The following is a 264,718-nucleotide window of genomic DNA, read 5'->3' as shown; positions in this document are numbered from 1 at the left end:
ACTCGATTCTGCCAATTCAGTAGCCAGCCGTGACACATTCATAGCTGATTGCGAGCGGCTGCTCCTGGGCGCTTCATCCATCAACGTGCAACTTGATGAAGTACTTGAAGTAGAGAAACTTGTGTCTCTGGAGCAACTCATTAGAGAGCTGGAGGAGAAGGCAGAGGATCCTTTAGCTACACTGGAAGACATTCGTGGGCTTTTGACCCGTGCTCGCGCCTGCAGCGTTCCTCTCGAAAACCAGTTCATACGAACCCTAGAGTCTCGTCAACGAGCTGGGGGTGACTGGGAAGAGCGGGCGAGGCACGTATTGGACCAACCACACAAGACCATCGAGGAACTCGACGAGTTCTTTGAGATAGACTCCACCATTCCCATCGATGTCACAATCTACGATCGGCTGATGTCCGCGCGTAGCAAAGCGAAGGATTTCGAGAAGCAGGCGAAGGCTTGGATATCCCCCGATGGTCAAGGACCCAAGCCTAGAATTTCGGAAGTCATGCGTTTCGTCGGCCGTGCTGAAAAAGATTTCAGCATTCCTGCTATCAGAGACCTGAAGCAGACTGCCGAGTTTGCTTTGGATCTCGAGAATAGATGTGAATCGATCCTTCAACATCGTTACCAGCACGGAGAAGACACAGATGTCTTTGCGATGATGCGGAAGTGGAGATCCTACGCCCGAGAGCATCTCACCATGTTCTCACTGCCCCTCTTTGAGAAGCTGGATGACCAGCTCACTCGCCATCAAGAATGGTTAGAAGATCTGCCATGGTATTGTCCGCAGCATGAATGTGCTCATGGCCGGGATATCCTGAATGATGTCGAGGAGTCGACGAGACCTGAGGATGACCATCCGCCCAATGACGAGTACTTCACCTGCATCTGCACCACTCCCGTTCGGCCCCCTCCGCCTGGTGCTCACTCCGATGCAGTTCAGTGCGATCATTGCTTCGCGAGGTTCCATGGCGTTTGCGCAGCTAACGGTGGTTCATGCCCTTTCTGTGATCATCATCACTGGAATGGTGCCATCCACAAGGAACGCAGCTGGCACTTCTGTTTCTTGCCGACCATCCTCCTTAAAGCACCTGCGATAACCAAAAATTATTCGGATGCCTGGAAGCAGTTGGAGATCATTGTCCATCGGATAGATCGTTTGTGCACAGTCATCGGCTCGTTTTTGACGTATGCTTCCCAAACCGGCAACCAGCGGGTTGAATACATCGCTCAGGTGCGCCACTACATGCGCAAATTGTATAAGATCCAGTTCGCTGTGTCTCCAAGTCGCGAAGTCTCATACGGCCTCGACCTCGCTGGTCTGCATCGCATCCTCGCTGGTCAACCTCCAGCTGTTCGGGTCAAGAAGAGGCGAAGACCGAAGTTCACGTTCGGCCAGGATGTAGACAAGGATTGGATGGATGGTACGCGCTGCATATGCCGCGGCCGCACTTCATACCTCCTCGATTATCCAACCGTTGAATGCGAGGCTTGCAGAAGACTTTACCACTCCGGCTGTGTCTTCTTTCCTATAGAGGCCAACGCCAGCGGCAACAGCCGATTTATGTGCCCGCTGTGCTGTTTACGCAGGAGCCGCCCATACATCTATTCGGAAGTCCGCGTGAAGCACGTTGGTTAGTAAATTTCGTTTTAAGCTTTAACGTATCGCTATATTAACAGACGAGCAGATAACCAAGATCCAGACACATATGTAAACACGAGCGCAATGCTTGACACCTTCAGCAAGGATGTTGTCTACACGAAGATGTTGCCCCCATACACGCAGACACTGTTCGTGGAACTCATACGATTTTCGCCGGGTCAGCCTGATCTCATCAACGGCAATGTACCTTCCCGGAGCGCTCCAGCACTTGCAATGCCTCATAGTACTGAACCCGGTCCTTCCACGCACCATCGACATTCGCATATTCACAGCGCTCCCATACCACTCCCCACGCCACCGACCCCTGTTTATGAGCTTGCAAGGCAGCCGTCAACGAATGGACATCATGTCCCACCTCCCCCGCCCTGGCAATCCCGCTCGCAGTCACCACACTCGAACAAGAAGCGAAAGTATGCAGATGACAGTCCACAGGACAACCCAGAGCCGAGATCACCCAAGCAACGGCGTCTTCCTCAAACCCCCGTTCTTCCCTCCACCAGCGTTGGAGCTCGTACGATGCAACAGGCGCTTTCGCCCTCGCTGGCGATGATTGTATCACCGGTTGACACTGAGCCTTCCCCTCGGCGAGCGCCTTCGATCCCTCCCCCTTATGCTAGACCCCCATCCTCCTTGTCTCTTAACTCGATCAATGGAGAATGCTCTTCTGTCAAATCAGTAAAGCTGTTGGTTGGAACTCACAAGTAGACCTTTGTAGTGTTACATTCGTTCTTGCGTCATTTGCGAATTTTTGTTTTGGTTCTATGTACCAGTAGTCATTATTATTGACCCTAGCTGCAATTGTTCTCACCTCTACCTAGCATGCTTTCTATGGAGTTGATGTACGTACGTGAATTTAGCTATATGAATGGGAAAAGAAGCTATGTTGTGAATGGGAAGTTGAGGCCGATCCTTGAGTTCTCCCGCGAACTCGATGGAAGTCTAGCCGCAAATCGTGATGACGAGATCGGGAGTATAAATTACAAATTAAGCGAACCAGAAAGCCGAAAACCCAGACAGACATAATTAAAAAAAATAACGAATCGACCGTTTCAAACGCGTTCATCGTTTGACCATGAGTTTATATGTGGTGTACCCGCCAATAATGCCGAAGGCTGCAAGTGCGGAAAGGATCCCAGCAAACCAATGATAGCTGATCTGAAAGACGGAATAAATAGTGGCGGTGTGCAAATAGTCACCCACATACCTGATCATCCTGGCCTGGAACGTGTACATTCATACCCCATATACCTAAACGAGTCATGAGGACACATATCATCGTGAAGACAAGCAACGGACCTGTTACCAAGTTCATCGGGATAAGCACTGTACCCAACGCAGTCATCTTTGAGAGGACATCGTTGATCTGGTTGTTGGCATCCGTCATCTCGATGGAAATCTGTGCCAGGTAGTTGGAGTGCGATCGGGACAGAATTTTTTCGTAATGATTCAGATTTTGCGTCATCGTTATCAAGTGGTCCTAGAAGTCCGATGGAATTAATAAATTGTGATTTGAGCGGCAGCAGCAACTGACCTGGATATCAGAAAGATATAGACCCTTTTATAGAGAATGAGTCGTGACGTAGATGATCAAGAGCGAAGAACTCACGATGTCTGACGTTGGTGCCACCCTCCAGTTTTCATTGCATCTCTTCGCGAGCCCCTTTACTACATCCGCCTTATTGCCCATCAAGCGCAACAGCCCCATGACCTTCTTGCGACACGTTCCAATTCTCCTCAACATGTCACTTTGCTCCGCCTCCTTCAAGATAAGGACGAGCTCGTCAATAGAGTCAACTTCGTATTCAATGGACTGGATTAGAGGACCGAAGGCATCGGTGATGTCATCAATCAACGCGTACGAGATCCAGTCCGATGTGACGTTAATGTAATCTTTCAGCTGCTTTATTCTCCGGCGGACGTTTTGCGGATGTGGGGTAGGGCGGAAGTGGAACTATAAGAATTGTGAATGAAAGTTACAGAAAGACAGTGGAGCGCTTACAGATAAAATTCCCTCTCTAAATACAATAATGTACATGTTCAGGGGCTCCAGGTGCGTAGGACTGTAAGGATCCTGGTCGAAACTCCGGAAACAGACAAGGTAGTAGTTCCGGAACAATTCAATCTTTTCGCGAGCTTCCTCCATCTGGATGTCTTCAGCCGTTAAAGGGTGAATAGAGAAGACCTGAAAAATGCCTAAGTTCAGACAACCAACTGGCTACGTGGGCAGTACCTTGCTCAGAACCTTCATCTCTTCATCTGTCGGGCTTAGGACATCTAGCCACCACGTATTCCCCTCAAGCTCGCCACCGCCCCCGAGGCCGTTTGGTGGGCCTGGATTACCAGCCCCGCCCTTCTCCGGGCGACCATGATAGCTACCGTTTTGATAGCTACCGTTGTGGCTGGGTACAAAATCCGGAGGACCTGGGCGCTTGTTTGTATCCTGAACAGAAGCCAGACCCTGGTGTGGTAGTGGCACGGGAACAGGGGCAGAACCACCCTTTGTGTCTTGCGGGTGGTCAGGAGGAGGTATGCCAGTAAACAAATCTTCAAAAGACTGTCCGTCCGCAGGAAGTTCGCTGAGACTTCGTGCATGAATGGTGGCAGACAACGCATTGGAGTAAAACGAGAATCGGTATGGTCTGTCATGACCGGGTGACATGATCCCACCCATCCCTGCAGCGTTGTACTGGTTTCCTGCCACATTCTCCGAGGATGGGATGGCACTCAAGTTGTTAAGTCCCGTCAGCCGACTCGGAAAAGTGAAGTTTGGATCTCCGCCGTGGTTCTCAAATAAGGCCATCTTGCCCCGGATGCCTTTCCGGTGTTGCCTAGGGACGGGACTACTCTGGCTGAGCTTGCGCTGTCGGATATTACCGCGATAAGGGGAGTCAAGTCCGGCTTCAAAAGGAGGAGCTCCACCAGGTGGAGATGCGGTCAACTCTGGACCGCCGCTCTGTGGAAAGTGTGGATGGTACAGCCGGAATCCTGAACCATGGGTATTCGTGGGTGATGATATACCTAGTTCTGCCTTTTCTTGAGCCGCAAAGGCCTCCAGATGGGCAAAGGTGAAGACAGGTTGGTTTGCATTTGGTTGATACACCGGAAGCCCCGGCATAGAAGATTCGCCACGAATCGGTCGGTACTCACCTCCCATAGTCGTAAGAAGCGCTGGGTCATGGGTTTGGTCAAGGTGCTGCATCCGCAAGTCGATAGGAGTTAGAGATCGTGGGGAGTGCAGCCCATCAGAAACCCCGTTCACACAATCATGATCTATGCGGAAAATTCGGTCTCCACGAGCGACATCAATGTCGTGTTCCTCGATGGCGGAGAAGTGGGAGAATGGGAGTTTTGCCTCAGGGTGGGGTACCGATTCATATGGTAATGATGTTGCAGGCGTCGTTATAGTCTCTCTCCGGGCCCTGGACAGATGCAGAGCCATGTCCACATCCAGCGTTCTCTGCCTCTCCCTCACTTCTAGGTCATTCGGGTCATAAGAGCGGATAAGCGTCGGCGAGATATGCGGACGGGAGCCAGGCTCCACCACGTCGGTCTGACATAGGCTTTCTCTATTGTCCCTTCGTCGAACGGGAGAAGCGGCTCTGACGGAGGCAGGGGAACTCGACAGGACGGACGAATCATGGAAATTCGGAGAAGTCATGGTGTCAACCTAAGAGTCTGGTCAGCAAACCACGTAAATTTAGAAAGCTGCTACTACACCAGCTTCGATTATTGATATATTTTAGTCCGATAACTTACCTATCTGATAGCTTATCTTAAGTTGCTTGACGCATTAGCCAGGAAAGAAAAACTAGTTTCCACTCCGGTGACCACCAGAGGCACGAAGGTGAGCTCATTCACGTGATGCTATTTGGTGGGAAGAGCCTCCGATCCTAACATGGCCAAATTGACATCAATTGCCAGGAGGAAATCGCATGCCAAGTACAGTACACGCGTTTCTCCTGAGTGATAGGACGCTAAGCTAAGAGTTGTGGTAGGAATGTGGATGTGGGAGATGCGTGGGAAAACAGGAAAAACATATATATAAAAAACATAAAAACACATCATAGCGCACTACGCACAGCCTCCCATGATATGAGATGTATGTCTAATGATTGGGGGGACCTCGGGAATACTAAATTCAACACCCTCGAGGTGTTACAGGTAACATACCTGCCTATACACTAAATTTGTTGTGGATAGTGGCACTGTGGCAGGGGCTCTATTGCGAGAAAGCTCAGATCAACATATCTTTCCAAATTCAAGCTGTAGTACTTCAAGTATGGCAAATATATAGTATTTCTGAGGTCCCCCCATCATTCTACATACATCCCATATCATGGGAAGCTGTGTGTAGTGCGCTATGATATGTTTTTTTTTCATATGTTTTTCCTGCTTTCCCACGCATCTCCCACATCCACATTCCTTCCATAATTCTTAGCTTAGCGTCCTATCACTCAGGAATGTATACCTGAGAGTCTATAGGTGTATTATATATGTTTATTTATCCTCCAGAACACTCATCTTCTCAGATATCCCCTATTCCTGTATGTAAGCCCGGTGGCTTACCTGAGTTCCCAATTGGGTAGTCTTGGTAAAACCCGGACAAGTCAGTCATAGCAAACTGACGGGGAAAGCGAAGCCCACGTCAGAAGCGTCCAGCTGAGCGCCATCAAGTCTGACCATCGTCTTAGCTCCCGCTGCAGTCACCCGTCTTCTAGGATAAGGGGCCAGAGGGTGACTAGTAAAGCGGGGGGGCAGTACAGCGGTTTCGAACCTGCGAAAGTTCTCGTCAGGGGGCTACCCCTACCCCTATCGCTTGTACTTCTCATTATCGTTTAGGGATACTACTACTAAGCCTATATATACGGCGGGAGTGGATGGTTTGTGCCACTACTGCAACCAGTCCCCTTCAGGGGCCGGCCAGCTGGCAAACAGTACCCGGTAACCCACTGCAAGGGTAGTTTCGGGTGGAGAGGAGAGGGTTGGGGCCAGGACGGAAGCTTCGTAGCTAAGATTCAGCGATCGGGGGCCTTTATTCCTCGGGACGAGATCACGAGGCCCCACACCATTGGAATTCGGCTGGTCCCGTTTCGAGAACAGTGAATATTCGGTCGTTCCCATGGGAGTATGCGACGAGGCGGGACTGGGAAGACACGGTTCTTTCAGTCCTTGTGATTTCATTAGCGGATATCCCTGCACCTGCGAGAAGAGGTCGTGAGGTCGCAGTTTCTGAACTGTATTCATGCAATATCGGAAATTAAGGAGGTACTTTAGTAAGAATGTATGATACCAAAAGATGATCATGACTCGAGAGTCAAAATATCATGATGCCCGATAGTGCCCGATGGGATAGCTAAAGCCCGCTACACTAGTGCCAGCAAAAAGGAACCATTCTTCCTTACTACTTCTTACTACCTCTGGCTACGTGGTTACCTCCAAAGGGGTTGAAATTCGGCAGGGGAAAATTGAAGTAATCACTTGGGATCAAGTCGGAGTCAATCAAGGAGTCGTGTTGGGCCGACGGTCTCAGAGAATAAATACTAGCTAACAGATGAGGAGAAAACGATGATTGTAGTTAGTGCGCTGAGTCATCTTCCCGTTGATGCCTGTTGATGCCCATCTCTGAGACCTGGGTACTTATGGGGAATTGAAATACGGAACTCGGGTCATCATGGTACGTTGTCACATTCGTGGCGCTACTACCTTTGTCTCAGTAGTCATTGTGTACGCTCCAATAAGTAAACAGACGAAAAGGATCCTCGGAGTGGAGTGGTATGACTGTTTACTGAACGGTAGTATCCGAAACCTGCTTCTTGCCCGCATTGTCAACATGTGCGTTACCCTAGTGGTACGATCTTGTGAAAAATATTGATAAAAAGCTCGTAATCATGCAGAAGCTGTGTAAAAACTTAGACACGAATATACAATCGGCACATATACATGCTAGGGCGGATTGGGGAACCTCCGCGGGAATAAGCACGCCACAATCTAGAGTTTCCCGCGTAAGTTGGAAAAACGTGGACACCGAATGGCCCTCTACCTAAAGGTAGTGCTAAGCAGGGAATAAGAGAAGAACCAATAAGTGCGTTGAAATTGTAATTGCACACGAGAAGAGGAAGTTAGAGTGAGATAGCGTAAGATAAGATAAGTGCGGGGAGAACAAGGTTGGCGGTGGAGGCGAATGGAAATACAGATTGGCATGAACGTGGTGAAGTTCAGAAAAAAGTAACCCCTGGCGGGACTCGAACCCGCAACCTCCAGATTCGCTCCTGTAGTAGAAGTCTGACGTCATAACCATTAGACAACAAGGGCTTATGATCGCAAGCGCCATAGGAGAACCATGAGTCTTGAGGATAGGTAATTGTCAGATAGCTTACCGCTTCGTCATTTGCATTACTGACAAAGACCTTCTGCACTAGCTCTGAGCGACAATCAGATGGTAATGGAATCGCTTGAAGAGTGTTGCAAGCCCCTCTTTACTTGTTCTGAAGACCTCCGCGGGGAAGCCCTGGCTGTTTCAAGAAACAGAGAAAGAAGGCCAAAAAGGCAAATGTGGACGTTTTAAATAGTAGAGTTAACAATCACCGTTGGAAATTGGAATTACTCAGCGAATTCAATTCATTGGGCCATCAGTGTGTCAAAATGCCAAATAATTGCCGGATAGAATGAACAACTCACGTCATAAAGAAAACATTTTCCAAGTCATCTTTACAGTTTCTGCGAGTCTTGAGCCACGTATAAGCGTTCCTTGTGACAGCAACAACTGTATTAAACCCCCACATAAACATAGAACAGTTACGTAGCGCCACGTAGCATAGGTCCATTTACCTCGTCATCATTGGGATATTCCCCAGATTCATGCATGCCGCTATTCCGATCACGACACCCCCTGTGAGGCTAAACCCGTCACCCCACTTGCCTCGTGCTTGTAATGATGACATGCTACTGCAGGTTGCTGCGTATAAATTGGATCAGCAAGTTTATTTCTAAACCACATCCCTCCGACCCAGGTCACACTCACCGTGGTCCCTACCTTTGTCCCCTACCCACATACGTTGACCCCACAAAAAGTCATGGAAAGTCGGACTGTTTACAACAACGTATGATCACTTTCGATGTGTATTTCGATTGACCAAACAGAGATCACCAGTTATCCCGCCGTAAATCGCACGCTGCATCATATGCATATGATGGCGCCTCGCTGCTGTCGTCCGTCTCATCTGACACGTTCGGGTCCTCAGACGAACACGCAGGTTGTTGGTCGTGGTGGGGTTGTTTTTGGCGCTGTTTCAAGTGCTGGTGACCGACTGGTTAGTGGCCTGTCATAATATGCTTTCGCACTGAGTTGGTCATACCATGCTCTTACAGGCCTGTGGAGATATACCCTGTTATACTTAATTTAGCACAGCGTGCTCCCAGCTGGGATTTGGAGAGCATAGACAGCGAACAGACTATGAAGAATTTGCAATTCGGCATTAGTCTCCGGTGGTCAGATCCAGAAGGAAGGAAGACATGTGTTCCTTCTGTTTCAAGATCCATCCTGTAATACCATAATGGTCGTAAATACAGAGTCAGCTAGTAATGAAACATGTACCACCATTTTGTACGCTCATACCGACTGTGGACCCTTGTGCTCGACCAACTTATTCGCAAAAGCTCATCATGTGCTGGACTGCTTTCGTTGCGTCAACTAGACGAAAGCACCGGTAGCGTGAACAGTCGTGAGTACTATCGTTGTTCGGTAGTCAAGTTTCTAGAATGATGTAAACAAGTCATTGATTAAGAACGCATGCTGCAATATGAGCGTGTGTTTTGAGGAAACAATATTCATGTGAATGGTGTCTCCAAAGCCTTACCGTGCCCCGATTTCTGCCGAAAAGGTGCGGATATGAAAGCAGCATTCATGAGTTACACATAAACAATGCAGATGGTTCTATCACTTATCACTGACGCATTAGAATCCATCTCTTGCCAATACTGCTACCTCTAATTTTGTCTTTAAACCCCTCCAACTTGTCTTCGCCCCTGTCTGCTGAGACTCCGCAACGGGCAATTCCGTCAGCACCTTCGCAATAAAGTTTGCATCCGTCAGAGGGGTCAAATCATTGCAATTTGGAAGTCGCTGCGGTTCACGTCATCAAGGGGCAGAATAGGATAGGAAACGCTGGACACACCCTCTTAACCCGATCATACGGTGCCTCCCAACCGCTTACTTGACGTACGACCAACAAAGGGCTTGAGGTAAAAGAATGATACATTCTAGTGTCATGCGTGCGGAACAGCACATTATCCACACGAAGCGTGAATCGCGATAAAATGAAGATACACGTTGGCATGACGCGCTTGGAGCAGGGCTAGTCAGACGACAAAAAATCAATAGAGGCACAGCACGAACTATTCGCACGAGAAGATTGGATGAACCATTATCATGCAGTTCATCCTCGAATAGAGGAATTTCTGCGTAGAATAAAATTGGATCTGGTCGTGTGAGCTCAGAGAGCGGAATAGAATGAGATGGATTTTCTGGATCGGCATCTATCCATGGCATTGAAAGACTCGGAGATTCGACGTCCGAGGCAATGTCATCGTGATGACCAGGATATGTCATCGTGTAAGTCCAATCATAATGTTTGGCTGCTACTGTAACGGGCAATGGAAGGTTCGTTCCAGGGTCTGTGCTGGTGCGTACGCTCAGAATCACATCGATAGATATGCAGCATGAATTCCTCACCGGCTCTTGAGCCAGGCGTCTGCATATCCAACCTTGACACCACCATCGCCCTCCCCGAGCTCACCCTTTTTCACACACTTGAGGGCATTATGCGTGTCGAACAACATCTTCCACCCAGATGACCGATGTTCGAGAGATAGATAGTTACTTCCAAAGGTCATTTCAGGCAGTGGGAATCCGAGCGAAGCTTGTAACGCATCACATTCTGACGCGCTAGATATCGGATTTGTGGACGCGACTATCACCCAATCATTGATTTCGATAGTGCGTGAATTGGGTGTCTCTGAGAGCTTGTGCTGCGGTACTGCGATAGCTGCAGACATGACTTCAGCAAGGAAGTAAGTCTCTGATATGATATCCTTTGAAGTCGTCGTCGTCGTCAAAGATGAGCAGCTTCAAAAGTAGCTATCGGAGTTTCAAATGTGTAATTGATAGTTTGAACTCGCTCTATTAGAAGTAAGTATACAAACAGAGATCATGGAGGGATCTCGTCCAGCAACACCAGAAGCACCTCCAGAAAACCTATGGTCCTCGATATTGGACTCAATTTCTTCTTCACGGTCAATTCCTTCAAAGCAAGTACTGCTACTTGGTGATCCATCGTCTGGCAAGTCAGTACTTGCCTCGGCCTTGCTACAGGAAACCGGTTTCTGAAGAGAGCAAGGACGAGACACGATCGGATTTTGCCCTTGGTTATGATTGGGCCGATATCAGGGATGACGGCGATGAGGGTGTGCTTCCCATCTTCCTGAACTTGAAGTGTGCTAATACCACCACCAGACACTTTGGCACGTCTATCGGTGTACACAGTACCTTCGGACGCGATAGCTTACACAGCTTTGATGCCACACTTTCTGCCACCGCGGGTATCGTTACCTCATACCCTGGTGATGATTGTTCTGGATTGGACGCGCCCTTGGACATTTGTAGACAGTCTTCAGACGTGGCTCAAATGGGTGGAGCTATGGGCGAAGGGTGATGGATCTCGGGATCTCGAGATCGTTCGGGAAGAGAATCACGAAAGACGTGTGTTCATTTGATTGAGACATCACCGACATTCCAACAGCTGACGCTATTTGGCAGTGCAACATCATTTACAGCATTATACTGAGCCCTCCGTCGATGCTGTCCCTGCCACCTCCAATCTTTCCTCAAACACAGTCCTACCACTCGGTCCTGGCACTCTAACTCACAACTCTGCTGGTGTACCGATTATTGTTGTCTGTACCAAATCAGATCTCATAGACGAGGGCAACGACCTCGTAGGTGCCAGCAATTCGGGCATGGGAGGTATGGTAAAAGGTAAAGGTGGAGAGTGGGAGGAGCGCACGGATGGCGTGATGCAGGTTCTCCGAACGATCTGTCTAAAATGTAAGCCTTCCTTCTGCAAACCGTAGTAAGCACCTCATCACGCTGCTCCATCAAAACAGATGGAGCATCACTATTCTATACTACGCAGCAACCTAATACATTACAGGTGCTGAGGCAATATGCCCTGCACTTCCTATTTATCCCACCGGCACCGTCCCCCATTGCGGCGGGATCCGAGGCCCCGGCTCCCCTACGCAATCCATTTGTATTCCATTTTAAACCAAATACCCTAGACCGCGATCGCATCGTCGTTCCCGCTGGTTGGGATAGTTGGGGGAAGATTGGAGTCCTTCGAGAAGGGTTTGAAGCGAAGGCTTGGGGCGAGGCTTGGGAAGCAGATCTTGATACCGACGTGTCGGAGTCCGAGGATCATTCAGGTGCGAAAAAACTGTATAGGATGTTAGTACCGGACCAAGGCGCCAAGGCGAGTTTGTTATTTGACCGTCAGCTTCTACACGGCCTCATTTTTTCGTGTAGCCACCTCCTTTACCTCCATTTAATGCCCCCATGGCGGAGCAGGCGTTCCTAGCGAAACATTATGATGACAATGCCAAGAAACCAGACCGAGATCCCCGTGGGGCTTTTAGAAATCCCACGGATACGGCGGCAGCTGGTATTGTTGGGCCAATGGGGAGCAGTAGTTTCACTCTTCCACACGTCGAGCGTGCGCTCAACGAGATGGAGACCGGAATGGGAACCAGTTCACTCAACGCCAGCACGACGGCCGATGGGGCGCGCAGACTGTCACAAAGAGCTGCAACGGGTGCGGGCATAACAAACCACGTTGGACGGCCACCAACCTCACCAACTATCGGAACTTCGCCTAGTCCCACTGGAGGACAAACTCAACATGAAGTTCTGCAAAACTTCTTCCAAAGTTTGCTCAGCTCACGGGATCGCGGTGGTGCCGGCGCAACAGCTAGGAGCGTGACCCCAAAAACAAACGATAATACTAGTGGCACGGACGACACGAGCTAATTACATTCTTTGCATACTTGTGGATTTTTGTATAATACAGTGACAGTTTTTGCGCAAAGTCGACACATTATTGTTGTGTGTTGTTCGGAGAATAAACAATGACCAAACAAAAGCGACCGTCACCTTAAGACCCGACCACCATCAACGGGCAGCCGAAATTTGCCACAGCAAAGTTCGGTTCAGGTTTCGTTTCGCTAACTTGCAAGCCTCGTTGCAACCGCGTTCCCCCTAACACCACAACATGGGTAGATGGTGTGTTCATCTAATCAATTCAAGTCCATCTAATCACGCATGTCTCGGCGTTTAGGACGGCCGAATACTATGACGAAGTGTTCAGTGCGAAAATGAGGAGCTTGGTGTATGGGTGTCCTCTTACTACGAACATATGAATTCTCGCTAAGGAGACCTCTGCTCTGCTGTAGCTCCGGAGCTATCAAGCGACATAGGCTTGAGAAAATTGAACCCGCGATAAGCTATGAGCATTTCGTGGAGGACTTAGACGGTGGCGACTCATTTACCACTTCGTTGATTGAGATTCTAGTCAAGGTGCGCACCTTTATACATACTCTTTATCTACTTCTTACTTTACCTGCAGGAAGTGGCAGATCGACACCATCGCCAAAATGCCACTGAACGTGGTCTTATTGGAGATCGCACCGCTAGAGCACTGAGGAGGTTATCTAACCCAACCACTACGTACAGGGAACGCTATTCTTGGCGCGGGACAGGTGGTCGAAGAGGGGTGGACCTTGCAGACTACTTGTCACGGCCTCCGGATGAACTCGACATGGATGAAGAAGCTGATGAGCTTGAGGAACTGGAGCAGTATGGCCTCGTACCACTTGAGGGCACACGTGTGAATACCGAGATGTATGATGCATACCGGTCTCATACTTCACGGCCAAATCCTTCAACAGCCTACCGTGCGTTCTCCCCTGCCTTTTACACCGTCCCTGCACCGCCTCCAGCTCCTACGCCGGATTCCCCAAGCGATAGGGTGCTTCCCCCTCTACTTGATTCACCCCCTGCTCCACGGCTCGGTGGCTTGACGCTTCCATCAGCAAGTGGCCTACTCCACACCTCACTAACTCGACAGCCTTCCGTTCGCCGCCCCGTAAGAAGCAGAACGGCAGATTTCAGTGACTTCAGTGCACGGCGTCGGAATTCTTCGCGACAGCCGGCTGATGAGGAGGGACCGTCGAGAATGGATACATCCAGTACATTCACTGGTTCACACTTCAGTGCACCTAGGGAGGATTCTGACCCACCTCCCCCGGGACCGCCAGGCCAGGCCAGACGATTTTTCCCTTTCCGCCCACGACGCTTCGAAGTCATTCCCACACCTCCTCGACCTGCACCTAGTACGGGTGAAGACTGGCTCTTCCCACCAGTCCCGTGGTCATCAGCCTCATCAGACCGTACTGCACCCTCGGCACCCGATAGCCAAGTTGGTGAAGAACGCTCCCAGGCGCCTCGGCTCCGGCGAGGCGGCCTTAGAGCCCCGGAATCTATGCTCTCACGGCACGCCTCGCGTCCCACCACTGCAGAGATAGTACTGAGGGTATCAGAGCAGATGGATGCTATTGAAGCTGCGGAGGCTGAGCGTGCAGAACAAACGCGATCTGTATCAGAAGAGATATTACAATCTATTGGGGGACCATAGACTCGTAGAGATGATTTATTCCTATCGGCTGGATACTGTATTATTTTTACTTTTACTTTCACGCCTACGTCTTGCATATGTTCGTATCACATGCTAGCAAATCAAAACCTCTAGACTGGTATATTCATTGAATTGCACGTCTTACATCATGTGCATTGTGTATGCATCGCCCTACGTCCGCGTCAGGACTGACTAATGTGAATCAGGATTGTAGCTAAACAAGATTCACTTACAAACACCCATGATCAAGAGACGCAACCGACCGCAGCCGCGTGTACGAGAATCCTCACCAGACACAGAGCAACCTCCAGAACTAGATGAAGACGAGGAGGAAGACAGATCGTTACCGTACGTATTAAACGACCCAACAGCCCAACGCAGAGAATTAACACACAGACAGCATCTCGGAGCTCATCGAGCTTCGGAAACTCAAGAAGTCCAGACAAGGAATCGATGTTCAAAAGCTATCGAAAGGCGATGCCAAGAAGAGGAAGCGCAAAACCGCGGAGGATGGACAAGAGGTCCAGGGCGGTCTGAGAGCTGGTGCTAGAGTGGATGAGTAAGTGATATGACACTCCGCTATCCGCACTTCTGCTCACTCTGAACAAACAGCGAGGAGGACAGTACAGATGCCAAAGCGAGACGAGCCGTCCGAACAAGCAACTTTACGCAGCAAACGAATGTTTTGGATGTTGACAAACATATGTGAGTGTGGCGTCTCTGACACATTCTGTTTTGGTGTTTTGACGTGGGCGTAGGATGGCATACATCGAAGAGAATCTGAAGATTCGCAGCCGCCCTCCAGATCCATCCGAGGATGAGCCTGGAACAAGCGCTCAAGACGAATTTTCTCTTTCCGAGCGGTGGAAGGCAGAGAAGAAAGCAGCGGATGAAGGCAACGTCACTAACAGCATGGCCATGCTTACTGCCATTCCTGAAGTCGATCTTGGCATGGAGTAGGGTTTCCTAGATCCTGCTTTATCAGTTTTCACTGATTTTTGTGATAGTGCACGATTGAAGAATATTGAAGAAACGGAGAAAGCAAAACGACAAGTTGCTGAAGTGCGCAAGGAACGCAAACGACCTAATGATGAGGAGCATCTTGTCGCAACCCGATGTTCGTTCTTTTTAGCTTGTCGTTGTAAATTCACTATTGACAGACTGCTGCTTCGTAGTCTATCGACCGCACCTCAAGCAGAAGTCCGATGCAGAAATCATGCGAGATGCCAAGCTCGAAGCAATGGGTCTACCACCTCAAGAGGATAGAAGACCTCGCGGTGAACGCCCACATATGGCGACCGACGAAGTGGTATGTATAGTGACTTGTTCCATGCGTTATTATGACCCGCTCATATGTTGCTCAGGTCATGGAGCGCTTCAAGAAAAGAATGCGCAGGTGAAATGCTATCTCTTTCCTGCGAATGATCTTCTGTTTTGTTTCCAGCGTCGATCTGGTCCTCACGAATCGCTCGGTCTCTGGAGTACCCCTTGCTCACCGTCAGGAATCGTCCGCAAAGTATGTACACTCGAATGCATATTAAACCCTGTCTACTCTAGCATATTGATTTAAGGCATGGCCAAGACCAAGTTTTTCAATTTCTCGAAGTTGGGTGTACCAAATCCAGTGACTGCAATTATTATCAACGTGTACACACGAAGTTCGTTCGCCATGTTCATGAACTCACCAGGATCCCATCCAATCGTCGCCTGCGTAAGATCGTCACATCAATCATACAGCTGAGGAGACGTGAATATGACATACATTGAAGCCTTCAGTTTGACATCCTGGGTTGCGACCCTCGGTAATGTCATTTAATGCCGCATAACCAGCGGAATATAAGAACGGGTTCAAGAAACCAAGAGCAGACTTTTTGGCATTGATACGTGCATCGTTCAGCATGGAAACGAACGCAGTGAATGCGGGCGCGGCGCATGATGTACCAGCCCCTGATGCTGTCTGGCCTTGGTAAATGAACGCGAAGTTCACCGCTTGTGATGATACATCGGGGTATGCCTAGAGAAATATTTGTAACAAAGCCTTTGCATATTGAAAGCCAACTTACACGTCCAGTGCTATAGATGTCAAGTCAGTGTCAATTGTACATAGCACGTTCATCGGTGTGATGACTTACGAGTTATAGAGACCTTTATAGGTGCCGGGAGCGAGCGATGCCAAATACGCCGAGACAGCAGCATCCTGGTACGAGGGACGAGGAAACTAGCATGAATGTATTCTATCAGTCAGGAGGTGTTACGGAGGGCAAAGATCACGCACATAGTTACTGAAACCACCACCAGAGAAGTTGGCCGCAGTCTCGGGGATGTTGACAGTTCCACCGACAGCGGTAACGCTTGGCAATTGGTCATTTTTGGCCTACTGCTCATCCACATATGTAGGTCACTTACTATGGGCAAGAAGCCGGGAATACAGGGAGAAACATTGGGGTTTTACGACCGTCGTTGGAATAACACTGGTGTCCGAAAGCCTGAGCGGGATAGGCATCGCCATCACCCACACCGCCGTCACCAGAAGAGAACATCACTGAGACACCACGAGCTCCGAGTGCTGCCATACCATCGCAAACACGAGTGGCGTAGGAGTGTGGGACGCTTTGCTCGTCATCACCATAACTTGTGGAGATTGACTGAGGAAGTGTGTCCTGCGAAAGAACATATTCAAGCCACTGAATATCATGGTTGTCAGGACAGTACATTGCAACCGCAATGGCTCGAACACACGTATGAGTAGGGCTCGTTCGTATCACTCGTCGTCAACAAATCGGGGTCAAAAGGGGGCTCCCCACCAGTTGAGTAAAACGTTCCTGGGGTGGGCCAAGTGAGTCCAAACCCGAACTGAGTGTCGATGTTGGCCTCCATGCCTGCGTCGCTCTGGTTGTTTTTGCCACCTAAGAAACTCGATAATAAGCAGTCACCGACAGTAACTCAATCTCGACATACCCTTGATGGACACAAAAGTGTAGTTTGAACCCTGAGCAGATGGGTTCTGAAGCTGATAGAATTGCTGCAGGTCCATATTGTTAGCATACTCCTCGAGGTAACCAGTGATGCCCAATTTGTTGCCATTGGTGGCAGACGTGCTGTAATCCACCGCATTATATAACTGTCTCAAGCACGAAATGGTGACCGTGTTGTTGCAACTCGCATCGACTTGATTGCCTGCTGGCCCTGTGATCGTTCTAACAGACGGGCTCGAGACTGCGGGCTGCACCTGGTTAGTCCAGCGGAGTGTGCTTTTGAACGCCTTGAAGCGAGCGAACATGGTCGTAGGCTGAATGAGATCAACATGCTCGTGCAAGATCTCAGGAAGACTGTAGCTTGTGGTCCGGACGATGCTCTCTCCAGTCTGAGTGTGCTTGTAAACATGGTATGTCTAGACATCTCCCGGTCAATGATCTGCGATCTCCAGAAATGAGTTTGCGTTGCTCACGGTATCCAGCATCTCTTCTGCAAGGCCGACCGGGACACGAATAGTGACCCAATCGTTTGCAGATGAACGGATGACATCTTCTTCCACCAGACCGTGTGAGGCAAGCCATTCGCTGACCACATCCAGAGTCTCGGGATGGGGAGCCATGAGTGCTTCGGTCTCCTGCTTCGACAGGTGCGCCCCATAACGTGCATGGCTCGGGTCGCTTATTTCCCAGAGGTGCTGCTCGAGTTCCGGGAACTTGGGCTGAGGCAGAGCGATCTTGAGCTCGAGCATGTGGTGCTTGGACGCGGGAACATCCTTGTACCATCCGCGGGGTGGACCATGGATACTCTCTTTCACCTTGTGCTGGCAGCCCTTGAAGGGTACTAGGGCACCAGCAACAGCAGCCGCGAAGGGCAGAGTGAGCAGAGTGATGGGCCTCATCGTCAGTACACCGAACGGTAGGAAAACGCTTCGAGACTCGCTGGAAACTATTGCATCTTATACAAGAACGTAAAGCGAATAATATGCTAACTTACTTGGGCTTTAGTACTACACCGTATGTTGTACTTCGGGCCCTTTCGGCAGCCGTCCATTGTCATTTACTTGCCGGCATCAGCAAATGCGACTTTATTCGAAAGCACTCACAAAACGCTCGTGTGTATATTCTTTTTGGTTTAGTTCAAGTTTGCGTTCGTAAGCACACATTTTTGGTTATATGTTCAGCATCTCCACCAATCGCATGAGCGCGCTACTGAAGTCGTAAGCGTTCATTTCAGTGGTTTTGCGGATGGGCCTGTCCGTTTCATCAATTGAAACGAACGAACGTTACATAAAATGAATGCTCCTTGAAGGGTCGTGCCTGCCGCGCCAGCGAGAGCAGTTGCAAAGGACAGACTGAGCAGCTCTGTCAGAGTGATCCTCAAACCGTCAGTACGCAACGATATGGGAATGCTTCAACACCCACTCGCTAGTAGATGCTGCGCAGGCATCGTTATCACGATGTACGAGAACCATAAACTTAAAGCGAATATGTGGCGGCACACCCCGTACCACCGTCCGGCAAGTGCAACCGTCCGTTTTCGTTCGTTTGAAGCGAGAGAATGTTACTGTAAAGTGATACTCGGACGAGACATAGATGCAGCAAACAAACACATAAGGTTAGGTATTCCAGTGGAATGGACTACTCCCGGGCTCTTGCCCTGGACTCTACGAGCAGGAAGCAATGTAGCGCTGGACTACTGCTCCACACGCGACTACTATGACCCTCCTCGGCTAGCTCTGCTACAAACACCGCCAAACCCTGCAGTCACCTACACCCCTAGGGGCCCCCACTCCACCAGTCTTTCTTTTTGATCGACTTGCAACAAAATCTATCGACAGGAAATAAATAAAATTGATTGTAATTCTAAGATGAGTCCGATGAGGGGGAGATAGTGGAAGAGCCATAGTGCCAGTGGGGGCTCGAGTCACCGCAGGCTCCAGCGAGAGGTCGCACAAGAACGTAGGGGAGTCACTAGGCTGGCGGGAGGGTGTGAGAGATGTACTCGAGCGACAAGCGTGTGGTAGCCCAGACTCCAGAGCTGTGGGACGCTTAATGTCGTGGTGGCCAGTGCCAGGCAGGTTATACCCTGAGTCTGCGGGAGAGCAGTTGGCTAATCAAGGGGCGTGGGAGTTTCCAGCTGGGCAGTACCGGGGTGCGGGGGGTCCATGGTAGCGACAGGAGGCGTAGTCGGGGGTTGAGAGTTGCTCCAGGGTAGTAGTATTGGAAGGAATAACTATCTTCCATCGTCTATATAGGGCTGGCTAGGGGAGACTAGGGCAGCAGTGGGCAGCGATGATTGCTCGCTGCTGGTAGTAGTCGAGATCCTGCGGGGTGGGCATCGGCAGCAGGAGCCTGCCTGAAGTTGGGTTAGAGAAGGGAGAGCACGAACGACCGATATTAAATGGAAGAGGTAAGATGCATACGGTGACCAGCGCGATGTAGGTGAATAAAAAGGACGTACCGTTATCTACCGTAGTGGAACAATCAAACCAACAAATTCAAATTCCGGCTATTCCGAATGTATTCGTTCGTTCCTACATGAATCTCTGATACCTACACTTAGATACATCTTAAATATGCCTCTAGTATATTCATTCAAGGCATGGCCAAGACCAGGGCCTTCAACTTCTGGAAGTTGGGTGTGCCATGCCCAGTGACTGTCATGATGATCAGCATGTGGACATGTAATAAGTTTGTTTGTCACATCCATGAACTCACCAGGATCCCATCCACCCGTGGCCTAAATAACGGGATCAAATTAGTCATGCAACTGGAAGGTACATGGACATGTCATACATCAAATCCCTCGGTTCCACACCCTGGGTTTTTGCCATGGATGATATCATTTAATGCCTTGTAGCCAATGGAATATAGGAACGGGTTCAGAAAACCAAGAGGGGCCTTTCCAGCATTGATGCGTGCGTCGTTCAGCATGGACACGAACGCAGCGAATGTGGGCGCAGAACAGGATGTACCAGCTACTGGAGTGTTCTTGCCTTGGTAGACGACGGAGAAGTTGTTCGCTTGCGCCTGCCACGTCGGGGTATGCCTACAGAAATGTTAGGCGTAAGATCCTTACATGCGGAAGAGGTCGCTTACACGCCCGGAGCTACAATTTGGCGAGTCAATGAGGGCATATTATGCGGCAGATCATTGCGACCTACGAATTGTAAAGGCCCTCATAGGTTCCGGGAGCGAGTTTTTCCAAGTACTTTGAGACGGCAGCATCTTGGTATGCAGGACGAGCGAACTGGTGGAAGCGACTTGCTGTTAGTTGATCAATGGACAGTGATAATACTTGGTGGGATGAAGTTGCTCACATAGTTGCTGAAGCCACCACCCGAGAATAATACGGCAGTCTCTGGGATATTGGAAGTACCACCAACAGCAGTCACGCTACACTCGATTTTTAGCCGATGTACTTCTTGATGGTACAACTCACTCACTATGGGCAGGAAGCAGGGAAAGAAGGTATGAATTTCGTGATATTACGCCCGTCATTGGAGTAGCACCTTTGTGTGGCAGGGTTGGCATTACCATCACCAACACCATGATCACCAGAGGCGAACATCAGAGAGACTCCACGAGCACCGAGAGCTGCCATGCCGGCGCAAATGCGGGTCGCGTAGGTGTACGGGACGCTCTGTTCGTCGTCAGCGTAACTGGTAGAGATAGACTGAGGAATTGTATCGTGTGAAAGAACGTGTTCAAGCCACTGAAGGATCATGGTCGTTAATACATTGAACTGCGATCGCGGTCGCTCGAACGTACGTATGAGTAAGGCTCGTTTGTATTAGTCGCCGTGGCGGTATCAGGGTCGAAAGGGGGCTTGCCACCGGTCGAGTAGAACGTGCCAGGAGTAGGCCAGGTGAGGCCAAATCCGAACTGAGTGTCAAGGTTAGCCTCGAGACCTGCCGCCAGATAGCTCTGGTTGTTCGTTCCACCTGTGAAGTATGAGTCACCTAACTATGGAAAAAGCCAGATTGCAGCATACCGTTAATGGAAACAAAAGTGTAGTTTGAACCATAAGCAGATGGATTTTGGAGCTGGTAGAATTTCTGGAGGTCCACGTCGTTGGCATATTGCTCAAGATAACCAGTGAGACCCAGCTTGTTGCAGTTTGTGGCAGATGTCTTGTAATCCACCGCATTATACAACTGCCTCAAGCATGAGACCGTGACCGTGCTGTTGCAATTTGCATCAACCTGATTACCTGCTGGCCCTGTGATCGTTCCGCCGGATGCGCTCAAGACCGTAGGCTGCACCTGGTTAGCCCAGTGCAGCGTGCTCGTCAACGCCTTGAAACGGGCGAACATGGTCGTAGGCTGGATGAGATCGATGTGGTCGTGCAATACCTCGGGGAGACTATAACTCGTCGTCCGGACGATGCTGTCTCCAGTCCGAGTATGCTTGTAGATATGGTATGTCTAGACATCTCCCGGTCAATGAACTGCGATCTCCAGAAATGAGTTTGCGTCGCTCACGGTATCCAGCATCTCTTCTGCAAGGCCGACTGGGACACGGATAGTGACCCAATCGTTTGCAGATGAACGGATGACGTCTTCTTTCACCAGGCCGTGTAAGGCAAGCCATTCGCTGACCACATCCAGAGTCTCAGGATGGGGAGCCATGAGTGCTTCGGTCTCCTGCTTCGACAGGTGCGCCCCATAACGTGGGTGGCTCGGGTCGCTTATTTCCCAGAGGTGCTGCTCGAGTTCCGGGAATTTGGGCTGAGGCAGAGCGATCTTGAGCTCGAGCATGTGATGCTTGGGCGCGGGAGCATGCTTGTACCATCCGCGTGGCGGACCATGGATGCTCTCTTTCACCTTGTGCTGACAGCCCTTGAAGGATACTGCACCAGCGAGAGCAGCCGCAATGGGAAGACCAAGCAGAGTGATGATTCTCATCGGTAGTATGCAACAATCAGGAAAGGCTTGTTGCACTCACAGGCTGAAGTTGATTCATTGTTATATACGAGAACGTAAAGCTAATACGCGAGGTGTTAGTTCACCCAAGGTTTACCCGAATAAACCATGCTGGAGTCCATCCTCCGTCTGGACTCCGCATGCGCTGCTGCTCGGGGCCTTTGTTCACATGCGGGCCCCAGAAGATGAATTAAATGGGCGGAGGCAAGGTTCTGGCACGACAAGCATCCGATTGTCGGTCAGAACAGGCCTGCAGGGGTGTCGTCCCTGCGATTTTCCCAGTGTTTTGGCAGAACTCCATGGTTCTCCCAGGCAGATGGATGCTATAGGCAAAGTATAACAGATCAACGGATAAATCACGTCTGCAACCACCTTACCGTCTGCGTTCGCACCAGGTAAAGTGAAGCCATTATCTTTGAAAGACATACCATGGTTGTACTCAGTATGTGAAGCACTGCCAGTAATCTCCCAGTAGACACATTCGAAACGTTTGCTAACATTCGAGCAAATCTTCGCTACCACTGTACAGTGTAATAGTCATCCAACGGTTTTCAATGTAGGCTAGTGGCAAGCCAATTCGTCGATGCCATGCGCACATGTATATCAGTGCTGAGACGGGTTCCAACATTGAAGTTGCCAGCAGGAGTTTGATGCTGGTCAACCACACGACCCTGAAACGCAAAGGGTCATCGGCGATGACGGCCGATCTCACTAGTCCGGAATCTAATCTCTCCCTCGAGGACACCGGCGCAGCCTTGTCCGGAACCGGAGTAGTGGCGGTCGGTGAAAATGAGGTTTTGCGAGGCAAAGTTTTGATGATTTTGTGGAATTGATGGAGCTGACTAACGTGGCTTGTGTCACCAAATCTTGACCAAATCTAATTGAAGAGGAAATCACGTAGTGATGGATCGCGGCGACGGACAACTTCAGACAATATGAATATTTGAAACCCGCTGCGCGGCTCGTCTTGTCAAGGAGCTCGATCGATTGATTATATTCAGTAGTTAGCTTTCGCTATCACTAACAATTCGTTAATATACAAAGATGTAGTGAGATCATCCATCAAAACCACTTCAATAACCCAACGTGATAGGCAGCCGCGCATCTGGTATTTTCGTTCGCACTTGAGAGGGCGTCAAGCAGTCGCTACTTCGCGAGGTAGCGAGATATGCCTAACAAACCTGTCACGTCAAGAGACCTTGCAAATTATGAATGTGAAAAGACAGACTTACCTCCTAAGCAAGTTCAGCAAAGAATCCGACGGTGAAGAGACGTTTTCGAGCATCTTTGGAGTAAGTTAAGTGAACTGAACAATTTGACCGATGTCCTGGGTTGCCGTGTGCAACGAGTTCAATCTATTGGGTCTGGTTAGGGGAGACTAAGTTCAACTGGCACTGGAAGACAATCCATGACTTACCTCAGCCATTTAAAAGACCTCACTGCGGGATGGCAGCGTCAGTCACCCACTACATCATACTGTGCATCAGGCCTACCATTGAATGCAACTCGACGTACAACTAGCGTCGCGCAAAAATGAAAGAGGTACGGTGCTAAAGGTCTCCCTCAAATTCGACCAGACACAACTTGCCTAATACCTATCTAGTGGTATTTGGACTCGGAGGGAGGTCTGATGGCACACAGCTCGGCCGCGCGGACAGTGTTCGCAACCAAGTGCCACTATAGTATTACCATCCATTGAGTATACAGTGACTGCAGAAATGTGAGCCTGGGCTTGCCTCCAGATGCTCCCGTACGTGCTCGATATGTCCAAGTTCTGGTATGGCTCAATGAAGTCCACAAGACTGAACCGATCACATAAAAAGGTCGAGCAATGTTGTGCAAAAAAGGACCCGAAGTAGAGATTGCACGATGGTCGAGGGCGAAAAGCGCGTGCAAGAGAACAAATGGAGCGAACCAACTTGAAGAGCGTTCCTGTTTTCGGGACAGACCTTGAATTTATACTTTGCGCATGTTCTAATGACGTGTGATGCTAGAGAAAGTGATGTAGAGTAAGTACATTACTATATCACTAGTACTGTGGGACGTTGAAGACGGGGACTTTGCAGCATGGTATAAGAGTGGAGCAACTTGGAGCTTCCCAAAGTTGAATTTACACTCGGTATTCGTGGACGTACTTAACAGGCGCAGGCGGCTTGAGAAGTTTGCGCCCTGGCACGCGAGACGCACGCGGGTGGACGATGCTCCGAAGTGGAGCTGATCACGGGGAAATTGACGGTCCTGCACTGGATTACCTAAGCGTTGCTAAAAGCGGAGGAGGCGCGTCTGGCGGAGCTGGTGGTTCGAAGGAGTCGCGTCTGGGACGAGCTGTGGACGGAAAATTCTGGGGACGGTCGGCGTAGGTAGAGCGGTCGAAAATGTAGTTTCGCTGAGCTTCCGAAGCGCTTCCTGCGGTGCGATCGCGCTGCAGAGAGCTTGCACGATGTTTCGCCACCGTGCGGAGTCCTGGTAAGTGGGTGACTTCCCGTAAGGTTTTACAGACAAATTTCTGTTAATCCTCAGTGCCTTAGCCGAATAGCCGCGCTGGATTTGGAAGGTAGCTGTCAACGCCTGTCAAACGGTTGCTCTCGCACTCGTCTGTAAATCTGCCAATCTGTGGAGGGGTAGCTACCCCTCTGTAGATTTCTGTAAATTGTCGGAGTGCACTAAATGTCTGATTCGGGCAATTTTCTTACTCTGTTTAGATGGCTCGCTCCCGGAATTGTCGTCCGGATCATTGGTGTTGTTCCCAGTCCATCGTCTTGCTGAGTTCTTACGGTTTACAGATTCTGTCCGTAAATTAGCCGATGTCGAGCGGTCAAACTTTTACAGACAAGCTTGTTTCTGTAAATTCTTACGGGAAGTCACCCAGTGTTGCCGAGCGGGATTCAAAAGGACTGCAAATTTCTCACCTGAGGACCGTCAATTTTCCAGTCCAAACGTGCTGATCCCACTGGGCCACGCGCACAAAGTGTGCGGTTCTCCGCGAAATTCTGACGGCTGCAGCTTCGAGTCGAGAAATTGACGGTCCCAACTCCGCTCGGGTTTCCAGTCCCAATGCCAGCAGCCACAAATTCGCGGCAACCGTCCTGGCAGCGTGCTCGCCTCGCCAGCACTTACCATACAGTGCTCATTCTGACCTCCGAGACGCATTTTATTGAGTGTAGATACTTCATGAATACATCTTTTCGCCCATCTCAGGACTGTACATCCCAGGACTGCAAACCCCACCAAAAGGACCGTTAATTTTTCTTACGAATAAGTCAAGATATGATTACATGTTGTGGATGTGGGCTCTCGTATAAATATTGTCCAATATAATTTAGTTTCTAGATTCTATGTAATCTGATGCCGTTCCGCTGTACACCATACTCTCGACGTCAGAAGTGGTCATTCTGTGATTTCTGCCAATTCACGGAGCTCTTCAAGGCAAAGATGCGCAGGTGGAAATACCATCGCCTTCCTACTGCAAATTTTGCCCAATTTTGTTTTGTGGTTCAATTGCTTGGTCTTCGGGTACCTCTTGCCCACTGGTCCTGTGAAGCATTGAAGGAGTCACGATGCACTTAGATGCATCTTAATATTATGATTCTAGTATACATCTTAAGACATGTCAGCGCGCCAAGCGCAGTGCAGGTAAAGCGCTCCGTCCTTACATTTTATAGATATCTAGGGCATGGCCAAGACCAAGTCCTTCAACTTCTCGAAGTTAGGTGTGCCGTATCCAGTGACTACAGTGATAATCAGCATGTAGAAATGTCATTTGCCTTCACAAACTCACCAGGATCCCATCCAACAGTGGCCTGCATACGGGTATCACGTTAGTAATGAGACTTAAGGGGTGCGGACATGACACACATTGAAGCCCTGAGTTCCACATCCTGGGTTCTCACCATAGGTAATATCATTTAGTGCTTTGTAGCCACTGGAATATAAGAACGGGTTCAGAAAACCAAGAGGAGCCTTTCCAGCATTGATGCGTGCATCGTTCAGCATGGACACGAACGCAGCGAATGTGGGCGCGGCACAGGATGTGCCAGACACTGACGATGTCCGGCCTTGGTAGATGACGGAGAAGGTGAGCGCTTGCGCTGCCACGTCGGGGTATGCCTACAGAAATGTTAGGCGTAATATTCTTACATGCGGAAGAGGTCACATACACGCCCGGAGCTGCGATGTGGAGAGTCAATGAGGGCATATTATGCGGCAGATCATTGCGACCTACGAATTGTAAAGACCCTTATAGGTCCCGGGAGCGAGTTTTTCCAAGTACTCTGAGACGGCAGCATCTTGGTACGCAGGACGAGCGAACTGATGGAAGCGAATCACTGTTAGTTATCAACGGGCAGTGATAATACTTGGTGGGATGAAGTTGCTCACATAGTTGCTGAAGCCACCACCCGAGAATGTTACGGCAGTCTCCGGGATACTGGTAGTACCACCAACAGTGGTCACGCTACACTCGATTTGTAATCAATGTACTCCTCAATGGTACAACTCACTCACTATGGGCAGGAAGCAGGGAAAGAAGGTATGAATTTCGTGACATTGCGCCCGTCATTGGAGTAGCACATTTGTGTGGTAGGGTCGGGATCACCATCACCAACACCATGATCACCAGAGGAGAACATCAGAGAGACTCCACGAGCACCGATAGCTGCCATGCCGGCGCAAACGCGCGTCGCGTAGGTATGCGGGACAGTCTGTTCATCGTCACCGTAACTGGTAGAGATCGTCTGAGGAATTGTATCGTGCGAAAGAATGTATTCAAGCCACTGAAGGATCATGGTCGTTAATACATTGAACTGCAATCGCGGTCGCTCGAACGTACGTATGAGTAAGGCTCGTTTGTATTAGTCGCCGTGGTGGCATCAGGGTCGAAAGGGGGGCTGCCACCGGTCGAGTAGAACGTGCCGGGAGTCGGCCAGGTGAGGCCAAATCCGAATTGAGTGTCAAGGTTAGCCTCGAGACCTGCCGCCGCATAGCTCTGGTTGTTCGTTCCACCTGTGAAGCATATAAATCACCCAACTATGGAAAAAGCCAGATTGCAGCATACCGTGAACGGAAACAAAAGTGTAGTTTGAACCATAAGCAGATGGATTTTGGAGCCGGTAGGATTGCTGGAGGTCCCTGTCGTTGGCATATTGCTCAAGATAACCAGTGAGACCCAGCTTGTTGCAGTTTGTGGCAGATGTCTTGTAATCCACCGCATTATACAACTGCCTCAAGCATGGGACCGTGATCGTTCTGTTGCAACTTGCATCAACCTGATTGCCTGCCGGCCCTGTGATCGTTTCGCCGGATGCGCTCAAGACCGTAGGCTGCACCTGGTCAGTCCAGTGCAGCGTGCTCGCCAACGCCTTGAAACGGGCGAACATGGTCGTAGGCTGGATGAGATCGATGTGGTCGTGCAATACCTCGGGGAGACTATAACTCGTCGTCCGGACGATGCTGTCTCCAGTCCGAGTATGCTTGTAGATATGGTATGTCTAGACATCTCCCGGTCAATGAACTGCGATCTCCAGAAATGAGTTTGCATTGCTCACGGTATCCAGCATCTCTTCGGCGAGGCCGACTGGGACACGGATAGTGACCCAATCGTTTGCAGATGAACGGATGACATCTTCTTCCATCATGCCGTGTGAAGCAAGCCACTCGCTGACCACATCCAGAGTCTCGGGATGGGGAGCCATGAGTGCTTCGGTCTCTTGCTTCGACAGGTGCGCCCCATAACGTGGGTGGCTCGGGTCGCTTATTTCCCAGAGGTGCTGCTCGAGTTCTGGGAATTTGGGTTGAGGCAGAGCGATCTTGAGCTCGAGCATGTAGTGCTTGGGGGCGGGAGCATGCTTGTACCATCCGCGGGGCGGACCGTGAACGCTCTCTTTCACCTTGTGCTGGCAGCCCTTGAAGGGTACTGCAGCGCTAGCGAGAAGAGCTGCGAAAGGGAGCCCAAGGAGAGTGATGACCCTCATCGTCAGTGCGCAATGCACAGGAAATACCAGTGCTCACCAGGACTTGATGCATCGCTGTACATATACGAGAATGTAATTCACCATGCCAATGAAGTACGTAAGTATTGAATATTCAATCATTAGATTGACGTGGCCGACGCTCTCTCCGACACTGCATGGTGTCACAGGCGCTTCGTCACGTCTTGATGCAAGCTTGATGAGCCTGGGACAATGTTTGGCCGATATTAAATTGGTGACGCGAGCGTCTGTCCGAACCAGCGTCAACTTTCAAATTCAACATACACCGCCGATCTGCAACTTTGCCTAGTAGTATGGTGTGTTGCAGAGTTGTAGTACTATAGTACTAGTGGTGGATCGGTTAATGAGGTTAACCGTTAATTATAATCTAGCCACTAGGAAAATGCTGCGTCACTGCTAACTTCTACTTTGACCTTCCAGCGTCTTCCAAACGAGCTACCATTGGAGTCGAACGTGCGTCGGTCTCTTCATGCATTCACACTCTTGCCGCTTCGTCATATCCGAGTCTGGGGTTCCAGGTCACTTCCTCGACCCCAGCAATCCGTTATTTCGGGCTTTGACGTGGCAAGGGGATGAGGGAAGAAGGTATGGACGAGGAGAGAATCATCAGAGAGGCCTTCCCAGGTTTTGGGCAGGGACAAGGACAAAACCGTCGATCGATGGATCGGCCTGTGACCAGGTGCAATCATTTGGCGCTTGTAGTCTGGAACTACCGCACCCATTTGCAATGTAATGAGTTTTATCTTATCATTCCTTCAGCTTTCTACATTCTCATGCTAACAGACTGCGTGATTGTATTGTATATCCTCGCCTGAGCAGCATGCATGTTGGCGCTAATTACTCATATCCAGACGAGTCACTCGTGGTGAACCATGTCTGCCAATCCATATGTTTTAGTTACTTACAAGCTACTCATGCACTACATGTGCAATGCAAATTATGATGCAAAACCCACTCACTGCGGAAACGAGATTTTATCCCTATAGGGTTGAAGTAGAAGTAGTAATGATAAACACACCATAACCAGATAGTTGTGAATGTGGGAATCCCCAGGGCCTAACGTCGAGAAAGGTGACCGTTCCGGCCTCAATCCCGAGGTGGGTTAGGCAACATGTGCTAGGATGGGATGGCTGCCCTGGCACCTAACCCGATATCGGAATCACATCTGGATACTAGTTATGGGGATCCGCTTTTGATCTGAATATTAGAGTGAGCTAGGTCTAATTTGCTTCTGAATATCAGGTAAATCGAAGTCTGATTAAGGTAGAGATATACAACACGTCTTCTATGATGCTTCTTGGGATTCGCGCTCCCCATGGCGCGCCATCCTGGGTAGTAATTGATCCCTTCCCTCCCTCTCCTCCTTCCAGTGCCAATGTTTGCAACTACTCAAGGTTCTCAACGCCGCCCCAGTGGTGCAGTAGCAAATGCAGTTGAAAATGCTGGAGGAATGCGTCAGGATAGTCAACAGCAGATGACCGAACCTTACCGTGCCCTGCCAAAATCTGTGCCTCGCCAGTCGCCGCTATTCATTGGAAACCACGGGCTGCCGCAGCTGTGATGAGTTTTTTTCAGATGGTCTACAACAGGATGCATCAAAGGGAGTGAGCACTTGGTTTTGATTATGACGAATGAACATATCCCTTACCTTGTGCAGCCTGTAGACCGGTATATGGGAGCCTTCCCAGAACATCATAATGATGGACTTGGACGACTTCCGAGCCCACACCAGTCACCAGACCTACATCCCCAGGGGCAGAATGCATATGGAGGTGGGCAACAAACACCAGCGCCGTTGATGAGACCAGTAGCTATGCCCAACTACTCGTCAACCTCAAGTTCTCAGCGAGGGGAAACACCTTACAATGGCCACAATTCACACACTCCATTCACAGGCAGTGAGCCATTGTCCCGATCGCAGTCGCAGGTGCCCAGTGGAGGTAGCCGTGAGGGGTATCAGCAACTCTACTCAGCATATTGTCAGCTGCAAGCAGCACCACGAATGGATCCTTACTACCAGTGCCCTCAAAATCCACTTGAAGATCAAATTCATGATTTGAACTCAACCGTCGCACGTCTCATCTCTGATATTGCCAGACTTAACGACTTGAACAAACACCTGTTGGATTCCGTTCAACGTGTTTGTCTCGTTAATGCGCAGCTCTCGGTTGCAAATGAAGAGCTTACAAGAGAAGTCAACTGCACTCAAGGAAGTTGTGAAGGCTCTACAAGTCGAATCAGAGAAGCCACAGAAGAAGGGCCACCCTGAGGTAAAAGTAAGCATACAGAGAAAATCCTGCGTAAATGAAACTCACGTGTCAAACAGCGCTTGGTCCAGCCTTTGTTCTCCGATCGATGTGGAATCGAATCGTCCATGGGGAGGAACAAACGTACCGAAGTGTTAATAATGCAGGTGAAACCGTTAGCAAATGGTAGCGCTTACGAGAAGCGTCAGGGTGAAGGAGGTACAGCGGATGAAGGAGCAGATGATAAGATCTGGCACCCCAATTGGTTAGGTCAAGTCGATGATGACGTGAATGTCAAGTTCATTGAGGAAATAGTCAACCGCGTCTACAACAATGAGAAGGTATGAGTCCCAGAAGTCTACAGAGTCGATACTCACCTATTGTCCCAGCATTGTCGTGAAAACGATCATCTAAAGGTGGAGATCCCTGATGATGACTTCGACAAGAAAGTCATTACCCAGTGTACGAAGGATTATTTTAGAAACCTACACAAGCAGGCTATGAGCAACAGCGACACCTTGAAAACCCAAAAGGCTAATCAGAAGAAGGAATACGGGCGCCAAAGGGCACGACGTCAAACAGTAAGTACTGCACCCCCCACATAAATGATCTGACGTACCCAAACAACCAGGTTACCAAGAGCCGTCGTGCAGCTGCGCTTATCTATGAGAAAGAGACGGGGAAGGAGGGTGCAGTCGCAATGATTGACACCGATTTCGCATCAGACATTTTGTCTTACTTGGAAGACGACTTGAGCGAAAATACATTAACCAGGCGGATGAAGTCAGGAGCAGGGAACTCAGCAAATATGGTTGTGGGATTGGAGTGGCGATCTGTGGATGTAAGTCCCTCGCGTCTAGGCGTGGTTATAGCTCACTGAAGATAAATCAGTATGTTTCATTTTTGCGCTTCCTCACTTTGCGACAAATGAAGGGGAACAACAAAGCCACCACTGCGAGTGCATCTACTAATGAAACAAGTACCTCCCAGCCTCCAAAAAAGCGTCGCAAAACTGCAGAAGGGAGCACTAGGTCGAAGAGAATCGTGAAAAAGACATTTGACATCAGCCCAGAGCAAATGAATGAGGACACACCATTGTCTGCCAGAAAGAATTTGCCATTTGACAACATGGTTGCCGACAGCTGGAAGAACAGCCACCCAGATATGGAGATGCTTGAGGGAGTTCCATGGCTTAGGGGATTCTGGGCTTCGTTGACAAGAGATGACGTGATAAAGGAGGACTACAAGTACTTGGAAGAGCTGGAGGAATGGCACAAACAAACGGGGATGAGGGAGATGAGAGCAGTGACCGAAGAATTATCTTGAAAGCCTGTCATGTATCAGTGTCGATAACTATGCCAATCAATTGATAGTGGTCAACAGTCCAGAAATAGTAAGTTATGATGAGCGGAAAACATACCTTTAAGATCAATTGTCGCCCAAACTTTCGTTCTGTCCTTTCCAATTGATACCGTGGTCATTCCCAGGTGACCAACGATCCAGTCAGGGTCGATAAGGGGTGGGAGTTGCGTCTCTCGGTCCTTATACTCTCCCAGTTGCCATAGGCGCACATCAGCTGAATAGCTGGGTAAAAAAATATCAATCTCTAACCTGAGAGATATGATGTTTGACTCACAAATCGTCCCAAACTTTTTCACACTCTCCCCTCCAAGGTACAAACCAGCGCATGCGGGCAAACCAGAGTGAGTCATCCATGTTACGAAACCTCTGATCGAACTGAAATATTTCGAGAACCTCGCCGTAAGCATGAATCACGGTTGTACCAGGGATGACGACATGAACGAGAGAAGAGCAGTTTGTCCCAACAGTTCTAGAAGCATAATAACGCTTACTATTAATCACGACATAGTCAAAAAAGACTGCGTCACGATCAAGTGGGATGCTATGAGGTACAACAGCATGGTCGAACCGACAGTGAACCTGAGTCAAAGGAAAATGATAGCAAAGGGTGGATGCGAGTAGTCAATAAGTCTCAGTAGACATTGCTTGCTTTCGGTGTCGAGGACTAAGTGAATAAGCCTGACCGGCTAAATATGTTTCCTGAGATGGTTGTCATGACGTGACACGAGGGAATTCAACATACCATCTGCACCAGCATCATCGAGGTCTTTCGACAACGCTGCAAGTCCAGCAACAGTTCCCCTTTCATCGTTGGATGCCTTCAGCATAATCGATGCTGTCTGGCTCGGAAGGGAATCCTTGGGATAATGTTGTAATGTGTACGTCTATAGACATCATTACTTAGTTGCTGAATACATCAGAGATCGACCAACTTACCAGTTGTCCGAGCTCACAAGTCCGGTGAAACTCCATGAAAAAGGTTGTTTCGAGTGCACCGTTCGAATGGTTGTTGCTCTTGTACGATTTTAACAGCTTGTTGAGGCGCTCGAACAGGAAAGTCCAGAAATCGTGCAGAGGGCCAAAATTGCGCACACAGGCACCGATGTGGGTCGCAAAGTGATGGTTAGGTTTGAGCGAGCCTGAACCATACAGCTTGTAGTCAAAACATGTCAGTAAATGTCGATTAAGTGAGGAAGACTTACATGTATTAGCTCGGTGGTGTATTCAGAGATAAGTTGCTCTGCTTGACGTACATCCTGGTCACATAGTGTGCGCTTACTCAGAATGCGCAATGCCGCACATAGCTTTAAGAAATTAGCTGGATCGTCAGGGTGAAGTAAGAATTTTGGTTCTTCTTCATCAGCTGCATCTGTGGTGGGCTCCGTTAGCAGTTCGGATGTGGGAAAGAGGCCTGGTGGTGGTGGTGGTGGTGGTGGTGGTGGCCGTACTTGTCCCTCGGGCAGGTCTTCGACAGTTTGTACAGTTGCTTTGCGCTTTTTTGAGGTCTAATGATGGCTGTAAGCAGGTAAATAACAATGTACACTGCTGTTACCTTCTTGGCTGCGGCCTTTGCTTTCTTTTCGGCTGCAATTCTAACCTTTTCCGCCTGTTTGGCAGCCATCCAGCCGGAGCTTTCCTTGTTTCTTTGCCTCTGACAGTGCAAGCTTCTCGTGGGCAATCCGGGCCTTTTCAGCTTCGAGTGCTTCCTTGCCTTGCTTTTTGGCCGCGGCAAGGGTGGCCTTCTGCTTGGCCTTGGACTTCGCATCAGCCTCCTTATCAGCCTCGGCCTTCTTGATCATGGTGACACATTGACAGCAGAATCTCGTCATCCGTGTCTGTCGGCAGACAAGAGCTCCATAACTGTGGAATCTAATCTGAAAATGAGTCAAGACACAGTTAAGCTTTCAGAAGTACAGTACTATGATTGGACCATAGACAGTAGCGAGGAGAAGCCATTGATCTGCCGTTAGTGAACCACCTGATGGCATACCGATATCAGTCGGTAATTTGCCGCATGATCCTGGGACAACGAACTTGAAATTCAATAGTTGTTAGCCTCAGTAAGGACAAAAGACATGAAATCTTAGCCTTTACATCAGCGAGCATCTCATGGAACACGTCAAGCTCGTGGTTTGGACAGGAGAATCTTCCCCTGGACCCATATGTTGTAGAAGTGTGTCTTAACGAGGCCTGTATCAAGTGAAATCAGCGCTAGATTATAGTAAAGGTGGGACTTACCAAGGTATAGATTATGCATCGGATCGATGATAATCTGTTCGACTAGATTGAAGTACTGGTAGACGTGACAACTGTGTGTACCGGGTAGCATGTTCCTTCACAAAGTTCTTGCGTGCAGTTGCAGTGGTAAGCTGGCGGTAGCTGCTCGCCAAGTTCCCGCTGTTCTTCATTTGTTCGAGGCCTGAAAAGCTGAATAATATTAGCCGATAATAGTCATCCACAACGCCGATAAGATACCTCCTTGTTGGAAAGCCTGTGGTTTGTGTTTATCCGCTATCGTTATCCAACATACCATACAAAAATTAGTATGTGAGTGGGATGCAAATCCACCCAGCTTGTGTGCAGCCGGTTTGTCACAAACAACCGCAACCAAAACCACACGAACAAGGCGACCTGGTACAAGTCATTTCACCCTGTGCTACGAGATTGACACTCGAACGAGTCGAACTTACCTTGCGGACAGGACTCAGTTGGAATTTTGATTCCGGATTTCCAGAGACGCAGTAAGTCTGATATGATGGGTCGTAAGAAACGATGGATTTGGTCCGGATTTTGTTCCTTTGGTCCAGGGAGAATGCTCGTACACATCAGATTAGAAGTGCGATAGCTGCCGTTAGAATTTAGTAAAGTATTCGTAATACCTGGTTGCAAACAACTTACCGATATTCAGGGGGGAGATTACATATCGAGAAGGATGTTGGGGCTGACGAATGTGATGGCGCAATATTACTCCTGATATACGAGAACCTGTCGTACAAATCCCCATGACCTATAAGCAAGACGAGGAGATGGAAAACACGTACCAATCCACACCAAGGTTTACTCCAATGCGTAATTCACCATCTGGGCCATGTTGCTCATGAGGGAGATTTGAAAAGAAGAGTTTGCCGTCTGGATCCTTGAGTTTTGTGCGACATGTGTCGCCATCGAAAATATCAGTATATTTACCAATCGCGCGAGGTTTGCTGCGCCAACCATCAAGCACAGCCTCGATACCGGGAATTTTGAGGAGCGATTTGATCTGTTCGGACAAAGGAAGGTAAGGATACTTGATGATGGGTGTTTTGACAGCACGTAAGTTCCCCCGTTGCGTTGTATCAGGAAGAAAGATGTCAACTCCACAATTTGTGCAGGTATCGTGTGATTTTGTCGACATCGCAGGAGGGAAAACATCGCGGCATGTTGGGCAAACAGGGAGCGTGAAAACGGTGGTGTCGACACCAAGGACACGATTACTGGACTGTAGTGTTACGAAAGGAACATCGATAGTTGGTGTAAGAGCAACGAGGATGCAAGCGAATATCGTTAACAATGCATTGCAAGCAACACGAGGGAGGTGAAACTGGAGGTGCAGCCAAGAGACAACCGCATATATAGTGAGCAAGTGTGGGGGAACATCAGCGAGGTTCCGATCTTCTGTCGCACTAAAACCTTCGTCAGGCGTAAACGGATCAGGGTTATCTTCATCAACATCATTAGTGGCTGCTATCTCGTTATCTTCTTCCTCATCTAAATCATCAAAACATGCATCGACATCGATGTCAAGATGATCTAGATTGTCCTCTGCTTCTTCCAGAGGCTGATTCCCCCCGTGCTGGAGCTCCTCAACAGCTTTTTCGATCTGCCGATCGAACGCGCGTCGTTCTGGGTCAGGTGGGAGGTGATGGGCTTTGTGTGAGGTGAGGGGACGCGAGCCTGAGCCTGTAGCTGCATTATATGCACTGAAGTGGTCGACAGCATCAAGTAGCGCTTCGGGGCTATGGAAGTTTGGACCGAGATTAGGTAGATCAGTACCGTGGGTCATGAGATCGAGGTCTTCTCCAGTAAGAAAACCATAGTCTAGCATCTCCTGCTCGACAGGAGATTCAGAAACACGGCGAGGATCGTGGAATGCAACATCCAGCGATAACGGGGGCAGCAGCTCATGCAAGGGAATAGCAAATCCACGAGGAATAGGACCTGCATCTTGAGTACCAGTAGGCACGATGCGTTCTCCGATGCGCTTGTAGTGGGCTTGTGACGTGTTGGTTTGCGAACGGAGTTCGCTTCGTTCGTGAGCACGAGCTATATGCTCTTGAATAAGTGCTCCGTTGCACATGTGCATTTGGCAATGGCATCTTCGATAACGCACTTTCTTGAGACCTGCAGATGACATGGTAAAGTCAAAGCTGGTTGACGCGTGCTTTCGACGCGTCGGCCCAAAGTCAAAGCACGTGTCACGTGCCCTTGCATTTTGCAGTCGTCGTTCATGATAAACACAAGTTGGGACACTTTACAAGTACTACAATTTGAAGAAAAAAGCTGCAGAGTATTAATATTATCCCTTGATTTCCTTTAATCAATCCTGAAATTTGTGTTTGCGCTGAGGCAAAAGTCAGCAAACGGTGGCATGGACAGAAAAGAATCAAGTACGTACCATGTTGTACCAGCGAGTAAACTCTGCTGGTGTTGCCGGCTCCAGAGACTCAGGCAATTGCTCTATGTCGGACTCCGGTTCGGTCTCGCTATCATCGACCGGCTGTCCAGCGCTACTGGTAAAAGGAACATCAGTGTGTCCAACTGATAGACATATCAAACAAAACATCTCACCGCTTGGATGGGTTGTTTTGCTCACGTACGAGGTCTTTAGTCTCCGGTTCTGACTCCGGTTCTGTTTCGCTATCGTCAACTAGTGCCCGAGTACTAGCCGGTGCTTGAGCAGCATGTCTCTAAAGTGAGCTATTCAGCAACGCGAATTAAGACAACCGAGAAAAACTCACCAGATCTTCAGCAGCTGGTTTCAGCTCCGTTTCTGTTTCACTACTGTGTGTTATCCGAGGTCCCACCTTGATGGACCTTCGCATAGAAATTTCAACAGTCTACATAGTATACAATTAGTTAGCCTTGGTTTAGTTTTACGAACAAACTTACCAAGGGTCCTGGTCTTCTGCACTCGAAAGTGAATTTGAAAGTTTTCAGTCGTGCAGGAAGCTCAAGCTTGATCGTGTCGCTGGTCTGCCATGATAGTAAGTACTTGAGTGATGGACTTGGCCAAAATTTGGAAAAAATTACCTTGAATTAAGCCTATCCTAAGCAGACGTTGACAAGTTGGATTTGCGGGACTGAATAGTCATGGTATAGCATGTATAAACGGAGGTCCAGCAAAGACGTGATGATGAAGTCTGAAAAGCCTCTGTTTACATCTGTTGCTTCAGGCTGAGCGAGCAAAATTTCCGACACCTCAGGATTTACATCTGATTACAAGCTAGGTACGTTTAGAGTCAGTGTTAGACACAGTTGTCTCCCTCGAATTATGGTGGAGCTAAAATCTCGTTTCCGCAGTGAGGTGTGGTGTTGAAGAAGATGGAGAGGCACGGTAGTCCTGTACAGGCATTGGCTGTATCACGGGATGGGTGGTTGATAGCAAGCGGTGATACCAATGGAGAACTCATTGCATGGGATGGGGAAACCGGCGAACCTCTCATCCAAGCTATCCGTGCCCACACCGGTTGGATACTCACCTGTGACTCCCACCTAAGCATGGTAATTATAGGAGATAATGCACGTGTGTCGCACCTGTAAGATCAGGTGGATATAGTGAATCAGAACCTCCTCCAATATCTCCTGGATAGCGAAGGACTTTATACAGTTGTAGGTACGCAGTTGTGTTATTATTATTACCGTACTATTATTAGACTCACGTGATGCGGTTACCGTGCCGTCACTGTGCATAACGCCACATAGTGATGGAAACCTTCGAGCTCGCTGTGCGACACGATGAGCTCGGGTATCTCACTCAAACGTGGTCGGATTGACTGCGCGTTTTGATGAACAGTGCACCAGTAATAATTGCGATAGTGTATGGAATACATGCATGTTCAAGGACGTGTAAATGACCAGTACTACTCTTCTTCAGCATAACCATGAATTCCGAGGCGTGAAAAGTCATCAGCAACAAGGAGAACATCGTGCAAACTTCTAGAAGCTTGTTCCGCTACCTCGTCCTCTTCCTCCTCATCATCCAGGTCATCCTGGGTGTCTACGTCTAAGGGGGATGCGGTGTGATCAACAGGCAGGGGTTCAACAAGCATCTGGGTGGGGATCTGTGCGTTAGCTACACTCGCGCTCTCCCCAGGACTTGTGTCAGCGCTAACACCAGGGGTTAGTGTCCCACTGAAACCTGGAAGCTTTGATATGTCGTAAAGCCGTTTAAGATGACGTGCATTGAAGCGACCTCAAGTGTTTCGGTGGATGGCGATTTGATGTGCAAGGGCTGGGCTGGTGTCTTTTAACTGATCCTCGCATTCCCGTAGATACCTCTCTTCATCATGTATATAGGTCATGAGGCGTCGTACCTCAATATCGAGATGCTTGATCTCTTCACGTGCCCGACACATTTTGAAGTGGAGGTCCATTGCGCTACGAGCAGCAGTCGATGACCAAGGGTGTCGAGACACGTCCGCATGTGTATCACGTAGCAAGTCGAAGTCTGCGAGGAACGCGTACTCTACGACCTCGTCCCACTTAAGCGTCCGGTGGAGAGGGTGCATTGACCCAGCGATAGCATTGTATGTGTTGAGGGCAGTCCTGATGGCGACGGAACGTGTTTGCAAGGCCTTAGCGATATGCTTCCGCAGTTTGTAGCCTTGTTCGGTGTTAGAATCAGCAAGCAAGATACTACCTTTTACTCACCTGTGCCCGCACGGTTCATCCTCGTCAGCTCAAATATGCGTGCAACGATCAATCCTTCAAGACGATCCAGCGCACGCTGGTATTTCCGGTTGGCCACGAGTCTCCCAACCTTCTGCCACTCTGCATCGTGGGGAGTCCAGCGTTTCTCAATCTCGAGCTTGCACTCGAGTGCTTGAACAAGCTTCAAATTCCTTTCATGGTCCTCAAGAGCATGCCGTCAGGCACTCTCGGCATTGCGAGTATTCTTCGCCTGCACATCATATGGCACAGCCTCGAGGTGCGATGAGCCCTGGAAAGCTGTTATCGCAGCGTCCAGAGTTTCCCTAAGCAAATTCAGTCAGCAAGTACAAGGCCCATACCTCAACATCTGAACTCACTCGCTCGCAGTAAGACTAACCAACCTCTGCCAATACTCCATCTGTAGAGTTTCGACCTCGGGTTCTCGTGTCAGACCTTGAAGATATACCTTTTCTTCCTCCAGCCAGTGCTCGAAAACGGTCTCGTCCATAATGTTGAGTTCTCGCATAAGGTTTGGTAGGGTCGCATCCCCGTCATTCACGATGTCAAGCATCTGCTTGTAGTTATTGTACAAAAAGTCGGCTAGCAAACAGAAGGATTATGTCAGCACGCAATCAAGAGTTTGACGACGAAACAGCTTACAAAGATTTGCGTACACTTCAAAATTGTCATTGTGCTCGAAATACGTGTCGATGGCCTGTTGTCTATGGAATACACTTGCATACCATAGTGAAGACGCTAGCGAATTGGATTTTGAGAATGTCCGTTCGCACGTTTCCAGATCCTCGAGGCCCAAACCTTTGATGTAAGTAGTAAGCGAGAAAAGTTGGCACAATCGCCTGTGCGCATGTCCATGGAATGCACCGACAAGGCACATGTGATGCATAGACCGTGCAAGGGGTCCAAGGGAGCTGTTGTCAAGCGTGGTCTTGAATTGACAACCTATGTCATATCCGCCACCCAGATTGCTTCCAAATACATCCAGCAACTTTGAAACAACGGCCAAAGGATACTTTGACAGCTCCCTGCTCTGTACCATATCCACAACAAGCAGAGAGAATCCGTGGCGGCACACGGCCACAAAAATGCCCGTTTCATCATAAACGCCCCATGCTTGCCTCGTCTTTGCGTCGTCCATGTTCTTCCAGCGTCCTTCACACGAGTTCTCGAGATGTACATCCTAATATGTTAGGTATTAGCCGTCGCCGACCCGAATGGAAGGGACCTCTCACCTCATCACCTGCAGTAGTGGAGTCCTGTGCAAACTGATCGACAAAGGTGCGAGATAGGTAGCAGTCACTCACCAGTTGCTGCCCCATTGGAAGTTCCGAAGATGTACTGAGAGAATCGTCAGTATCTAGAGATCTTCGGAGGACTCTTTTTAAAGAGTCGTTACCATCCATGGCATAGAGGATGCTAAATGTTAACTCGCGTTTGTCTGTTAGTGTATACGTACATGCGGGACAGGCGTGTTTCAAGCGCCAATCAGGCGTGTCATGTCGTAATGATTCGGATACCATGGCTGCCACGGAGCGTCAAACTTGAAGATATAAATCAAACGCAATCGAGAATTGACGAGATAAGTGTCTGTGGAAACCAACCTGTGTGTGAATCAGCACGATAAGAACAAAAGAAATCAGAAGACATACGCCATGCAAGTCGCACATGGTTTTGATGAAAGCCTGGATAGACAATTGAGGACTTCTAAGATGCGCTACACGGTATAGATCCAGAGCTTCGGTAGTGATTCCGACAGTTGGTGATATAGGTGAACAAGGCATCACGCCTTGATGAACGAGCGCACTGCTGATAGTGGCGTCTGTTGGTAAGATTCGAAGAATGACTTTCTCAGCGTCTAAAGAACAGCCAGACGTGCCGTCATCAAATAGTAAGCAAATGACAACAGACCGAATCACTCACAGAACACATCTATCACGCTGATCGGCCATTGACCATAGTCAGAGCCACTCTCCAAGCCTAGGCCTTCTCTCTCCAATCTCTCAAAAAACCCTTCCTTACATTTTGCCAGGCTCCACGCAAGGTATGCACTGGTTATCACTGGCAGCTGCTCAGCAAATGCCTTGTTCCTGCGGAGGACACAATCATGACGGGTGCGGTTATCCACGCGTCGAACGCGATTGTTGCTGCTCGCAAAGGTAACGGTGAAATGTCAAGGTAACGATGAAACTCACTCACATTTTCCAAAAGTCTCCTAGAACCTCTCTAGCGAGGTCAGTGAACTCGCCACCAGCATGGCTGATGGAGAGTGGCTCCGTTCCATTGCAGACATCACCAAAGCTGAAGTCATCGCAGTCTTCCTGCCAGCCGTCGATGGTGGTATTATTGTCCTCTTTCAGCGCTTCGAGTGCCCGACGCTCATCCAAACTCATAGCTTTACAACAGGTTTTTTTTTCTTCTTCTAAGTATTAAATTAACATAGCATACCTTGTAGACGTGCTTGCCACCGTTCATTGGAACTTGCCGCTTGCTGAACCAACTGCCTGTGCTTGAGTACTTTGGACACGGAATTGACTGGCAATCCATTGTTGTCCCTCGGTGCCCTGATGTGCTGAATGGATCGCAGAGAGATATTGGTGCGGAATTGCTGGCGTGCTCCACTAGTCCGTGTCATTCAGACGCATCTTATGTTTGTACTACTGTAAAGTCTGATCTATTTTGCACATGACTGATTATCTGTAGCACTCCAACCAAGTCCTTCGTGAGATCACTCCTATGTCAACACCATCTAGTAGCCGCCCTACCGGGGGTGACCATATTCAAGACTTGCGCAATTTGCTGCAAGGGATGACACTATCAGGTGGGTGTTTCACCCATCCAAAAACTAATACACTGACGCTCGATAATAGATTCATCATTCGATACTGTCACTTGGAGCCGCAAGACAACCAAAGAGTCCATAACCCTGTCAAGATCATCGCTCACGCCATCCACGCCCGCCAGCTCTCGTTTCGTTCCAAAGAAAAAGGCCCCCATTTCCCCTTCCACCATAGCTCTCTCTACTGCTACACCATCCCACCCTCAGCCTCAGGCTTCGCCAATGGTTGCACAGACACTCTGCCAAGTTACGGCCGCTGTTCCCATGCCTTGCGACATCCATCCTCCACGAGCCAATCAGACACCCGAGGGATTCTGGGTGATAACGGTTGGGCAAGAAGTCGGCGTGTTTTACCGCTGGTAGGTGTGCTGTGTCTGGGTACCTGTTGGCTTGTGTGGGCTAATTCTTGACGATGTTGTTAGGGCTGACGTTGCTGAACGAACAAATTTTGTTAGCGGTAACGTTCAGAAACGTTACACATCGTTTCAACAGGCATTAGCAGCATATACGGCCGGGTGTGATGAAGGCAGGGTCCGGGCAGTTCCACTGGCAGGTGGCCCTTTCTGGCCATCCACCTCAGAGTCCTTGCCCAACCCTCCTTCACCTACATTGTCTGTGGGCTCATCTGCGAGCTCAGACTCATATGACCTATGGTCGCAGGTCGAAGACTTGACGGAGACAATAAGCCAGCTTTAATATAGTTTACATTGTGCACTGTCATGTATTTAGAATAACAAAATGAAATTGTGCAACGCGCCTTACTCATTATACCAGCGCTATACATTTGTTGGAATATTCACCGTGCAAGGGTGGTTAATGAGAGGGACGGGATTCATTTTTGACGACCGGCATTGAGCAAACAATTGCATCATGCATCAACTGCTACATACAGCCCTGTCATAGTCATAAATGTTCCGCACGGAATCACCACAACATTTTTCAGCTTCGGGTGAAGTATGCATGTCTGCCTCTCCCTAACAAACTCCTCACCTTGTTCAATATTTTTTAACAGTGTTGCATTCACGAGCCCGAGCATCCGTACACTCGAGTTCGCTATCTGTTCACTACTCATTCGCTATTAGTTCACTATCGCAATGTTCACATACACTCGAGTTCGCTATCTGTTCGCTACCCGTTCGCTATTAGTTCGCTATCGCGATGTTCACTATGTGTTCGCAACAATGCTCAGACTGTCGCCTAGACGGCCATCGCTATGTTCACTGTGTGTTCGCTACAATGCTCATGAGGCAGCCTAGAGTCGGGCACACGTGCTGATAGTACCAGTCGTTATAGATTGAATATGATACCTATTTACAATGTTCATTATCTAGTTTCACCTCCATGAATTTTACCTGCGAAACCACGGAAACCAGTAAATCGTATAGTAAAACGCTGTCGTACTTGAGACGCTCCCTGCAATAAGGGCAACTGGTGTGTACAATCCCCCGTATGGCTTCCAAGATCGCCCTCCCCTCCAAAGCATGCATCACACATTGATCAAGGAAAATATCAGTCTCATGTGTCCCCTCCGTGCGAGTGTGTGTGAGCGCTTCCTTGTATGCTTCGCCCCATGTGTCTTCTGACACCAACCACTCCTTTCGCCACCTCTGGAAGATTCTCTTGGTGGAATCTAGAGTTTGAGAGTCACAGGGGCAGGGCAGATCGTTGTCCATTGTGAGCACTGAATCATCATTGGCATCCCAACTAACATCACGGGACAGGTCTTCGCAGTCATCAATTGATGATGCGATGGGTGCTGTTTGATCTTCGGTTTTTTTTTTTTTCTTCCTCCTGTAGATCCGTTGAGTAAATACCCATGGTGATATACGAGTCCTTACCTTGCCCTATTTCTAAAAAAAACATTCGCGTGAGCACGAACAGTAGAGTTGCATGGGGGATGGACTCACAAAGCTGCTCGAGCACGAGCCTTGGCGTTTTGAGCTTCTCGAACTCTGTCCGGGGCCCGGGGGTGGTAAGCAAAATTTCAGCGACTCAAACGATTTGACCTACCCTGGTTTGGAGAGCCAACATTGTGTAGCTGTGCGCTGCCTGGATGATGAGCTGCATGATCTCCCCTGAGTCGGACGTCCCTTTGAATGTATAAGTCAGACAAGCAGATTCAAATGCGAAGGATCATGCTTACCATGGTTTGGGGGAAAAGGAATGCGAGACAGCCTGCCGTGAGACATAGATAACTGACGGTGATCAAAATAATATGATCAGACATCAACAGCTGGCAATGATCGAGATGATCGATGATATGTTTTGTTAAACATTAAGCGCTTGTCAGCAGTTGACCTACCCTGGTTTGGAGAGCCAACGTTGCGTAGCTGTGCGCTGCCTGGATGATGAGCTGCGTGATCTCCCCTGAGTCGGATGTCCCTTTGAATGCATAAGTCAGACAAGCAGATTCAAATGCGAAGAATCATGCTTACCATGGTTTGGGGGAAAAGGAATGCGATGCGAGACAGTGATAACTGACAGTGATCAAAATAATATGATCAGATATCAACAGCTGGCAATGATTTGTTAAATATTAAGTGCTTGTCAGCAGAATGTGCTGACCTAATGAGTTGTTGGTCCAAGTTTAAGCAGGTCTGCTTCATTGTCTTGCTTTGGCATGCTGGAAATGCGACCACGGCCAGTAGAATACCAGCACCCTAACTCAACAGCCAATGGCTCATACCGTTTATGCAGGTGCAAGTCCGCATGGGGACCCGAGTCGTGCAACATGTACATTGAAGGTATGCCTCGATCAGCACTGCTTTGCACTGCCGTTAATATGTTGCCTGAGCGGTTTCATGTCAACCTCAAGATCTTACACCGATTTATGCCTTTTTTTCAAAAAAAAAATGGTGTTGAATGATAGGACGTGCACAGCGCGTCGCGTGTCGTTTATTGGCGAGATCTATATGATCCGTCACACGCCAAACTCTGTGTTGAATGATAGGACGTGCACGGCGCGTCGGCGGCGTCGTGTGTCGTTTATTGGCATGATCTATATGATCCGTCACACGCCAAACTCTGAAGTCGTGTCCCCATCTACGCTTTGTCTACCCACTGCTCCAAGTATGAGTTATCTCTACATGGCTGATGATTTTGATGCCAATGGCAACTTTATCTCGACCAGAGGTTTTTCAGGCGATGGTTTTGATCCGGTCAGCAGCACTGGCAGTGAACGGGTTCCCAACATCGATCAGATTGACTGGGATGACCCGTCCCTGTACATTATGCCGCTTACCAACGATGAAATTGCAGCTCTAACTAAGGACATAGCAGCTACGAATATCCCAACTATTCCAGAGCTCCCCACCCCCCCTGCTCGCACACCATCGCCTCAGCCAAGTCCCACCGAAGCAGAGGTGCCGGACACCATTGTGCAGATCCCAGAATCACTCCGTGAGGCAAACACGTCCTCCTGGGCAGCGCGGAACCCAACACGAGCAATTATCTGCCCTCGGACACTGCCACCTCGACTAACAGATGCCCAGAAGGCATCTCGAAAGATCAAGAGGGACCAGAAGATTGAGAGAACGAAGCACTTACATGACATGGTCGCTGAATACTTAAATGCACAGAAAACAAAGATCAAAGCACTCTCGCGGGCTCACCACGTTACTCCCAAGCACATCAATGATATCATTGGCAGTCAGACGCATTATCGAACCTCATGCAAAAGTCAATTATTCAACGCACTTGTTCATGCCAAGGCGAAAGAGATGAACGCAGGTAAGTCAGATCAATTTTTACTCAATTGTATCACAAAGCTTATCATGCATCAACTAGATCGACCCGCAGGCTCTCAGTACTCGTTGGCCGAACTTCGTGAGATGGTTGCGGCTGACCCTGAAACAAAAGGCCTTACCAGGCAAGAAAAGGAAGATTACATTGCAGCTCTCGAGGAGCATCGTCAAAAAAAGGTCGTTAGTGTTCGGGCGAACAATCTGGCAGCCGCGCAAGACGTTGTAGCCACAATGGATAGGATCGTGAAGGAGGTACATTTGAATTTTGACAGCAACTAACTAAACTCATTTTTTTGAAGCTGGATGATCTGCAAGTTCGGACTGGTGTCTATGGCACACTATTTGTCGTCTGCGGTCACATCAACGACACCATTCAAAGCGCGATGCACGGCACGGATAATTCTGAAGATTTTTGGGAGGATGTGTACGAGCATCCCATGGCTGACTTTCTTAGGCAATACGAACAGTGGGCGTGCACCCAGAATCAAAGTAAGTCCTTTGTCTCTTTACATAGCTCGTGTACTTATGCAGCTCCTGTAGACCTCAATGAACGTGACTCTTTGGAAGCTGTGAGAAAGCAGGTACGCAAACTGATCCTCCGGGGCCTAGGTGAGTATCAATGTGTTCTACACACGCCACCCCCTTCTAACATTATTCACAGTTGCTGTGACCGGCAAAAAAGATATTGTAATGAATTACAACAACTATGAAACATCTGTCATCGAAACGTATGGAGTGCGCCTTGTGGGCTGGCCCCATAGTGTCAAGTTCACCAGCCCTTCGAACATCGGGACCGTCGGCGACATTCGCAAGCTCCATGATGCCCTCAAGGCATGTACGTGCTACTGGACCATTTTATCATCGGCGGAGGTCAAAGCTCATGCGTCTGAACTCGATACACGACATTCAGCTGGGGAAGTTGTTCGGAAACCACGAAAAAAGTGTTTGGATGCTGGAGTACCTCGGAAGCGTAAAGACGGGTCTAGCGCAGGACGGGCAAATAAGGAGAATCATAGACCATTGAAGAGAGCAAAGAAGAACCCTGCCCAGCTGCAGGAAGGTCCTAAAAGCGCTGAATTTGTGGAATCTTCTGACGAAGAGGAGGGGGATGAATAGTAGTCTTACATTGCCTTAGTCTACTTTGATGGATCCATAAGACTCGTATACGTAACGCAATTATTACTGGTGCGCTGTTCGTCGAAACACACCATCAATCCGACCACTTTTGAGTGAGATACTCGAGCTCAACGTGTCACACAGCGAGCTCGAAGGTTTCCATCACTATGCAGTGTTAGGCACAGCGACGGCACGGTAACCGCATCACGTGAGTCTAATAATAGTACGGTAATAATAATAACACAACTGCGTACCTACAGCTGTATATAAAGTCCTTCGTTATCCAGGAGATATTGGAGGAGGCTCTGATTCACTATATCCGCCTGATCTTACAGGTGCGACACATGTGCATTATCTCCTATAGTTACCGTGCTTAGGTGGGAGTCACAGGTGTTACTATTAGTCATGGTTCAAGGGTCCGCTGCGTTCGGTATTCGCTGTCGTCATCCCCACCAATTCTCGCAATTGCAACAGAGTACGATATCCAAATTTACCATGCTGGCTACTACACTTGGAAGAGCCATTCATACCTCAATACCTATTCATACGACACCTATTATTCACACAGATATTCATATGACGACCCGAACTATTTCTTCCAAGCTCAAAGCAAGACAGCGGTCAGTGGATACAACCAGTGGTCACTCGCGTGGACGCCCGATGGCAAACACCTTCTCTCAGCGAGCGGAGTGGGTGATCTTGCCATACGAGAGTGGGATTCGTCGACCTGGAAGCAGATCGGCGAGCCCTTGAAGGGCCATTTCAAGACTATCCGCGCTATCTCCCTGAATTCTGACGGCACTCTCCTTGCCTCCGCATCTGATGACCACCGTGTCCGCCTCTGGGGGCTTTCAGATCGATGAACCATCGCCATATTCAAGCATTATGGCGAGGTGAACTGCGTCACCTTCTCCATAGACGGCCTGCATATCCTCAGCAGAGGAGCAGATAAGAAGGTGTTGGAGTGGCCAGCATCCGGGGATGCATTTCCAGAGGATGGTCCAGAGAATGCGCTCATGAGGGAGCAAGTGACACACCAGGTAAGTTGGTTTTTCCTTTTCCCGCCCCTTCATCATCTGAGCGTCTTTTGTACTCCAAGTCTCAAGTCTACTCTGATTTCAAGGCATGTTCCCTCCTTTGATTCTGATAACGCAATGTGAACATGCCCTACGCAGGTCCTCGCTATTAAGCCAACAGTCCGCAATGTGTGCATAGCTGGGGACTTTCTTACCGCTGAAAAGGTGCTAAATCTAGAGATTGAAGCTGGTGCCAGTGATCACGCCTCCTATTCCAGTCGTGCGTTTGTTATGGCGCGAAAATATGACTGGAATCGCGCGCTTCATGATGCAATTCAGGTGAGATAGATCAAATTATCATGAAAAGCTAACTCCAATGGTGACATAGTCCCTCGACATTCAGCCCTCGTTTGCGGGTTATATTTCCAAGGGAATTGCCCTCTGCGGAAAGAGGCAGGTTCGGGTCGTGAGAACATCATTCGACCTCGCATCCATGTTCACGAACGGAGATTTGAAGACCTATCATTTTCTTTTTTTCATCAAGGCATGTAGTGTCTTTCTTACATCCTTCATACTTCATTGCAATTTTCAGACCATCACGCTGTTCAATGCAAGTGAACATGAAGAGGCAATGGAGCGTGTCAAAGAGCTAGCTGTGTGCCCCGATACCGATCCTCTTGCTTGTCGTATTGTCGAAGTAAGCATCATGCCCCCGATCGTGTGCTGGCACTGATCCTTCTGCTCTTCGCACCAATCAGGCATATCTACGCGTCCAATTAGGAAACATCGCATTTGATGGTGCGCACTACAATGAAGCTATTGAGCACTTTGCTGCTGCCGTAAATGCTAGCGCTTTCTTTTATAAATTGGAAATTCATTCGATGTACGAGGAATTTGTTGTGGTACGTCGATATGATGTAACCAAATATTCTCCTTTTCATGCTCAACTGTGTATTTTTGCAGCTGTTTGGCTGGGACCTCAAGTCTTTGTGGCAAACCGCGAACAAGAAACACTGCCATGCGCTCTTTCTGGCAGGTAGAATTGGAGCAGCTGTTGAATCATACCATTCCATCATAGAGAAGAGTGATGACGCTACGAAGCCTGGCATATGTACTTGGTTCGCTGGTAAGTATTCAGTAATGTCACCCCGTCTATAATCCTCAACCGTACTTCACTCAGCTCTCTAGTAAGAACGAAACAGAGATCCTCCAGCTGTTTTCATTTGTACCTTGGCAATATCTGTGCCATGCAAATAACCCTGTACCTGTACGTATACTGGCTTACTTGAACAATATATCTACTAGCACAACACTTCCACACACGGTTTGATGCGTGCCTTTGGTTCGTTGAAATTCAAATTCTGACCTGCCTTTGATCGAGCCACTGCTTCCCCCACACGCGTATTCCACCCTACTCGAATTGGACTGCTACTGTTAGCTGAAATTCTCAGACTTGGCAGCACCGCCACTCGAGTGGTTGTCTAACACGCGTACTTCTCAATCACTGTCCCACCAAACACGAAGCTGTCAAAAGCACGAAGTCACGTCATACGGTATTCTTATTGACTCGACTTTCAGACGAAGCTGCGGGCTATGCGAGTGGTGTGTGATAGCATGCTGTTGCAGTACTGGTAAGCTCTAGGAGAGCATATTACCGGTCACCGCTTGTCACTGAAGGCTTAACCAATGAGCTCGTTAGAGAACACTCAGCTTTGATATCTCACGGAAACAGTGCCATCTTCGGCGTATTAGGTCAAAGACACAACAGAAGTACATGTCGTCCAAGAAACCAAGAAGCAATCCCGGGGTATTGTATGTTGCGGTGGGGATCTTCGATTGGCCCACTGACTACCGAAGTCAGCATTGATTGTTCTTAGGGATGTCGAGGAGACGTTACGGGGTCGCGAATTAGAGCATGACTTGGCGAGGAGACAACGAAACATTGGCAAGATAAGCGAACAGAAACATGATTAACAAGATCAAAGGACCTGCGTGCATGCGGGAGTTGTCGATTCAAAACCTCAAATCCATGGAATTGCAGTGAACCCATGACTGACTTCGGATGGGTGCTCATTCGACGATTGACAATCAAAGTTTAAAACAACAGATTATCTTCAATGTAAATTGCAAACCACATTGTACATGCCTAAAGTGGCGATCCCAGACAATATCAAAGTCCCGCAACTGTTGGACCTCCGCTAAGAACATTCCAAGGAACAGAAGCTCATAAACATAGCAGTATGGCCATGAACCGGAAGTGTCCTACCTTGGGGTATAGTTAGGATTGAAATATTGCGATTGCACCGGTCGAATTTGAACTGGTAGAATGGCCATCAAGACTGTGCCTGTCTGCGCCGAAATCTTGGGATTGAGTGTTTCTGGATGATGATCGAGAAGTCAGGTCTATTCACCCTGTATTCGATAGTGGTTTGAACACTTGCAGTGATGGTGGGTCATCCGATCAGGCTCGTATGAAAACAGCCTCATATCTTGGGCGTCTAGTGAACGCTATGAAACAGCATAAAAACGCCCTAGCACGCGCACTCCCTGTGTAAGTTCGAGCTAAACAGCATCCAACAATCCCCCACAAAGTCTACCTCGACCAGCGGTGTCAACCTTCAAAAAATGGTGCAGCTCATTCCAAGGACAATACCCGTTCGAGTGTTTGAAGATCATGAAGAACATGTATTATCAGCAGTCGCAGTTTTCCCCGACAAACAACGCATGATCACATGCTCGAACGACAAGATACTTCGTCTGTGGGACTTGACGGCAGGTGTAGTGTTGAAAAAGATGGAGGGGCATGGCAGTCCGGTGCAGGCATTGGCGGTATCGCGGGATGGACTGTTGATAGCAAGCGGTGATACCAACGGAGAACTTATCGCTTGGGATGGAAAAACTGGCGAACCTTTCACCCAAGCTATCGGTGCTCACACCGGTTGGATATTATCGCTCGACTTTTCTCCAGATGGAAAAACACTGGCAAGCGGATCATCAGACTCCACAATGATGCTGTGGAACACAAAAACGTGGAAGACGGAAGCAAATGCAATTAGTTGTGGTGTGTTGAATACGGTCGTCCGCTGTGTTCGGTATTCGCCGATTTCCTGGTCTAGACGTCTTGCAATTGCAACGCAGCACAACATCCAAATTTACGAAGCTGGTTATCACACTTACAATTCAGGCGGGTGGGGCAATAGCAGTTATAGTTACTTCCGGGTTCAACACACGACAACGATCAGTCACGGTGGAGGATACAACCACTCACTCGCGTGGACGCCCGATGGCAGTCACCTTCTCTCAGCGGGCAACGGGGCTGATCCCACCATACGAGAGTGGGATACATCGGGGATGCAGGTCGGCGATCCCTGGAAGGGCCATTTCGACACTATCCGTGCCATTTCCCTGAATTCCGACGGCACTCTCCTTGCCTCCGCATCTCATGACAACCGTGTCTGCCTATGGCGACTCTCAGATCGATGAACTATCGCCGTATTCAAGCACTCTACCGAGGTGAACTGTGTCACCTTCTCCGCAGATGGCAGGCACGTCCTCAGTGGAGGTGTGGATAAGAAGATTTCGGAGTGGCCAACATCCGAGGGTGCTTTGCCAGGGGATGATCCAAAGGATTGTGTTATGGAGGAGCAGGTGACATGCCACGTAAGTTCGGTTTAATTTTCCAATCTTTCGTCATCTAAGTGTCTTTTTTATACCAAGGCTCAAGCCTATTCTGATTTCAAGGCATGTTGCTTCCCTCCTTCGACTCTGATAACACAATGTGAACATTCTCCATGCAGCTCCTCGCTATTAACTCGACAGTCCGAAATGCGTGCATATCTGGGGACTGGTCTACCGCTGAAAGGGTGCTAAATGTAGAGATCGACGCTGGAACCGGCGATCACACTTCCTATGCCAATCGGGCATTTGTCATGGCGCGAAAACGCGACTGGGACCATGCACTTCATGATGCAATTCGAGTAAGATAGACCCACTCATCATGGCCCCCTCACGAAAACTAACTTAAACGGTGACATAGTCCGTCAGGATTCAGCCCTCACTGGCAGGCCATATCTCCAAGGGCATTGCCCTATGCGCAAAAAAGCAGGTCTGGGTCGCAAGGACATCATTTGATCTGGCCTCGATGCTCACGAACGGAGATTTGAAGACCGATCATTTCCTTTTCTTCATCAAGGTAGGCAATATTTTCTTTCATATTGCATGCTTCATTGCTATTTCCAGACCGTCGCGCTGTTCGATGCAAATGAACATGAAGAGGCAATGCAGCACATAGAAGAGTTAGCTATGTGTCCTAACGCTGATTCTCTTGCTTGCCGTATTGTGGAAGTGAGCATCATACGCTCTATCACGCTGCATGGTGTGAAGGCCGTCTGTTGGCACTGATATTTTTGTCCTTCGTGCATCAGGCGTATTTACGCGTCCAACTGGGAAATGTTGCCTTCGATGGTGCGCGCTACAACGACGCTGTTGACCACTTCGCTGCTGCCGTCAACACTAGCACTCTCTTTTATAAATTGGAAATTTGTTCTATGTACGAGGAATTTGTCGTGGTACGCTGATGTGATGTAACCGGACATCCTCTTCATGCTCAACTCTATTTTTGCAGCTGTTCGGCTGGGACCTCAATTCTTTGTGGCAAACCGCGCACCAGCAACACTGTCATGCACTCTTTCGTGCGGGCAGAATTGGAGCAGCTATCAAATCACATCAATCCATCATGGAGATGAGTGACAAAGATACACATGCCAGCCTATGTGCTTGGTTCGCTGGTAAGTATTCAGTAATGTTACCCCATCTAAAATCCTCAACTGCTCTTCGCTCAGCTCTCAAGTAAAAATAAAGCGCACTAGCTGCCGCGCTCCCATCGAGCGCTTACTCGTACAACTTGAAACAAAGAGCTTTTTTATTCGTACCTTGGCAGGATCTGTATAGCGCAAATAGCCCTTTGTACTTGTCAAGTCGTATCATACGTCGACTTACTGAACAGGACATCTACAATACTTACACCTGCCATTCGACTCGTGTCCTTCGCCGTCAGTTCGTTGAGATTCAAGTTCTTACCTTTGGTCGATCCACCACTTCCTCTGCATGCATTTCTTCCACGTGCCCCACTCAAATTGAACTGCCGCTGTGAACTGAACAATTGTCTCCCAGACTTTGAATTGCTGCGACTTCATTGGTCGTCTAACATGCGTAGTTCTCGACGATCTCTATCCGATCAAACATGACACTATAAAAAGTAGGAAGTCAGTGTCATACACTATGCTGAGTGACTCAACTTCAGGCAATGCTGTGGGCTGTGCGAGCAGTATGCGATGGCATTCTCTTGTAGCGGCCAGCGCTTGGAGAGTATGTCACCGATCATCGCTTACCAACTAAGAAACAAAGGATGAAAGGGCAGACATGCATGCAAAGGGGGCCAAACATTGAATCCATAGAATTACAGTTAACCCATAATTGACTTAGATGAACACCCATCTAGTGGATGATTGATAATAGCAGGTTTTGGAAGGACTGATTATCTTCAATCTAAATGGCAAATCACACCAGGCTACATATTCCAATGGTGATCGCAGAAGAAATCAGAGGAAGCCCCGATAAGAACATTCCAGGGAATAGAAGAAGATGTGGAATACCACGTGTATGAGTGTTAGAGCCCATTCAGTCACATAGTCTGTATTATACAGGCAGCCGAGGTTAAAAATATGCTGTTCCATACAGGCCAGTGGACGTCGGCCGATCGAATGGTTTTGCCTGTGCATAACATTGTAGAAAGTAGAAACTAAGAGACAGGTCTCAGCATTGGTGAAAGAACCACTATAACATTAATAGTACCTAAGAGACAGGTCTAGAGACGAAACAATGTAAGTGAGAGACAGCGTGCAGAATGAACATGAACTGTACCTCAACGTTGGTGAAAGAACCACTGAGGTACAAACAATGCGATACAACTAAATTATAAGCTACACTATAGAGCCCATGATGGTGATCAAGAAAAGGAATACAAGGTCGATGTTGAACATCCAACACCCCCTCAACGAGACAATGAAAATGAGAGACAAAACAGAACATTTGTCTCAATGAGACACAAGCACGAGACCAGAATGATGATGGATGAATGCAGGATGGGGTAAGAGTTTGGTGAATATGTCGGCAGTATTTTTATGAGTTGACAGCCAGATGGGCAGGAATGTCTTATCTTTGATGTGACAGCGGATGAAGTGGTAATGGAGATCAATGTGTTTCGTTTGGACATGATTTGCAGCCTCCTTCGATAGAGCAATGGTGCCAGCATTGTCTGCAAATAGCTGTAGCGGCAGGGGTAGAGGGATGCTGAGACATCTGAAGAAGGACTGGAGCCAGAGGCCATCTTGAATAGCCGAGGTGAGTGCCATATACTTGGCTTCAGTGGATAAAAGAGCCTGAGTGGTTTGCTTCTTCATGGAGTGGGAGATGGGACCACCATTGAAAAACCAGACATATCCCGAGATTGATATGTGATCCTCAGGACATGAGGCCCAGTCAGAGTCGGAGAACCCGTGTAGACTTGGGTTGATTCCTACACCCCCGTAATGTGTGCGAAGGGTTCTTATACCAGCGAGATAACAAAGGATGTGTTTGGCAGCTGTATAGTGTTTAGGTTTGGTGGAGACGTTGTACTGTGCCAGTTGCATGATGGTAAGGGCGATATCAGGGCGAGTATACATGGCAAGGTAGAGGAGTTCCCCAATGAGTTTGCGATATTTGGTCTGAAGGTCATTGATGTGAGGGAAAACGTCAGTCAGACGGCCAAAAGGAAAGGTGGGGTCCATAGGCAGTGCTACTAGGTTGCAATCTGACATGCCATGCTCCACCAGCAGATAGCCGATGTAGTCCTCCTGGTGCATCCATAGTTCGCGAGTCTGACGATCACAGATGAATTGAATGCCAAGATATTTCATGACAGGTTCAAGGTCAGTGATACCGAAATGTTCAGTGATTTGCACTTTTGTTTGGTCGAGGAAGGTGTGATTGTTTGATCCTGCGAGTCCATTGTCGATGTGCAATGCGATGATGCAGATTATTCTCACCCCCTTGCCATTGACATGATCAAAAATGAAAACAGTGTAGTCAGCATTGCAGCGTAAGAACCCGAGACGAGAGAGGACTTTGCAGAGGAGTTCATACCAATCATATGCAGCCTGCTTGAGACCATAGATAGAAGAAAGGAGATGGGTGACTAAGCGGAGGCCATCGGGACCAGCGCGCTTGAAGCCTGGGGGTTGACGCATATAGATGTCTTCCTGGAGTTTTCCCCATAAGAAGGCACATTTCACGTCAAAGCAGTCAAGTTCCCAATCATTGGCTGCAGCATAAGCAGAAAGGATGCGGATAGAGGTAGATTTGGCCATCAGGGCAAAGGTGCATCTGAAGTTGACCCCCGGAATCTGGGAAAAGCCCTGGGCTACCAGTCTCGCCTTGAACACAGGTCTGCCCTTAAGATCCTCCTTGAATTCCAGCACCCAATGGCACCCAATGGCATGACGGTCATCAGGCAGTGGTACAAGTTCATATACCTTCATTTCTGACATCAGGTTCATCTCTTTGTGCATTGCGGCTAACCAGTGGTTGTGATCTGGATGATGCAGCGCCTCGTCATAGGTTGCGGGGGGCACCTTAAGATCGTAACCAGGGGGTGGAGGGTTCCGGCGTGTGTCACTGCAGATGGACAGACAAGCCATTTCCGTGACAATGAGGTTAGTGATGACCTTGGGGAAGCCAATCTCGTCATCATCAGGGTTGATGACTGCAGGAGGTGGACGGTCAGGCATGTGAGCAGGAACATCGACAATTGGTGGGACAGGTACAAGAGCATCTGAGGAAGGTGGCGGAATGCCCATGAGACGTGCAATATGAACCTCGCGTTGTTGAGCAAGATGTGCTTTGTTGGTGGCAATGCAACCCTTAAAGAGTTGGCCCTTCTCAGTTGAGATTGGGATGTGACCTGAACGACGAATGATGTCAGCATGAGGAGGTTGAGGTGGGGTGATGATGGTAGGAGGTGTTGACGGGAGTATGGCATCATTGTCTTCATTGTTGCTGTCAGGGAAGGGGCGGTTGGACAATCCTTCGTCAAAGATGACATCGTGTGAGTTGAAGAAAGCTCCAGTGACGATGTCGCAACATCTCCAGGCTTTTATGCCTGGGGGGTATCCCATGAAGGTGGCTTCTTGAGAGTGAGGTCCAAGTTTCCACTGTAGCTCTGTCGGGATGCGTGTGAAGCAACGAGCACTGAAAACACGTAGGTGGCCCAGATTCAGTTGAGTGCTGTGCAGCATCTCACATGGGGTCTTCCCTGCAGGTAGCGCATGCAATTCTGTCTGATTAAATAGATAGCATGTGGTGAGAGCCGCCTCACCCCACAAGGAACCTGGCAAATGGGAAAAGTCCAGCATCACATACATATGACCTTCAATCGTATGCATCACCCTCTCTGCTTTCCCATTCTGCTGATGAGCCTGGGGAGCAGAGCATTGATGCTGGACACCAGTTTGCTCGAGGTTCGCTGTAAAGGCATCATTGATAAATTCCCTGCCATTATCGGAATGAAAAATCTTTACACGCTGCCCGGACAAGTTTTCCCAGTGGGTGCGCAGTACGTGCCAGGCATCCAGAGACTGATCTTTCGAGGCAAGAAGTTGGAGATCAAGCGCATGTGTATGGTCATCTAGAAAGACGATGAAGTAGCACTTGTTGTGGGGAGTGAGTGTGGGAATGGGACCACAGAGATCAGAGTGAATTAGATTGAGGAAACCGGACGTGCGTTCAGTCTCAGACAGATGAAAGGGTTGATGAGGGTGCTTGGCCATGATGCAGGACTCGCAATGAGAGAGAGGTGCAGTAGAATCAATGGTGATGCCCTTGGCAACACGAGCAAGACACAACACAGCCTCCTTTCTGATATGCCCAATGCAAGTATGCCAAAGGTCCAATGAGAGAGGAATGTGAGTGAATGCCGACACTTCAAGGTGATGTGACGATGGAGATGACGGCACAGAGGCTGGAATGAAATCCATGTCTGCAGCATAGAGCTTCCCAGTGGCTGGTATTGCACCAAGGGGAGTGCCTTTGTAGGTAAGTTCGCAAGTCATGTTGGATCTGAAGTTGACATCCCACCCCTTCGAGTTCATGCAACTGATGGATAGGAGATTGAGTAAGGCACCCAGTACATGAAGGCAGTTGGATAACTGTATGTGAAGTCGCTTCCCACCGATGGTGAGCCATGTAATGCAGGCACCGCGACCAGTGGTTTGCAAGATGCTGTGATTAGTGGTGCGCACTGGAATGGGGTCTGCATCAGAGTAAGTGTGGAAAAATCGCTTGTCCTTGATGAGGGTAATGGTAGTGCCAGAGTCTAGAATGGTGGAGAACGGGAGGTCGACGGTGCAGGACACATTGTCCAGGATCTCTGTAATGGAAGCAAAGGACATATCATCCATAAGACTGCTGAGCCTGGTGACAGCCGCTGTGATGGGAAGTGTAGGAGTAAGAGCAGGAGTAGGAGCAGGTGCTGTGGTAGTAGCTGCAGCAACCGCAGACTCCTTGTCCTTCTTCTTATTCTTCATCCATGGAGCCTGACCTTCCATTCCACTGCCCTTCCCATAGCAGTGAGCATGGTCATAATCACCCTTGCTGCAGCCAGGCGTGGTGCAGAACACCCCCTGGGGGTTGTGCTTGTGCATGCGCAGACTGGTGATGGAATTGGTGCTGCTCACGGTGGGAGTGGTGGCGGCATTGGCATACTCTGAGCCTGGACGTGAGGAATGCGCATGCTGGGTCATGACATGGTGTGCAGCCTCAGATGTGATGCGGGATATGCAACTCTCGAAGGTAAAGGTAGGTACAGATGCAGATGTGGTGGTCATGGACTCGTCATGCATACATTGTTCAAGAAGAGATTTGAACTGCTGCCAGATTGTGGTTTGAGGGAGCCCCATTAACATATGGTAAATGGCGTCAGTTTCGCCCCAAGGTGCACCAGCATTGATTAAATGCTCACAGAAAACTGCATGTTGCACAATGTAATTGGTGGCGTCAGCAGAGTCCTTCATGTGCAGCGCTTTTACCTGTTGTCTGAGAAGATACTGTGTGCTCATGTTGGTCCAGTTGAAATGGTCCTGTAAGACCTACCAAGCTTTACGTGCTGAGATGGTGTGAGAACGAGGAATGAGTGATGCGATGGACAAGCTCAGTCACCGAGTAATGAGTTCCTTGGCCTTCATGTCTTTGAGCAACCATTCATGCATTAGCGCTGTTTCAGCGTCCGTGGGTTTAGCTTTATCAACTGGTAAAGGTGTATATGAAGGAAGACCAAGGAGATCCCCTGGTTCAGATTTCATGTTGATGTGACACCAGTGATCTTCGCACACAAGAGCGTACTGCATCTTGGTAGCCCAACTAGTATAATTTTCCATTCCAAGCAGCTCGGGAATATGATCGTGTTTCCCCATGACGATACTGTCGTGGAGGGAAATGAGATAAGTGAGCGGCAGGCACTAACTGAGTGAATTTCTGTTCAAAGTTTTGGTTTCTGGCTCAGCTTGAGCCAGGGCTCATAACCTGTAGAAAGTAGAAACTAAGAGACAGGTCTCAGTGTTGGTGAAAGAACCGCTATAACATTAATAGTACCTAAGAGACAGGTCTAGAGATGAAACAATGTAAGTGAGAGACAGTGTGCAGAATGAACGTGAACTGTACCTCAGCATTGGTGAAAGAACTGCTGAGGTACAAACAATGCAATACAACTAAATTATAAGCTACACTATAGAGCCCATGATGGCAATCAAGAAAAGGAATACGAGGTTGATGTTGAACATCCAACAAATGTGTGGCTGGCAGGCTTACTGAGAGATGATTTTAACAGCTGGGCCCATAATTAATGATGGTCGATATTAACATGTTGGCTGGTGGCCATGAACATTGTATGGCCCCACGGGTTCAGTATATCGGTAGGCAATAGCACAGGTAAACCCCCAGGTACCAGAGCCAATACCTGCACCCATACCCACACCCATATGGGGTTTACCTGTGCATCAGTAAAACACCCAGTTCCTTACCTTACTTATATTTAACTTTTCTCATGCAACAAGTAGAAATAAGCCTACATAAGCAAGGGTGAAAATAAGTAGATGGCCAGTTGAAAAAGGCCACCCATCCTCTGAATTCTCACTTATTTCTGACTTAGTTTACTTTCGCATCACAAATAAAGCAAAAAAAGGGCAATTGTCCATTCAGAAAAGCACGACATGAAAGCAATTACAGCAATTTGCAAAATGGTTGGCAGTACCAGACGTGAGAAAAGACTTGAAATTAATAAAATACTTCGCACCAAATATGGTTATTATGATTCTCCTGAGTCCTGAGAGGCATGGCTCAGTGGCGTGTAACTTCTTCTGTTAACCTTCACTGGCTTCACCATCCATGGCACCTCAAACATATGACTCAATTTTTGATCCTGGTGCTCTGTCTGACACTAGCACAAGTGATCATAACATGAGCTGGAAAGCAAACATGAACACTCAAGCTCAAGATGCGGAATGTATGACTCTCACTTGGCAAATGGAACGTGGAGGACAACCAGCAGCAAGTACAATAAATTCTGGTGAAACTGGCATGGCAAAGCGCAAGACCCCAGGTCATCTGAGGAAGAAGAAACCCACAGAGGAGACAGGTGCGTACATAACATCATTTTCCCCTTCAACTTCAGATTTGAATTTGAAGTCTTGGTGTTTGACAGACAACAGTTTCTTTCTTTCCTATACACTTGAGTCTTGTTGTGACATGATCTTTGATGTCTCTCTGCTGATTATTGCTTAGATGTACCTGCCCCACCCGCTCCTGCACAAGTGACATATTACCTCTCGATTTTCTCAGAGGCGGAGTTTCACAAAGCAGAAAAACAAAGGAAATCACTCAATTCATTCTTGCAGCAAACGGCTGACTTGCTGTTTGATACTTTGAAGGCACAGTTACTTGCTCAGATCTCAGCAAAACTCAACCCCAGCAAGATCTTATATGACGACTACAACATCAACTGGACTGTACCATGGATCCAGCCATCTCCTTTGGCTCTTGCTTTGGACAGTGATTACAAAATTTTGCTTCAGCACACCACAAAACACAAAGAGCTGCAGGAAAATATCACCATCAAGGTTCACATGAACAAGGTCAGTTATCTTTCCTGGATATATGCGCATAGTATACTTGGCTGAGAAGTGTCGCAGAAGAAAAAATGAGGAAAGGAGAACCATCACAACAGAGATACAGACACAAGCTCTGGAGAGGATGATGTAGGTTCTGAGAATGAGAGCAATGCTGACAGGAGGCCAAAAAAGAAGATGAAGAAGACCATAAATATTTTTTGCCTTCTTGCCAATGTTCTCATGCAGTGATTCACCTACAGTCAGCAAAAGAAAAAGCCAAGGTACTAGAGACAAACTTGAATATCAAGATCAACACAAAGATTCAACAACTTTGTGATCAGTGGATGTGTTTGAAGCCTGGATGTATGAGTGAGTTCTGTTTCATCCATGCCGAGCATCCTGAACACTTCCCACTTGGACATGAGCATCTTTCTGTATGGGCAGCTGCATGGGTGTTCTTGTAGACTGTTGCAAGATGATAACTTGCTTACTTCACACTCAGAACAAAGATGAAGCACAAGCAAACCTTGAGACTCCCCTGAACCACACCAAGTTCAATGCATTTCCAGGGCAGAAGGGCACTGTCTCTCTTCTTCAGTGTCACCTTGCTGAATGCACACAGCCTACAAATCAGCCTTATGGTCCGGTCATCAATTTCAACATCCCGCCAGAGCTTCTCACCGTGTTTTGCCCTCCTGCAGTTCCGAACAATGACATACCTCAACCTGCACCTGCTGGATCATGCACTGAAGGTGATCGATCACAAGACTCTCTGATTCCCTATGACGTGCTGCATGGACTAACACTTTCCCTCAACAAGTTCTGTAGCAATTATACTCTCAGCGACAATATCCGCACGAAGCTACACCAGAACAGGTATACAGGCACAGAGACTATCTGTTACATTCTCATCTCTCAGCTGAAGGAAATGGAGTTCAAGCTGGGAGAGATTGCTGCGATGTGTGCAGCCATGAAGTGTTGGTGCAAGTGAATGTTTTTTGTTATGTAATCTGCTTTGTGCTCTTTTGCTAGTCTACATCATTGTATTGAATCAAGAGGAATTGTGCTAGAAGTACCCTGCATGGATAACATACCCAAGCACATCTGAATCTGTTATCTGATCCATTGCAATGTACATATTGTAGATAAGCCCATCCAATTCTGTTGAGAAGTAATCCTGGTTGCAATGAATGAAAGCCTTGATCTTGGAGAATGCTTCCTCAATCAGATTCAAATCAGGCAAGTACGGGGGAAGATATTCAAGCCATACACCTCAAAACCATGTTGTGTGTCAATGGAGCCTATTATGTGACACATGTGAACTCACCCGCTTCATATACGAGATCTGCAATGCCATAACCATGGTGGCATGTTGCATTGTCCATGACAAGCACACTAAGCTTCCCAGGGTAGGGAGAGCATAGTGGTAGCTGGTCAAACAGATGAGTTCATGCTTCTGAGTCAGAGGCTGAATAGCACTTACAACATCTTCCTGAAGGAAGGCCTTGAACTTCTCCATGGTGAACAAACCTTCAATTACTGAACATGCCATCATTCTGTCGATGGCGAGCAGGCCCAATGCAGAAAAGCGGTGCCCTTGCACAAAGACTCCATTCTTTGCTGCTCTTTCTCCCTTCTTCAATCTCCTGAACCTCCTTGAAGTTGTCCTCTCATCATTGGATGTCTCTCATTCAAGAATTTAAGTTCTTCCGGGTCATACTGTGCCATCCATCTGATGAAGTCTGACCATTGATTCTTGTTTTGCTCTTTTGCAATCTTCTTCAGCTTCTTGCAAGAAATTCCTGCTTGGGAAAGTTCACGGTAGATTGTAGTGAAATGAAGAGCAATAAGCCAGTTGTTATCAAGTAGGTCAAGTAGCTTGTCCAAGAACCAGTCAGGTCTATGATGCACAAGTTGAAGGAGGTAGTGAACATCGTTGAAATGTAAAGTTCATGGGCGACCAGAAATGCTGTAGTTGTGCTGAATAACATTGCCAGTCTCTCTCCATAATTTGCAAATGTGCCAGAAAGTTCTTTCAGAGAAGCCCACACAAGCTAGAATCTGCTCAAGAGACAAAAGCTGGCACTCATAGAGGTTGATAGCAGCAAGTTTCATGTCACAACTGATCTTGCAGAATGGCATGTTTGAGCAACTCAGAGAATTGGGAACTGGTGAAGGTTAACAGAAGAAGTGACGCACTGCTGAGCCGCACCTCTCAGGACTCAGGAGAATCATGATTACCATATTTGGTGCAAAGTATTTTATTAATTTCAAGTCTTTTCTTGTGTCTGGTACTGCCAACCATTTTGCAAATTGCTGTAAGGGGCCCACTAAGGAAAGAAAAGGCTACTCATCATCTGAATTCTCCCTTATTTCTGACTTAGTTTACTTTTCGCATACACTGAAATTAATGTGAGGGCGCGCTCGAGCTATGCAAATCAATTGAGTGGGACCATTACTAACAAGAAAATAGACATACCACCATAGCACAAAATGCGACAACACCAGTAGTGATGTTCTAGCCTGGCTTGGCCCAAAAGCTGTGGCTTTGGCCTGAAAAAAAATCCAGGCTGGGCCAAAACCACCAATGTTAACAAAAGTAGTAGTAGACAGTATGAAGGGAAGGAACTCATACATCTCGGCAATCATGCCGTGCAGCTCAAATCAAGCTCAGGGCCTCCTCTTGATATCACCATGCCGGAGCTATATCAGTTCTAAACTTCCGATATGTAGCGCCTGAACAAACTCATGTCGAGACCACACATGGGGCTAGAAGAATATGATAGTCAGCACCACAATGGGCCTGGAGCAAACCAAAACTCACTTGTCCCACGCGCCAATTAGAGCATGGCAAGAAAGTGCCTCTGCAATTGAAACACACTTCTTCTCGCCCTGAAATGCCGCAAATTGCTGGACAAGAGTGTTTCAGGTATGACAAAGACCAAATTCTCAAAAAGGCTACAGTATTAAACAAAGAACCCATAGTAGGCTGCAAAGAGGCATGTGCACCGATGCCTACGACACAGAGGCCTTGAAACATGACACCAAGCTCGTGGCCCTTGATGGACTTCTTGCCACAACTACAAATATATTAATGGAAGACAACCAATTTATTGTTGTAGAATTCACCATCTGATTAAGTCTTTAAGGGTCTGGTCAAAATCGAAAGTGTCATCAAGGACACCAGAGCCAGAACCAGAAGCTGAAGATGAGCTGCAAGTTTTGACGTGCTTACCAGTGATCACTAGAAAATGAGTGCAGCGAGCTGGAGGAGTGACAGCATAATAGTGGTTCAAAGTTTTTTTTAGTGAGACTGGCAGCAACTGAAAGATGGTGTCATATACCGGATCCGAGCACCTCCAATACCACCTGTGTCTCCCGATGCTACCCCTATTTCCTCCAACACTATACCCCTTCCATCCGACCCTATCTGGAGCTCCGCTCCTCCGCCCTATCGGTCCACCCGATCCTACTCCTACTCCCTCCACCATCTCTGCTTTTCCAACCCACTCGGTTCCTTCAGTTCCGCTCGTGTTACCCTACCCAACTATTAGTCCACCCGACCACCTCACTGGTCCACTCCTAGATTAGGAACCACTCAACTGGTCCTATTTCCGTTTAGAATCATAGTTCCTCCTTTCAGACCACCAGTAATTCCTATACCTGAGTGATTATTGATCTGTCACGTACATACTATTCTCCAAGCCTCTTCCTCGTGTGTCTCAGTCATCTTTCTTGTAATCCTGTACACTCAGCACATAGCCTTCTGCTATGCTATGCTACTTACTTAGAGTATATAAACTTATGTACATCTGTCTGTAGATCTTTAGTCTGAATATTACCTTTTCTAAGCCCTGCTCTCTTGTCCCTGTTCTTGGGCAAACCCCTTGACAACTCCTGTTTGCTGGCCTAGGGAATCGACTCCCTAGGTTGGCCACCTTCTCCGCTTGTCCGACTTCTCGTGCCTCCACCACCTTTCCCATGCATCGGACTTATGGCTAATACTCTTGTACCTCTGTCCTGTGCGTTTCCATTCTGCTTCAGACTTTGTCTGAGCAGTGTCCTCCGCTCTGTTCCTGCTGTTAGCTCCGACTGCAGTAGCCCTCCAACTCTCCCCTGTAGGGCGGACCAATCTCCGCCCAACGTTCCCATGCTCATCCAGTAGTCTGTCGGCCCTCCTTTGGAGGACCTCCACTCCAATGTCCTGTCGGAGCTTGTAGAAACTTGAGTCAGACTACAACCCGAAATTAGAGGCATGTACTCGGGTAAGGGATGCAGCACACGAGCTGAAGCCAAGCCCCTCAGACTCTGTCTTACTCCTGAGCACAGTCTTAACAGATGGGGTATGGTGTTAGACATCAGCACATGAAGAAAAGAACTAAAGAACATGTGTGTTAGGTACTGTGCCGGCTCAAGAAGCGGAGGGGTCGGGGCTTGGCTTCAGCTCTTGCGCTGTGCCCTCAGTCGAGTATGTGCCCCGAATTTGGAGCGGGTCCGATGTGGTCCGATGGTAGGACAAGTAGACTGCTTAGGTCCGCTTTGAGGGTCGGGAGGTAAATGCTACTAGCGGCGGGCCAACTAGGAGCGGAGCGGAGAAGGCAGAGGATAGTGCAGAGGGTGGATAGGAGCAGGGGGAATACTTGATAGGGGGGGGTGGAGAAGTAAGGAGAAGACTTAGAGCACAGCTCTAAGTCGGAGTGGATGGTCAGAGGGTCGGAGGTGAAAACAAGATGAAACTTGTATCCAGAGGAGGCAAGGTCCTACTGAGAATTCTCACAAGTAGAAACTGCAAGAAGACAAGTAATATTAAGACTGAGGAAAATATCTAAGTACATGATATGTTATATACTTCTATGTATGAGGCAGTGATCAGGATAACTATGTTGTAAAGCTATGTACCAAGGATATAATTTGTAAGTACTTACACAGGCGAAGACATAAGTTGGAGCAGATATCAATATGTACGTGTCGGATCAGTGATCAAGCGGTAAGAGGAATTACTGGTGATCCGGAAGTAAGGGTCTATGTACTGAAGGGGAAAGTATATATCTAAAAGGGGAAAGAGGTTCCAGTTGAATGGAGACGTTATAGAAGGGGACCGGTCGGGCGGTCGAGCGGAAGCGTAGGAGTGGAATGTGGACTGTGATTGGACGGAGCGGAGGATGGTTGGAGCGGAGGTGGTTGGAAAGTGGAGCGGATATTAATATTGGAGCGGTTGGATCAGGTATATGACAGTGTGACGTGTTCCTTGAACCAAAGTCATGTGACTCTCACACTCGCAAGATTTACACTAAGTCCAATGTACAGTACCTTAGGCCACACCACTACTACTAGCACTACCATACTAATACTACATACATAGTATTAGGATTGTAGTCATTCCAACTGACTTTATGAACTGCGGGATGCTTGATGGAACATGCCTTTCAGCAGCTATCAATGCACTTGGTAAGTCTGAAAATAGTACTACATTTGATGTGCTACAACTAACTCTACAACAGAACTGATCTGAATTGCAAATGACCAGCCTGGAAATCCCTTGCAAGAGGACACTGAGCCTGAGGTGAATGTGCAGGAAGACGGGGATGTCGGGGATGTCGAAATAGACACTGGCCCGACTGTTATCCAAGCACATGTGGAATTGGCAAAGACACCTCGTAAGTTCTCTCATTATAACCCTTGTTTAGTTTCACTAACTAATATCACACTGTGCACTAGAATGCAACCATGCCTGCACAGTCTTTGCATTAGCATTGGAGTTGTCAATTCCCCAACTCCCAAACATGTTGTGCTGCTTTGTTTTTGCTCAACTCAATATGACCGGCCCCCGCGATCTGTTGCAAATTCCTCCCGCAAATTGTCCCCAATGCAACAGGAGAATCAGCATTTTTAATTTGGTGTGTTCAAAACTTTTGATTATATTTACATTGTACTACTTATCATTCTTAATTTGGTTTTCACTCAATTTTCACTTTTTCACCTTTATTTGCTTTCAGTAGTAAGGAAACAAAGTACAAAAAGCAAAGAGTAAGCTGGTCTAGACTTGTCACAATGAAATTTGAAGGCACATTAAGGAACATAAGACCGGAAAAGGAATTGGTGGTTTTACTGATGTGGGTAACACCTACAAATGATATATAATTAGTAGAAAATGTAGATACATACATGAGTGAAAAAACGCACCTGTACCAATGCAAGCAAGCAAAAACAAGTGGTGCCAAGCAAAAATGCACAGGGGCAGGTGCAGACAGGTGCAAACATGCAGAAACGAGTGGCACCCAGTTGCAGACAAACAAAGTCAGGTGCAGACGTGCCCAAGCATGCAGGAATAAGCAGGTGTGGGCACAGACATGTGCCAATGTACACAAACATGCAAAAATGAGCAGGATGAGTGCATGAATGTACATACATACATAGAGTACCTATGGTGCTGGGAACAAGTGGTAACATGCTCAGACAAACATGAAGATGCACAAACAATGTAAACAAACAAATGATGCAAACAAACAAACAATGCAAACAAATAAATGACACAAAGAGACGAATGACAAACGAACGACACAAATGAACATACAAATGACATGAACAAACAAATAACATAGATCATTGAATGCACACTTATACACCAGCAAATGAGTGTCAGCAGGTGAGACAAATGAAGACAAGTGAACAAGCACAGCAGACAACCAGTGCCAAGTGCAGACCAACAGAGATGAGCATGGAAACTCTTGTGTACTTTGTAGATACTTTGTCCAACCATGTATAACATTATTTTATTTCTCGCAGCACCTATTTTCATCAAAACCCATGCCAAGGGTATGGGTAGGGGTACAGGTACACCAGCACTAGACCGGTACCCATACCCCAGGGATACCTGTACCCTGAACCCATGTGGGTTACCCTGACCCATGCATTTGCCTATATATTGGTGGGCAAATGGTGGTGGAGGAGTCTCTGATGCTGTCAGCTGGGCCTGTGTAGAACATAGTGCCTGTGTGTATTGGTTGGCTGATTGTATGTGTGGTATCGGGTGGGCCCATGAAGGAGCAATGGTTGACTTTATCAGGTAGGCCCATAAAGCATGCATCCTCTGTGTATATTGGTAGGCCAATGATGGGTGTGAAGCCATCATGTGGGCCCATGGGGAGAAATTCCTGATGCTATCAGGCAGGCCCATGGAGCTTGTTGGCTGTGGCCATCGACCAGCTGATGGTCTGTATTAGATCAGGTGGGCCCATGTGGAATAGGTTGTCTGTGTGTATCAGTTGGCCAGCATGGAATACATTTCCTGTGTGTATCAGTCAGCCCATGTGGAATAGGTTGCCTGTGCATATTGGTTGGCCCATGTGGAATTGGTTGCCTGTGTGTATTGGTCAGCCGGTATGGAATATGTTTCCTGTGCTTATCAGTTGGCCCATGTGGAATATGTTGCCTGTGCGTATTGGTCGGCCCATGTGGAATATGTTGCCTGTGTATCAGTCGGCCCATGTGGAATGCATTGCCTGTGTGTATCAGTTGGCCCACATGTAATACATTTCCTGTGCTTATTGGTCAGCCCATGTCAAATATGTGCATATCAGTCGGCCAATGCTGGGTGTGAAGCCACCGTGTGGGCCCATGAGAAGGGATACCCAATGCTATCAGGTGGGCCCCTGTAATGTGTTGTTTTTAGCTATTGGCTGGCCGATGGTCTGTATTGTACCAGGTGGGCCCATGTTGAATACTTTGCCCATGTGTGTTAGGAACCGTGCTCATACAGAGAAGTGGAGGGGTCGGGGCTTGGCTTCAACTCTTGTGCTGCGCCCTTAGCTGAGTACATGCCCCAAATTTGGAGTGGAACCGACAGTGTCCAACGATAGGATGGGCAGACCACTTTGGTCCACTTTATGGGTCGGGAGGTAACAGCTTCTAGTGGTGGTCCAACTAGAAGCAGAGCAGGTGAGGCAGAGAAAGTGTTTTAGGGGTGGAGGGAGATAGGAGGATTGATTGGATCAGTTGGAGAAGTAAGGATGAATATTCTAGAGCACTGCTCTAAGTTGGAGCAGAGTATTGGAGGTGATGGCAAGGTAATTTTGTGTCCAGAGAGAGCAAAGCCCTATGAAGTATTCCCACTAGTGGAGACTGGGAAGACGAGTAATATTAAGACTGAGGAGTAGCTGAATACATGGTATGTTTTTATATACTTCTATGTAGGAGGCAGTGACTAGTAGTCCTTGGTATGAGGCTATGTACCGAGTATACAATTTGTAAGTGAACACTGGTGAAAAACATAAGTTGGAGCGGATATCAATATGTATGCGTCGGATCAGTTAGTCGAGCGGTTATGGGAAGTACCAATGATCTGGGAAATAAGTTCTATGTATCAATGGGGAAAGTATATACCTAAATTGGGAAAGAGGTTCCAGTGGAGTGGAGACAATGTAGAGGGTAACCGATGAGGCAGTCAAGCAGGGGCGCAGGAGCAGATATGGGAGCTGACTGGATTAAGCGGAGGGCAGGCAGAGTGGAGGTGATAGGGAAGTGGGGGGAGTATAAGGTCGGGTGGAACAGATATCAATGTCGTTGGAGTGGTCAGATCAGGTATATGATGGTGTGTATCGGTTGGCCAACAGCAAATGTGAAGCTATCATGTGGGCCCACGGGAAAGAACATTTGATTCTATTAGGTGGGTCCATACTATGTGTTCCATGTGCACATCAACCAGCCGATGGCATGTGTGGTGTCAGGTGGGCTGATGAGGGAGAAAAGGCCAATCCTATCCAGAAGGCCAATATGGAATGCATTGCCTGTGTATATCAGTCAGCCAGTGATGGGTGTGAAGCTATTGTGTGGGCCCATGGGGATGAATTCCTGATGTTATCCACTGGGCTGATGTAGAATGCCCTGCCTGTGCATATTGGTCGGCCAATGCTTGCTGTGAAGTCATCGTGTGGGCCCATAGAAAGTGTTGCCTGTACATATTGGCCAGCCAATGGTCTGTATTGCATCAGGTGGGCCCATGCAGAATGCATTTCCAGTGCATATTGGTAGGCCGATGGGATGGATGATGTCGGGTGGGCCCACAAACGAGCAGTGTTTGATTCTATCAGGTGGGCTGATGCGGAACATGTTTCCCATGCACATCAGTCAGCACATGGCATACAATGTCAATCATCTCAGCTCAGCCCATGACTTTCATCTTCACTTTTGGTTGATTGGTGACACAGCGGGAATTAATTAACAACCTTATCACTAATCAATCCAAAAGGTTGAATGCAACCATAATGTAATCTGATATACAGTGGCTCAAAAAACTGTCCACATGTTTTCACATTTTTCACTATCTATAATATTGTGTGAGAATATACAAACACATCAAGGACATGCTGGTACCATATTGTAGTACTACTTCAGGGCTTCCAATTGAGCCCTATGGCGTGGGAATTGGTCGAGATATGGTGGAGATATGAGGCTTACAAAATGATGACTCATGCGGACAGTTTTTTGACTCAAGTGTTTTACAGTGATAATCAGGTATTCTAGTACATTGTGTGACCTCCCTTGGCTTTAATTACTACCTCTATCCTTCTAGGCATACTCTTAAAACTATATCTAACTATATAAACCAGAATGTCTCATGTGTCATGGTCATAATTACCATGAAAGCCGTCTCCTCTACTCAAAGGGATAATATCTTCTCTTTGTCCTATGCTGGCCTCTCTGCTCATCAAATTTCCTCTAGAACTGAAGTATGCAAGTCTACTGCAGCCAAGTGTATCAAAGAAAGCCACCTGGACAAGGAAAACTCTTGTGGAGGACGTCCACCTCTGCTAATAAGGGGGCTATCATCCAACATATCACTACAGGAAAGGCTAATAATGCCCTCCAAGCCACCCATTATACCAATTCCACCATCACCACCACTGTCTCTTCACAAACTGTGAGGAATGTTCTCAAGGCAGCTCATCTCAAGGCAGTAACAAAGAAGAAATGCCTCTTATCTCTATTAAACATAGGCTGAAAAGACTACCTTTGGCTTGGCCCATCAAAACTGGACTGTAGAGGACTGGAAGCATGTTATATGTTCAGATGAGACCAAAATCAATAGGATTGGGTCAGATGGGAAGGTATATGTATGGAAAAAGAAGAGGGATTTTCTAACAGACAGAGAGGTTAGTGAGGCTGTCAGATTTGGAGGAGGTTCTCTAATGGTATGGGGCTGTATGAGATGGAATGGTGTGGGTATGCCCGCTGAAGTTGAGGGGAGGATGGATACTGAGCAGTATGTGGACATTCTAAATGACCACTTGCTGCCTAGCATAGCTGACTCAGGGATTGATGAAGAAGACATCATTTTCCAACAGGATAATGATCCCAAGCACACATCTAGGAGAGCCAGACAATGGTTTAAAGAACATAATATCAATGTTCTTGACTGACCAGCACAGTCCCCTGATGTCAATGTCATTGAACATCTCTGGGGAATACTCAAGAAGATGCTTCAAGCCTATGAAACCCCCCCTAAAGGAGTATAGGAGCTATGGGAGAGAGTAGCAGTGGAATGGGCAAGGATTACAGCAGAATATTGCCAGAAATTGATTGAGAGTATGCCTAGAAGGATAGAGGCAGTAATTAAAGCCAAGGGAGGTCACACAATGTACTAGAATACCTGATTATCACTGTAAAATACTTGAGTCAAAAAACTGTCCGCATGAGTCATCATTTTGTAAGCCTCATATCTCCACCATATCTCGACCAATTCCCACGCCATAGGGCTCAATTGGAAGCCCTGAAGTAGTACTACAATATGGTACCAGCATGTCCTTGATGTGTTTGTACATTCTCACACAATATCATAGATAGTGAAAAATGTGAAAACATGCGGACAGTTTTTTGAGCCACTGTACATGCCATTGAGGTCATTTTCCATAGCCCATCAAGCGAGTTTCATCTTTGTAGTAACCAAAGCCCAATACAACTCTGGGTGCATCACCCACAGAGCTGCCGAGGTCAGGAGTGCCGAGTGCTGCATCAATACATCAGGAAAAACTATATCTCTATATAGAGGACCATCCTCTATATAGCCCCGATAGCACACCACAGCTCTATACAGTCTATGGCAAGCTATCACAGCACTATAGACCAGTATAGACATCATGAAAGTCTATATATTACCATAAAGTTTGGTAAGTGTATTTAGAAGTAAAACATTTCAACAACTATAGACCCCAGTAGACCGTGGGAACTTTTTTCGATGAAAACCAAAGTTGTAGTCCTTGTCTAGGGAAGTCTATCCATAGTCTTATGACTTCAATAGGTTAAGATCCTAGTGAGTTATAAGGAAAATACTCGAAATTGAAGGGTTCAAGAAAGCAACTTGACCATGGGAACTTTTTTCGATTAAATCAAAGTTGTAGTCCTTGTCAAGGGAAGTCTATCCATAGTCTAATGACTTCAATAGGTCAAGATCTTAGTGAGTTATAAGGAAAATACTTGGAATTGAAGGGTTCAAAAGTGTTAAGGTACACCTTATTTATGTAAGCAAAAATGCGAAAATTCACCTTATGTGTATTCAAAATCCTAATGCTAACAGTCAATTTCATTGTCTTTTTCTTACTGTCATAATCCTAGTCCTATTAACCAAAAACTCGAAAATTCACCAAGTCTTGTGTTGTGGCTTTGTTTGGCACTGCTTATGTAAGCAAAAATGCGGTCAACCAACAAGTCTTTTCCCATTCTTTCCTTCCCCCCCCACTGCCCCCTCATTAGATTATCTTCCATATTTTTCTTACAATTTTCGAGTTTTTGCCTCTCTTCTCTTCTTCTTGCTTCTCTATCCTTCTCTTGGTGTTGATGTTGTTGGTGCTGGTACTGGTGCTGGTGCTTTGAACTGTGGCTATATAGCCTTACCACATTTTCCTGATGTATTATGACCTTTGGACCACCATCCCCCTTCAGCATAGCTGACACCTCCAGGGTGAAACCACCAGCAGGGGGGAAACCATAAGGCTGACACTGCTGAGAGCATGGTTGGCACATCCAGTGCCAATGGAGGCAACACTGATGGTTGCCGGCCGCCGACATGGCAAACGAAGAGCTGGTGAATGAAGTCAGCAGCAATGCATGTGGTATGAAATGCCCAGTCAGTAGGAATTGGAGTCATAATTGGGGCAGAGGAACGGGAATATTCATTGATGGCTTATATACAAAGGAACCAAAACACATTTAATAATACTATGTACATTGCCGGTATTTTAGGCGATATTGGCGATAAGGCTGCATGTAAAGTCACTGGTCTGTGTCAAATCGCCTACAAGAATTAATGAGCACCTGCTCCACCTCATCAATTGGCACCTCAAGTTGGGATATGGTGGAAGTGGCTGCTCCAGCAATCTGGGTCTTCTGCTCCAGCAAAGAGGCCATTGCCTCACTGAGGTGTCAGATATGGGCTCTCACCACCACAATTTGATTGAAGAGGGCATCACCGTCCACCTGACCGGTCACAGCAGGACCTGGCATGAGCATGGCTCTGATTGGCTAAACATTAGCATCAGTGGAAGTCCAGGATGAGCAGAGGAAATGACTGACCAGTTGTTCAAAGTGCTCTCGGGTCATCTCCATGACCTCCTGAATGGTCAAGATCAGGAGCTTGAACCCCAACCTGTTGAAGTGATCCTTCCACCAATAATGGGAATAGTTACAAATGACCTGGTGATTGGACCATAGTTCTTGGTCATTGGGAGAGCAGCATGCGAAGAATTCATCGTGCAGTTCCTTGGCATTCATGGTGCCAGTTTGGAAGCAGGTGAAGTGGGCAATGACAATGCAGAGGAGGTCAGGCATGGTTGGATGAATGTTCATCACCAGACATAAGTTGATATAAGGAAAAACAAAACACTGATGGAGGCATTGACTACAATAGCATACCGACTGGCCAACCAACCAAACGACTGAAGAGGCACTCACATCTGCCTCCCATTGAAGGTGCCAGACAAAGCTGGCATCCAAGGCACATGGCTCCAGTCACATACAAGCCAGATCGCAGCAAATCGAGATGTAGCATACTCCAAGATGTTGGCAGCATCCCATGCAGTAAAGTCATTGAGTTTGTATGTAAAAGTGTTGTGGAGTTGGACATGATGGACGGAGCTGGGACTAGTTGAAGTTTTGACTGAAGTGGAATCACAAGTTTTATAGGGATTGGCATTGTACTCATGACTAATCCACTGCGGGGCTTGCCATTGTCCAAATGCATGTGCATGGACCTCTGTCACTCCGCCACCACTGCCACCCTTTTTGTTCTTTCAAAACTGTCTTGTGTATGCTGTGAGAGTCGGAGATACATCCAAGCCTGGCATGCTGCATAGCAGCAGTGCCCAACCATGTCATTTGCATTGGCCTCCTGCAATCAACCAACCCATTGTTTGGATTTGTGAATAAAGAATTCAACTGTCCATGTCATTTCCTGACCAACCAGCAGGAGTTCCTCTGCCCAACAGTCGCACAGTTCGAGCACCCGAAGTCAATGGACACAGTAAACTGTCGTGAAGAAATTAGCACTGAACAGGAATAGGTAGGTCAGCGAAGTGCACACATTCATTCATCCAGTCATTGCTTGTGGAATCCCCCTGTACATCAAAGGACCAAAACCATGCCAGCATGCTATTTCTTTGACTGCATGTGTTCAGGTCTGCCACCACCATAGTAGCCTTTAAGTCAGCCTTCTCTAACAGCCAATATTCGGTCAATAAATCATCGGTGCCAAGATGGACAAGCTGCTTGCAGCATTTTGAGTAGATCTGCATGTTCAAGTGAAGGACCTTGTTGACCAAGTGCATGCAAGCCCATGCCCTGGTCAACCAAGCTTGTGACTTTGCCGACTGAACTGTGGTGTGAAAGAGAACAGCCTTGTTGGCCAAGTTAACCTGGATGGCATGCAACACATCATTTGCTTGGCCTTGTCTTAAGGATATTTCTTGCAACACCAGGTCGGCAATGCCCCACTTGGCACACCTTTTGATGCTGATGTTGGATGGTAATGGAATAACCACATTCTCAGGATTGAACTTGACTGGCATATCAAATTTTTCTTCATTTGACCGATCTGGATCATCAGATAATGAACCCACAGAATCCAACATCACAGTCATGCCGTCCAACTGGTCATAGCTGTCAAATTCATCGCCAAGGAATGTACCTGCCACCCTGACAAATTCATCAAGTTGGTCTTGCCATTTTTGGCAACGCCAAGCGATGGCCAGCTTCTGGGTGTTGGTCAGCCACTTTTCCAGTTTGTTCACATCAATCAGGAGGGCTACTTGTGCCTCCTTGAGTGTGATCCCAGAGGCCAGCCATGTTGCAGCACCATGATGGATCTTGCCGGCAGGCCATTGCACCTGCCAGTTCAACAGGTGCAACTCTTGCTGTTTTCTTGTTGGTGCTTTGCCAAAGCACATCAGCGTATTGCAAATGGATGTTCTGTTTGCCAATACCTTTGGTCAATTGAACTTCATATATGTCCATGGCACTGGAATTATGAATTTGGTCATCCTGAGTGGCAGCGGCCTCTGCTTCCCATTTGGCAAGGGTGTCATCGTCAGCAGTCTCGGTCAACCGGTCAAATGCATATTGGCTGTCTTGGACTCCCTATACAGCTTCCTTGAATTTTTGGCAAAGGAATTTGTGAACTCAGTCAAATAATATTGCTCACTCATGCATATCATCTTCACAAAATTACAGTCATTCATTTGAAAGTCCAAACACTCCTTTTGGTGGGGGGTGGACATCCCTCTCGCCGATGGCAATATGAGGTTCAAAGGCACCCAAAGGGTCTCCATGATTTTGCCATCAATCCTGGCTGCACCAGTGATGAAGTTGGATGCATACTGTACATAACATTTGTCTTGATGGCCGTGGACATGCCAGAGCCTGATGCCTGGAACAATCTCCATGCCCCATGGAAGGTCAGGGTAGGGCCACTCCTCAATCTGCTGGTTGAGATGCTTGTGGTATTGACAGTTAATGTCATAGAATGTCAATGCATGGTTGATCCCATCAGAATTGTACCCCAGAGCTTGGCACAGTGCATAATCCATGTTCATCTGCCTTTTGGCTGACCGATGCATCAGTTCAACTCAGTCAATTTAGTATATTGGACAGCGAACCTTTCCCCCTTCTGAAAGTCCTCCATTGAATGGGGAATGAAAAACCCATGTCTGGCGCAAGCACACCCACCTATCCCTGTTGCCTCAAGCTTGTGGTGTGACACATTTGCCTGGTTGACTGCTTGGTGGTTGTTGCAATCTGATCTCTGCACTGTGTCCTGTGCCTTAGCAAGATGCATTTTGTATTGGGCATCGCCGACCATGAAGCCCAAGCCATTGGTCAATGCCACCTCATTGGTTGGATTGGCCAGATACAAATGTTTGGCCTTGAAATTGCCATCCATGACCAAAGATCTTGAATACAACCATGCAGGGTTGGACCCATTCCTGTCTGATGAATTGACATTTACCCTGGGTTGTGGACATGCAGGACAGAAGAGTACGAGCTCCCCTGCCTTTGGCTTTCTCTTCTCATAGCCAAACCTATGCCACTTGAGCTGTTTGACTTGCTTCCACTGCCTACCCACCCTCATCAATTCCCTGTATCGGTCCTTTTGGCCATTGTGAGCGATGCAGTGGAGAACATCAAAGTCACTCACTGGAACCAGATGAGGAAACATGCTGGAAGTCACTCGCCTCAATTTACTGTAGTAGTTCATGGCGGAAGTCCTGCATTCCAGATTGTCCAACAGGAAGTCATTCAACACTGCAAATGTGAATGCCGTCTTCAGTGAAGTGAAAGATGCTGGGAAGAGTCCCATTTCAAATGGTTGCATGTCAGGGCTTAGTGTGTTGGCACACCGACAGAATCTGATCATCAGGGAGTGGAGCCCCGACATGTCCACCACCATGGTTGTCCAAGGATTGTTGACCATGGGTATCCAAGGGCCCTCAGTCAAATGGTCTCCTTCATCATCTGTGTCGCACTACTCATCCATGAAACCAGGGCAAGGCTGGCCAGCATGACTAAGGTGGATTTCCAGGCCAATCTTGGGAAGTATCCTCAAAGAATCCCCCAGTCCATTGACTGATCTGATGGAATGGCATGTGGCTGTGCATTGTCCAACAGCAATGAGTACAGAAGAACAGCTCAGCCATGCAGCCGTGACATCTGTAGACCCCATCCTTTGGACAGACCAAGCAGGTCCTGTTTGAAGGTGGACCCTCTTGCCGAAGGAGCAAGTCCAAGTAGTCGTCAGTCTTCGACTGCCACTCACGCAGATAGTCATTTTGACTCTTGATACTTGGTGTCAGTGAATGGGACAAGGCAAGCGAATAGTGTCTTGCCATGGACTTGTGAAGCTAACACGGCTCCAAGTTGCATTGGGCAAGGTCATAGTGCTCATAGTCACCCTCTGCATGAAGTCCACTGACAGATCCCTGCTTGGTAGGCGATTTTCTGGGGGATGAATGAACCAATTTGGTTTGGAACATCAAGCTTTGACAAATCGTCCTTTATCTCCCCTAGATGTTTGTTTGTCCTCCCATTAAACCAAAGAGGATGTTTTCAGAGGACTCCAGGCCTTTGGCTTTGACTTGACCATGTTCCAAAGTCCTGCTGTGATTGTCTGGATGTGATGCTGGGAATGGGATGCTTAGACTTTGGGACAATACAGTGCTTACATGCAACTGCCAAATGCAATGCATCATATGTAATAGTCACTTTGACCTCACAGGAATCATCAGCAAGGATATTCATGGCACAATGTCAATGGTTTATAGTGATTGTGTATATAATACGCCAAGAGCACTTCAGGACCTCTGACTTCACTTGACATACCTGCTCATGCATCTGCACCACTCAATAAGTTTTGTAGCAATGGGGGTCACACTATTCGGTACAATCTAGCCCTTACATGCAATTATTACACTGGTATGTCACTCATCTGAATTATTGCTCACACGACCTGTTACAGGGACTCTCAGACCCCTATCATCTCCACCAAACATCACCATCACAACTGAGTCACAACACATGACAAGATGACATCACCGGCACATGACTAAACTACATAGTACAGTATGACAGCTCTAGACCAGACCTAGACCGGTGTGAGGAACGTCCCCACTGTAGGCCCATATCCCATATAATTCCCAAGCCTTACCACCATCTTTCCATGTGTTCCGCCACCATTCTGCTACCCATCCACATCTTACCTGACCCGTCCACTACATGGAACCAAGCAGAACACAACAGAACCAAGCAGAACAACTGTGCATCATGCAAATCATATCCCTTTAGCCTTCAGAATGTCCTCCTTTGTCCTGTCCCCATCCTTCCATCCTCACTGGTGAGTCCTCACTACATTCCCTGTGTTACTGACATGTTGCTATCTCATTTCATATGTGTTACAATACTTATATGGATCCTTCCACTACTCGGAACCGGTTCCTTATCTCACAGCCTCACCCGCTTGTAGCATAGCACTTTTTGGAACCCCTTCCTATATAGATAGCAATAGATGGGATCTTAGTTTTTTACCTTTTGATAGACTCGACTCCACTTCCATTTACAGAGTACTTCCCAGTGCTCCACTCACTGTTTAAAATATCTTCCTGAATCTATTCCTATTCTCATCGCAATGTTCCCGCCTCTGTGAGTTCCACTTGAAAACGCCCAACATTGGATCTGATGACTTGGAGCAAGTACCAGACACAAGCCTGGTCTGACTTTGCCCAATCTTCCTCATACAGGCTTGTAGTTTCCTTTTCCCTCCATTTGTTCCATTTGTTCCGCGTTAGTTCTGTTAGTTCCATGTAGTTCCGCTTGTTGCACGATAGTTCCGCTTGTTGCGCATTAGTTCCGCTTGTTGTGTGCTTGTTCCATTTGTTGTGTGCTGTGTTCCGCTCATCATGTACCTTCTGCATCTTTGCGTTTCCAGTCCTAGTAAGGACCAGAATCCTTCGGGTCACTAGACAGAGTCTAGTCTTTGCTTTCCTTGCACTTACTTGAGGACTCGCTACCCAGTAGCAATCCCCTCGGGACGAGTATTTGTCTCGCACCCTTGTTAGACCTCTGAATCACCCCAGAGTCTATTTTCCTCACCCACACTGGGATCAATAGAAGCTGCACACTTCTCCCTTATCGCCTCTACCGATACACCGGTAACAACTATCGCTTATCACAACTGCGGTCACCCCTTGAAACACAGAAGCTGCATGCTTCTATCTCTTATCTTCCTGAGCACCTACCGCTGTGCTGGTTATGACTCACTCTTATCATTACTGAATGATTGGTAACCCTGATTGCTGATAGACCTTATCTATGAGTCCTTATGACTCACATAGATGATTACCTAGTTGAGGACTCACCATGACCAGTTGACCTCCCCTGAACTCATAGGATGATACCTATATATACCCAATAGTTAGACCATGTATTCTCTAACTTGATCTTCACTTGTGATTTACAACTCTTGTATCTGGTCTGATGCAGGACTCAAGTCATTCTGTATGAACAGCCTTCATTCAGTCTTCCATTGTCTCAGTACTCGATGAAGTAGACACGGATTGACAATAATGTTCCCTATAAGTAGGGGTACTCAGGGCTTGGGTGTTTTTTATCGAATCTCATCTCTTACCTTCCGACTTTTCTCCAACTTTTCCTTCACCTTACTAGAGGACCACTTTGACTTATGCTCACTATCAATCTAAACTTGTGATATACTCCCTTTGACTTGATCCGCACATTCCGACGAATCTGTATGTTCCACATTTTATCTGTTTGAGTTATGCTCATTCTGCTTCATTCTGCTTCATTCTGCTTGTTCCGCATTTTTGTGGATCCTCATCCTACCTATGGTAGGGTTGTTTAGGGTTGTTTAGACAGAGACTAGCACTCCCCAGTAGCAATCCCCTTTAGGGTCGAATGTGCTTGTTCTCAAGTGAGGCAGCAGGCAGCAAAGACCCAACTTTGTAGTAGTTAGATTTCTTGCTGCTACACTTGTTGTACCCACACCAACAGGACAACCAAGTTGGCCTAACATTCCAGTTCAAGGCTTGTATTGATGACAAGGGCAAGATACACCCACTGGTTGGCAAAGAGTTTGATGACTCTGATGGTGATGCCGAAAATGAGGGCGTGCAGCCCATGCTGACCAAAAAGTCACAGACCATGGCTGCACTGTCACTGCCTGGACATGCCAAAGGTTGACCGAGATCCATCAAACAGGCTTACATCAGTTCTGCCAATGAAGAATCCAGTGACACCAATGCAGATGTGTTCCTGCCAAAGCAGGTGAAGAAACATGCCCCCAACCATGTAGGGACAGGTGCAAATGCAGAACTCAGTGATCAAGTCAGACGCCAGTCAGAGTCAGATGACCAACCACCTGCCGATGAGCTTGGGGAAGAGCATCAGAGTTGAGCCTGCCACCATCTTACCCCGGACAGACCCAGCACATCAAGACCAACTGATTGTAGATCCAGGCAATTATAATAGCAAACCCACTGCTGCAGGAAAGACCTGCATGCCTGCTGCACTGGTGACCAAGGGATCGGAAGATAAAAGTTGTGATGGCATTGCAACAAACACTGGATATCATTCTTCCTGAGTTCATCATGCTGGACAGCATGCCCATGGTTTTGGCCCACATTCTACTCATTGGGGTTTGGAATACATTCATGCATCCCCAGCAGTAAAGGTCCCAGCGCCAAACAAGACTAAGGCTACTAGGGATGCATCACTGTTGGTCAAAGCCTGATCGCCAAGGAAGACTAGGGCTACAACAGATGATTCACCAGCGGTAAAAGACTGGTCGCCAAAGACTAGGGCTACCCGAGCGGCAGCATTCCCACTCTCTGATGCACCAGCAAAGTGCACCAGAAGCAAGGTTGACAACTCACTAGGCGCCAGACCTCAGCAAAAGCCCAAGAGATATGCTGACTATGTGTAGTTGTCGACGGTCTCATTTGTATGGGGTTCATCGGCCAGCTGCTCACAGTATGAACAGCTTAGGTATATATCACTTGGCTGATAATTGTGTACAGCTTCCTCTTTGGCCATGAATGATCTCGCTATATACATATCATTTATTAAATGATCTTGGTATGTACATGTCATTTATTAACAATCTTTGGTATCAGTACTCGGCCTTATACACTACTGGAACTGGGAATGTCCCCTGCCCATTTTCCTCATTGCTAGCAGCAACACATGCAGTGGATCATCAATCTGGCACTGCATGTTCATCAGATGCTGAATCCTGACAACATCCTTGCCAGTTTCAATCAATTGGTTGCATGCATCCCAATATGCCAATATCAAATCCCAGTGGGCATCTATGATATCTCTTGCAGATGCAACACCATCAATGGCCAAGGTGTGTCCTTGTTCATCTCCTGTCAAGTGGAGGTCAATGTGATGGCAGTGAGGATGACCTGAAATTTGCACATACTCATCAAAGTGTTGATGCTTTCCAGCCTCAGAGTTGCTTGGTACAGCAAATCCTCAGTTGTCTCAAACATGACACTTGGTGAGCCGTCTCTCAGTGCTGGAGATGTATCTGGCAAGCCATGGCCAAAACCCATTTTGTAGTAAGCCTGAGTGCCAGTGGAGTGACTCTCAGACAACTCCACCAGACTGTCAGTACCTGCAACTCAAAAAAATATTTCTGACCAACCTGAGTTGACTGAGTTGATCACTGGTGCAGTGGTCCCACCAGTGTGAAGGTCATCACCTCCACCCGATGGCAAATCTCCCCAGCACATGTTAAAATTGGCTGAGAAATAGTCAGTCTGGAATGGCAATGTACATGACCGATACTCACCTTTATAGCCCACTGCTGATGCAGACAGTCAGTCATCCCAACACATATCATATTGACCAGCCACCAAAGGTATGGTGACATCCATGATCAGAGTCTCAATAGTCGCCGGCTCTACTATCGGCGACAAGTCAACCTTTGACGGGTCCGGTTCATCATCTCAACAAAGATTGTATTGACCTGCTGCCACAGGTCTTGCCACATCCACACTCATGATCGGTGCCAGATCAACCTTGGTGTCCCAGCACATGTCAAATGCTGGTCAATTGGTCAACAATGGGTGATCATATGGCAATAAGTGACTTACTTTGACCCCAAAAGTGTCGACCAGCCGATGATGTCGCGGTCGGCATCTCCATGGTTGGCAGTTCATTGGCTTCAGTGCTCCGGCACATGTCAAATACTGACATGTGGTCAACAATTAGCAAAGGTCAATTGAATAGGGGACTTACTTTCATGGCCAAAAGGTTTCTTGGAAAGTGCATCTGCACGGTCCAGGTGTGTTCACATGACTGAGGACAGATGTTTCTTTGGTTGAATTGTGCGGGATGTAGTTGGTCGTTTAGGTTGAATGCAAATTTTGTTGAGACCCACAGGAATCACATCTTTTTGAGGGGGTGGAGTCAGCCACAACTTTGGTGGCACCCACTGGTCCCACGTGATAAAGAAATTCCAGTTGGCTTTCATGCGCTCGTCTTGTAACTGCCCAGCTTTGTCAATTGGATGCTCATGGGAATCCATGGTGCTGGCAATGGACTTTGAAAATTGTATGCTGGCAGTTGGTATTTTTCAGTGTGATTAGAAGTGCATTCGGTGTGATTTGAAGTGTGGACCCATCTTGGCAGGTCCTGGCAGCGTCACATTTTGCTGACAACACAAGCAAAATTTGTGGACTTCACAAAAGTGAAGTCAAATCCACATCCACACATTGTCATTCCCGATATAACTAGGTCAACACTCATCCTATCTTCTACATTTTTACCATTATATCTCTACTATGTCTTCACCACTCAAATCAAACAAGGCTTTGGCGGTCGCTGACATGTCTTTGCACCATGCAATCTACTGGATTAGACTCTGTGAAGCAGATGGAAGCATGGTCATTGACCAAGCTCATGAAATCGCCTGACTAGTGGTAAATCTTTCTGATTCCCAATGTTCTCATTTTCTCACTGACCCTTCACAGTCTGCTGCCCTTCAGCAGCATGGCAGAAATGCCTTGGTCATCTTGCCATTGCTGCTGTCTGCAGCAGCCAAGGTCAGATTGACCATGAACCAAGGCATTGCCCCACAGTGGGCCCGGGTGTGGGATAACGATCCTCACATGGAGTCCCACCTATTCTTCCCAAAGACTGTTGGATATGGTGAGTCAGTGGCCATTGTGTCTACACTGACAGTGGCAGGAGGCACACCCACACCTGCACCTCAAGTCACCCCATCCACAGCCCCTGCACCAATGTCAGTCCCTCTGATAGAATTGCTCCCTCCTGCCGGGCACCAGCACAATCTCGTTGTGCCTGGCACAATGACCAACAAGGGCAAACAGCCTGCCTGTGGGACTTGGAGCTCCTGAGCGGACAGCCCAGGTGCTGAGACAGGCAGGAAGAAGCGCAAGGCCTTGAGGCCCTGTCATGAATGTTCCCTACTGCATCTAAATTTCGATTATCAAACCTAAGAGACCCTATCCGATAAGATTAGATTAGATAAGATCACTGATAAGATAAGATGGATAACCGATTAACGATCACTATCTTCACATCACATCTATACTAAGTTGACGTCATCCATCTATATCTGTAACCCTAGACACTCGACATCATCATATCCTTAGAAGTCCTACGATTAGGCAACGGATTACATCATAAGCATCTACATGCCTCTATGATCGAACCATAACCAAGAGTCCTTTACGAGTCATCTCTCGAAGAGTCATCATCCCTTCACATCGCAGACCTTCACTTCCCACACATGACATGTTAAGAGTTACCTCTGTCATTCACCGAAACCCTTACATAAAGAACCTGTTGCACAGTCACAGCTAAACCCCTGAACCCTATCACAGAAGCGCCACTCACAGAGAAGCATGCTCATTACCGAAGACCCTGGAGAAACCCTTAGATCCGATCGTACCCGATACATCTCCAGATCCTATCTCTTATCGAGATCCTTAATTACCACTCGAGACTTCTTATCACAGAACTTTCTCACCCTTCTTCATATCTGTCCACCCTGAATAGAAGCAGAACCCTGAGACCCTGCTTAATCACCGATATCCCTATGGACCCTTTTCCCTTTCTTGTAGTTGATTGGTTGATAAGACGCCCTATACCCTAGGCGCAATGTTATGATCTTATATAGATATATCACTACCTTTCATACTCAGATATCTCCGCTTAGAGAGTAGTATATAGTTTAGGTCATAGTCAGTAGTACTCCTTAGACTTAACCTCTTCGTTCTTACGTCATCGTAGACCTAGACGTTCCCTCTCAATACTATCCTTGTTTTATCCTCTCTCAGACGAGTCCTGTGGTGTGATCCGATCTCCAGACACCTACTAGTTAGGTTAAGGGACGTTGGTCATAACAGGCCCTCATCCAAAGCCTTCCTCTCTGACACTGAGGATGAGGACAGGCAGCCAGGAGGCAACATTGTGGTTGCAACACTGGCCAGTCCGCTGAAGTCCAAGGTAAGCACTTTGGTAATGTCAATATCGACACCATTGCTGACTCAGAGATACCAGCTAAGCCTGCAGCAGACAATAAGATTGTTGTCAATGACCCTCAAGCCATCACATCTGCGGATGACTTCTCCACCTATCATTGGGTAGAGCCCAACTCCAATGACTTCGTCATTCTGACACCAACTCCTGTGGCTGGAGATGTTTCCCTTCCTTCAGCATCTCTCCCACTGACCATCAGCACCATCCACAAATGTGTGGTTTCCCTGGCTCCTCAGGTCACTGCCATGCAAGTCACCAACCAGAATACCCTTGCCAGGGTTGATGCAGTGGAACAGGACTGCGAAACCTGGATCTCCTCAATGCGTGCAGAGCTTTCCTTCATGCATTTAGATCTTGGCGCCACTGTCACACTCATGAATGGTCTGGTTGGCCTGGTGGAGAAGCTTCAGCAGACACATACTGTTGCCAACTCATTGTTCCCACCACTGATTATAAGCAACTTTGGTGCTACCTCAGCCACCACACAGGTGCAAGTGATGGGCATCAGGTACTTGAATGGTGTGTACAGCCCTTTGGTTGGTACCTCAGCATCTGCTGCAGGCCCTTCAGCATCTCACCCTGACATGCACAGCAACACATTCACATCTGGCCAAGTATCCTTAGTGTCAGCACATGCCGATCCTTCATCTGCTCCTGCTGTAGTTGGACCCCATTCTGCTGGAACATCACCTGCTTCAGCCACACAATCTCTCCCCTGATCATTTGGCACACTACATAGTTGTACATAGAGCATGCGCCCATCGGCAGAATTACCCCAGTATAGCACGGACTTGTATTACTTACTTTCAAATGCAATTGTTTGGGTGTTGATTCCATGTATATTCACTCTCTTTCCTGTGATATAAGTACCAACAGCATGTCAGCAGAGTGTATCTCAGTCATGTGTTGCAGTTGGCATGGTATCCTTCAGTTTATCTTGTCTGTTCAGAATTGACCGATTTATACTCCATATGACCAATCACCCAATCTCGGTTGCTGCATCACACATGCCAATGAGATTCCATGGAACCGAAACTTCATCAACTCATACAATTCACCAATATCTTCTTGCCATCATCTGGCATTCCATATATGACCGGTGGCATGGAGTCTGATATTGCCCTACCTACTTCTATGGGATCCTGGCAAAACCATTGCATATGACTTGGTCAGGCATTGTGTGACCAATTTTTTACACTCCATGCAATACTGCAATGGGCTGCCCCCACCAAATCGTGACAATCCCTCATCCATCATATTTGACCGAGTGTCTTTGACCAAGGTAGTCTTGGCATGTATATTATGGATTGGATCCTGGTAATCTCTCATCCATCATATTTGACTGATTGTCTTTTGACCAAGTCATATTTACCCAAGTGTCTTTTGACTGTGTCATATTTGACCAAGGTGCTCTTGGCATGTATCTTATGTATTGGATCCTGGTAGATCCCTCATCCATCATATTTGACCAAATGTCTTTTGACCAAGTTGTATTTTGACTGGGGTGGTCTTGGCATTTATATTATGGATTGATTCCTGGTAATCCCTCATCCATCATATTTGACTGAATGTCCTTTGACCGAGGTGGTCTTGGCATGTATATTATGGAAGCTAGTCTATGAACACTCTCGGCCCATCTGTATATATCAGTACCACTGCCCACTGGGCCCGCTTGTTTCCATCATACACATATACATACATATATATATAGCTCTTGTATATTGCCTATCAAATGCAATAGCAAAGTCCACATTTTGGACTATCAGCCCACCTGTTTGTATCAGGTACATACTTCATACACTACCTACCAAATCAATAGAAAAGTCTACACTTATCTACTACACCACATACTATGGGCCCCCTGTTTGTGTCAGATACACACTTGAGACTGGCCCACCTGTATTTAGCACAAAGATACATTGATGGGCCCACAAGGGGTGGCCTGTGCAGAACAGGGATATTTCAACCTCAGCTGTATGTTTTATACAAGGGTAAAGTGACTACAGTATGTGAATCACACCTGGCCTTCCCAATAAGTAAGCCTTATTAAACTTGGTGATTATGTGTGTCACCAAGTTTAATTAGGCTTAGTTACAGTAAACCTCCAACACCAGCGTTAAATATCACCCCAAACACCTTTTTACCTTGCAGCTCCTACTACCTACCCACTCAAAAGGGTAAGTACTGTTCCCCGCCCTCCCCAAGTACACGGCACTTCCCATAGCCTCCCCGCCTTATCTGATACTCGAACAACAGCGGCTTCCCATTCCCCTTCTGCTCTTACTCTACACCATCGACGTCACTGGGCAGTATAGCCAATGATCGCCGACAATCCAAGTTGCTGGCTGGCGTCCTAGGCACTGTGGCACTATCCTATCCCCTCAAGCAAGGTGCTTGTGCTCCCACTATCCTCCTAGATCTCACCCGCCCGCCCGCCATCCTCCTCATTCCTGCCACCCTCAGATCATGCTATCCGACATGCCACACAGGATGGGATCTTCCAGGCTGAAAGGCCTTTCTAAGTCTATCATTTCACACAGCTTCAGAGGGCGGCATTGTCAGTCACACGTGTTGACAGCTGGCAAGCAAACCCAGCGTGTCGAGGCAGCTGCAGCGAGTCGTCGGGCTCTAGTTCAAGGTATGTAGTATTTTCATTGCTCTCTATCACCACCATACCATTGTTTTCCCATAGAGATGTCGTCTGAGGACCGCGAGATGATCGAGAACATGATTGTTGATTATGGTATGGACATTGAGCTACAACCATACTCTGCCCCCCCAGGCGAAGAAGGTTTTGACATGAGCCATGCCGGAGGTGAATTTGAGGCATTTGAGGGACTCGCCCATGAAATTGCTGGGATCAATGGATGGTAAGTGTTGGTTTTTTCACTACCTGCGCTATCTCAATCATATGTGGATTTGGAGCCGCTATGTAGACCCATGCACTCGCACTGATCACATCGAAAATGAAATGAACCCCTGGGATATCCAAATGGACTGCCTGGTAGAGGCATATTTATACTACCGCCACTGCAGCTCGGAGGATGGCATGCCCAACTGCAATGGAATACCTGCACCTTCACCATCCAATGATACTCAACGTGTTTTGCTGAGCGAAATTGAAGTTATCAATATCTTTAGTATGTATTCACTGCCTTGTTGTTTGTCAGTACTAATTTGAACAGGTCGAAAGTGCTCTTTGCTTCAACCGCAACCCTTTCATGTATATCCCAACGAGGCTTTGGTCTATCACGGTTACATTGGATGTGTGCCAGTGTATCCAACCATTGCTATATCTCTCTGTACCCTTGATGCATACCGCCAAATGCACCGTGTGTGCCCTTCATTCGGTTTTCAAGCGCAGTGCAGAGCTCTCTGTTTTCTTCATGATGTAAACACTCTGTTCATCCGTGCAGTTATGTAACTTATTATGATGTTTGACTTGACAGATCCCTTATAGGCCTTACCTCACCATGCAATTATCTTCTGCCTTCAACATCTATTTGGAAATTCTCCAACGTGTTGACCAATGCCTTCGCACAGCCCTGAAACGTGATACTCCGAACTGGTGTCTTCTAAACTCCTGCCCTGCATGCTTTTACAAACTCAATGATGAGCCCAAACTTGAGTTTGAGTGGCTTGTATCAGTTGATGGCAACAACAGCCTGAAGAGATGGGACTTGACAATATATGGGACAAATGCCCAACTTGATTCCCAAAAGGCTCACTCTGACTTTTGGGTTGATCCAGAGTCTGTGGACAAATTCAGTGGCGAAGTCAGATCACAAGCGGTAAGTGTTGACTAATTGCATGATCATGTTCTCATCAGTCATTTAGGCAGAAGAAGGCAATAACATTGAGGATACAGCAGTTGAAACCAACCCTGCCCCGTTCATTTGTGCAGATCAGTGGAAGAATGCTGGTCCAGAAACTTGGAAGAAGATGTTTTCCATATTCGATCAATCAGGAATCTTCATTGTGGCATGTTGCCATCGGTTTGTGCTTCTTGCTTGTGATATGATCTGAAGCGGAGAATTGTAAGTTCATGTTTGCTAATCAATTAAGTTTCATTTATTTTACTGATATTAGGGCAAAATACCCACTTGCCATCATCGACAAACTGCTTACGGGCTATGGCAAGAATGGGGCATGCGCATACAATATAGGCTGTGCCTTTATGAAGACACTAGGTAATAGTACTATAGGGCCACAAGCGCAAGACCTTGGATTTCGTCTGATGGTTGGGGCCTTTCATGGCCATGCCCACAATCGCATGTGTCAACTTGACTGGCATCCAATGTATATTACGGGAACTGGACACAGCGAAGGAGAGGGCTGCGAGCATATATTTTCCACATCCAATGCACTTGCGCGTGGTACCTGACATGCAAGCACGTTCCACTGGCATCAGACGATTGAACAACACTTCGCATTTTGGAATGATGACAAATATGCTAACCTTAGTAAGTTTTTCGTGTCTAACTAACTGCATACATGACGCTAATGTGCCTTAGGCAACTTTTTGTGGAATCACTACCACGAAGCCCTCAAATCAATTGAGATCCTTACTGTCGAGCTATCCACCATCAAATCGGAGCTGAGTATCACTGATGATGACTTCCCACGCTACCTCGAGCAAGAATGTGCTTACCTTCATAGCTTGAAACAACCTCCTGCAAGAGATCAGTTTTGCATCCGCTATGTAGAAGCCCTTGATGAACTAACTGAACAAAGGTTTGTACTATAAGTCATTTTTATATGTAAATATGCCTAATGTTAACAATCTCAGAACTGATTGGCATGCAGCACGCGAAGCTGCTAACAATTCCCTTACAGGGATTGCAGCTGGCAGCTCGCAGAAGATTAATGAAGCACTTGCACAAGCTTGGATCTGTGTTGATTCATCGTATGTGAAACTGCAACATGCTGAAGTGCTGGTGGCGCATGTTAAAATTCAGTTGGCTGTGGAGGCACAATGGGAGATAGGTGGCCCAGAATACACCCAATTCAAGATGGAGGCATGTCTGGGCAAGTATCGCGCTGCACTTGACGAGTGTCATATACCAGATCCGACCGCTCCAATACTGATATCCGCCCCGCTTTCCAACCCCCTCCGCCCCATCCATCCTCCACTCCGCTCTATCACAAAACCCGCATTCCGCCCTACGCTTCCGCTCAACCGCTCAACCGGTCCCCTTCCATAAACCTCTCCATTCAACTGGATCCCTTTCCCCTTTTAGACATATACTTTCCCCTTCGGTACATAGACTCTTACTTCCGGATCACCAGTAATTCCTATTACCGCCCGATTGCTGATCCGACGCGTACATATTGATATCCGCTCCGACTTATGTCTTCGCCTATGTAAAGTACTATATCCTTGGTACATAGCTTTACTACAAAGTTATCCTGATCACTGCCTCACATAGAAGTATATAACATATCCTGTACTTATATATTTTTCCTTAGTCTTAATATTACTTGTCTTCTCGCAGTTACACCTTGTGAGAATTCTCAGTAGGACCTTGCCTCCTCTGGACACAAGTCTCAACTTGTTGTCACCTCCAACCCTCCGATCCCCCGCTCCGACTTAGAGCCGTGCTCTAAGTCTTTCCCATATACCCCGCCCCTATCCAATATTCTCCCCTGTTCCCTCTGTACCATCCTCCGCCTTCTCCGCTCCGCTCCTAGTTGGCCCGCCGCTAGCAGCTCTTACTCCCCGACCCTCAAAGCGGTCCAAAGCGGTCCATTTGTCCTACCGTCGGACAATGTCGGACCTGCTCCAAATTTGGGGCATGTACTCAGCTAAGGGCGCAGCACAAGAGCTGAAGCCAAGCCCCAACCCCTCTGCCTCTTGAGCTGGCATGGTACCTAACAATGAGCTGGAGCGCCTAGTAGTCATGCGATTATTCAAGCTTTCCAAACTTTCGTTGTCAGGGACAGGCAAGTTGTTCATCAGTACCTATCTGGTTTCTCCGCTGATTTAATTTTTAGGGTACAAACTACGTCAGCAGATCAGCAAGGCTTTGCAATGGCGTTCTGAGGCTATCCGAAACGTGATAAATTGGTACAATATCCAGGCTGTCGCTCTAAATCCCCCACACCCGAAAATTTCATGGAAAGATATTGTCGATTATAGTTTTCTTGGCGAGTTTGATTTGTTACGACATTCACACACCGACATTCGCAGCAATGATTGGGCCAAACCAGCCCATTGGGAAGCAACTAATAAATTTTTCAAGTTATGCCGTGCTCATGAAGAAGTTGAGCGACTTAACATTAAAGTTTGCCACTTACCCACTGCAATTCATGCTGAAGAACTCCAAACCTCTGTGGTTATTGACGATCTACTTCTTTCAGACCCGAGACTGGCTGCTGAGCTGCAGCGCCAATGCTGTCCATCGCTATCGCTTAGATCATATTGAGAGCCTCGCTGGATTCTCAGGCATCAGGGGCATTGATGTCCGCATGCAGCATCCTTCATTGGCTCCCGACATCCCCTCCACCTTGCATGTTTCAACATCCCTCAATGTTCTTGCAGATTCAGGTAAGCTTATTTCCCCTTGCACGATTTCTGTGCTAATTTATGTCCATTGCTTTCACTTAGATCGTATTGAGCACCTCACTGGATTCTCAGGTACTGGGGGCATCAATGCCCATGTGCAGCATCCTTCATTGGCTCCTAACACCCCCTCCACCTCACATGCTTCAAGATCTCTTGACGTTCATGCAGGTTCAGGTAAGGTTATTTTTCCTTGCATGATTTTGTGCTAATTTAATTTAATTTACAGCCGCACTGCAGAATGTTGACGACATTCATGCAATTATCACAACTGACTATGCTGATATAGATGCAATTGAATGTGAGGAGCACAGCACAGCGGCGGAGGATATGGCCAACTTTTTTTATTCTATCACTGACTAGTTTACTCGTGTTGTGCACATTTTTGCATGTAGTGTAGTTATTACACACATTTGAATGCATCATATGTTTTGAGATCCCCATCCACCGCCCCCAGTGACTCGCATGATCCAATAGCCCCCACTCTATTTCATGGCCACAAGAATGTCCCACAAGTGTTCTGAATGGATCCTCCACTAGATCTACTGACTCCATGTAAAGTGGCTACAACCCTCTCATGATGCAATATGTCTGACATAGTCTTCTGCATCATTTTTAGCGCTACTAATGAACCATTCTTTCATACAGAGAACTCATTTCTTCACCCTCCACCCCGTAATTCTAAATTCGAGCCAGCAGGGCCTGGCCTGTCTCAGCCCGCCGCTCGACCACTATCTTTGACAGATGAGACTGGTCCCGTGCAGAAGAGACCGCCGGAGTGCACAGTCTAAGTGTCATGATCAAGCAATGATCAAGTACCGTGCACTGATATCATAAACCCTGTTCCTAAATCATAGTCCAATTGTTGCGATCAAGTACTTGGTTAACTTTCATTGTGAATCACTGCATGGGTTGCATTTAAGTTTTCATTTAAATACTCAGATCTGAAATCTTGCTGAATGGTTTGGAAGTCAATGAACTTCAAGTTTATTCGAGCCAACATCCCAAATTGGCAGCACTGCATCTTGCGCATCACACATCAAACAGTAGTAGCCTCCCGCACTCTCAGATCGCACTCTCAAATCACCCATTATCAATGCTACAAGCATGTCCAGTGCTATCTTTCAACTTAGATGCATTGATCATGGTCAACACTCCTACATTACACTCGCAAAAGAGGTAGAGCCCACAGAATTCAACTTTTGCACTCCGTGTTATCTAATGCTTTTATTAGCCCATTTATGTTCAAGTACAAAGAATGCTTGTTATGTCTGCAACCATTTTCATGTCGTCTTCAACATCCATGCAGTCTCAAACTCAACCACAGGGTTCATACAGTTACACAATGTCTGGACTTGCCGCCTTACATCGCTCAACTTTTGGACAAGGCTTTAGCAACAATGAACACCAAGCCGCTGCCAGGGCATTACTTCGGCACAATGCTCACATTGACGGCATGCATTATCATGCCAGGACACATGGCGGTCTTCATCCCTCCTACATAACCTTTCACTCCAATACTCAAGAGCCCGAGTTGGGGAGATTGCAGACTCAGAAAGAACTTGTCGAGGCGACACTCCAAGACATATTTGATGCAGCAAGTGAACTTATTTTTTCCCCCACTAAATCTCACACTCTTTAGATTGCTATCCAGGACTGCCTCAATGGTGGTATATCTCTGTTTATTCAGTGTGTGGGCTCTGGAGTATCTCCAACTATGTCACCAGAGAAAATTCCTCTTGAGCTGTACATCACACCACGAGAGCTGCAAGAAGTTCCTCTACAGATTGGAGGAGATGTTGCTGTGCTTGTGCAAGCATTCACTCAAGAATTTGCAATGCCACATCTCCAACGTTTTGCTAAGCACTGTGTTATCGAAAATGTCAAACCACCTCACTCTTGTAAGTCCAACTGAACTTTCCCTTTTTTCACATCACTAATGAAGCTCTGAAGTTCCTGCCACTCATATCAGTACAGATGGGCCATGGTACCTCCCAGGGCCTCTTGTGGCTACTGGGGCTCGCATTGCATGCTCTGTGCAGGCACCAAAAACCTTTGAGAAGAGTCTGAAAACCTCATCTGTCATGGCTGCAGATCCAAAGAAGCTGGCATCTGCAGCAATTTCCAAGGGAATCCAACTGGTGGTGAGTGTTGCAAAAGACATGTTATCCCCACATTCGCACGTTCGACAGCGCTGACCTGCGGATGTCTTTGTTGCCGATAGAGACCCTGGCCTGATTTGTTTGGTTCAGCCAGAACTCGCTCGTGATGGTGTAAATTTTAGTCCTCCACTGATTAGTATTGGTCCCAATACCGATGCTGCTCTTGATCAGTTCAAATTGGGAGATGAAGTCTTACCCAAACTTTGTGTGCTTGTTGGAACTGTGCTTAGTAGTTGTTGGGAGTTGGTATTCAGGTCCCAGAAGTAGGATCTGACCTACGAGCAGGCTTCTGTCTTGGCGATGTCCCTTCTTGCAGACCTTCAAGGTGTGCCATTCGACCCTGAAATTGTGAAGGTTTGTAATTTGATTGTGGCTGCACACTTGAGCTAATCATTCACTAGCGCAAATTTTCTGTGCTCTCCGCCATTTTGAAGTGCCTTACCATTCTAGTATTTTTATGTGCACTTTACCTCTTTGGTTTGTTTATTATTTTGTAGATCATGAATAATAAGCTGGTGGCTTTTCACTGCGGCATTATATCTGTTGGATCCGTGAATGTATTTAGCGCTTCTGAAATTTGTGTACTCGGATGCTAACCCATTTTTCCCTCTCTTCTCATAGATGATGGTCTCTCAGTATTTCTACACCAACAAGAGCAGTGCCAGGCGTCATGTTCAGGTGCAGCAGCCTCACATCCGTCCAAAGGTTATCCTGAGCAAAGAGGCCTGTGCTCTACTCACATCCACCCAACGTGCCAAGTCTCGTCAGTTTTAAACCGCCCTTTACGAGGCTTGGTGTCAGATTGATGAGGCTACAAAGACCATTGCCGCAGCCCATCATAAAAGTATTTGCCGTGTACAGAATGAACTGTACATCGGTCATGGGATCCTGTGGTCCAAGCGGTCCAAGCTGAATGCATGGAACACGTTCTGTTGGGAAAAAAAACCAGGCCAGTGAGCATCGTAAGTTTTATTTCTCCCTCTCACTATATATTGCACCTGACATATCTCTACAGGCAACCAAGGCAGAGGTGCACTCCAACAGCTCGTTTGTGAGCATAAGGAGGAGTACTATGCCCTTTCAATGGATGAGCAGGAAGATCTGCTTAAGGAGTATGCCAAATGGACATTGATGAAGGCCACTGGTATGTGCACCTCTACCAAATCCAAGGTCAACAATATCACTCAAACCCTCAAGGCTGTCGAAAATGAGGTTCCTGTCCCCCCCTCCAAATTTTCTTTTGCTCATACATTTGTTTTAAATAGCTTCAAAGTCTGCAATGTCATACAGGCACAGAAACTATACTCTATACCACTCACGGGTTGACTGATCTTCCCCTCCGAAGTTTAACCTTTGCAACCGAAGGTGTTCAGGACTTCATGCACTCTGTGATGGGTATTGACAATCAAGATCTAGTTAGTAAAATGGAGGGCTTTGCTGTTCAAGGCGTAAAAGGTACGAGCTGCTGTTTGTTTTTGTCAGTTTAACTCTAACTTATTTTACAACTAAACTAGGTGCTGCAAAAAATCACCAACAGCGTGTCTCTGAAACACACACAGCCATCCGCTACCTTATCAACAGTACTCTTCATAAGTCCCCCTGTTCTATGTGATGTATTATTTATTTATTGCTACACTACAGGTGAGATTACTGGTGACCCTCACACCAACATGCAATGGGCATACTATTTCCGGAACATTGTCCAATGCTACCAAGTCATGATAGAGGGGTGGCCTGACAATGTTCCATTTGCCAATCTTAGCCAAGTGTCCAGTGCCCTCCCAGAGCTCAACAGGCTCTTGCGGAAGTGGGAATCAGGTGCCACGCGCTGGAAGACTTTGACAGACGAAGAATTTGACAAAATCCTTCATGAGCACAATGATCAACTCAACCATGGCGAGATTAATGATCATAGGCGACGGACTCGATCTGACAAAGGTAAGAAACGAAAGAAGCCTGCAGCTACTGATCATTACTCGCGTGGCAAGAAGTATAAGAGTGTAGACACTATTGAAGAAAGTGACAAGGAGAATGGCGCCGAGGAAGAGGACAATGAAGAGGACGAGGCTCGTTGCAAGTCTCCTGCACCCTCTCCTCATCAGCTGCCTGACACCACCACCACCACCCCCATGCCTCATGTGCCTGGTGATACTCATGTCTCCGCACCCTCTCATCAGCTGCCTGACACTACTACGTCCAACACCACCTCCATTCCTGGTGATACTCACTTCAGCAACGATTCCAACGATCTTGATCTCCCACCCTTTAATGCTGCTTCCTTCGACTGTGACGCTATATTGGATAGGTTAGATGAAATATTTGGCCCTGCAGATCAAGATGGCATGTTGATGCCAACCATCGCGCCATCATCTACTAGTCTCGACTACTCCACTCCAAGTTATGACTTCACTAATTTCAACATGTTCAGCACTTCATTCTGACCCTTCTTCATTCAAATGTTTCTCATATCTTTTGACTACACTTACTTTAATGTATGTGGCTCTTCGATTTTTTTTCACTATACTCACTTCAATATGTTTGGTTCTATGTTCTGACTCTTATACATTGTCTTCCGAAGATTGAACATTGATGGTTTACTATTCAGGCATGTAGTAGGGAGAATATGCTTTGCTCGATGCTATTAACTTCACAAAAGGATACAAGTGCATGATAACAGCAGCTTCAGCAGGCTACTCAAAGCTTGTGAATATCTGCTACTTCATGTTTTCTCAACCATCTTGCACTACTAAGTGAACACTGCGGGAGATGATGATTTAAGAGTGAGTAACAGTGAGAAGATTTTCTATGCACCTTGAAATGATGCATGATGACTTGCTCCTGCTGCCTCAAGGCACTAAGTTTGCTTTGCCAGCTCGACGTCCATACCATAATCAATGATCATGTTCTTGACCATCTCACGGTCCTCAGACAACATCTCTATGGGAAAACAATGGTATGGTGGTGATAGAGAGCAACGAAAATACTACATACCTTGAAATAGAGCCTGACGACTCGCTGCAGCTGCCTCGACACGCTGGGTTTGCTTGCCAGCTGTCAACACGTGTGACTGACAATGCCGCCCTCTGAAGCTGTGTGAAATGATAGACTTAGAAAGGCCTTTCAGCCTGGAAGATCCCATCCTGTGTGGCATGTCGGATAGCATGATCTGAGGGTGGCAGGAATGAGGAGGATGGCGGGCGGGCAGGTGAGATCTAGGAGGATAGTGGGAGTGCAAGCACCTTGCTTGAGGGGATAGGATGGTGCCACAGTGCATAGGACACCAGCCAGCAACTTGGATTGTCGGCGATCATTGGCTATATTGCCCAGTGACGTTGATGGTGTAGAGTAAGAGCAGAAGGGGAATGGGAAGCCGCTGTTGTTCGAGTATCAGATAAGGCGGGGAGGCTATGGGAAGTGCCGTGTACTTGGGGAGGGCAGGGAACAGTACTTACCCTTTTGAGCGGGTAGGTAGTAGGAGCTGCAAGGTAAAAAGGTGTTTGGGGCGATATTTAATGCTGGTGTTGGAGGTTTACTGTAACTAAACCTAATTAAACTTGGTGACACACGTAATCACCAAGTTTAATAAGGCTTACTTATTGGGAAGGCCAGGTGGTGAATCACCACCATCAATGTTGTGCCTTCAACTGTCATATACCTGATCCGACCGCTCTAATATCAATATCCGCTCTGCTTTCTGATCACCTCCGCTCCATTCATCCTCCACTCCATCTGATCATCATCCGCATCCGCTCCTACATTTCTGCTCAACCACTCAACCGGTCCCCTTCCATAACATCTCCATTCTAATGGACCTCTTTCCCCTTTTAGATATATACTTTCCCCTTTGGTACATGAACCCTTACTTCTGGATCACCGGTAATTCCTATTACCACTCGATCACTGATCCGATGCGTACATATTGATATCCACTCCAACTTGTGTCTTCACTTGTGTAAGTACTTACAAATTATATCCTTGGTACATAGCTTCACAACATAGTTATCCTGGTCACTTGCCTCATACATATAAGTATATAACACATCATGTACTTAGATATTTTCCCCAGTCTTAATATTACTTGTCTTCTCGCAGTTACCTCTTGTGAGAATTCTCAGTAGGACCTTGCCCCCTCTGGACACAAGTCTCAACTTGTTGTCACCTCCGACCCTCTGACCATCCGCTCCGACTTAGAGCCGTGCTCTAAGTGCTCCCCTTAAATTCTCCACTCCTACCGAACCTTCCCCCTATTCCTATCCACCCTCCACATCACTCCCCGCCTTCTCCGCTCTGCTCCTAGTTGGCCCACTGCTAGTAGCTCTTACTTCCAGACCCCCAAAAGCAGACCAAAGCGGTCCACTCGTCCTATTGTCCGACAATGTTGGACCCGCTCCAAATTTGGGGCACATACTCGGCTAAGGGCGCAGTGCAAGAGCTGAAGCCAAGCCCCGACCCCTCTGCCTCTTGAGCTGGCACAGTACCTAACACAATGAATACCCAGGAGGTAGGGCTGAACTGGGGAACCTGGCAAACTTAGTTGAACTTGCAATGGAATTGCTACAAGATGGATAATAAAGACAAATAATACTGAAGTTACTGCTGAAGGATGCAGCACTTATGGACAACCAGTACATAGTGGGCAGAATTACATTTGTATGATGCTGGTCAATGAAAGGAAGTATGAATGTACATGATTAAACTAAAACTACCGAAAAACTACCAGGCAACTACCAGGCAACTACCAGGCAACTACCAGTACACTACTTCTCGGACTTGTCGGGGGTGGAAGGGATGCTGGACAAATGATAACCGCTTGCCAGAGTGGGAGAGCCGGCAGGAAAAACTGCAGAAGCAGAGGCGGTACTGGGGCCATGCGCTCCACTGGCTTTGGATAGATCCCAAACGGTGGTCCACTCTTTCCCCACTACTGAGACGCCCTGGTCCACCGATTGGATGGCCTCATGGGTACCCGGCAGTAGAGAGAGCCAAGCAGGGGGTATCGGGCCAAAGGGGTGGCCTGCAGGAGGAGCGTCAAGAGGCTGTCCGGCTCTCAAACCCTTGACACTGTTGGCCACATGTCCGATGGACATGGTGTTGTTGGCAGTCTTCATTTCGACCTCCCAGAGCCTGTTCTCCATGACCGCAAATCTGCTGCTCCAGTCTTGGTCCAAAGCAGTCACCCGAGAGTCCATCTGCTGATGGAAGGCCTCTGCACGATCATCCGATGTCTTGAGCAAGGCATCGAACTTCTGGCTGAGAGCCTCGATGCTCTTGAATATATCAAGAGCTGTCAGCTGTGCAATGGATGGGTTGGGGCCGACATCCTGCTGGGCTTCGGGGACATTTGGGAGGGTCGGAGGATTGTCGGGAGGAGCGAAGTTGACGTTGACATCATTGTCAACAGTGGGGGTTGGTACCGGACCTGCGGACAGTCATGCTGCTGCACCTGCAGTGGAGGTGCCGGACTGAACAGGTTGGGCCAGGAGTATGACGGCTGGGACTGAAGTATATTAATTAAGATTTATCACAAGGATGGAATCGACTTACCGTGTTCTGGATCATCATCACCCTCCGCATCCGCATCATCTTCGGCAGTGAGTGCCTGGCGAATTTGGGAGGTGGCACATGTGCTGACCGGTGCCCTCAACTGAGTTCTGTATTTTACCTGCATAGGGGGGGCGTTGTTCTTTGGCATGCCATTCCGGGCCTTCTTCTCTGCAGCAGCAGCAGCCTGCAGAAGGCGCTGCTGGTCCATGGACAGACAGACGCACTTGGTCTTCTTGCCGTTGCAGTTGTGACAGCACTTCCGGACCTTGCCGTTCTTCTTGCCCAGCATCACGGTGCAAGGGATGTTGTCCTTGATGCACCGCTCACATTGGGTCGGGAAGAGGCGCATGGGATGTGTGTCCTCAGCAGACTGTGCAAAGTTAGTATGATATTTGAGAATAAAACAAAAAAACACTCACCTCTTCATTGCTGACGGAGGGTGGCGGTGTTGCGGTCTTCCAGACCGCCAGCGCCATCTTGCACTTCTTCGGCAATGGTGTGCGTACCACCACAATGACATCTCCTTCCGGTGCTGAAGTTTCAGCTTCAGGAGTCGAGGCCTTGCGCTTTGTGCTGGGGACAAAGAGATTGTGTTTGGGGGCGGGGGCAGGTGATGGTGATGGTGATGGTGTGGGAGATGGGATGGGGGAGAGGGTCACCAATGCCTCTTGGATCAATGTGGCGGCTGGTGGTACTGGTGAAGCCAGGCAAGCCTCCTGTGTTGATGGACCAACCAGGCGGGTGTAGCCAATGGTCTTGTGGAAAAGGGGGTGAACCTGGATGCAAGGGTCGTCATCCAAGATCTGCATCCAGTCGGGCAGACCCCTCAGCTTACCATTTGGACCACTCTTGTCCCAGATCTCGGCTGCGCAAGACAGAAGCCTTGGAGTGAAGGAAGTCGCAGCATTCCCATATCGGGTGAATGCACCAACCTGAAAAGAAGATTGACCGGGTCATCAAAAGTCAAAAATGAAAAAAAAGAGAAGACTTACCAAAGTGATGGCAATCTCATGTGCCAATGACTTGTCAGCCGCATCACGGTTGAGAGCATTGTTGGCATCTTGAGTGGAGGACATTGTGAAAAATAGATGGCAGGAGGGAAGTGCGGGTTCAGATTGTAGATGAAAAATTCAGAGGAAAATATTGGAGCACAAGTTCAGATGAGGCATATATAGGAACAACCTTTGCAGCCACAGCATGCCCATGGGAATTGCCGGAACCACATCCCCATTGTTCTACCACCGCAATATATTGGATAATGCTACTGTTGCCGCGGCACTTATCAAGTGCCATTGTTGACTTGGCCAACTTGTCAATGACCAGACCACCGCACCCACAAGACCCACCACTGGACCTTTCTGCCATCCCTATTTAATTCGTCCTTCCTGAACCTGAGCACACATCTGCCAGACTGCACAATGTCAACTTGACGAGTGCATTTTTCATCTCCTCTAGAAACTACTCAGCAACATGTGGCCTCGGCTGGTAAGTCATCTGCCAAAGTTCAATGCAAGGCATCCCTTGCAGAATGGTGGGGTGATTTTGTGCCCATAGACCAGTGGGAGCCACTGAGGGTGCAGTCGCGATTCCAGCACCTGCAATTTAGAAGTACGTCAATTCATTTATCTTCTGATGTTCTTTGGGGGCAATGAGCTGACCGGATCTAGGATATGACATGAGTCCGGAGACTCAGATTGAGACTCTTGACAGCCACATCAGAGATTCAACTCCCGATGAATACGAGTGCTCCTTTGCCGGGGTGGAGGAATCAATTCAGGAACTGGCTGGTAAGTCGTTATCAATGCTTCCACTGAACTCACCTGACATCACACAAATCAACAGACATGTTCGACAAGTCCTGGGGCATGTCCAAACCATCAACACCCGAACAGTCTGCAGATGGGGACAAAGAGGTCAATGGGCTGGTAGACGACAATCCATCATATGATCTCGGGTGGAACATCCCATCTGCTGCATTGTCCAGCAACCCATCTCCTTCAGTAGATGATAACACCAGAGGTAAGTTTTTTCGGTCAGTTCTTACTGGACACATAATTGACAATGTACAATGATGAAGATGATGACGACGACGAAGGCCCAGGGTATGATCTCAGATGGGGCCCTAATGTGACTTCAGCTCAACCACCTGAAGTCATGATGGATGAAGACGATGTACCAGCATGCGATCTTGGGTGGGGATCCACGCATTCGGGTGAACAGCCCATTCAGCAAGATGTCATCATTGGTGCCAGCGATGGACACACATATGATCTCGGGTGGGGACAAGCACCTGTGGGTGAACACTGGATGAAAGAAGACGACGATGATGATGAACCCTTGTACAATCTCAGGTGGGGATCAACACCTGTGAGTGAACACCCGATGCAACAAGAGGTTGTTGATCTCACAGATGAAGATGGACCGTCATACAATCTCTGGTGGGGAGAACACCAAGGTAAGTCTATGTCCTTCTTGTGGATCCTGATGCTCACTGGTGTTAGCAGTACGGTCAACAGCTCTGAGTCCACTCAGCCCCATACCAGCCTCATTGGGCCCAATGGACTTGGACGCCGACGACAGGGAGGGTCGCAGTTACAGTGAAGCTGAGGATGTGATTCTCTGGGAGAAACGCCAGCTGAACACCATCAGCAGCAACATGAGTGCGCCCTTTCACATCCTGACTGGTCACCACTGACGATCTCACAGCTGATCAACATGTGTATGCCATCATCAAGAATGCAGTCCACGACTGCAATCTCTCTTGGGGACTGGCACAAATCCTCATGGACAATTGGCACATCCTTGGAGGGTTCACAGAGGCCTGAGATTGGGTGACTGCAGTTGGTATGGACATGTGCAGGCTCCACTGCATGATCCAACTTCAATGCCAACTGTTGAAATTGGCGGACCTTGAAGTCATCAAATCTCTGGAGAAGTTGGAGCAGTAGATAGGTTTCGGTTCAGTATCATAGATATCCATTTTGTTAGGGTCCGGAAGGAAAACCAACCATTGCAATAATACCCAGTGGTGATGCATTCATGTCCAGGAGAACAAAATATTAAGAGGGGCGACATTGTAATTGCTACTATACCTACAATATACAGTACAAACAATATGCAAGTGAGTCCAACAGCCTCAAGGGCATCATCCGACTTCAGAAGTATCAAGACTGCACGGAGTTGGCAGCATATCTGGAGTTGGGTTTCTTGGATCTTTTTGGGAGAACATCTGTGGTCTTGCTGCATGTGTGTTTGGCAGGTGATCCTTCCAACTCATCTTCAGCAGCACATTTCTTCCTGCATGGTTTGCCCAGCTTGTATTTCTCGGTAGAGCATTGCAAGATGACTGCCGGACCGTCTTTCTGTCCACGACTAGGTTTGCGCCACAATGCACCGCCAGGCTGAGATGCAGGCCCTACCCTCCTGGGTCAGTCCAAAGGAGTCGGCACTCCTCAGGAGGCAGATGGCTCATCTATTGTTGCGTGAGATGGTTTCTCTGGAGCTGTGGGAGCAACAAGCCTGTTGGCGGGAGCAGTGCCCTGCTTGTGAGCATGGGTCTTCATAACTGGGTGACTCTCTACCTCTGGAGCTTCATCCTCACCGCATGTCTCCGCAACCTCCTTCCTAGGTCTCTTTGCCTTCTGTTTCACAGGTTCTTTGCCCTTCCTGGTAGCTGGCCTTTCTTCATCCAAGGACTCATCCAGCAAATCTGGTTGATGAAACTCGTCCCCCGAGTCTGCAGGGTCGACCTGAGTTTTTGACTGGTGGGTTGTCTTTGCTGCCTGCTGCTTGGCTGTCTTTGTCGACCGTCTATCCTCATTGTCATCAGAGCTGTTGGAAGGAATGACCGCCCAGATAGCATACTTTCGCCTCACCGATACCCTGATCTTTGCCTTTCCTCCCAGATTCTCTTCAGCCTGTCCATCCACAGGTGCATCTGCCTCTGCCTTGGCGACAGGAGGTTTTACCTCCTTGTCGGCCTTGCTCCACCAGCTGTAGAACTCAGATGTGATGTCCTGGATGTTCTCCTGTTGGTTGTACCAGAAATTCAACAGTTCTGTCACCTCCTCCCAGTTCATTCTTGATGGCTCCCGAAGTTTTTGTCCCTCTGGAAGGTACATTGGAGGGATGAGCTCTTCTTGCCTAGGTATCACCTCCTTCCAAGGCACTGGGTCCTTTGGCCGGCCGCTGCAGTCCTCTGCCTGCCCATGTCAGATCATCCAAAGAGTCAAATGGATTGCCTCACGATAATGCCAATTTAGGAATGCTCAGACAACAGCCTTCTGCATGTCGGAATCCATCTCGCCATGGTCCGGGAGGATGGGCAATCCATCGCATCCTATTTTGAGGACATATGTGTTGTCCTTCCTTCCCTTCCTTACCACGGTGTCATCCTCCACTTCCTTGTCTTGCAGATCCCGTACCAATCAGTCGTGTTTACTCCCAAACGATGCTTCGGATGCTCACCAAACTGTTTTGACACATAAGACTCCCACTCCAGCAATATCACCTGCCAGTCACCCATCTTGCTGAAACTTTCCCCATTGCCAAACTCATGGTTGTAGTCATGGCTGTCGGTTGTTGAGACATCCGGTTATTTGGTCATACAGGTGTATTCACACACCTTGACACCAGGAGTTTTACGTCCTCATTCTTTCAAGCCGACAGCATGAACAGCCGCATCCCAGCCTTCTTGAACATTTTGCTGGCCACATACTGGAGAATGTCGTTGCTCTTTCATTTCGCCGTGTCAGCCTGAACCTTGGGTGGAGCTCCTTGCTTGTTCCACTCCTCAGCCATCTCAGTTGCTTCCTCCACCTCCTTCTTGGTAAGAGAATTCACTATTTATGCCAGATACTTGGTATAATGATTCATCCTCTTGGGTTTGCCAGGCTTCACACTGGTCTCATCCTTGATCTTCTTTAGCAGCTCCTTCTTCCTGAGAGACCCCACGACCACCTGGTATGTCCACTTCCTGCTGAGATTGATGGGAGGTTTGGCGTCCTTCTTCTTCCCTCCGTGGTTCTGCAGCCATTTTCTGTAGACCTGCGTAGCGACCGCATCAGCAAATGCCTGGGATATATGACAAGACCCACTCACTGTCTTTCGGGACTTCAACAGCTTGGCATCCATGCCAGGGGCCTTCAGCCGAGCCTCCGTCATGGCATCCCCCCAGACCACATTTCTTTCTTGACCCAATGTCAAGTTTCATTGCTCAGGTAGGACTCCAGAACAGCCACCTCCCCTTCATTCAAAGGCAGCTGCTTCAGAGCCTCTTCATCTGCCTCCAAGTTGTTCCCTGCCATGGGCAAAGATGTAGGAATATGAGGATGACAGAAGGGGAATATAAGTGTCTGGCAAGAGGTTTAATTTGAGCCAGCTTGTTTGTTTAGCCTTTGGACAATCAGTATCCATGCCACTGTAAATTATGGGCGACTGGGCCTTGACAAACAAGACCAAGATTGTGATTGTCCAGGCCAATCCCATTATAAATTGTTGTGCATTTGTGCTAGCGTCAGTTCAGATTGATTTGAAAGATTGAAAGCATATCCGGGGCATCTCAGCAGGGCCAACCATCCTATGATTTGGGCTGGGCCAAGAACTTTGAAATACAATGAGAACATAGAAGCATGTGGACTTTCTTGATCTTCCCAATGATAAAGCATATTAATTCATTGACACTGTCTATCAACTTTGCAATCACAGTATAAAAGCATGTCTACTTCCTTGACCATCCTAATGCCTGAGGTGTAAATCATTATTCAAACGGGTATGGCTCAAGGAATTAAATTGCTGATGAATCATTGCTGTTCAAAGATGCATCAACATAATAACAAATGAGGTGATTTAGTGAGGGTCCTGTTAAGGGAGCATGATGCAATAATGGATCAACTCCCACAAAGCAGCCTTCGGATGGGTTGATGTATAGGTTCTCCGACAACTTTGACAGAGGCTATGACGACCAGGGATACATCAATCCCATGCAACTTCCACAGGGCCCATGAAAGAACAAGAGAAAGAAAAAGACCATGGCAAGTCAGAGTCCATTCACCCTCACCAATGTCTGGCTCACCTGACACGACATACTTAGGGTCTGAACGAGTATCTCCGGCGGTGGAAGGTGATGGCAGAGGATTATCTAGATATGCTGATTGAACGGGAGGGCCCGCCTCCTGACAGGGTATGCTGTTTGTGCGATGTTGATGGAGTGCAGAAGTGCCACGACTGTCTTGCCGAGCTGATGTTCTGCACCAAGTGCTGCTGGATGCAACACGCTCAACTGCCTTTTCACTGGATCAGTCAATGGAATGGAGATTTCTTTGAGAGGACCACACTGACAAAGTTAGGCGTGGAGATTCATCTCAGGCATGGAGGATGATCTTGCCTGCACCACTACTGGGACTGGGAGGACATGGATGATGGGGAACAATCTGCTGCATCCTCCGCAGCAGGAACTCTGGGTGCATGTGATGCCAGTGATGATTTCGGTGAAGGCCTATCTGCATCAGCCTACTATGTATTTTCCCAGGACATTGACAACACAGGAGTGGGTGATGTATTCTTAGAGGAGGAGTATCCCGCCTATGCAAATGACTCACCGGTGGTAGGAAAAACACGGATCATGGTGGTTGATACATCAGGTGTTCACACCATGTGGATTTGGTTCTGCCAATGCACTGATTCCTGAACCCCAGACAAGCAGCTGTTTGAAATGGGACTGTTCCCAGCATCGTTCACCCGCCCAAAGACTGTGTTCACCTTTGCTTTGCTGGATGATTTGATCCTGGACAACCTGGAGTGCAGGACTTCAGCAATGAACTATTACAGTAAATTGAGGTGCATCATGTCCAGCATGTTCCCGCATTTAGTACCGGTATGTATGCATCTGTTCCACCGGACCCAATGCTAAAGCTCGGTAGGACCAATACTGGGAGTTGATGAGAGTGACCAGACAATGGTGGCAGCTGAAGCTTCTGAAATAGAATGGATTCAGTCACGACAGGAAGGACCCAAAAGATGGGGAGCTGGCTCTTTTCTGCCCTGCATGTCCTCAGCCCAGCATCAACATGACCTTACCAACAGAAGATGATGACACAATGCCTGGGTGGCTGTATTCATGTTCATTGGTTATGGATGGTAACTTTAAAGCCAAGCATCTGCACCCAACACACCCAGAAGACAAAGTTTGGCTCACTGATGGGCAAAGCTTCATGGTAGCCAGAGCCAGGTACCAGGCTCATCTCGGGCTTGCCAAGGATTTGGTGCAGAGGTCCGAATGCAACAACCATAGGGTGGTGAACCAGGCCAATGCATCTCAGCACAAGCTAGAAGCCACAGGAATAGGAGGGTGCACATGCGCCAGACACGGGTGCTTCGTGCCTAATTTGATGGTCGATTTTCACAAGGGCAAAAGGTAGGAGGTTCCCAACACGGAAGTTGGCATCAGAGGTTGACATTCAGGAGCAGACAGATGAACATGGACTATGCCCTGTGCAACGCCCTGAGTCACAATACAGATGGACTTTGCCAGGCATTGACGTTCTATGACGTCAATTGCCAGTACAACAAGCACCTCCGGTAGTGGGTGGACGAGAGCCTTCATCTCAGCCTTCCTTCGGTAATGGACATTATCCCAGGGATAGGACTGTGGCATGTTCATGGCCACCAAGACAAGTGCTATGTTCGGTATGCATCCAATTTCATCCCAGGGGCCGCCAGAATGGATGGGGAGATTATGGAAACACTGTGGGTGCCTCTGAACATTATATCTCCTTCCGCCTGGGGAATGTTGACCCTGCACTGACAGGAATGCCTCGATTATCAAATGAACGACTGCAACTACATGAAGATGATTTGGATGGGTTAGTCATGACATACCTAATGCCTGAAACAAATCTCATCGCAACAGGGCTGTTCTTGTCCCAGAAATACAAAGAGGCCAAATGAGGGGTCGCCAAAAGCACCGAGGCATTCAATGCATTGAACGATGCGGCAGATCTGGAAATTGTCGAGTGGTGGGAAGCACAAGAGAGAGTGGCACAGGCCTCTCAGATAGACGATCCATCAGCCCTAGACATCTACGATGTGCAGTTGCAAAAGGGCAAGTCTCATGTGTGCATAGATATCTTGGTCGCGGCACTGACGCTTGACCTCAGCAGCATGAACCCAGAAGGAGGTCAAGGTCGACTTACTGCAGACATCCATCCGACGCCCAGGAGAAGGACCACAGCTAAGAGCCGCCACTTGGCTTGCATCTGGGATCACCATTGAGGAAATGCAGATCGCTCTGGTGATGGACATCAGGAGGATGGGAAGACACCCTACCAAGAATCAGATGCTGGAGATAGGCCATCGCCAGATCAGGCTGCAACACTCCATTGACAAGTTTGTTGCAACAGCAGGGAGGTATCTCAGAGATGGCTATGATTCAGACCATTGTATCCCCAACATGGATGTCGAGTTCCTGTGAAATGGCAGTGGATCCAGCAATGAAGACCCCAATGATGATGGAGCACTGGGAGTCCATCACCCAATGGCTCTATTCAGACCTGACATAGTCATCATCTCTCTCCCGTCCAACTTGGGAATGGAGAGATGCAGGGAATTGGGCATGGTGGGCCTGATCAGACAAGAGATCACCCTAAGGGAGGGACAGGCAAATGGCATGCTGCACTCCATCAGAGTGCACCTGGCCAACAAGGCAGTTCTCTTTAGGACCACAGTCAGGCTGGCCAAGTCGCAAGCCAGGACCACCTGGGCTTGGGCCCAGGTCCACTTGGTGGAATGGGTAATCAACCTCAACAGCACGATCTACAAGAAATGCAGGGCCCAGCTCCAGAATCTTGGGGCAGACCAGCTGTTGCAAAAATACCAGGAGTTGGAGAAAAGCCACCTCAAAGCCACCTCTGCCGTTGTGGATCCCAATGCCCAAGGTCAGAGAAATTCCACGCTGCCATGGTTTTGGTCCCTAGATGTACAAGGGGATTCGGTTAGCGATGACTGGATGAATGAATGTGAGTCATTATTCTTGGGACTTCATCATCAGGCCCATGTCAACCCAGAATCCAGTTTACAGGGTGCATTGGCTTCAGACCAAGGCTCTGCATGATCGTTGGGCAGAAGAGTTCATCCTCATGGGACACGAGATGCGTTGGACAATCAATTTCCTTATGCACAGATCCGCAACATGGCTTGGACAAACACACCAGAATGGCGACCCCACTCAGGTGGGCAACAGGTGCTATGCACTCAGACAGGCTCAGATGTACAAACAATTGGCCGAGGATGCTCATGCCCGGTTTGTGGAGGTCAACCCGACATTCGGTCATGACTGGTGATGTCATCATTGGGTGTTCCTGGCAATACATTTATCCTATGATCTTCTTTTGTATGTAGTCTATGGTCCTTGCAAACAATGCAGTTTCATAATCTTTCATTCCAGCCTGGTTGTGTATCATGTGGACCTGTCACCGCATACGGCCCTAACAACAGTCGTCGCTGCCTATTTATACTGGTAGTTAAATGGCTGTATTTTTATTCCCCCTTGCACCTCTGCTGCCCTGATCAACATGCAATATCCATCACTGATCTTCCAGCCAAATTCAGTCCCGACCAGTGTCTCCCTTTGGGATGCCGCAAACATATTCAAATATGCGACTTCGTGGTTTACTGCAATCTGGTTGGCCCTGGACAAGAGCCAAGTGTCTCAAACATCTTCCTTCCGAAGAACCTTCATCCGGCATCTGGTCTGGGAAGCCGAGGTGAGTCTCTGCTTCCTTATGGTGCTTCTCCATTTGGTATTCTTTAGGCTGACCCCCATACTTCACAGACATTTGTATTCCCCTACATCAACATATGTGCCACCAGCAACACTTCCCTGGCCTTGCCGGAATATCTCAACGGGGTTGTGACGATGCTCACCCATTGGCAGGTGGGAATCGTGGATGACAATGGCCTCTTCCGGTTATTCCACACCCACCAATTCAACATGGCAGGTGACCTAATGGTCTGCTACCAGATCGTCTCCAACTATGCCTACAGTTGGTGGAATGACCAGTTCGACGTCCATCTGTTCGAGATGCCCAACCATGTCCCAGTGGAAGAAGTCATCCAATTGTACAAACACCACATGCAACAGCTTGTGAGTCCCTTCCCTTTATCCAACTCCTGATATTTGCATATTATCCCATGCTAACAATTCCATCAGCCAGCCGCATATTTGCTGCTGCCAGAGATGCACAGGCATGATGTCGGTCCAGACCCCCTGTTGACCAATCTCTGGGTCATCAAAGACAATCTTGGAGATCTCGGTGCTCAGCTTGAGCAATGCCTCTCCAGTAAGATGCAAGATGCAAATGTTGCCTTGAAGGCAATGACCACCCTCGAGGGTCTGGTAGATGACCTCCATGATGCCATTGCAGCATCACAGCAGTTGTTAGATGGGACTGGGTCGATGCAGGAGCTGGGAAAATATCAGTGAGCCTACGATTTTGGTAGAAGAATGTTGTACATAATTTTGGTAGTTGCGTGTGTGAATGCCCAGTTCTTGTCACCATCCATTCATTGCAATGTCGTAAGATGCGGAGAACTGCCTCGGGTGCAGTGCTTAGTACGACCCTGTGCCATGCTTCTTTCATTACAGATCCATAAGATCCCTCTTGGCCTCACCACTGTGCGCTCAGCCCCTGAACATGCGCACTATTACATCCCCTGATTTTACATCCTTTGGCATCACCGGAGCCATGAGGCTCAGTTGACATGTCAATAAAATCGAGCGACATCCATCACCTGCCATCTTGTTCACCTTGCCCGTCATGTCCCACATCATATCATCTTATGCCAGTCACATCGCCTTTCTCAGGAATGGTATGAACCTGATGCCTGTGATACCTGAAGACTGGGCTTTGCATGCCACGAACTCTGCCAGTGAATGGGTCAAGCCACAATTCCTTGCTCACATAGCCGGTGGATCCTTGGTGGACCCTCCACCTGGGATGGATGTCCCCACGTTGCTATCATGCGGTCAGCTTGCCTGGCTCATGGCTGAGGCATATCGACACCTGAGTAAGTCCATCTATGTCTTCTCTGGCATCCCCTCACTTATGGATCCCCCAAACTCAGTCAAATTGGACATCAATGTCATCTGGTACAACGAGGCTCTTGCAAAATGAGAATCCGGTATGAAAGATGCCCGAGAAGAGGAGTTGTTGGCAAGGTTCCCTCTGCCCAAGAAGATTCTCTTGGACTGCCCTGCGGTAGTAATCGATTCTGGCCACAGGATCATTCTCTGGTATATCCCCAATGCCCTGAGTCCCTGGGTGCAGGCGAGTTCCTCATGCAAAAGTATCCTTCTGAAGTAGTTGACCGAGATCCCAATAGAATGACATGTACATGGCCACCCTCGCCATGGGTGATCTACTCAAGAAGAGCGTCATCAACAAGGAATCAGCTAATTGGAGGACCCAGGGGTCCAACTTCTGACTTCCCGAGGATCCCGCTTTGACCCCCAGATGCATCAACATAACGCCTTGCTGGTTCCAACAAGGATATGAGGTGAGTCTGGCTGTCCGATCATCGATAGTTATTCACACGGGGCAGTGCTATGGCCCTCCTCCCGATGATCCAGATGACGGGTTCAAACTAGAGGTCTCTGCCTCTTTGAAGGGCGACAGAAGCCTGTCCATGATCATGGATATGCAGAGACCTGCCCTCCTTGCATCTGCCACCTTGCGTGTCATGCACCCTAAGCTTTATTGGGCTTCCATGAGGTCTCATGTCGAACTTGGTCGTTGGTTGGAGGAGCAAGGCTTGCATGACATGCATCATTTGCTTAAGCATTGGGCTTCTGTCTACACCAGTGCCACCATCATGTGCGACTGTCAGTCCCCTGACCACAGAGACCTGAAGTGTCTGCCAGAGGCATTCGACATATTAACTTGCATTGGGAGCTACCCACATGCCGTCATGCAGTTGACCAACCTCAGAATTGAGCTGGTATACAACCCAGGCGTCATGGTGAGCTATTCCGGCCACCTAGTCAGACATGGCATCCGCATTGACAAGGGAGATCGGATGGTAGTATGGGCTTGGTTCCTCCAGGATAGTGTGCACAACTATGCCAGAACCCCCCACCCAGATTATGCCACATACAATCCGGTCGACCTCCATGCATACCACTTGGCCAAGTACAACCAGGCTGATTTTGTTGTGTATGGCAACCGGTAGATCCCTTTCCCGGCCTCACCCCACCCCACCCCCATTCTTTACAATATTAAGATTTCTTGTCTTTTCACATCACTCCTTACATACCAGGTGCCCAAGTACAACCAGGCCAATTTTCCTATGTATGGCAACCTGTAGACCCCCTTCCTGGCTTCATACTACCCCACCCCCATTCTTCACAATATTAGGATATCCGGTCCTTTCACATCACTCCTTACATACCAACACCAACACCTACCAGAAATATGTCAATTGAATGCATTACTGCACCTTTAACACAATCATTCTTGTGAAGACACTTGTCAGGGCCTTACTACATTTCAACCCAGACAATGGAGGACCGACTGTAAGTATTCCACACCACCCTTGTCCCAGTCAGACTAATTTATACCGCTGTGTGGGCCCGGTCGTCAAATTCCATACCATCATGTGGGCCTGGCCTTTAATTCTATATCACCACCCTGGGCCCAGTCATCACATTCTATACCACAATATGGCCCGGCCATCAATTCCACATGCCCAACCCAGGCCTAATCATCAAGATGCACCCGACCATATTGCCCTGACTGTCAATTCAATGCCACTACCCTAGGCCCAGGTGTTGAATTCTATACTATTATATGGGCCTGACTGTCCTTTCTACATTACTGCCCTAGGCTCAGTCATCAAATACTCTCTTCAGATCCACATCACCACCCTGGGCCCAGTCCTCAAATTTTATAACAACATATGGGCCCGACCATCAATTCTCTATCACCACATGAGGCCCAGTTGTCAAATTCTGCACCGACATATGGGCCTGACCATCAATTTTACATCACCAACCCTGGGCCCGGTGATCATATTTTATACCATTGTATGGGTCCGACCATCAATTCTGTCATTCTACATCACCACCCTGGGCCCAGCCATCGTATTCTATACTATTGTATGGGCCTGCCTGGGCCCGGTCATCAAATGCTCCACCAACATATAGGCCTGACTGTCAATTCCTGTCCATCCTACATCACCCCCTGGGCCTGGTCAGTATATTTTATACCATTGTATGGGCCCGGCTGTCCATCCTACACAACCACCTGGGGCCCGGTTGTCATATTTTATACCATTGTATGGGCCCGGCTGTCCATCCTACATAACCACCCTGGGCCCGATCGTCAAATGCTCCACCGACATATGGACCTGACCATCAATTCTACATCACCACCCTGGGCTTGGCTGTCATATTCTATATCACCACATGAGGCCCGGTCATCAAATTCTGCACCGACATATGGGCCTGACCGTTAATTCTACATCACCCCCTGGGCCCGGTCATCATATTTTACACCATTGTATGGACCCGACTATCCATCCTACATAACCTGGTTACCCTGGGCCTGATCATGAAATGCTCCACCGACATATGGGCCCGGCCATCATATTCTATACTACTATATGGGCCTGACTGTCGATTCTACATCACCACCCTGGGCCGGTCGTCAATATCTATCCCACTGTATGGGCCCTCTCAGTTGTTACCCATGGGCCAAGCCATAAATATCAAGACCACTAAACATCACGGGCCCACCTGTCCCTATCGGCCCCATCTTGCACCTGGGCCCACCTCATATGGCCATGTCACTTGGAAGAATCTCAACTTCAGGTGGCCATGTAACATGGGCCAAAGTTACTGAAGGGGCTCTGACTGAACAGAGGTGAAGAAAACACAAATGATGATTACACTTATGGATTCGAACTAGTGTGAGGGTTATGTGGGGCTGGAACGTATGACCGATGAAAATGCAGACACAAGCCCCATGTTAAACCTCTGAAAGCTGCGCAATACAGTCATGTGAGCATACCTGTGCAACAATTTTGAGATCTGGGTCAAGGTCAAGGAGGCGACATACCAGTTTAGCAGTGGTTGCATGGTTGTTGCAAGGTGAGCAGAGCTCCACATGAGGACACAAAGTTGTGATGTATAGCCAGCACCAGGAAAGACTTAGACGCAGACACAAATTCACAGAGATGTCACGTGTATACCAAATAACACGTCAACAAAGGACATCAACAAATAATATCAGACAACTAATCAGCACTTGCAAGCCTCTCCACCACTATCAATGATGCCCTAAAACAAAGAAAAAGCAGTTGGAAAGGTGGACAGGGTTGCAAAGAATCTCAGTCACCTTGAGACTGAGATTCATCATATACAGTGTGAGTCAGATTTCAAAGTTTTGGAAGGAATGGGAGTAACATATGTGTGGGTAGGAAATGATCATCACAGAAGGCTCGGCCCCACAGGGTATATGAAGAAGCTGATTGACAAACCCAAGGGTCAAGCAGGGCGATCAGAACTGAAAGGAGAATACAGTCTCCAACAGGCCATGGGATTGGCTGGCGATAACCGGAAATACAACACATTTAGAGTGGGTAGTGTTGACCAGCACTTTAAAATAATTCACACTTTAATAAGATGATCGCACAGCGATATATGAATCGATACCTCAATACTGAGAAGACTCTCAAAGAACAGCCCAAACTCATGGTGACACTCCTTTTATCATATGTAAGTATCTCATGTTTTTTCTGTGCATATATGCTACTCTAATCATGCTCAGGCACAGCGCAAACACCAGTTTCTAGCAAAGTTCCGCGATAATTGGCCATTTCATGACTTTATTGCCTCTTATCTTTGCAATCATGTCCAGTACACCAAGAAGCAGCATGCAAATTTAGATGACTCAGAGGTATGCTAATTAATGAATTGAAAGCTGGAAGTTGATTGCATATATGCACACAGATGGATGACTCAGATCTCAGTGATGGGGAACTTGATGACATGCTTAATGATGATGAGGCTACTTTGACTTCAACATCACAATGAAAATGACACCAACATGTACATGATTCAGATGACTCAGAGACAAATGAGGAGAGGAGCTTGCAACCTCAAAAAAAGCTCAAGTTTGCACATGTGAGCATTCAAGATGTTTCAATTACACTACTGATACTCAAAGCTACTGGCAGGTGTCCATTCCTGCTCATGCAAAGCCAGCTCTGGCTCCTCTCATGAAGCCTACTCCTCATGCACCGTCTGCTCCTTGTGCACAGCTCACTCCTTGCACAAAGCCAGCTCCAAAGTCAAAGATGACCCAGGTTCCTGCTTGCCATTTGGACCTACTGATACCAACTTCAAACTCCCTACCAGCTGCAAAGCCAAAGCCAAAACCAAAACCAAGGCCAATATCATCATTAGGCACACACACCACAAAGGTTGTAATGGAAACTCCACCAACCACCGGGGCCAAGCCAAAAGCAACACCTGTGTCTATTCCTCATGACACTCGTGCCAAGACTAAATTCAAACCAGCAGAAGCCTCTGCTGCACATCTCAAGGTTTAGTGATTTATCATCAACACTGACATTTAACTCATTGAATCATATTAGACTGACACCACCGTCAACAATGATGATGATGCTTACAAGTTTGCTGACCTTCCCTTGGTCTGTCCAAATGACAGCTGCAAGGATCTTGTGCCAGCGGATCCCACTATTGAGCTGGTCAAACAGCTCCAACAGTGAAATTCTTTCAAGACCACTAACTGCTGCTTGACCTCAGAGGATCTACATCTAGAGCTTGAGATATGCATGGCACTTCAACAATCATGTGAAGAAAGGCTCAATATGCAATGTGCCAAAGCCCAAGGATGGCCAACAATCATTATATGGGAGAACATCTCAGATTGAGTCCTCCAAATGGAGGCTGAGTTGGATCTCATGATTCATGATCAAAACACGAGGTGCTACAGTGTTTTTAATGACATGTTTCTTGAATATCTTTCTTCCACAGGTCTGAAAAGAAACTCCACCAATTGAGAGTTTTCCAAGCTGGCTATCACTAGCTGACATCACATACCAATGATGGTTACAAATCACACTCGTCCTGGATAGTGATTTGCTCATTTACATGACTTGATCCACATTGATACTGACGTCTTGTTAGCTATGGGGAGAAAGGAAAAGTGACAATCCAGTCCACAATATTTTCCATGTTTGACCATGAACGGACTTCCAATGAGGCCTTCACTCCCCTTGACTTCAAGGCCTACATTGAATACTACCTCATACATTGGGTCACTATCCACTTAATTTCGAAAGACCTCAGATACAGTCTAGAAGAGGCATATGAAGAGATGATTGCCAGTGCTGATTCAGGTGTTGCTCTGCACCCAATGGCTGAAGAATACTCACATATTGAGAAAATCACATGCCAATACTGCATTGTGGCTGCTGAGAAATGTGTTGAGAAGGTCAAGCACTTCTGCAAGGAGATGAATGATGAAATTGAGAAGGTGAAGGAGGAACAGAGGATGCACAACAAATTAGCTGCAAAGATTTCCTCTAAGGTGTGTAGTATCATGTTATATGTTCAGTCATGTGCTCAGATTGTTGTCTAGCAGTGTGCGCACAAAGTGGTACATCCTTTCTAGCACTTATACTGACAGCCCCTTGTTCATTTTAGCTCATGTTCACATCATTACACACTAGCCCATCACTTCCAAATCGCAACCAACAGCAGGTCCCTCTAAATTTCCTAGATCATATAACAATGCAGCATATCAAGATGACAGTGAATTGGAGCTCTCTGAACTGGTGCACTCTTACCCTTCTTCCTGCCAACTTTCACCTTGAATTACTGCTTCACATAGCCCAAGAGTGTCATATACCAGATCCAACTGCTCCATCAATATTGATATCTGCTCCACTCAATCCTACACCCCTCCCACTTTCCCATCACCTCCACTCCATCCGCCCTCCGCTTGACCCAGTCAGCTCCTGCATCCGCTCCTGCACTCCCACTCAACTGCCACATTGGTTACCTTCCATATCATCTCCACTCCACTGGAACCTCTTTCCCCATTTAGATATATACTTTCTCCTTTGACACATGAAACTTACTTCCCAGATCACTGGTACTTCCTATAACTGCTCAATTACTGATCCGACGTGTACATATTGATATCTGCTCCGACTTATGTTTTTACCTGTGTTAACACTTACAAATTGTATACTCGGTACATAGCCTCATACCACAGACTACTGGTCACTGCCTCCTACTTAGAAGTATATAAAACATACCATGTACTTAGCTACTTTCCTCAGTCTTAATATTACTTGTCTTCCCGCCGTCTCTACTAGTGGGAATACTCCATAGGACTCTGCTCTCTCAGGTAGCGAGTCCTCAAGTAAGTGCGAGGAAAGCAAAACTAGACTCTGTCTAGTGACCCAAAGGGTTCTGGTCCTTACTAGGACTGGAAACACACTGATGCAGAAGGTGCGCAACGAGTGGAACGAAGCACACGACGAGCGGAACAAATGTGCAACAAGCGGAACAAATGCACAACAAATGGAACTAACATGCAACAAGTGGAACAAACACACAACAAACAAAACTGACACGCGGACAGAGATCATGGATACAATGGAGGGAAAAAGAAACTATGAGCCTATACAAGGAAGATTGGGTGAAGTCAGACCAGGCTTGTGTCTGGTACTTGTTCCAAGTTGTCATATTCAGGGAGTTGGGCATTTCATGTGGAACTCACGGATGCACGGGCATTGTAATGAGGTCAAGAATAGATTCGGGAAGATATTTTAAACAGTGAGTGGAGTACTGGGAAGTACTCTGTAAGTGGGAGTCGAGTCAAGTCTATCAAAAGGTAAAAAACTAAGATCCCATCTATTGCTATCTATATAGGAAGGGGTTCCAAAAAGCACTATGCTACAACCAGGCAAGGCTGTGAGATAAGGAACTGCTTCTGAGCAGCGGAAAGATCCATATAAGTATTGTAACACATGTGAAATGAGATAGCAACATGTCGGCAACACAAGGAACATAGTGAGTACTCACCAGTGAGGATGGAAGGACAGGGACAGGATGGAGGAGGACGTTGCAAAGGCTAAAAGGATATGATGCACGTGATGTGCAGTTGTTCCGCTTGGTTCTGCATTGTTCTGCTTAGTTCCATGTAGCAGGCAAGTCGGATAAGAAGTGGATGGGTAGCGGAACAGTGGCAGAATGCACGGAAAGATACTGGTAAGGCTTGGGAAATATACAGGATACGGGCCTACAGTGGGGACGTTCCCCACACCGCTCCAAATTCGGGGCATGTACTTGGCTAAGGTCGCAGCACAAGAGCTGAAGCCAAGCCCCAACCCCTCCACTTCTCTGTCCAAGCATGGTTCCTAACAGAGAGCATCCAGGCTACTCTGGTACTGTGGCCTAAACCTTCATGCACACAACCAGCCAGGCAAAGGGTGATTTTTCTCCATGTGCACCATCTCACTGACAATTTGTCTTTTTCAGTCGTGCAGATGAGCTTTTGTTCATGCCTACCATCTCTTCCAACCAAGTTCTTTGTCTCTCTTCACTAGGTCGTCTCTTCACCAGGTCGTCTCTCTTCACCAGGTCTTTGGCTGTTCTTCATCTGTCCCTGATTGCTAGGTTCTCTGTCTCTGCTCACTGGATTCTCTGTCAATACACACCAGGTCCTTCGTCTCTGCTTGCCATTCCTTCAATGCCAATAACCAGTTCTTCAACCATCTCTGCTCAAATTGCCACCAACTCATTCAAGATTGTTTCCATTGGTATTCTTCATGCATGCTGTTCTTCTATCGGTTGCAACTGTTATACTGCTTCATGTCTCTGTTTATGCACTAGATGTCTCTTTGCATTTGCCTGTGCTGTATTAGCTCAATTGGAAGGTCATCACAGTAGACGATCAACACTAGCAGACAATCAGACAGCAGTAATGTGTCCCCCTTCTGCATATACTCCCATCAATGATGTTTGGTGGCGAGCATGACACAATCACCGACCTGTAACGCAAGAGCTGGCGCATAACTCTTGTTGATGTTCGCAGCTTGGGCTGCCTTTGCTGCAAGTAGGTTATCTTGTGCTTCCATTACATCATGCTTGAGCTGTGACAGCAAGATGCATGCGTGTTCTTCTTCAGACTCTTCGGAGGTGGTAGCTTTTGGAACCAGTAGTGGCAATATATGAGGTGAACACCCAAGGTGCAACTGAAAAGGAGAGAAGCCAGTACTCACATTAACAGTGTTCATGATATGGAAATGTATGTGAGGCAGTGCATGAACCCAACCCTTGTGATTTCTGTCAATGTAGTAGTGAAGACATTGATTGACTGTTTTATTGGTGTGGTCACTTGCGCCATCCATTTCCGGATGATAAGAGGATTACATCTTAAGTGTAATGCCAGTCAGTTTATGCAGTGCACGCCAGAACTTCGACAAGAAAAGCTTATCGCGGTCCAAGATGATCTCTTGTGGTAGGCCATTCTCGCAGTACCAATGGTCGAAAAACAAGCCTGCAAAGTGTTCCACCGATATGTTGTCCTTGCAAGGCACTAAACAGATATCAGAATTCAACTGGTCTGTTATCAAAACAAACATGTTAAATCCACTGTCTTCTGGCAACGGCCCAATGAAATTGATAGCCACAGAGTCACCACGACCATCTGGGACTGGTAGAGGATGTAATGGCCCTGCTGTTGCTGTTGTGCGAGACTTGTTACGCATGCACTCTGTGGAGGAGGGAATATAAGAATCAATGAGGTCACACCGCATGTTCAGCCAGTAATAGGAACCTTGCAGTAGAGCATATGACTTGTCCACACCAAAGTGACCAGCCACATCATGAGCTGCGCTGAAGAGATGTTCCTGAAGGTCATCTACCTGTGAAATCACCAGTTGGTCCACAATATAGAAGAGCCCTCGTTCATCACAAGACAAGCCATGTAATGATCCTAGCAGACTGTTCAGCTTACTACACCAGGGATCAATAGTGTACCCTTTGATAATCCGGTCCAGGAGGGCTGCATCTGACTGTATGGTAAGTAGAGCTGCATACAGATCAGCAGTCGATGCAGTGTCCCTTCACTGTGAAAGAGCATTAGCTGCCACATTGTCTTCCCCCTTAATGTAGTGCAATGTCATGTCGTACTGAGACATATATTCCGCCCAGTGTGCTTGACGATGAGAGAGATCTCATTGCATGTTGAAGTTCAGGAGGGTCTGATGGTCAGTGTATACGTCAACATGTGCACCCAGCAGGTCCAAACGTCACTTCTTCAGTGCCCGAATGATTTCCAGGAGCTCCTTTTCATGTACTGGATAGTTTAGTTCTGCACTCCACAGCTGCATTGAATCAAAAGCAACTGGTCACGCTGTCTTGTGAGTCAGGCCCCAGGATAACATGGCACCCATCGCATAGTCAGAGGCATCACAAGTAAGGAAGATCTTGTTGTCCCCTGGATTATTGTGATTGATTGTTGTGAGACATCGTGGGCTGACAATGAGGTCTTTGATGGCTTGAAAGGCGTCTGCATGGTCCTTGTTCCAGCTCAAAAACTCCAATTCTGCAGACTTTGTTGTCAGTGCAGTAAGAACATGTGTATGTTCAGTGATGTTAGGTAAGTGGTCTGAGAGGTACCAGACAATACCTAAGAATGCACACACTTCAGTCGCATTACGCAGCTGCGGCCAGTCCAGGATGCGAGCAACCTTTGAGCTATCAACTTCAATACCCCAAGCAGAGATGTGGTGACCCAAGAAATCAATTTCAGTGTTAAAGAGCGATGTCTTCTTTGGAGAACAATACAAATGTGCTGCCCATAATGCCAGTAGGACCTGTCACACATTTGCCTCATGTTCCTTGAGCGTTTGTGACCAAATGATGATGTTGTCCAGATACACATGGCAAATCTTACCAATCAAATATTGTAGCGCTGTCGTCATCTGTCGTTGATGTACCGCTGGAGCATTTTGCACACCCATGGGCATACTTCCCAAAGGGAGTCTGAATCGCCAGGAACTTCATATCATATGAGTGTACTCACATCTGAAAGAACACGTTAGTCATATCAATCTTCCCAAAAAAACTTCCCTTTAGCACAGTCCTTCAGAATCTCATCAATATGTGGCAATGGATGGTTGTCTGTGACAGTATTGTCATTCAACAGCCGGAAGTCATTAACCCATCGTGGCAAGACAGTTGGGTCTGCCTTTGGTATAACAAATGACGGGGATGACCACTCGCTCTCTGAGTGGCACAAATGCCCATTGTCAAGATGTGAGTCCAACAGGGTTTTCCAGGCAGCGCAATACTTCTTCAGACAGTCATAAGAGCGCTGTTGAACAATTTTATTAGTGTCTTTCAGATGGATGTGAAACAAAACTTCAGATGGCATTGTGTCATCGTGCAGAATATTGGCCGGAAAGCGATCTTTGAACTCTGCTTGCAGCTTGGCATCCAATGCAGTCAACTCGTCTTGATATTCGAGTATGTTGATGCATGATTGCACAGCAGTGTCATATCCCGTACCTCCGGATCCGGAATTCCGGAACCCACCACTAAAGTCCAGTCCTCCGTCCTGTTATTTCACCTGGCGCTCTGCTCTCATCTCTGAACTCACCCCTATCTCCTTTTAAAATAGCTATTGCTCCGGTTACCAGTTATGTCCTTTTCCACTATGCTTACTGATCCGTCCATTCTTACTTCATTTCCAACTTTGCTGCTTTGATCTGTTACACTTACTAATAGACTTTCCACATGCTTCGTACATAGCCCTTACCTTTGCTGACTGATTTACTTACATGATACCTACAGTATATAGACTCCTGTAATACTCCAGAACTCCTTAGTTCAAATATCATCTTAGTTCTGCTCATTCCTGCAATCTCTGGACTTGAGTCTCATCTCTTGTCCACCTGAGTCTTAGGGGTTAAACCTTAGGACTAATTCTCCAGCTCTACCTTAGGGTAGTCTAACCTCTGTTCTGTTTCTACTCTGGACTTGTCCGTAGTAGTCTTGCTCCGTTCCCACATAGTCTTCCGGAGTTCCACTGAGCTCCACCGACATTTTTCCTCTGGAACTCCCCGGACTTCCATTGGACTTCCCCTCTGCCCCTTGGAAATTAAGGGCATGTACTCGGGTAAGGGGTGCAGCGCACGAGCTGAAGCCGAAGCCCTTTGAGTAGTCTTTCCCTTGAGCACGACCTTAACAAGCAGCCACAAGATTGACTCCCTTTACTGGCTCACATTCGTTGTCAACAATAGCTTTGAGTTCTGGTAAGACAGACTTGAGTTCGTTGACAACATCATGCTTCATCCAAAATAACTGAGGGCCTGATGGCAAGATATGCTGAGAAGACACAACAGCTGCAGGAGGATGAAGAAGGTCATAGTTCAGATCCTTTACAATGCAGGTACACAGCTCGTGGTCAATCACAATGCAATTATGTTTGAGGAATGGGCCTCCAAGTAACAGGGGAGTACAAAGATTTGGTGCAATTATTGCATGTACAGTCCGAGACATGTATTTCTGATCGAGAGACAAACAAGACAATTTGACATATTGCAAGAGAACAAAGGAATTATTGTGAGACAATGTGAGTGAAACAGGTAACGGTTTTGATAGTTGGCGATGGCGCAGTCCAAGTTTGTCGACAAGTGCTGCATCAATCAGAACTAGAGAAGAACCATGGTCAATGAGAGCGGATACAACAACAGAAGAAGAGACAGCTGGCCCATCAACAAGACAGTCCCAACACAGATGAGGGGTCTGTAGCAGGGTCATGCACTCTTCGCCAGAGTCAGTACCATCACCAAGCACTGCTGATGGCATCACGACTGCAACTGTGTGCCGTTCTTCAACGTCAACCGCTGCAACAACTTCACCCATCTTCCTTGGCTTCTTCAAAGCGATCAGAGCAGCTGTAAGGGTTTTATACAGTGCGCCATCTGGGAAGCCTTTCAGGCAAGTGGTGGATGTGTGACCTATGAAAGGTTTGCAACACTTGAAGCATCTGTCGTTGTCCCGAAGGAGTTGGCACTCGTTATCTGTGAGAGAGGGTAGGCATGTAAAGGTCTTTGCAGAGGTGGTGGTAGAGGCACTAGTAGCTTGCCCTGCCTTCGCATTGAAATGTGTACCTGCAGTGAGCTTCTTCTCCCCGCTCAAGCGTGCACATTCCATGCACAAGGCAGCATCTACAGCCTCTCACTGCCAAACAAGATAGCGCATTTGCTTCTTGATCCACTTGTGTAGATCCATTTCGGTAATGTGTTCAGCATGGTAATCAGCGGTGAGTTCAGAATTCATGTGGGACTCAAGGTGATACCAGATATTGACTTCTGTAAGATGAGATGCCGTCCCATGCAAGAGGGTGTTCTGACTCTAGACTTCAACTGCCCACTCATTGAAGGGGCGTTGTCCCTGAGTAGATGCCAGCATCTTGCGTTGGACAATGTCGGACCAACCCGAAGGAAGCCAGTAGCTGCAGACTTCAGCTATATACTCTGCAAAGGTGAGCTTGTCAATTTGCTCATGGTCATTAATGTACCAGTCCTGGATGACTGCCTCTTGCATTCCCCAGGCAACCTTCTTTACCATTTCCTTGTCCTTCACCTCCTTGTGCAGAAAGAACTGTGTGCAACCAATTTCCCAGGAGCGTAGTGCCTCTGGAGTCAGCTCGCCTGCTGTGAGAAGGGGCAGCTTACTCGCAGATGTCTGTTCGACACGCACAACCTTCGGTGTGGTTGACATAGTAGGTATGTTGTAGGCGTGGGAATCAGTAGAGTCAGAATCGGTGGATATATGTGTGTCAACTTGCGAATGAGAGTGAGAAGTCAAGAGGGATGGTTGTGAGGGCAAGTTCAGAGAGGTGGGTGGTGTTCATGTAGATGTTGTAGATGTGGTCACTGGTTGGATATCAGCGAGCGCCGCTAGAAGTTTGTCACGACTGCACGTTGTGACAGACAGGGGTATAGTTATCTGAGGGCAGCAGGGAGGCAGTTTGTTGTCTATATGGTGATGGGTTGACCAGCGGTCAATACCCAACGGTTGATTCCAGAGAACAGTAAGGATAACAGTAAGGAAAAAGACATAACAGTTCTTTTAACAGATAACACTCAGCTGGATGTTAAAAAAAAGTGGAAGGTCGTCACAGTAGACAATCAACACTAGCGGACAATCAGACAGCGGTAACATGAATGAGTGTATGGGATTCGGTGGTACAGTAAGAGATAAGATATTGATACATCAGCGGTGACATATATATACTGAATGAGTGTTAGCAGCCAAACACCGACAATTATGGCACAGTGTCCAATCAATGAAGGACACATTAATCACATGAAAGTAAGTGCATGCTTACATCAATGCTGCATTATAATTGGACAATTCCAGTGACTGCGTCAGTCTTTTCCAGTGATGGCCTTGATCTTTTTCAGTGATGTTCTTGCTGTATGTTTAGTGATATATTTGATTGAAAATCAATGGAGACTCTGCAGAAATTTACATATGTCAAGTTTGTCCTTTCAGTGATATAAAAATCACTAGATTTGAGTGAGCGACACACTAAATTCAAGTAGGCATCTGGTATGGGAATCCAGTGATTCCATTCACTGAATTTCCGCGAGTGTACTACCCACAGTGATGGTGTTTTTGAACACCTGTAGTGATGATAGGTCATACGATTAGGCTCGCTGACTTGTATGGTAAGCTGTAGCAAAGAGGCAAGGACACATGAACTCAGTTGCTCAGATTGACGAACTAGGTGATTATGATAATGGCCCCACATCTTGGGCGTCAAGTGAGAATTTAATGTTACATCCGAAGTGGCATAAAAACGCCCTAGAGCATGCATCTCTGCAATTTTGATCTAAACAGTATTCCCATCAAGTCCACCTTCAGAGTCCACTTCAACCCTGCTCAATACTGTCAACCTCCATAAAATGGCCCAGCTCATTCCAAGTACAATACCCATTCGAGTGTTTGAAGAACATAAAGCCCATGTATCCGCAGTCGCAGTTTTCCCAACAAAAACTGTATGGTCACATGCTCGAACGACAAAATGCTTTGTCTGTGGGATTTGATGGAAGGTGAAGTGTTGAAGAAGATGGAGGGATATGGTAGTCAGGTGCAGGCATTGGTGGTATCACGGGATGGGCAGTTGATAGCAAGTGGTGACACCAATGGAGAGCTCATTGCATGGGATGAAGAAACTGGTGGACGTCTTGGCGAAAATGGTGAGACCAGCGAGCCTTTCATTCAAGCTATTAGCGCCCACACTGGTTGGATATTATCACTGGACTTTTCACCAGACAGCACAGTGCTAGCCAGTGGATCATTGGACTCCACGATGATGTTGTGGAACACATCAATGTGGAAGCTGGAAGGAAGTGCAATTGGCTGTGGTACAGGTGTCCGCTGTGTTTGATATTCACCGTTATTATTCATGGCGAATACCTGGTCATTGCCCACACTTCTTGCAATTGCAACAGAGCACAATATCCAGATTTACCATGCTGGTTATGGCACACAACCAAGCAATGGCAATCCCTCATGTTCCTACAAGTTCTGGACTTGATGGATGGTGACATTTGGTGAAGGATATAACAACTACTCACTCGTGTGGACGCCCAATGGTAAATGCCTTTTCTCAGCGGATGGAGGGGCTAATTTCACCATACGACAATAGCATTCACCTGAGAACCGCTGGTAACAGGTTGATGATCCCTTGACAGGCCATCCTGTAGTTTTAATGCATTAAATGCATGATAGTTACAAGACAAATGTATTGCATTAACCATTGTAACTATCAGCAACCTCTTACATAACATTACATAACATTTAACCTCCGAGGCACAAGGCAGAATATAATCCTAGCTAACCCTAACTAACCACTAACCACTAACATCTAGCATCTAACCTCTAACAAATCTTTAACATCTAACAATCTAACATCTAACCCCCTCTAACCCCCTCTTACTAAGATTAAAAATTAATTCATTAGCCATTACAATTGTTAATGCAATACCTGTATCTTGTAAGGTAGAGGTCTTGCGAATTCGACCAACATCATGTGCCCAGCGTTACATTAGAGTGACAAGGTTGAGAAATTCAAAATCAATCCAACAGGGCCAGGAAGCATAAAAGTAATTTATGCAAAATACGGGAAAAGCAATTGTACACTTTATCTATAGAGTAAATCAGTACTGTGTGGAGATGGTGAAAAGATTTTGAATTTTGAGAGCTTTCTGTAGGGTTGATTATATGTGAAGAACGAGTTTGAAGTCTGACAGAAATTCAATGCTGGGTGCCACCATCTGCTGTTGCACAAGTTGAAGTTCCGAGTCATGAACCCATGGGGAGGCAGAAATGTTGTCACGAAGCACAGATCAACAATGCTACAGCTGTGTGTCAGTCAAAGAGGGCGAGACGAGATGGAGACGAGGCTGGAGGCTCACAGAAAAAAAATGTGAGTATTCTGTTTTGTTCTTAGTGGCAAAATATTGACCGTCTGCTTGGGAATAGAGAAATGGAGCTCAAGCAGCATGGGCTGTGAGGAAGTATTGAGGACATCAGGTCCTCCCCGAAGGCTTAATGGCCTCCAATTCAAGGTAATATGTTATCCATGATCTATATACATACTAGTACATACAGTATCTGCTACCTACCATCATTTTGTCTACTTACCGCACTGCTCTCCTAATTGTGACTCCGCAGTGTTTGCCGCTCCGGCATTGTCGTCTCATAAGCATGTCACACTATGGTCACATCATGTGATGCTCGTCAAATTCACAAGACCTCTACCTTAATTACAATGGTAATGCATTATTCCCCCAGGGTGAGGTGCCCTTGAAAGGTCATTTCAAGACTGTCTGCACCATTTCCCTGAACTCTAATGGCACTCTCCTTGCCTCTGCATCTTACGACAACCGCATCCGCCTCTGGCGGCTCTCAGATAGATGAACAATTGTCATATTTAAGCACTCTGGCAAGGTGAACTGCGTTACCTTCTCTGCAGATGATACCCGCATCCTCAGCAGAGGTATGGATAAGAAGATCTCAGAGTGGCCAGGATCCAAGCACGTGTTGCCAGAGGATGGTCCAGAGAATGCGCTCATGAGGGAGCAAGTGACACACCAGGTAAGTTCATTTTCATTTTCCCGCCCCTTTGTCATCTAAGTGTTGTTTTTATGCCAAGGCTCAAGCCTACTCTTATTTCAAGGCATGTTCTCTCCTGACTCTGATAGTAATGCAATGCCAACATCCTTCATGCAGGTCCTCACTATTGATGCAGCAGTCTGCAATGCGTGCATAGCCAAGGACTGGCTTACCGCTGAAAAGGTGCTACATCTATAGATAGACGCTGGTGCTGCCGATCAGACCTCCTATTCCAGTCGCCCATTTATTATGGCGCTAAAATGCGATTGGAATTGTGCGCTTCATGATGCGATTCAGGTGAGATTGATCGACATGTCATGGCCCTCCTGCAAAAGCTAACTTCAGTGGTGACATAGTCCCTCAACATTCAACCCTCATTGGCAGGCCGTATCTCCAAGGGCATTGCCCTCTGTGGACAAAACCAGGTTTGGGTTGTGAGGATATCATTTGACCTCGCATCCATGTTCACAAACGGAGATCCCAAGACTGACCAACTGCTTTTCTTCATCAAGGCAGGTAATAATTGTCTGCATACTCCACAATACTTCATTCATTTTCAGACTATCGCACTGTTCAATGCAAATGAACATGAAGAGGCAATGCAGTGCATCGAAGAGCTGGTTGTGTCTCCCAATGTGGATCCTCTCGCTTGTTGTGTCGTGGAAGTAAGCATTATGCACTCAATCAAGCACACGCTTGTGTGCTGCCACTAATTCTTCTGCCCTTCGCACACCAGGCCTATCTATACGTCCAACTGGGAAATGCTGCCATGGATAATGTGTGCTTCAATGAAGCTGTTTACCAATTCACTGCTGCCATCAGTGCTAGTACTTTCTTTTATACATCAGAAATCCATTCTCTGTACAAGGAATTTGACGTCGTACGCTGATATTATATAATTGGATATTCTCATCATACTCAACTCTTTATTTTTGGCACCTATTTGGCTGGAACCTCGAGTCCTTGTGGCAAACTGTGCACCAGCAACAATGTCATGCACTCTTTCGGGCAGGCAGAATTGGAGCAGCCATCAAATTGCACCAATCCATCATGGAGCAGAGTGATGAAGCTACGAAGGCCATCATATGTACCTGGTTCAATGGTAAGTATTCAGTCATATTGTCTCATCTACAATCCTCAACCGCACTTCACTCAGCTCTCAAATAAGAACAAAGCACTCTCTATGCTTCCAATGGAGATGCTGCACTCGCGATGAGCAGTTGCTCATGTAGTTTAAATGCAGACCCTTCAGTCATATGTACTGCAGAACCGAGTGATAGGACATGTACATTGACCTGCAAAACCAGGTGTACAGGACAGCGGCAGGCCCATGCAGAACCAGACCTGGCCGGTGTTGCAGAACCCTTGCAGGCCGGTGCCCTATTATACACAATAATATCTCTGCAGTATCTGTGTAGGCCAGTGATAGGCCTGGTCATGCAGGCTGCATAGAGGGGCTGGCCGACATGCTGCTGGTATCTGACACAGTAGGCCAGCCTGCCTCTGCAGTATGTGGAGGGCTGCCGGCCGGCCTAAGAATCAATTGTTGCTTGCAGGGCCAGCCTGCTTTAGCAGTCTGCAGGAGAGGGCCACCCAGCATGCTTCTCATATCTGGCTGAGTAGGCCAGCCCCCCCTTACAGTCTACAAGGAGGGGCCAGCCGGTGTCCTGTGGGCATCTGGTCCAGTAGGCCTGCCCACCTTTGTAGTATGTGGGGGGTGTCTGGCCGGCCTAGGAATGAATTCTTGCTCGGCCAGCCTCCCTTTGCAGCCTGCATAGAGTGGCCTGCCCCCCCTGCAGTATGTGGGGGGTGGCCGGCCGGCTCAGGAGTGAATTCTTGCTTGGCCAGCCTCCTTTTACAGTCTGCATGGAGAGCCTGGCCAGCATCCTGTGGGCAACTGGCCCAGCAGGCCTGTCCACCTCTGTAGTATGTGGGGGGTGGCTGGCCGGCCTCAGAGTGAATTCTTACTGGGTCAGCCTCCTTTTATGGCACAACCACACACTCAATGACTTTCTCAATTGGGGGGTTCCTCTCCTTTGACAACAGTTTCCGGAACTTAGTGGTTGCATCCAACTGGCAGTCAGGATCACTGGAGAACACGTTATGGTCTGCATGGAGGGACATACATTCACAAGCAGATGATATGTAGAAAGGGAATATGTTAATGAAGTAAACTCGCCATTCATGCAAGACACTGGGATTACAGTTATCCCTGACCCAATTGCAGTCAATGGGCATATCCTCGCAACACTAGGTCTATGGTTAACATAAATCTGTGCAGGCACTCGATTATCAAAACTCGCCATTCATGCAAGACCTTGGGATCACAGTTATCCCTGACCCTGGATGGATGAGTTTGAGTGAATCCTTGATGCACATTACAAAAGGAGGCTGGCCCTGCAAGCAAGAATTCTCTCCTAGGCCGGCCGGCCACCCCCCACATACTGCAGGGGTGGGCAGGCCACTGGGCCAGATGCCCAAAGCATGTCGGCCGGCCCCTCTATGCAGGCTGCAAAGGGAGGCAGGCCCAACAAGAATTCATTCCCAGGCCAGCCGGCCACCCCCCACACACTGCAGAGGTGGGCAGGCCTACTAGGCCAGAAGCCCAAGGCATGCCAGCCGGCCCATCTATGCAGGCTGAAAAGGGAGGCAGGCCCAGCCAGAATTCATTCCTAGGCCAGCCGGCCACCTCCCACATACTGCAGAGGTGGGCAGGCCTACTATGCCAGAAGCCCAAAGCATGTCAGCTGGCCCCTTTACACCATGTTTACATTCTGAATACTCACATCACACTTTTTTTTACAAGTCAGGAAGATCAACATTACATTAGCATGTCAACTCGTGAACTATCAACTTGTTATAAGTAATTTTCCTTCAAAATTCTTGAGACCCTGAGCTGAAAATTCTGCCCACATAGATGCCTGCCTCTCAGCATATGCCCTATTCCCATTCTTGATGCTTTCATCTGCCCGAACTCTCCACCTCTCCTCCTGTGTCTGAAACCAGGACATGGTCCAAAACATTTCATGCTGTACCAATTTCAGTTCTTCTGACCAACAGTCATACCGTGCTTTAGCTTTCAACCAATTCACACGATAAACTGGAAATGGAGAATATAAGCTGATTACCTTGATAAAAAGCAGATCACAATAAAACTTACACTCGTTCATCCATACATTCTTCTGACTGTCCTCTGCATTGTTGATCCTCCAAAACCAAGCCAATTTATCTGAACCCTGCCCATGCCTGTTTTCTTCTGTGACTTCTTTGCTCACCACTAGGTCCTGAGGCTTTAGGGGTTGATACACTGCCACTGTATCAGAGTCAGCCCCTAGGTGGAGCATTGCAGCCCTTGCCCGGCTGTAACCTCGGGCCTGTCTGTTGATGGAGAGAGTTATCTTTTGAAGTTCCCTTTTAGATCTAGTGCCCTGGTGATGGACTGATTTGTTGGAGTGTATTTTCTCCCGAAACACAACTGATCTATCACCCAGGGCTTGACAGAGCTTTTCCAGGCAGTCATTTGCTTGACCCTTTCGAAGCTCAAGTTCTTCTTGATGTAATGCCAAGACAACATCATCCATGATGTGACCAGAGGCTGCCCATGATGGCATCCAAATCTCGGTGACTTCTGCAGGTGAGTCAGTATTACCCTCAAGGTCAAAAATATCCTCTTCCTCTGGATCATCCATACTGGATATGCCAGCCTCCTCCAGGCACAGTTCAGGGTTGTCCAGTGGTGCTCCTTCACCTCCCTCCAATTCCATACCATTAGTCATGACCTCTGCAGCCTCATGGAACTTAATAATCCGTGCCATGAGCTTCTGCCTTTTTTCTTCTATCCCAGTTCTCTGAGAAGCAGTCGGATCCTGGGGCAGCTGCCTTATAGACAATCTCAAGGCATCTCTAGTAACACAATTTAAGTCAATCCAATCCCAAAGTTAGAATATCTTACTGAGCATTTTCTATATTTATACCGTCAATCAACCATGCAACAGACCCAGTCCTACCATTAGCAGAAAGTTCATTTTCGGTCAATCTGAGACGTATTTCAGCCATAGTGGGTGCTTTAAATTATTTTCCATCAGGGTGAAATCAACGTCCACAACATAAGACCTACCTTTGTCCATTTTAAGCTGATAGATGTCAAGAAGCTCTCCATGGTCCTGAGCTGCTTTTTCGGCTGCCTTTTTCCACTCCTGAACATCAGCCAAATCAAGTGATCTGGTTAATTCCTCGTATGGACCCTGAGTGTCACTAATACCCTGTAGGGCTTGGCAATACTTTTTGAGTAATGACTTGACTTTTGCAAATTTTATGTCAGGCGAAGTCACAGAAACCAGAATGAAGGGGACTTGCCAATGCTGACCAGCTTCTTCCAATTGGAATCCCGCATATGGTCATCCAATACTTCCTGTCTGTGAGCCAAAGACATGGATCTCGCAGTGGGGGAAATCTTGTTGAAAGGAGCCCAGAGTGTCTCCAATATTTCCCCATCAATATGTGCGGCTCCAGTCATAAAATTCAGGCTGAACCTAGGAAAGCATTGAAGCTTATGTGCGCTCAAATGAAACTTGCCAATTGCGGGCAATATTTCAGTCCCCTCAGGAAGGGACAGATGATAGCTCTGGTCCACCCATTCAGCAAAGTGAATACTCCACTGACATGCAACATCATAGATGATGAGCGCACTGCCAATATGTTCGGGCATATATTTCACTGCATTGCAAATGGAATAGTCCATGTTCATGTGCCTGACTACAGGGTCAGTCCATTGTCTGAAATAACAAAACAATCACAGACCGCTCTCCCTTTTGGAAGTCTACCACTGCATGAGGAACAAAGCATCCATGCCTAGCACATGCTGTTGCCCCAACCCCTGTAGCTCTTAGGTTGCTGCTTTGGATATTTGCTGCATTCACTGCCCGATGATTGCTGCAAGTGGATTTCTTCAAAAATATTATAAGTCAGGAGGAACCGGTCATCCAAAATCATCACTTGCCTCTCTCTCTTCTACAGAATCATGGATGTGAGCTTGATAAGGTCCCTCTGTTACCATGTATCCCTTTCCATCTGCTAGAGAAACATCGTCTTCCGGAATTTTCATTTTCATATGTTGTGCTGTTAAATTTCCATCGACCACATATCTTTGCATAGCTAACCACCTACCACAGACCAATAATGAGTGACATACTACTGCAATAGTTACGAGTCAGCTTACTCTTCATAGTCATATCTCCAAGATGTCGGCAAGTTGATTCCAGGCTGCGGACATGCTGGGCAATAAAGGGCTAAATCCCCTGGACCAGGGGATCGTTCAGTGTCATGTCCAAACCCAAACCTTTTTCTATTAACCAAATCCCGCCATATACGTGACACTCACATAAGTTCACGGTAACGGTCCTTTTTGTCCTATCAGCTTGGCACACAATCATAAGAAATTACTCACCGGTATTTTATCAGGGAATGCATTGTTTGTGAACCGACGGAGCTTTTGATAGAAACTCATGGCTGAAGTCTTGCACTCCAAAGCATCTATGAGGAAGTTATCCAGGACATCGAATGTGAAAGCAGATTGAGGGCGAGTGATACTGGCAGGAAATAACCTTGCTTTCATGAGATGGAGATGCCGTGCCTTCTCAGCTCCAGGACACTGGCACCATGATACACTGTGTGAGTAAACACCAGTAGAGTGCACAATGACCAGGTTAGATACTCCTAACTGCGTATCATTAATTGTATCCCCCTCCTCCTGTGCAAACACATCTTCCATGGCCCCAAGATCTTCCCAGGGAGATGGGTCTGGCTGATGTGAGATATTGGGGCATGGTTCCCCCCCATGGCCAAGATACATGATATACCCTTGAGCCTGCAGGGTAGTAGTCTTGTAGAACCTGCCATTCCAGAGTTGAAGGTTGTGGAAGGGGTTGTGTTGATGAGTTTTAACAACACAAGAAGGACACCAAGCATGTGTCCCTGAGCAAGACAAACACCAGATCAACCCCTCTCCTTCTTCACAATCTTTGCATTTCCCATCATTGACCAGCTGCTCTAACTCCAATAACACTGAAAAATATTCAGTGCGCCAAGGCAAGTAATCTCGAAGGAAATCATTTTGGGTCTGCACATGATTTTTTTTTAAAAACTCGAGACTTCAAAATTCAATGAACTCACTTTTGTTTTTCTTTTCATACCATCCAAGCCTCCCATCCAAAAATCACCATGAACCTCTTGGTCGTATTCCACCGGTGTATGATCTTCAATATGGTGATGCCTCTTTTGTTTTGATGGTGAAGCCACTTCTATCTCACTATCAGAGTCCTCATAGACAAATGATGCATTAGCTTCTTTCCACAAATCTTTTCCCCTCCGTGTTTTTGAAGGGATATATGCATATTTATAAGCGCCTCTTTTTCTTTTTGATGGGCGAGTTCCAGATGAAGATGGCTGGACTCTGACCCTGTTTCTATTCCTTGGTGTGATTTGCGAGCTCATGAAATTGAGAGTCTGTCAAAGGGGATAAAACAACAAGAACATTGGCATTATTGGGGCAGTCCACCACCACCACCACTGCCCACACACCCCAAAACAGTCCTGTTCCTATCCTAACTATATTTGTAATTTATTGGCTCTCTGACCCGTGTGTTTGGGTTTCCTCCCTATCAACTCTAAAAAGTTCCTCTGCATAGGAAAACTTGGCCTTGGCACTTTTACTCTATCATGCACAGCATCCTTCATGAAATGGGCAACCACAATTCTTTCTCCATTAATCCAAGGACCCACAGAGTGCTCCAGTACCCTACCAGCAATATAGTCCATTGCACCAGGCGAATAGTCTAGCTCTGCATGGACATCGGCCAAAGAAAGAGTTGCATGATGGTTTCGACCTAAACTGACCAGAAGATCAAAAAGTGAAGGAGATCCACCAGGATCTCTGTGGCTGAAGGTTGTTCGGTTGGCAATAATTTCCAACCCTGAAAAGATAGAGGGCCAAGAATCCACCAGAGCCAAATTATTTTTTTGCTGCTGAACTTCCTTGACAACTTTGGAAAATGCAGAGAAACCTGATTCAAAAAGTTCCGGTGCCACTGCTGCAGTAATGGAGTTCCATAGAAATTCTGATGTTGTCAAAGCTGCTAGCCGTTTTTGGACCTCCTTTGAGTTATAAGACTCTGACGTTACCAGAGGATCTATCAATCGCTAATCACCAAGTAAGAACTGGGAAAATTCAGCACTGAAAATACAATACCTCTTGTCTTTGCATGAAATATGCAGGTGACACAGTAATCCTACCAGCCCCAAATTCACCCCCTCCCTCTGGCACCACAAAGCCATCATCTCACCAACTCTTTTTTTGATCCGAAATGGGCGGCAGGGTATCAAGAAGAGAATTTCGTAAGCCTGAGGTAGCATTGTTAACGTACTCCTAATTTATTAATCAGCCCCTGAGAAAAAATCCCATCCAGAAACATACTAGACGAGAAGGTGACAAAATATTGGGGAGGTAAACCATCAAGATTCTGCCATGCCTGTCTACAATGGTGGCTGGAGTGGAAATTTTGCTGAGCACTGCCTCAGGGAAGTACTTCTTGAGCCTTTCCAGTTCGGAGGTTGCTGACCCATCCCGATTTGGTGGTGACAACTTGACCCTGTCAGCATATCGATCCACATCCCAATCAACATTGACTATACTTCTGCTTTAGAATTCATGACATTTAAAAATATTTTGGGACACTCACTGGGATTGACCATTGCATGGGCAATAGTTAGTGCGGCCTGATCAATTTCATATACTGAAATTGATGTCTCAGTAAATGTAGTGTCATCCGGTGTTGCCAAGCAAATCTGGAGGTGGACTGATATTCTCATTCTAAAAGATTAATCAATTAGAATTCAGCTAAAATTGATACTCCACCAATAGATACCTAGCTTTATGCAACAGCTTTGTTACCACTTGCCCATCTTTCAGGACCCCCATTTCAGATGAATTCCCAAGTATATCACTGATCCTGCTACTCAGAGCTTCCCTTACTTCCGATGCCTGGCTCTTCAGGTTGTCTTCCATGGGGGATGTAAAAAAAATGAACCAAAGTTCTCACGCACTTCACACTCATTGTAGTTGTGATGTAATGAGTCTATAAATAAACATGATGTAATTAACACATCTTTGGTAACTCACACCCTAAACTCTCGGCCATTCTACTAAAGTTTACAGTACTCTGCTGTCATTTGGACCTTTCTCATATCGAAGTCACGGCCGGCATCCTGTGGGCAACTGGCCCAGCAGGCCTGTCCACCTCTGTAGTATGTGGGGGGTGGCCGGCCGGCCTCAGAGTGAATTCTTGCTGGGTCAGCCTCCTTTTATGGCACAACCACACACTCAATGACTTTCTCAATTGGGGGGTTCCTCTCCTTTGACAACAGTTTCCGGAACTTAGTGGTTGCATCCAACTGGCAGTCAGGATCACTGGAGAACACATTACCATTATGGTCTAATCTCCTTTGACAACAGTTTCCGGAACTTAGTGGTTGCATCCAACTGGCAGTCGGGATCACTGGAGAACACATTACCATTATGGTCTAACTCGCCATTCATGCAAGACGTTGGGATCACAGTTATCCCTGACCCAATTGCAACATGAGAGGACGAGCCTTTGATGACCATTAGTCATTCGGACCTTTCTCACACAAAGTCAGGACAAAGTTCGTGTGCAGGCACTTGATTATCAAAACTCGCCATTCATGCAAGACGCTCCCGGTCAACAATACACTCGCAAACTTCCTCCGGAGTTCTCATTATCCATGGTCAAAATTTCATCCAAGAATCTTCAGGATCGCCTGGCAGAAAGGAAATATGTTGAACTCGAAGGAACCCACTCCTCACCAACCTCAAACTGGCCTCAAACACTAATAACTCGACCATGGCACGACAACCACTTCATTTTATTCAAACAAAATACATAGTCATATGTGTGGGGGGAAACTTACATGAAACATACATAAGGATTCCGGGCAGAATTTCGTGTGCTAGAACCAATGCGTGAACTTGTGGGACTATCTAGTATATCGTTCAATGATCTATCACTGAAATCTGTTGCCTTTTCCATCACTCTCACGATCACATGACTCAAAAGTTGGGCAAAGATTTAAGCATCACATGACCAGAAAATGCCCATAAAGGGTAATACATTTGCGTTGAGCTCTACATTAAATACAGTCCAAACCAAAAAGCTAAGGTAAAAAAACTAAAGTAAATGATGCAAGACAGGGATGGAGGAGCCCTCTCCATCCTAGCCTTGCACCCTACAGTACATAAAGGAAGGTAAAAATGTAGATTAATGATCAATCAACTATAGCATTAGTTAGTATGATATTGAATATTAAAATGACGCTTACCGGATTAAACTTGTTAAGGAAAGGTGGTAGGCACAGAAGGTGTAGACCACCAAAACTATAGTGCAAGTCAGTATGATCTTCAATGTTAAACTGACGCCTACCTAAACAAAAGGCAGACACAGTGCAACAGAAAATGTGTTATAGAACACTAGTAAAATAAACCGTTAGTACAGAACACACTTGAAAACTGGAAAAAACAGGCCAGCACTGCGGAAAAACCTTGAAAACAGAACAAAAAACAGGCGCACTACAGAAAATGTCATAGAAAGTTAGAGAATAAGTCAGTACAATACAGAGTAGACGTGAAAGCCCAAGCCCCAGTACCCACAATTCAAGGCGTCCAGTCCCTGGGGACATGGATGGCCAAGAAAAACTCCCCCAGAACCCACAATCAAGGCATCCAGTCCCTGGGGACATGGATGGCCAAGACAAACTCCCCCAGTACCCACAATTCAAGGCGTCCAGTCCCTGGGGACATGGATGGCCAGAAAAGTACATAAAAACCTGAAGAAAAGTCAACTACTTGAAGAAATAAGGAGACACTGACCTGGGGCGTGTCTATGACATGCCCCAAGTCACTGTAAGTAAGAGACGGTCAGTATACAAAGAGTTGGCAAAAGACTAACCTGAAAGGCGCGCTATCAATAAGGATTGATAGCGCGCCGCCTGTGAAGAACCACTATGAAAAAATAAACCAGAAGTTAGTACTGTTAAACAGATGTACAAATACTCACCTTGTGGGAGTGAGCACTTGAATAAAACTGTAGCACTGCCTTTGACCACTTGCAGCTGCAGTCTGCAAGTGGCCAAAGGACAGAAGCACAGAACATCTTGAGGTTAGTAGTGTGAGCAAAGGGAGGATAGTATAGGACGATACACATGGTTGAGGTTGAGGAAAATGAACCGTGGGAGGAATATTAATGGTTGAAGTATGTTTGTTGATTTGTTCTTGTTTGCAAAAAGGTCATGTGGCATTTGGTTGGTGTTTTTTCACCAAGTCCAAATTTTGCCGGCTGACATCACGTGCACATTTGGTTGGTTTTGGTCCACATACTTGTTTCTTTCGTCTTCCTCACTGCTAACTTCTAAGTACCAGTTCATACATGTTTCTTGAGTCACTGTGGTGAGTTTCTGGTGTGTGGCAAGCGGTATACTGACTACATTTGCAGCTTTTCAGCCAGCCCTCTCCTCCCATCACCCTCAGTAACCATGGCCTGCACCAAAATGACTGCCAAGAAGTCCAATGGTGGCTCAGCACCACACATCCACCTCAAGACCACTAGGACTCGCGCTAACCGTATTTCTGGAGGAGGAGAATCAGAGGGAGGCCAGCACATGGAGATATGCGAAACGGTTCATCACAACGGTGTGAGTTTTTTGTTCTTGCTGTGTCTGTGCTAATATGGCTCCTTCCCTCCAACAGTTCTGTATCCTCTGCCGGGATGGCTCTGCATCATTCAAAGAGAATCCTCTCTTTATGTGCAACCATTGCCCCAGAGTGATGTGCCGGCTGTGCATGGAGCTCCCACTGGGCACTGAAGACACGATCCTTGGTGAGGATGTGTCTTTCAGGTGTATATGTTGCCACATGACTATGGAGAAGCAGGGCGCACTATACTATGTGAGTTTTTTTTTGTTTTCATTCTCTGTTCATTCACAACTAATGGTACATCAGGGCTTCTACTATCGTGACGGCACGACAGTCCTCCAGTCTTTTCTACGGATCCACGCTTCCCTCGAACTCTCATCACGCGCCGAAATTTCCGCTGCCCCCATCTTATTCATCCATCTTGTCCTCATCGACTTCGAAACTACTGGCAGCCCCTTCTCTTTCACTCATTCGTTCCTCCAGCCGTACTTCACAAGCAGGGGTATCGAATATCGTGAGATTGCATACGACATTATCTCTGCCCCGGGTGCTTACCTCAAAACGGTCGGTCAAATTATCAAGGCCCTCAAGAATTCGTTTGTTTGGGAACACGTCGTCATTGGTATATCCACCCACAGTGACAATGACCATGGTGACCTGTTTGCTGGGTACTCCTGTGATGATGGCGAGAAGCACTATGGCAGCGCTGGATCTGACGAAGTGAGTTTTTTTTTTTTCTTTTTGGCGTGCATTTGATTACTAACTACTTTTAACTTAAAGTTCTTGGAGATTATTCTCCGTCCATGGCAGTCTCTCCTCGACTGTGCCAAGGAAACATATCTGTGGCTTTTGTGCTGTGGCTCCATTGTCAACAACAGTGATTCGTCCATAGAGTTGCAACGTGCAGTAGTCCAGTAAGTTCATTTAAATTAAATTTCTTATCTTATCTTACCTGCCAATAGCCACAAGCTCTCCACCACCATCGCTTTCAATGCCCAGCATTTCCAGCCATCCTTTGCATCTCATTTGCTCCTGGCATTCACGGAGCAAGTCCTCATCGAACGTTGCCCCATCCGCCTTGCCTTTGGTGAAATGCTGGGTCAATCATACAAACTTGGTCGCCACACTGATGTTCTGTTACTCACACCGCTTGAGGCTAGCCTCCAGATCTCCAAGTTCACATGGGGTGATACAAACTTCCGGCCTTGGGGCGGCTTCCTGCCAATCCAATGCCCAAGCTGTGGGTGTACTAATTCTTGGCATTCAGCCTATGCCAGGGCCAGTGGGGACAAGACCTATGTCTTTGAGTGCAAGAATACCACCTGTGACCAGAGTTTCAAGTTCAGTCAGCCTAAAGGCACCACCATGCTGTCAGCAGGTAGGAAGCAGGGGTGTTCATGGATGGAGGTACCTGTGGAACCATTGTTGACTTGATCATGTACATTTCTAACTTTTGCTACTCAAATTTTGTCACTTCATACATGTTTTCACTCTATGCAATAATGTTTGGTTGTCTGTCAATGAAACTTTGTTAGATGAACTGTGAATGTTGGTGAATTTCAGTAAATATAGTGTAACTTGTAAACGCACATGTCACATGACCATGTTTGTTGACCGTGTTTGTTGACAACACGGTCATGTGACATAATGGTTGAGTTTTCAAGCACAATCAAGTCTCGGCTGATCCTGCATTCTGCAAACTCGTATCGGCCTGCATCCGTGTCATTTTGTGATATAATGGCCAGCTGGACTCTCGTTTTTAGCAATGTGTTGAACCAACACAAGGATTCCTTTGTTGCAGCTAAAGGAAATTCTGCTATCAGGGCTCGCATCCTCAAAGTAATCAAAGATGCTATAGGGAGCAGTGAAGCAGCCAAAGACCCTTGTGTCATGCTTCCAGAGAAAAATCTTCGGAAGGTGAGCCTTCAAAATTCTATTCTATACTAATCTAATTAATACAGGCTGTTCATACATATTATTTGGACTTCCTGGAGGATGACGAGGATTGCAAGGCAGAGGAAGAAATTATTGAGGGAGGGCATAAAGACAGATCTGCTGCAGATGCTGTGACTGTAGAGATGGTGAGAGAACGGGAAAATGATAAGCCTGAGGAAGCTGGGAAGTACAAGACAGAATTCTCCAGTTTTGATGTCGCCCAAAAATTATTCAAGGATGAATTTGGAGAATATGACAAGATGCACTGCGATACCTCTGACCAAAAGTCTATGGGCCAGAGGACAAAATTGGCCCGGGCATGGCACAAGGCTATGTCCTCTGAGGTGAAACAGGAGCTTGTCCGGGTTGCTGGAAAATGGAATCAAGAAGGACTTCCTGCAGATACCAAGGATAGGTATTTTTTTCTAACATTCTATCAGCACACATGTTACATAACTTAATGATATGTCAACAGATACCGTACTCGTAACCAGAAAAAAGTCATGGAGGACTTTATGGGCATGGTTCAGAGAACTATGGGGTTGCATGTTGTCATCCTTACAGCCCATGATCGAGGTGAGGGAAAGGCTCCTGGAACTACTATGTAAGTGTTTTTATGCTGCATGTCGTCAATGATGATAAACTTGTTCATAAAGCTGGGAGACCTCGCCTGTAAAGGCGAAAAAACCTTTTACTCAGGCGTCCAAAGACAATAAGAAATGGGCTGGACATGCTCAAGATCATCTTGCAGACTGGCTCCTCAAAGCGGAATATGGTGATGTTCCTTTTAATTTTAAATCTAATGTCATAGCTAAAATTATAATAGTTGATGAAGAGGATAGTGATGGAGAGGACAATGATGAAGATAATCTTCCAGATTTGACTGTTGAGGCTGACAATGATGGTCACCCTTGCCTACCAAAAGGCTTTGGATCTCTCAAGCTCAAGCACAGGCAAAAGGTTGTTCGCACTGTCTTTCAAAAGGCCTACTGTGAGTTGATTGCCTCATATAATGTTATCATTTACTCACTTTCCCCAGCTCTTATTACCAACAATCCCCGGGCTCTAGTGCCCTGGGGTGAAGTGTCTGAAAATCCTGATCACTATCTTGATTCGGAATGTATTCCTAAGAATGTCATCATCAAGGACCCTTCCCACCTGCAAAAGGACACAATTGCTGCAATTTATTCCCACTGGTTAGATTGTGCTAGTCATGGCGCACCAATTGTACGTTTTGTTGGGTATAGGCAAGCTGATTTCTATGATCAGCCCTCCAAGAAGGGAGGTGCAAGGCAAAAATCGGGGAAGAAGCCTGCCTATGTCCCTGTCAGTTCGGATGAGGAAGATCGGCTGAAGAAGATTGATGATGGTAAAAGCTCATCGGATGAAGATGAAGACGACTTGGAGACTGCTCCCATTGCTGATTCCAGCCCCAAATACCATGTCACTAGGGACATGGTCGCTTATCTCAAGTCTCTCTCTACCATCCCTTCATATCAACGGCTTCTTGCTGCAGTTCAAAAGCTTCTGGTATGTCATATCTGATAACCTTATGATCTCACATTTATTTTGTCTGTTTTAAAGACAAGAACAGATTCAAAGGCGCGGAAACAGCAACTCCCTATCTGGGTGTCTTGGACTTGGTCTCAGGCATATCTCCCTCAAGACATCCATGAGAATATGGAAACTGCCTCCACTGCACTGGAGAATTTGAGTAACTACAAGTTCAATTCTCGTGGATGGGGCATGATTGTGATCCTGGGACTTGGACTTCTACTTCGTGAGTGTTGTCGTACTCAGGAGTATGAAGCCGATGAAGCCGAAGATGATGTACCTGACTACTTGGGTAACTTTATCTTGGGCTTCGAGGTGGGTGACCAGATTGAGGACAAGATTGCAGGGATAGAGGCTGAAGTTGAAGCCATATGGAAAGATGAGAATCTTGGGTTGTCCATTGTGAGGCAAGACATTGAGAAGACGCGTGGGGAGGAAAGAAAGAAGTTGAAGGAGAATCAGAAGGCGGAAGAGGCTAGGGTTATTGAGGAGAAGAGGGTGGAAGATGAGAAGAGGGCAATGGAGAAGAAGAGGGTGGAAGAAGAGGCAAGATTGGCTGAGGAAGCAAGCAAGGCAGAGAAGAGGGTGAGGAAATCTAATGCCAAAGAGAAGGGTAAGAGGCCTGCTGCAGATGTGGAGGAGCCATAATCTTCCCTTCCTGATCCCCCTCGTTGTTCTGGGAGAGACAAAGTGCCATCAAAGAAATACAATGCCTGAGAAATTATGTACATTGTTCCATACATCTTTTATCATAAAGGCTTAGAGTTGATTTCATGCTTTGTATATCCATACTTGAGACTTGAAGACATATTCAAGATGACACAGACCATACATGTCTGAATATAGGTCACAACCTGTGTGGCCGGCCCACTCCTACAGGATGCAACAGCAGGCTGGCCTATAGTGGTATTGGTCACTGTGGGAGTGGCCGGTCGCCTTTACACAGTGCGAGGTCAGACTGGCCGACAGCAGTACAGGTCATGACCCCTGTGGCCGACCCACTCCTACAGGTCAAAATAGCAGGCTGGCCCATAGTGGTATGGGTCACTGTGGAAGCGGCCGGCCCCCCCATTACACAATGCAGAGCCAGACTGGCCAACAGCAGTACAGGTCATGACCCCTGTGGCCGGCCCACTCCTACAGGCCAAAATAGCAAGCTGGCCCATAGTAGTATATGTCATGCTAGGCTAGGCCATGAATATTGGTCTATTCAAAATTCACTGTACACCTGTTATAACTAAGTATAGAATATGCATGACCTAGTCTGTGTAGGACCTGGATGGTCCTAACATAACTTGCAAGGCAACCTGCTATATTAAGTATATGCAGGGAGAGGATGGCCAGCATGGACTTGTATAATTTGCCTTATTACTTTAGAATTTTTGTGTGACCTACACCTATGTGTGAGCCATGAGTTTTGATTTATGTGATTTGTATAACTAACACCTCTACAAGCTTGTGTTACAGTTTTGTGGTTTACAACTGTACTACTAGTGTACCACATTGATTTCAAGATTTTCTATTATTTTTATTGACCTTGACTTCAGCTTGTCCTATGATCTTGTATCACTGTAGTGTCAGCTATAGATAGGCCTGTATTGATATTATAGCACTGGCCCTTATAGGCTTTTCTGGTATGACTACAGATAAGCTTATATATGTATAATCAGCCACACCTACCCCTGCATACCGGCTCATCCCGGTATTGCAGATACATTATGTATACAAGAGTCACTGGCCTGTACATGGTTGCATACCAGCCTATTCAGGTACTGCAGATATATTATTTATTCAAGAGTTACTGGCCTGCACATGGGTGCACACCGGCCTATCCAGGTACTGCAGATATGTCATTTATTCAAGAGTCACCGGCCTGCACATGGGTGCACACCGGCCTATCCAGGTACTGCATATATGGCATTTATTCAAGAGTCACCGGCCTGCACATGTTTCACACAGCCGGCCAGTCCTGGATATATGTGGGCCGGCCGTTGTCCTGTAGACCTGGTTTTGCAGGCCAATGTACACATCCTATGACAGGGTTATACAGTATCATAAGACTGAAAAGTGTGTTAAATGACAGATCCTTGAACATATCTCATTTGCACCCTGATACTATCAGTTACGGTCTATTCGTGACGAGCCTCCATTTTGTGAGTCACACTTTTGGGCATGGAAATGTGATGGCTTGTCACATGGTGTAATGGTATGTCACGAAATTCACCGCGAAAAAGCATGACTCACGAAATGACAGTCCATCATGAATAGATCATAAGGGATAGTAGTATCTGTATTATACATAGCCTTTTGTAGTTGTATCATACGTGAGCTCAACGTTGCAATGCTTACACTAATTGTTCCATGTGTGTCCTTTGCCGTTGTTTTGTTGAAACCGATTCAAATTGTGACGATCTTTGATCAAGAGCCGACTGCACATGTTCCTTCCATGTGCCCACTCAAAATCACCTGAGTAACACCTGTTCCCACACTTATTAGTGATGTATATAGTATAACATGTTTGTTACTAATGAGGAGGGGAAACCTATGCTGCAGTACTTCAGCGATACCCACAGCAATTAGCACTGACTTTAGGAATATTGAGAGAGTGGGGAAATAAATGATAAGGTTGGCTTACCTGATTGATTTGTCATTGCCCTGGATATCTCCCGCCAGGTACAATGCTGCCACTATGCCTTCTGATAGCTCCCACGCCCTTCTCTTTCTGCCTCCACATTGTCCTCGACAATGAGCTTGCTATCCCGCTTGTCTCTGGTCCAAATCCTGCTGTTCCTTTGATATTCATTCTCCCAATGGACTTCTGATGGCGCCAACATCCTTTGCATTCACATATGGCTCTCTTTTCCTTATCATTGTCCCAGATAACTTATCTTCTGCCAGGAACCACAAGGTATGATGGCTGTCACTATGCCTTCTGAAGCTTTTCACACCCTTCCCTTACAGCCTCTGCATTGTCCTTGACGATGAGCTCACTATCCTGCTTGTCCCTGGCCCAAATCCCACCATTCTTTTGATATTCATTCTCTTGATGGATGTCTGATGGCATCACCGACATCCTCTGCATTCCCACACAGCTCTCTTTTCCTCTGTGTCATCAGTACTCCAACCTCGTGTTGATCAGCCTTTACTATTGCTTGTTTGACTCTTTCTGCGACACGTTCTTCAACATCCTCTGCATCATCAGTACTCCAACCTCATGTTGATCGGCCTTTACTGTTGCTTGTTTGACTCTTTCTGCGACACATTCTTGCCTCGGTTCAACACTACCACCACCATAGTCCCCCAATGTGCCTTAAATGAAAACAAAGCTTGACGGCAATGATCATGGTGCTCGGTGTTATTATCACTATCCTATCAATCTTTCTAGAAGGCGCCGAGTACTATTCTTCATCCGAGTCCGAGTCTGAGTTCGAGCTTGAGCTTGAGCTTGACTCATCATCAGTGCCAACAGTTGCTTTGCTCTTGGATTGTGACACACGAGCCCTGGCTTTCCTTGGTATGTAAACTTGTTCCCCACGCGCTTGCCATGCCTGGTTATCCTTCATCCTCTTGACAAGTTCTTCCTCCAACAGAGACACCCACTTGCATGAATCAGAGTTGAGAGCATCCAATAAAGCCTGAACCTGGGCTCTTCCACCAACCTTAGAAGGATTTTTGATGCCCCCTGGCAAAGGCCACTTGGTTAGCTCTACACTATGCTGTTCTACTATAGCGCCCTTGTAGTTTGTATAATTCATTTTAACTTTTCCTAACACATCCTTCTCCATTAAGATGAATTCTTCAATGATTTATGTTAGCGATGGCATAAGGTGTGACAATACGAAGCACGTACCCAGGTTATCTTGAATAAGCTCACAGCATTCACTAATAAGTTTGTTGAGCGGCCATTGACGTTTAAGTGTTATGTGTTCGTCTTTAGAACTATCAGTAGACTATAGGATGAAGGGAAAGATGACATACCAAGCTTGCTAATCACAAATGCCTCCAGCTTGAGTCCTAGATGCTGTGGTTCAACACCTAGGTCATCCCGAACAAACTTTTGAGATTTCTCCATGAAAAAGATCTTCGGTTCTGCAAGATCTTCAATTCCGCCACGTACTGCCACATAAAACCCTTCCAAACCAGTGCGTGCATAAAGAGCCATCCACTAAGGATAAATTTAAGTTATAGTAGTGGTAAGCATAATTAAAATGCCAAGACATACCTCACAATCCATCGATGTGAATGCTGCATTCATGTCATGTTTGATGGCCTTTGGGTTCGCATGTGCAGTATGATTCTTTGCTTGGCGATCCTCAAGAATACAAGCATTGTAAACTTGCTTTTCAGCAAATGTGAGTTTGCGGTAATCTCAGAATAATATGGCCTTATTTTGTGCAATGAAGGCCATAAGTTTAGTGCAATCGCCTCTGCCTAGGCCTAAGGAAAGACTCATAAGTGCTAGTGTTACTTTGCAAATTAAAATTAAACCAACCTTCATTTTCGGCCTCAAGTCGGGCTTTGACAAACACATTCCAGGAGTTAACGTGTCTGCTCTTTTGCAGCATGCGACTGTGAATAAACAGTTGGCTTCTGGTCCACTTGACTGATCTACAACAATATATCAACAATAACACAGATATTTATGAAGCTGACTCACCAGCCATGTTTTCATGCTATGTCAGCAGCCTCTGCTTCATATGAGTGCTGGGCCGTGTCAATGTCATCAGCGAGTTCTTCCCGACAGGCACGCTGTTGAGCCTTTTGGGTCGCCGTCAGTTGTGCACACACTCAGCAAATTTTATGAGTTGGACGAGGAGCCATGGTCCTGAGAACACAAGTTGAAATAACTGAAGCCGCAGCAACATTTTATACATCACAGGTCCAGGGACAAAATATGAGTCGTACAAACAAACAATGTTACTAGATACTAGAACATATGTAAGAATCGAGCAAAGTGAAAAAAAGTGAAAAAAAATGACAATGAAACAATATATGTGTATGCAAGAATGGAGTGAAGCGAAACAAATAAGTCTAGACTAAATTGAAGGTCAGTGAGGGTTGAAACAGATACCCACCAGGCTAATGGTTGCGACTTGCATTAGCCATGATCCTGATCACATCATGATGACGTTCTTCTGGGATATCAAGCTTCACAAGTATGGCTTTCCAACTGTTTGCTTTGTATCCCTCGACCTGCTGGATGCAGCACCAGATCTCGTGTCGTAACCTACATCCCAAGTTGACAGAACTGAACCTGGCTCAGATGTCATGAGATAAATGTGGTTAGTCACCGAAACTCTGTCCTCATGGCCACACATTGTGGTTTTCATTTGCACCACATTTCCTGCAGTCCGACTAATTTTTCCTTGTCAGGCCCATCTGTTAGCATCAAAGAATTTCGCAGGGTCAGAAGACCCACATTGTGGCGTTTGTCCGATCCCTTAGCACTGCGGCATTTGTCTGATCCCTTCGCATCAGAAGAAGATGGTTGAACCATTAGTCCATTTACAGCAGGAGACATGGGAGGCAGCTTCGCCAAGATGAAAGATCATGATGGTGGCATGAGGGGACTCTCTTCCATTGTACTAGTAGCACATTTCACAGTGGCACCGGTGTTCGTTAGTGGCCTGTTTGCTAAGATGAAAGATTGTGATGGTATCGGGAAGGGACTTGTGCCACCTGGCAGTATATGGACGCAATAACCAGCATCATCTTGAGCAGCATGTTCCACTGTGGCACCAATGTCATGACGCCTTTTCAGAGTAGTGTCGTTAGGCTGGGCGAGACGTCGCGTAGGGCACCGCTTTGTGATGCTGCTTGCCTCATTTGTGGTCGGATCAAGGCCCGCGGATGCAGGAAGTGCAGGTGGTTGAGGGAATGGGGTAGAAGTGAAGTTTGGGCTGCCAAAAGTAGGGAAAGTGGAGTCACCTGAACTGATGGTGTCAAACCACAAGGATGGCAAGTTGGATGGCAAGTCAAATGACTCAGATTCAGATGTAACAGACACAATGCTGTCGTCAGGAGACTGATGAGCATTGGGAAAGTTGAGTGGGTCTAAGGGATTGGGAAGCAGGAAGCCGTCCAGTTGAACATGTTCAGATTGGGCAATAGAACTTTCATCCAATGCTGCTATCCCTGCCGCACAACTGTTAAACAAACTTATCAAAGCTGCAAGTGAATCATATGTACATTGAAGCATTTTTGTAGGCAGTTCAACTTTATCCCAGCAGAACCAGTGCTGACGGACGAGTGGTGCCAGCCAGTTAAGCAAGATGTCATTTATGATCATCACTGTTGCGTCCTCGGTCTCAGTCTCAAGGCGACAAGAAGATAAAGCTGTAGTGGTGATGGTAGGGAATGTGCAGAAGTGTCCTGGTTTCTTTAAGAACTCGAATGCCACCAATAGTTTTATATCAAAGTGATCTTTCTTGAAAAGCATGGATTCAGCAGTAGCTCAAATTATTTAAATGAACAACTTACAATGTCTCCTTGCAAATCAAGATATTCCAGACAGTTATGAACAGGATCAAGCTCAACAGGGAGCCAGCGAGGTGACATAGACAATGTTGATGGAGTCTAGATGGAGTGAAAAACAACAAAGTGAGCACAGTCAAGAAATTCAGTGAAGATGTAATACCAGTGCGTTATCACCTGGATTTGCAAATGTGCACACTGCAAATCAGTAATAATGTACACTATGAAATAGCAGCTGCGTTAATACAAGATCTATTATCTATGTTGGTCTCTGAAGGTCTAAGAGTACTAGCGGTGGATGATACTTGCTCAAGATCAATCAATTTCGCCATTGCCATATCTCATCTTTCATGATGCAGTTCAATATTGCAATTCTTTTGTGATGCAGTTCAACATTGCGATCTTTTACAATGCAGTTCAATATTGCAATCTCTTGCGATTCAATGCACAGGTGCAGAATGGGCAGTCTCAGATATATAATTGAAGTAACATGTAACATAGAATTAACAGTACGAAAGTTACAAAGTGAGATGCGACACCAAATCTTCAAGCCTTATTGCCTCCTCGTTCACAGCATCATCTTCATGATTGTCCAGATTACCCTTGTCATCTCCATCTTCATTGGGTGCCATGATTGTTTGGTCTGTAGCGGGACGTTCACCTGTGTATCAGTCAAGTGCGTAAATTTGTTGGAGCCGCTTGCAATGGATGTTGTTGATACCATGGCACTTGGCATACAACGTCTTCAGCTCTGCTACAAGTAAAGAATCTGGGTTATTAGCAAGGAGTGAATCAATGGCTTCCAAGATGGTCCTGTCCTCATGCTCAACCCAACTCTGTAGGTGCTTGATCTCGACATTGAGCTGTACAATCTCTTCATGTGATCGCACCAACTTGAAATACTTCACAGCCATCTCATGATTAGTGGATACAGTCCATGGTTTCGTGAGGATATCGTGGCGCAAGTGTTTCAGAAGTGAGAATTCACCAAGAGATGCATATCCAACAATTTTGGAGTAGTCGAGCACAGGACATGGTGGATTTTGTAAGGGTGCAAGTCTGTTGTACTTCTCCAAGGCTGTTCAGATGACAGCCAAACATCGTGTGATGGCCTTTGAGATATACTTTCACATCTTGTAACCTATGCAGACTATGAGTACCTCACTTATCTTAAGATCTAGTAAGTGCCCACCGGTACCAGCAAGATTGGCCTTCGATAACTCAAAAAGACGCTGAACAACCAAACCCTCTAACTCCTCAACCAAACGAATGAATTGACGTTCCTGAGAATATCTGGCTGCTTGCACATATTTTGGGTCATGCGGTAGCCACCACTCCATAATACTGTGACGGCACTCAAAGTCTTCAACAACATTCAATTGCAGCTCATATTTGCATAGCACAGATGCATGTTCGGATTCAAATGCCCTAGAACTGTTGCGAGTAGTGGCATTGAGGCCAGAGGTGCGAGTAAAATTGGCGGGAGTGTACGTCAGAAAGGGGACAGAAGTGAGACGACCGTACATTGCTCTAAAACATGCAATGAGAAATAAATCAATAACAGGATGCAAAACAACAAACTCCGCATAGTCAAGCTTCTCGAGCTGTTCAACGTAAGCCATCGCAATTGCATCTGAAGTAGGTTCCACAGCAACTTTGCTGAGGTAACCATACTCCTCATTTCGCCAGTTTATGAAGTCTGTGTCCATAAGATTATGGAGCCGCTTGAACTCCTCAAGCACAGGCATGTTCGTCTTGATGATTTGGAGAGCTTGAACATAATTATTATACAGAAACACACCTAAATTGGTCAGATATCATTGCTGTTAGGTGCTCAGAAACACATACTAAGGTCAGTGTACCTGTCCATGTCCCACTGATCAAAGTGGAGGTCAAGGAATTGCATCCAATGGAAGTATGATGCATGTCTAATCAGGACTGCAGCACTGTTTGAGCTAGCGAAGATGCATTTGCAAGTTTCAAGGTCTTCAAGGCCTAGGCCATTCAGATACAAAGGGTGATTGTGAAGCTGACAGCGGCGGTCGTGAGAAAAGCCGTGGAAGGCATTTATGACAACCTGTAAATTTAGCTCAGCTGCCTTGGCGCTGATAGAGCTTGTGGCAATGTTTTTGCGAGAGGAGCATGCAATATTGTGTCCAATAGCCTGGTCAGCGCCACAGACTCCAAGCAGTCTATTGACTGCGGCTAGACCATATTTCACACTGTTTATGAATAATTAGAGTGGTACAAGTGAGAATCAAAACACATACAGTTCACCACTGCGTTTCATCTCAGTTACACACTCGATGATCCCATGACAACACGCTACAAGAAAAATCCCTGTCTGATCGAACACAGTAATTTTATTATCGTCCACAGCTGTTAGATACCATGCCGACTCAGGAAGCAGAGGGGTCGGGGCTTGGCTTCAGCTCTTGCGCTGTGCCCTTAGCCAAGTACGTGCCCCGAATTTGGAGCGGGTCCAACGTTGTCTGACGGTAGGACGAGTGGACTGCTTTGGTCTGCTTTGAGGGTCAGGGAGTAAGAGCTACTAGTGGTGGGCCGACTAGGAGCAGAGCGGAGAAGGTGGGGAGTGATGCGGAGAGTGGATAGGAGCAGGGGGAATGTTGGTAGGGGCGGGGAAGGTGGAGGATAATGCGGAGGGGCGAAGGAGGATATTTGATAGGGGCAGAGTAATAAGGGAAAGACTTAGAGCATGGCTCTAAGTCGGAGTGGAGGGTCGGAGGTGACAACAAGTTGAGACTTGTGTCCAGAGGAGGCAAGGTTCTACTGAGAATTCTCACAAGATGTAACTGCGAGAAGACAAGTAATATTAAGACTGAGGAAAAATATCTAAGTACAGGATATGTCATATACTTCTATGTATGAGGCAGTGATCAGGATAACTATGTAGTAAAGCTATGTACCAAGGATATAGTTTGTAAGTACTTTACATAGGCAAAGACATAAGTCGGAGCGGATATCAATATGTACACGTTGGATCAGTGATCGAGCGGTAACAGGAATTACCGGTCATCCGGAAGTAAGGGTCTATGTACCAAAGGGGGAAGTATATATCTAAAAGGGGAAAGAGGTCCAGTTGAATGGAGAGGTTATGGAAGGGGACCGGTCGAGCGGTCGAGCGGAAGTGTAGGGGCAGAATGCGGACTTGTGATTGGACGGAGTGGAGGATGGATGGAGCGGAGGGGGTCGGAAAGCGGAGCGGATATCAATATCGGAGCGGTTGGATCAGGTATATGACAACAGCTTTGGCTGCAGTCCAGTTCTCCATACAGGCGCCCAGTGTCGTTGAGTCTGCCATGGAGGATTCACCAGTTCAATGTCAAACATCATCCTTGAATCAATCTACCTCAGCCTCAGAAATGAAATACCAGCTGCAAAATAGTCGTGGATCAGCGGATCCTGAGCCGTCCAATCGCTTTGCTGAGAAATTGCCGTCCATTGCATGGAGCCATGCTGGTGACAACATTGGCTCATCAGACTGCTATTAAATTTATGTAATTGCATTAAACAAATTGTATCAGATCTAGGCAGGAGGATTGTTACCTTGAATGCGCAGGAAGGACAAGCACCGTTCATCTGCCAGTTATCAGGATCTTTGCCCAGGATCCGGTCAACACGATTCCGAACTTCCCGCAAGATTTGCAGATAGATGTCAAATGCATTTGAAAATTGTTTGTGAAGCTGCTGAAAATATGTTACCTGTGTGGTAAGTGAGTACAACATCATAACATAACACTCTGCAATGCTTACATTATGAAGCACACACAAAACCTTCGTAATCGCTTGGATACTGAATGAGGACTGACACTGTTGTATTTGGTGATAGAGTTCAAGGCATTCTATGTGAATAGCGATGGTTGGCTGTAGTGGGGAGCACCCCAAAAGCCCCACATGAAGGAGGGCTACATTTGCTGGTTCATTAGGACGTTGCTGAATGGTGATGGCACGTGCGAAATCTTTAAATGTGTGATTGAGAGTGAGTAAGGGCCATGCATTAAGAGAATGAAGCCTCACCAATAATTCCAATGGCATCAACGTGGAATATATTAGATGCAACAGTATTGTCATCAACAGTTGGCACCTCATGTTTCCATGCCAAGTAGGCATCCACGAGGGTGGGCATCTGCTCCTTCCAAGCGGCATCAGCATGCTGGTGACGCTGTCTTCGGGTCCGCATGTCAATGTGCCCATGTACACGAGGCTCCCTAGAGATAAACATTAGGTACCTGTATAGTCGAAAAAAAAATAACTTACTGTTCTTGAGAGCACGTCTTGAAAAATTCAGACAGAAGGGGGCTGCCCACAGGCTCGTCCTCAGCTAAGTCATCTGGGCAGCCATTATCATCAAAGGTCTTGTTTCCAAAGTTCATGGTCTCAAGGGAATCATGCCCAGCTTCCAGCTGAGCTTCAGCGAGCAGCTCCTGCATGTGTCAGGAATTGTCTGATGGTAGTGAGTGAAAGACCAGTGTGAAAATAATTATCATACCTTGAGTCTGGCACTGCTCTTGCTCCCTGAGAAGCCGCTGTTTTCGTATTTGAGTGAGCAATGATCTGGTGGTCTGAATATTCATAGAACTACTCAGAAGAGTCATGGTGACCCTCGATGATGTTGACATCCGTTTCCTTGGGGGGACCATGGTGGTGGTGGTGGTGGTGGTGGTGTTGAACTGAAGCAAGAACATGTTGCAGAAAGAGTAAAGCAAGTGGCGGTAAAGGCCAATCAACACGAGGTTGGAGTAATGATGACACAGAGGAAAAGAGAGCCATGTGGGAATGCGGAGGATGTCGGTGATGCCATCAGACATCCATCAAGAGAATGAATATCGAAAGAACAGTGGGATTTGGGCCAGGGACAAGCAGGATAGCGAGCTCATCGTCAAGGACAATGCAGAGGCTGAAAGGGAAGGGCGTGAGAAGCTTCAGAAGGCGTAGTGACAGCATCTTACCTTGTGGTTCCTGGCAGGAGATAAATTATCTGGGACAATGATAAGGAAAAGAGAGCCATATGTGAATGCAAAGGATGTTGGCGCCATCAGAAGTCCATTGGGAGAATGAATATCAAAGGAACAGCAGGATTTGGACCAGAGACAAGCGGGATAGCAAGCTCATTGTCGAGGACAATGTGGAGGCAGAAAGAGAAGGGCGTGGGAGCTATCAGAAGGCATAGCGGCAGCATTGTACCTGGCGGGAGATATCCAGGGCAATGACAAATCAATCAGGTAAGCCAACCTTATCATTTATTTCCCCACTCTCTCAATATTCCTAAAGTCAGTGCTAATTGCTGCGGGTATCGCTGAAGTACTGCAGCATAGGTTTCCCCCCCTCGTTAGTAACAAACATGTCACACTATACACATCACTAATAAGTGTGGGAACAGGTGTTACTCAGGTGCTCAAAATGGACTGCCACTATAAGCTGATCCCAGAATTGGATTTCCACGACTTCATTGGTCGCGTAGTTCTCGACAATCTCTGTCCGACCGAACACGATGCTGTCAAAGGGTAAGAAGTCAGCGTCGTATGTTATGCCTATTGACTCGACTTTAGAAAAAACTGTGGGCTGTATGAACGGTGTGCGATGATATGCTTCGAGGCGGTCAGCACTTGGAGAATGTCACCGATCACCGCTTGCCAATTGAGAAAGGAATGATCAAGGGCAGACTTGGATGTATAGGGGAGAAAGAACTGCAGTTAACCCACGACTAACTTCGGATGAACACCCATTCGATGATCGATGATAGCAGAGTTCGAAAGGACTGATTATCTTCGATGAAAATGATAAATCACACCAGGCTACCAAGTGGGCCTATAACGGCGATCGCTGAAGAGATCAGAGGAAGCGGCGCTAAGAACATTCCAGGAAAAAGAAGCTCATAATGTGGAATACCACGTGTGGGCGTGAATTTGAATGCAAGGGAGCAGCGTATGACCCAATCAGGTGAACCGTGCTTCTTGTGTCTTCGCATACCCCTGCAATACCAATAGTGGTTGGAATAACTTCACTTAGATTCCTGTAACACATTCAAACAGTTATTCATGTCATGATCAGGCTATAAAAGCGTCCTACCATGGGACATGGTTAGTTGAAAGGTTGCTGTTGCACCGACCGAATGATTGTGCCTGCCCACGCCAAAATCTTGGTATCGAGTTTGTTTCTAGATCGAAGGCTTGAATTCATAATCACCCCATATTCGATGGTGGTGGGACATGCGATCAGACTCGTTGATTCATCTGGAAAGCTGCGGCGACACGAGTTGGCCGCATGATCTCAGTCGCTTAGATCGTCAAAATGGGCGTTTATGATAACAGCCTCATGTCTTGGGCGTCTAGTAGGAAGTTAATGCTATGAAGGAGCATAAAAACGCCCTAGTACACGCACCTCTGCAACTTCAAGCTAAACAGCCTCCTACAATCCCCCACCTAGTCCACCTCGACCGGCGGTGTCAACCTCCAGAAAATGGCGCAGCTCATTCCGAGAACCATACCCGTTCGAGTGTTTGAAGATCATGAATCCCGTGTATCCGCAATCGCAGTTTTCCCCGACAAACGACGTATAATCACATCCTCGAACGACAAGATGCTTTGCCTCTGGGACATGACAACAGGTGTGGTGTTGAAGAAGATGGAGAGGCACGGTAGTCCTGTGCAGGCATTGGCTGTATCACGGGATGGGCGGTTGATAGCAAGCGGTGATACCAATGGAGAACTCATTGCATGGGATGGTGAAACCGGCGAACCTCTCATCCAAGCTATCAGTGCCCACACCGGTTGGATACTATCGCTCGACTTTTCTGCAGATGGCAAAGTGCTGGCCAGTGGTTCATCAGATTCCACGATAACGTTTTGGAACACAAACACGTGGAAGCAGGAAGGAAATGCAATTACTATTAGTTCTGGTTCAAGCGTCCGCTGCGTTCGGTATTCGCCGTCATCGTCCCCACCACTTATTGCTGTTGCAACAGAGCACAATAATATCCAAATTTACCACGCTGGCTACTACGCATGGAACAGCCATTCATACCTTAATACCTATTCATACGACAGCTATTATTCACGCAGATATTCATACAACGACCCCATCTATTTCTTCCAAGCTCAAAACAAGGCAGCGGTCAGTGGATACAACCAGTGGTCACTCGCGTGGACGCCCGATGGCAAACGCCTTCTCTCAGCGAGCGGAGTGGGTGATTTTGTCATACGAGAGTGGGATTCGTCGACCTGGAAGCAGATCGGCGAGCCCTTGAAGGGCCATTTCAAGACTATCCGCGCTATCTCCCTGAATTCTGATGGCACTCTCCTTGCCTCCGCATCTGATGACCACCGTGTCCGCCTCTGGCGGCTCTCAGATCGACGAACTATCGCCGTATTCAAGCATTATGGCGAGGTGAACTGCGTCACCTTCTCCACAGATGACATGCATATCCTCAGCGGAGGTGCAGATAAGAAGGTGTCGGAGTGGCCAGCATCCGAGGACGCGTTTCCAGAGAATGGTCCAGAGAATGGTCTCATGAGGGGGCAAGTGACGCATCAGGTAAGTTGGTTTTTCCTTTTCCCGCTCCTTCATCATCTGAGCATCTTTTATATTCCAAGCCTCAAGCCTACTCTGATTTCAAGGCATGTTCCCTCCTTTGATTCTGATAACGCAATGTGAACATGCCCTACGCAGGTCCTCGCTATTAAACCAACAGTCCGCAATGCGTGCATAGCTGGGGACTTTCTTACCGCTGAAAAGGTGCTAAATCTAGAGATCAACGCTGGTGCCAGCGATCACGCCTCCTATTCTAGTCGCGCTTTTGTCATGGCGCGAAAACGTGACTGGGACCATGCGCTTCATGATGCAATTCGAGTAAGATAGACCCACTCATCATGGCCTCCTTACGAAAACTAACTTAAACGGCGACATAGTCCATCAGGATTCAGCCCTCGTTGGCAGGCCATATCTCCAAGGGCATTGCCCTATGCGCAAAGAAGCAGGTCCGGGTCGCGAGGACATCATTTGATCTGGCCTCTATGTTTACGAATGGAGATTTGAAGACCGATCATTTCCTTTTCTTCATCAAGGTAGGCAATATTTTCTTTCATATCGCATGCTTCATTGCGATTTCCAGACCGTCGCGCTGTTCGATGCAAATGAACATGAAGAGGCAATGCAGCGCATAGAAGAGTTAGCTATGTGTCCCAATGCTGATTCTCTTGCTTGCCGTATTGTGGAAGTGAGCATCATACACTCTATCACGCTGCATGGTGTAAAGGCCGTCTGCTGGCACTGATATTTTTATCCTTCGCACATCAGGCGTATTTACGCGTCCAACTGGGAAATGTTGCCTTCGATGGTGCGCGCTACAACGACGCTGTTGACCACTTCGCTGCTGCCGTCAACGCTAGCACTCTCTTTTATAAATTGGAAATTCATTCTATGTACGAGGAATTTGTCGTGGTACGCTGATGTGATGTAACCGGACATCCTCTTCATGCTCAACTCTATTTTTGCAGCTGTTCGGCTGGGACCTCAATTCTTTGTGGCAAACCGCGCACCAGCAACACTGTCGTGCACTCTTTCGTGCGGGCAGAATTGGAGCAGCTATCGAATCACATCAATCCATCATGGAGATGAGTGACGAAGATACGCATGCCAGCCTATGTGCTTGGTTCGCTGGTAAGTATTCAGTAATGTTACCCCGTCTAGAATCCTCAACTGCTCTTCGCTCAGCTCTCAAGTAAGAACGAAGCGCACTAGCTGCTGCGCTCCCGTAGAGCGCTTACTCATACAGCTTGAAACAAAGAGATCCTCGATCCGTTTTTATTCGTACCTTGGCAGGATCTGTATAGCGCAAATAGCCCTTTGTACTCGTCAAGTCGTATCATATGTCGACTTACTTGAACAGGACATCTACAATGCTTACACCCACCGTTCGACCCATGCCATTCGCCGTCGATTCGTCGAGATTCAAGTTCTGACCTTTGATCGATCCACCGCTTCCCCTGCACGCATTTCTTCCATGTGCCCCACTCAAATTGGACTGCCGCTGTAAACTGAACAATTTTCTCCCAGACTTGGAATTGCCGCGACTTCATTGGTCGTCTAACATGCGTATTTCTCGACGATCTCTATCCGATCAAACATGACGCTATAAAAAGTAGGAAGTCGGTGTCATACGCTATGCTGAGTGACTCGACTTCACGCAACGCTGTGGGCTGTGCGAGCGGTATGCGATGGCATTCTCTTATAGCGGCCAGCGCTTGGAGAGTATGTCACCGATCATCGTTTACCAACTGAGAAAACAAAGGATGAAAGGGCAGACATGCATGCAAAGGGGGCCAAACCTCGAATCCATAGAATTACAGTTAACCCATAACTGACTTGGATGAACACCCATCTAGTGGATGATCGATGATAGCAGGTTTTGGAAGGACTGATTATCTTCAATCTAAATGGCAAATCACACCAGGCTACATATGCCAACGGTGATCGCAGAAGAAATCAGAGGAAGCCCCGATAAGAACATTCCAGGGAATAGAAGAAGATGTAGAATACCACGTGTATGGGTGTTAATTGAAATGCAAAGGAGTAGCGCATGGCTGAATCAAGGAACCGTATTTGTTGTGTCCACGCATACCCATGCGGTGAGAGTGGTCGGAATACCTTCACTTGTCTTCCTATAACGCGTTCAGGGGTCATTTGTGCCATGCCATAGGACTCTTACCTTCAAGTTGGAGCATGATTAGGATCGGAAGGTTGCTGTTGTGCCGGACGAATTTGAGCTGGTATAACGGCCATCAAACATTGTGCCTGCCCACACCTTGACGGTCGAAGGCTTGGGTCCATTCACCCCATATTCGATTGTGTTTCACCTACAGTCAGACATGCGATCAGGCTCGCGACTGATTTGGAAAGCTGCGGCGAGGATGCATGACCTCAGTTGCTCAGATGGTAAAGCAAGGTAATTACGATAACAGCCTCATATCTCGGGCGTCTACTAGTTAATGTTATGAAGTACTTAGCACAAAAACGCCTTCTTACACGCAACTCTGCAACTGCGAGCTAAACAGCCACCTACTACCCCCAAAGTTGTGACACCTCGACCGTGCTCAAAACCGTCAACCTCCAGAAAATGACGCAGCTCATTCCAAGCACCACACCCGTTCGAATGTTTGAACAACACGAAGCACGTGTATCCGCAGTCGCAATTTTCTCTGACAAACAACGTATGGTCACATGCTCGTACGACGCGATGCTGCTTCTGTGGGACTTGACGACAGGTGTAGTGTTGAAGAGGATGGAGGGGCATGGAAGTCGGGTGCAGGCATTAGCGGTATCGCGGGATGGGCGGCTGATAGCAAGCGGTGATATCAACGGAAAACTCTTCGCATGGGATGGAGAAACCGGCAAACCGCTCACCCAAGCTATCAGTGCCCACACCAGTTGGATATTATCGTTGGACTTTTCTCGAGATGGCAAAGTACTGGCCAGTGGATCATCAGACTCTACAACGAGGCAGTGGGACACGTCAACGTGGCAGCTGCATGGGCATCCAATCGATTGTGGTGCAAACGCGATCATCCGCTGCGTTCGGTATTCGCCCGCGTCACGGAGCGGAGAAATTAGACTTCTTGCAATTGCAACAGAGCACAATGTCCAAGTCTACGAAGCTGGTTACGGCAGATGGAACTCTCGCGGCCCTTATCGCTTCCAGGCTCGGAGCATGGCAACGATCGGTCAAGGATCCCACTACTACTCACTCGCGTGGACATCCGATGGTACACGCCTTTTCTCAGCGGGCGGAAGGGCATATATACAAGAGTGGGATTCATCAACATGGCAGCAGGTCGGCGAACCCTTGGAGGGTCATTGCAAGACTATCCGTGCCATTTCCCTGAATTCTAACGGTACTCTCCTTGCCTCCGCATCTCGTGACAACTATGTCCGCCTATGGCGACTCTCAGATCAACGAACTATCGCCGTATTCAAGCACTCTGCCGAGGTGAACTGCGTCACCTTCTCCACAGATGGCATGCACATCCTCAGCGGAGGTATGGATAAGAAGATATCGGAATGGCCAGCATCCGAGGCCGCGTTGCCAGAGCATGGTCCAGAGAATGGTCTCATGAGGGAGTAGGTGACGCACCAGGTAAGCTCCTTCTTCCTTTTCCTACCCCTTCATCATATGAGCGTCTTTTTTATGTCAAGTCTCAGGTCTATTCTGATTTCAAGGCATGTTCCCTCCTTTGACTCTGATAACGCATTATGAACATGCTTCATGCAGGTCCTCGCTATTAACTCAACACTTCGCAATGCATACATAGCTAGGGACTGGCATATTGCTGAAAAGGTACTAAATCTAGAAATTGACGATGGTGATGGCGATCACACTTCCTATGCCAATCGCGCATTTGTCATGGCGCGAAAATGCGACTGGAATCGCGCGCTTCATGATGCAATTCAGGTGAGATATATTGATCCATAATGGCCCCCATGTAAAGTTAACCTCAATTGTGACATAGTCCCTCGACATTCAGCCCTCGTTTGCAGGTTATATCTTCAAGGGAATTGCCCTCTGCGGAAAGAAGCAGGTCCGGGTCGCAAGGACATCGTTTGACCTCGCGTCCATGTTCACGAACGGGAATTTGAAGACCGATCATTTTCTTTTTTTCATCAAGGCACGTAGTATTTTTCTTACATCCTTCATCCTTCATTACAATATTCAGACCATCACGCTGTTCAATGCAAGTGAACATGAAGAAGCGATGGACCGTGTCAAAGAACTAGCTGTGTGCCACGATGCCGATCCTCTTGCTTGTCGTATTGTGGAAGTGAGCATCATGCCCTCAATCATGTGCTGGCACTGATCCTTCTGCTCTTCGCACTGATCAGGCATATCTACGCGTCCAATTGGGAAACATCGCGTTTAATGGCGCGCGCTACAATGAAGCTATTGACCACTTCGCTCCGGCCGTCAATGCTAGCGATTGCTTTCATCAATTGGAAATTCATTCGATGTACGAGGAATTTGTCGTGGTACGTCGATATAATGTAACCAAATATACTTTTCGTACTCAGCTGTGTGTTTTGCAGCTGTTCGGCTGGGACCTCAAGTCTTTGTGGCAAAACGCAAACAAGCAACACTGCCATGCGCTCTTTCTGGCAGGTAGAATTGGAGCAGCTGTCGAATCGTACCATTCCATCGTAGAGAAGAGTGATGACGCTATGAAGGCCAGAATATGTGCTTGGTTCGCTGGTAAGTATTCAGTAATGTCACCCCGTCTATAATCCTCAACCACACTTCACTCAGCTCTGCAGTAAGAACGAACCGCGCTAGATGCTGCGCTCGCGGCCAGCGCTTACCCATAGTATGAAGCACAGAGGACCTCCAGCCGTTTTCATTTGTACATTTACAGTATCTGTATTACACAAAGAGCTCTTTGTACTCGTAGCATACACTGGCTCACTTGAACATAATATTTGCCACAACGCTTACACACACCGTTCGACGCGTACCCTTCACCGTCGGTTCATTCGAATTCTGGCATTCAAGTTTGATCGAGCTATAGTCTACTGACCATGCACAATTTTCTTCAAGTGCACACCACTCAAATTGGACTGCCGCTGCCAGTGTAAACTGACCAATTTCTCCCTAAACTTGAAATTGTCGCGACTCCATTGGTTGTCTAATACACGTAGTTCTCGACGATCTCTGTCCGATCGAACACGACCCGAGGCCCATGTATTCTTCGAGAGAGGCAGTGGGATAGCCCCATCGAGCAATACACAGATTCGTGTCGTTGTAATGTATTATTTGCTGCAACTGTAGCGCACCTGTGATGCATTTTTGCTACAATTGTAGCACTCTCCCCTCCCCTGCAGTACTGCATCCTGATGCATGATGTATCCCCTCCTCTGCAGTACCAGTATATCCGGTGTGATGCATCCTTGTGCACCATCGCATTTTGTTGACTGTGGGAACTTTGTCACTACACCCAAAACATAGTCATTTTTAATCATCTCCTGAATCTCAACATTCGGATGATGCATCGAATGCATGCATCCGATGGGTGCATCATCATGCATCATGCATTGCCCTATATTGCTGTTGATGCATCAGTTTTGGCAGGCCTACAATTGTAGGAAAAATGCATCACTACTAACGCTGCAAGAATAGCATAATTACTTATTATACTCCAGAAAACCGATGTGCTTGTGGTTGCGGCACTATTACTTGTTTTTTCCATACATTGCCCAAAGTTTGTTGTCTCGAATATAAGATAACACCTCATGTATTATCAGAGCTTTGAGAATTCAAAGGATTATTAATAATTAGACGAATTATTGAAAATTTAGATAACTTGGAAAAATTTAGGGCGACAAGGTTTTCCTGATGCAGCTGACAAGTGTCCAAGCTTGTATTTAATTCAATACGCAATTTCATCAACGTCCGACGGTCTTCTTCAACAGCGTCAGAGCCTTGCTTCCTGCACTCTGCTCGTCCCTCAGCTTGGTCCTAAGCCTTCCCAGCGCCTTGCCCAACTGGTTTTGGCCTTTCCGGTCTGCTCCGACGCCCCAGAATGAGTCCTTATCGGAATCCTGTCACAATGTATAAGTAAAAATTTGGCATAGCCCTCACATTCCGCTAACCTCGACAAGCTCTGCATCTCCAGTGGAGAGCAGCTCTTCCTTCAAATGTCGGTTCTGCGTGAATTTGTGCCAGAGAACGAGATCCATCTGATTGTTTTTGCTATTAATTGGACGGAATCGCAGATGAAACTGATTCTTGCCATCTCGATCCTGACTTGCAGCCAATCAGATCGCACTTCAGGATTGAACCTGTGGGTTTCGTCAAAGACCACACGCGGGCGTGTAGAACAGGTTCTTATGTGCTCTGCTAGTTCGGGGCGGTGTTCCATGAACTATTGCAGTGGTGAGTCAGATAACGACATTGTTCGTGATGTTCCTCACCTTCAGTGACTGGAAGAGGTGTTCACTCGTAGGGTACGTCTTTCCTTTGTACTCGATTGGATCGGAAGAGAAATTGGTGAACCCATAGTACGGATCATGGGCATGATAGAAGAGGATTTTCTCCGGCTTCCCATTTGGTGATGTCGTACGGGAGGGTAGAGTTGGGCGGGTAGTAGGTGGAGATGACTGAGGAGATGGTGATGCACGGTGCGTCGAGGATGTCTGAGGAGAATGCGATCCATGCGGTGCTCGTGGAGGCTGCGCAGGGCTTGTATCGGTGCCGAAGACCTGCAGGCTTGTATGAGAAATACTAACTTTCCCGCCATCCGACGAGTATCCACGATCTTCCTCGAGCTCCTTTTTGATTCGGTCGATCTTGCGAGGACTCAGAGGTTCGGTTGAACTGACTCGAAACGTTTGGACAAGGTCCATATGGTGTGTCAGGAGTCTTTGGTTACTCTTGTCCTTGCTGGACACCGGCGCCTTCTGAGACTTGCGAGACGATTGCAGCGCCGCACCTTGGTTCACTTGACTTAAAGTGGGCTTCATACTCGTCGCTATGATACGTCAGTCTCTGTACGATGCAGCTTATGTATGGGGCGCGACATTCTTATTCCCATGCAACATGTGTTGCCGACACGTTGCTCCCCCGAGGAAAACTGGATCTGTGACGTTAATAATGATCCGTTCCGGAGGTAGCGCCGTAGTAGGCCTGCTTCGCGCCCACGTAGGGTGTGCATCACACGTGGGTCATATCCGCAGCCAGCTATCTTGTTAGTGAGTGGTCCCGAGGTCTTCACGTTTCCTACTACAATGGCTACAACTATGCGACGAGATGCAAATATGTGCGAGGTATGTCTCGCTACCGTTCTCCTTGCTATCTATCTCTAAGACGTTGTCGGCGATAGACATGTGGTATCAAGACGAGATTCGTTGACCCCAGTGGAATGCAACACTCGTACTGTGGTCGCACGTGTGCTCGTACTGGAGTAGGAAAGGCAACATCCGAATGCCTACTCAAAGGCTGCAGTAACCCAGGGACTGCGGCTTTCAATGGCTTTTGTTCGGAGGATCATGCCAAGTAAGTTGCAGCGAATAAGCGCTTCTTGAGACGGAAACTCACAGTCGACTAGGAAAGGGGGTGGGGTTTCTCCCCCGCTAGCTTCTCCCGGCCCCAATACGCAACTACAAACTCACAACCACAACGGTGCTGGGCGTACAAAGCCTCAAGCTCCCTCAGATATCGTTCACTTGTCTGAAATCAGTTCTGCGACAGTGTGGCGAGAATGTACGTGGCATTATTATCACGATTGTGCTATTGATGAACCTCTTTCCAAGTTGTGAGAGAGTGGAACAGCAAGTGGCTGTCCCAGGAAGGGTCGGCATTGGTGGAAAAGCTGTATGAAATATCTTATCCAGCTAGAATATCTGATGCCCAAGATAAATATCTGTCAGTGGCTTGTCTTTCACCGAGCTGAGTGCTATTAGACTTAGTGGTCCATAGACAGGATATAAAAGCTGCTGGGCAACCCCGCGTTCTACGCACCTTCCACGCATCTCAGTGCATCTGCGATATGGGAACCAAGGGTCCCATGCTTTGCAAGTGGAACTCGTGCGGCATCTGCAATGTCGTAGGTTCGGCTTTCAAAGGTGTCGCCTTCGGTGTTCCATACAATATAGGGAGGTGAGCATTCATCTTCATTTCATGCTTGATGTTTTCATCATTGTCGTTATTCATCCTCAAGACAAGGAAAGGGGCTGTACTCCTCGAGAAACCCAGCTTCCGCCGATCGACTTGCTACATCATGCTTGTCTTCACCTTACCGCGTCATGATCGCCTGCGATGTCGTTTTACCACAACCCCTCGACAAGAGCACTTCGGTAAATGTCTTGGACTTGAATCAAAGCTCTCATTCACGTTGTACATGCAGGTTGTCGCTGGCGACAGGGTAGTTGTTCGAGTATCAGAAGCGATTGTTCCCAGGTTCATTGTGATGTACACGAAGCAGACTTGAACCTTGCCTTCATTAGTTTTGGACGGTCTTGATTATTTATTTATGTATTGCATTCTTGATTGGCCGCAAATCAAGCTTTCGCCGGAGCTATTTCGATCCCCTCGTGCTTCCGGATGATCCGGCAGCACGCAGTGCCTTCCCTTGATCGAAAGAGCACAAGGAGGCAAACAGATGACCCCAGAATCACTGATGGGCGCACCCTTTTTGCCGATATAGTTGTCTTTGGTCTAGTTGCAGTGCTCCATTCCAGGAAGATAGCCTCATGCACTAACATGCGGATGGCACGTTGTAGTATGATACAATCCACCCCAACGCCTGGGCTGTTTCCGCAGCCTCATGCCGATGGCCACCTCTATAAACCACGACGCGATTTTGAACTGGGCAGCAACTCAGATAACATCAATGGCTACTGGACTTTGCGAGGTCAGCGATTGCTTACCCTGTCTCTACCGGTACACCCTTGAATTTTCCCGATGTAGAACTGTCATAAGACGCCAAAATTCGGTACTCATAAGTACTGTGGCAAAACGTGCGCCGCTCAAGCGGCCACTACGCAGCAACCTGCGCGTCGCGCGAAATCAGGACCACTTCCCAATGCAAAAGTTCCTCCACCAGCCTCAAAGCAAGTACGACTCTGCGATGTGAGTGCAGGATCATGATGATCTGACAATCATGAACCATGTTTTGTTCCAGTATTGTGGGCAAAAACCGAAGTTCAATAACTTTGATTATTGCGGTAAATCGTGCGCGTCGAAAGCCGCTACCACTCCTCCTGTGCAGCCTGCTGTACAAGGACGATCTGCGCCGAAGCAAGGTGTTCGCCTTCCTGCCACTGCTCAGCCTGTGCCGCCACCTGCTCAGATTCAGCACATCAAAACATCTAAATCAGCAATGCGCCACGCAGCTACAACTGTAGCCAAAGGTTGCTGATTATTACTCCTCTGACTGAGTCGATACTTACCTATTTTTTTGCAGATGATTCAAGTGAGGATTGTGACGATGATGAGTACCCTGACGCGGATGAGGAAGACGAAGACGACACGGGTACCGGCACAGACCTGGACGCCTATCCATCGGATGACGACGAAGAACCTGCTCCAGCTCCTCCGACACGATCAGTCAAGACTGCGCACGCTCCGCTGAAACAAAGCACCCCAGCCCGTCGTGCAGCTGGCACCTGCCTTGTCCCCACCTGTGGAAAACCATCTTTCGTTGATAGAGGTGGGGTTAAAACAGAATACTGCTCCACACGCCACCGAGAGTAAGTAGTTACAGGAAGTCGATTTCCGTGAGATACTAAATTTCTTTCAGAGAAGCGGTGACCCTCGGACTGGTTCCTGGATGCATTATGTGTCAACGCTACCCACAGAGTGGAATGGATTACTTCTGCTCTACCGCTTGCAGAAATCAATCTATGACGAAAATCTAGAGGGCCGTTTCATGTACTCACTCATATTGCGACAGCTCTGTACACTAGGCGTAAAGTTATGTTAGGACCGTGATGAAGCTATTTGTTGGTAATCGCGGAATCTCTGTAAGCGAACAGGGTTAGAAGAACGGGCACTGACAGTAAGGTTGCTGAAGGCTGAAGCTGGAAGGAATTTTCTCAATATCACGTGGAAGCGATTGATTTGTGATATCACCCTCCGTCCTTCGAAACTGGCTACTCAAGTAAGTGCGTGCCCCCTTATTTATAGCCATCGAGGGCTGGTCGATGATATCTAAACGCTATCCCGAGCATAAGAACATGGCAGCCTATTGTGGTGTCTAATATCGACTCAGATGACCGGATGACCAGGTCTGGTTATCATGGTGAAGCTGGAGCGAGGAAAAAAGGTGCCAGAAAGATGTTTAAAGATGCATTCAACATGTGCAAAGCCATTCCATGTTGCTAGCTGACCTAGATCATTCACTAATACGTAGCATCGAGTCGCATATCAATGTACTCCCCTGCTGTCACAGGCTCGTACTTCTTAGGTCTGTCTTCACTCCAACAACCAGGAAGGCAGTCAATCAAAAGATCTCTGTCAGCAGACATAAACTAATCCAGCATCAATATCAAACATATATCGATCGTCTGCAGGAAGCTTACATATGGGATCGAGAAGCGCTCCTTGACCATTCCCGTCCCATCGTTCGGGGGTGCACGAACGCGGTGCAGTGTTGATTTGAGCGTGTCTGATTAAAAAAATGAGATATGATCTTGTGGCGAAGAAGAAGAAAGAAGTCGCTCAAAAAATTGCACCATTTGACCACCGCATCAAAAAATCTCCTATGTTAAAGATGACCGTTCCCGCAATGGGGGTTACAGCAACGAAGTTTCCTGATCCACGAGGGCTTTCAACTTCGAGTCCCCCAACATCGTCTTGGAACAGAATCGTGCCCATGCCATAATCCTATCATCGATGTTAGTGTTGCGGAACCGCGCATCGCTGCCGCTCAAATAATCACTTACTGTGTGTGCACCGATTCTCCCTTTCTCACCGCGTGCGAATACCTCTGCAGGCGCAGCTGGATAATGCAATAGTCACAACTGATTATCTGCATCTTGATGATATTTTCCCAAGAATTCGCCTCCACCAGGGAGCTCAAGCCCTAGAGACAATGCAGGCAACAGCTTCTCCATCTCAAAGTGACGGCATGTGTCAAAGAAACTACATGCTGTCTCTCTGAAACCCGGAAGGACTTGCTCTGGAAGCCACACATTGGATATGCGCGGGAAATAATCGCGCGCGATGTCAAAGGATTCTTTGAAATCGGGAGTATGTTTCCGTATTTTGGCGAGTTGCGCTGGGTCGAATACCTACGCAAGTTAGGATAATCAGTAGCTTGGATAACGGCGAGACATGCCATTTGTGAAACTTGCTCTCTGCCAACCTGAACGCGACTCGTCAACAAGATATACTTATTACGATCTGGTCTTCGCAACCTGGAACAACATACCCCGCTATATCCCCTGTGTTTCCATCCCTCCTTGGGATGCGGAGCCAGCAGCTTCGTTTCGATTGGAAGCGAAAATAACGCCCTGCTCTTGTTGTCCAATCATTCGTTGAAGTGAACTTCACACATGCACAAATATACACACCCATTCAAACATGCTCTCTACCTCCGTTTGAGGGATATCGGTGTTGCAGAAGTATGCGAATCCAACTTCTCGACACGCTTTCACCAGTTGCCTCCCTATCTCTGTCGCTTCCTGCACGTTAAAAAAGAGCTTCAATATCAGAATCGTGTATGGATACCGCACGTACTGGGGAAGTTCCATCCCCGAAGCATGCAAAGTCGATGATTGGGATTGCAGTAGGGTCGAGGATAGTAGCTGTCATGGTTCAACGTTGTGGCACCCGAAGATTGGAGGTAAGTAAGGTCACCCGCTTAGCACTATCAATTTAAATATTGCCCAAGACAACTCCGCCCTAGCTTTCACGGTGCCGCATAATAGCCGGGGTGGGCAAGCCATGGCCTGGGGCAACCTCGAAGAACTTGATCCGTCCAAACACCGTTCGTTTGTACTAGAATGCGTCACTTATGCCACACGATGTCCCATTTTTGTTTCACAAACTCACGTATGTCCACGTTATTATTGTACATAACAGGTTACATCGTGTATAGGGGGAAATTCGGACCTAGATCAAAGTAAGATACCCGCGAGAATTACAGTTATCTTCATATCGATAGGCCAGAATCTACAAAATTCACTTAGCCGCTTTTGTTTGTTGTTGGAGTGACACCAAACAAAGGCGCTCATGCTAGCTAGTACTTTTGTAACTCGTCATCATAACTTGGGACCCGAGTACTATGGCGCTGGATCTGTTCAACTATTCTTCACATGCAAAACTCACACACGCACAGACGCCACACACATACAAACGAGACGCACACACATAATCACTCCGTCGCATACACACTCTCGTACCGTAGAAAAATTAGTACTGCACTATTAGATCTGACATGATTCGATAATCAATTTATATTGCAGACAAGGCTGCTGATGAAGGGTTCTATAAACGAATCTTTTTAAGGCCCGGCTGGTAGACGAGATGGAGCGATGAGAAGTGAGTAGGTCTCGGAGTGAAACGCACTGAGAGTCGCCAGCATTGGCAGCAAAGCCTCGAATCTTTTTAAGGCCTGGCCAGTGGACGAGACGGAGTGATGAGAAGTGAGTAGGTCTCGGAGTGATGATCAATTTATATTGCAGACAAGGCTGCTAATGAAGGGTTCTATAAGCGCCAATCAAGTCGAGTCCAAGGGCAAAAAAAACGCACCGAAGCCGCCAGCATTGGCAGCAAAGCCTCGGCTGGTGGACGAGAGCGAGAAAAGAAGACGGAAAGCTGCCAGTATTGGTGTCAAAAAGATGTTCGCGCTGGGTGGATCCTTGATGTAAGTGTCGATGAGAAGGGCCATCAGCAAAAGTGCCCAAATCTAACAAGGTCCGGCAAGGTCCGGAGAGTCTCCCACGGCCACATGATGCCTTCCGAGGCTTGAATGTATTTGTTCGTCATTATGCAAGGTGCGCATACTCGTCTCGTAAGGCCTCACTACTAGACTCTTTCAACCTCACGGCAGCCTTGCGAGGTGTTTCAAGATCGGCTCAGCAGTTGTCGGCAGCTCTGATCACGGAGCCTGGCCCAATGTTGACACGTGCAGAGTTGGATACCTTGGGGCATCAATGAATTTTATGAATGATCATAGTGCAGTACTAATTTTCCTACAATACAAGAATGTGTATGCGAAGGAGTGATTATGTGTGCGTCTCGTTTGTGTGTGTGTGGCGTCTGTGCGTGTGTGAGTTTTGCATGTGAAGAATAGTTGAACAGATCCAGCGCCATAGAGTACTGGTACAACAACTGCCAACCACCATCATCATGCACAGAAACCGTTGACATATACCAGAGGCTGTGAAACAGCAGTGTGTTGCCATGTCCACACGCGGTATGACGTCGAAGGCCATAGCACAAGTGACGGGATGCGGCCATCGAACAGTCAATCAAGTTCTTCGACTCTCGCGACTCACAGGCTCTGTCGTTCGAAGACCTCTGGAAAGCGGTCGTCCTCACCTACTTACAGCACAGGATGTTGCAGTAAGTGAAAGCACAAAAGGCATTTCGAATTTGATACCTAACTGTTGCAGTACCTTCTCTCATGTGTCGAGCGCACTCCCGACATCTTTCTATTTGAACTACAGAGTGCCCTACGGGAGGCGAGGGATCTCGAGGTGTCCCTTGCCACCATCGAACGAACGCTACATAGGCATGGATTGACACACAAACATGTATGTAAGATATGTTTGCACGTGTAGATTCTAACAGTGTCATACATGCTACTTGACAACCATAATACAACTTGAACTTTGTACGAACACAAGCATTACTTGACAATTACCTTTGACAACATTGTAATGTCTTACAGCAAGGACTTTGTTGCGTGGTGGTGAGGGTTACCTACAGTTAGTAATAGCCATCACTATGTGCAGCTGGTCGCAGATCAGTGCGCGGTGGTGTGGTTAGGTTATAATTAAAGACCAAAAGCAGCTAGCATGAGCGCCTTTGTTTGGTGTCGCTCCAATAAACAAAAGCGGCTAAGTGAATTTTGTAGATTCTGGCCTACTATCACTCCTGGGGTTCTGCAACATTTTCAATAAATCTTTTGTAACTCCTCAACCACATCATATTTTCTTCTACGGATTTGCACCATTATAGATTCGTAGCTGCTCTATATGAATCTGATTTTTGCTGATTTTAAGGATTTTGTGGTGGAGTGTCGGATGAAGGCCGAGAAAATTCAGGGTCTGACTGGTATTCTGCAAAACATGGTCACGTCGTGTCACACATCGGCACAGTAGCGGCTTTCACTTGGAGGAGATTGAATTTCTTACACACTCTCCTATCTGCTGTCACGCTTTCATACATGTCGTCAATCCTCTGTCTATAGCATCTTAAAACGAGAGAATGGCCTCTATCGAAATTGTGTTCTGACACCCTGACGAGGTGTTTGATATGCTCCGGGTGTAACTTTTTGAATATCTCTCTAGGATCTTTGGGATCTGGATCATTTATGATTATACAAGGTTGCAAATCACCACTATTCTGTCTCTCGCAGCTGCAACACTCAAGAAAATTTTATTCTACTTGGACAGTACATCATCTCTAAGTAGCCTACATACACATGAATTTTTTCGAGGTGATTCAAGCAGCGCATTGAGGTGTTTTGAACATTTTGCATATTACATGCCAGTTGCAGATTCCCAGGAGTGATAGTATCGATATGAAGATAGCTGTAAACAGCGGTAATGAAAAAACAGCTAGCTCAGCTTCCGTAAACCAACCCAAGCTCCCGTCCCCTCATTCCCCCTCGTCACTCTCACCTTCATCCGGACCTCCAGTATCACCTTCCTCGCTCTCCTCATCCGACCCGTTGTCCACAGGAAGTGTCATAAGATCATTCAAACTAGAGGAAATATCAGCCCACGCACTCCAAAAGCATACTCAAATGAAAGTATTCCGTGCGAATGGCGCTGAAACGAGTAAAGCAACCACTCACCAATGGACAAATGGCGTCATCACATCCGCAACCGCACGTAGTACATCCATAAACTCGGAACCAGGTGCAACGACTTGGGCATCTGTGAACCGGTAGGAAACTGCGAGGGAGCGGCATTTGAGGAGGGCAATGTCTCTAGTAACGCGTAGCACAAAATAAAATACGCCCATTAGCCTTGATGACTCGAAGTATACCTTACCACGTACTTGTGATTCTTATCCACACCCTTTGGTGCGACCTTCAATTGATCTTCATGCCCAAACACACTCTGACGTTCTCCTCGCGGGTGTGGACGGGGAGGGCCGAAGTGGGTAGTGAATGCTTTAGAAGAAAGGATAGTGTGCAGCGTCTTAGCAGCGGGTGTGGAGCGAAGTAGGTGATTTCTGTCAGACAATAGAGGGTATGAAAAGGATCATGGAAATAAAAGTGGAGATGAGACGGACCTGAGAGTTGTGAGTTCGTTCTTAGCAGGACACCATGCCCCTGCGGCGATGACGCTCTCGTTACCCGGCTTGACTAATAGTCATTTGTGTCAGCGTGTATCGAACCAGTATTTTTGGCTATGACAGACTCATTCTGTATGCGTAAACAATCCAGTCAGCTTATGCGGCTTTGATGTCAAGAGGTGCGTACATGTGGTCTGCGAAAAGTTAAATATCTTGAGCGGAAGACAAAATGATACGAAGCTCACAAAAAGCAAAGATTCCCTTCCTGCCACTCCTCGAGAAACTCGCAGATAACCCTCTCTTGTATGGCGTTTTATCATTACTGAAGCGGATCTACGCGCACGACATGAGGCCCAGATCCACAGAAGGAACGAACATAAGGACAAACATCTCTATAAATGCGATGTATGACGTCTTTGGGAGGCAGCGGGGGAATCTGGGAGTCGACCTCTGTAAGCATGTTAGTGAACTCCTCGATAAACTCCTTGAACTCCTTCTCAGTGCGACGATATACTGGCTCTGTTGCCAAGTAAGCCTAGAGCTTCGGTACGATGCACAGGCATCACATACCGTGTAGCTTGAACCTAGAGGCGCACGACGTCATTTTAGTCAACGATAAGCGAAGGCCCTGATAGAAGCACGAACCATTCGCGGTCGTTACACGCGGGGTCTTTGAGATGCGCTAGAAAATCAAGCGTGTTCTGTGAAATCTGGCCAGGTGGCACTTCAGAATAGTGAGTATCGTTCATGATGTACGCGTCAAGGGATCAACATACCCCATCCAGTCTTTGGAGCTTGCACAACCCGACCCACAACTTGCTGCCCCTCCTTAAGGTCTATGTCGCTCCCATATGCGTCCTCTTCATCTTTGGTATCATCCTCATTGGTTTTGCGTTTCCTGTACTTGGACTTGGGTTTCGAAGATGAGCCGGATTTGGCATTGGAAGAGCGCGCGCGTTTCTTGGGCGGCGGGTCGTCGAGCGCGTCGCTGTGAAGAGATTCTGGCTCTGAATCTTCACTAGATACCTGAGCGCGTTTACGAGGGCCGACCTTGCGTGTAATTGGCATCGTGGTGTTTTAAAGGAGGATAGAGGGTCCAGACTCCAGATGCATGTGCTCCAAGACCGACAAGACCGACACAATCGCGGGCTTTGAACTTTATATATTATTCTCCCACTCACTTTCCGAAACACGCAAAGCCCAATGTCGTCACAGAAACACGATACTACGACGATTTGTGTGACGTGCGGAACGAGCGGCTACTCATCCATTTTGAAACACCGAGTAGTTTTCATTTGTACCCTTGACTTTCCTTATACACGCAGATCACCCTTTGTATTCGTATCGTATGCTGGCTCACGACAGGAAAGGTTGTCTATAATAGTTACCCATCGCCAACTCGGTTATGAATGGCATAAATGCCATATGGAAATGATTCTGTTCGTTCGGCGCGTGCCCTTCATCGTCGATTCATTGAAATTCAATGTGTCAGATCTCTACACCATCAATGGAGTTGCTATATCCCCTGCATCGCATGTTCCTTCCATCAGCAATTACACCGTTACTGATTTGACCAATCTATCCCCCAGACATCTGTCCGATTTTCTCGCACATGAACTGATCAAGCCTAATCACCTTGATAGAATCGCGAATAGCCAGTGAACAAATGGTGCTAAGGGCCTCAAAATGTCTACCCTCGACAGAGGAATGAAACGAATGTCGAGCGCTCGTCGCGAAACGATTCGGGCTTTGAATTTTCGCCGGGCGACTGAGAACGCTTGTGAAGGCCGACCTCGCGTGCGACTTGCATTATTCTCGACTCTCCCAGACCTATAGAAGAAGGAAGACGGTCTTGCTTACGCCTCGAGCGTCATCCTGGTCAGTTACAGATGCCAAACAACCAGTTTCTGTGAGGTGTATTTGTTACTTACAAAGGAGTTTGGTAAACACGGCCCATCCACTGGCACTGATCCAATTGACGTGTCTTGGCGAAGTCACATCGATAGATCAAAGCACGTGGACGAGACGCTCATAGAGACGCTATCTCAGGCGAAAGGGGTCAGGGACGCAACAGAAGAAAATGCCCTTTGAGCACGCAGGAAGGTGCGTAAGAAAACTCTGGGGTAATGGTAGGTCGAGCGAATTTCGAACAGTGAAGTTGGGCGTTGATTGTGCTTCCAGAATGTCGTAGAGATTTTGCGGCGGTTGCGGATGTGTGTGAGGATGGGTGATGTGATTAAGTTGGCGAGATGAAGAGGAACATGATAAGAAATGAGTATCATTGCGACTGGCACGATCAGACGGGGGCCAAGTCAACATATCAACCTTGAGAGTGGCTGTAAATTGGGTTCAGCCTCATAGTTTTGCCCCAATACCAGCGAAATCAGCTGTTATACAACATTGAGGGATATCTCAAAGTCATTGACAGCAGCGATGGGGTACCAGAAGGCTGTGCTACAGTGACAATTGTAAGAAAGGCTGCGCCTTTAACGATGAAAGCTCGCTTCAATCAACCCTTCAACGACTGTGACATATCACGCACTGCCTTCTCTTCTATTTCCTTTTCTGTCCATATTTACATCAATTCACGTTTAGCCTTTGTCCTTATCGCCATCACCACACGTTCCCAATTATTCTTTGTACCTACGCCACACCTTTCACGTCTCGCTTTGCCTTTCTTCTCGCTACTCGCGCTTTGATAGCGCTTTGTCCATTCTCCCGCCGTATAAAAAGTTACATGTAATTCTCGTTTAATTAGTGAATCAACTCCCTCTCAGTGATCCGTATTCTCGCAGCCGTCCGAACATTCCGTCAAAGTCAAAAACGTCTCTGTCTGCATCATCGTTTGATCTCTAGTCAACTTGCTACCATCCTCTCTCACAATTTCCTACCTTCCTCGATCGATCCTTTCGATTCCCCTTAGAACTCACCTCAGCCTTACACAATTATAATTAGTGTCGAAACGCCGACAAAGGGGGCGACTCAAGCGACAGGCAGGCGAGAAACCGAAAGCCGTCCTGGGTCCTGGACTCACATGGGAGTTGTTGATTCCGGATCTACAGTCCCGGAGCTGTGTTCAGCCAACTGTGACGTCGATGATAGCAGAACTGAAAACTACTGATTATCTTCAATGCAAAGTGCGAACTACGGCGAAATATGTACAACAGTACATGCCTTAGTGCCGATTCCAGAGGAGATGAAATGAATCCCCCACGATCGTCGGATTTCCAGGAGGAACATCCCAAGCAACAGAAGCGCAACATGCCACCTGGGGAATTTCCACTTCTATGGGTGTGAACCGTCTATACTGTCTTCCTATCTGCCGTGCGAACTCCTGCAATGACGGTGGTTGGAATAACTTCAGTTAGCTCTTCCGTAAGGAGTTCAAGAGTCACTCGTGTCATGATAACAATAGTGTACCAGTAGGGCTGCTCAATTCTTGGGAGTACGGCTGTGACTATGTGAGATGGCAGCGTCACGGTGGGAATTGAATTGCGCTGGCCGTGACGTAACGACGCTGAAATACTGTACCTGACCGCGCTTGGATACCGGTATTGAGTTGGTTTCTCAACGGTCGAAATGTCGGGCCCATTCAATAGTCTTGTTCAATACCTGCAGTGATAGTAGATTATGGCATTAGTAGGAGAGCTCGTCGAGTCAGCATCTGGAAAGCTACGGTGACACAAGATGGACGCATCTACCCAGGCACTAAGTTACATCTTCAGGCCCAAAGGCATTTATGATAAGGGCTTGCCGTGTCAAGCGTCTGATGAAGCAGTATAAAGCGCAGTACACGCACCTCTGCAGTCGAGTACAAGACACCCACGACCCACCAACCAAGTCCACTTTGAGTCTTCGACCGTGCTCAACGCCCGCCAACTTCCAGTAAAATGCCGCAGCCCATTCCAAGCACCACACCCCTTCGAGTGTTTAAAGATCATACAGACAACATAACCGCAGTCGTAGTTTTCCTCGATAGACAGCGTATGTTCACCAGCTCAAATGACCACACACTTCGTCTATGGGACTTGAAGGCAGGTGGAGTGTTGAAAAAAAAGAGGGACATCACAGTGGGATGTGGGCATTGGCGGTATCACAAGACGGGCAGTTAATAGCAAGCGGCGATAACACGGGAGAGCTCATTACCTAGCACGGAGAATCTCTCACCCCAACCATCCAAGCCCACACTACATCAATGTTTGGACCCGTCGAAAAACTATCGTTTTACGATCCCTGACATTCCCTGTTTGGTATAGTCTCAGGTGAACTGAATTGATTTCTAAGACTTAAACTGCGCGAAATTTCAGCCGCTTTTGCTGATGTAGTTGGGTCTTCTCGCTTACCTTCTCTCCAGATGCGAACAGTGCTGGCCAGTGGTTTATTCGACGAAACGACGAAACTGTGGAGGTGGCAGATGCAAGAAAATTGAGTCCAGTGTAAAAATAGGGTCTTCCGCGTTCGGTTTTCACCGTCTGGTAAGCTTCTTGTCGGAACAGAGGACAATATCTAAATTTATAATCCAAGCACCAGGGAATGCGTCACAAAATTAGACGCTCACTGGCACACGCCATCACTCGCATGGACGCCCGATGGTACACGGCTTCTCTCAGGGAGCGGTGAAAAGGATTCTACCATACGAGAGTGGGATGCATCGACCTGGACGGGCTATACTGGTGCTGTGTTGGTTATTGCCATAAATTCTGCTGGCACGCTCATCGCTTCTGCATCTACTGACAGCCGTGTCCGTCTCTGGCGTTTATCTGATCAACAAATCAATTACATCTTCCGGCATTCTGACTCAGTGCGATGCGCGACATTCTCCATGGATGGCAAGCACATCCTCAGCGAAGGTAATGATGACATGATATCAGAGTAGGCAGTACCTGAAGATGTTTTGCCAAAGGTACCTTCCCATTAATGTTCCGCCCCATCGTCATCTCATCTCCCGTCTTTTTAATTCCAAGGGTCAAGGTTCTGACTCCAAGGCATGTTCATCCTTAAGCCATATAATGCAATTCGAACATGCTTCATGCAGATACCCACCATAAACACAACCGCCCGCAACGCATGCATCGCGGGAGACCTGTCTGCGGCTGAAGAACTACTGACACAAGAGATCGACGCTGATGCCAACAACTACACATCCTATGTTAACCGTTCATTCGTCATGGCACGCAAACTTGACTGGGACAATGCGTTTCAAGATGCAATTAAGGTAATATACACCCGCTCGGTCCTTAGCATAGGCTCACATCGATCGTAAAATAGTCCATCCAGATAAAGCCCTCATTTGGAGGCTTCATCGCCCAAGGTATCGCCCTCAGCGGAAAGGGGAAAATCGAGGACGCCACGAAAACTTTTGACCTTGCGTTCACGTCGACGAATGGAGATTCAAGGACGACTCATTTCCTGTCCTTGATCAAGGCACGTTTAACCCTTATTACATACTGCACGCTTCATTAAGAGTTTCAGGCTATCGCTCTCTTCAATGCAGGTAAGCATGAAGAGGCAATGTTGCGCGTCAACGACCTAGCCGTCTATTTTCCCGATACCGATCCTCTTGCATGTCGTGTCGTAGAAGTGAGTATCAAGTCGAGGTTCGTACGCTCATTGATTGTTCTACGCTTCGCGCATCAGGCATATCTACGTATGCGAATGGGAACCATTGCCATGGAAGGCAACCTTCACAACGAAGCTCTTGACCACTTCACTGCCGCTGCCGATGCTAGCGCTTCCTTTTCTACATTGCCAGTTGATTCCATGTACGACGGATTCACTATGGTATGTTGATACGATGCACTAAACATGTCTTTCATACTTAACTGCGCGTTTTTTTCGCAGGTTTTCGGGTGCGAACTCAGGTCAATGTGGCAGACCGCAAACAAATATCATTGCCTTGCACTCTTTCGTGCAGGTGATCTTGACGCACTCGACTTGTACCAATCTATGATGGACGCAAGTGATGAAGCTACTAAGGCCAGCTTGCGTGCTTGGTTCTCTAGTGAGTCTCTTCAGTCATGTGACCCATGCCACGGTTCTCAACAACCTTTCACTAGGCAGACCACCGTCCCCGAAGGTTGGGTGCTGTTGACAACGAGGGGAAGGAGAGGCTAGTAAAGCGGAGGGCAGCGGTTTCAAGCCTGCAAAAGCTCTCATCAGGGGGCTGCTGCTACCCCCTACCGCTTGTACTTCTAGTTCTACGTAGGAATCTCCTTAAGCCTTTGTCAATGGGAGTAAATGGTCCATGCTCCAGTACTCCGCTCCCCAAATCGGGCAAGCCAGCAGGTGCAATCGACACTCATGACCCATTGATGGAGAAGTTTACAGAATTAGCCCCTAAGACTACAGGTAGAGAACCAGACTATAGGCCTTTCGGCCCGTCTTCTGGATTTCATAATCGGTATCCGTATAGGTCATAACATAGAGTGTCCGATGACGTATGGTAGCAGGCGCTGGCCGAATCACAGTACCGTTTGTCGACTGCAAGAGTAACTAAACGTTCTAGAACCCACTAATAATGACATTAACGGTCACTAGTCAATGGTATCCAAGGACGGCAACATGGCAGAGTTGTGGCAGAGTGAATCAGATTGCGACAGCTTGTTGCGATGTCTAATAGCAACTCAAATGGCCACATCACTACAAGGTTTGGAAATTATGGTGAAGCTGGAACGAGCAAGAAAAAGTGCCAGAAAGACATTCAACCGGTGGGCAGGACCATTCCATGCTGATGGCTGGTCTAGATCCTTCACTAATACGTAGCATCAAGTCGCATGTCAATGTACGCCCCTGCTGTCACAGGCTCGTACATCTTAGGTCTGTCTTCGCCCCAACAGCCAGGAAGGCAGTCAATCAAGATATCTCTGTCAGCAGACATAAACTAATCAAACATCAACATCAAATACACATCAATCATTGGCAGAAAGCTTACATATGGAATGGAGAAGCGCTCCTTGACCATTCCCGTCCCATCATTCTGGGGTGCACGAACACGGTGCAGTGTTGATTTGAGCGTGTCTGATCAATAAAATGAGGCATAACGTTGTGGCGAGGAAAACAGTCGCTCAAAAATTCACACCATTTGACCACCGCATCAAAAAATCTCCTATGTTAAAGACGACCGTTCCCGGCATGGGTAGTGCAGCAACGAAGTTTCCTGAGCCACGAGGGCTCTCGACTTCGAGCCCCCCAACATCATCTTGGAATAGAATCGTACCCAATGCAAAATCCTATTATTCATCGTCAGCGTCACGGGAGCGCGAGTCGCTGCTGCTGAAATAATCGCGTACTGTGTGCGCACCAGTTCTCCCTTTCTCACCGCGTGCGAATACCTCTGCAGGCGCAGCTGGATAATGCAATAATCGCAACTGATTATCTGCTTCTTGGTGATATTTTCCCAAGAATTCGCCTCCACCAGGGAGCTCAAGCCCTAGAGACAATGCAGGCAACAGCTTCTCCATCTCAAAGCGAAAGCATGTATTAAAGAAAGCAGACGCTGCGTCTCTGAAACCCGGAAGGACTTGCTCTGGAAGCCACATATTGGAGATGCGCGGGCAATCATCGCGTCCGACGTCAAAGGATTCTTTGAAATCGGGAGTTTGTTTCCGTATTGCGGCGAGCTCCGCTGGGTCGAATACCTACGCGAGTTAGGATATCGAGAGCTTGAATGATAGCGAAACATACCATTTGTGAAGCTTGCTCTCTGCCAACCTGAGCGAGAATTGTCAAAAAAGATGTATTGCGATGTGGTCTTCGACAACATACCCCGCTATATCCCCGGTGATTCCTTCCCTCCTTAGGATGCGGAGCTAATAGCTTTGTTTCGATTGGAAGCGAAAATAACGCCCTGCTCTTGATGCCCAATCATTCGTTGAAGTGAACTTCAAGCGTACATGCACTGCATCCCGATAACACACACCCATTCAAACATGCTTTCCACCTCCGCCTGAGGGATACCAGTGTTGCAAAAGTATGCAAATCCAACTTCTCGACATGCTTTCACCAATTGCCTCCCTATCTCTATCGCTTCCTGCACGTCAAAAAGAGCTTTAAGATCAGAAGCGTACATGAATACCGGTGGTACGTACTGGGGAAGTTCCATCACCGAAGCATGCAAAGTCAACGATTGGGATTGCGGTAGGTTCGAGGACAGTACTTGGCATGGTCTAACGTCGTAGCACGCCCGAAGAATCCAATGGAGGTAAGTATAAGGTTACTTACGCGCCGCTGCTGTGCTATGGAGGCCATGGGGCCAGTTGGTTTGAAATAGAATGCTGCCATAAGCTGAGGGTCACTTGGGCTCAGGTAAATTGCTTATTTGCCACATCATTGCCGCACTACTACATAATGCAGTACGTACGTAACTCATGACTGCCGCCGCGAACGACTACGTTTGACGTTCGTTGAAATCTGAACACCATCGATTGCGAGTCACTGCATCCCATGTCAAGTTAACTCCTTCCAACTGAGAACTGAACAATTCCCTCCCAGATTTGCATATACCAACACATCAATGGTCGTTCAGCTCTATCGGTTAATACGCATGCATACAGACCAACGGCGCTGTTTCTCAATTCCTCTGACAGGAACAAGGTACAGGAATGATCGAAGACGGATGATCGCGCATCATCACGATTCTGACGCCGTTCGAGGTAAGAAGCGCCCGCCATTGAATGAGTAGCCCCCAGCTGTTGCTGATCAATGCGTACTGTACCGTCGTGGACGCCAGGTTAATGCGATGGGGTCGTCGCGAGAATGATTGCCTGGTCACTGAACGCCTGAGGTCTGACATTGTGGAGTGAAGTTGCGGTATCCTGTTGGATATAGATATCTCTTGCTGTTCTGAGGATGGAGACATGAGACGTACCTTTACGTACACATGGTGCTAGCTTCCTTGGCCCGAAGTAACTCGAGCTCACATCGCCCACGTGAGCTTTTGCAAATACGGGGGACCAGCACGTACTAGCCCACCGCGGAAGTGTCTGCAAATATGAATAGCATAAACTGACATGGCGCTCGGTCCCTACCGAGTGCTCGAACGAAGTTAGCATGTTCTCAGCGCTTTTGGACATCGTGATGTCATGCCCGTCGTTTATACGGGCGTTTCGGCTTCGAATGCAGAAGGCTCTGAGACTTCAAAGAAGTAGTTTTTATATGTTCTGATCTCTATGTCTGCGGCAGCTGCCTGCGGACACGCAGATCACGATAGGGAGTAGGGAAAAACCAAATGATCAGAGAACAGACCTTGACGTCAGCGGAAGTGGCCGATTCGTCAACCCGTTACTGAGTTTGGATGAACATTTGTTTGATGATCAACCGTAGCATAATCAAGATGACTGATGCCAATTACAAACCACACCGGCGCAAGTTGTAGATGACTATATTGCTGAGACCAGACGCCCACAACCGTCGGGTGGCGAATAGAAACATTCCAGGTGACAGAAGCTCAGGATGTCACGGGAAGAATTTCCACGTATATAGCTGTGGTCGATTAGGTGAACTATGTCTGTTGTCTTCCATCTACGGCCCGGACTCCTGCAACGACTGTGGTCGGAATAGCTTCGATGATCTTTCCTGTAACTGTTCAAGAGTGATTCGTGTCATAATTATAGCGCTTGTACGCTTAAGGCTAGGGGAGAAGCATCCTGCCTTGGGACATGGCGGAGATTGAAAGACTTGTGCTGGCGTAACAGGGGCGCGAACGATTGGCAATTGGATATGGGTTTGTGGACGGTCGAAGAAATAGGGTCCATCCGATGGTATTGTTCGACGATAGTCGGACATGGCATTGGGAGAGTTCGTGGAGTCCTCTGGAAAGCTGTGATGACAGAAATTGGATACATATACACAGGATCTTCAAGATAAGAACCTCCTGTGTTGGGCGTCTAATGAATGCTGTAAAACAGTATAAAACCCGCCGGGTACACTCACCTTTGCAGCGCAGTAAGACACCCGCAATCCCTCCATCAAATCTACTTCGAGCGTTATAACTTTCAGTGACATGCCGCAGCTCATTCCAAGCACCACACCCGTTCGTGCATTTGGAAATGGAGCAGTCGCAGTCGCAGTTTTCCCCGATAGACAGCGTATGATCACAGGCTCGCACAAGACGCTTCATCTGTGGGACTTGGAAACAGGTGTTATGTTGAAGAAAATGCTGGGGCATCGCAGTGATGTGTTGGGATTGGCAGTATCTCGAGATGGACAATTAGTAGCAAGCGGTGGCGAGAACGGAGAGCTCATCGCCTGGTATGGAAAAACTGGCGAACCTCAGGTCACCGAAACCATCAAAGCTCACTCGGGGATCAAATCCCTGGATTTTTCTCCCAGTGGTAAAGTACTGGCCACTGTTTTAATGGACCAAACGACAAAGCTTTGGAACACGAAAAGCTGGCAGTTACAAGGAGATCCAATTGTATGTGATGATCGCGTCTTCTGCGTTCGGTACTCGCCGTCTGGTGAATACCTTGCTATCGCGACAGTCAGGGACATCAAAATTTATAATCCAGGCACGCGGCACTGTGTCGCAAACTTGAAGAGTGACACACCATACAACTACTCACTCACCTGGACGCCGGATGGCAGCAGCCTTCTCTCAGGTGGAGAATATCGCGATCCCACCATACGTGAGTGGGAAGCGTCGACCTGGGAGCAGGTCGGTCATCCGTGGACGGGTCATAGTCACAATATCAATGCTATTGCCATTCATCCTTCTGGCACCCTCGTCGCTTCCGCATGTGATGATCAGCATGTACGTCTCTGGCGGCTTGCAGATCAACGAACTATCGCCATCTTCCAGCACTCCTACCGGGTGTGCTGTGTCACTTTTTCAATGGATGGCAAGCGCATCCTTAGTGGGGATAATGAAAGGACCTCGGAATGGGCAGTACCCAAGAAGGCTTTGCCCAAGGATATTCCCAAGTCAAAGGTACGTTCCTGCCGATATCCAGCTCCTTCATCATCTCATGTTTGGTTCCAAGGCTCAAGTCTCTGCTAGTGAATCAAAGGCATGTTTCCATCATTGACTCTGATAACGCAATTCGAGCATACCACAGATCTTCTCCATCGCCGCCCGCCATGCATGCATTGTGGGAGACTTGTCTATGGCTGAAGAGATACTCACGCAAGCGATCAACGCTGACGCCGACGACTACATCGCCTGTGCGAATCACTCATTGGTTATGGCACGCAAACTCGACTGGAACAACGCGCTCCAAGATGCCGTTGAGGTGAGATATACCGACTCATCATGTCTAAGTACCTTAACATAGGCGCACCATAGTCCATCCGCATCAAGCCCTCGTTAAGAGGTTATATTGCCAAGGGCGTTGCTCTCTGCGGAAAGAATCAGATCTTGGATGCCACGAAAGCTTTTGACCTCGCGTTTGCGTCAACTAACGGAGATTCAAAGATGACCCATTTCCTTTGCTTGATCAAGGCAGGTTACGCTTTCATTAGACATCCTGCATCTCATGACGGCTTTCAGGCCATCACACTTTTCAATGCAAATAGACATGAAGAGGCAATAGAGCGCGTCGAAGAGCTAGCTACCGATTTTCCCGATACCGATCCTATTGCTTGTCGTGTCGTAGAAGTGAGTATCAAGTCTAGTTCGTGCGCTAACACTGATTTTCTGTGCTTCGTACATCAGGCGTATCTCCGTGTTCAACTGGGAACCATTTCCCTGGGTAACTGGCTTCAAAAGCTTGAAGCTGTTGAACACTTTACTGCTGCTGCCAACGCGAGCGCCTTCTTTCATAAAAAACCAATTCATGACATTTACGAGGAATTCACTGTGGTACGTCAATATGATGCAATTGCACATCATGCTCAATTCATGCTCAACTATATGTTCTTGCAGCTCTTTGGGTGGGATCTCAAGTCATTGTGGCTAACCGCGAACCAGCAACAGTGCGTTGCACTCATACGGGCAGGTAGATTTGGAGACGCACTCGGAGCGTACCGATCCATGCTAGACGCAAGTGATGAAGCCACGAAGGCCAGCCTAAGTGCTTGGTTCTCTAGTGAGTCTTTTCAGCATTGTTACTCCTGGTACGATCCTCAGCCCCCGTTCACTCAGCTCTCATGCAACAATGAAGTGCACTTTCTGCTGCCGTGAGAAATGCATCATGCTGCGATGGCTGCGAGCGATTACCCGTGCATCTAGAAACTCAGATATATTTGCGCCATTCTGATTTGTACCCCGACATTAACTGTATCTACTAGGAGTTACCCTTTGTACTCGGTATCGCATGCTAGCACATAACACGAAAACAGACTGATAATGTACCATGCTTACACACCCAGCTGGTCCCTTCCAGCCGCCGACTATGACAAACTGTTTGTTCAGCGCTGCCCTTCACTGTCGATTCGTTGAAGTCCAACTTCTGACCACCTTCGATCGAGAGCCACTGCATCCTATGTCAACTCCTTCCAACCAAAAATTGAACAACTCCCTTCTAGATTTGCATATGCCACCCATTTAATGGTTGTTTCAACTCTGACATATTCTCAGTCTGTGCTCGCACCGTGCGACCGCAAGTGCATAGGTATACGTTAAAGTCGGCGCGACTCTTCAGATTCAAATGAACACTTTCGTTTATGCACAGAGGACTGAAGACATCGTAACACAAACGCATGTAATGTCTACACAGTGCTAGCTCTAGGGACAATAAACGAAACAAATAAAACATATGCGCGTTTTTGAGGTGGTGAATCCGGTAAAAAAAAAACAGTTCCTAGCACCATAAAAATTCACCTACAGGATGTATCGTTAGCACCAATGGCAAATGCCCAGTGATGTTCAACGTGAAATGCGGTTGTTTCCACCCGACCGACGGGTGGTTAGAACGGTGAAAATGTACTATCCCTTCCGGTGCAATCGGCACCCCACAGAAGTCGGCAGGTCACACATTTTGGCGGGAAAATGTGACATTTTTGTTACAATTGGTCACAGGCAGTCACACAAAACCCTGCGAAAAAGCGTGACTGCCGACTTCTGTGGGGTGCCGATTGCACCGGAAGGGGAACCAGACGTTCTAGAAAATTACCTTTTACGGGCAAAGGTGAAAAAGCCGGCTCCTTCCGATTTCCTCAAGTCCTCACAAAAAAAGTCTAGTACCGAGACTAGTGCGATGATTTATACTAAGTTATAGTTTATATTAACTAATTGATTGTATAACAGAAGTTGTGATATTTTTGCTCCAGTGAACGAAAACGATAGTTACCTACCGTGTGCTCGACCACCCCTTTCAGACATCGTGATGTCATTCCCGTCGTTTATGACGAGTTTCGGTTTCAAACGCAAATCACATTAATGTGTGGAGTACAAAAAACGATCAAAGAACACACCAGCTGGATGGCGGCCGATTCAAGAGCTCGGATCCATGAAATTACAATCAACCCATGACCGAGTCCGAATGAACATCCATTCGATGATCAACCATAACAGAGTTAAAACGATCGATGTCATTTTTCAATGCAAATTGCAAGTTGCAACCAGACAGGTGAAAGCTGTAAATGACTATATTGCCGACCCCAGAGGATATCAAAGGAAACCCACCCGACGGTGTTGTTCGATACCTGTAGTAATAGTCGGCCATGCATTGGGAGAGCTCGTCTGGTCCTCTGGAAAGCTGTGATGACGCCCAGGCGCTTAGATAAGAGCATACTGTGTTGGGGGGCGTCAAACTGCTAAGCGCATGCACCTCTGCAGCTCAAACACCACAATCCCTCTACCGAATTCACGTCGACCGTGCTCGACACCATCAGCCTCGAGCAACATGTTAATTCCAAGCATTACATCCATTCGAGCGTTCGGACATGGAGCAGTTGCAGTTGCAGTTTTCCCCGACAGACAACGTATGGTCACAGCCTCGCACAACACGCTTGATCTATGGAACTTGGATAGAGGTGTTCTGTTGAAGAGAATGGAGAGGCATCGCAGTACGGTGTGTGGATTGGCGGTATCAAGAGATGGGCAAGTGGTAGCAAGCGGTGGCGAGGACGGAGAGCTCATTGTCTGGGATGGAGACACCGGCGAATTTATCACCGAAACCATTGAAGCCCACCCTGGGATCACATCGCTGGACTTTTCCCCCAGTGGCACAGTGTTAGCCACTGTTTCAATGGACCAAACGATGAATCTGTGGAGCACAAAAACTTGGCAGTTGCAAGGAGATCCAATCATATGTGATGATTGTATCTTCTGCGTTCGGTATTCGCCGTCTGGCGAATATCTTGCTATCGCAACAGTCAGGAATATCAAAATTTATAATCCAGGCACGAGGCATTGTGTCGCAAGCTTGGAGAGTCACACTGGATGTAACAACTCACTCGTGTGGACGCCTGATGGTACACGCCTTCTCTCAGCGGGAGATAATTCTGATCCCACCATACGGGAGTACGATACATCTACCTGGCAGCAGGTCGGTCATCCCTGGAAAGGCCATACTAGCAATATCAATGCCATTGCCATTGATCATGCTGGCGGGCTTGTCGCGTCCGCATCAGATGACCACCACGTCCGTCTCTGGCGGCTCTCAAACAAACGAACTATTGCCATCTTCGAACACAAAAATGATGTCTGGGCCTACGGTAACCGGGTGTGCTGTGTCACTTTCTCCATGAATGGCAAGCACATCATCAGCGGGGATAATAATAGGACCTCACAATGGGCAGTACTCGAGGATGCTTTGCCAAAGGATGCTCCTAATCCAAAGGTATTTTACAGTTCATGTCCTGCCCCTTCATCATCTCATCCTGCGACTTTTGATCCCAAGACTCAATTCTCTGATTCAGAGGCAAGTTTCCATCATTGACTATTACAACGTAATTCGAGCATACCGCAGATCCTTTCCGTCGCCGCTCGCCATGCATGCATCGCTGGGGACTTGGCCATGGCTGAAGAGATACTCACGCAGGCGATCAACGCCTATGCCAGGGACTACACTGCCTACGCTAATCGCTCATTGGTTATGGCACGCAAACTTGACTGGGACCACGCGCTTCAAGATGCCGTTAAGGTGAGATATACCGATTCATCATGCCCACCTTGCCATAGGCTAAATGTCGATCGTCGCATAGTCCATCTGCATCAAGCCCTCGTTAAGGGGTTATACCGCCAAGGGCATCGCCCTCTGCGGAAACAGGCAGATCCGAGACGCCACGAAAGCTTTTGACCTCGCGTTCACATCAACCAACGGAGATTCAAAGACAACTCATTTCCTTTCCTTGATCAAGGCAAGTTAAACTTGATACTCGTGGAGTCTGTGCTTCATTATGGCTTTCAGGCCATCGCGCTTTTCAATGCAAAAAAACATGACGAAGCAATACTGCGTGTCGAAGAACTAGCTACCGATTTTCCCGACAGTGATCCTCTTGCTTGTCATGTCGTCAAAGTGAGTATCAAGTTCAGTTCGTCTGCTGACACTGATTTTCTGCGCTTCGTACATCAGGCGTATCTACGTGTCCAACTGGGAACCATTGCCTTGAGTAGCTGGTTTAACAAGCTAAAAGCTGTTGACCACTTCGGCGCTGCTGTCGATGCGAGCACTTTCTTTTATAGAAAACCGATTCATGACACTTACGAGGAGTTCACCGTGGTACGTTAGCATGATGCACTCAAACATCATTTTTATGCTTAATTCATGCTCCACTGCATAACAGCTCTTTGGGTGGGACCTCAAGACGTTGTGGGAAACCGCCAACAAGCAATGGTGTGTTGCACTCCTTCGGGCGGGTAAACTTGGGAAAGCACTTGAGGCGTACCGATCAATGCTAGAGGCAAGTGATGAAGAATCCCAGGACCGCTTACGAGCTTGGTTCTCTAGTAAGTCTTTCCAGTAACGTCATGGTACGATCTTCAACCGCCTGTCGCTCAGCTCTAGGGTAAGCACTGGCATGAAGGGCGCTATATGCTGCCAATGGGGATGCAGTCCCCGCTGTGGGCGGTTACTTGTGCATATTGAAACAGAGATCCTTGCGCCGTTCTGATTTGTACTTCGACTTTACCTGTAAACTACCTATTGTACAATTTGTACTCAGTATCGTATGCTAGCTCATAACACGAAACAAATGAATATTCTACAATATTGTTGCTTACTCACCCAGAGTTCCTCTCCACCGCCGACTGTGAATATTCGCTTGGTACGTGCCCTCCACTGCCCTTTAACATTGATTAATTAAAATCCGACGTTTGAACACCTTCGATCGAGAGTCACTGCATTGTGCTGTAAACTGTATGCCATCGTATCAATCGTTGTTAATCCGCATGGCTCTCGATTTCTGTCTGATCCGTCAAGAGTACAAAATCTGAACGAGATGCTATGCTTACTGACGACTCGAAACGAGGCTAATTGAACCCATTTATGCTAAGTATCAACAAAATACTGATGTACTGCAATTGTATTTTGCTGTCGAATCCCAACCCTGGGCACCGAACATTGAATTGCCACGAGTAAACAGGTTCAAAGTATGGTTCACCTGAATGCAGTCCTTCATGGCTTCGTTTCATAAGGGTCCACCTACTTGATGTGATTTTAAACAGAATACAGTGGCCTCCTAGGCTTCAGCCACAGACGGGAACCTGAATGTAGTGAATCGCGGTCGCATAATAGGAAATTTCACTGCAGAACGGTGAAGTCAGCCGCCAGTGGTGACGCTTTAACCAACAAATCGTTATTAATATTCAAGGTCGAAGAAATGCTATCACACCTGGACCTGCCTCCGTAAGTGCCAGAGACCGACCATGCGTTCGTAAAATCAGTATTTGTGACTATTTAGCAAAATGGCGAGACACACCAGAGGCATTACGACTTTGGGCTAGGTAAAATATTCTTTGGAGGCAAGTAGGAGTTGCATCCCCGACTCGAAAAAGGAGGCTTTTAATGTGAGTAGGGAATAGACAAAGATATGGTATGCCGACTGGACATTTCACGCAACGCAGACAGTGATGCGCGCCTCACTTTTTCACTGAAATCGAGAACACTCGAGTGAAGACATACATGAGTTGATAATTCTCATTACCCGATGTCAACGAACCACCTACTTTCAGGGCCCTGGTGTTTTCTTCCCAAACGCTAGTTTGTCGTTACACGCTCAAGTACGTGCCACTTGAATGGATGCATGTATCTCTGACCACCTTGCTGGGATATTTTGAGTATAAAAGACTAACACATACCCAGGTAAATGCAATTGGCTTGTAGATGCGAACTGAAGAAGAAACAAAGGCTATTATGATCAATGTAACGAAAGGCGATCAAAGAACAGGCCTCAATATCATATCTTTCAAGGTCTGACTCAGGAAGACTAGCCGAGTCCAAACTTTGTTGGTCTAGGTTACTTGTATGCTAGGGATCAAAGGCAGTTGCTGAATTTGACTTCACGACCGCCAAAAAATTGTGCCCGCCCAAGGGCCGACCCCGCTGATATCGTTGGTTTCTCCATGAAGGGTGGGTCCATTCGATTATCAGTGTCGTTCAACACCTGTAGTAATCATAGTTAGACATAGTTCGTTGACTGTGATTTCAGTTGTACAGATAGGACGAGATGACTACTCTTCACATCCGAGGCGTTTCGGATACATTCCTTTTACATTGTCACATGACATATGCATCTTCAGTGATGCCTTATGCTCGAGCGAAATCGACCGTCCCTGCGCCCGACAACATGTCGGCTGTCCTTGAGGGCTACACTGGGGTTTGAGGTTTGAAAATGAGCTATACTTTGAACGTGTGAGCTTCTTCAACGGTAGATGGACGAGCGCGGGCGTCCATTAATGTCCTGGAGGGAATACGGAACGCACACAAACACAGCGTTAAATACAGAGACGAATAAAATATCAAAGGACGTAAGCGGTAGTTGCCGGACTGACTTCGGATGAACGCCGATCGACAACGATAATTGATGATAGCAGAATTCGAATAACTAATCGATTATCTTCAATCCAAATTGCAGCGAAAGCCTAGAGTGTTGATCCCAGAGGAGATCAAAAGAAGCGGGCCACAGCACTCGAGCCCCGCATCTCCGCCGCGAACATTCTAGGGAAGAGAAGTCGACATGCATCCAAGGCTATGATCGAGGGGTGCATGGGCGATCAGGCGGACCATATATGTTGTCCTCCTATCTTGCGGACTTCTGTAATGAAAGTGAGTTTGCATTGAGAATAATGTCATTTTAGCTTTCTTGTGACGGTAGTGTGTTACGAGGTGTTCATGTCATTCACAGCAGGGCGTACCAGTTGGGAATTAGCCACGCGTGAAGGAAGTGTGAACAATGAAAGGGCGCTGTTGCACTGCCGAATTTGAACTAGCACAGCAGACGTCAGGTTGAATCCCAAAGGCTGGTCCAATCGTCCTATATGCGGTAGTGCTCTTCAACGCCTGCAGTAATCGTCACTCGTGATATTAGTAGGAGAGTTCGTCGACTCATCTGGATAGCTGCGGCGATGCAAGTTGGATGCATGTCCCAAGGCGCTTATGATAACAGGCTGCCTCATGTCTGGGGCGTGTAACGAGGAAGGTCAATATTGCAACGGAATCAGCATAAAAACAGTTCACGCACCTCTGCAGCCTAGTATAAGAACCCACAATTTCTCCAGCAAGTCCACACCGTCCTCGACACCATCAACCTCCAGTAACATGGCGCAGCTCATTCCAAGTACCACGCCCGTTCGAGCGTTTGAAAATCATGGTGGATCCGTATCCGGAGTGGCAGTTTTCCCTGATGGACGACGAATGGTTACAGGCTCGTATGACACCACGCTTCGTTTGTGTGACCTGAACACAGGCGTAGTGTTGAAGAAGATGATGGGGCATCGCGGTGAAGTGTGGGGATTGGCGGTATCACGTGATGGACAATTGATAGCAAGCGGTGATAACAAGGGGGAGCTCACCACCTGGCATGGAGAAACTGGGGAATTCCTCACCCAAGCCATCCAAGCCCACTCCAATGCGATCCACTGGGTGGACTTTTCACCCGATGGCGCAGTGCTAGCCACCGGTTCATACGACTGCACGACGAAGCTGTGGTGCACGAAAACCTGGCAATTGCAAGGAAACCCAATCACTTGTGGAGGATACGTCTTCTGCGTTCAGTATTCACCGTCTGGCAAACTTCTTGCCATCGCGACAGTCAACAATATCCAAATTTATCATCCAGGCACCAGGGAATGTGTCGCAAATTTTAAGGCTCACACATCATCAACCTTCTCACTCGCCTGGACGCCCGATGGCACACGCCTTCTCTCAGGGGGATGTCAGGACGATTCGACCATACGGGAATGGGATACATCGACTTGGAAGCAGGTCGGTGATCTATGGAAAGGACATACTAGCCTTGTGTATGCCATTGCAATTCATCCTGCTGGCGCACTTGTCGCTTCCGCATCATTTGACAACTATGTCCGTCTCTGGTGTCGCTCAGATCGACAAACCATCGCCATATTCAAGCACTCTAGTGACGTGCACTGTATCACATTCTCCATAGATGGCAGGCACATTCTCAGTGGAGGTGTGGATAAGAAGATATCAGAGTGGCTGGTACCCGAGGATGCTCTGCCGCAGGATTGTCCAAAGGAAGAAACGACATACCAGGTAAATTCATATTCATTTTTCCGTCTCTTCAAAGTTCAGCATCTAATTTCGCGTTTTTTCGGTGTCAAGGCTCAGGACACTGATTTTAAGGCATGTACCCACATTTGACTCTCATACCAGTAGCGTAGCGCGAACATATTCCATGCAGATACTCGTTATAAGCGCGACAGCCCGTGATGCATGCATAACTGGGGACCTGCCTACTGCTGAAGAGCTGCTGACAAAAGAGATCGACGCTGATGACAAGAACTACAACTCCTATGCCAATCGATCATTCATTATGGCACGAAAACTCGATTGGGATCACGCGCTTTGCGACGCAATAAAGGTAAGATACGCCGACCCATCATACCTCTCAATACAGGCTAACTTGGATGGGGACATAGTCCGTCAGCATTCAGCCATCCTTGATAGGCTATATCGCCAAGGTCATTGCCCTCTGCGGGAAACAGCAGGTTCAGGACGCGGTGAAAGCGTTTGACGTCGCGTTCGCGTTCACGCACGCAGACCCAAAGACGACTCATTTCCTGTTCTTGATAAAGGTATGTAAATTGTTGATCCACACACTATGCTTCATTACGATTTTCAGGCCATCGCGTTGTTCAATGCACATAACCAGGAAGAGGCAGTGCTGCCTGTCCAAGAGCTGGCCGCCCATCCCAATGCCGATCCTCTCGCTACTCGTGTCGTGGAAGTAAGTATCATATATTCAATCAACCCATGTTCTTGTCCTCACTAATTTGTCTGTGTTTCGTACATCAGGCCTATTTGCGAGTACAGCTGGGAACCAGTGCTATGGATGCCGCCCTTCACGATGAAGCTGCTGACCACTTCACTACCGCTGTGAACGCTGGCGCTTCCTTTGCTCAATCGGACATTCATTCTATGTATGAGGACTTTGTCGTGGTACGTGTGATATGTCGCGACTGAAAATCCTTGCCATGCTCAACTACGTGCATATGTAGCTATTTGGTTGGAACCTCAAGTCCTTGTGGCAAACCGCAAACCAGAAACGGTGCCAGGCACTGCTTCGGGCAGGTCAATTCGGAGAAGCCTTCGAAGCGTACCGATACATGATGGAGATGAGTGATGAACCAACGAAGGCCATCTTTCTTGCTTGGATCCCTGGCAAGTCTTCAGTAATGCTACCCGTGCTGTGATCCTCACCCATATTTCAATCAGCTCTAAATGAAGCGCGCTCTAGTAGGTTGCCAATGAAATGATGCTCTAGCAGCGAGCAGCTCAATGGGCATTTTAAAATATCTGCGCCGTTTTGATTTCTACCTCGACACTACCTGTATACACATATTACCCTTCGTACTTGTATAGTATGCTAGCTCATGACCCGAAACCAGACCGATATTCTGCAATGTTTTACACATCACGACACCCTCCCTACTGCCTCCTACGAGATGTACTTGCGCCATACGGGCAATCTGTTCGTTCGACACGTACCCTTCGTTGAGTTCAACGTCTGAAACTTTCGATCGAGTCTCGATTACTTCGGGATCCTTTCGCACACGGATAACTCTACACGACATTGTCAAAAGTTTGAAGTTGGCACGATACGCCATGTTTATTGACAAATTCAAACGAGGGTGCAGACACACACAGTGGTAGGCTCCGATAGAAGGTCCGCTCTTCAACTCCAAAAGCAACTGATATGAAAGGGTCATTGGCGGAATAATTCCATGCACCGCTGAATGCCAGAGGTGCCTATCTCCCATCGTCGAGCAAAATTGCAGTATTAGATTTAAATAAGTATAGCGCCATCTAAAGTGGCAAAGCCCGATACTTTCCTCGCCGAATGCCGGACTTGTTTGGGAAGTTCTAGAATTATCCGTATCCCTCGACTAGGGAATATGATACGTTTCATTATCCAACCCTTCATGCTTTGACCTCCACGACTCACGATAACTGTAATTTGTTTTTTCAACGTTCGCGCAAACAATCTCGATTCGAAGTTGTAAATTGAGTGTTGACGACGGATAGAACTACGTCGTCTGTATTTCTTTCATTCATGTTTGTCCTGAAACTACTGATACATACAGTTCTTCATACAGCGCACCATTCCAGTCAATTCAATCTTATGCTTGAGACGTCCTTCGTTATCTAATCCTCCCTCTTTCTCTTTTTCAACTGGACCCTCGCCATGGCATCTGATGCACGCGATTTAGAGGATGATGCGTTCGCGCCACAATCAAAACCATTGGGTCGTGAACTGATTGGCTCTACCTCCAAGTTAGATGGATCCATTACGCGAATTGTATGCGCGTTTAGCTGATAAACCTTGAATAATAGTTAATGTTATTTTCTTTTAGTGATATATTGAATCTTACCCGGCGCTCCTTCCAATTAAAATCGTGCAAAGTGGCTCTGATCATGACCAGCGTTCCACATTTGAGACTAGAGTACCATTCCTGAGGCGCGATGAGGTCGTTATTGACATTCCTGATATCCAGTTGACGCAGTTTGGCGTTGACATGCTGAAATAAGTCTCCCCCATAATCCGGGAGGATGGTAGGCTCATAAAATGTGTTTGTTGTGATTGCAGCTTCGCCGGGGTTTCCTTTGGTCTCTACATCATTAGATGATGTTCCTCCGGCAGTCTTGCCCTCCGCGCTTTCATCGTTTTTGGCGAGTTCTTTCTTTGGCACCCTCGCGCGCTTGCCTTGCATGGCTTGCTGCGCTGCTCTTGGTACCTTGGAAATCGTTAGCAGGACACGCCTACTTATGGTGTGATTCTTATGGAATATAACTGCTCTGTGTTGACTATGATGTACTCTGGCAAACCTGATTGGTCGGTTCCAGCATGCGCAGTCCATTCCTTTATGTTGATGTCTTTGTTCTTTCTCTTTAGCTCTTTGATGTCGCTTTGGATGATGTCGTCCGGAGTAGCGATCTGGTTGCCAAACATGACATACATCATTTCAGTAGCCTGTGTCGGTTGTCCCAACACGAGAATGCCTTTCACTCGAGTTTTGTCATCAATCACGTTTGGCTTGATTAGTTTGGTAAGTGTCAATGCAGTATATTGTTTATCATCACTCATGGTGTCTGCTGTTCCGATGTAATGATTGCCTATAGCACTCAGCTTGGTGCCACACGGACGGGGCAGTATCTCGCCTACGAGCACAGTTTCATATTCCAATCCGTTGTCTTTGCATTTGTATGCAAAGTTCCCCGTCTGGACATTGCTGTCTCTCACGAAGTCATCTTTATAGGTAGCTTCTCCTAATGACATGCCTTTTGGGAGCGCGATCAGCTGTCGAACAATATTGTCGTAAAGTCCACCTTCGATCCGATTATCGTAATGTTGCGGGTCAACGTCCATTATGGTGATGTGGTTGAAGTACTTTGTCAGTGTGTCGTTTGTGAATTGTAGTCGATGAGGTAAGCCCCTTTTTTGTATTTCTTGCACGCTTATATGTGCTTGGGATCCACGAAGAGGGGCGTTATGTTTTGTCAGCTGAGCTCATATATTATTCATCGGATCTCTGACTCAATCCCTTATAGATCATCACCCTATCAATTTCATCGTTCAACATTGGCGTATGATATCATTTGGCCGTACATCTTACTCCTGTTCACCTGTTCATTTTATCATGTCTCTCGACAGACACATTACTGCATGCTTTTGCTCTTGGGGCCATCTTTCAGGCTATATTCAAGTCCCTATTAGGGATACTGTCGGTGGAGAATTTGACATCATTTTCATTGAGAGATACCTCGGCAGTCGCGCTGATGTCGGTCAATGCACAGTGTTTGTATCGAGCAGCGATATAGACTGTGATCAATTAGAATTTCTTGTTTTTTTTTGATCGAAACCTTCATGGTAATGGTACCCTGTGTTCCCCCTATCTTGTTTTCAAGATTGTTGAAGGTTCTCGTGCCGATAATCTAAGAAGGTCAGATTATGTGGCAGTCATAATGGCTATCGACGAGTGCGGTTCCCTTTTTTGCTTCATGCATCCATTGCTAATAATGTTTGCTAGGGTTTTGCGTGTCGTCCCTCCCAGTGACACTGCCCTCACAAGCGCTGCAAATAACGGAATCACCCAGTCTTGACGATTTACTTCAAATTTTTCCTAATTTTCGCAGTGTTTTTGCTGTTCATTTTTGTCTATCGACATTTCCAAGTCACAATTTATATGTTATTCTCGACTCGTTCACTATTTCTGTTTCGTTCGAAAATACATAATTGTTTGTGGTTCTCTCCGTCAATCATAGCACTCCTCTTTCTGTACATCACATGCATTGTTATCCACTCTAACTATTAACGAATCAGTTACTTGTTTCAATCAAATGTGAATACACTGCTCACGTTCATCAGGTGGCGAAAATGAATGAAGGAGACCTGGATACGTTCTCATTCGCACACTGGTCCCCTCCCAGACACCATATGATGGCACTAGTGTCAATGTAGCTTGCACTATGTGAACTGGTACCAGGTGTTTCAGCATGCCTGAATACCCAAGCCAGTCTGCCTTTGTCATTGGTGCTTCGCGTCATGTGCGGACAATAATATGTTTTGACACAGCGTGAATCATGTTGCGAGAGTTCCGTGATATCTGAGTATAAGGTAAACCCTCTTCTGATGTATTTGGTGAGGCTTATGATGGTGGCCAGGTTAGTCCCATTTTGTTTGTATATTCTGGGATGTACCAATCCAGACATTTCGAGCGTCCGTGCCAGGTAGGCACAGAAAACAGCCTCTGCAGATATGAAGTTCATAATGACCATACTGTGGAATTGGAAGATAGGGGCGACAGCAGATGCCATGTTGGTGACAATGATGTCAACATTGCGTCCGTCTTTGTGCATTTGGATGAGTTTGGCTATGCCAGTGTTGTTGTATGGCCCAGCTGGTGGACGATGCAAAGTCTCTAACAACTTTATATCCTTCTTCCTCCATAAAAAAGTTGACCAAGGACTCGAACACCGGCAGAGTAGTATAGACATCCAAATCATTGATTTTGACTGCACCTTGTCTGGCTTGAATAATGTTGAGAGCGGAAGAACCTGATACCACAGTGCCTGTGCGCTGCAATAACCCAATGAAGTCTTCAATTTTGTTGATAAAACAGGCAAATATAATTCGCCTCCACCTTTGAATGTATTTTTCAACTCCTGCGTGAAACACAGGGGTTGCGTTGGCCAACAGTAGTAGTTCAGCGAGGTCCAAAGAGTCCATTACATTTTCGCTGAGCTCCCTACCCAAGGTAATGAGATGCGCTGCGTCTGACATGGTGGTTGAGATGGTGTGTAATGAGCTCTCACTTTAATTGTTAGGGGCCATTGTGTGACCTACCTCATTCAATTGAAAAAATGACGTAGATTGAATACCAGCATATCATGAACATGTTACTTAACTTTGTTTGGGCAAGAGATCCTTGGACATACACGTAAGAACAGGTCTTGCGGTTCTGTGTACAGTTGGTACAGATATTGTCAGGCATGTGCGGGCCATCACACTTAGTCTTTCTACGGCGGCAAGCATCACAGGCCCATTCGATCTTTCGCTTATTATAGGTGACTTGATCACTGGCGTATGATGAGGTCTGCTGTAGAGTGACCATGGACGTGCTGGCCATAGGCTGCTGGGACACGACATAAGGGTTGCCAATATCTACGACATTAGACGAATAGGTGTTTGAAGAGTAGTAGGGACGAGTAGAATGCATAGGAAGAAGGGTACAAGGATTTGCAACGATGCAATGATTGGAGGGAGCAACGAGAGGAAAGGAAGAGTCACGATAGTATTTCGAGTGTGCTAAAATAAAACTAGCGGCTGTACTAATATATGAGAGGTGAAGGAAGGTTTTGAAATGATATATATTAATCTCGTTTTCTTTTACACAGATTCCACCGCTACCTTCGCTCCCTGCAGTGCTCTCATATGAAAGGCACTAAGAGGTGAATGCTTAAGTGTATATTTAATCTTCAGAGTATGATTAATCTCACCTTAACACAACGTCGGTGATTAGTCCGATGTCTCCAGGATTGATATCCATGACATCCATGGGATTGTCAACGCGTGTCTTGATCACCAAAACATTACTGTATGGCATAAAGACATTTCCATAACCTGCAATACCACTCCCTAGGGATGATAACAAGTAATTTTTCTTGCTCTCTCGGTGATTCACAATGCAAACGACCAGCCTGAATGGCAACAGTGTTTGGTTTGATGGGTGAGTGGAGAATGTGTCCCTTAACATGTTAGGATGGATCACCATGGTGTCTCGTCCGAATTTGTTAACCCATGGGTGTGTGTAGAGGTGATCTGTCATTGTCAATTCATGGACACTGATCATCAGAGGCACGGGCACTAAGAACGGCTGCCCGCAACTGGTTGCATATAGAATTCCTCGGTGTCCTCCTCCGATCAACTATTGTAAGTAGCAAAGTTTAATATAAATATATTTGCTCAAGGATCAACACTCACTGGATTACTCGCTAAACTAATTTTTGTGCGCAAAATGTCTTCCCAGTCTGACGGACTGTGCTTGGGAAGCTCCGCGTGGTACAGCTGAAAAGTGCACTGTACATTGTGACAGCTTTGGCCTAAGTGCCAGTAGTGGTGTTGTCCGTGCATATGCCAGCAAGGGCTATGCGTCCGATTAGCTCCTCCGTGTGTCACATTCGTCAAGTCAATGAGGAGGACTTGTTTTGCGTCATTGATGCTGCGCCAAAGTGTTGGACAGTCGCGACCACATTCATTGTCCCATCCAGCCATGGTATGCATGTATAGCATACCCATATGAGTGTATTGTTGCTTCCTCGCTACTGTTAAGCCTTCAAGTTTGTTATTAAATCCTGGGATTACGATTAGATCTAATGTGAGGTGTGGATGAGCGCAGAAGACACCTCCCATGGTCGCAAACAACATCTCTGCAGTGCGTCTTCCTGCTAAAACCACTGTCAAAATTGTGTCGTCAATGCTCTCAGTCAGACTGATATGAAGTGTGGACTGCGATTGATTATAGAATATTTGATGGGAATTGACGAAGTGCTGCATGGAGGAATCGATGTTTGTGTTTTGAGTATCATGTGTGGCAACAAAACCATTTCGGATCAACCAGTGTCATAACTGATCTGTAGCTCCTCTTGGCACTGCAAAGTTTAAGTCGTTTGGTTGCCATGATGTCGGCCGCAAGATCAATGACAGAGCCGCGGATCCTATGAGGACTGCTCCACTGTTAACGATGATATGTGCAAATTCATCTAGCATTTGAAGAGCGTAAGGTCTCAGTAAGTCGAGAAACGAGTTGTTGTGAATGTGTGCCACGACGCTGCACATTGTTTTGCATGTCATAGACAACTTCTGTAAGTCCAAGATGTTCAGATGAGCACCAATGTGGTTGCTCAATTTCGGAGAGTCGAACACTGAACCATGTGGTATCTTAAGTCAACAGAGATAGGTTAATCAGGCTCATACTGACATACTTTTGTCCATGGCAGCAAGGTGTTGAACATTGCTCATTGTGAAGTAGTTGATATTCAGAACATAAGGACAGGGGCTTATTTTGATCGTCATCACGGTCACATGTTTCATTTGTGACATTGTATCCCGACAGATGACGTTGCAGTTGTGACGAAAAAGTGCAGCAGGACATTGTGAAATCAAGCACGTCAATCAAGATTTTGAGATGGCATTTGATAATTCATAAAAAATACAGGAAACATTCTACCAAAATTTTCTACTTCAGGTGCTGCGATTCTTCCACATAATCCCATTGAATAAATCGTTGTCCAGGTCTGCTCTGTTGTTGGAGTGAGGAGAGATATTTAACAGGAGTCAAAGAAACAAACGTACTTGACAATGTGCTTCATGACTTTCTGCACTTCCCCCGCTAATATATCACGGGGCATACACTCCTCAGTGAGACAATGCATAATAGTGAGCATGTTGCCACGGGGTGGTGTGAAAGGAAGGTATCGCCTTTTGTTTTTGTAGAATGGTCCCACACAGTATGAAGATGGTATCACATCAAGCACATCATCATGCTCTCAAATGACAGTGAATGCACAATCTTTCATCACGATCATTCGTCTGGTGAGACTGCAGTCAATGATGTTACCTGGCTCCGTTCCCTTTTCGCAAATAAAAGGACGGATGTTCAAGTCGTTGACGCCAGTGATGCTAGATCGTCCTTTATTGAGAAAAAGAGGAACAATGTAGGGATGCATCATCGCTGCACCAAACAGCAAACCTGTGATACAAGGTAGTCTGGCCTGAGAATTACCAGTCGTTCAATTATAAGGATAGCGTAATTTTAAATCTCTCACATTACGGCTGTTCAATTCAGCGATACAAAGGTCGATACTGCCTGCAGCGCAAGCTCCAGAATACAGATCGGGATCTTTAAAAATGTTGTTCCAGCACGAAAAGTGGCCACAGTGACTCGTCAACCTCCAATGAAAGTTCTGTTCTTCAATGATTTTAGATGGGACAAGTCCATTATGTGCCAGAGTGTAGGACATTTTTTCCCACAAGGAAACATCCAAGAGTTATTGCGAGTTTGTACTTTGAACTTGTGCTTGTCAAACTCATGTGTAATAGATGAATTGGGATGAGCAAGTGGCAAGAACGTCACATGTCTGTTCATTAATTTGGGATAGCCCAAAAAGAGGCTGCCAGAGCAAACAAAGATGCAGTCGGTCGATGAGCGATGAGCCAGAACAACTGGCATGACAGAATCCGTGGGACTATGAATTAAAACAACCTTTCTTCCGTCTTTGTGGAGATAGTCGAGGTCATAAGCAACAGCAACTGATGATGGCGTGTAAAATGTAGGAAATTGATCGGCAATGAACCCAGAATTACTGAAAAAAGCAGCAACCATTTGTTTGGCATAGTGAGGTGTAGCAATGCACAATTCATGTCGGATTATTGGTGATGTACCATATAAGATGATGTCGAGCACGGAACTGCTGAGTATGACCGAGTTTGTAGCGTCGAGAATGGTACGGAGACGAACATGTTCAGTACCGACAGCATGCTTCAGAACCTAGTTTAGCCTGTTGACGATCACTTCATGACCAATTGTCGAGAAAAGGCAGCTGACTGCAAAACATCGCACTATGTCCACAATATCCATGAAACGGATTATTTTGATCAGGACATCGTCCACAGTACTGGCTAGATATCACATTAGTACAGTTGAATCGCATCTCATGGGCAACCTACTCATGGTTTGATTTTGAAACGGACGAAAGGGGCATAAGTGGAGCTATGTGTTATAAAAACATTGAAAAGGGGCGCAGTTCTTTGTGCTCCAATGTCCTTTGCAAACTCGAAACAATTTATCAGTGCAAGTCCGATTTCCCAGTACCTGATTGGTGCAATTAGGGCCAATGCAATAGAAAGAGCAATTTTATCTCTCACCTGGAACAGACTCAGCGAGACGAATATCGCAGCAATGTTGAAGTTGTGTGTTTTTAGGGTAAATGTGAAGAACGCTATGCAGCAAATCACATCAATATTATGTCATCACGTCATGTATGTCTAAACTTACTTCGCACTATGAGGTTGATAAGTGAGCTTTTGCCTGCTCCTGTCTGCTCGAAGAGGACAACTTTTTTTACGCTTGGTCCTACTCATCAATGTTGGCAAAATACGGCGCAAAGAATCTATCTGAATCCTACGCACATTGACTGCTTGATGAGGTTGCAGATAGCATCGTATGATTGGTTGCGGCGCTCTGCGAGGTGAGATCCTGGATTCTTATCGGGCGCCGTGGTGACACATGCATGGCCAGCAAAACTCATCCTGATGCTTCGCTCAGTTATGGTGGAGTGCCGAAATCGCTCTCTCACCCCGCACGCAGTACATGACAAAATGAATGCCGTCTTGATCCATCAGAGTTCGAAGGAGGTTCTTCATGAGTCGTCGAGCTTCCTCATTGGGACTGCACCTCTAGGACCCTCATCAAGACCTGCAATCCAGTTCAGTAACAGTCACGAAGAGCGGCGAACTGAACCTACTGGCCATATCGAAAAGCTTTATTTTTAACATGTTGTCCTGAATCATAATGTCGTATCCATTGGTCTCAGTTGTACATCCCCTAGCATCGTGGGATGTCTGCACCATTGTTGTTCGAAGCTCGAAGATTCCTGAGCAGCATTCGTGAGTGGAGTACTTCTAGCAGGACTTTGGCACGTTGATCAGTCCATTTCATTGGTCCCAAGCGCAGGCAACACTGCAACATCACCAATTGTTCTTGCATTGGGCTGACCAGGAAGAATAGATAACAACCAATGATCGCGGACAGTCTGAGCTAATTTTCAGCGTTGTTAATATAAAATGAATGCTTCTTAGCGCGCAACAAACCTTGGTTAGAAGAATGATTATGTGTTTGCGCCACAATTAAAACCATTGGGCCGTGAACTGATTGGCTCTACCTTCAAGTTAGATGGATCCATTACACGAATTGTGTGTGCGTTTAGCTGATAAACCTTAGCCATTGTTTAGTTAATGTTATCTTCTTCTAGTGATATATTGATTCTTACCCGGCGCTCCTTCCAATTAAAAGCATGCAAAGTGGCTCTGATCATGACCAGTGTTCCACGTTTGAGACTAGAGTACCATTCCTGAGGAGCGATGAGGTCGTTATCAACATTCCTGATATCCAGTTGCTGCAGTTTGGCGTTGACATGCTGCTTTACCCTGCGCTCATAAATACATGTTATCAGTGCTGCTCTGGCCAATAAGCCTGTTGTCATTGAACTGCCGAAAAAACTTGGAACACATTAGTTTGGCTGGGCATCTTCACATTGCAGCTTTTTACGCACCTCGTAGATGCAGATGCTTTGAGTCAAACACGTGAATGTGAGAAAGAGCTGTTGTGTCTTTAATTTGTCCTGAGGGAGGAGTTGTTGCTGAGGCTGGATGTCACTGAACGTAAATGACAATACAAGCGGTGTCAAAAGGTGGATCCGTTTATCGGTCATCTTCCTGTGTCTGTTGTGTTTGATCCCTGTGTCGCAGTGTTCCTTTGTATCTTCTTCAATTGCCTCTTCACTTGGCCATACTTTGGGTCCAGGATCCCACTTCACTGAAATTCTTATCGCCTCTTACGATGGTCGTCCGCTAACAACCGACGTCAAGTTCGAGATTGCACTCAGTCTTGATTTCGCCTGCCTAACAAGTTTATCAATTGGCTTTGAAAGCTGAACATAGCACATACACCATACCTGAGCACTGGGGTGTTCTAGAGACATACTAATCGATCCTTTCCTGCTTTTAACTTCAACCGTTTCAGACCTGCTGGATTCTATTGACTCTGGCTTGAAATTATCTGCCACATGTCTTTCAACATGCTCAGAAACTGACAATGAAAGGATTCTTACACCAAAAGAATAGAAGTCCTTGAGTGAGATCCGAGCTGACAGGAATGACTCACCAACCACTAAAACCTCAACAACATCATCACACAAGTTTGTTATAACAATCGTCGTTTTTGCTTTCATTGACAGTTTGCACTTGAGGAGTTAATTGTGGTAGGTTTCGATATATCACGTTGATCTGTGTGAGAATCGGTCAAGTCACACTTATGTTTCTTGTTCTTTGTGATATCAGATTTCATGACAATTCTAGCAGACTCAGTTTCAATACGATTCACTTGACAAGCGATATCTGCAGGTGCAGGAACTCGATCATGAGCATGAAGATTGCCATCAACTACTGAAAAATCATGGTAAGCCAATGCAGTGGCATCATCTGATCTGAGCAATTGGTGCAACTGCTGTCCTGCAGATACTTTTTCACTTAAAACAGTAGTGGTATCAACAATGGTCTGTAAGGCTAGAATATGCTGTTGTTTATCCTCAATGCGACTATCCTCACTACGATGGCAAGAAATCTTTTTTTGGTTAAAAGGTCGCAGGATTAATAGGCCGTCAAGCGAGGTGACTCAGGAGAGCATCACATATGGTGCTTCAGTTCCAGTGCAACCTTCAAGATCTATGATCACACATTGTAATGTCTGTCCCTGAGCCTTATGAGTTGTCATCGCAAAACCTGGCATTATTGGAAGTTGGGTGCGTTTGATTGAACATTTTTTACCATTGAAAGGATTCGTAAATAGCAAATCAACGGTGTCCTGCAATACAACCGCTTCGTGTGGCGCCAAATGAGGCAAAGGATCACCGGATGTTGTTGGTGTTTGCACCACACAAGAGATGGCATGGCGTGCACCATTTGCATCTTCAATAAAACGAACACTTTTCAATGTGCCCAAGCAACCATTGACAATTCCAGCACTGATGTCAAAATTCTGACAAATGATCATGGGCATTCCCAACACTAGTGGGATCTTCCCAAGACGCTAAGATGTCATTCCGGAATGGATGTCCATCAAATGTTCCCATAATTTTGGATTGCTAATTGATTGACCCCTATGTTTGTCCATGCATTCGTACCAATAGATGGGCTTTCCAGTATGTTTGGCATAAGCCAGTGTGGCTCAAACATTAATTGCATCTTTGACTTCATTTGTCGGAACAATAATGGGCGCATCTAGCCATTCAGCCATATTCCAGTCTGGTTGCACATTTGATAGGAGGTGAGCATTCAAGACGTCGAAGTCATCATTTGTACATGCTCCACATCGCAATCGACTCAAAAGATCAACAAAACCCAAGTTCACAGTGCCTTGCTGCTATATGACTGTGGTCAGTAAGACAACTGTTGATATTGATAACCATAGCAGCTTGCCGAACAATGCATTTTGACCTTGTACCGTACCAACAACATGTGTTGAAGATTTTCTATGCAAGCCACGTTGCCCAACAGGAGGAAGTTGAGCGAAATCCCCTGCAAACACTATACTAATTCCACCAAATATAGCTGAGTTTTCCTTTGCTTCACACAACGCTTCATTTATCTGCAGCAAAAAATTACAGCCTATCATAGAAACTTCATCAATTAGAAGATAATCAACATTCTGCCACATTGCGACAAGATCCTGTTTTGTTTTCCCTTTACTACCTTTCGTTCTTCGCTGATTTAAAAGAAGAGCTGAATGTAATGTCATTCCAGATATATTGTGAGCAGCTACACCCATATACAATGCAAGTCGAAAACGATTGCCTTCATTATGGCATTTGAAATATTCCTGGACGGCAGTAATTACGCGTGATTTGCCAGTGCCGCCTGGACCTCCTAAGAACATGCGCAGAGGATCACCACAACTTTGAATGGAATGATTAGCTATCAGCGAGAAAGCCCTGGCCTGTTCGGTGTTCAAACCAAATTCTTGAATCATTGCAGCGATATCTACTGCACGTGCAGGCTCCGCGTTCTTCGAAAGATCGTGAACAATGATCAGGACATCCACATTATCATCCGATGTACTTTGGAATACATTCCGAAAAGATTCACCATCGGCAACAACTGTTGTTTCACCTGCAATTATAGACTTCCCAGCAACAGCACCTTGTGCTTGTTCCATTGTGCGTTTTTTCCACTGTTGCTTTCTTGACTCATATGCATGTTGCCATTCATCTTCAAGAGACGTGTCACCATTTTCGACATGATGAACAGCATTAATTTCTGGTGCTAGTTCACTATCTCTAACATGTTCTATATTGCAGTCATCAAGATCAAAGCGGCCAGCATTTTCCATATAGTGTAGGCAATCTAAAACTCCATCCTGCTGATGCATTCATTTGATTGTAGAAGATTCATCAATCTTGATCATATGATCCAAGACATCCTCCTTGATTGAACTGTCATCTAAAAAATCCTCTGAAGTCGTGGTACATTCAAGCACCTCTCCACATACATGATTGCAATGATTTGATGGCCGCTGAAGACGTCAAGCGTAATGATCATCACGACTATCTTGACATTCATGCAGAATCTGCATATTTTTCATTATGTACTGGAACTTAGGTGGACACTCACGCATGAAGTGTTCAAATGCATCAGACCACGAGGAGTATGTGTTCATTAAATCCTTAGGTGCAGACCAAGGACTAAACAAGATCAGCATCAGTCAACAATAGCGTTCTCTAATTTCCAGTCGATCCCGACGTGGTAAAGATGGTCCTATGGGAACAGGTACACAACATCGTTTCGGGTGTCAAATGACCAAACGGTGACTACTGCTCTCAACATGGCCCGACAGAATCGGAAAAGATGGACATATATGTGATATGTTGTTAGTAAGTTTTTCTATGAAACAACAAGGATCGTTTCTGTACTCATGATCATCTTCGTCCAACAATGAAGGAGGGTCCACAGCTTTGAACGAGCTGTCTTCCTGCATCGGATCATCCTCAGAACGAACGTTCTGGTCCTCAAATTCCAACTGGTTTGTGTCTTCATCTTCATCCAAATCAACTTGATTATGTTTACCAACCTTGCATTTTTCGACATGGGCCACAAAATCCCACAAACACATTCCTCACAATTCCTTCGCTCTCATTTGGTAGTCCTGTACTTGGTTTGCTTTCACAATCAGTGAACCCTCTCAGGTCAGTTGTGATTCCCACTTCATCGGCAGCTAATGTTACGCGTAACCTCTCGGATAAGATCTGGCGGCACTAAACCCGCAAGGGGCGTTCGAAGCATGGCTTTCGGCACTAGCCCAGCAAGGAGCTTGCCTGCGCTAAGTTTGAGTAAGGCTTGAGACCCTTACGTGCGTAGAGTCGACTGGAGTTTCTCAAGGATACGATCCAGGAGACGGAGTTCAACTCAAGAGAATTGTCTCAAGAGAAGATAGTTCTTTGTACAGAGGGAGTTCTCTTAGGCAAGAGAAGTTCAGACCCAACGACAAGATCAGATGAGAACCGAGTAGATTCAAGTTAGAGAATCTATCTACTGTACAACAGGAAATATATACGTAAGGATGATATACCGGTGGAACGGTAAGGGTACAGGGTATGCAGAGGCAATACCGGAGTAGTGGTAAGGGTCGGGGGTTGTGTGAGTCATAAGTATAAATAGGTAAGAAGTACCGGTTGAGCGGTAAGGGAAAAGGGCATGGGGAATCCCCATCAATGAGAGAACCGAAACAAGGGGAAGGGCATAGGGTGTGGTAGAAGCTGTGGCTTCTCTGTGATCTAGGGGAAGGAGCGAGAGCTTCTCGCGTTTCAGAACAACGGAATCAAAAAGGAGAGATGAAAATAGAATAGTCCATGGTCCAGGTCTGGACAAGTCTGAAGAATGAAGAATGACGTGTAACGCTCATGTTACTGTAACAGCTAAAGCTTGTTCAGCTAACTTATTCATCACATCCTCATCATCTGCTTCACTCGAAATTAGTCCAAGGTGATCTTCATCATTCTCAAGTATTTGTTCATCTATCTCTTGTTTAACATTTTGCAGGTCATGCTGCACGTCACATTTGGAATCTGGAAGACAGTGCTCAAAAAATCTTTCGAAAGACGTCCAGAACAGGTTCTGATACTGATGGCTCGTATAATGATCATCCAGATCCATAAGATAGGCTGAAACTTGTTGGGCTGAAAGCTCTTGGTACGAAATCATCACATGTGCACTTTTTCTAATCAATTCTTTCACATGGACAGTAAGCTCATCATCTACAGGATCGTACTCACTTAACTTGTGTCTCGCGAGATCCAATGCTGCATAAGCAACATGTGCCTTTAGCTGTGATTTCGTGATATAATCTGTGATATAATACAAAATTGCTTTGGCCGATGCACCGGAACTGATGAATTTTATGTCCATGTTACATCAAATGGCCTCCAACATAGTTTTGTTGAAATTATTAACCATACCATCAAGGCACTTCAAACAAATTTCACCAGACTCATTATCAAAGTAACTGGCAGCACAATAATGTTCCTTGCTCAAATCGAACCTACACTCACGCGGAGCAGGTGGACCTTTCCAGTACTTGAAACACGTTGCATTATGCTTGTGAATTTGGCACGCTTTAACAAGATTGTGCATATCTTTCTGACATTTCAAACAATCATCTTGCAGTCCAGAAGCGCCTGATATACCTCTGACTGCACAAGGATGATGATCCAACGAAGGAACAACATATTGAGAGCCCGGGTCTGGTGGAATCTCATTGCATATACTATCATCCAAAAAGGATAACAAACGATCCCGAAATTCAATGTCATTCACGTCAGAAATGCGCTCTCTGATCTCATTAGGATTGAGCCCTCCTTCGAGCCATACCATCAAATGACAATGCAAAGTGCCACGTCCCTGCACCTCTACACAACCATAGTACACTTTGACAGTACCTAACACTCCTTCAGAAGCTTTGCTGTTGCTACCATTATAACCCAATATCACAGAAAAAAACGACTTCATATACAGATCAAAAAACTTGGCTGCAACAGTAGGATTACGCACAACCAGTATTGACTGTTTCCAATATTCTGGCACCTCAGCAGGTAACAAATCATCTACATTAATGTCGGCACCTGCTAAAAACTTAACCACAGGATTATAAACATCTGCCAGGTTGATTGTAATGTAAAAATTTGGTAAACCTTTGTCGATCATGAGTGCACAAATCTGATTCCGCATAACAGTCTTTGAAGCACCAGAACCCGGAACATGTGAGGTCACACTATTCACTTGTTTCAGCAAAGCTCGAACTTTTTGTTCCTCAGGAGTAAAGGCAGTAGAAAGATCGCCTTTTCTGACATGCTCAGCTACAACCCAGACGGTCTTGGATGAAACAGAGGCGAACCCACCAGCAATGTCACAAAAAGATGACCATTTAACTTTTAGACCAGTATGAAGCAATAACGTGTGTCATTGCAGCATGTTGAACACAATAAACAAGAATGAATAGTGTTCTTGAAATCGACGATCAGCCAAATTAAACAAATGTTTGACTTGGCGTTTCAATGCCAATTTAGAGGTACGATGCGGATGTTCGAATCCACTGACCCCATATGGGAACAAAGTAGGGTACACCATCGGAAAAAGCTCCGGATTGATGAACTCATTCACAGGCTGTGAGCAATGGGGCACTTGAATGTATCCACCAGCTTTATCTTTTACATGGCAGAGAGCGGCTGCCCTAAGTTGATGCGAAGGAGCATTGACATCAACATCAGTTACAACAACATGCTCAAAAATTGGGGGTAAACTTGGATCAGCAAGATTGGCATGGTCTTTCTCAACACCAATGTTGTTTTGTACAGGCCCAGCTGGCACACCAGAACTCAGCGCATCATAACGAGATGTAAGAACTTCATGAGCTTTATCACTTGAATCACTCACAGTCTCAATGTGAACAGGAAGAACGTCCTCGTCGCTAAGGGAAGCTAACCTCTGTTGATCGATAACAACATCACGATAGAGATTATTATGCTTCTGCAACCATAGCAGCGCACTCCTGACCTTCTCTCTTCTCACAATAAGAGGATGTGCATGTTGTCTCATCCATTCCGCCGTCGGTGGATGCGAACCTACAAATAAAACACATATTGGAGTCACAACATCCTCCATAGGTGGAGGAAGCATATCTAAAACAGAAGAAGTTCGCTGCAGAAAAATAATAATATTGCCTTTAAGACCACGCTGTGCATTGGGTATATTGTTGGTCTCCTCATGCAAGTGTAAAATGAAACACTTCGCTCTGCACATTGCAATCATCATTTCCTCAGCTACCGTCAATCCTTGTAGCGCGCCAGGGATGTCACCAATATAATTGTGATTTGCTAAAGCCAACGGCAGTGTTTTCCCCCTACGCACCACAGAACAACACTCCTTACAAAATTTTGCAGAACACTGCGCACTCGAGGTAGAATCCGAACACAAACCACGTTCATCGTACAGCACATTATCCAACAAGTTGTTGTGCGTCTCGACATCAGTATTATGACATGACCCTATCTCAAAATCAAATTCGCCAGACATCCATTCAGAATCAACGATTCGGCCATTGTGGATATGGAGATCAGGGCGCTTTAATGGAGTAAGGTCAATGTCATTCAGAGAAAGGATTTGACAATGCAATTTATTGTATTCTGCAGCGCAGGAAAAACAAACAGAAGTAGAGAGGGCTTCAGAACTCATTTGCTCCTGGAAAACTTCAAGAACCCTGTCTTTTCGCACATCAGAAATTAATTGAGGCCATTCTGAATGCTTACGTTCCTGTTCAGCAGCATTTAAATCATGTTCCCGTTGTTTATCCGTGACACGGTCTCGTACCCTTTTACCTTTTGAAAGCAAAGAGACGTATGCCCTAAGCGACTTTCGCAATTGAGATAAACTACCTGTATCATCATAGGAAATCCCGCAGCATCTCAAAATGCGAAGCAATGGTTTTCTGCCGATGTTTTTACGCACAGAATTTAATAACTGGATCTGTAAGTTCAATCGCACATCATCCAAACCCTCTTCTTGCAAATCTTCAGTGTGAAACTCATCGCTGATATTCTGACATACAACTCCACTATCCTGATCATGAGATGCACACATACCCTGCGAAACATGAAGAATGATCCTATCCAACAGCTGATCCTTTGTGCCCATGAAGCACAATCCATGCCATGAAGCCACAGGCTTCCAAAGAAGACTTAGACATATGTTCTGCTTTCGTGAACAAAGTGCGTGATGATTTAGAGACACCCTCGTACATGCCTCATTGTCGAAAAACATTCAAGACACCTATAGCTTTTGACCTTCGACGTCAGTTCTTGAGCACAAACTAAATCATGGCAGATGCTTTGCGCAATAGTCCATAAAACAGTGCCCGATATTGCTGACACGTCCACCGACAGCAACTTTTCCAATATACAATCGACTAAATCCAATGATGAACTAAATCCAGCAGCGACTTCACGACATGCGGTAAAATCACAATGTTTAGAACATGTATCTGTTAGGTACCGTGCCGGCTCAAGAGGCAGAGAGGTCGGGGCTTGGCTTCAGCTCTTGCGCTGCAGCCCTTAGCCAAGTATGTGCCCCGAATTTGGAGTGGGTCTGATGTTGTCCGATGGTAGGACAGGTGGACCGCTTGGGTCCGCTTTGGGGGTTGGGGAGTAAGAGCTGCTAGGGGCGGACCGGCTAGGAGCGGAGCGGAGAAGGCGGGGAATGATGCGGGGGGTGAATAGGAGCAGGGGGAATGTCTGGTGGGAGCGGAGAAGGCGAAGGATAATGCAGAGGATGGAAGAGGGTCAGAGGGGAATATTGAAAGGGGCAGAGAAATAAGGGAGAGACTTAGAGCACGGCTCTAAGTCGGAGCAGAGGGTCGGAGGGTCGGAGGTGACAACAAGCTGAAGCTTGTGTCCAGAGGAGGCAAGGTCCTACTGAGAATTCTCACAAGTAGTAACTGTGAGAAGACAAGTAATATTAAGACTAAGGAAAAATATCTAAGTACATGATATGTTATATACTTCTATGTATGAGGCAGTGACCAGGATAACTATGTAGTAAAGCTATGTACCAAGGATATCATTTGTAAGTACTTTACATAGGAAAGACATAAGCCGGGGCAGGATATCAATATGTACGCGTCGGATCAGTGATCGAGTGGTAATAGGAATTACCGGTGATCCGGAAGTAATGGTCTAAGTACCGAAAAGGAAAGCATATATCTAAAAGGGGAAAGAGGTCCAGTTGAATGGATATGTTATGGAAGGGGACCAGTTGAGCAGTCAGAGCGGAGTAGATACAAATGATGATCGGGCAGGGCGGAGGATGAATGGAGCGGAGGGGGTCGGAAAGCAGAGCGGATATTGATATTAGGGCGGTCGGATCAGGTATATGACAGTATCCAAAGATATGCACTTGCCATACAGAAAATGCCTCAACAACATGTCACGTAGCTCCGCCACTGAACGAATCTTCCTTAGTTCGAAACCGTGCATAGCGCATGCCTGAACAAGCAGCAAAATTTCAGGTGAGAAGGGTCCAATACGAACACCAGAACGACATGAACCGAAAAAGATGTCATGGACAATTGACTCTGAACGTCTACGAGACAAAGAGACTGCCCCGACGAGGGACGAAGACTGGGATAGATGACCACCATCGGCGGGTTCAATATAATTTTGATTTTCATCAAGTATACATGAATTTGCTGGAGCAGAGCATGAAGATCAGTAGTGTCCCAAAAAGAGACAACGAAACACAATCACCTCGAGAACAAGATGTAGAACAAACATAAGGATTGCAAGCGGGATCCCGGTCGTCCTGACCAACTGTTCACCACACAGCAATCCAATTCATCCCAATCAAAACATCGCAATCAAGACTGAGTGCAATCTCGAACTCGACGTTGGTTGTTAGCGGACGACCATCGTAAGAGGTGATAAGAATTTCAGTGAAGCGGGATCCTGGACCCAAAGTATGGCCAAGTGAAGAGGCAATCGAAGAAGATACAAAGGAACACTGCGACAGCGGGATCAAACACAACAGACACAGGAAGACGACCGATAAACGAGGTCATTACAGTGGTACGACGTTGATGAGTACGACGGCGCTGGTAGGGGCGAGTTCAACACATGAGCATTCAGGCCTAGACCGATCAATCAACACAGCATTTTGTTTTTATAGGGATAATGTTCAATCAATCTTCACAGCCACTTAACAAGTTTGGTAATCCCAAATCTTACGGATCTACCGCAAAAGTTTTCCCATCAAATGCGATAAGACCCTCTACTAAAGTATCGGGAATTTATAATCCAGCCACACAGAACTGCGTCGCAAACTTTGAGGGTCACGCAGCAATCGGTTCATCATATAACTACTCACTCGCTGTGGACGCCCGATGCCACATCCCTTATCTCAGGGGGTTATAATGACGATCACGCCATACGGATGTGGGATTCATCGACCTGGAAGCAGGTCGGTGATCCCTGGACGGGCCATACTGGCAATATCAACTCCATTGCCATTGATGCTTCTGGCATGCTCCTCGCCTCCGCATCTAGTGATAAACATGTCCACCTCTGGCGGCTCTCAGGATCGACCCATGAAACACTCCAGCGAAGTACAATGTGTCACCTTCTCTGTAGATGGCAAGCACATTCTCAGTGGGGGCAACGATCAGAAGATCTCAGAGTGGGAACTACCCAAGGGACTGGCATTGGTAAGTTCGTCTTTATTTTTCTGTCTCTTCGTCAGCTCATATTGCGGATTTTATGTCCAGGCTGAAGACTCTGGGTTCAAGGCACATATCCGCCTTTGACTGTTATAACACAGCGCGAACATGCTCCATGCACTGCAGATCCTTGTTTTAAGCCCCACAGTCCGCAACGCATGCATAACTGGGGATTTGCCTACTGCCCAGCAGTTGCTCACACAAGATATCGACACAGATCCCAACAACTACGAGTCCTATGCCAATTGATCATTCGTTATGGCGAGACAGTTTGACTGGGACCATGCGCTTCACGATGCAATTAAGGTAAGATATACCGACCCATCATGCCTCACTTAATACAGGCTAACTTGGATGGCGGCATAGTCCGTCAGCATTCAGCCCTCCTTGATAGGCTATATATCGAAGGGCATCGCCCTCTGCGGAAAACAGCAGGTTCAAGACGCGATGAAAGCATTTGACCTGGCCTTCACGTTCACGAACGCAGATTTGAAGACGACTCATTTCCTTTTCTTGGTCAAGGCATGTAGTTTTTCAATTCATACTTCGTGCTTCATTACGGTTTTCAGGCCATCGCGTTATTCAATGGAAATGCTCATGAAGAGGCAGTGGTGCCCGTCCAAGAGCTAGCTGCTCGTCATAATGCTGACCCTCTCTACTCATGTTGTGGAAGTAAGTATCATGCATTTAGTCAAGCCCAGGTTCATGTGTTCACTGATTTTTGTCACATATCAGTCCTATTTGCGGGTCCAGCTGGGAGCCATTGCTATGGATGCCGCCCTCCACAAAGAAGCTGCTGACCATTTCACTGCAGCTGTCAAAGCTGGCGCTTTCTTTTCTAAATCGGACATCCATTCTATGTACAAGGACTTTGTCGTGGTACGTCGAACGCGACCGAAAATCCTTTTCATACCCAACCTCAACTACATTCTTGTACAGCTTTTCGGCTGGGACCTCAAGTCCTTGTGGCAAAATGCAAACCAGAAATGCTGCCATGCACTTGTTCGTACAGGTAAAGTTGGAAGAGCTCTCGAATCGTACCGATACATGATGGATATGAGTGATGAACCCACGAAGGCCATTTTCCTTGCTTGGGTCCCTGGCAAGTCTCTAGCAATGTCTCCCGTGCTACGATCCTCACTTGTATTTCCCTTAGCTCTCGACGACGAATGAGGCACACTCTACGTTGCCGATGGAGATGCTGCCCTCGCAGCGAGTTTCACGTCTGAACACTTTCAGTCGAGAACCACTCCTTTCCTCCACATAATATGTTCCTTCCCTCAGCTCCATTAAAATCAGACAGTTTCCTCCCAGACTTGCAATGCACATACCACTGTTGGACTTTGACGAGTTCGACTCGTAAATGTCCGAAACTGTATATACGTGGCTGAACCTTATTTCGCCGTGTTTAGGAATAGCGTCATCTGAATCGTTTGAGACCACCCTTCGTGAACTGGTTGCTTAGACAATGCGTTGGACCAATAGTTACTCGACACAATCCCTCTTTCTTGTATATGTATCATGAAGAAGATCTTGCGTCGATTAAAATCGATAATAGGACTCCTAATGCTAGCCTTTCCTTCCGAGTTACTCGCTCAAATGGGGCGTAATTTCAAGGAATTTCGTCCGTTTGCTTCACAGTTCAAGAGCCAGACTTATGGCCGTTGCATAGTTGTGGTTTCTCCGAGCTGAAAAGGGCTAGCTTGGAGAGGGAAGTTTCGTACGCACATGTTACCCTCTGCTGTTCCAGGTCTAAGATTTGATCGTTCTTTCAGGGACACGTGTACAATGCCACTGAAGTAGCTACTTGTCAGATCTCGGCGCTCAAGAAAGTCCCGAGCACTTCTTACATCCCGATCTAACTCCTTGAATCACGAGCGATTGATTCTGCAGCGTCTGCAAGGGAAGGAGTCACTCCATACCCAGAGTCTTCACCTGTGGACGACTTGAGCGCTTCGAGTACCTTGCTATGGAGCTCCTTGGGATGGACCTTGACAATGTACGCACACTGCGCCATCTGCCTCTACCCACAGTAAATATCTTGGTGGTCGCTGATCAAATGGTACCTAGTAGCATGAACAATCTTTGATCTGGCAATCCTGCTTCAGATCGCAGCTCTCGAATTTATACACAAGAACGGAGTCGTCCGTTGCGACATGAAGGCAGTGAACATCCTCCTCCACCCCACCGATCTGAAGTGCTTGTACCTGGTCGACTATGGGCTCGCTTGGGGTTATTACATCTACGACCGAAACCAGTCTTTCTATGGATGTACCACTGAGATCGCACGGCGTGATTGGTACACTTCCGTACGTCAGACTGAAGATGCACCATGGCATTCGTAAGTCGCCACACCAACCTGCATTATAGGCCTGCCTCTTACCGGTCCAGCTCCTCGTGATGGCATGGAATCCCTTGGCTATGTGCCTCTCAATCTCGCTCTGGGAGACCTTCCATGAACATACAACGCTGAGCATGGAACGAGGAAGACTTAAAAGATCAGATTCGGATCAAAAAGCAACGATACCTGACCTTGTCCCCGATGGACTACCTTGCTTTGAGCAAAGGGTGACTATTCACGCAGCTTGAAGTTTGACTAATCACCAGACTACGACCTGCTACGTTCACAAATACGAGACTCGTGCGCGAGCTGGCTTATTCGCCTCCTCTGATGTCGAGTAGCGCAAGGTCTGTTGGTATCCTAGTTTTTCACTTAAAAATCTTTTTCGACTGAGCACTCCCCTATAGGCTACCCGTCACGCTGTCCTGTAGTTGAGCACACATTCCCCCTCCACCCCGGACAGAATATATACTGCCAAATTGACATTCGTACAGCAGTGGAAGGCAACAGTGCTCGAGCGGGTGAGTCATTCTTCTGGCAGGATCCTAGTCTCTCCCCTGAAAAATGGAATACAGCGGTCCGCCCAGCCGTCATCTTCTGGATCGGAATAGATAGATATACCAACCTCTGGAGCATCAACCTCGTTTGTATCGTAAAAGGAACTCTCTCTTCCACCGACATCAATGTCGTTCCCGTCTCCTCTTCGCCTACTGAGGGAAGCATGACGTCGACTCCCGCCTGGCCGCTTTCTGACTTCTACTGCTACATATTTCCTCGGCCAATGAAGTTCCTTTGCTACCCGGGCGAGGAACTGTATGTTCCTTCTCATCCTTCGAACTGGAAATGCTAACTTGATTTGTCTTCGGTTCAACCTGTTCCATCTCCCTGGACGATCAGCAAAGCCAACACCAATGTCCTCTTCAAGAAGTTTAATAACAATACTCTTGAAAAAACGTTGCCGTTCAACGAACGACATTATCCCTACAAAGAACCCTTCGTCGTGGCTACTGTACTTGGGCCAAATATTCAACATAGCGATGGTGAAGGCAAGCACATCGATTTGGGGGGACGTAGAGCATGGTTCGACGAGCGTGACGCTGTCAGGAAGCGTTGCCTGAAATATGAGGGCTCGGACGTTAGAAAGGCCCTGTCCGATAGACATTGCACATGGGACATCTCGCTGAGGGGATACTGTCAGAGTGAACTGAGCTCGTCTGTTACAGCGGGCGTAGCGGTAGATGACACGGGATTGCCTCCACTGCCCGTGATTGCTGATGTCGAGATGCCTGATGTGGGTTATGTTTTTACGCAGGGCTCTGTGCAATTATCTCCCACCATAACAGTCGATCTTGTGTCTAAACCGACATGTCGCTCATTACCAAAACGCGATGAATGCTAAGACCTGAGCGGTAGCTACTCGCGTTTATTGGTGCTGGATTTGGGAGATATATTCAAGCTATCAACACATCGATCGATGTCATCAGGCAACCCACAATATTACATAGCAGAAGCTAAGACATACGTCCATAACGACTGGCCCAGACTGCAGAAACTCACCCCAGCGAGAGTTTCATGCTGTCACAAACAAACGATATTACACTGTTTTCATTATTCAAGCGTAATCTCCAAGAGGGTGTTTAAGGGAGAATAGTCGTGATTACAAGGTTGTATCATAACTATGCTGTCGTGAATAAAATACCCGACAAGACAATATATACCTATCTATAAAATCCATCTGAACGCCAATGTATGCAGACTCACATATACCCATTGCATGGCGTCCATATGGAATGCAAACAATGTCCTACCCTTGCGAAAGTGTGAATGTAGTCCGTATGGTCGGTGCTCTTTCGCGACCCCTACGACTGGGTCCAGCCTGAGGCACAGGCGGCGGGCCCAGGATGGGCGAAGATGCATACTGATCCGAAACTGTCGTACCAACATCGGTGCGCCGCTCCAGGTAAGACGCGTCATCAGATGAGCGGTCCCCCGCTGGCGTCGTCCATATACGTACCGTACCATCGTGGCTGCCCGTGGCAAACATGAAGGGTTCGTCGGTGGAATGATTCCATGCAACGCATGTCAAGTCCCCGCCGAACGTCTGAGGTCTGATGTAGTGGAGTAAAGCTGCAGTATCACGATCCCAGATATGGATATCGCCCGCTGTGTCCGATTCGTGGTTAGAGTTTTTAGATGAAGATGAGATCTCAGGAGAATATACCTTTTCCAGCACATAACACTAACTGGTCTTCCTTACCGCCAAAGTAGCTCGGGCCCGCGAAATCCACGTGAGCTTTTGGCAGATACGTGTGACGGAGAAGTAGCCTAGCGATTTGTGCATAGGGATGTTCGCGATCCCTAGCGTCCCGTACTAGCTCCATCTTCCATAACTGCGGAGGTGTCTACAAAATACGAAAAGACGTAAACAGAGGATTGCATATGTTATGACTGTCAGTACCTTGCGTTCGAAGGAAATCAGCACGTTTCCACCTCTTTTGGATATCGTGATGTCACGCACGTCGTTGACGACGGGCGTTTGACTTTGAATTCTATCAGTTAAAGGGTTCGGAGATGATGAAAAGCGGCTTACTTTTCAAATTGTCTTGTCTCTACGTTGAAAACTGTGGTAGGCGAAGTCAAACAGACTGGCCCGTGGACATGCGCAGCGCTTACCTATTATACGCTTCTCAACCCTAGTGGTGCGGCTTGGATGCAACCCATTAGGTGCCGCAAGTAGTGGACCCACACCCAGTAACCGCTGGCCATCTGGAGTCACAGCCACGTTGTGCAACTGGATGCGACCGAAGTGATATGAATCAAGAACCTTAAAAGATATTCAGTCGAGATTCCGTTGGCACCGAATGGTCTAATTACCCTTCCTTGAACGTCCTGATGATAAAGTTCATGAGTCATCAGTGGGTGCACAAGTAATGACAGTCGCGCTAACCAGTTTGAAAACATCGCTACCTTCGACAGAGAAAAATTGCGCTATCGTAGGACAGCATCAACAACGTACAACGAGACAGGAATAATGAAATGAATTACTCTCGCTGGCAGGCAGCCATGCAATGGATGACACAGAGTGCGGACGGTCAATTGTTCTCTTGCAGAGTCCATCCTCCGTCCAGACTTTGAGTCCGCGAGTCAATCTCGTCAAGAGAATGGTACCGGATGCAGACCTGTCCGATCACATCTGAGGTTTTGCGAATAGAGGAACACTCGACGTACGACATACCATGCAACCTGGCCGATGAAGCCTCGCACGTGTACAAGAACAGCCTGAGTTGAAAAAGACTCCTGAGCATGATTAGCGTAAACAACATTTATAGAAGCACGACACGTCATTGCTTACTCCGACACGAAAGATGACTGAAGATCGATCCCAACTTAACGCATCATATCAGCCCGAGAAGCTACAACTAAACCAGTCATAACGCACCTTGACGTAGCGAGATATTTGCCATTCGGGGAGAACTGTAGATGTCGAACAAGGGCAGTGTGTACGGAGAGGTCTTGCAAGGGTTCCAGGGTTTTCAGCTTGGGGATCAAAGTGGAGACTCTCTGTCCTCGAATGGTATTCAAAGCGAGGGATGAGAAACGCGTGGGAGACATCCCTCCAGAAGAATTCCTATCGAAGGAAGGGGTTCGTGGCGGCATGAAGGGCCGTAGATACGGATGGGGCTGCCCCGCTTGCTGCTGTTGCATCATGATGACAGAACGCACAGCTCCTTTGAAGCGCTGACGGGCAATAGCTCTGCGAGAAGCGTCGCTCTCCTCACTCGGATGACCTTCCATAGAATTGGGACGCTCAGTATATTCCGAGCATACAGATATAGCTATCTCCTGGTGGTGAGGAAGCTCGATCATCTGGGGACGCTCCTGCGTGGTAGGAAGAGTATGGTGCTTGTGTCTCATCCGAGTAATCATGTTGGTTAACTTCTTGAAGGACACTCGTCTTAACAGGCCGCGTATGGCCAAGATGCGTTGATTGCAGTAGTGAATGATCTTCCGCGTTTCCACGACCACAGAAAGGAGGAGCATGCGGTGGGTTGTTTCATTTATCACATCCTCCAGCCAAACGTGACCACGATGCTGAACAAATATCCATCGCTCTGAGGCGAACCAGGCCGAGACGGCAGCCAGGCCAAAGGAAGTGACAGCCTGGGATTTTAGGTAAGGACGCATTTAAAAAGTGGCTGACTGATCAGTGAACTTACCGTGAAAACAGTGGTAATCGTGGACGTGACAAATCCCTGGTCGTAGACGTTACGTATTAGAAACGCATCCTGCAGTCGAATAAGACCCCATACCTGGTTTGTGGCGTATGTAAATAGCATCAAGCCCGCGGAGAAGCATGCCACAGACATAACGAGAAAAACCAAAGGCGACCGTTTAATCCATATCAATACCCACCAAGGTACCCTATGGCCTGGAGAGCGACTGACGACCGTCATTTGACTGAGTCTAAGCACGACGCAGGATAGACTTACTACATGGCTTGCTTCCAGGTGAGACCAAGGAGACTGTTCACTGCGGCTGCTATACTGAAAACCAACGAAGAAAACCAGAACGCATTGACAGACTTCTCCAGTACCCCATCTGTCAGCTGATATGAGAACTGCAAGGTCGTTGCCGTCACAGCCGAGAAGAAGGTCGCGACTGTCGACAAGTTTAGCAGGTTTGCCGCCGCATGCTGCTGGGCGAACCTAATCGTCGGAACGCCTAGAAGAGAATGTAAGTATGAAAGTGCTAAGGATAGATTGGATATATACCGATTTCGATAAACATCGACAGATTGACCGTGATGTTGTCAATGTGCTCCCCAATCTCCGACGTCAAATCGTGGATATAGCGCTGCACTGCTGGATACCGAAATTGACCTGAAACTAGTTGGCAAGATTGTCCGGCAGAGCTTAGATGGAGGCACGCTACCTTTGTACTCCTGAAGACACGAAGCCCAATACTAGAAAAACGTGGGTTAGCAGAGAGACTGGGGGCATCAACTGGCCATCGAGTTCACCTTCAGATCGACTTCGAAAGCACGCATTGACGTATTGACTGCCTCGTCTGTAAACTCCGGGAACTCGTTCAGGCAGTTCAGGAACGTTACAACGTCTTCTGCGAAACTAGCGAATTGACCGGGGAAACTTTCTGGATCAAGGGTTTCATCGTTCATGTGTTTGAGTGGAGGTTGTTGGCCTCTCCACGTGCGTCGTCGGTCCATCAAGTTAGGATTAACGAGCATCTCTCGAGGTTGGCGTGAAATTCTCCGAGGAAACAACGTGGCCGCGTTCTCGCGAAAAAGAAACAATAATTTTGTGAGGCGCTCCCGTAGTCGAAAAGCGGAAGACAATATTCCAACGGAACTACCAAGTTGGCGAGCAGCATTGGCGAAGTTGCGTAGCTATATGGGAGATGAGCGTAGAAACGTGGAAGTGCGCCTCTGCACACCTCTTTGTCAAGATTGTCGATTCGCCTATGAAGATGGGTCGGTACAAATAGACGAAATAACGAACATGCTTCTTACTTCTCAAATTTGTTGAATGATTCTGATCCTGCGACCTGCAGTTTTTCATCCACGGTAGCTGAAAGGCAAATGAGGCCACGATTGCGTGATGCGCTCACGAACACTCACGAACGTCTCGGTCATCCTCGAAGTTCGAAGGGAGGTTGACATCTGACATTGTACTATTAGCGGTGCACGAGGCCAACATGGGATGACTGACCGCTGTCTAAAGAAGCTTCGTTGCTAAGCTCGCTCAGGACATCCAAGAGACTGATGATAGTCTGTTTCCGTCTCGGGTCTGTAAACGCTTCACCTCGAGCGTAGGGGCTAGGTATACTTGGAATGTTTGAGTTCGAGTCGTGGAAAGAACGGGCTGCATGAGCTGCCCCAGTGCCTGGAATATGAGTGAGAACGACCAAGAATGCTCTACTGGAAGACGTACCACGAAACATAGTGACCAAGTGCTAAGAGGTCTGTTGCAGCGATCGTCCCTGGGTATTATAGGTGCAAGGATCGGATCCTGGTTTTGATGCTGAGGATGGCGGTTAAAGTAAGGTCTGAAATGCACTCCAAACACCAGAGCGGCCTAGGCGAGCACCGCACGTAGAAGTCGTGATTTGAAGTGAAAGTGCGAAATTCATTCGCTCAACATCTTAGTGAGGAATTATTTAAGATGACGGCATGTTATCGCTAGACATACTGAACTCAGCGATTCGGGGCGTGATGGCCTCGAGGAGGAATACGAAGCAGCGGCGACCCTGACTTGGAGCTGCGCTGATCTCTGCTAAGGAATGCTGTCAAAGCTGATAGGAAGATAATAAGTGAATCTACGGTGAATCATTCTCAAAATACATAAGCACGGGTCAGAAGAAAGGGCGAATTTTTTGGCGAGACAATATGGACGGGTTTCAATGCCAAGGGACGTAAAAGTGGTGTGAACGGGGGCTGATGGATCAGACGTGCGGATGCAACGTGTTTGCGAGTAAGTGAATTATCAAAGGATGACCATAGGTGGACAAGTAGCAAAAAACCTGTTGCCGCGGAGGTGAAAGTTTTGTTAAATATACTAACACATTTGGGATACTAGAGAACTGTAGAGAAATTTCTGTGGGCATGCAGGGGTCGGATGTGGCTGTTAGAGACGTTGCGATCGTCAATACACAGTCAGAAGCTACACTGCTACACTGGTCACGTACACGGCATACACTGCGAGGTCCTTATCGTAGCTTCGAGTATAGTTCCGTTACCTGCACGGAGAACCCCGCAAAAGGAGACCATGATCTTCTGCTACGGAGTGAGGTATCAGAAGGGCTCCACGACTTAGGTCCACATCTGGTGAAAAAATGTGCCTAGACACCTGGTAAGCGAACTCAGACTGGTTGAATGGAGAAGTAAAAGATCGTGCAAATATTGCTATTCTGCAGCAGTCGTCGGTATCATCTTCAATGAAATCTGTGGCAGGTGCCCGCTGCATCGTGGTCTGCGACTTGGACATGTGACATTATTTGAGTAGTAACCGGCCCGTTAGATGCTGATGCCGAAAAAGGGAGTTCAGCGGTTCTTTCTACCACAAGTACTTCAAGTCGATAGTACTCAGCCTACGGTAGTACTGGCAGGACCTAAACTCATTCGTGCACTATGCGGATCCTTTCATGGAACATTGTAAGAAAATGAGCTATCATCCTCCGCGAGAGAAAGTATTCTGACATTGTGCTTTGCAACGTGCATGACAGAATGGCGTCAGGACTCTTCCTCAATATCACCCGTGAGTTACCCATCATGGTTTCCACTTGGTTGGCAAGGGCCTAAACAACCATAGATGGAATACCTTCACTTCATTTCAAGGAATTTTGCAGCATATCAATGCAGATATAATCTGCTTTCAAGGTGTGGGTCGTTCATTCATTTTAGCTTTCCCTTTCAAATGCCCAAACCTTATCTACCCAGAAATGAAGACCTCGCGTTCCAGCCTGTCGCGCTGCGTTGCTTTACAAGACGATTTTGAGGCTTTCTTCTCCTTCCCACAGAATAAAGCAGGGTATAGTGGCGTCGCAGTTTACGCTGACTCCCGCACTATCACTCCACTTCGGGCAGAGGAGGGTCTCTGCGGCATCTTGCAGCCTAAGCCACCTCTCACGTTCGATGAGCGCATATCTCGTTCATATCCCTGCGCACATGAGATCGAACTAATGCCGGATGAACATGGATCAACCCCAAGTGATCTCGCTGCCTTGGATGCTGAAGGTCGTGCCCTGATCGTGGACTTTGGCCTGTTTGTATTGATCAACGTCTATTGCCCAAACGAAACTTCCGATGTACGTCTTCCTTTCAAAATGAACTTCCACGTCATGTTGCAAGAACGAGTTCGGAGGCTCATGAATGAAGGCCGGGAAGTTGTGGTCGTCGGCGACATCAATATCTGCGCAACACCTCTTGACCATTGCGACGGTCATCTTGCTAGTAACGTTGCGACTTTCCACGACCATCCTGCTCGTGCGTGGTTTCATAGGTGGCTGAGCCCTATTGGTTGCATGACTGATGCCGTGCGGACATTCTGGCCTGACAGAAAGGGAATGTACACATGTAAGACGCAAGTCCGGTCTATTTCTTCCCATCATTCATATTCACTTTATGTTAGGCTGGAACACGAAAATTTCTGCCCGGGAAACCAACTATGGTACCCGAGTCGACTACATTCTCGTTACACCCGGTATGCTTCCTTGGATCAAGCACGGAGACATTCAGCCGTCGCTCAAAGGATCTGATCACTGCCCCATATATATCGATCTTCACGACGAAATAACAACCGATACTGGCGAAAAATTGTTCCTCCGTGACGTCTTGCCATTGGACGGGAATAGATCAGACCCGCCTCGGCTGGCAGCACGACGATGGGAAGAGTATTCTGGGAAACAGACGCTACTGTCCACGTTCTTCGGAAAAGGGAACAAGTTGCACAGTTCCCCATTTTCGTCGATTTCGCCCACTGCAGATACACAAATACCCAGGGAACAGTCTAATGCTGCACAGTCAGATCATACACACCCTGACTTCGAGCTTCCGCCTCCAACGCATCCCTCGCTGAGCTCTCAGAAGTCCGCATGCACGTCCGCGAGTCAGGCCCCTGCACCATCATCTACGCTACAACCCGATCCCATTTCATCAAACCAACATGCGCCCCCAGCCACTTCTACAAAGCGCAAGTCATCAGCCGATGCAACCAAGAAAGCGCCGAAGAAATTGAAAGGCGGTCAAAGCAAGCTCTCCTCGTTCTTTGCGCAACCTTCAATGATCCCGCCTTGCAGCCAGGAAGAATTTTCTACCCAAGTTGCCGATCAACAAGACTACATAGAGTCCGACCATCAGCTCGCGCTCGAGCTTTCCGCTTCACTTGGAAATCCACTTTCGCAGGGCTCACTTGCCTCAGCGACGCCTTCGGGTTCGCAAAGTAAAGCCGCGTGGTCGCAGCTGATGGCCCCTGTCCAACCACCGAATTGCCTCATACACGATGAGCCCGCCAAGGAGTACACCGTTAACAAGGCAGGTCCAAACAAGGGGAAGACATTCTACCTCTGTTCGAGGTCCGTCCCGATTAATACCCTTCATTTCGCATCTATCTAATTTCTCCCATCTAGACCGGTTGGCCCGGGTTATGACAAGGGTAAAGGTGAACGCCTCCGGGAAGAGGTGAATCCCCGATACCGGTGTAATTTTTTTAAATGGTCGAACGACGTCAGGCGGGAAGCCAAGGACAAGTCATTCTCATCATGAAATCCAAAAAATTTGCCTCGAGGCAAATTATACTAGTTGCGTATACATACCCCGGGCCGCGCATGTTCTTTTTTCATTAATCATACTACATAATTTTGGGGGTTCAATGAGTGTTAGCGCAGATGCGTTGGACACGTGTTTGGTGCGTGGTGATTTACACCATGCAACCACGGAGACCCACGAAGACAATTATACATTCTGACATGATTCTGTACCCCTGAGCATTAGCCTATAATCCGCGGCGAGCGGATGATAGACTATAATAACGTGCTCATTATACATGCGTCGCTCTCAAGAGCCTCCTTCTCCTTACCGAACGACAAATGCACTTCACGGCAACCAACGCTTTCTTGACGTCAAGCGAAATGCACAAAAATGGCGTACGATACGGCTGCGATAATATAGAATAACAAAAAACCAAGCGCAATCCGCCTGCACGAAAGTAGCGACGATGACGTGGAGCGGCAGACATCGCACCGACGGCTAACTTGACCCCCGGACTTGTTTCTTGGCGGTTCCGATCATGGTGTTATTTACCTGAAAAAGGCTTAGACGGTACCGGAAGGAACAACGTTGTGGTTCACCTTCGTCGCGAATCGCAAGGAGCACAGAGACTCGTTCAAATGCGCCGCCAACGGTGAGAGGTTCAGGATCATCTGCCACAGAACCATGTCAAATTAGCGACTCCACATTCACAGATCCTGCGCTCACCAGCGTCTTCGAATTCCCGCTCAGCGAGTTTTGTAACAAATACGTCAGCTAGAAACCGAGTCAGCGTCGATCAGGAAGATTTGGCCAAAACGCCCGTAGATCACCTTCGAATTCCTATATGGGATATGCTTCTCTCCTTTTTCTCCTTTCTCGCCTAGTGCAGCGATGACGTCCCCAAGCGCGCTCAAGCTCTTGTTAATGTTCTGCGTCTCTTTCAGTCGTTCTTTGTCCCCCGCTGCTCCGCTTGAGTTGAGGCGCTCGCTACCAGCCAGGTCAACGAGATTGAGACTGCCTTCACAGCTCTCACCGGTGTGCGTGTTTGTACCAGAGATTCGGAGTGTGAAGACAGAGTGCGAACGCGAGGAACGCTCGTTCATGAGCGTGGCTGCCACGGTGCGCCGGGAGTTGGCGACACGAAGGAGCGAGGTGACAGACGCTGGGGACGGGAGAGACATCACATTCACATCAGTGACACGTGTTCCGGACTTGTCGTGTTTGATCTCATGCTTCTTCTTGTCGAACTCGCCCTTGCCGAGGAGGTCATTGATTGTTTCGTTATACTGCGAGTATTCTTCTCAGATCAGTCCCCGAGATGCCTCGACAAGATACGTACGATCTCGAGGAACTGGCCGTCCATCTTGTACTCCCAGCCTTTAGACCTGAGGTCCTCGGCAGCTTTGAACACCTGGTTCACTGCGCGGGGTATCACACCTGTCGTGGCATCGGTCTGAGAAATAAGTAGGTAAGATGCATGTCGCTACAAGAAAAAAATAACTACCGATCCGCCTTCCATAGTGAAAGACTTGCCAGAGCCTGTTTGGCCGTACGCAAATATGCAGACATTATATCCGTCCACACAGCTTTGAGCGAGGAGTGAAATCTCCTCGAAAACTTCCGCCTGGGTTGATTCGGGTTCGAATACCTGAGGAAGAGCTACCTCAACATTGTGCAAATATTTTTAAGGAGAGAACGAACCCGATCAAAACCAAAATTATAGACTTCTTTGCGCTCAGAGCCCATGGCGCTGGAGCTTGAAGAGGAGACGATGATCTCTTTGTGATCCCTTTTATCAGGAAATGATAAATCTGCTTCCCGTCCCCTTTCCTCATCATCAGGAGTTGGGCTGCCGGTGAACGAAGACGAAGGAGACAGGTCTGATGTGAGGACGGGGCGAACTCGACAGAATACTCGAATGTTGCCCTTGAGCTCCTGAACCATGTTGTGCAACTTCCGGCGAACCATCTCGCTTTCCCTGGCATCCTGCTCCAGGTCCAATATTCGTTGTCGTGCGGTTTCGAGTTCGAGCGTCTTGTCTGAAGTGGTGGTCATTGCAGCATCGAGCTGCATCTGTGTGGCAGCATTCTGTGCCTGGAGAGCATTAATCTGCGCATTGAGAGTGATATGTGAGGTGGACTGATGTGATAGTGTTGCCTTGAGATTCGACACGTTATCTCTCTCCTTGTCCAGATCACCCTTCGCCAGCCTCAGTTCATCTGCGAGCTCTCTTGCCTCCCTTGCTTTACTCTTCACTTCCATCTCAAGCTCCATGACCTCTCTTGCATGCTTCATGCGCAATTTCTCGATTTCATCGCTTGCGCTCACCAACTCTCTCCGCTTGTCAAGCTCAAGCGACTTGGCGTTAGTGAGCTCGAGGGAAAGAGCGCGATGATTCGCTTCGAGCTCGGCGACTTTGGCGCGCTCTGCATCCATAGTTTGTGCTAACCTTGCGGCATTGGCAAGTTGTGTGGATTCGATTGAAGCGACCTTGTTTTGCAAGTCGGAGAACTCTTTAGATTGTAATCCACTTCCGCTAGCGACTTCGCGATCCTGAAACAACACGTCCCAAAGGACGTGCGGGTCCTGTTAATGAACCTAGTTGTTTTGGTGGCGCACTGGTTGCGCGGGTTGTCCGCCGTATTGCTGACGTTAGATAATTTCGGTGGTTCGGGTCTCGTGAGGCGTTGTGGGCCAGATGGCTGTTTCGTTGCAGGGCCCGTTGTCGTAGTTGGTCTGTTAAGGCCTCGACTGGCAGCTAGCGGACGAGCGGTAGCTCCATTGCCAATTGCTGGGAGTTTACGGGGTTGATCAAGAGCCTCTGCATCGAGATCATCCTCTGCTTTTCGTTTGTTGCCCGACGTCGACATAGAAAAGCCTAGTGTGGTAGCGATAGAAGGGACTGGCGGGTCGAACGGGTCGGGAGATGACCTCAGGCGCGGTAACCGCGACATTACGAAACGTTGAATTATATTTCTCGGAATCAGTGACAAAGAACAACTTTCGCGACGCGTCGGTACACGTGATCGTAAATAACCCTTTCAAGGGGGGTGACAGGCTGATGTCACAAAATTTATGTGTGGCAAGTTATACTACTCGTCTTGCAATGTTAACGCTCTCAGCGCGCTTGCCAGCGCGTCTCCTGCCAATTGTTTGCTTCCTCGTCCACGAGTTCACTTGTTCAGACGCGTAGCTATGCGACACAGCCAAAAAAGGGCAAATCGTGAAGCAGGCTTGTAAGTCCGCGTCCAAGTTCAATTTATTCCTGCTTGAAATGGATGTGTGCTGCAGCGCAGGGATTCAAGGGAAAGAAGAACACTCTCGCTGGTCAAACGGAACCTGCGAAGAAGGACAAGAAAATGATGGTATGTTCTCCTTCTTGGAATTCTCATCATGGCCTAACTTCCGTCCATTAGGCCTTCCAACCGCTGCCCGTCTCGCAACTTCCGCACCCACTATTTGAGAGTGACCGCCCCGATACCCTCGCCTTGCAGTCATTTCATCCCGTATGCTCCGAGTATCTTTTTGTGGATATTAGATTGATGCTTCCTGATAGGAAATGCTTACAAGGGTCGCCGAGTCTCAACCACTCAAATTCCCCCATAATGACAATGATCCATTCCGTATATTTGGGTTACCAAGGAATATACTTGTCGAGGTTCGTGCTACGTTCACATTAGAGCACAGGTAATTTGATCGGTTTGCCTTTTAGTTCCGCCTACTGTCCAAGCCCTGCTCTGTGATACGTTCCGTTACGATCGATGCGATTAACAAGTTAGACGCAGCAAGTGAGAAGAACAGCAAGGAATCCAGGGTTGTTTTTAGTACGCTCCTTGTAACCATCACACAGGTTTTTATTGACATCCTTCAGCCGGACCCCAGGGCTGTGGAAAGAGCTTCCTCCTCCTGCAAGCCTTACAATATTGCAATGCCCGCGATTGGCTAGTTCTTTACATTCCTCGAGGTTCGTACTTCTAAATTTCCCTAGCAAGGCAGTTCCTTAGCATCTCTCGCAGCAACTAATCTTGTGAATTCTACCACCGCCCACGCCTACGACATGCGAACTCGGACATACCTTCAGCCAATTTTTGCTTACCAAACTCTTCAGCGGTTCCTCAAGGTTAATGCCCCACGGCTTGAACAGCTGCGTACCCAGACCGAGATAGAGATTGAACGTCGCCCACCAGTGCCTCCTGGCACGCCCCTCGTGGAGCTCATTAATATTGGCCTCAAGGATCAGGGTCTTGCTCCAACTGTGCTTGATGCCGTGCTAGAAGAAATTGGGAAGCAGACAATGTGAGCCACAGTTCCCCGTGTCCGAGACGAGCATAGTGCTTAACGGATGGATCATAGGTTCCCGGTGCTTCTTGCGATTGACGACTTCCAGGCGCTATATTGCAAGTCGCACTATCGTGACCAACATTTTTCGGCTATCAAATCGTACCATCTTTCAATGCCACGCCTCCTGCTCGAGTACGCATCGGGACAGAAGTCATTTGTAAGTGGATATGAAAGTCTGACCATCTCGTCATCTAAATGGAATCATATCAGGTTCGCGGTGCAGTCTTTGGCGCGCTCTCCATGAGTAACACAACATTCCCGCTACCTCTGGAGCTCCGTGAGGCGCTTTCTCTCGAGTATGACCGTCCGTATGGGTCATACGTCAAGCGCCAGCCGGAGCTCGTAGAGTACGCTCACGGCCTAGAGAAGCTGGTAGTTCCCAGCAGCCTCAGCGTGCCCGAAGCAGCATCGGTTTTCGAGGTGTGGATGAAAGATCGGGCAGTGCCTTCGAGTGAGTAATATTACTTAGTTCGTCTGTTTCGTGGAGTGCTTGACTCGATCTTGGATCAGAACCCAACGATGAATTGTTCCTGGCAAAGTATAGCGAGGCTAGCGGGAATGCAAGAGCGTTTGTCTGGAAGGGACTTTTGTCGTCCATATCCGTATAGACAGGCATTGTGGAGCAAGATTTCGATATTGTATGGGGCCGCGCGGTTGATGGTCCGATGTCGTATATCAGATTCATTGGGGTATCATTATTCCGCCTAGGGCCTTGTTACATGAAGGCATGATTGGAGAACCTACCATACGCGATTTTAGTGTGGCTATCCCGGTCCGTTAACCCTGAACTTAAGTTAAAAGACTACGCCTCTTGTTGCGCTAACTATATATTGAGTGGTAGGAAATATGCAGTTGTATGGCGGGCCTTAAACGTTGACACTTGCTTTAAGTTCGCTCCCTCGGGGCAAAGGGTTTTCGGCGAGTTACATACTAACTCGGGAAGCACTGATTATGGCTTGCTGCCTCTTCATTAATTTTTGACTAATCCTGCGATGCTCGCAACTCTGTTGAGCTTGCGCAAATGTACGTACTTACCTCGGAGCATCTTCCCGTGTTTTTAAAAATGCTTAAGCTGCGTCGTCTGAACATTTGCGGAAAATTGAGCATATCAATCTGTCAACTCACAACGTCATCAAGCATCTGCAATCCCTGCATAGGTGCTGTGGCTGCGTGTCCGTGGCATGTCGCGGCCAGACTAAGGAAATATACGGGTGGCGGGGTACCAACGTCGTCGTCCGAATCTCTGATGGTCCACATACTAGTCGCGGTCAAAATAATCTAAATAATAATCCAAATACAAGGGAGATGTCCAATATGAATATTGTGCTACTATGAGTCCAAGCACGTTACTATATCACGCACACAGGAAAAGCATCAGGGTTATCGCTTGAGCACTGGTAGATTTACTGACATTGTCCCGCACAACCAGATAGCTGACGATGACTATATGATACGCAGTGAATCCACACCTCGACTCGTGCGGAGGGCAATGTCATGGGCCGCGAGCATCTCCACAACGTCCTGGTCGGCACTGTAATGCACCCAGCGCGAATGAAGGATTGTTTGATTGGCTGCATGTGCCTTCATCTGCGAAAACTGCTCAGGTATTTCCGAGTTGTGCAATGCGGCGCCGACATTCACGAGTGTGAAACCACAATATTTTCCGTGACGGAAGTGTGCAAATATGGTCAGCGCCCATAAAAGCACGAACGCAACAGTAGCCACGATCACGTTTGGCAGCGCCGATGTGAAGACGAGCTGTTTCCCCGACACTCGCCCTGGAACGTAAGCCGTGCCTTCGCCACCCATGATGTATGCTGAGGGTTGAGGCATCTCAGCGATATTCACCAGTGCGTTGCTGGAACATACGCATGAAAGATGAAAAAACTTACCCTTCGCCGCAGCTTGCGATATTTGAGTGTAACCTTGTGTAAGGTTCTCAAGGGGGCTTAGTTGAAGTGTTATTGCTCCACCTATATTGTTGGAATCGATGGCGTTCATCTGAGCATCCGAAAAGAGGAAATTGACTTGCGTCTCCGAACCGAGGCCGAACCACGTTGATGTTGCAGGGCCCGAGTCTGTGGATAGGTACGACGTCGCTACGCCAAACATTAAGGAGGTTTGCATGAAGTCCAAGTTCCCTTGCCTTGGATATGCTTTCCCTTCAGGAAGTGGCTGGACCTCCAATATGAAGGACCCTTGTGTGCGAACCTCGCGTGTTTCGATTGTGATGTTGGGCTTGCATACGAGGAATGCGAGCTCATAAGTGTTATTTGGCGCAGTAAACTGTAGAGTCGGTATGCCGGTAAGATCTGGGTAGATGGAAATGATATTTATCTGGTCGCCCGTGCAGCCTTCAGGTGCACGCTAATGATGGCAAAAGTTGTCGAGCCGTCAGACGGCAGCGTCTGAGTGGTATGATTAAAGACGTATACAGTTGGGTCCAACACATAGATCCGTGTTACAAAGTTGGATTTGTACACCGCTGGTGTGGCTTTAGTCGTGACGGAGGCTACAATGTTGGAAGAACTTACGGAAAAGGCTGCTCGGAACAGCGATATCAAGATCGAGATCCTCGAGGTATGCGGTAACGGCCGTTGCGGCTACGCTGCTGCTATTCATCGCTTTTGACGACTGAAGACTTGGTAAGATTCACAGCCTTTGCCCATGTGCAAAAAGGATTGAGTCCGGCCACGTCAGTTAGCCATCTTGCAGTTGTCGAAGCTTGGATGCTGGTCGGCATTGGCGCGACATAAGCAGCATATTCACCACGCGAGTTGTTTGACATGGTGTACGCATATGACATACCAAGGGCCATCTCTGCCCATGCTATCGAAGCAGGATACCCGGGGGAGACGGCCAGCTTCATAGGTGGGATAGTTTGTCCGGATGCAACAGGACTATCGCGAAGCACAAAGATTGAAGCCAATGAACCCTGTTCAGAATAAGTTCCTTACCTGTAAAAGCTTAATGGCGGGATGGCACCAACAGAAAACGCCTGGATATCTCCGTCGGCCAGAACGGGCTGAATGCTCACTGTAGAACTTCGTCAAGCGTCTGTCACCAAGGCAAGACAATTCCACCCACGAGCGGCAGGTGCGAGCGCCGATGCAACCCACGCAATACCTGCTGCGACAAAGGCAGTAACGAAATATCGAGAACAATGGTTGCGTATAATGAGCATGATAGTCTCGGTTATTCCACAGGAAGGGTTGGAAATGGTATTGATTGCAGAAAGGGGAACACCTCGGGGACGTGCACGAAGAAGTCTAAAGAATTCTTCATTCTTGCCACAGGCTTGTCAAAAACTTTAACAAAATGAAGTAGGCTACTTACCTTCAAGCTTGAAAGCAGATCATGCACGGGATAAAGGGAAATGCTGATGATGATGATGCTGATGGTTGTTAATCCGGATTTCACAATGGCTTGAAAAAAACATGAGCGATACTATCGGCTAAGACATTATCGCGGTTTCATACCGAGCCATGTGTTATCAAGTTCATTGTACAGTGCTCTACCGAAGGGGACCACTTTGTAATGGACCGTGTAGCAAAACGACAGATACGCAATGGTGATGAAAGGTACAAGGAAGGTTTTCGTAAGTTCCCAGGTGCCTTTCAGCAGAATTTCCCTGCGGCTCGTGGTGCGGCGCTGGCGAAACAGCTGTGGGCGAATCGGGGTCTGGAAGTTGCTTGAACTCGTTGTATGATGCTGGTAGTAATCAAACTGGTCTTCATCAGGTGAGAGAGACAGTCTGGATCTTTGAGGGTCTGAAATATTCTCTGGATGACCAGGTAGAGAGCGAGAGGGTGAAGAACGCCAGTGGATGGGTATCAACGGCAGGTTGTCCGTGGAGATGGTGTTCGGGTATGGGACTTGCTGATCACTGTGCATTCTGACAGTCCATAGGGAATGAACCAGTTTGCTTAGGACGCTGAGGGAGACGGGAACCACTGACCTGTTATTGTCGCTGGTTTGGTTCCAATATCATGTCCTTGATGATTTCTACTAATCAAAATCAAGGGCGCAGAGGTTGAGGCAGAATTCACAGCATGACGGACTGAAGATATAAAAAGCTCATTGTATACACAGTTACCGTCCAGCCAGTCAATTATCTGAACACATCATATTATAAAAACAAGCGTTACAAACTCATATGTTTATGCGCTGCAAGCTCGAACTCAATCATTGCAGTTAACTACCAATCATTTCATTGATTTCAAACAATAAAACTTACCTTTCACGTGTCCGTTCGTGGACATGGATCGGCAGATCAGTAGCACAGAGAGCTTCGCCACAGTAGTGACAAGCCTTTCAACCAAGTGATCATGCCATCCGTGACTCTTCGCATCAATTAATGGAATACCAAATGGAGAAGAAACGGAAAGATGCTGAAAATGTCCCTGATCTGTGCACCTGTAGGCTGTGACTCCTACAAAGGCATCCTACTTAGAAGTGGTCAGGCCAAGGCTGAGTGACGAGTGCCCCGTTACTGTTTCGAAATTAGTTCGGCTCCCAAATCTTCAGAAGAACAAGGTACGTGCACAAATCAACTTACATACCGGGCCAGGACTCCAGTCACCTGCCTTCAACACGTAAGGCAAAAAGTCAACTGTGCAACAACGCTCTCCCAAGGTTGGTAATGCGTTTCCACTTACCCACCCTCGTGTTTTCACTCTGCTCATCTATGGTTCGCGCCGCCGCTCACTCATATGATGCTTTCCTCAGTAATTCCGCGTTTTTCAACCTGATCTCCGTACCCTCTCAAGTGTGGATTTCATAAGACTGACTAAGATCACGTGCATCTATGACCGTCGAAACCGGAAGTTGTTGTTTGCATTTTGGACTCAATCACTCCGAACTTCGACTGAAGCCTGTACTCTTGAGTCTTGACATGCGTCGCATGTAGTACTTCCCACCTAGCCAGACCAATAGTCGTTCCTTCGTATTCGTCGCATACAACCTCATGCAACCCGGCCCCAGTACTACCGGACTCTATTTAATCATGGCCAATTTGCTGAAAGGTTAAGGTATAGTTATCCAAGTATGGATCACTCCTCTTGGCAATCCTCGTATTTCCATGCCATTGTTTGCCGCCGTCCGTGTTGGCCGTGACATTCAATTCTTCCGGATATACTTCAATCATGTGCTGCATGTGAGTGATTGTACTAATAATTGGCGCGTCCATAGAAGGAGCGACGTTTCCATCAGATGCAGCGTGACGTGTTGCACAGCGCCGTATACCCTCATCTCCAGAAGAGGCATCGAAGGGTTTACCAGTTTTGTAGCTGACCGAGTTGATCCTGTTTTTTTGCACCCGAGTGAAGTCCTTTTGGGTCATAGACTCCTGATAGGGTTCAAGCGCAGACCTCATTTGACTACTACAAAGATATCCTAAATCCTTATTACACCAGATGATTATGTAGTCGTCCTAGTTGTGCTTTCCGCGCTACAATGTTCCTTTTAGCCCGCCCGAGTTTTTTCATAGTGCTTGTAGTCACCGTCAGTGCTGCTGAGAGTCAGAGTAAGTACTCAGCAGGCGTTTGTTCATCGATCGCCCGCGAGCATGACAAAGCTGATTTCCTTTGATTCTAGCATGGGTCAGTCTGCCGATGAATGTTCCGCAAAATCTATCGGACTTGGTCTTCGATAGTCCTACCGTCCCAACACTTTTCGGAACCCCCCCACAAGTAATCAATTCAAGCCTTGATTTGAATACGGCCAAGCTAGCTGTGTACTCATCCGACTGCGTTCTATGCGCCGGCAACACGTCTTTCGATGTTTCCATGTCATCAACTGCGAAGGTCCGTTTCTTAATTTTATGCACCAATATGATACACTTTACAATTTTTTCAGTCTCTCAATTATTCCTGGGCCTATTCAACGCTGGCTTACAGCGGTAATGTGTATAGCGACACTTTTGGATTTGGTGGCCTTCTTCAAGTGGCCAATATTCCGTTCGGTGGGTGCTACTGTCTCTCAGGCCCTCCCATTGTATGAATGACGCCTTTCTACAGGCTTGATTGAGACTGGCGGTGATCCTGGTCTTGCATATATGTTGTACAATGGCCGCCTGGGCCTTTTCCCGGACCCTCTCAATGCTACTGCAGCGTCACAACATTTTCTCTTACAAATGTACCAGTCAGGCCAATTGCTCAATCCAGTCGTGGGGATGCGCTTTGACCCAATGAATCCCAAAATCACTATCGGTGCTCTGGATCCCAACGATTATCAAGGCCAAATTAATTGGGTGCCATTGACGACTCCCAATGCTACATGGACATTCCAGAACACATTTATGATTGACGGCTTGAAGGGGTACAATGGATCTTTCCTCCCTCAGAGCGAGAACTTACTTGCGGCCCTTGATTCATGTAAGCTCTATCCATATGCTTGCATAGTGAACAAATTTAATTTTTTTGCAGTGTGGACTGGAATATCGATGCCAAATGTCGATACATACGTGAAAAATCAAGGCTTTGCAGGAAATGTGCATTATTCCCTCAACTACAAGACCGGTGTTGCATCGTACGTGTGCAATTCAACTGTCCCGCCCTACGTAGCTCTCACGGCTACCATCAACGGTGTTGATTACCCAATGGACTCTCTTAATAACTTGTTACGGCCCCTGGCAACGAATATAGCTCCTGCAGGCTGTTGTCCGATAGCCCCAATGAACAGATCGACTACCTTACCAAACCTAAATTTCGGATTGCCCTTCCTTCGTAGCATCTACCTGTAAGTTTGAAGCTCTCCTCTGGGTAGTTCGTCCCCCTTATAAAGTTATGAAGCGCGTACCGATTCCCAACGGACGGCTGCCCCGGGTTCTACGGTTTTGCCTTTCCTTCCGGTCCTGTGAACCGCACCGCTGCACAACTGTCGCAAACACCGACATCTACGCCTACGAACAGCGCACAGTGCCTCGCACTGATCCCCCCAACCTCAACGCCAACACCGTCCTTTAAGACTGCTCAGCAAATGCTTTTTTCGACCAAGAAGTACAACGTATATGACAGTCCACAGAATATGTCGGTGTCTCTGCTGGGGGTTGAGAACTTCCCGGCAATAGTGTGGAACTCGAGCTCGAGTAACTCGAACTGACACGGCTCGTATGAATTAAAAGCACTGCGTCATTTTCTCGTCATTTTCTTCTTCATAACACCGCTGTGGGTAGGACATGCAGGATTGTGGAGTATTCCTAGGCATATATTGTGGTATCAATGTAATTGAATGTTAGTGTGTTCTTGAGTCTTTGGTCTCATAACTCTCGTTCAGTGAATTGGCGCTAATTGTTCATTGTAGGAGAAATCCTTGGACCGTTCGAGGCTTTCTAGAAACTGAATGCTTTTGGGGTCGAATTTCATTTTCGGATCGAAGGGTTCGAACTTCTTGCAAGCACTAAACTCCGAGTAACGCCGAGGGCACATGAATCAATTGCAAGCTCTCACTTGTAGGAGCAAGTCGACAAAGTGTCATCGCAATGAAAAGTTTACGGACGCTTCCATACTACCAAGACATTATGTATCATTAGGTACCATCCACAACATAGATGATGAATCGGATTCATAATGGCTCCACTATCGTTACCGGCGACCCAGGTACGATCAATGTACAAATGGTGTACGGAGTGAACCTAACGTTAAGGTCTGTTAGAAGTGGAAAGTGCAATGGAAAGGAAGGGGTGATCACATGCTCTTCGATACCATGTCCACATGCACACAAGTTGGATCTCTGAGAAGCTCCCCACATCCTGCCCTGGTACGTAACAATGATTTACTTCATGGTTTGTTTTACTATTGACGGAATGGTGACATTTTCTAGACTTGCCCACTGCTTCTATCCGGTCGTCCTTTTTTTTTTTTTACCGAAGTCAGCGGATGCAACCACCAAAAACTCCAACGTGCGTCGAGTTTGACTACCCGCAACTACTAGGTTCAGATCGTCGACAGCCAGACGGCTCGATTGGCTGAAGCCTGAAGGGCGGGTGGGAGGCGTCTGTACCATTGACAACTCATTTGTTTGACGTTGCCTTTCTCGAAACTACAAGATCCTGCTTGTCCTTGGCTTGTGCATGCCAAATCCGGCTCCTGCAAGACAACAGAGCACTGGACAGCCTTATCAAACCTTCGGCGAGGCGCTCCACGTCCGTATCGAGACCGCCCATGTTGATCGGGGAGATGATTATGCGCTCTTTGCCTCGCAACAGCGGTGCATCATTCCAGTCTTGGAGGTTCCTGAACTTCCTTCACCACCTTGCATATTTTCAGCAAGAAGAATGTTGGTTTCCCGGTGAGCAGCGTCGGATAACATTGGTACCAACAGCACTGCGACTGCGATCATCCGTGGAATACGGACATCATGCCTCGGCAACAAATATCCGATATGAAGGTCTCGAGCTTGTCTGTAAGTTTGTGGAATCGATCTGATGGAACTGGGTGCACTCACGAGTGACCGAACATCACGTATCATTGAGCACTGCCCTCGTGTGGATGCCAAGCGGGTGTCCAAACCATGAGAACTGGGCGGTACTCTGCTTCGAATACTGAGAAGCTCCTTGTTATGATTATCACTGTTCAAGTAATATGTGCCCGGGGGAGTGCTTTGCAGATCAAGATTTTTAGTTCGAACTAACTGCATCCCAGGAACCCGTTACCGATTTGAACGTCCTTGGGTTTGTCGGACTGAGTGCCTACTACTGTGCAACACTCTCTAGGTCGCATCCTCAAATGATTAATGTTACCCTCGATCGAAATACCCACAAGCTAACGGTGTTAGTACTCGACCGACTGTGTGTTATGTGCCGGCAACACGCCCTTCGATGCCTCCTTTCCATCAGCTATCAAAGTCCATTATTTAAATTTTTCTTCTCAGAAAAATCTAATCAATTCTTTTGTTCTAGTCTCAATTACTGGTTACTCATAGCCTTACTCAACACCTGCTTACAATAGCAATGCACCCAGCAACAATGTTGGATTCGGTGGCATTCTTCGAGTGGTTAATACTTCGTTCGGTGAGCTCCATCTCTCGGTGCGCCTTTTCTGCCACAAGACTCTTTAACACAGTGTAGGTTAAATTGAAATCGGAGGTGATGAATTTGTTAGACAGCAGTTATTGCCTGGGCGTTTTCTCGAACCTCCTTCTGCCTCCACCCCACCGCAACCTCGGGACATTATTGTCTCTACAAGTGGATCAGGGTCTCGATCGACGAATCCCAATATAATTATTGCCTATTTGTGCCCCGGACTATCAAGGCATGTTAGTTAAAGTACAATTGACAACTCCCAATGCGACATGACGACATACCAGCACACGTCATGGTCGATGGCTTGAAGGGCCGCAATTAATCATGTGATCCTGACAGTGACATTGAAGATGTGACAGATTCTTCCATTTCTGTGAAGCATCTACCTGCGAGTGGACCATTGTTTCCTGGAGTCAGGTATTCCATGAATTTGCGTGTGTACCGATTCCAAACAAATGGATGTCCCTGGTATTACAGTTTCGCATCCCTTTCTGTTCCAGTGAACCTCAGAAGTGCACAGATCTCGCAGACGCCAGCTTCAACACCGACATAAAGTGTGCGACGGCCGCGCCGAGGTCAACGTCAACAATCTCTATTGTACTGTCTAGATGAAGCTATCATCCGAGACGTATGATGTGCTTGGCACTAGACCTGCAAATGCCGTTACTGAGCGCTGAGCGTAGATGATATGAACTATCGAAGTTGTTGTCACACGTGGTTGGATTGTGCGCTGGATTTCTGCCACAGGTTACAACTAAATGATAGGAACCGACTATACAACAAATTGAACTCACAGACGTTCCTACGTTTAATGACCTGACCTTCCACGCTATAGATCAGTAGTAGAAATAACATGACTGGCCATGACCAGTTCACAACTTATCACTCCAATCAGATATATGGTCTTCGGATGCGTTTTATAGGATGCATAGACGGGTCATACGACATGACATACGCAATATGAATACGTAAGAGGGAGGTACAATCAGACCGTCGAGGGGTACAGCATCTATCACACAGGTGGGTCAATATGACAATCGAAGGAGAAAACGAGCGGACGCACAACACGGACGCCCTCCGAGTCACCGAATGCGCGTGGAGAGCGGACAAAAAGGTTCGCTCGATATCTTTCGTTTCCCAATATGGATTGCGCGTTTCGATTTCGATTTCGACTTTTTAATTTTGTCCGCTGGCGTCCTTCATAAGAATACTACGATAACGAGTAGGATAAGTAAACGAAGGAGAGTAATGTTGTGAGACCGTTGTATGTTGAATCTTACCGAACTAACACGCCCCATCAACGCTTGACTGAGATCACGTGCGTCTATGACCCGAACTTCGAAGGCTGATAGCCTGTACTTACTCTTGAGTACTGAGTACATCAGCAAAACACTTTGCACTGTGGAACTCTGTGAGACTGTACAGAATTCGCCCACAGAAGCAAAGTGATATTCTGATGCTACTGAGTCTTGACATGGTCGCATTAGTACTTCCCAGAAGTTCCCACCTAGTCAGACCAATAGTTGTCCCTTCGTATCCGTCGCATGCAACCTCATGCAACCCGCCATAATCGCCCAGGCCCCAGTGCGACTGGAATTTATTCACTCATTGCTGAAAGGTCAAGGTCTAGGCTACTTATCCAAGTACGGATCACCAAATTCGAATCCTCTTGGCGGTCCTCGCATTCGCATGCCATTGTTTGCCGCCGTCCGTGTATACTTCAATCATGTGCCGCATGTGAGTGATTGCACTACTTAGTGCCATCGCCATTCATCCTGTTGGCACCCTTGTCGCTTCTGTATCTCTCGACAACTATGTCCGTCTATGGTGGCTTTCGGATCAGCGGGCCATTGCCATATTCAAGAACTCAGACTCAGCCCTGAGTTGCATCACGTTCTCCATGGGCGGCAAGCACATCCTCAGCGCAGGTTGGGATTACATGATCTCAGAATGGTCAGTGCCCAAGTTGGTAAGTCCTAGTCATTTCCCATCCCTTCGTCATCTGATCTGGCGTCTTCTGGATGCCAAGGCTCGGGTCTCTGATTCAAAGGCATCTTTCCATCATTAACTCTGATGTCGTAATTCGAGCATACTTCATGGCGCAGATTCTCGCCATTAACACCACCCACAATGCATGCATCGCGGGGGACTTGTCTCCCGCTGAAGAACTTCTCACGCAAGAAGTCAACACCGATGCCAACGACTATACCTCATATACCAACCGCTCGTTTGTTATGGCACGCAAACGCCACTGACCACGCACTTCAGGGTGCCATCAAGGTGAAATAAACCAACCCATCATAGGCTCCTTATGAAAGGCTGACTGTCATCTTGACGCAGTCCGTCATTCAGCCCACCTTGACAGGGTATATCTCCAAGGGCATCGCCCTCTGCAGAAAAGTGCGGGTCCGGTACGCGAGAGCAGCATTTGACATCGCGTTTTTGTTCGCGAATGAAGACTCAGATTGCTCATTTCGTCATCTTGATCAAGGCATGTTAAATATACTCTATTCTCCATCACATACTGTTTTCAGGCCATCGCTTTTTTACATGCGGATCAACATGAGGAAGCAGTTCTCTACCTCCGAGAGCTAGCCGCCGCTTGTCCGAGTGGTGATACTCTTGTATGTCGTGTTGTTGAAGTGAGTTACATGAATACCCCATTGATGGTACTGATCTCTTTGAACTTTGAATATTAGGGATATATCTGTGTTCAACTTAGAATCAATGCCATGGATGACGAGCATCACAATAAAGCTGCTGACCATTTCGCCGCCGCTGTCAACTCCTGCAATCTCTCATCTGTAGATGCCATTGATATTATGTACGAGGACTTGGTGGTGGTAAATTGATATGATTCATCTAAAGATGCCGTTCATGCTGAACTATGTTTTTTACAGCTGTTCGGATGGAACCTCAAGTCTTTGTGGCAAAATGCACGCCAGAAACTGTGCGATGCGCTCGGTCCAACAGCAAGTCTGAAGTTCGTAATATCATGCAGGCTACAATCCTATCCACATTTCACTCAGCTTTCAAGCACGAATGCAGCACGCTCTATATTGCCAACGGAGATGCTGCCCTCCTTGTAGGCGATTACGACACGGCTATTGGCTTATACTCTATAGTGACCAATCTCACCTCCGCAAACGACACCATCTTTGCAAACCGTAGCAAGGCGAAGTTAGGAAAAATCTTATGGGAGGAAGCGCTTCTCGATGCGAAAGGTGTGACAATATCTACTCAAGCTCATTCCCAACGAATGCTCACTTTGACGATGAATAGGCCATCGATCTCAACAGTTCGTCTTACGTTGAATACCAGGCGAAACATGAAGCGATTCATGGCGCACAACGTTTTGGTGAAGCTATTGAGACCTTCATAATCATGTTATCCAAGTCGGATGACGCTCCCGAGGCGCAGTTACGAGGTAAGCCTTGGAACGTTCGTGTGTCAAATCGGAGATGCTTATCTCGTCCTACAGAGCTGCGTCAGCAGTACGTTTCTCCATCCGAAGCAGAACGTGCTATTCGAAAAGTCATTCACGCTCAACTTGACACTGCCCCGCTTCGTGTACTCAACATCACCACTGGGTTCTTATGCGATTGAGGTGCGCAGATTAGCCGACTTCAAAACGAGCACAGAGTACAAGGAGCTTCTGTCTTTGACATGAAGCATTCAGAACTCCGAATGAAACACGTCACAGACGCTGTGGCGACGTACTTTCCAATGTGTCATGTTATCCCATAGATGGGAAGAGAAGGAGCCGCTGCCTGCAGGAAATCTATGACAAGCTCATTTACAAGCTCAGTTCGCTCAGCAGCATCGGCTGCCTGACTTCGACGTGGAGAGCATAGGGGATTGGTTGGATTCCGCCGATTCGCCCAGATAAGAGGAGCTGGATGATTTGAAATCTCACACACTGAGCGTTGCGATTAATCGTTCACCTTGGACAGCCTTTTGGCGCATTTCTGCCAGCGCGGCGGAGAATATAAGAGGATTGCTTCGGATCGCGAGATCACCGCACAAGTCAAAAACATACCTTCTGTTGACGCCACGATGGATGTCAGGATCCTATAAATATTGTAGCGTTTTTTTTTGAAGACGAGCCAGCTCTGAGCGGGTTTTAGTTTGTATCTTGACGATAATACTTTTTAGTATCACAGACGGATCCCCTCTAATTTTGTTCACAACAGATATTGGAGACCAATAATTAATGCCTTTTCATCTTCACCCACAATCCCGCAATCGCTCCGCACGATAAACCAATTTACGCCTCTCCAAAGTACGAATTGCGCTAAGGATATCGATATCGATTGCGCGAGAACCGTGACTAAGCCGCTTTAAGCCACTCAATAAAGTACGTAGCTCAGCGTTGAAGATACCTAGACAATGAACAAAGACGTGGATGACGCATTCGAAAGATCAGAGGACAAGATCTACTTGTTGGTACTCTACAGGTCAGCTAAATCAAGAAGACAAACACAAGATAAACTGTGGGTTATAGTGATGGTACATGTTGATAAACACAGTTACTAGACTGATTTGGGCTGTGGAAAATCAACTCCACTGACTGCCGGGATTCACAACGCCGAGCCTCTGTCCTTATGTTAGTGGCGATGATTATTTAAAAAGAGTCGAGACTCCAGGGTCGAAACTAAAGACTTACTTTAGTCGAGATTAACATCTGTAATCGAACAGGGTAAATAGAACGTTCGAAAACAAGGCCAGCACTGGAGAATTACCTCCGACATCAAGAGTCCTCAGCAAAGTCATCTAATTAGACAGTGTCACTAAGATACTACCGTTGGCACGTTAGAATTCAACCTACATGGTTGACTACGAGCTGAATGCATATCTAGTTAGAGGGCGCAAATACTACAAGACACGTCGCAACATACCTTCGAGGTTCTGCTCAGCGCGCTTCTCGACGACTGCGTTATCAACCAAGTGAATATAACGCTCGGCAGCAAAATCAGCATTGGAGAATTACCTTCATCAGATTCGGGGTCAAACAAATCTAATTAGACAGTGTCACTCAGATACTACTGCAGGCACGTTAGAATTCAACCTACAGAGTCTGATGAGACGAGCTGGATGCATATCTAGTCAGAAGGTGCAAATACTACAAGACACGTCGAAACATACATTCGAGGTTCTGCTCCAGGCTGTTGTCGACGACGGGTGCCGCTGCCGTCATCTGTACCAAAGCGATGGCAAAAAAAGCACAAGACAAAGCGAGCTTCATGGTGGCTAGATCGGTAAGAGTGTGTTACTTGGGGTGTTGAACTGTAGAATCGATGCAGGGAGTGGAACCTTTATATCTTTGGGAAGCCGGATTTCAGACCCAATTCACAGACCGACTCTTCGTGTCGTGTCACTGTCATGTCTTGATCTGATCTATATATTGTTCTGTTTTGCATATCTTGAGGCTAGTGCTCCCTTTTGACTCACATGATAATATACAATGACCAGAGGTCTCTTCGGATCTCTCTTTTCGAACAGGGACAGTTGGCAATTGTTGAAATAGAATTCCATGGGCTCTGAATAAACATAATCACTTACGAGTCATCAACTCGGAGTGCTCCTCTCATGCTAGACTTTGCGCCACAGGACACTCAAGCCAAAAAGCACCTGACAAATCACCATTAGGTGGTTAATTTACTGCTGACAAGCAAAGAGGTTCAACAACAGACATAACACGCACCTTCATGACTTCGTATTCGCCTCTTCGAATACACGGTCTAGAGCATCAACTTGAAGACTCTGAAGACGCCATTCTCATTCCCATCAAACACTTCATCTCTGGTATCCTACCGCAGATCCCCATCCGAATCTCTCTTCCCGCACAGTGATAGCTGGCAATTATCATTATGAAATAGAATTCCATGGGCTCCAAATAAAAATAATCACTCACAAGTTATCAACTCGGAGTGCTCCTCTCATGCATAGACTTTACGCCCTAGGGCATTCAAGCTAAGTAGTATCTGAAAAATCACCATTAGGTGGGTAATTTGATGATACCTGCTGTTTGCAAAATTGTTAGCTCCTCCAGTGAGACTTTGGATTTTTCGTCCTCTAAGTTGATTTGTTGTAGCTCGAGGCTTGAGTCGACAATCAGTTGACATACCCTTCGTCAAAATACGCCGTTCTTGCTTCATGCCCCTGCGTCTTAATTCTCCGAGCGACTTTGTCTCTTGTCTTGTCGAAGTAATCTCAAATCATTCTGAGTATGTTAAAGTCTTCAAGTGTAACATCGATCAACATAATATCGTTAACGTTCATCGTTCATACAATTCACTGCGTACCAGTGAAACTGATCACTCTTGCTTTCCACTCCCAGAACACCGCTTGTGTTCTATCTACGTTGTAGAACGAGTACGTGGAAAGATCAAATTGATAACTTGATGTAGTCTCGGACCCAAATGTGCGTCGGTGTGTGAAAACAGCGACTGCGATTACACGTTCTTGACACCAGATGCGGCGCCTGGAATGAGGCTAGCTGCGCTATTTTCTCGAGGGTGGAGCTGGATATGGAGATTGTGGATACCTTGCTAGGTGAGTACGCTGTGAGTTTTTATGTTGCTTCACAGATATTGATATTGATAACCTCTCATCAAGACGCCCACCGATCAACAAAAGAGCCCGAAACATGCAAGGCCTTGTGAGGCTTACATGAACATGCATGCTATGATTTAGCATTTACAGCTATGTGCAAAAACGTTGACAGTACACGCGTGACTCGAATGTTAGCCTGTTCAGCAACCATTATTTGAGTAAAATGTGAGAATATGTGGCGGCAGCACAGAAGCCGCCGATAGCGGAGTTTGAAACCTTCCTTTCCGACCATGACTACATTTAGTGATGATGGTGGTATCAATATCTTGCAACGGCAGCAGGTCTTCGCTGCAGTATCTGCTATAATTCTGTGTACACACGCTGCACTAATGAATCTTCAAGGCACCATCAACCGCCTGATGGACTCTCTCACTATGGCATTTGGGACCACCAATGAGAGTCGTGTGGCAGATGACCGATCGTGTGCCTTGCAGGCCATGCAAGAGGAGGAGAGTTTGATGAATGATGACAAGCTTGTCCTTGTTCATGCATTTATGAGGAGCTCAACAATCTGTAGCACATACATCCAAATCGTCCAGAATGATCTGCGCTTACCTTTTTTACAAAGTATCATTGAGCAGATGAAAGAAGGTTGCAATTTGTAGCTCCTTGTGTATGAATTACTATGTTTTCACACTTCGTATTCTCAACCAAATTGTAGTATGTCAATCATGTAGGATACAATACAAATGTATTGCTAGACATCCTCATCCTCTGCCTCATGCTCGAAATCATCCTCCTCCTCATCAACATCAAGCTCATCGACATCACCGACATCAATAATGCAAGCATCCTCTACAAAATCATGTTCCCGGATATACCTCTCGTAGTCCTCCCACATTTGTGATGCCATGCGATCATGGAACACATTTGAACTTGCATATGTGTCTGTGTCTGCACCTGCACCTGCATTCTCACCAGTATTAGTATCATTAGGCAGTCCTTGATTTGCGGGATTGTCATTGATGGTGACAGCGCATGGGAGAGACCCCTCATCCGGATCATGAATGCGTATAAAGTTATGGATGGCGCAAAGTGCAGTGGGGATGCGCGCCTGTATTTGAATCCTGTATTCTGGGGATATTAATAGAATGTGAAAGTGTCTCTTTAGGACACCAAAAATTTGTTCAATGACATTGTGTGTGGATGCATGACGAAGGTTGAAAAGCTCTTCTTTATTGACCAGCCTGAAAAACAACATTAATTGAGTGCATGTTCAAAAAAAATCAAAGCTTACCTGACACTCGCGCGCCCCCATTCTGCAAGATGATAACGAACTCCCCGATAAGGCACCACAAGCTCTGGACGAGAGGGAAACCCAGCATCTGCAAGAAAATACTTGCCAGGTGGAAGTTTTAAGCCCCCACCAAGGGCTTTATCCCATCAACGTGCATCAGTTGCGGATCCTTCCCAACCAGTAAGCGCAAAGGTAAATTTGAGGTCAAAATCGCAGCTAAAGAGACAAATTTACGATATGAAGCCTTTGCAATTGTGGTAGAGGTGACATTGAGATGTGGGAGGGAAGGCATGGATATGGCTCCCATCAATCGCTTCAACAGCGTCCTTGAAATAGGGCCAACACTTTGGGTTGTCATGAATTTGGGTGGAGACCGGTGTGTTGGCGGCAGGAAGGCAGACATATCTTGTATAGAAAGGGTGGCTTGAGAAAATACAAAGCATCTTTCGAAAGTAGCTATGACAGAGTTAGCATTGAAGTTGAAACATAGAGAGTGGACTTACCAAGAAATTGTGCCATTTGATCGTTGGAATTGCTCTCCAACATGTTGTACTGTGAGCCCTGTCACGCATGAGTATAAAAATATTGCCAGCTGCTCCTCTAGTGAGACATGGTGTGAGTCTGTGTGACCAAGAGCACAAAGCTCATTGATAAAATGCTCAAATACATGTGCATGGATGCCAAGCTCACAACAAATTCATTCCGGATGGCCAATGATGAGTTCAATAACCCATTCTTGGCCAGATAAGGCGGAGGTGTGGTAAGGTTCTGGTTCATCGGGTATCTGTAAGATGAGTATGTGCACAGTTGCAGCAAGAAGTATGTTAACAAGCAGTGTGATATAATGAAGAATGCACTGGTGGACTGCTGCTTGCACCGGCCTTGTTTGATCTGGTGGTCGGATAAGCTGCGGAGGTATAAGGTGATCCTGTGGAATCAATAATGGTTGAGTGAACATTGAGATTCGACGGTTGCAACGTTGAAGATCTGGTACTGTATATGTATGATACTTGATCTTATCATATTACTATCGCTTACCTGTCACTTTCAGACTCCGTTTGCATTCTGACATCCTTGTGCCACACCAAAATTGTGTTGTTGGAAATTTGAGTTCAAATGACAGTTACCGAACAGGCTCTTAGGAAATTAAATTAAAAAAGTCATAGGCCACCAATTTACAACCGTGTCTCAATGTGTTGTGTCTTCCCCTAGCTTATTATCATCTTATCAATTACTCTCACCATGTCTTCCATCTTTGACAACCTTTCTGAACTTTCTGACACTGCTGTCGAAACTGAACATGAAATGTCTCTGACTGTTCCAAGTCTTCTGACAGACATGAGCCCAGACAATGAAGAGCCTTCACCAACTGCAAAACAGCCTGCAAAGAAATGAGGACGTCCTCACAAGCAGCTGGCCAAGACCATAGGTGAGTATATGTGTTTGCATCAGTAGAGTACTCAAAGTATCCGACTCTCATGAAGCTTCTGACACAGCTGAAACTGTCAATGTGCATGCTGAACCCAAGAAATCAGCCATCATGTACTATCTCACCATGTTAGTGTTGCTGCAGGTTCGGCTTACTTCCGGTTTTAGCCATAGCCAGACCTATTAATAACTGATAGAATCACGTGACTCAGCCTGCGTCATTTACGGCCCGGCTTGGCTCAAATAATTACGGTTTAGTCGAGTTATGGCTTAAAACCAGCTCAAAGCCTAAATATATTTTAAGTCCAAAAATAGATTACAATTTAGATGCCAAAACTTTAAGACTCGAAAGCCCAATTAGGAAATCAACGCGCTGTAGATTGATATCGATCATACAAACTCGCAAATGTACTCTACATCTAAATACAACGCACAAATGGGTCCCCAGAATAACGTGAGTGGTCCCATTAGCTTTCGATTAAAAGCTAAAATAGATGTTAGCAATACTGTAGCCTTGATCAAGCACGAACATTAAATGATCAGGTGAAGCATGAGGCCGATATGGCGGCACAACACCGCAAGTCAAGGCAAAGAGCAGCTGAAAGGGGCGGAGTTCAAGGGGAAAGAGGACCTCAGGAGCCTTGGAGATTGAAGTGGTGATGCTGGTTGGCGAGAGTGATGGGTCGTGAGGTGCGGGAGTAGGGCGGCAATGGGAAGGGCAGCAATGGGACGTGCGAGATTGGGTTGGAAGGTGCAGGGGGACTAGGCAGGCATCGCAGAAATCGGCGAGATCATGTAGGATACTGCATGTTGAAGCCGTCATGTTAATCTTCGGTTCCCAAGAATATCTATGGTTGAAGGTTAGCCAAGCAAGTGAAGTAGTGATTGGCGGGCTGACGTACCTGCTGGCCACTGCCAATACTATTGCCAACAAGCTCAAACGTGTTGACCTTCACAGCGTTGGGGAATGAGCATGCAGGATGAAAAATAGCTCAGGGATACTCACCAGTGCAAAAACCAGGGTCCATTTCGAAAAGTTTCTTCGTCTTTGGTCCAGTCTGACCTACGTACTGCCCTACGAGGTCGGAGGCAGAGCACTCGATCAGGTCGAATGAAGAAAGGAATCCCATGTCGTAATACACTTGACCAAACTTCCTCGCGATGGTCGTTTTTCCAGTACCTAGGGAGAAGTAGATCCCTTCATGAATACTCTGCTGGGGATCAAAATGTGTTACTTACCTGGAGGTCCTTTGAAAATGAAGCTCGTTCTGTGCAATTGTGGAAAATATAGTACTTATGGGTGCAGCCGAAGCCTGAGGATGCGAATGAGTTCGTCATATACAAGCTGGCAGCATTTGACACTCGGCTCTTCCAGTCGCTTAATCTGTTGCTTGACGATGATTTCAAAGGCTTGCGTGCCAACAAAAAGTGATAGTGTTTGACCCTGCATCGTGGAGAAGGTTTAAACAACAGTCTCTGTGTTACATGAGTAACAGACCCACCGAAGAATTGTACAAGATAGTTCAGATATCTCCATCCTTGACCTGATCGAAAGGGTTGATGCTCTTCACACCATTGTTGAACAGTTCATGGAAGACGAAGCTGATTCGGGCACCACCACTCAACTCATTCAGCGAGAGGTCATTGGTGTTACCGTCAATGACTGTCCGGAATTCGTTTGTGAACTCTGTGATGACTGAAAGGACTATGTTGCCAGAGGATGCATCACCCATAGGACCGCCCAAGGTAGCTAGTTCAGCAGTGTATTTTTGAACCTGCGAGCTAATACGGGCCTTGATGTCAGGCAGAGTGGCACGAATGTGCTGCATCAGAATCTAAAACAGAAGGAAGGTCTTACTGACGCATGGAGAGTGATTGAGGCACGCACCATGTTCAGCTTACGGGCAAGGAATGGCGTCCCACAATACTGGGCTTTCCCTTTGTATGAAGGGTGTAATTTGAAGAAGCTGCGCTCCCCCCAAACATGTTTGACAGTATTCCAGCACTTGATCAGCATCCAAAGCCGAAGTCTGGCCACAGAAGTTCAACTCGGAAATTGCAAGTACAGACATGCGCAAGCCACCTTTGAGACGACTGTCGCTCACAGCTAAGTAGCAGCGCACGGTAGATCAGTTAAAGTATGCATATCGGGGTTCCGACTCGGAATGCCTGGGCACGACGACAACGAACGCTCGGGCATGACGACAACGATATGCTCTGGTTCACGTGTGGGGAAATGTCGTCGAAGGGTGGGGGGGCACTCGGGAGGGGTACTGCAGGAGATCCGGATGGCCTAAACCAGGGGATTGTCAGATGCGCTTAAAGGTAACAATTGAAATTAGATATACAAACACACTGCAAGAAGAATCATAAGGTGCGTGATGGTAAGCAAAAAGTAAGAAATGCGGGGTAAAAATGTTCGAGGAGATGTCAGGTATCATAGATGGTAACCTGGTCAATGATGTCATCGCACTCATGCTCTGCCATGGCTCTGAGAACAGCATCATATGCGCAACTGTCACCTGCTGTTTCACTAGAAACAGGTGCCAAAAGCTCGTTGGAGCTGTTGTCGGATACCATTGCACCTTCCATGGCCCATTGTGACACCACCCAACCTTCAGTGAAGTTAAGTCGCTCCTTTTTGACGGAGAACTTCACCATCTGTAGTGCCTCCATGAGGACCAGGCTGATTTGATTGCGCTTCTTCATCTATGTTTCGCTGCTTGACGAGAACACCCGCTCACAGGGAACGGCAGATGCCTGGATTGGGAGGTAGTCCATAGCAACTGGCGTAAACCATTGGGAACATCGCCTCAGACAGCTGGTCAAAACCTTGCGGTCAACAATGAAATATGTAACTTAGCGGAGAACAAGACTCTCACCTGCCAGAAGGAGAGTACATTCGTTCTCTCAGGACTAAGATTAGCGGTATTATAAGCCCCAAACTCCTGTTCAACCGTCTGGACAATATCGGGGGAATGCGGGAGTACATTCCTCTCAGGAAGTCCATAGATACGTGAGCCTAGTGTGCGTGACTGTAGTCGTGAGACTGGGTGTGTTGGAACTGGTACATCAGGGATCTTTTGTGCTCGCTTGGCATGCATCTGCAGGACATGTGAGCGCATGCCAGTTGTTCTTTAAATAAACGTACCAGATTTAGAATGAATTCCTTCGCCGATTTGACTCAATTTTCATCCCAGTGCTCTTCAGCCCACGACAGTCGGCATGTGGGATCAACAACTATAAAATAAATCATAAGATATCGACCTTTATGAAGGTGCAAGGGACTGACACATTGCAACTGCATATGTGTTCAGTGCAGGCCATCCGGTCATCATACTTCTCTGCCCAACTTAAACCAATGTTGATGAGTGGCGCACAGTGCAGGGGCGCCATCAGCCAACTGCTTCCAATCCTCGAGTAACCTTTCAAAAGTGGGAATTGCACTACCCAACATGGGAGTGCTCTCGCTCAACATAGATTGCTGAGCCTGGTGTGGGGGCTGACATCACACAGTTAATTGAAACATAGGTTTCGAAGATATTGATGCATACCTCAAGAATTACTTCAAAGTCCTGTAAGAAGTGCCATTCCATTGGACTCAACTTTTTCTCATGTATGGAGCGTTGATTGGCTGACTCGAAGAATAAATCAACTGCCTGGGCAACTGTTAGTCCATGACAAATGTTTAGTGAGACGAGGCCTTGCCTGATGTAGAGTTTGTAGACGATTAAGCATCACGTAAACTGAATCCCAGCGTGTTGGTTCGTCGAGCAGGAGTTCGACTGTAGGGAGCTTTATGGGCTCGCCATCATCTCCTTGGAACCATGCCTTGTCATTACCTATCACAATCATATCCCTGAAGTTCCCACATCGTTGGTCTGATGCACGAATGGAGCGCACAACATTTCTGGCACGTTCGAGAGCTTTACCAGGTGATAGCGCTCACATAATCCTTCTTGTCAATAGGTTGACCACAAACATCCCATGTGTCCTTCACGCATGAAAAGTCCACTGTGACATAGTCATCGATAATATGCTTCACGCATATGTTGATCACATGCGGAAAACAGGGAATGTTGTTGTCGATCAGATCGTAATCGATCTGGCGTTCCTCGAGTAAGCAGGAGAGCTCCTTCATCAATGTTTTGTTGTTTGCTGCATTGTCCAATGTGAAATGTCCAGGCTATATGAAGTCAGAGCGTGTCATATAAGTACAGTTAAACACTTACATCTTTTGCGACATCAGCACGATCGAGGAGACGCAGTAATGTTGAACTGAGAGATTTGCCAGTATGGCTTCCAGGAATGTGGTGAAAGGCAATCAAGGCTACCCTCAAGACGAGCACTGACGTCTTCTCTTCCTTAGCAATCCAGTGGGCAGTGAGCACCATGAATGGGCGGAGTTTCTTATCTGACCAGAGGTCAGACATGAAGGATATTTTTCCTTGCGCTCTCTGTAAGGTTATATGAGACACTTGATGGGACTCTCAACAACTAGACACTTACCTGCAAGATCACTTTTCAACACCTGGAAATACTTCTGCCATGAGACGATAATCAATTCGCGAAGTTTCATGCGGTGGGGAATGTCTGACTCATTCACTTCCCTCTGCAGAAGACTGTATCAGCTGCTGAAACTCCACGCATTCGATTATATTTATTGCCTGTGGATAATCAATTAAGAAGAACGCATAGAAAGTAAATACCACTTACCTGATCGTCCGCGACTATGAACTTCACTAACTGACGGTGCATCGCATCGATGCTGAAATCTGGTAAGTAATCATCCGGAGATAAGCAAGTTCCGGGCAGCAAATGTGCCTGGTTAGGGATGGAACCAAGCGAGTCGATATGATAAGCGGAGTCCTGGAGTCTTTCACGGATGGCCACCAAAGTCCACCCTTCATCAAGTCACCCCTTCAGTGACTTTAAACGAATAGGCCAGCGCAGGTGCTCGGCCTCTTGTAGGTATAGGTTGGTATGGCTGTAGAAAGCATGGTTACGATGGGCAGTAGTGCCGGTTGTGTGCTTGTATGAAGTGATTGGGTGTGAACTGTCTGCCTTCTGCAACTCCCTGGACAAGGTTGTAAAAAAAAAAGAACAAAAGAATGGCAGACACATACTCACTCGCAGGGTTGGCAAATCTTGCGTTTATTGGCTGAATCAAACCTAAAGAAGTAACAGATATCAGACGTGGTTATAGGCTGCGTTCCTATGATACCTGTGGCCAAGGGATCGGTTTGGGTGGAGTAGACGGTACTAGTAGCCGTCTGCAGTGGGCCAAGGACTGGAGGAGCCCTGACTCCAGGTGCAGGCAAGTCATCCTCTTCATCCCCAGACACATTACTGATCTCAATATATTCTCCGTCGTCTGCTGTACGACTGGTGCCAGCGTGAGCTGGGTTGTCATCGCGGAACCTCAGAGGTAGCTGTCGTTGCCTATTGGGGTGCTGAAGCATAGTTGCATTCAATGCAACAGCAGCAGCAATGGGGGGGGCAGCAGCAATAGCAATGGGGGCAATAGCAATGGAGGCAATAGCAATGGGGGCAGCAGCGATAGGGGCAGCAGCTACATGGGCGGTAGCAGTGGGGGCAGCAACAATGTGGGCAGCAGCAGTGGGGACAGGGAGAGGTGGAGCAGCAGGAGTAGGCAGTGGTGGTAACCTGGGACTTCTGCCCTCGTCGACAAGGAGGCATGTTCAAGTGACCGTAACGGTGAAGATACAAAGACAGAGTCTTTATAAACCTTCGTCCTGGGGAAACAATGGGGAAACCCCAGTACTGAGTCACCTAATAACCAGGCCAATGTATTCGCACAAGTGAAGTAACAGGTCTAAATAACATCATTAATAGTGATACAACACAAGGGGAACAACTGAACGTACACCCAGGGTACCTACCGTGAGATTTTCGCGCTCGAGTTGTCCTAGGGAACACTACATGTCAGTGGGGTTTCCCCGATGCCACCCATAGAACTTACCCGATGAGAAGGATACCATAAAATGTGCATTCTAATGGGCACTAAATCTGGTATTTTGCTTGGTCTATCTTCCATTAATGAATGCTTGTGGTTTGCTAGACTTATCACTAAGCAGGTGGTCAAGTGAGTGAAAGCTTGCTTACCTTCATTCGCCCTGATCAATTGAGTTTTGAACCTAGGATCATGATACAGCGAAAGGGAAGTGGGGTGTTTGGGGAAAATCCCCCATGCATCATACAGTAGGCTGGCCATGCCGCCATGGTGCTGATTGAATCCGATAAGGTGAGTCTGATCGATATCAGGACTCAGGCCTCAGGAGTAAGTATCTGGAACAAGTTTGTTTCCGTCGCAGGCCAACCAATCTGCAGAAAAATAACACTTGGTTTGCAAGGAGGGCAAGGAGACGACGGGCAAGGAGACGACATGCAAGTGTGAAAATTTAGAAAGATAAGAAGCTTATTAAGAGCTGTGTGGGAGGATGATTTGAATTTCGCCTGACTTGTATTTGGCCGCATCTGAACCAGAAATGCTGTTGGCTCATACACTATATACATATTATGTACAGATAGAGATAAGGATTCAACAGCCAGCAACTAGTATTTTGTTACAGCGTGGAGCTGAAGTAGTTGGGTGCATCGGAAAGCCATTACATGGGCGTAAACTTGGAAATTACTTGAGCTTAATATCGTGAGTGGGAAAATGAAACAGATTACTCACACACAAGTCGATTTGCGAAGAGGTGTTGCATCTGGTGGACATGCCAGTGGGGGCGCTGCCTCGGCAATCCAATGTTCATTGGAGATTGGAAGGGGATGTATGATGTGATCATTAGGTTGGGAGAAATCCAGTGAGCACGTAGCTGGTGCGGACAATGTGGCTTGAAGACCGTGAAGCAATGAACGAAGATGCCCATAGTCAGGGTCCTCTGAGAACGCAAGAGAGCGCGTGTAGATGAGAATACTTGCGAACTCGACAGGAATTCCATCGCATAGAACTTCAATGGTGGTGTTGACCTTGCACTCGAGAATAGAAGAGCTGGATAGCTTCTCATGGTCACTGGTTAACCATGGAAGGGAGCCGCGCAACAAATAGATCAACATGTATGTAAGTGACTCGAGATCGTCATGACAACCCGGGTCAACTCCTAAGTGATTGTTGATCGAAGCGAACGCAGGAGTGCCAGTGAGACTTCGATTCTGATGGAATGGGATATGGACTCTGGTTGCAGTGTTCCAGTATTCCTTTGCAATACCAAAATCAATAATATATGCAGTGTGCCTCAAATGGCCAAGACCCACCAAGACATTCTGCGGTTTGATATCACCGTGAACGTAATTGTGTGCATGGATGTATTCGAGACGTGAGAGCTGGGAAATGTGTTAGCCTATCTGCAACAACCCAGCATAAACCAACTGACCAGTTGGTCTCCTAGATTCACGACAGTGTGAAGGTTGAATTTTCGATTGTGTGCGAGGAAAAGATCTTGCAGTGATGGCCCAAGGAGGTCAAGAACCAATGTGTGATATGTTGCCTCTCTACTGAACCAGAGGGCGCAGGGTATCCCAACTCCACCTTCAAGTCGTTTCAAAATGGTGTATTCATGCTGTACAGAAGATGACTGGCTGACGATGGGTTCGAGTTTGATCGCAACTGCATCATCTTGGATGATGTTCCATCCATGGTATACAACAGCTAAGGGTCCATAGTATGTTGAATTTTTACAATTGTAGTCAGTTTGTGAACAACGTACCATATGAACCAGATCCCACAACATCTCCGAGTCTGAATCTACCATCAACTCGTATCGGGACCTGATGATTCATGATATGTGGTAACTTGAGCCTTGAGTACAACAATCCAACAGTGAATCCAACCGCGAGCGAGACTTGAGAAATGATGTGTGATTTCCAAATCAGCTTGAGCTGCCTCAAGCTGGCCTCAAGCCAGCTCAAGCTGCCATTCATGATTTTTGGCTTACAGTTGGTTCAAGGCACTTCGTCCAGCTAACGAACCAAACCAAACTGTACACAAGTGGCCTAGCTCACTAGGATAGTGAAAACATTGGCAAACCGGTGAACGCCAAGCTGGAGCGGGCCGTAGCCGAACTGCGGTTATACTACAACATGTACTTGATTACCCAGATGCAAAAGGCCGAAAATCAACGAAAATCCCCTAGCCTATATAATAGTGTATGGTAGTGCTAATTGAGGCGCATTTATCACTCATTGGATCATAAAAAATGGTCAAGATTTGGGAAAGTTACAAGCATTTCAATAATTACTTGTAAAAGTCATATGAGCCTGTCTTGTAATGCTCATAACTTGCTCAAATCTTACCCATTTGACAAGATAAGAGGCTCAAAATATTCATATTGATGAGGTCTTCAGTCCTGGACTGGTTTGAGACTGGTCCACTCATAGACTGGTCTAAAACCGGTCCGGTTTTTGGAATATTACAGGATCAAAAAAACTGGTCCTGATCCAGTTGCCTCCAAAAATGGTCAAAACACCGGACCAGACCCGACTTTAAAACACTAGTTATGATGAATAAAGGACTTGATCTTGAAGAAAGCTTCTTTGAGAGGATTGAGATTGGGGGAATAAGGTGGTAGATACTTGAGTCGAACACCTGCCAATGCTGTTATGCGAAACCTCTCAGATGAGATCCTGCAGCACTAAACCCAGCAAGGGGTGTTCGTAGCATGGATTTCGGCACTATCCCAGCAAGGAGCTTGCCTGCACTTGGTCTGAGTAAGGGTTGAGGCCCTTACTTGCATAGAGTTGATTGGAGATTCTCAGGGATGCGATCCAAGAGAACAGAGTTACAGTTTCGGTGCAATGAAATAAGTCCAACAGACAACAATGTGCTGCCACTGGGATTCCAAATGAGGGTCTCAAAATCCATTATCGAAGTGTTTATCAAGACAAGATAGTGAAACTAACCCAATTTAGACTTTCATTTCCGGACTCAATAAACACCATCCTGCAGTCACCCTTGGGTCGTATCCTGCACATCTCAGTCATGGTCGGGCGTCCAAAGTCAGTCACAAGGAAAAAAACAACTTGCTAAGCAAGAGCAAGAGATTGCCATCACTTGAGCCATCAATGAGTACCATGCTGAGCAGCGAAAAGATGAACCCACAAAAAGCCTCTGTGCCATCTGTCGAGAAGTCCAGGAGGGCACTGCAGGTGACGAGCTTGATGTCGACAAGGATGAGCATGAGAATGCCAGTGATGAGGATGAAGAGGAGTAGTAGCTAGCCTGAGGATCATTACGGTATGATAATCGCTTAGATGGTACTCTTGCACTCTATAAATCCATATTAGGGCTGGCTCAACTGGTGAAAAAAACAGATATCAAGACATTCTACTGATTCTCACATTGTGCATGCATCACTCATTCGATTGCTCTGTAGCATTGCATTAGCATGGTCATCATATATTTAAACATGACTGCCACATCAGAATTTTAATTTATGTGCGAGTGTTCACTTGAGACAGCCAAGAAAATTCACTGGCTCAAATGCTGGTCCTATACTGTATCTTGAAGTTTGGACCAGTTGCGCCTTGTCACTAGATGAGCAGCAATGTCCTTGAATAATGTGACTCGTTGATTGTTGATTGTTATATAGATAGGTATAGTTTTGTGGCCCTTAGATAGTACACTATAATCTCACAATTATTATCCATATCTTATGAAGACTACTGAGTTTACATCCATCTAGTTCTAACTTGTGGAAATTTATCTGACTTACGCAAATTTCCTCTATCTTGTCCTAAGTTTGTGTGGGAGGTTTTTCCTGATGAAACCAATTCATGCCTCTCCAAAGTACGAGTTGCACTAAGTAGCGCTGCCGTGGTCCGGTCCAGAACCACGGTTCGAACCGGACTTTTGGTCCGGTTCTCCATGGTTCGGTCCATGGTTCTCACATCAGCCAGAACTGGACCGGAAGGCAGTTCTCAGTTCTACATATTCCCGGACCATTCTATTTTGGTTCGGCCTTCCCGAACTGTTCCGAACCCTTGTCAACTTCGACTTCAACTTTGACAACATTGGCCTCAACATCAGACTGTCGTCTTCGGGAATTGCACTCTAGGTTAATCAGGCAATCTTTAGCATTTTTGAAGGTAAGTACTAACTAATCAAATTATCAATATTCTTGCCTTCTGACATTTGTTTGACTATGTCAGATATATGTTTATTCAAGTCTGCACACTTCCTAGACAGTCATGATCCTCCACCGGCTCTCAAGTCTCTGTTCTGGGATGCATGGGTGTTGGCTCCCTGCTCAATATACAAAATGAGGTACTGACGACAAAATTGTGAGTTATCTCTCTCTCTGACAATGTCTCAAGACACCTGTGTGCTTAATGCTGACGGCTCCCTCAAGGACGCTTCTGATATCACTTTCTTTAACGATCCTGACGACAATGTACCGCTTCCCCAAGTCTCACCTTCCACCCAGCCATCGACATCAACTGCATCTACAAGAAATGCCTACTCCGTTCTACTCAAAGCTGGACATACCCCAGCAACAGTCGCAGCTGGTTCTTGGCGGTCTGGCCGTCCCTCAAAGCCCTCAGCTCGTATTCGTGATGCTGACAATGCCTGCAGGCTGTCTTCATCTTCAGGCACGAGGAAATGTGCATTGTCAAGCGCTACCGACCATCTGGCACCCAAGAAAGTCGCTATGCAACTTTTACCTCCTCTCGACTCTGAAGATGAAGATGAAGATGAGGACATCCATCCAGGAGAATCATCCGCCGATGAGCTGGTCCCTCAACCTGATGTCGAAGAGTTAGACGACACCGATGACGCCAAGTCCGAGAATGGAGTCGCCACTCAGACACTTTCAAAAAATGAACGTACAGCAGATGTTAGGACTATATTCACTCGCATTCCTGATGGCTGGGTGTGTACCCTGTGCAAGTAAGTCGTCCATCTCATTTTCGATATTTTTTAAAACTTTCACACAAGGGATGCTGGTGAACCAGCGCACAAGCACACCTTTCGCGGAGGCACTTCAACACTGCGCACACACATTGTTCGCCACAAGAGGACCCATTTTCAAGTGTACAAGCAGCGCTGTGATGCCGCAAGCATTACTATGCACTCTCGTGCTATTCCACCAGGAGAAGATCATCTCACCGTGACGCAATCAACTCTGGACGCCAACCTTGTTTCGAAACCCCCCATGTTTACCAAGGAAGGACTACTCGAATACATTATGGAACTTGTTGTGACAGAAGACGAGGTACATCAAGTTTTATAATTTTATTCATTCAAAGTTTATTTACATCATGCTGAGCTGTCACGAATCCCAAATACGAACCATTTTTCATTTCTTGGTTTTCCTTCGGCTACTTCCAGTACCCGAGCCGGTCACGTGACTCCTCGTCATATATCACCTGATGCTTCTCCAATTGGTTCCCCTACTCCACGGGCTAGAACAATCTCGCTTCCTAAAGAAGAATCGGTCGGATCTTGGGTTTCTATTTAGTAACCATCTTACTCATTCGCTTATATATCATGATGTCATACTTAGTCATCCGCAGTATCATACGACTCTTTTCTCATTGGCTAATTTCTTTCAGACTCCTATTCAATGTTATGTATAAAAGTAGGTTAGTTAGCGTAAGTACTCCTTAGACTTAACCTCTTCGTTTCCTACTGTTGTAGTGACTTAGACGTTCACGCTCAATACCATTCCGTTCATCATCATCTTTGACCGAGTCCTAGTGGTTGTGTACTTGTCCTTCATCATTATTGGTGAACATTGGTCATAACATTAGGTTAAGTCTATCTTACCACTCCGACTCGAACTTTGTCTTGGACATCACCGTTCTCGACGAACTTCACCGTGCTATTCTGCTTGAGAATTATCTCACGGATTACGTTTTTTGTTCAATCATCATTTCCCCAACGCGTTTTAGTATCTCAATCTCTTTACGTTAGTCTTTAGTAGAAGTGAACCAGGCCCTCGTCTTACTACGAGCTGCCAGTTCATAAGGATCAGTGACACTTAGGTCCTGTTTCTGCATGTCTGCAGTTAGGCCCAAAACCCTGCCAACTGTACGCTACAATATCTGCTTTCTACGTAACAGAACGGCACTCGCGACAGTCCTCTCACTGTCTAAATACATTACGATAGGAACCTAGGGTGCTAAAAGTAGACCCAAAGTTCACCACGTCTTTTGCGAACTCCTCTCGAGTTCTTTTAGGTTGACGAACTGCTACACGCGCTGTATTCGCACCTCTGTCATCATTGCCCCGCCATACAGATCCCGCCTAGTCGCGGCTAGAGAACTCGCACTCCACACTGTTTCCTGTTTGGATTCCAATTGCTCGTTCTTCAATGTCCTGAGAATCTAGGAGAAACTGGGATCGTCGTTTCAGAGGATATGGAAGTAGCAATGGCGCTGGCAGTTGTGCCGCCAGTAGATGCTCCAGACAGGGCGACCATCCACTCTCCAACACCGTTGGTGTGGCACCACCCATTGGGATCTGCAGAACCATCCACCACCCCAACTGCAGGCCCTTCTGTACCCTTCGGCATCTTAGGGCCTGGGGAGACTACCATCACCCACAAGAGCATTTCAGACACAATCCAAGTCATCGTCGAACAAGAAAGAAGGTACACCAGGCAGTTCATAGACAGTCTACAGAAGGAAATCGACGAGCTGCAAGCAGGCCTGGTACACGCGGACGACGAGATCGACTACCTGAAGATCAGGACGAGGGATTTGGAGAATTCCTTGACGGTTGCAGAGAGCCACATCACAGTTTTGTAGAACTTGCCTACAACGAAGATCCCAGGCGCTACATCTGGGACTTCAGGCTCTGATATCAAAATGGCGAAACCTATGGACTTCACAGGGGATAAGAACTCCATTGACATCGACACCTTCCTCACCCAGCTCGCAATCTATTTCACAGGTTACCCTGGAGCAACAGAGCAGCAGAAGTGCACATGTCTCGTTTCCTTCTGCCAAGGAGCCGCAGCCAAGTGGGCAGAGAGTGTCACCCCCATGGCGCTCAGCGGCCATCCCGGGTCCTACGACAGCATCGTCAAGGACATGAAGGTCATGTGGACCGTCGTCAACAAGGAGGAGAAGGCAGCAAGAGAGTTGGAAGCTCTCCGACAAGGCAATCGTACTGTTGGAGAATATATCTCCCTCTTCCGTCAGAAGCTTGCCTTCTGTCACTTCTCCGACTACGAGTTAATGTGCAAACTCCGCCATGGATTGGACCAGCGAGTCAAAAACTACCTGGCCAATATCCACCCTAACAGGAAAGATACCCTGGAAGGATTAATCAGGGAGGCGCTCCTAGTCGGGCAGAACCTTGAGGAGCTTGACGATGAGAGGAAGATGAACTTCACTCCACGACAACCTTGGCGAGGCTCCGCTGTTCCACCCGCACCAGCTGGAGCACCCAAGACCACATCACAGGGAGGAAATGCCATGGACGTAGATGCAACCAGAGCAGGAGGCAGACCCTGGCCTCAAGGACAACAGGGAGCAAAGTTCACATTGCTATCGCTGGGGAGAAGAAGGGCATATGGCCCGTAACTGCACAGGAAAGCCACTTGACCCAAAGGGCAAAGGACCAGCTGTCCGCGCCAGTAAAACTGAAGAAGTTCCAGCGGTGAAAGCACTCACCCTGGAAGATATTAACCGCATCGTGAACGAGCGCATCTGCCTCTCCACCATGTATAACCCAGTGAAGAAGGAGGAGCAGAAGGGTTTTTAGGGAGATCGAAGTCAACTGTGGACTTAGATCAGAGAAATCGTTTTTCCATTCTTGGTGACTCGGCAATTATGTTTGCAGAAGTATCAGAAATTTGTTCTGGGAATAAACGAGATCATTTCTACTTGCCAGTTACGTTGGAAGGGAAACACAAGAAAGCAGCTGTCAATGCTCTAGTGGATTGCGGAGCAACAAACCTTTTCCTCAGCAAAAAATTCATAGAAAAAAATCAAGTTCAAACCAAACAGTTGTTGAGACCAATGTCGATCCGTAATATTGATGAAACAGACAATTCCACCAGACCAATTACAAGTTACGCAGATTTGAAGCTCACAATAGGGGATCATGAGGAAGAAGTAGCCTTTCTGGTCACAGACCTAGGATCCGATGATGTCATCATTGGAATAGATTGGCTACGATTCCACAACCCCAGTATCGATTGGAATGCAGGGAAGGTGGCATTAGACTGTTGCCCGGTTAAATGTCAAGAAGCCAAGGTCAAGGACAAAAAGACCAAGGCAAGGAAGCGAACAGCCATGACTTCGATCCTTCTGGTGTTGCCCGACTTGATACCGGCAGAAGATAACGAAGATGAGGATATTGAGGAAGCCTCTATCCATCATCAGGTTCAGTTGAACAGCCTCAGCTCTAAAATGCACGGACATGTGGGTACTATACCTGCCAGGCTTGAGGATGAAGAACAATCGGACCTTGCTACTACTGTTGGTCAGAAGGTGCAGATCGAGGAAGTTGAGGATGAAGATTCATCACGGAACGTGTGGATCAGGTACAAGAGCTCTGTAGCATCAGAGTTAGCGCAGCAGGAGGAAAAGAAGAAGGAAAAGAAGCCTGTAGAGGAAATGGTGCCAGACTGGCTCCATGATTATCTTAAGGTCTTCTCCGAAGAAGAGTCTACTCTGATTCCCCGAGTCTAAGAAGTGGGATCATAAAGTAGATCTCAAGGATCCTACTGACCTTCCCCCCAATGCGAAAGCATATCCCCTGTCCCCCGCCGAAAATGATGCATGTGAGAAGTGGTTGAAGCAGGAATATGACTTGGGACGACTGAGAGATAGCGAATCTCCAGTAGCAGCTCCTTTCTTCTTTGTTGCTAAGAAGGACGGAAAGCTCAGACCTGTCATGGACTATCGGAGGTTGAATGAGAAAACCATCCGAAATGCATACCCTCTCCCTCGCTCTCAGGACCTTATTGATCGACTCTCTGGTGCAAAGCTTTTTCTCGAAAATGGACGTTCGATGGGGCTATAATAATATCAGAATGAGAGAAGGAGACCAATGGAAGGCCGCCTTCAAAACTCCTTTCGGACATCACGAACCAGTCAGTAATGTACTTCGGCATGACTGAACTCCCCAGCTACCTTCCAAACTATGATGGACCAGATCTTCCAAGATCTTAAGGAAGGAAAGGTCGTTGTAGTCTACATTGACGACATCTTGGTTTTCACCAACGGTGATGTAGAGAAACATCGGAAGGTGGTGCGCGAGGTACTACAGAGACTACAGGACAATGATCTCTATCTCAAACCGGAAAAGTGTTCTTTTGAGAAGAAGGAAGTGGAGTTTCTCAGTTTGATCATCAAGGATGGACACCGTCTCTATGGATCCGGTCAAGGTTAAAGGAGTTCAGGAATGGCCCACTCCTACCTGTGTCAAGGACATTCAACAATTCATGGGATTTGCGAACTTTTATCGTTGATTCATTCTCGGTTTCTCGAACATTGCCAGACCCATGAATGAACTCATCAGGAAGGATGTACCATGGGAATGGACGGACAAGCAAGAGAAGGCTTTCAAAACTCTGAAGGACAGTTTCACTTCCACACCAGTGCTAGTCATGCCAGATGCAAATAAAAAACAAAAGATAGAAAGCGACGCATCTGACTACACTACTGGTGGTGCACTTTCTCAGTTGGAAGAAGACGGACTATGGCACCCAGTGGCCTTTTTCAGCAAATCAATGCAGGATGCAGAGCGTAATTACGACATTCACGACAAAGAACTTTTAGCCATCATCCACGCATTGGAAGAGTGGAGACATTATGTGCAGGGCACACCTCATCCGGTAGAGATCTGGACGGACCATAAAAACCTCGAGTACTTCATGACAAGCCAGAAGTTAACTCATAGACAGGCAAGATGGTCCTTGTTCCTTGCAGAGTACAACTTCACTCTGCAACACAAACCGGGAAAGGTTAATGACACTGCCGACACTCTGTCCAGGAGGCCAGACCACAGAGGGGGGGGTAGAAAACGACAATTCTGATCGCGTGCTTTTGAAACCTGAGTTTTTTCATATCAAGGCCGCAAAAAGAGGTCAGATTCTGATAGAAGGAGAGCATTCGCTGTTGAAGCGTATCAGAAACTGTACCGATTTAGATCCGGAAGTCCGAAATGCTATAGAAACTCTGAAAAAGGCCCCCATACAGTTGAGAAGAGGATTGGAAGAGTGGAATACGGAGGATGGACTTATTCTGTTCAGAGGATTGGTCTATGTTCCCAATAACAAGGAAATTCGTCGCTCAGTGCTAGAGATCTTCCATGACTCGCCTGCAGCAGGACATATGGGACGTGCCAAGACTCTTGAACTTGTCTTGCGAAACTATTGGTGGCCTTCCATGCAGAAGTGGGTCAACGACTATGTAGATGGATGTGATCGATGCAAACAAACGAAGGTGCTACCGTCAAAACCCCACAGACCGTTGAAGCCAAACGAGATTCCAGAGGGGCCATGGCAAACCATTAGCTGTGACCTTATCACCGATCTACCCATCTCCCAGGGCAAAGACAGTATTTTGGTAGTCATTGATCGTTTCACAAAGCAAGCACATCTTGCTCCAACCACCAAAGATGTTGATTCTAAGGGAGTCGTGGACTTATTTCTCAATCACGTATGGAAGTTACATGGGACACTGAAGAAGGTGATCTCGGATAGGGGAACACAGTTTGTGTCCAAGTTCATGCAAGAAGTCTCGAAACGACTAGGAACCAAGTGGTCCATGTCAACAGCATATCACCCACAGACTGACGGACAAACGGAACAAGTCAATCAAGAAGTCGAACAGTACCTACGACTCTTCACATCCTACCGTCAGAATGATTGGGTTTCTTGGCTTCCAATTGCTGAATTCACGCATAACAACTCAGTAACCGTCACTGGACATTCCCCATTCAAATGTGTCTACGGCTATAATCCCGAGTTTACGATTTCCCCTAATTCTTCCAACACGATTCCCCATGCCGATCAGAGAGTAGCTGAGATGAAGGAGGCACAAGAAGAAACGAAGGCAATACTGGAAATAGCGAACAATCAAATGAAGCGCTTTTATGATCATAAAGTAAAAGACGCACCAGAATTCAAACCAGGCGACAAGGTATGGTTAGACACAACAAACATCAAACAACGCCGTCTGAGCCAAAAATTGTCCGACCGCCGTCTTGGACCATTCGAAATTGAAGAGAAGACTGGCGAGCTAAACTACAAGTTGAAACTCCCTGTTAAATATCGCGTCCACTCAGTTTTCCATGTATCGTTACTCACCCCACATCAAACCTCTCAACTCGTTGATCGCCCACCTCTAACGCGTCCGCCACCGGAGATTGTTGACCAAGTCCCAGAATATGAAGCAGAGCAAATATTGCAAAGCCGCCTATACAGGCGCAAGTTGCAGTATTTAGTAAAATGGAAAGGATATGCAGAAGCAGAAGCAACATGGCAGTCAGAAGAAGATGTGAAGAACGCGCCGCTCATTGTAGCCGATTTTTATGCAGAAAACCCCAATGCGGTTAAATCGGCGTGGATCTCCGCTTCAATTTTGACCACCCCTGATTTCCTCAAATGGAGACAGAAAAATATACGACCATCTTACATTCGCGAGGACGCTCATCCTAGAATGGGGGTAATGTCACGAATCCCAAATACGAACCATTTTTCATTTCTCGGTTTTCCTTCGGCTACTTCCAGTACCTGAGCCAGTCACGTGACTCCTCGTCATATATCACCTGATGCTTCTCCAATTGGTTCCCCTACTCCACAGGCTAGAACAATCTCACTTCCTAAAGAAGAATCGGTCGGATCTTGGGTTTCTATTTAGTAACCGTCTTACTCATTCACTTATATATCATGATGTCATACTTAGTCATCCGCAGTATCGTACGACTCTTTTCTCATTGGCTAATTTCTTTCAGACTCCTATTCAATGTTATGTATAAAAGTAGGTTAGTTAGTGTAAGTACTCCTTAGACTTAACCTCTTCGTTTCCTACTGTTGTAGTGACTTAGACGTTCACGCTCAATACCATTCCGTTCATCATCATCTTTGACCGAGTCCTAGTGGTTGTGTACTTGTCTTCATCATTATTGGTGAACATTGGTCATAACATAGGCAATCCAGTTAATTGATAAGCCAGCGTTTTGACGTTTATTGCAGTACGCACGTCCATCACTGACTGAAAAAGACATCCCACATCGCACCAAGTTAACGGATATCATCAAGTCTCGAGCAATGACCGTCATCAAAACTATCAAGGAGTGTCTGGCGGTGAGTTTTGCCTGCTTGTACTGCGGTCAGTCCTGAAACATTATGTTAGCATGTTGATAGTACTATTTCCATGATGTTCGACTCGTGGACATCGATTATCGGAGAGCCTTTTTTTTCTGTCACGGGGCATTACATTTGGAGCCCGCCCGACAAGCCGCTGCAGTGGGAGCTAAAAAATGAGCAACTTGATTTCACCTGCATTGAAGGCAACCACAGTGGCGAGAACATCGGCCGCATACTTGTCGAGACAATAGACAGGTATGGTATTCGCGATAAGGTTGGATGGATGACATCAGATAACGCCTCAAATAACGACACCGCTATGAAAGAAGTAGCAAGGGCCATAGACAAGGACGGTAGCCACTGGCTTCCAGGTCCCCATCGCATATGCTGTCAAGAACATATCTTGAATCTTGCTGCACAACATTTTGTCGATGCAGTCGCACCTACCCCTCAGGCAACCATACTGAAAAAGATCTGTCATGCTATCGATTGTGGTACAAATGATGATATTGACGACTTGACGGCACAACTTGCTGCATTAGAACATGATCCCGAAGCTATTGTCGAGGATGGTTATGATGTTAGTAACGCCATTGGAAAAGCATTGGCTCTCATTGAACAGGTAAAGTCCTCTTTTTTCTTTATCTTCGAGCCCTTATTGACATAGCATAATAAATTAGATCCGCAAATCACTGCAAGCTTGAGCATTCTTCAAAAAATCATGTGAGGAAGAAGGTGTTCCTGTTCGCGAGATTTTGACATGGGTGAGAACACGCTGGGCATCCTTGTTCAAGTGCCTTGAGCGCTTCTTGTCTCTTCGCCTGGTAAGTGAGACATGCAATCCCCTCTTTAGTATCTAATATCTTGATTTTTTTCAGGCTGTCAACCATTTCACCCTTCTCGCTGATGAGAGTCATGAAGTCCCAAAGTTGCACAAGAAGTCATATAGCGACTTCAAGCTTGATCGGGCTGACTGGAAAATGATATGGCTAGTTCATGATGCCCTCAAGGTAGTTCATTTATCCGTCTGTTTGTCTATTTACTGATTGTTATAGGAGCCTGCAACTGCACAACAGTCTTTTTCTTCAGTCGTGTGCCCAACAGCCTGGCAGACCATACCTACATTAGAGTGTCTCACTAACACATGGCAGATGATGGCGGGAAATCCAGAATATGTGCCTGTTGGAAATCAGCCAACGTCAACATAGTAGTACAGATTGGATTTCTTTTGTTTGAACTGGACGCTACCTTCTCCGCAGTTACCATATTAGGAAACTCCGCACACAATACATTTGTTACTCGTTTTCTCTCTTTTCCCCAGTCTCTTTTACTGTCGACTGGGGTAAGTCATAGTCTAGCTACATACACATTCCTTACTGATGTACCCCAGGACTTACCAAGTCCTGTCTATCTAGGTACATACAATACTAGTCTCTTTTACTGTCGACTGGGGACTTACCAAGTCCTGTCTATCTAGACGTATACTGTCTTTTAGGTTATGAGCCCTGCCTGACGCAGGCACCAATATCATCATTAAGACTCACCGAATTCATTGTGCATAGTCCACACTTGAATACCGCCTTATCCACTGCAGATCGCAGAGATCAACCCCACACGTGTTTTCAGGCAGAACCCACTACACCCCTCACTGAACCATGACCGAAGACCCATGCGGACACCTCCCATCATCAACCGTAGGGAACCTTGGACCCGCTACATTCGATACCCCGAATCCATCACCCACTAATCTCAGAATCCCACACACTAACGACTCTCACTCACCTTCCCGCTCGCGCACTGCCACACCACGTCCACACATCATTGATGAACAAACATCTGATGAAGACGAGACCCACTTCACGCTGAAAAAGTCCATCGATCCATCGAAATTCACCCATCTCCTCCGATTACGCCCTAAACTCACCGCAACCAATTATCCAACATGGACGAGCACCGTCTATCGTGCACTCGAGACCGTCGGGCTACACGTTTACATAGACCCAGACTTCGTGCAGCCATTACACAGTTTGCTCAATGAAAGACACCACCCTGTCCATTGGAATAAAGCGAACATGTTCATCTGTTCGGTGCTTACCTCATGCATGACGGAGGATGTCATGTCCCAGTTGGCCCACCTACAACGTGCCTCCGACATATGGGCAGATGCGAGACAACTATACTCAGGCACCACGGCCACAGACTGGACCCTCGTGATAATATCACTCGTCACAACACGCTATAATGATGGCGAAGATATCAACGCCCATATAGCAAAGATGAAAGGGTACCGTCGGGACCTTATCCTGATGCGACGTGATATTGAAGATGAACTATTTGCATGTTTCTTACACATATCCATGCCGGCAGCTTGGAACTATGTGTTCGCAGCCCTCCCTGACCACTATAAATCTATCGAAGTTGAACGATGGATTAGGGACGAGTTTGGAGTCCAAACGAGCCAATTGGGCACCACTAGCACCTCATACCAAGCTTCACGTGGAAACAAGAGTCGAAGCGGACTTAGTTGCACACCTGTACCAGGCCAACCCTTCTGTGAGAACTGCAGCATCTCCGGTCATTTGACCAAAGACTGCTACTCGAAAGGTGGTGCTAAGCAAGGGCAAGGGCCTAAGAGGGATAAGAAGAAGTCAAAGAAGGCTAACCAAGCCATCACAGACAATGATGATGTCAGTGACACAGATGACGACTGTTCCAACACGGAACACTCCTCATACTTCACCAGTCCTCCCTCGCACTCTCGTTTTGGCTGGATCCTTGATGGCGGAATCCACCACCCATATTTGCACCGAACGAGCAGCCTTCACAACCTTCACCCCCTCAGAGGAACATATCCAGGGCATTGTCAAAGACGGGCCTGTACTACGTGTTCTCGGCCATGGATCAGTATTAGTCAATGTCTCTGTGAAGGGACAACCTGACCGTGTTGTCAAATTGACAAATGTCCGTTATTGCCCCAATGCCTGTGACAACCTTATGTCCGAGAGCTGCATGGATCGGAAGGGAATGGAG

At 47.1% G+C, this 264,718-nt stretch overlaps 68 protein-coding genes and 1 non-coding gene across 69 annotated transcripts in view; 33 read left to right on the top strand and 36 right to left on the bottom strand.

Annotated features, from left to right (window-relative positions):
- The window catches only part of EDB91DRAFT_1292517 (PLU-1-like protein-domain-containing protein), a gene marked incomplete at its 5' end in the record, with an annotated part of 6,385 nt that extends 3,620 nt beyond the window's left edge, over positions 1-2,765 (top strand). Inside the window, 2 exons of the mRNA XM_041324864.1 lie at positions 1-1,628; positions 1,683-2,765. The exon at positions 1-1,628 is cut by the window's left edge and continues 723 nt beyond it. Of these exons, the coding sequence (XP_041182452.1) occupies positions 1-1,628; positions 1,683-2,362 (2,308 nt within the window). The 3' untranslated portion in view covers positions 2,363-2,765. The remainder of the gene's footprint in view (positions 1,629-1,682) is intronic.
- EDB91DRAFT_1243144 (uncharacterized protein) lies at positions 2,717-5,315 on the bottom strand (the record flags this gene model as incomplete). The annotated part of the gene is made up of 7 exons (XM_041322256.1): positions 2,717-2,812; positions 2,862-2,905; positions 2,954-3,134; positions 3,189-3,212; positions 3,264-3,608; positions 3,657-3,839; positions 3,888-5,315. The coding sequence occupies 7 exons, from the start codon at positions 5,313-5,315 to the stop codon at positions 2,717-2,719; spliced, it is 2,301 nt and encodes a 766-aa protein (XP_041182451.1).
- Positions 5,316-7,884: 2,569 nt separating this feature from the next.
- On the bottom strand, positions 7,885-7,969 carry EDB91DRAFT_t24. The gene has a single exon. It is a non-coding gene; the product is annotated as a tRNA-Arg (tRNA).
- A 1,642-nt stretch (positions 7,970-9,611) lies between these two features.
- EDB91DRAFT_1044936 (TIP41-like family-domain-containing protein) lies at positions 9,612-10,711 on the bottom strand (the record flags this gene model as incomplete). Its single annotated transcript, XM_041313153.1, has 4 exons — positions 9,612-9,779; positions 9,832-9,999; positions 10,053-10,335; positions 10,389-10,711. 4 exons carry the CDS (start codon positions 10,709-10,711, stop codon positions 9,612-9,614), a joined length of 942 nt encoding a protein of 313 aa, XP_041182450.1.
- A 117-nt stretch (positions 10,712-10,828) lies between these two features.
- Positions 10,829-12,841, top strand: EDB91DRAFT_1102053 (dynein light intermediate chain-domain-containing protein). Its single transcript, XM_041317270.1, has 6 exons — positions 10,829-10,999; positions 11,028-11,119; positions 11,169-11,414; positions 11,472-11,759; positions 11,819-12,183; positions 12,237-12,841. The coding sequence occupies exons 1-6, from the start codon at positions 10,866-10,868 to the stop codon at positions 12,735-12,737; spliced, it is 1,626 nt and encodes a 541-aa protein (XP_041182449.1). The 5' UTR covers positions 10,829-10,865; the 3' UTR covers positions 12,738-12,841.
- Positions 12,842-13,097: 256 nt separating this feature from the next.
- EDB91DRAFT_1243141 (uncharacterized protein) lies at positions 13,098-14,400 on the top strand (the record flags this gene model as incomplete). Its single annotated transcript, XM_041322255.1, has 2 exons — positions 13,098-13,283; positions 13,333-14,400. 2 exons carry the CDS (start codon positions 13,098-13,100, stop codon positions 14,398-14,400), a joined length of 1,254 nt encoding a protein of 417 aa, XP_041182448.1.
- A 121-nt stretch (positions 14,401-14,521) lies between these two features.
- Positions 14,522-15,829, top strand: EDB91DRAFT_511790 (hepatocellular carcinoma-associated antigen 59-domain-containing protein). Its single transcript, XM_041327531.1, has 7 exons — positions 14,522-14,748; positions 14,801-14,959; positions 15,013-15,105; positions 15,159-15,356; positions 15,408-15,517; positions 15,576-15,709; positions 15,765-15,829. The coding sequence occupies exons 1-7, from the start codon at positions 14,642-14,644 to the stop codon at positions 15,798-15,800; spliced, it is 837 nt and encodes a 278-aa protein (XP_041182447.1). The 5' UTR covers positions 14,522-14,641; the 3' UTR covers positions 15,801-15,829.
- Positions 15,830-16,125: 296 nt separating this feature from the next.
- Positions 16,126-18,274, bottom strand: EDB91DRAFT_1077788 (peptidase S8/S53 domain-containing protein; the record flags this gene model as incomplete). Its single annotated transcript, XM_041314962.1, has 9 exons — positions 16,126-16,137; positions 16,163-16,414; positions 16,464-16,473; positions 16,533-16,618; positions 16,676-16,751; positions 16,807-17,060; positions 17,140-17,306; positions 17,359-17,791; positions 17,849-18,274. The coding sequence occupies 9 exons, from the start codon at positions 18,272-18,274 to the stop codon at positions 16,126-16,128; spliced, it is 1,716 nt and encodes a 571-aa protein (XP_041182446.1).
- A 1,696-nt stretch (positions 18,275-19,970) lies between these two features.
- Positions 19,971-22,282, bottom strand: EDB91DRAFT_1077787 (peptidase S8/S53 domain-containing protein; the record flags this gene model as incomplete). Its single annotated transcript, XM_041314961.1, has 10 exons — positions 19,971-20,032; positions 20,094-20,115; positions 20,172-20,424; positions 20,455-20,484; positions 20,540-20,642; positions 20,674-20,771; positions 20,822-21,090; positions 21,147-21,319; positions 21,370-21,802; positions 21,860-22,282. 10 exons carry the CDS (start codon positions 22,280-22,282, stop codon positions 19,971-19,973), a joined length of 1,866 nt encoding a protein of 621 aa, XP_041182445.1.
- A 2,222-nt stretch (positions 22,283-24,504) lies between these two features.
- Positions 24,505-25,561, bottom strand: EDB91DRAFT_1333379 (uncharacterized protein). Its single transcript, XM_041325430.1, has 4 exons — positions 25,418-25,561; positions 25,210-25,386; positions 24,994-25,120; positions 24,505-24,943 (listed from the first exon to the last, which is right to left on the bottom strand). Exons 1-4 carry the CDS (start codon positions 25,448-25,450, stop codon positions 24,825-24,827), a joined length of 456 nt encoding a protein of 151 aa, XP_041182444.1. The 5' UTR covers positions 25,451-25,561; the 3' UTR covers positions 24,505-24,824.
- Positions 25,539-28,456, bottom strand: EDB91DRAFT_1195168 (peptidase S8/S53 domain-containing protein). The gene is made up of 12 exons (XM_041320577.1): positions 28,307-28,456; positions 27,844-28,232; positions 27,354-27,786; positions 27,129-27,301; positions 26,804-27,072; positions 26,678-26,753; positions 26,523-26,608; positions 26,458-26,467; positions 26,156-26,407; positions 26,079-26,100; positions 25,954-26,028; positions 25,539-25,899 (listed from the first exon to the last, which is right to left on the bottom strand). Exons 1-11 carry the CDS (start codon positions 28,329-28,331, stop codon positions 25,967-25,969), a joined length of 1,797 nt encoding a protein of 598 aa, XP_041182443.1. The 5' UTR covers positions 28,332-28,456; the 3' UTR covers positions 25,539-25,899; positions 25,954-25,966.
- A 1,984-nt stretch (positions 28,457-30,440) lies between these two features.
- On the top strand, positions 30,441-31,859 carry EDB91DRAFT_1243136 (uncharacterized protein; the record flags this gene model as incomplete). The annotated part of the gene is made up of 5 exons (XM_041322254.1): positions 30,441-30,563; positions 30,614-30,874; positions 30,923-31,114; positions 31,165-31,374; positions 31,425-31,859. The coding sequence occupies 5 exons, from the start codon at positions 30,441-30,443 to the stop codon at positions 31,857-31,859; spliced, it is 1,221 nt and encodes a 406-aa protein (XP_041182442.1).
- A 657-nt stretch (positions 31,860-32,516) lies between these two features.
- EDB91DRAFT_1243135 (uncharacterized protein) lies at positions 32,517-33,694 on the bottom strand (the record flags this gene model as incomplete). The annotated part of the gene is made up of 5 exons (XM_041322253.1): positions 32,517-32,581; positions 32,638-32,779; positions 32,832-33,047; positions 33,098-33,360; positions 33,493-33,694. The coding sequence occupies 5 exons, from the start codon at positions 33,692-33,694 to the stop codon at positions 32,517-32,519; spliced, it is 888 nt and encodes a 295-aa protein (XP_041182441.1).
- Positions 33,695-38,100: 4,406 nt separating this feature from the next.
- On the bottom strand, positions 38,101-41,212 carry EDB91DRAFT_1292440 (uncharacterized protein; the record flags this gene model as incomplete). The annotated part of the gene is made up of 9 exons (XM_041324863.1): positions 38,101-38,757; positions 38,805-38,975; positions 39,030-39,127; positions 39,182-39,404; positions 39,465-40,002; positions 40,055-40,344; positions 40,399-40,423; positions 40,472-40,625; positions 41,019-41,212. The coding sequence occupies 9 exons, from the start codon at positions 41,210-41,212 to the stop codon at positions 38,348-38,350; spliced, it is 2,103 nt and encodes a 700-aa protein (XP_041182440.1). The 3' UTR covers positions 38,101-38,347.
- Positions 41,213-41,880: 668 nt separating this feature from the next.
- On the top strand, positions 41,881-42,354 carry EDB91DRAFT_1044813 (uncharacterized protein; the record flags this gene model as incomplete). Its single annotated transcript, XM_041313147.1, has 2 exons — positions 41,881-42,017; positions 42,081-42,354. The coding sequence occupies 2 exons, from the start codon at positions 41,881-41,883 to the stop codon at positions 42,352-42,354; spliced, it is 411 nt and encodes a 136-aa protein (XP_041182439.1).
- Positions 42,355-42,986: 632 nt separating this feature from the next.
- EDB91DRAFT_1010929 (uncharacterized protein) lies at positions 42,987-43,292 on the bottom strand (the record flags this gene model as incomplete). The annotated part of the gene is made up of 1 exon (XM_041312416.1): positions 42,987-43,292. A coding segment is annotated over one exon (306 nt), but the record flags the coding sequence as incomplete, so codon positions are not given.
- Positions 43,293-44,888: 1,596 nt separating this feature from the next.
- Positions 44,889-46,517, top strand: EDB91DRAFT_1044414 (uncharacterized protein; the record flags this gene model as incomplete). Its single annotated transcript, XM_041313124.1, has 4 exons — positions 44,889-45,387; positions 45,457-45,653; positions 45,701-45,953; positions 46,063-46,517. The coding sequence occupies 4 exons, from the start codon at positions 44,889-44,891 to the stop codon at positions 46,515-46,517; spliced, it is 1,404 nt and encodes a 467-aa protein (XP_041182437.1).
- Positions 46,518-59,011: 12,494 nt separating this feature from the next.
- Positions 59,012-60,724, top strand: EDB91DRAFT_1077779 (uncharacterized protein; the record flags this gene model as incomplete). The annotated part of the gene is made up of 4 exons (XM_041314960.1): positions 59,012-59,261; positions 59,408-59,757; positions 59,994-60,102; positions 60,198-60,724. 4 exons carry the CDS (start codon positions 59,012-59,014, stop codon positions 60,722-60,724), a joined length of 1,236 nt encoding a protein of 411 aa, XP_041182436.1.
- A 1,279-nt stretch (positions 60,725-62,003) lies between these two features.
- On the bottom strand, positions 62,004-63,016 carry EDB91DRAFT_1077778 (uncharacterized protein; the record flags this gene model as incomplete). Its single annotated transcript, XM_041314959.1, has 7 exons — positions 62,004-62,063; positions 62,134-62,162; positions 62,213-62,286; positions 62,558-62,643; positions 62,753-62,813; positions 62,863-62,946; positions 62,979-63,016. The coding sequence occupies 7 exons, from the start codon at positions 63,014-63,016 to the stop codon at positions 62,004-62,006; spliced, it is 432 nt and encodes a 143-aa protein (XP_041182435.1).
- A 2,156-nt stretch (positions 63,017-65,172) lies between these two features.
- EDB91DRAFT_1077777 (uncharacterized protein) lies at positions 65,173-65,867 on the top strand (the record flags this gene model as incomplete). Its single annotated transcript, XM_041314958.1, has 4 exons — positions 65,173-65,181; positions 65,261-65,390; positions 65,452-65,630; positions 65,808-65,867. 4 exons carry the CDS (start codon positions 65,173-65,175, stop codon positions 65,865-65,867), a joined length of 378 nt encoding a protein of 125 aa, XP_041182434.1.
- A 7,398-nt stretch (positions 65,868-73,265) lies between these two features.
- EDB91DRAFT_1243126 (uncharacterized protein) lies at positions 73,266-75,667 on the bottom strand (the record flags this gene model as incomplete). Its single annotated transcript, XM_041322252.1, has 5 exons — positions 73,266-74,152; positions 74,205-74,358; positions 74,535-74,817; positions 74,877-75,414; positions 75,463-75,667. 5 exons carry the CDS (start codon positions 75,665-75,667, stop codon positions 73,266-73,268), a joined length of 2,067 nt encoding a protein of 688 aa, XP_041182433.1.
- A 4,250-nt stretch (positions 75,668-79,917) lies between these two features.
- On the bottom strand, positions 79,918-81,322 carry EDB91DRAFT_1077775 (uncharacterized protein; the record flags this gene model as incomplete). Its single annotated transcript, XM_041314957.1, has 8 exons — positions 79,918-80,156; positions 80,213-80,407; positions 80,438-80,536; positions 80,585-80,599; positions 80,762-80,839; positions 80,889-80,984; positions 81,034-81,052; positions 81,176-81,322. 8 exons carry the CDS (start codon positions 81,320-81,322, stop codon positions 79,918-79,920), a joined length of 888 nt encoding a protein of 295 aa, XP_041182432.1.
- Positions 81,323-81,578: 256 nt separating this feature from the next.
- On the top strand, positions 81,579-84,020 carry EDB91DRAFT_1243124 (uncharacterized protein; the record flags this gene model as incomplete). Its single annotated transcript, XM_041322251.1, has 5 exons — positions 81,579-81,680; positions 81,768-81,945; positions 81,985-82,039; positions 83,169-83,268; positions 83,328-84,020. 5 exons carry the CDS (start codon positions 81,579-81,581, stop codon positions 84,018-84,020), a joined length of 1,128 nt encoding a protein of 375 aa, XP_041182431.1.
- Positions 84,021-86,212: 2,192 nt separating this feature from the next.
- Positions 86,213-87,107, top strand: EDB91DRAFT_1045086 (uncharacterized protein; the record flags this gene model as incomplete). Its single annotated transcript, XM_041313166.1, has 3 exons — positions 86,213-86,404; positions 86,540-86,692; positions 86,751-87,107. The coding sequence occupies 3 exons, from the start codon at positions 86,213-86,215 to the stop codon at positions 87,105-87,107; spliced, it is 702 nt and encodes a 233-aa protein (XP_041182430.1).
- Positions 87,108-87,243: 136 nt separating this feature from the next.
- Positions 87,244-87,685, top strand: EDB91DRAFT_1234442 (uncharacterized protein; the record flags this gene model as incomplete). The annotated part of the gene is made up of 2 exons (XM_041321209.1): positions 87,244-87,296; positions 87,391-87,685. 2 exons carry the CDS (start codon positions 87,244-87,246, stop codon positions 87,683-87,685), a joined length of 348 nt encoding a protein of 115 aa, XP_041182429.1.
- A 1,480-nt stretch (positions 87,686-89,165) lies between these two features.
- EDB91DRAFT_1234441 (uncharacterized protein) lies at positions 89,166-89,726 on the top strand (the record flags this gene model as incomplete). The annotated part of the gene is made up of 2 exons (XM_041321208.1): positions 89,166-89,270; positions 89,316-89,726. 2 exons carry the CDS (start codon positions 89,166-89,168, stop codon positions 89,724-89,726), a joined length of 516 nt encoding a protein of 171 aa, XP_041182428.1.
- Positions 89,727-91,580: 1,854 nt separating this feature from the next.
- EDB91DRAFT_1243121 (uncharacterized protein) lies at positions 91,581-94,466 on the top strand (the record flags this gene model as incomplete). The annotated part of the gene is made up of 11 exons (XM_041322250.1): positions 91,581-91,764; positions 91,817-92,007; positions 92,116-92,247; positions 92,311-92,379; positions 92,427-92,474; positions 92,523-92,582; positions 92,647-92,788; positions 93,041-93,237; positions 93,291-93,480; positions 93,540-93,605; positions 93,667-94,466. The coding sequence occupies 11 exons, from the start codon at positions 91,581-91,583 to the stop codon at positions 94,464-94,466; spliced, it is 2,079 nt and encodes a 692-aa protein (XP_041182427.1).
- A 2,316-nt stretch (positions 94,467-96,782) lies between these two features.
- EDB91DRAFT_1243120 (uncharacterized protein) lies at positions 96,783-98,645 on the bottom strand (the record flags this gene model as incomplete). The annotated part of the gene is made up of 5 exons (XM_041322249.1): positions 96,783-97,444; positions 97,469-97,522; positions 97,570-97,939; positions 97,989-98,501; positions 98,562-98,645. 5 exons carry the CDS (start codon positions 98,643-98,645, stop codon positions 96,783-96,785), a joined length of 1,683 nt encoding a protein of 560 aa, XP_041182426.1.
- Positions 98,646-99,039: 394 nt separating this feature from the next.
- EDB91DRAFT_1077768 (uncharacterized protein) lies at positions 99,040-100,394 on the top strand (the record flags this gene model as incomplete). Its single annotated transcript, XM_041314956.1, has 7 exons — positions 99,040-99,058; positions 99,097-99,177; positions 99,237-99,356; positions 99,412-99,588; positions 99,647-100,024; positions 100,074-100,229; positions 100,276-100,394. 7 exons carry the CDS (start codon positions 99,040-99,042, stop codon positions 100,392-100,394), a joined length of 1,050 nt encoding a protein of 349 aa, XP_041182425.1.
- A 627-nt stretch (positions 100,395-101,021) lies between these two features.
- On the bottom strand, positions 101,022-102,732 carry EDB91DRAFT_1243118 (uncharacterized protein; the record flags this gene model as incomplete). Its single annotated transcript, XM_041322248.1, has 5 exons — positions 101,022-101,771; positions 101,844-101,977; positions 102,037-102,140; positions 102,428-102,615; positions 102,670-102,732. 5 exons carry the CDS (start codon positions 102,730-102,732, stop codon positions 101,022-101,024), a joined length of 1,239 nt encoding a protein of 412 aa, XP_041182424.1.
- A 1,249-nt stretch (positions 102,733-103,981) lies between these two features.
- Positions 103,982-106,907, top strand: EDB91DRAFT_1077766 (uncharacterized protein; the record flags this gene model as incomplete). The annotated part of the gene is made up of 10 exons (XM_041314955.1): positions 103,982-104,210; positions 104,265-104,443; positions 104,553-104,983; positions 105,131-105,150; positions 105,207-105,255; positions 105,279-105,431; positions 105,531-105,681; positions 105,740-105,975; positions 106,048-106,583; positions 106,639-106,907. 10 exons carry the CDS (start codon positions 103,982-103,984, stop codon positions 106,905-106,907), a joined length of 2,253 nt encoding a protein of 750 aa, XP_041182423.1.
- A 231-nt stretch (positions 106,908-107,138) lies between these two features.
- Positions 107,139-108,049, top strand: EDB91DRAFT_1243115 (uncharacterized protein; the record flags this gene model as incomplete). Its single annotated transcript, XM_041322247.1, has 3 exons — positions 107,139-107,330; positions 107,399-107,710; positions 107,777-108,049. 3 exons carry the CDS (start codon positions 107,139-107,141, stop codon positions 108,047-108,049), a joined length of 777 nt encoding a protein of 258 aa, XP_041182422.1.
- A 1,004-nt stretch (positions 108,050-109,053) lies between these two features.
- On the top strand, positions 109,054-109,680 carry EDB91DRAFT_1021547 (uncharacterized protein; the record flags this gene model as incomplete). Its single annotated transcript, XM_041312568.1, has 2 exons — positions 109,054-109,126; positions 109,196-109,680. Coding segments are annotated over 2 exons (558 nt in total), but the record flags the coding sequence as incomplete, so codon positions are not given.
- A 2,399-nt stretch (positions 109,681-112,079) lies between these two features.
- Positions 112,080-113,355, top strand: EDB91DRAFT_1243113 (uncharacterized protein; the record flags this gene model as incomplete). The annotated part of the gene is made up of 5 exons (XM_041322246.1): positions 112,080-112,199; positions 112,247-112,339; positions 112,392-112,520; positions 112,801-113,169; positions 113,221-113,355. 5 exons carry the CDS (start codon positions 112,080-112,082, stop codon positions 113,353-113,355), a joined length of 846 nt encoding a protein of 281 aa, XP_041182420.1.
- A 467-nt stretch (positions 113,356-113,822) lies between these two features.
- On the top strand, positions 113,823-114,263 carry EDB91DRAFT_1243112 (uncharacterized protein; the record flags this gene model as incomplete). Its single annotated transcript, XM_041322245.1, has 2 exons — positions 113,823-114,179; positions 114,234-114,263. 2 exons carry the CDS (start codon positions 113,823-113,825, stop codon positions 114,261-114,263), a joined length of 387 nt encoding a protein of 128 aa, XP_041182419.1.
- A 13,387-nt stretch (positions 114,264-127,650) lies between these two features.
- Positions 127,651-132,996, bottom strand: EDB91DRAFT_1077763 (uncharacterized protein; the record flags this gene model as incomplete). Its single annotated transcript, XM_041314954.1, has 18 exons — positions 127,651-127,901; positions 127,962-128,680; positions 128,754-128,865; positions 128,919-129,096; positions 129,168-129,552; positions 129,602-129,747; positions 129,855-129,963; positions 130,020-130,145; positions 130,182-130,210; positions 130,248-130,919; positions 130,973-131,305; positions 131,582-131,998; positions 132,223-132,243; positions 132,273-132,484; positions 132,538-132,668; positions 132,724-132,845; positions 132,902-132,933; positions 132,978-132,996. 18 exons carry the CDS (start codon positions 132,994-132,996, stop codon positions 127,651-127,653), a joined length of 4,014 nt encoding a protein of 1,337 aa, XP_041182418.1.
- Positions 132,997-133,925: 929 nt separating this feature from the next.
- Positions 133,926-135,075, bottom strand: EDB91DRAFT_1077762 (uncharacterized protein; the record flags this gene model as incomplete). Its single annotated transcript, XM_041314953.1, has 7 exons — positions 133,926-134,000; positions 134,195-134,295; positions 134,375-134,413; positions 134,584-134,662; positions 134,742-134,772; positions 134,821-134,873; positions 134,929-135,075. The coding sequence occupies 7 exons, from the start codon at positions 135,073-135,075 to the stop codon at positions 133,926-133,928; spliced, it is 525 nt and encodes a 174-aa protein (XP_041182417.1).
- Positions 135,076-135,418: 343 nt separating this feature from the next.
- EDB91DRAFT_1243107 (uncharacterized protein) lies at positions 135,419-136,997 on the top strand (the record flags this gene model as incomplete). The annotated part of the gene is made up of 5 exons (XM_041322244.1): positions 135,419-135,562; positions 135,618-135,815; positions 135,870-136,283; positions 136,344-136,477; positions 136,526-136,997. 5 exons carry the CDS (start codon positions 135,419-135,421, stop codon positions 136,995-136,997), a joined length of 1,362 nt encoding a protein of 453 aa, XP_041182416.1.
- A 303-nt stretch (positions 136,998-137,300) lies between these two features.
- Positions 137,301-139,700, top strand: EDB91DRAFT_1243106 (uncharacterized protein; the record flags this gene model as incomplete). Its single annotated transcript, XM_041322243.1, has 8 exons — positions 137,301-137,480; positions 137,525-137,913; positions 137,974-138,102; positions 138,155-138,273; positions 138,325-138,489; positions 138,538-138,725; positions 138,768-139,028; positions 139,083-139,700. 8 exons carry the CDS (start codon positions 137,301-137,303, stop codon positions 139,698-139,700), a joined length of 2,049 nt encoding a protein of 682 aa, XP_041182415.1.
- A 2,954-nt stretch (positions 139,701-142,654) lies between these two features.
- Positions 142,655-142,807, bottom strand: EDB91DRAFT_1022575 (uncharacterized protein; the record flags this gene model as incomplete). Its single annotated transcript, XM_041312591.1, has 1 exon — positions 142,655-142,807. A coding segment is annotated over one exon (153 nt), but the record flags the coding sequence as incomplete, so codon positions are not given.
- Positions 142,808-146,044: 3,237 nt separating this feature from the next.
- EDB91DRAFT_1243104 (uncharacterized protein) lies at positions 146,045-147,816 on the bottom strand (the record flags this gene model as incomplete). Its single annotated transcript, XM_041322242.1, has 6 exons — positions 146,045-146,187; positions 146,248-146,604; positions 146,692-147,056; positions 147,108-147,327; positions 147,375-147,748; positions 147,797-147,816. 6 exons carry the CDS (start codon positions 147,814-147,816, stop codon positions 146,045-146,047), a joined length of 1,479 nt encoding a protein of 492 aa, XP_041182413.1.
- A 1,071-nt stretch (positions 147,817-148,887) lies between these two features.
- Positions 148,888-149,727, bottom strand: EDB91DRAFT_1044478 (uncharacterized protein; the record flags this gene model as incomplete). Its single annotated transcript, XM_041313128.1, has 4 exons — positions 148,888-149,031; positions 149,094-149,249; positions 149,301-149,506; positions 149,565-149,727. The coding sequence occupies 4 exons, from the start codon at positions 149,725-149,727 to the stop codon at positions 148,888-148,890; spliced, it is 669 nt and encodes a 222-aa protein (XP_041182412.1).
- Positions 149,728-158,972: 9,245 nt separating this feature from the next.
- EDB91DRAFT_1044610 (uncharacterized protein) lies at positions 158,973-159,932 on the bottom strand (the record flags this gene model as incomplete). The annotated part of the gene is made up of 4 exons (XM_041313139.1): positions 158,973-159,128; positions 159,180-159,266; positions 159,293-159,451; positions 159,501-159,932. The coding sequence occupies 4 exons, from the start codon at positions 159,930-159,932 to the stop codon at positions 158,973-158,975; spliced, it is 834 nt and encodes a 277-aa protein (XP_041182411.1).
- Positions 159,933-160,155: 223 nt separating this feature from the next.
- On the top strand, positions 160,156-161,683 carry EDB91DRAFT_511232 (uncharacterized protein). The gene is made up of 7 exons (XM_041327530.1): positions 160,156-160,352; positions 160,409-160,581; positions 160,634-160,788; positions 160,839-160,950; positions 161,005-161,184; positions 161,246-161,381; positions 161,432-161,683. The coding sequence occupies exons 1-7, from the start codon at positions 160,314-160,316 to the stop codon at positions 161,513-161,515; spliced, it is 879 nt and encodes a 292-aa protein (XP_041182410.1). The 5' UTR covers positions 160,156-160,313; the 3' UTR covers positions 161,516-161,683.
- A 234-nt stretch (positions 161,684-161,917) lies between these two features.
- On the top strand, positions 161,918-162,944 carry EDB91DRAFT_1234436 (uncharacterized protein; the record flags this gene model as incomplete). Its single annotated transcript, XM_041321207.1, has 5 exons — positions 161,918-161,938; positions 161,995-162,156; positions 162,209-162,437; positions 162,491-162,776; positions 162,827-162,944. The coding sequence occupies 5 exons, from the start codon at positions 161,918-161,920 to the stop codon at positions 162,942-162,944; spliced, it is 816 nt and encodes a 271-aa protein (XP_041182409.1).
- Positions 162,945-163,352: 408 nt separating this feature from the next.
- On the bottom strand, positions 163,353-165,334 carry EDB91DRAFT_1343432 (flavonol synthase/flavanone 3-hydroxylase). Its single transcript, XM_041325779.1, has 8 exons — positions 164,767-165,334; positions 164,601-164,711; positions 164,366-164,545; positions 164,096-164,318; positions 163,971-164,026; positions 163,761-163,911; positions 163,608-163,693; positions 163,353-163,556 (listed from the first exon to the last, which is right to left on the bottom strand). Exons 1-8 carry the CDS (start codon positions 164,839-164,841, stop codon positions 163,428-163,430), a joined length of 1,011 nt encoding a protein of 336 aa, XP_041182408.1. The 5' UTR covers positions 164,842-165,334; the 3' UTR covers positions 163,353-163,427.
- Positions 165,335-165,725: 391 nt separating this feature from the next.
- Positions 165,726-166,188, top strand: EDB91DRAFT_1077754 (uncharacterized protein; the record flags this gene model as incomplete). The annotated part of the gene is made up of 2 exons (XM_041314952.1): positions 165,726-165,895; positions 166,026-166,188. The coding sequence occupies 2 exons, from the start codon at positions 165,726-165,728 to the stop codon at positions 166,186-166,188; spliced, it is 333 nt and encodes a 110-aa protein (XP_041182407.1).
- Positions 166,189-167,370: 1,182 nt separating this feature from the next.
- Positions 167,371-169,619, bottom strand: EDB91DRAFT_1101905 (uncharacterized protein). Its single transcript, XM_041317269.1, has 11 exons — positions 169,278-169,619; positions 169,147-169,225; positions 169,072-169,085; positions 168,890-169,020; positions 168,747-168,834; positions 168,689-168,695; positions 168,627-168,631; positions 168,499-168,571; positions 168,262-168,438; positions 168,056-168,190; positions 167,371-167,962 (listed from the first exon to the last, which is right to left on the bottom strand). Exons 1-11 carry the CDS (start codon positions 169,567-169,569, stop codon positions 167,857-167,859), a joined length of 1,107 nt encoding a protein of 368 aa, XP_041182406.1. The 5' UTR covers positions 169,570-169,619; the 3' UTR covers positions 167,371-167,856.
- A 5,200-nt stretch (positions 169,620-174,819) lies between these two features.
- EDB91DRAFT_1101861 (flavonol synthase/flavanone 3-hydroxylase) lies at positions 174,820-176,799 on the bottom strand. Its single transcript, XM_041317268.1, has 8 exons — positions 176,589-176,799; positions 176,420-176,530; positions 176,266-176,352; positions 176,185-176,211; positions 175,791-176,138; positions 175,580-175,730; positions 175,433-175,518; positions 174,820-175,381 (listed from the first exon to the last, which is right to left on the bottom strand). Exons 1-8 carry the CDS (start codon positions 176,661-176,663, stop codon positions 175,253-175,255), a joined length of 1,014 nt encoding a protein of 337 aa, XP_041182405.1. The 5' UTR covers positions 176,664-176,799; the 3' UTR covers positions 174,820-175,252.
- A 9,792-nt stretch (positions 176,800-186,591) lies between these two features.
- Positions 186,592-189,464, top strand: EDB91DRAFT_510481 (WD40-repeat-containing domain protein). The gene is made up of 9 exons (XM_041327529.1): positions 186,592-188,093; positions 188,163-188,183; positions 188,242-188,421; positions 188,480-188,635; positions 188,683-188,787; positions 188,856-188,999; positions 189,059-189,221; positions 189,276-189,296; positions 189,423-189,464. Exons 1-9 carry the CDS (start codon positions 186,978-186,980, stop codon positions 189,428-189,430), a joined length of 1,914 nt encoding a protein of 637 aa, XP_041182404.1. The 5' UTR covers positions 186,592-186,977; the 3' UTR covers positions 189,431-189,464.
- A 446-nt stretch (positions 189,465-189,910) lies between these two features.
- Positions 189,911-191,557, bottom strand: EDB91DRAFT_1195154 (uncharacterized protein). The gene is made up of 3 exons (XM_041320576.1): positions 190,853-191,557; positions 190,433-190,820; positions 189,911-190,382 (listed from the first exon to the last, which is right to left on the bottom strand). The coding sequence occupies exons 1-3, from the start codon at positions 191,425-191,427 to the stop codon at positions 190,206-190,208; spliced, it is 1,140 nt and encodes a 379-aa protein (XP_041182403.1). The 5' UTR covers positions 191,428-191,557; the 3' UTR covers positions 189,911-190,205.
- An 865-nt stretch (positions 191,558-192,422) lies between these two features.
- Positions 192,423-192,917, bottom strand: EDB91DRAFT_1044670 (uncharacterized protein; the record flags this gene model as incomplete). The annotated part of the gene is made up of 1 exon (XM_041313142.1): positions 192,423-192,917. The coding sequence occupies one exon, from the start codon at positions 192,915-192,917 to the stop codon at positions 192,423-192,425; it is 495 nt and encodes a 164-aa protein (XP_041182402.1).
- A 5,346-nt stretch (positions 192,918-198,263) lies between these two features.
- EDB91DRAFT_1077748 (uncharacterized protein) lies at positions 198,264-199,568 on the bottom strand (the record flags this gene model as incomplete). The annotated part of the gene is made up of 7 exons (XM_041314951.1): positions 198,264-198,371; positions 198,501-198,554; positions 198,609-198,770; positions 198,891-198,993; positions 199,177-199,268; positions 199,293-199,396; positions 199,502-199,568. The coding sequence occupies 7 exons, from the start codon at positions 199,566-199,568 to the stop codon at positions 198,264-198,266; spliced, it is 690 nt and encodes a 229-aa protein (XP_041182401.1).
- A 1,526-nt stretch (positions 199,569-201,094) lies between these two features.
- EDB91DRAFT_1005043 (uncharacterized protein) lies at positions 201,095-201,346 on the bottom strand (the record flags this gene model as incomplete). Its single annotated transcript, XM_041312302.1, has 1 exon — positions 201,095-201,346. A coding segment is annotated over one exon (252 nt), but the record flags the coding sequence as incomplete, so codon positions are not given.
- Positions 201,347-201,916: 570 nt separating this feature from the next.
- On the bottom strand, positions 201,917-202,096 carry EDB91DRAFT_1045077 (uncharacterized protein; the record flags this gene model as incomplete). The annotated part of the gene is made up of 1 exon (XM_041313165.1): positions 201,917-202,096. A coding segment is annotated over one exon (180 nt), but the record flags the coding sequence as incomplete, so codon positions are not given.
- A 2,750-nt stretch (positions 202,097-204,846) lies between these two features.
- On the bottom strand, positions 204,847-205,695 carry EDB91DRAFT_1045066 (uncharacterized protein; the record flags this gene model as incomplete). Its single annotated transcript, XM_041313164.1, has 2 exons — positions 204,847-205,211; positions 205,257-205,695. The coding sequence occupies 2 exons, from the start codon at positions 205,693-205,695 to the stop codon at positions 204,847-204,849; spliced, it is 804 nt and encodes a 267-aa protein (XP_041182398.1).
- A 3,825-nt stretch (positions 205,696-209,520) lies between these two features.
- Positions 209,521-210,496, top strand: EDB91DRAFT_510290 (uncharacterized protein). The gene is made up of 4 exons (XM_041327528.1): positions 209,521-209,671; positions 209,719-209,821; positions 209,885-210,028; positions 210,089-210,496. Exons 2-4 carry the CDS (start codon positions 209,792-209,794, stop codon positions 210,320-210,322), a joined length of 408 nt encoding a protein of 135 aa, XP_041182397.1. The 5' UTR covers positions 209,521-209,671; positions 209,719-209,791; the 3' UTR covers positions 210,323-210,496.
- Positions 210,497-211,037: 541 nt separating this feature from the next.
- EDB91DRAFT_1044802 (kinase-like domain-containing protein) lies at positions 211,038-211,494 on the top strand (the record flags this gene model as incomplete). Its single annotated transcript, XM_041313145.1, has 2 exons — positions 211,038-211,211; positions 211,258-211,494. Coding segments are annotated over 2 exons (411 nt in total), but the record flags the coding sequence as incomplete, so codon positions are not given.
- A 229-nt stretch (positions 211,495-211,723) lies between these two features.
- On the top strand, positions 211,724-213,024 carry EDB91DRAFT_510269 (uncharacterized protein). The gene is made up of 7 exons (XM_041327527.1): positions 211,724-211,837; positions 211,898-211,920; positions 211,985-212,011; positions 212,066-212,303; positions 212,388-212,653; positions 212,714-212,781; positions 212,834-213,024. The coding sequence occupies exons 1-7, from the start codon at positions 211,821-211,823 to the stop codon at positions 212,894-212,896; spliced, it is 702 nt and encodes a 233-aa protein (XP_041182395.1). The 5' UTR covers positions 211,724-211,820; the 3' UTR covers positions 212,897-213,024.
- Positions 213,025-213,089: 65 nt separating this feature from the next.
- On the bottom strand, positions 213,090-217,522 carry EDB91DRAFT_1101781 (uncharacterized protein). The gene is made up of 22 exons (XM_041317267.1): positions 217,439-217,522; positions 217,217-217,378; positions 217,126-217,167; positions 217,018-217,075; positions 216,942-216,966; positions 216,511-216,894; positions 216,423-216,453; positions 216,263-216,370; positions 215,981-216,212; positions 215,801-215,930; positions 215,708-215,743; positions 214,930-215,651; positions 214,843-214,876; positions 214,726-214,787; positions 214,536-214,669; positions 214,438-214,478; positions 214,365-214,379; positions 214,164-214,314; positions 214,081-214,111; positions 213,949-214,030; positions 213,712-213,892; positions 213,090-213,653 (listed from the first exon to the last, which is right to left on the bottom strand). Exons 1-22 carry the CDS (start codon positions 217,446-217,448, stop codon positions 213,295-213,297), a joined length of 3,030 nt encoding a protein of 1,009 aa, XP_041182394.1. The 5' UTR covers positions 217,449-217,522; the 3' UTR covers positions 213,090-213,294.
- Positions 217,523-218,503: 981 nt separating this feature from the next.
- Positions 218,504-220,767, top strand: EDB91DRAFT_1195147 (Endonuclease/exonuclease/phosphatase; the record flags this gene model as incomplete). The annotated part of the gene is made up of 6 exons (XM_041320575.1): positions 218,504-218,658; positions 218,730-218,761; positions 218,816-218,883; positions 218,944-219,579; positions 219,635-220,577; positions 220,632-220,767. Exons 1-6 carry the CDS (start codon positions 218,635-218,637, stop codon positions 220,765-220,767), a joined length of 1,839 nt encoding a protein of 612 aa, XP_041182393.1. The 5' UTR covers positions 218,504-218,634.
- A 241-nt stretch (positions 220,768-221,008) lies between these two features.
- EDB91DRAFT_510080 (P-loop containing nucleoside triphosphate hydrolase protein) lies at positions 221,009-223,386 on the bottom strand. The gene is made up of 7 exons (XM_041327526.1): positions 222,454-223,386; positions 222,257-222,400; positions 222,092-222,205; positions 221,583-222,038; positions 221,479-221,526; positions 221,352-221,423; positions 221,009-221,304 (listed from the first exon to the last, which is right to left on the bottom strand). The coding sequence occupies exons 1-7, from the start codon at positions 223,186-223,188 to the stop codon at positions 221,251-221,253; spliced, it is 1,623 nt and encodes a 540-aa protein (XP_041182392.1). The 5' UTR covers positions 223,189-223,386; the 3' UTR covers positions 221,009-221,250.
- Positions 223,387-223,855: 469 nt separating this feature from the next.
- EDB91DRAFT_1101766 (mitochondrial ribosomal death-associated protein 3-domain-containing protein) lies at positions 223,856-226,147 on the top strand. Its single transcript, XM_041317266.1, has 9 exons — positions 223,856-224,117; positions 224,169-224,258; positions 224,309-224,410; positions 224,465-224,576; positions 224,624-224,716; positions 224,769-225,048; positions 225,106-225,250; positions 225,304-225,544; positions 225,604-226,147. Exons 1-9 carry the CDS (start codon positions 224,031-224,033, stop codon positions 225,699-225,701), a joined length of 1,248 nt encoding a protein of 415 aa, XP_041182391.1. The 5' UTR covers positions 223,856-224,030; the 3' UTR covers positions 225,702-226,147.
- Positions 226,148-226,228: 81 nt separating this feature from the next.
- Positions 226,229-229,074, bottom strand: EDB91DRAFT_1101762 (uncharacterized protein). The gene is made up of 9 exons (XM_041317265.1): positions 228,573-229,074; positions 228,430-228,518; positions 228,181-228,379; positions 228,051-228,129; positions 227,736-227,993; positions 227,628-227,707; positions 227,460-227,578; positions 226,986-227,430; positions 226,229-226,910 (listed from the first exon to the last, which is right to left on the bottom strand). The coding sequence occupies exons 1-9, from the start codon at positions 228,985-228,987 to the stop codon at positions 226,537-226,539; spliced, it is 2,058 nt and encodes a 685-aa protein (XP_041182390.1). The 5' UTR covers positions 228,988-229,074; the 3' UTR covers positions 226,229-226,536.
- A 1,047-nt stretch (positions 229,075-230,121) lies between these two features.
- EDB91DRAFT_1101750 (aspartic peptidase domain-containing protein) lies at positions 230,122-232,656 on the top strand. The gene is made up of 7 exons (XM_041317264.1): positions 230,122-230,617; positions 230,689-230,897; positions 230,950-231,055; positions 231,111-231,467; positions 231,519-231,831; positions 231,885-232,325; positions 232,396-232,656. The coding sequence occupies exons 1-6, from the start codon at positions 230,548-230,550 to the stop codon at positions 232,192-232,194; spliced, it is 1,365 nt and encodes a 454-aa protein (XP_041182389.1). The 5' UTR covers positions 230,122-230,547; the 3' UTR covers positions 232,195-232,325; positions 232,396-232,656.
- Positions 232,657-238,378: 5,722 nt separating this feature from the next.
- EDB91DRAFT_509838 (uncharacterized protein) lies at positions 238,379-239,512 on the bottom strand. Its single transcript, XM_041327525.1, has 8 exons — positions 239,261-239,512; positions 239,188-239,205; positions 239,106-239,132; positions 239,014-239,046; positions 238,944-238,958; positions 238,858-238,888; positions 238,782-238,799; positions 238,379-238,711 (listed from the first exon to the last, which is right to left on the bottom strand). The coding sequence occupies exons 1-6, from the start codon at positions 239,358-239,360 to the stop codon at positions 238,866-238,868; spliced, it is 216 nt and encodes a 71-aa protein (XP_041182388.1). The 5' UTR covers positions 239,361-239,512; the 3' UTR covers positions 238,379-238,711; positions 238,782-238,799; positions 238,858-238,865.
- Positions 239,513-244,918: 5,406 nt separating this feature from the next.
- EDB91DRAFT_1035939 (Dynamin central domain-containing protein) lies at positions 244,919-245,370 on the bottom strand (the record flags this gene model as incomplete). Its single annotated transcript, XM_041312805.1, has 2 exons — positions 244,919-245,230; positions 245,284-245,370. Coding segments are annotated over 2 exons (399 nt in total), but the record flags the coding sequence as incomplete, so codon positions are not given.
- A 4,721-nt stretch (positions 245,371-250,091) lies between these two features.
- Positions 250,092-251,201, bottom strand: EDB91DRAFT_1044996 (kinase-like domain-containing protein; the record flags this gene model as incomplete). Its single annotated transcript, XM_041313156.1, has 3 exons — positions 250,092-250,745; positions 250,796-251,070; positions 251,129-251,201. 3 exons carry the CDS (start codon positions 251,199-251,201, stop codon positions 250,092-250,094), a joined length of 1,002 nt encoding a protein of 333 aa, XP_041182386.1.
- Positions 251,202-253,723: 2,522 nt separating this feature from the next.
- On the top strand, positions 253,724-254,650 carry EDB91DRAFT_1077735 (uncharacterized protein; the record flags this gene model as incomplete). Its single annotated transcript, XM_041314950.1, has 2 exons — positions 253,724-254,307; positions 254,356-254,650. 2 exons carry the CDS (start codon positions 253,724-253,726, stop codon positions 254,648-254,650), a joined length of 879 nt encoding a protein of 292 aa, XP_041182385.1.
- Positions 254,651-264,718: the final 10,068 nt, after the last annotated feature.

This window comes from Suillus paluster, assembly GCF_016628075.1.
Source record: "Suillus paluster strain FC165 chromosome Unknown EDB91scaffold_4, whole genome shotgun sequence".
NCBI classification, from domain to species: Eukaryota; Fungi; Basidiomycota; class Agaricomycetes; order Boletales; family Suillaceae; genus Suillus; species Suillus paluster.
This window is presented reverse-complemented; position numbering and strand designations above follow the sequence as displayed.

What these genes read in the sequence shown, in the direction of transcription:
- EDB91DRAFT_510481 (XM_041327529.1), top strand. Translation starts at nt 186,978, where the DNA reads ATGATAACAGGCTGCCTCATGTCTGGGGCGTGTAACGAGGAAGGTCAA. An exon ending in CGCTTTGCGACGCAATAAAG is followed by an intron (nt 188,422 to 188,479) that starts GTAAGATACGCC and finishes ATGGGGACATAG; the next exon opens with TCCGTCAGCATTCAGCCATC. An exon ending in CTTTCTTGCTTGGATCCCTG is followed by an intron (nt 189,222 to 189,275) that starts GCAAGTCTTCAG and finishes TATTTCAATCAG; the next exon opens with CTCTAAATGAAGCGCGCTCT.
- EDB91DRAFT_510269 (XM_041327527.1), top strand. An exon ending in AGGCAACAGTGCTCGAGCGG is followed by an intron (nt 212,012 to 212,065) that starts GTGAGTCATTCT and finishes AATGGAATACAG; the next exon opens with CGGTCCGCCCAGCCGTCATC. An exon ending in CTGATGTCGAGATGCCTGAT is followed by an intron (nt 212,782 to 212,833) that starts GTGGGTTATGTT and finishes CCACCATAACAG; the next exon opens with TCGATCTTGTGTCTAAACCG.
- EDB91DRAFT_510290 (XM_041327528.1), top strand. Translation starts at nt 209,792, where the DNA reads ATGCTGACCCTCTCTACTCATGTTGTGGAA. An exon ending in TCTCTACTCATGTTGTGGAA is followed by an intron (nt 209,822 to 209,884) that starts GTAAGTATCATG and finishes GTCACATATCAG; the next exon opens with TCCTATTTGCGGGTCCAGCT. An exon ending in TGTACAAGGACTTTGTCGTG is followed by an intron (nt 210,029 to 210,088) that starts GTACGTCGAACG and finishes ATTCTTGTACAG; the next exon opens with CTTTTCGGCTGGGACCTCAA.
- EDB91DRAFT_1333379 (XM_041325430.1), bottom strand. Translation starts at nt 25,450, where the DNA reads ATGCGTCTCGGAGGTCAGAATGAGCACTGTATG. An exon ending in GTCAGAATGAGCACTGTATG is followed by an intron (nt 25,387 to 25,417) that starts GTAAGTGCTGGC and finishes GCACGCTGCCAG; the next exon opens with GACGGTTGCCGCGAATTTGT. An exon ending in GAGCGAGCCATCTAAACAGA is followed by an intron (nt 24,944 to 24,993) that starts GTAAGAAAATTG and finishes GACAATTTACAG; the next exon opens with AAATCTACAGAGGGGTAGCT.
- EDB91DRAFT_1195168 (XM_041320577.1), bottom strand. Translation starts at nt 28,331, where the DNA reads ATGTACAGCGATGCATCAAGTCCTG. An exon ending in CACTTTTGTTTCCGTTCACG is followed by an intron (nt 27,302 to 27,353) that starts GTATGCTGCAAT and finishes TATGCTTCACAG; the next exon opens with GTGGAACGAACAACCAGAGC. An exon ending in CACTGTTGGATGGGATCCTG is followed by an intron (nt 26,029 to 26,078) that starts GTGAGTTTGTGA and finishes TTATCACTGTAG; the next exon opens with TCACTGGATACGGCACACCT.
- EDB91DRAFT_1101762 (XM_041317265.1), bottom strand. Translation starts at nt 228,987, where the DNA reads ATGCACAGTGATCAGCAAGTCCCATACCCGAACACCATCTCCACGGAC. An exon ending in ACTTGATAACACATGGCTCG is followed by an intron (nt 228,519 to 228,572) that starts GTATGAAACCGC and finishes GTTTTTTTCAAG; the next exon opens with CCATTGTGAAATCCGGATTA. An exon ending in TGTTCCGAGCAGCCTTTTCC is followed by an intron (nt 227,579 to 227,627) that starts GTAAGTTCTTCC and finishes AAGCCACACCAG; the next exon opens with CGGTGTACAAATCCAACTTT.
- EDB91DRAFT_1101750 (XM_041317264.1), top strand. Translation starts at nt 230,548, where the DNA reads ATGTTCCTTTTAGCCCGCCCGAGTTTTTTCATAGTGCTTGTAGTCACC. An exon ending in AGTGGCCAATATTCCGTTCG is followed by an intron (nt 231,056 to 231,110) that starts GTGGGTGCTACT and finishes GCCTTTCTACAG; the next exon opens with GCTTGATTGAGACTGGCGGT. An exon ending in TTCCTTCGTAGCATCTACCT is followed by an intron (nt 231,832 to 231,884) that starts GTAAGTTTGAAG and finishes AAAGTTATGAAG; the next exon opens with CGCGTACCGATTCCCAACGG.
- EDB91DRAFT_1343432 (XM_041325779.1), bottom strand. Translation starts at nt 164,841, where the DNA reads ATGACAGCTACTATCCTCGACCCTACTGCAATCCCAATCATCGACTTT. An exon ending in GGAGAATCGGTGCACACACA is followed by an intron (nt 163,912 to 163,970) that starts GTAAGTGATTAT and finishes CATCGATGATAG; the next exon opens with GATTATGGCATGGGCACGAT. An exon ending in TTTGATGCGGTGGTCAAATG is followed by an intron (nt 163,694 to 163,760) that starts GTGCAATTTTTT and finishes TTTTTTAATCAG; the next exon opens with ACACGCTCAAATCAACACTG.
- EDB91DRAFT_1101781 (XM_041317267.1), bottom strand. An exon ending in GTCGATGTTTATCGAAATCG is followed by an intron (nt 216,213 to 216,262) that starts GTATATATCCAA and finishes ATTCTCTTCTAG; the next exon opens with GCGTTCCGACGATTAGGTTC. An exon ending in TGATTTCCTTCGAACGCAAG is followed by an intron (nt 213,893 to 213,948) that starts GTACTGACAGTC and finishes CGTATTTTGTAG; the next exon opens with ACACCTCCGCAGTTATGGAA.
- EDB91DRAFT_511232 (XM_041327530.1), top strand. Translation starts at nt 160,314, where the DNA reads ATGGCTACAACTATGCGACGAGATGCAAATATGTGCGAG. An exon ending in GAGATGCAAATATGTGCGAG is followed by an intron (nt 160,353 to 160,408) that starts GTATGTCTCGCT and finishes TGTCGGCGATAG; the next exon opens with ACATGTGGTATCAAGACGAG. An exon ending in TGCGACAGTGTGGCGAGAAT is followed by an intron (nt 160,789 to 160,838) that starts GTACGTGGCATT and finishes CCTCTTTCCAAG; the next exon opens with TTGTGAGAGAGTGGAACAGC.
- EDB91DRAFT_511790 (XM_041327531.1), top strand. Translation starts at nt 14,642, where the DNA reads ATGATCAAGAGACGCAACCGACCGCAGCCGCGTGTACGAGAATCCTCA. An exon ending in GAGGAAGACAGATCGTTACC is followed by an intron (nt 14,749 to 14,800) that starts GTACGTATTAAA and finishes ACACACAGACAG; the next exon opens with CATCTCGGAGCTCATCGAGC. An exon ending in GCATCTTGTCGCAACCCGAT is followed by an intron (nt 15,518 to 15,575) that starts GTTCGTTCTTTT and finishes GCTGCTTCGTAG; the next exon opens with TCTATCGACCGCACCTCAAG.
- EDB91DRAFT_1101766 (XM_041317266.1), top strand. Translation starts at nt 224,031, where the DNA reads ATGTGTGCTGCAGCGCAGGGATTCAAGGGAAAGAAGAACACTCTCGCT. An exon ending in AGAAGGACAAGAAAATGATG is followed by an intron (nt 224,118 to 224,168) that starts GTATGTTCTCCT and finishes TCCGTCCATTAG; the next exon opens with GCCTTCCAACCGCTGCCCGT. An exon ending in GAAATTGGGAAGCAGACAAT is followed by an intron (nt 225,049 to 225,105) that starts GTGAGCCACAGT and finishes GATGGATCATAG; the next exon opens with GTTCCCGGTGCTTCTTGCGA.
- EDB91DRAFT_509838 (XM_041327525.1), bottom strand. Translation starts at nt 239,360, where the DNA reads ATGAAGCTCGCTTTGTCTTGTGCTTTTTTTGCCATCGCTTTGGTACAG. An exon ending in TGACCCCGAATCTGATGAAG is followed by an intron (nt 239,047 to 239,105) that starts GTAATTCTCCAA and finishes TTGATAACGCAG; the next exon opens with TCGTCGAGAAGCGCGCTGAG.
- EDB91DRAFT_1101905 (XM_041317269.1), bottom strand. Translation starts at nt 169,569, where the DNA reads ATGCCAATTACACGCAAGGTCGGCCCTCGTAAACGCGCTCAGGTATCT. An exon ending in AGCTCCAAAGACTGGATGGG is followed by an intron (nt 169,226 to 169,277) that starts GTATGTTGATCC and finishes ACTATTCTGAAG; the next exon opens with TGCCACCTGGCCAGATTTCA. An exon ending in TACATCGCATTTATAGAGAT is followed by an intron (nt 168,835 to 168,889) that starts GTTTGTCCTTAT and finishes TCGTGCGCGTAG; the next exon opens with ATCCGCTTCAGTAATGATAA.
- EDB91DRAFT_1195154 (XM_041320576.1), bottom strand. Translation starts at nt 191,427, where the DNA reads ATGGACGTTGACCCGCAACATTACGATAATCGGATCGAAGGTGGACTT. An exon ending in ATCATAGTCAACACAGAGCA is followed by an intron (nt 190,821 to 190,852) that starts GTTATATTCCAT and finishes CACCATAAGTAG; the next exon opens with GCGTGTCCTGCTAACGATTT. An exon ending in TTAATTGGAAGGAGCGCCGG is followed by an intron (nt 190,383 to 190,432) that starts GTAAGATTCAAT and finishes CTATTATTCAAG; the next exon opens with GTTTATCAGCTAAACGCGCA.
- EDB91DRAFT_1101861 (XM_041317268.1), bottom strand. Translation starts at nt 176,663, where the DNA reads ATGCCAAGTACTGTCCTCGAACCTACCGCAATCCCAATCGTTGACTTT. An exon ending in TCGGTGATGGAACTTCCCCA is followed by an intron (nt 176,531 to 176,588) that starts GTACGTACCACC and finishes TTTGACGTGCAG; the next exon opens with GAAGCGATAGAGATAGGGAG. An exon ending in ATCACCGGGGATATAGCGGG is followed by an intron (nt 176,212 to 176,265) that starts GTATGTTGTCGA and finishes ATTCTCGCTCAG; the next exon opens with GTTGGCAGAGAGCAAGCTTC.
- EDB91DRAFT_510080 (XM_041327526.1), bottom strand. Translation starts at nt 223,188, where the DNA reads ATGGATGCAGAGCGCGCCAAAGTCGCCGAGCTCGAAGCGAATCATCGC. An exon ending in ACGGCCAGTTCCTCGAGATC is followed by an intron (nt 222,039 to 222,091) that starts GTACGTATCTTG and finishes GAATACTCGCAG; the next exon opens with TATAACGAAACAATCAATGA. An exon ending in TCCCATATAGGAATTCGAAG is followed by an intron (nt 221,527 to 221,582) that starts GTGATCTACGGG and finishes CTCGGTTTCTAG; the next exon opens with CTGACGTATTTGTTACAAAA.
- EDB91DRAFT_1102053 (XM_041317270.1), top strand. Translation starts at nt 10,866, where the DNA reads ATGGAGGGATCTCGTCCAGCAACACCAGAAGCACCTCCAGAAAACCTA. An exon ending in CAGGGATGACGGCGATGAGG is followed by an intron (nt 11,120 to 11,168) that starts GTGTGCTTCCCA and finishes TACCACCACCAG; the next exon opens with ACACTTTGGCACGTCTATCG. An exon ending in CCGAACGATCTGTCTAAAAT is followed by an intron (nt 11,760 to 11,818) that starts GTAAGCCTTCCT and finishes CCATCAAAACAG; the next exon opens with ATGGAGCATCACTATTCTAT.